At 41.2% G+C, this 268731-nt stretch overlaps 2 protein-coding genes across 7 annotated transcripts; one reads left to right on the top strand and one right to left on the bottom strand.

Annotated features, from left to right (window-relative positions):
- Window positions 1–25276: 25276 nt before the first annotated feature.
- Window positions 25277–143017, top strand: TRAK1 (trafficking kinesin protein 1). Of its 6 annotated transcripts, XM_074150546.1 has the most exons (18): window positions 25277–25384; window positions 53277–53569; window positions 69556–69750; window positions 102548–102624; window positions 106029–106145; window positions 111847–111947; window positions 112769–112877; window positions 114511–114589; window positions 115043–115173; window positions 115720–115794; window positions 116985–117122; window positions 118790–118866; window positions 120926–121162; window positions 121443–121759; window positions 126145–126360; window positions 135422–135524; window positions 136821–136909; window positions 140390–141668. In XM_074150546.1, the coding sequence occupies exons 1-17, from the start codon at window positions 25299–25301 to the stop codon at window positions 136891–136893; spliced, it is 2424 nt and encodes an 807-aa protein (XP_074006647.1). In that variant the 5' UTR covers window positions 25277–25298; the 3' UTR covers window positions 136894–136909; window positions 140390–141668. The 6 variants fall into 6 exon arrangements, with proteins under 6 accessions (XP_074006647.1, XP_074006644.1, XP_074006643.1 ...); XM_074150543.1 differs by lacking the exon at window positions 136821–136909 and having other exon boundaries at window positions 140390–143017; XM_074150542.1 differs by lacking the exon at window positions 136821–136909 and having other exon boundaries at window positions 126145–126474; window positions 140390–143017.
- Window positions 143018–153202: 10185 nt separating this feature from the next.
- CCK (cholecystokinin) lies at window positions 153203–157698 on the bottom strand. The gene is made up of 2 exons (XM_074150942.1): window positions 157443–157698; window positions 153203–153339 (listed from the first exon to the last, which is right to left on the bottom strand). Exons 1-2 carry the CDS (start codon window positions 157696–157698, stop codon window positions 153203–153205), a joined length of 393 nt encoding a protein of 130 aa, XP_074007043.1.
- Window positions 157699–268731: the final 111033 nt, after the last annotated feature.

The following is a 268731-nucleotide window of genomic DNA, read 5'->3' as shown; positions in this document are numbered from 1 at the left end:
GGAGGGGCTTGCAGCGGTCCCCGGGCGCCGCTTGAGAGCGGGGAGCTGCAGCGGCGGCCCGGGCGGAGAGACCGGGGGCGGAGGGCACATGAGGCGCGGGCAGGAGGAGGGAAAACCCGCCGCCGCAGCAGCAGCAGCAACCAGCCGGCCGCAGCACCCCGCACGCCGCGGTCCCTCAGCGGCGCGGGCCGAGGGAGAGCCGTGAGGGGAGAAGCAGCCCGGAGGTGGCCGCCGCCGGCAGCGAGGCTCCCCCGGCCCGCGGGGGGGGCGCCGTCGCCCGCGCCCCGCTGCCCGGGGGGCCCGGAGCCGGGTGAGTGAGTGCACGGCGGGGCATGTGGAGGTGCATGTAGCGGGGCGGGGGGGGGGGACGGGACACGACGGGGCACTGGCGCGGCGGCCTTCGCCCCCGCTCGCCCTCAGGTGAGTGAAGGGGTGCTGGGGGGGGGGGGGGTGTCTGGGCGCTGCGCCGTGGCGTTGCGGGGGGCGAGGCTTGCGTCGTTCGCCGGGGAGAGAAACGGGGGCAGCGGCTCCTCCTCCTCGGGCCCCTGCAGGCCGGTGGCGGCGGGGCGACCTTCACAGCCGGCTTGCTCCGGGGCGAGTGGAGTGCCCTGGCTTTGGTACCCCCGCGCTTTTGTCTCTTCCCCCCCCCCCCCCCCTTAAAGGAAGGAGGCGGTTGAGTGTTATTGTTTACCGAAGGTCAAGAATCGCTTGCAGAATTTGGCCTGTGAATTATTTACAGGTAAACTGCTGATGATGTCGTTTGGAAGGACCCCCTGCTCATAGAGATGGCTTTCCTAGCCTTTGGGAAGGGACATACTGAACTTGGTTACTCAGTGTCAGGGGTTATGGATAGCTTTTGGCAGTATGCCTCTGTTTAAAATGACTAAAATATTCCATTTTTTTTTTTTTTTTTAAATTCGAAGTCTTAGTGTCTGCTTTGGTTTCCAGCTGACAGTTTTGAACCGCATGTTTGGATGAGCTTATTTTCGTATAAAATTGGAGAAGAGTAGGAAATACCCCAAAAAATAGAACATCTGTTAAAGGGTGGGAGTCCAGGCTTCTTTTTCTCCCTTGCTTAGACTTTGGGAGAAGTCTCCCGTGTGGACACTTTTCTGTGCCTTGCAATCTGTAACCTTATTTGAACCTTTCAGTCCAGCGAGATTAAATCATGGGTGTAATGGTTTTTGCAATCGGGAAAGCAACAGCAAAAAAAGCCCCAAACTAAACCAAAACCAAACCAAACAACAGTTATGATGACCAGTTTGATGACCAAGCGTGCAAGCTGCTTTACTGTTCTGCGTTATACAGTTTCATGTACCGTAACACCCTGGCTTCTGACCCTGATGGAACTGAGCTGCCTTTAAATGTGGTTGTTCCTAGTAGGGCTCTTCTGGAGTTTCCGTAAGAAGCCCGGAGGAAGGAGTACTGTCCCCTAGCCCAGGAACCATATTCACAAAGCTGTGCCTTCTCTGAGGTGCTGCAACCTGTTTTAACTGAGCCAGAGTCACCTATGATGACGACAGATAAGGAAATCATTTTAGAAGCACGTAAGAAAATTATATTAAGCCAGGATTGTAGTTATTACTTCTGATTTTCAATGAGCATCGTTATAAGGGAGGAAATATAGAAGGGTAAAAATCCTACTGGAATTTCCTAATAGTTTTCGGCCTTTAATGTGAACTAGAGAGTTAAGCGAAGACCAGACAACTGTATGTGTGGATAGAATTTAAATGTCTGTTGAAGTAAAACAAAAGTTTCTGTGAGTTGCACGAATGAACTCCCACTTGCCGGTGGATTTAACCACATGGTGGAGGACAGTAGTGGGAATAAGCAGAGTGTCTCTGGATCTAGTGCAAAAAAAAAAAAAAAAAAAAAAAAAGCCCCTAACCAAACAAAAATCTTGTAGTTCATAACCGAGTTTGGTGCCTCTTCTAGGGCACTGGGTAGCACACCAGTATGCCGAGGAAGCATTAATGTGATTAGGCACATACATTTATATATGTGGTGTTCCACATTTGATATGTTTATGCATAAAATCTCAGTGAAATCTGAAGTTGTTGCTGCAGCCTCTGAGCACCTGACTCGTTTAATCCAGAGTCCTGACTAACGAAGCAGTACCAGCATGTGATCTGCAAGTTTTGCCATGTATATTAATGGATGTTAACTTGGCACTCTATCAGTTTGTGTAACGCAGGTGAGAGAGTTGGTGGGAGTAAGTGAACTTGCTTGTTCCGGAGAGCGAGATCAGATGGAAAAGATTTGCCTGGAACTGTTTGGAACTCCTGTTCTTTCTCTCTGCTGCAGCTCATACCTGAGCTCCTTGCTGCTTCACACATTCTGTCTCTTGTAACAGATTACCAGCTGCTTTTGTAGAAGTAATTTGATCCTAACCTGTCCATGTCCTCTGAGGATTTTGAGTTTTGAAATACTCTAGCCAATCTACTCTGGGATAGAAGAATGAGATTAGTATTAGTATTATTATATATTATATATATAATATTTTAGTATATAATATTAATATTATATTAATTAATATATTTAATTAATAATAATATATATAAAATATATAATTAATATATATTAGTATTAGTATGAGTGCAGGTTAAATATTTTTGTTTTAAATGTGCACTTGACCAATATTATTGTATCTTACTGTTGTCGCTGTATAAATATGAAATTAGTACTAGGAAAAATGCTGAAACTTCCCACTGTATCTGCTGGGATAACCAGTAAGCTGAATGTAAGATTCTTTTTTTATTTTTTTTTCCTAATAGCGCGGTAGAAAGCATTCTCAGAATGAGTGCTATTGAGGCAACATCTGCAATATCAAAAGGCAAGAAGTTAAAAATAAACCTTTCACCCTTTCTAAAAGCTCTACGTCTTTTTCTTTTTGACAGTTTCCTGTATTACTTACACTGCCTTATTATCTCCCCTCTTCCAAGGGTATGGTTTACGTTTGTTTGAAATCTGTTTCTTTCCAAAATCTTTAAAATAATTTTCCTTAATTTTCAGAATTGGGGTGGTTTAGTGCTCCTGTCGCTAGGATCAGAAGTAGCATTTGTGGGACATCATTTGTTTTGTGTTGTCTGGATGTGGCACGTTAGGAGCGGTACTTCAGGTTGGTGGGGTGTTTCTTGTTAGTTTGCAAAAAAAATAATGGTGTGTTCTTTGTTTCTAATTTTGAAATGGATACCTTTTCTCCTGCCCCAATAATGACTGTTCTGTTTGCAAAAATGGGTGCTGCCTCTAGTAAGTCTACAATATTAGGCCGGTTACTTCATTTGTGTAACTTCCTTAATAACCTCATTTTAACTCTTACAAACCTGTCAATTGATTTCATGTGCTGCTTATTTCACAATACCCCCATGTCAGTGCAAGAACAGACACGCCAGAGTGACGTGAGAAGTCCGGATAACTAGAATATGGATTTAGGAGCTGTGTTTTCGCCTGTTGGTCAAAGAACTGTTGTTGATAGGTAGGCTGTTAGAACTGGCTCTGTTTTCATTTGAACTATCCACGTCTCCAGATGTGCAGTGCATTTCTGCCTCTGTAGGTAGCGATGCCACCAAGATATAAAGAATAAATACACTTATATTGCATGTAAAATGACCGAAGGCATACTGGCATCTCCCTGTGTGATGATCATATTGTTCCTTGTTTCTGCTGTGAATGAGATTGTGTAAGGGCTATTAAAAGGAATAGAATCCAGTAGCTACTGCACGCCCAGTGGCTTTCAGAGTTATCACAAAAATATAGTAAATGGGAGGAATGCTTTCTACTCATTAAATAACAGCTATTGCTCAGTTGTAGGCAGCTCACTTAATTTACGAAGCTTTGTAATGCTGGAACTGTAAAGCTGGTTTGCGATCTACAGTGCTTGTGCTGTAAAGGTACGTTTCCGAGTCACATTTTTTATCATTAAAACTCCATGAGCAATGCCACTGCCTCCTTGGAATGCTGCACCTGTATGGAAGGCTCAGTTTTGGGGATTCAGTTGGTTGTGGGATCAGGTTACCGGGAGAGATAAAAATCTTAAGAATTAACTTCCTGTTAATGTGGGCTTTCCAAGATACCAGTTGGTGTCTGATTCAAAGCCTTCCTGCTTACTCTGTGGTTTGACTGAGATAGCCGTGTGAGTTTACAAGCACTCTTATATTTTATTTTGTAGTGAATAACATGATGACTCCTAAATAAATTTCAGGAGTTCACTGCTAACATTCTGTGTCTAAAACTGCCCTCTGTCGGAACTTCGATTCATCAATATTTCTCTTTTTATTTGAGCCTATTGATTACAGTGCAAAAAGTCATGCTATATAGTCATCCTGCTTATGGTTGCCCAGCTAAGAGGCTTATTGATAGCACAAACAGATTAGCTCAGAGATAATTCTTAGATTCAATTATGTTGGCAGATTTGCTTTAGTTAAATCGGTTAGTGACTGTACTGGGGTCGATTCTTTGCCTTATCTTACAGCTTCTCTGGACAGGATTGTCTAACCTTGCAGTCCATTAGATGCTGTAAATGCAAATGACGCTGCTGCTCTTTAACTGTCATGTTTCCTTGTGTGTGTAGTGTTTGTTCAATTTTTTTTGTTAGTTTGTTTGTTTTTAAGTATGCCAATGGATTAATGTATATTAGAGCCCCGCTGTCTTTGCTTGCATTTATAGCAGAAGTTCAGAACACTGTAGCAGTCAGAGAAATAGAAAAGAAGGAAGGAAATGCGAGACGAGTTTGGTTTAAAAGCTCTTGCAAAGTTTCATTATTGGCTTGTTTTGGACCATGTTGCTGCCCAGCAGAACAAATTTTCCTCTGGCTGTGGATTCCCCCTTCTCTCCCCTTCCATATCGTGGTGCTGGGAATCAACCCTGTGACTTAAAGTTAAGAACTGGTTTTCAGGTTAATTTTCAGTCAGATTGTCTGTCCTCTGGGCAGCTGAGCAGCTGTTAGCAGTGAGGCCGGGGAAGCAATAAGAGTAAGTGGCTGAGGCTTTGGTGTCAGGGGGAAAGTCTTCAGCGAGCATAAGCTGATTTTGAAACTGCTACACTCTAAGCTCTGGTGTAACCAACACCAGTTGTGTGTTGGTTGATGAGATGCTAATGCTGAGGCTGACAATAACCTGCTACGTATTTGTGTGCTTAGGGAATATTCTTCACTCCCAGCACCTGTATGAACAGAAGAGAAATACTGAGTAGTTGATGTTCTTAGGCTATATGCAGAGGACATTGTCCTCTACGATACAGAATGGGAATATATTTAAGAACAAATTTGAATATTTTTATTATGCTAACGTTCCGTTCAGTCTGCATTTGAGTGCTCTTTCCTGAGCAAGATGCCCACAAATTGTAGTCTCTATTGTGAGTAATGCAATCCTCGAAACATCGTGTGTAAAACAGTATGACTTTAGATTTATAAAGTAATATGAACTAACCTTAAGGAGGGGGGAAGAGTGTTTTCCTTCTCACTCCTTCACTTAGCTGTTCTTAGCAGGCTTCTTTGGAAAGGCTTTCCCTTTTTAAAACTCATACAAAATCAGCAGAGCTTTTTTTCCTTAAGTTTTGTTAACATCAGCAGGTAAATGTTTTCCTTCGTAGACCGTAAGACCAGAAAGAAAAACTGGATGATATGAGTTAAGACTTCTATATGTGTCTGTAATCATCTAGGTATTTATGTGGGTCCTGTCACTGGGCACCACTGGAAAGAGCTTGGTTCCATCCACTCTGCGCCCCCCCCTTCAGGTATTTATACGCATTGATGAGATTCCCCTGAGCCTTCTCTTCTCCAGGCTGAACGGTCCCAGCTCTCTCAGCCCCTTCTCATAGGAGAGATGCTCCGGTCTCCCTTCCTTGTGTTAGTGGCCTTCCTCTGGACTCTCTCCAGTATGTCCACGTCTTTTACACGGGGGAGCCCAGAACTGCACGCAGTACCCCAGGTGCAGGCTCACCAGTGCTGAGGGGAAGGATCACCTCTCATCTCCCACCTGTCTCAGAGCTGTTCAAGGGAAAACATAAGAACCACCACCACCACCACCCCCCCATGTAACAGTTCCAGTGCTTCAGACAAAACATGGAAAACTGCTTATCATTAGTTTTCAATGAAGGTTACAATAATGCTGAGTTGACTTGTCCCATCTTTTAATAGATACCAAAGTGTAGGAAAATGTTGGCACAGTGGAGAAACATTTATAGCCTAGAGAGGAAGAATGAAAACTGTGGATACATTGTAATAGTTATGTGCACCTCTTTGAGGAGATTAGTTGATTACTGTGGATTGAAACCAATCAGTGCGCTTCTGTATTGTATGTTCACATAAATTCTCCCTTTTAAAGGTAATTGCTGGTAATGTCATATTGGACTTTAATTTCACGCGAGTCAAGACTCTGCATGAATTAATGGTTTTACAGCAGCCATAATTTGGTGTCCTAGAGAATACCGAAGTGCAGTTTGGTTTGAAGAGAGAAGTTTGTTTGTTTGTTTGTTTTAAAATTGCATCAATTTCTGCTGCTTGTGGAAATGGAGACTTTTACGCTTAGTGTCTACTAACAACATTGCCTGTCCCAGGGAGCCTGGTTTCACCATTGGATACTGCACATTGGTGTGCTTCGCGAGGGGGCACCGTCCACTCCTCTGCAGTAAGCAGAAACCTTACAGTTCAAATCCATGCAAGTGCGTTGCCCAAATGGTACCTCTAAAATGAGCAGATCTGGAGCAATGACAAAGTCCTTAGGCTGTCCTCTAAACCTGTCTTGAATGGAATTTTTTTTTTTCTTTTTCTCTGCAGCTGTGACTGGTTGTACTAGCTGTATCTCGGAGGAGGTACGCACTGTTGATGTGAAGTGATGAGGAGGAAATCAATCTTTCTGGTATTATGGTTTCTTATTATAGATCTTCTCCTGTAGTCACACATTGCAGAAAGGAATGGTAGACTACTGTTTCGTTGTTGGAATACTACAGTAATGATCACTTCAGGAATTTATGGTGGGGGTGGAGATCAGTGTTTACCAAAAACATTACCTTCTTTGAGGCTTTGGTCCTGTAACGAATTCTGCAGACCTGTATGTGTGAAGGTCATAGCAAGATCAGCCCTTTATGGCTCTATTTCCTCAGGGTTATGCCGTCTTGTCAGGTGGTAGGTGAGAATGTTATGATTTGACCCGGCTACTTGTGGCTGATCTGAGAGCCGTAAATTTCCAGTGTAAAGCAATCTGAACTGAAAGTGCTTCTTCTCATTGTCTGAAATGTTTGTAACCTTTGATTACTCTTGTATTTGTTCTCTAGAGTTCTATTTACTCCATAATGGCTTTCTTAAAAAAACTTATTTTGCAAGACATCCAAAGCTGTTAGAATGAAAAGACCGAGAAGTGTTAGATACTGCACTTATCTGGGAGAATACAATCTTGTCCTAAAGTCCAAAGTGATCTCTACTGTCATGCTATTGGATGTGGGTTATCCTATCATTTTTCTGCAGAGAACATCGAGTTCTCCACGACAGTCACTTGCACTGCTTTTATCTACTACACGAGATTTCGTTTAGGAACTGTTGTACCTCGGGCAAATGCAACTTTCTTAAATACTTTACCCTTTTACCTTGCAAAAGCTACAACGTAAACTGCTGATTAAGGGAGTTTAAACATACATGAGTCACCAAAATCAGTCTTCTCTTACTTTGCAAAGGATGTAGGGGGGTCAGCAAGATCAAAACATTTGACTGAGGTAATTCAGAAGTTGGTGGCAGTACTAGAATTGAATCTGGTTCTTGTGAATCTCTGTTATAAGCCGATCAGTGGGTTGGCACGCTCTGTGGTATTAGCTGTTCAGGACCTTGTAGGGTAGAGTAGCTGAACGAGGCAGCCTCCTCAGTAGACGAGTGTTGCACCTGCACTTTTTTTACCTACAGTACTAGGGTTGATAGTGTACACTACTAATTCCACAACAGAAAAACTCCAGGTGGAGCGGAAGACTCTCCTTTTTCTGAAGCGTGTATGATTTGCTCAAGTAATTTTGAGTGCATTTTACGGAAGGTTTAAATACCTGTCTGGCAGACAGGTTGTTCAGGATAAAATGGTGCTACTATTACAATAGTGATCTTAGTGAGATTTCTATATTCTTTTTGACTTCAGTAAAAGTCAAACATGGACTGTTAAGCTAACCACAATGTACTACTGTGAAAAAGATTAGTGTTCAAAATGTGAGTTTGGGATTTTCACAGGCTGGGAACACCGCACATCCAAGAGACAGTGCCATCTCACTCTGCTCACTGATGATTTACCTAGGAAAGTCAGAGTCTTGGAGCTTCTTGAGCCTGACTTACTAACTTCCCCCCTCCAAGAGTTAACACTGCACCTGTTTTGTAGTATTTATCAACTTTCAGAGGGTACCTGCTGTATGTTACCATAAAGGAAGAAAAATAGAAAGCTTTGTCCTACTGTGCTGCATGGGAGGAAAGATAAGAGGGAAATAAGATGTTTTCACTTGAAATGTCTGGATAAGAATCTTTTTTTGTTGTTTTTGTCCATGGGGATATTGCTGTCTCTTTTTTTTTTTTTTTTTTTTTTTTAAAATTAGATACCTGCTTTTGTGGGATGAGTAGAGTATTAAAGCTGGGGATGTTTGTAAGCAAAGGCAAAGATCATAAGCAAGTGTAGTTCAAAGGGAATAAATGCAGAAGTAACAGTTCACAGTAGATAGCAAGCTAATGAAAAGCTTCTCAGCCCTGGTGGAGCAGGCAGATTGATGCCACTGTACCTTGGGTATGGATGCTGAATATATATCCGAAAAGCAGAGTGGATTTCTTAAACTCAGCAATCATGATTTTATTATGGTCTTATTTCATTCGTTGAGGGATATTTTGTATGTTATTCCTGTTCCCAAATTGTTGTTGATGATACCTGATGGCAGGAAGTCTATCTTAATGATACGACCTTAAATGATAGGCACAGAGAAGTTGTGGATGCACCATCATTGGCAATGTTCAAGGTCAGGTTGGACAGGTCTTGGAGCAACCTGATTTAGTGAAAGATGTCCCTGCCTTGGTTTAGTGGTTTGACTCTTAAAAATGTGGTTTCCTGGCAAGCTGCAGAAGAGGACAGTCTTCCTTCTCCATTCTCACCCCTGCCTCATGTGCTGCTTCTTGTATGGGCATGCTGTGGCCCAGCTGAGAGAGCTGATCTAGCTGAAAACTACTTTACACCACCCGCTGTATGTTCTCTCTTATCCTCCGTCCCATTGGCTTAGCCTTTCAACTGGATCACATTCCTGATCATGTTGACGTGGAGTGGTACAAGCACCGATGTCTGTATGAGGAAAAAGGAATGACGGGAATATACAGCTTCAGGGTAGGTGTGTGGTAGGGTGAGGGTGTGCTTTCAGGCCAGTCTACACCAATATTAGCTAGAGGGGACTGGGAAAGCATGTGCCTGAGGGCTGCGCTTTCGCAGCCGGATCAGCCTGGTCTCACAGTTTACCATGTCTGGTGGGAATAGTCCTACCTTGTCACCAGCTGTGTGTTGTACTGCTTTGTCCACAGGTCTTTCATGCTGACTGTTACCCAATGGGGAAATAAGCCAGGGAGGCGAATTGGAAAAACATGTTCTGAAAAATTATTTTTACTTCTTTGGTTTTAGGTTTTTTTGCCAGTTTGTGTTTCTCCGGGAGTTAGATGAATGTTAGAGATTATACAAAGATAAGGCAGCAGTGTGCAGGCAAGGCCAATTAGTATTTGGTGAAGTTATATAGCTCTCTTTAAAAATGTGAGTTAATGTTATCAAAATTGTATCATTTGCTAGTTGTGTGTGTTTGTTTTTTAATATAAGAAAGTGGTAAACCTCATTTTAGTAATCTTGGTTAGCAAGATTGTGTGGAGAAGATTGAATACCCTGTCCTATTTAGGTTATCTGAGATGGTAAATTAGCACTAATTACCTCATCAAGAAGGCTAAGAGGAAATTCCTAAATGCACCCAGCAGCAAGCCTATTGTTTTGATCCTATGACCAGGGGGGATAACTTGAAGATTAAGACATGATATAATATTGTAGCGGGAGAAATGAGTAAGAGGAAATAGGAGGGGCTGCACGGTCAGGAAAATGATGGGCTTATAACATGACTTGCTCTAGCAGCTGGGATGCTGTGTTCTCCTCTTTGTTTGTCAGAGCTTTCTCTGGAAAAGATAAGCAAGGGGCCATTATAATATGGCCAAAAAGATAATTCTTTTTTGATTTAGCAAACTCTTAGACTGAACAGCTATAGAATACTTCGAACTCCAGAAGTCAGGAAGGCATGAAATTGCAGGCCTTCAGCCTGATCTGGCTCTGATTTGAATCCCAAATGGGTAATTAATTTCTCTTCTGAGTGGGAATTGGTGGTTCTGATTGCCCTGATTTCTAACTGGAAGCTATTTGTTTTGTGATAGAAAACTTATAGGACAGCTGTGTGACAACTTGGAATTTAGTATATGTGAAGCTGAAGAATAGACTCTGGCGGCGGGGGGGGGACTGACTTGGACACTGCATTGTTCAAGGATATTGTTGGTTACCACTGGAGAAGTGAAAGCCTTTTGAACTCTTGGGATCTCGGAATATTAAGGTACTGAATGTTCTTAAAGGACACTAAAGACATTTGCAAGCATCTTTTATGAATTCTGACATTTTGCCTAACCTTCTGTACTTTTTCTCTCTGCTTTTTTTTTTTTTTAACCATACTGTTCCTCTGGCTTTGGTTTGTATGTGAAGTATTACAGATTTTCCTTTATCTCCTCAGTTAAGTGCTCAAAGAGGGAAATTGGCAATCTCCTTTTCTTTACAGGGAATCAGTTAATGGTTTGTAAAGTTCTTGGTAGCAACTAGTTACACAGAGGCGTTTGAAAGAGAAATTAACAAACAAGGTCAAATGGAATTGATAAAATGCAAGTGAAGGTCTTATTTAAGATTTAACTCTTAAAAAGAGCAAAATCCCAAATTGAAATAATTGTTTTTCTAAATTTCTTTTCTAAGCAACTTTTCACAAAAGATACTGGGAAGTTGTTGTCTAGGAAAACTTAAGCAGTATCTCGGATTTCACAATAAACCCCAGAGGTGGCTGCAGTGGCCAAAAGAAGTTATGCTCCTTAACTGCATTCCACATCTTAACAAAAACTTAATAAAGTGCCAGCTAAAACTGATCTGAAAAAAGGCATTTCTGAACAAATAGACTCAATAACCTCTTAGAGAATAGATTTTAATAGGAATTGGAAGCTGATATTTACAGATGTAAACGCCTATCAAGTGTGAGAAGCAGAATATGGCCCTGTAACTCAGGAATGGTTCCTTGAGTAAAGTCCAAATTGTGAGATTGTGAATTACTGATTTTGAAGGGTGGGTTGGTTGGTTTGTCTGTTTGTTTTTGGTTTTTTTTGTCTTGAAGGTTATCTTTGCTCTTTTGGGAAATAACTGCGGGAGCCAGCAAAATGAGTCTAGCTTCAACATCATTTACTGTTCACGCTCTAGAAGCAAACATGAGTTGAATCACAATGGCTAAACAGGTTGGTACTTACTGCTTTTTGTGTGAAGATCACCCTTAGTGTTCCTGAAGTGAAAAAGGTGGAGAAGGAGAAATTTGGATTATAGTGATGGGGTGGGTATGTTTTGGGAGAGGAGGAATTGAATTTGGAAGGATCCACTACATTACAAGACATGATGTTTGGTCCAAATGGCTAGTATTTCGTCTTGTGAGCCTTTATTGACCTCTGGGCTTCTCTGCTTTTTAATTAAAAAAAAAAAAAAAGACCAAATTACTATTTTTGGATACAGTAGTGCACCTGACTGATATCCAGTACCTCAGCTGTGCAGGTAGAAGAGTCTGGAATCCTGGGCGCCTCAAATGTGTCACTGAATTACAGTCCCTTGGATCTCGTGTGCTGCAGTATATGGACCGTGTCAAAATGTCAGCAGCTGCTTCCCCGTTTGCAATGCTGACAATATGACCTTCAGGTTAAGAGATCTCCGCTGACGTGAGCTCTGCCCAGGCTATGTTTGTTTTACTCTGTATGGAGCTTTTGTAGTTGCATACTTCCAAAAGACCACAAAGCAAACGAGAGCATGAAGCAACTCTTGTCTTCTGCGCTTGCAAAAGGCTCTTGTAATACTTAGGCACTGATGCTTCCACTTTTTCATTGTGCCCTGGGGAATAATACTTTGTGGTAAAGTGTGTGTGCAGCTTAAATGAGAAGAAGGCACGAAAAGGAGCAGATGTGTTTCTTGGCAGCACTGACGCTCTCTTTGGAGCGGTTCCCATTTGCACCTAAAAGGGTGGGTTTGCAAATGGGGGAGTTTGCTTGGGAAACAGCGCAAGCAGGAGGGCAAGGTTAGTCTGTGAACCTGTATCAGCTCAGTGCTGGTAAGCGCCGTGGAGCTTAGTGATGCTGTCTTGGGTATTTTGTCCAAGTTTTGCCTCTTGGCTACAGAGCATGCCCTACTCAAAAATCGGTATAAAGTTGCAATAATATCAGGGTGCTATCCACTTCTGTTAATTATTGCTTTGATATTTACTCAAGACGGGGGGATATCAACTGGCACAAGATTCAGACATAGCGAAATAGCTGATTATTCCATGGCGTGTGCTTCTAGGGTCTGTTACTCTTGGAGCTAAGTTTAGCCAAGTGACTTTCACTGGAGCCTGTCACCTCTTTATATATATAAAGTGCTCAGCTGGTGTGAATCAAACCGTAGCTCTGAATATTAAGGCTGTGCAAGGTAGGGGACTGTCTCGTTAACCAAGCTTAGTTGTGGTTTTGAAGGCCTCTAGGCTACTCTATGGCTGCATATGTGTGATCTGATGTTATTTATGAGCTTTGTGATTAATTTATAATGTTAAAACAGCTCCCCCCTCAACCCCCAATCTTCCGCAGACTGTGTAGCAGCAGTACTGTCAGAGACATACGGGAATCCAGCCAGGCAGGAATTAGTACAGGTTGTGGTAACTGTGTCTATCAATGACTGTACTTTGCAGTTATACAATGTTTGCATTGTGTCTGTCTTTGTTGTCTAACGTACTCATTTGTCTTACGCTCCAGCCCGTAGTTTCCTCAGTAGCAAAAATACAAGTTCTGTCAGGACAGCTGCTTAATAAGGCACATGTTGAAATACTCAGGAAGGGAAGCCTTTCTTTTCTGGATAAATTAGAAATCGCTGAGAGGAAGGACGCAGCATGCAGGTGGGCTGGAAAACATGCAGGTTAAGATTCCTGGCCTTTTCCCTTGATCTTGTAAGCAGAGTAAGGCTGAGTACTTGTATATTGTATGCAGATATTGTTATATTGAATTAAATAGTGCAACTGCAGTGGAGATGGCTAGGGTCTGTCTCTTTGAAGTGTGGAAGTACAAACCCACTTAGAAGGATTCCTTGTCTCTACCTGCTTTCAGTCACATGAGATTTGGAGCTACAGCACACGGCATCAGAGAGAAGGGGAAAAGGAGTTTGGGCCTGTAGCAAGGGAGGAAACAAAATTTAGAGTCATGTGCCCGCTCCGAGCCAGCAGTTGTGACCTGACTTATGCAGGAGAACTTTGTTCGTTCTGCAAATGGTTTGTGCCTTCAGGTTTGTGAACGATGGTCTTTTCTGCCAAGTTGAAGGGCATCATGTGTCTTATTTGTAGTTACTGTATCTGTTACACAAGCAACAGCACAGCAACAGAAGACTTCTTGAACGTGTCTGATGTCAGATTTATTTTTAAAAAGCAGTGTAGTTCATTATTGGTGCCAGCCCAGATCTTTGCCGTGGCCAACACTTGTGACACAGCTGTTGCTGCCATTGCATAGTTAGCTCCCAGTTACAGTTTAAGGTGGGAATGAAGTGGGTTTGCCTCATTTGCACTGTCAAAAAACTTGTTGCATAACCACATACATACAGCCTTCTGTACAATTTTGGATATTGTTAAGAATTTATTATCAAATTGATAACTGTTTGAGGCCATCTTTTCTTTCTATAGATGCTCTTCTGTTGCAGGTTTTTGTTTCTCCTTTGACCTAGTTTTTGCTACTGTTTAGATTTTGGTTGAAAAGGTGGGCGGTTTGCCTAGTTTCTTCAAATATACTTTTTTCATAGTGAAGTCGGAAAGAAGAGCATGTGTGTAGTTGAATAGCCTAATTGTGAGACTCGAGGAAAAAATGCTACCTAAAATGTATCTTGATAGCTCTGAGAAAAGTTACAGATGACATAGAGGGCTAGCAGAGGATTAAGGCACATAACTGATGCATGACTGTAAGTACGTTTGTCACAGCCAAACTGATTACTGTAACTGGGCTGATCTTGTTTATTAGCTTTTCTCAGACTTCAGTGCTTTTATATAAAACTAAAAAGTAACTTGCTCTGTATTTTCTCTTCTCTTTCCCTTTGTTGTTCGGCGATGTGGTGCAAATTAAGAAAGATTATCTGCTAAATGGCTCTTATTTTAAAGTGGGCCAACATTGTTGGGCAGTGTGGGAATTTACGAAGTGTTGTCTTTATCTGCTTTTGGGTTTTTGTCCCCTTTCTCCCTCGTGGGAGAGAATGAGAGTGAAAACATTCTTTGATGAGGATGTTAGTGTCACATATTGGTGTTTTATAGCAGACCGATTAAATGGGTTGTTCTTGGAATTTGGAGCTCAGTATTCAGTCTGTTGTTACTGTGGATACAGTAATTTGCTAAAGCAGCTACTCGTTCATGCGTTGCCAGTGACTAAACCTGGCTGTGGAATGCTTGCCTCTCCTCTCTGTGCCAGTGATGGTCAGGTCTAGCCTTTCATGGGTGCACCTGCACACATTATATTAAATAATAAACTGAGCTCATGCCTGATGACTTGTGGAAGCTGCCTATGGTTTTGTGTAGATGAAAGAGTAAAGAGGACAGAGACTCTCATCAAGTGTGATGAGAGTCTCCAGCACTTCACCCCACCCAAACATTGCTTTCTTTGTTCCCACCTTCACAGAATCCATCATACTGTTTTGCTAGTCACATCCTTTGGGCATGGGAAACCTCAGATGTTTCTCTAAAACATCTGCGTGATAAATGCCTATTAATGCTCAATGCCTACCCTGTGTGATCTAAAACATAGTTCCATTTCCTGAATTCCTTGTTCTTCTGCCTTCTTTTTTTTTTTTTTTCCTCTTTGAAATAAAGGTTTTCTCCTTTATAAACCAGCTTTTGAGCAGGTTTAAAAGAAAGTGGGTAGAAACATTTATTTGTAAGTAAACTAAATGGATAGGAATGGAAGATTGTCTGTGAGTTTAGCAGGGGAAAAAAACCCAAACCCAACACCTCTGTAATACAGTTAAATGCCATTAAAGCATTTTATGTTTCTAACCCTGGATCACAGAGACTTGCAGATATTTTGTTGAGTAGCTTTGTTTTGTGGAATAGGGAGTGCTCTGCTAAACTGGAATTTAATGAAAGGAGCATGGGGAAATCCTATGGAAACATTGACTGTTGAACTGCTTGAAACGTAAGCATTCCAATTTGCTTTCTGTGCTGGTTCTTTTGTGAAATGCAAATCGAGTTGAGAATGAATGAAAGGTCCAGCCTTTGAGTGTTTCTGTGCTTTGCCTGGGTTGGGGGCCAGAGTCAGGAGTGGTCACATGAGTCTGTGCTGGGATCATTAGACTGGGGACACCAGCTGTGCTATTATTAGGGGTTTTAAAGTCTGTGGCAGATGTTCTTAGGCTCTCTTCCAGCCCCCACATATGGTGCAGTGGAGTACATGGAAAAAGAAACGTCTGACAAATTATTTTTCCATGCAACAGATTTCCCTCTCCCCTCCCCCATGCAACCGGGCAAGATATTTTATGTTAACTTGCATGTATCAAAACCCAGTTTAGAGTATTTGAAATAGAAGAATTAAAAAAAAGTGATCATATGAGAATAAATATAAGTACTTTGTTTGGAAAGTAGGACTTGGGGGGTTAGCCAGGACTCAAGTCTGTAGGTGCACATGTTCTGCCATTCATGTGTTTGTTTTCTATTTTCTTTGACACTGCTATTTAGACAGGGTCCTTGTTATATTAATTTTTGTGTATGTTTATGATGTAAAACTGTTCCTGCAAAGATTTTTAATGTATGTGATGAGACGTATGATGAGATGTAACACAGAGCGAAGAGGTATTAATAATGTGGTGATTAAAATCTGTGCACAGAACTACTGCTTGTTATATTATGGTGATATAGCATATAGCACAGAGGAAAGCATGGGTTTTTTTCTTTCTTTTTGTCATAGTAAGAAAACAGTATGTATGTCTTGTTTTGAATGTGCAGTTTGTCCCCTCTGGAAGTCGGTTAACCGGTTTAAATAGCCTTGAAATATAAATCACAAGCTGCTTAGGATTCTGTGGACTTCTGATAGGCAATACAAATTCTGATAGTTGTACAAATGCGAAAAGGAGGTATCTACCAGAAAGATGCAAGACTGATTAAGTGGCAAACCAGAGGTACATGAAGAGCTGAAGAATGTGAACTATTTATAATAGGTAACAACTATGTCTCTGTATTTCTTGTGTTATGGGTTTTTTAACCATGTAAGTATGTTGTTGCTAAGCAGAACAATGAATGTTTAAACATTTCCCTGTGCATCATCTTTTCCTTTCTCTCATTAAAACGTGTGGCGTGTTTTGAGCTAAACCAGCTGAGATGCTGCATTAGTTGCCCTGTGCTAAGTACAAAGGGAAGAAAATGCAACACTCCATAAGTTTTTATATGTCCATCTCCTAGCTTTCTAGCTCTAATCATACAGCTCTCTCATACAGAGCTTTTTAGTGTGATTCAAGAGAACAGTACCCAAAATAAATACTCTAACATGCAATTCTTGTTGGGATTCTCATGCTTTTCCCATGCATTTTCTCTGTGCGTGTTCCTTTCTGGATATTACAGGTACAGACCATAAAAATGATCAGCAATCTGAATACTCATTCTCTGCCATTGTTTAATCTGATACCGAAAAACCAATGTTGGTGACCTAAGGGGTTTCTTTAAAGTCTGTGAACCGGATTTTAGTCAAGTGCTAGGACTCGTAGGTGCCTGTTTCTGGCAAGAGATATATCCCTAGATCTAGTCTGAATGTGATTACCTCTTTTGATGTCCCCATCCCCAAGCTTTTAACCTTTCTACTTTTTAATAATGGTGGTGTTTTAAACTATTGGAGAACCAGGTAGTTCTTCAGGCTGTTCCTACAATACAATGTAAAAGAACTAAGTGCCGCCACTTGCTGCAGCTCAGAGGGAGAGCTATGGGATGCCACCCCAGAAGTCTTTGGTGGCTCATGTGGATGAGTGCTCTCTTATACTCAGTCATTTGAGAGTGCTGCTCTATGATTGGGATGGGCTGTCCAGGGAAGTGGTTGAGGCACCATCCCTGGAGGTATTTAAGAGATGGGTTGACATAGTGCTTAGAGACATGGTTTAGTGATGCTTTTTATCAGAGTTAGGTTGATGGTTGGAGTAGATGATCTTAAATGTCCCTTCCAACCTGGACAATTCTATGATTCTACCCAAAGTAGGCTAGTCTGTGCACTGAAACCTGGGTGTTGATTACTCGGGTTGATGGCAGTGAGGAATCAATTGAATAAGATTGTGACAGTCCATAGAGTCACATAGCTCCCATGAAAAGAACAGTGTCTCCTGTGTTACTGAGATTACAGTGCAGGACCCAGAGAAAATTTAAGAGGATTAGTCACGGCATGTTGCGTTAAACCTGACTGCTTAATCAGAAGGATTTTTTTCCCAAAGATTATTTTGTTGGCAAAACTGAGAAAATCGGGGTCATGATGAGATCCAGGAGCTTGCTCTGAAGGCAAGCAAAGTCCTAACGTGCTAATGTGGCTGGCTAGAACGTATTTTTCCCAGGTAAGAGATGAACTGTTGTGTCTGCATGATGGGAGGTAAATTTTTAAATTTACTGTGGTAAATGTGCTTGTGGTGATATACTTTCCTTGACAGGTGGCAGTCCTTGTTTGACTAGAATCCAGTATTTATATAGCTTCTTACAGTATCAACAGCTTTCTGACTGGAAAATAGTTGCTTGGATTAAAGCAGTTGAGTCTTGCACTGAGAGTATTAAGCCCCCGTCAGCTCCGCTCCCCCTCCCAGTGCTGATTTTTAGCAACCTGTCCAATTTTCTATGCATGAGGTGGGAGGAGAGGAGAAGAGGATTTGTTATAAACATGTTTCAGAAATGCATTTTCCCCTCTCGAGGATGTGCTAGAGGAAGCATTTGTGCTTGTTAAATCTTAACTTCCAGGATTCTCTGCAACTCCAGTGATGCCATCGTGATGCTGGTTCACGTACCTCTTTTGGCAGAAAATGCTTCCCTGCAATGGGTTCAAGCTAAACAGTTCCCAGTTAGGTTTTAATTTCTCCGTAACACTAGAATGCTTTAGACACGCAGGTTCTCATGTGGGTGTGCATCTTTGTGGGTAGATGGATCAACCCTTGACAGATGAAAGTCTCATCCTCTCACTGAACATATGTTCTAAATCTCTCCTGTTAGAATTTACAGGAGCCTCCTAGGCAATTTCACTCCCTCTTCAGCTTTAATCAATATATTGTAAATCATGTGTGAAATCACAGAATCACAGAATCACAGAGGTTGGAAGGGACCTTTTAAGATCATCTAGTCCAACCAATGAAAAAAAAAAAAAAAACAACCAAAAAAAACCACAAAACAAAACAAAAAAAAACAACACAAAAAACCAAAAACAAAACCACCACACACGCAACCCACACACACACCACCACACCACCCAACACTAATCCATATTCCCAAGCACTATGTCAACTCCTCTCTTGAATACCTAAATGCTGTATTAGGGGCATGTGTGTATTTGTTTTATGAAGGTTCATTTTGTTAATTAAGAGGTTGATAGGTTAATGCACACTCCCGCTCCACGGGTGTATTAAAGATGGGCTGTGACTTTTTTTTTTTATATCCCCCCTCCACCAAACTTGACAGTTCTTTTTGTTGCTATCTTACAGTACTGAGCATGTTACTGCTTCAAGTCAGAGAGAAACTTCCTTGTGTTCTAAATAAGTGAAACTCTGAAGAAGCAGATCTCCCACTTTCTCTCCCTCCTTCTAGTTTAAAATTAGATCTCCTGGCCCAACAGGAAGGGACTTGCATTTCTTGCTCCTTTTCCAACTGTCAAGCAGAGCATGTAGTCATGCTGAACAAAGCAGCAGCATTCCTGGATCCTTTTAATGATGTATTCAGAACTCCGCTGCCTCCTGATTTAATGAGTACAGTGAATGTATTCACAACTAACAAGAGCGTGCTCATTAAACACCAGTAAGTTAACTGTCCTATTCTCTTCTAGCAATCCAATTCGTAATTAAATGGTGCCATATCTGAATACAGCACTGGGCTGTCAAACGGAGAGGTTAGATGGTCTGTGGGTGTGTGTGGTTAGGTAAGATTGTTGGAGTATGAGTAATTTAGCTTAGCTTGCCTTCCTGATAGGGCTACTTTTCTTGCTGGGGGCTTCGTGCTTGCACATTCTAACCAACCAAAAAGTTTAAACCTAAGCAGTTAGCCTAAACGTTAATTTAAATTGTCTTTTAGTTTGTAGCTTTTTTTTATATTTTGCTGTACTGTACCGTTACTGTTGTGTAAATCCAAAGTAGCACAGCTGTACTGACTGGAACTACAGGAGTGTAACTGAGGGCAGAATTGCACCCTTGGTTGACTTGACTGCTACGTAAACTCAAGTCTTACAGTCCTGATGGTTAGGTGGTGACGTTTGAAAAATGAATAGATCAGTTGAGTGCTTTGGATTTGCAGATGCAACCTGAGCAAAGGGTTATGCTGCTCAGAGGCATCCAGAAGCTTGTTGGCATTGTCTTCAGTGATGGTTGGACTAGATGATCTTAAAGGTTGCTTCCAACCTAGACAATTAAAAATATAAATATAAAATTTTAAAATATGAGTAGCAACTGAGTGCTACTTCTTATATATGTTGATATAAGTTATCTTCCCTCAAAAGCACATCTGCCTTAATTTTTCATGCCATGACGGATGGAACCATAAATATTGAATACTTATCTTTAATTTTAATCTGATGTCTGTTCTGAAGTGGTTTGGTTTTAATAATTAGAAGCACTATTTAATAACAGATTTGGAGGCAGAGGGAATTTGGGCCAGAGGGAGGGATGGCACATGCACTCTGTCTGCTTTTCTACTGGCAACCTCCTGATGCTGTTTTGGGGGATTTTAACATAATCAGAGTGACACCAAGCCAATTCTTATTCAAAACCAGCTGACAGTGTATTCAGTTTGTGCTGTCTCTCTGTCTTTAAACTGATTTCAGGAAAAAAAAAAATAACCCATACAGTCCTTAGTACCTGTTTGCCATCTGGAGCAGCAGGCTCCCGTGAGGGTAGAGGCAGATGTACCGAATGTCTGATGTAGCTTCTGCAGCTGCTGCCTGTACCACAGGCGGGCTCTACCTGGCTTTGATGGCTCTTCCTCAGCCAGTCCCTGCAGGTCCCTGGCACAGGCGCCTGCACAAGTTTATCAAATACATGATGAATTCTCTAATAAATAATCATTAAAGTTTCCTTCTCTTGCGATACACTGAGTAAGGATCAACGCTTGCATTCTACATCCGTACTTTCACATTAATACTGAATGGTAAGGGTCCTTTAACCTGTAAGCTTACTGCTTTGTTCGTGCTGGTGTATGTTGTGACACCTAAGCATCAATTGTTTGATGTAATTCAAAGGAAGAAAACTTGCACAGTCCAGAGTAGGGAACTTGTAGTAGAGAGAGTAGAGAACTTGTTCTTTCCATCTTTAAATATGAAGAATGAGCCGTAGTGGTAGATTCGAACTAGAAAGCACTTGTTTACTTGGAGCATCATGTGGAGAGACACTTGCAGCTCCTGATGTCTTGTGTAGTATGGGGACACATGCAGTGTGCGCTGTGTGTAGAGAAAGAGGACAGAGGTGGGGAGGGCGCTTCAGGGTTTCTTTGTTTGGTTTGTTTTAATCCTCAGTAAAACTTTCCCTGCCAGTATCTGAATTCAGCTGTGGGAACTTTTTGTGTAATTTGTTGATGGAGATGTGATGGGGACTGCCGTAGGGATACCATACAAAACCGAGGCACAGACTGATGATTTGTAATCTGTTCCATTCTACTTCTGGCCTCAGGATTTTTTTTCTTTCTATATTATGCAGATTGGTAAAAGGCCTGAGCGCTTTTCTTCAATGTGTGTGTGTTTGGAGGGGTAGTTGTATTGCTTTTAATTTTTTTTTTTAATGTTAGACCTCAAATGTACGTTAGAGGAGGAGGAAAGTGGAAACAGTTCCTGTGTTACGATGATCAATCCTATTTTTGCAAGATCTTAAATATTTCCAAATTAATTCTAAACTCTGTCCATATTGTGGCTTATAGCTTTCCTATAGTAGCCACATAACTTACTTTATACTTTTAATCGTAAGACAGTCTATTAGTCTGCCCTTTTGTTCAGAGAATAATCTGCTGTTTACTGAGTGCGCCTGGGTATCTGAAAAGCTGAGATACATTCCAAATGTTCCAGTTCTGAATAATAATTTATGCTGCCTACATAGAGTGTTCTCTGAGAAGCTGCCGGGAAAGGATTTTAGATTGAACGCATATTTGCTTGTGTGGGTGTGAAAGGGCAGTGTAGGGGATAATCTTCACTGGAAAAATGATCCACAGTTTTCTCTGTAAACTTTCTTGGCCCATCACTTCAGTTTGGATCTTTACACCCACCATGCCTAATAGCAGTTACTACAAAGGACAAACTTCTGTTACCTTGGATTAGTAAAACAACACTAGTTAATAGCACAGACAAACTACTCCCTTCTTCCAACCTCTCTTTAGATTATTTTTAAAAAGACAATGACCTTTTCCTTCCTCACCACCAAGTTAAGATGGTAATGTAAGTTATATTACAAACTTATCAAATAAAATAGTTTCGAAGTGAGTTGAAATGTGCTGCAGGTAAAAGAAATAAAGAAATTTTTTGCTTTGATGTAAGCTTATTGTGAGGGTCGCTTTTTTTTTATTTGGTTGGTTGAGTTTTTTCCCATAGCAAATGGATTATCAAAGAATAGATGTGCCAGACTGTAGACTTGAGTTACTCCTAATACCTGTGTAGTACCACCGTGAAGCAGACAGTCTGGAGGATTGGCAGTAGGAGTAGATGGATGATTTAGGTCATGGATTTTTCCTGCTGTGGTGACATAATGTTTTATGGGTAGGCAGGAGACATCTAGTTAATGCGTTGGGGCTTTGGAGGTCTAATAGTAACGGCAAGGTGACTCTTCATAAAAATCTGTGTATATTTAGCACCAAATAATTGTTTACTTCTTGCTTATAAAAGTCTTGTGTTTATATGGGGTGACACTCAAGTACCCAAATCTGTTGTTCGTTGTTCTCCCTCTTGTTGTTACATTTTTGTCTTCCCATTCTTCAGGAGCAGAGCTGATTGCACTTTTGTGAGAATTTAATCTCACTGCATGTACTGCAAGTATCTTGAGTAAAATGTGCTTTGGGATTTATACGTCCTTTTTGGTTTTGTAAATTAAAAAAAAAAAAAAAGGAGTTGTTATCATTTAGAAATAGTTTACCCAGGTACTGCTCAACAGAGCGTCTTGATGGAAACTACTTTCCCCTGTGAAAGTTAGATGAATGGTTGATGATTCCTTCATTTAACAGCAAATAAATTATTTAAATTGGAATTGGGTAGAATGCCTTGAAGGTCTGAGGTACATTGATCTGGCAATTCACATCCACAGTTGCATACAAGGCAGTGACTTGTGTTTCAGAATAAACTTTGCCCAAATAATAAACCTAAGCAAATCTATACAAGCTTTAGTAGCCAGTTAGCCATAGAGTTAAATCCTAATTTATCTCACTGAGTATTTAACAGTGACGCAGTGTGGCAAAGGATCAATAATATTACTGTTAGTTTCATTTTTGATTATAGTGTCAACAAATCTTCCTACTTCTGAAGATACATGGGGAAGACAGGTGGAAGGGGGTGATTTAGATTGACCCACTGGGAAATCAGAAGAAAAATGTTGGTTGAAAAATTCTTAATTCTCAGAAAAAGTAAATTTTGTAATTGAGAAATGAATGAAAACAAAAAAATGGATTTTCACAAGATATTTTATCTAGTGTGATTTTCAGGGAAACATTTGTGGAAATCCCAACTTTCACACGAAAGGTTTAAATGGGAAATCTTTCTTCTTAGTTCTCCACATTGGTGAAAAGAAATATTTTTCTCTGAAAATTCAGCCTTAAATGAGTATTTTATTCCATTTCCTGGCCACTAAAGTGCTGTATTCACATATTGCTGCGAATGTTAGTTCTGGATTGTCTTGAATAGATACTGATTGCTGAAGGCCTACTGCTGTATTTCTTTCCTTCTCTTTTTCTTTTTTTCACTCTCAGGGAAGAAAGGGTAACTTTTTTAAAAATTATTTTTCTGTATCTCTCTGCCTTTTAAAGTTTCATGGTACTGGAAAAAAGATTATCTCCATAACAGCGGAACTAAATGTTATAAATAACTTGGGGATGGGAAGATGTCTTTAAAACAGGACATGTACAATATTTTTCTCAGTGAAAAGTTTGGTGTGAAATATTTTCATTTGTTATTACTTTAAATGTTGTTGCTTCACTTTCAGGCTCAAATTTAATTTCTGCTATTGCAGGTCTTTGTGTTCAAGCTTAAGATGAAGTGTGGAAGTGCACATGGGAATAGAATTACATTTGCAAATGTGAATCACCTCATCAAATCCACTGTTCACCATATGGTGAATTTCAGTCTTCTGTAATCACAGCCTGATACTCATAGCAGTTCTTGCACTTTAATATGTTAAAACTGCATGAGTCAGGACTGCTGTGAAGCAGGAAAACAGTGATGTGCAAGGACACTGGGAATATCTGCGGCTCCACTGATAAAGTAAATGACAGTTTATGCATCTTAAAGGCTGGAGATTATCCAGGCATACAGCGATGCTCAGTCTTGAACTGAAGAATAATGGGATGATTGAATGGAAATCAGTGTGAAAACATGCATGAGTGTAAAGGATTGGTATAGTAAGAAGTCAGTCCAGAATGAGAAATCTTTTTTTGATCAGAGTTGGGTTGTCAGCATCCAAAAGCTTGATGCAATAGGAAACACTGTAAATAACCATCGATGTAGTTCTGAGCCTTTTGAATAATTGCAGTTGAACTTTAAAAATCTAGATAGACACAAGTGGGAAGGTAACTTCTAATAAGCAAGATAAGAAATGTTTAAAATTGTGTTATCTTGTGTTTTGTCTGAAGGACCATCTGTTTTTGGAGAGGTTTTGCCAGGAGGGAGTTGCATCTCGTATCTACAGAGATTTAAAAGTTTGTCACTGGTGTGAACTTACCCTTGGAAGACAATGTTTACACATCTTTTGTTTTGACACGGAGAGTTGAATCAGTCCACAAAGAGAATTGCTGCGGGGAGAAGAGGTGGCTGTGACTGCAAACTTGTCCTGAATGTGAGGGGACAGGAGACTGTCTGAGAAGAACTGTCGTGATCTTTCTTGGAGGAGAAATTAAGAAAGGAAATTGCTCAAAAGTTTTCTTGAGGAATGGGAAATTATTTCCAAATTCTTTGAACTCTGTTTGCTGAGGTGACTATAGGTGCACTGTATAAGAATGCCATTTTGAAGGAGGGCAGAGTTTGTCACTGGCTTTCCTTTGGAGGATAATTTCAGCAAAATGGGGTTTAATTTGTGGGAGTACTTGTGTGATTGCCAGATGAGCTCATAGCTCCATTCTCTCATCAGTGTTTCGAGTGTTTCACTTGTATCAGAAAGCCTTAGTCTTTTCAAAAGTATGCTGTTTTAAAGTACTACGTTGCTCTATAGATAAATCTTACTACTTTTACGAAGACTCTGGAAACATATTGTAGTGTTTTCATGGTGGTGTGTGCTTCCCTGTTTGTTTTCTATGTGATGTTTGAAAGGGAAAGATCTGCGAACATCTATTCTGTCCAGAGGATGTTTGCATACAGTTGTCTGTACTGCTCTGTGCTCAAACTAAAAGTTTTGGACATGGTTAAGAATGTAGATATTGTAAAAAGCATTCGAAAGATCAAGGTTTTAATGCAGCAGACTGAAGAGAGTAGTTGTCCAACCCTTTCTCTTTGACTCCGGTAGTTTGTGTAACTGCTCTGCCAAGAGAGGGCGAGGAAACTTGTGCCTGAGCCAAAGTCACAATTGCATTCAAATGACCTTACAGCATCAAGAACTGTTCATGTGGGGGAAACGCAAATAGAAGCGACACTTAAAATTAAGCCTGCTAGCCAAATGGTGAAATTCTGGAGGGGAAAAGGAGGCTCAAGAAAGGAAGAATGCCGTGCAGATGATGAAGAGCAAAAAGAGTTGAAAACCAGGTACAGCAATGGCTGCTACGGAGCTGTAATCCCCTGATACTGTTTGTCTCTCCTGGAGCTTAGCTGTGAACGTAGTATGTATGTAGTGTGTGTACAGAGGCATTGCTAGCCGTGTTTTAAATTAATTCAGGCAAAGGGAACATGGCAAATGCTGCTTTAGGACTTTTCGGATTCCCTTACTCTGCAGTTTAGTTGAATGCTGTTTTTCAACTATTGCACTGCATAATGCTGCCTGGCCTCTTTTCTCAAATAACGCTGAGCTGCTGGTGTGTTGTCAGATGCAGATTTTGTTCTGGTGGGGCTGGGGGAAAGACTTATTCTTTGATGTGCAAAAGTAGGGCATCGACGGGGTGCTGTGCTTGAACGGGTCAAAGATCCCTGTTTGCTGTGGCTACTTTCTCCCTCACTAGCTCAAGGTCTGGAGTTAGTCCTAGTAAACTGCCATGCTATTTAAAATGCTGCCACCATAAGGGTGTGTGGTTTTTTTTTTTTTTTTTTTTTGGAGAATAAACCAGAAGGAATCTGAGAGCTAATATTATTAAGGTTACAGATGAAACTGCTTTGGGCATGGGGTGTCCTAAGTCATGATATAATTATTAAACAAGTGGTGTGGTGGGATCAGGCAAATCAGTGCAAGCTGAATTACTCGCACAGGTTTGCAGGTTTTTGACTGCAAAGAAATTGCAGTTCTTTGGGATGCGTGTGTTGTCCTGTATTCACAGAACAATTCATTTGTCACTGATTTCTATTGGTGATCCTGGAGCGTCAGAGGCAGGAAATGTGTTAACATTTATATGCTGTGTGTATTAATCTTCATATATGCTGATAAATACTTTGGTAATTTTAAGCCTATTTACTGTAGTATGCTATTAGTGATGCTTGTCTAACCGGTATCCTGGACTTCATTCTGTTGTTAAATGGAAATTTCTGCAATATAAGGAGCTTAGACATGAGTGTTTCCTTTGAAACACAAGATAACTTGTGCTGGCGATGTCGTCATTTTATTAAGCCCATTTTCTGGATATGGTTTGAGTTTGCTTTCCTTATGTGCTTGAATTTGAAACCAGAACTTTAAAACAGAAAAAAAGCAAAATGGTTAAGAATTAATGCATAGATTTTGGGCAGTATGAACTATTTTCTTCATAGAATTTTTTTTAAAAGAATAATAATAAAAATTGCAACTGCTTCTAATAAATTAAAACAAGAAATCAAGTTTAACTCTATTTTTCACATGCTTTTTGTTACAAAACCCATTTCATCTCAGAGCCAAAATAGTTTAAAGGGCCTTTTTATGGTTGGGAGCTTTTTAGCTTTGGAACAATGCCCACGATAACTGCTCCTTGTTCTGTGATTGACTGACTTGAAGGAAGCTGACATTTCTTCATCAAAAGCTTTACATTTTCAAACTTTATGAAACAGCTTTGGACTGGCGCTACCTGCAATGCCTACAATCCTTAACGCACTCAAAGATCTCAGTGCTGGAGCTGGTTTTAGACTGTTGTCGGAACGCAAAGGGAAGGAAATGAGACGTTTTGGTGGAGTTGTTAGCATCTGTAACCTGACTTTGCAAATTATGGGAGCGTAATTGTAGCTGGACAGAGATGCAGTTCATATCAGGCAGAAAGAATACCCTTCTTGTTAGCTCTTTTTGCTCTCCTCTTCTGGCCCCGCTAGTTCAGGTAGGGTTACATTGCAACAGAAGGGCACTTAAATTCTAGTAGGAGCCCTTGTCTGTAGGGATTAGACTGAAAAATCTAAAGTGTTCTTGAGTGAAATACATCTGATGGATTTTTCTTGTTCATTTTCATATGGCTCACTTTTTCTTCTTGTAAATTTCTGTTTTCCCCCTGATAAAGATCATAAAAGTACAGCGAGTATAAAAAGTCTGTATTCTCCCTGCTTGCTTACCCGCATTTCTTGTTTCTTTCTGTTAAGTCTGCTTCCAGTGAGGTACTTGTATTCGTCACAGAATGGCTCAGAATTTATCCCCGCTTTCCTTTTTTATCTCTAAAATGCAGAGGAACACCTGCCTTGCACAGGTGTTAGGGAATTTTCAGTTCTTGTGGAGAAAGTATTTTTGGAGGAACACGTTAAAATCGGAAGTATTTTCGACAGGCTTTTATTTCTTCTCAGTTCGTCCCCATCCCTCCTCCTTGTGTATCCCAGGTGTTGCTGTTTAATGTATGTACTGCTATGGCACGGACTACAATGGAAATCAGTTTTGGTTCTTTCTGGTGAACGGTGTCCCAAAACATGGCGTTAACACAGATACTAAAAAGAAAAGTTGGAGGTGGAGGAAGTTTATGTGGAAGTTACTGTGAGAAAATACTCTGTAGTAGGTCTTGTTCAGTGAGCAGTCTGGGTCTAAATGTGTGAAGGCAGCTTGGATAAAAGCAAAATGCAGACCTGTACTAAAATTTGCAGACTGGCCAGAAAACAGAATAACTTAATTAAGTCTTTAAACAGAACTGTAAGTATTGGGACTAATTTATAATATGTTTACCAGCCTTCCAGATTAGGATTTTGGTTGGGATTATTCTGAATCAACTCACTTCAAATATGAAATTAAAGACTGGGGTGGATATGCAGCCTTTTAGAGCAGTGCAGCTTGCCTTCAAATGGTGGCTAAGTCGTCATGGAGCTGTACAGGAATTACTGGGAAAAACAGGATTAGAAGCCATATCGAGTGTATTTCACCTTACGGTTTCAAAGTTGTTAGATTTTTAAATACTGAAACTATTTCCTCGTCAACTGTGATACTGTTCCCTTTGATCCCACCTCATTCTGAAATCCTTTTACTGTAAAAGATGAGTTGTGCTTCCTGATGTCGTTTGGATTCATACATATAAGGTTTCATTAGAAAGCTGGAACTGAAGTTAAAGTGTAGCTGACAGAAACTTTTAATAGAGGAGATGCAGAAAGAATAGCTGCCTAGCTAGGCTCTGAAAAATCATGTGAACTTCAAGGCACTCGAGCTTAATTTAGTGGAAGACTGGCCCGAGAGGCTTAATATAGATAGCTCAGATATCATGTGGAAACTCTAATTTAGACATGTATTGATATAAGAGACCTTGAGCTTATTTTTATTTGTGTCTGGCTGGATTGTTTGTTTGCCTCCCTTAACCCTACTCTTCATTCTCAGGAAATGCAGTACTCTTGCAACTGTTCCTGCACAACTACACCTACCTGTACCAGGGAGACTGAAGGAAAATCAGCTTTCCAATACTGACGTTTGTTCTGGTTTAGCCAGTTTTCAGTGGAGCCTTCAGTAAACTTGTTTGATGCTGCTCCTGGTAACTCTGATTGAGAAGGTGAAACAAGTAGTGGCTCTGGTCAGGATATCCTTCCCCTTGCTGAGAAGGGTTGGTGACTTTTAAACATGGCTTTTCCTTTTCTTCCTGTAAGTAAAGTTCTTGAAGTGATGAGAGAGACAATGAATGTCCTAGGGAAAATGCTTGTCTCTTGAAGTGGAGAGGAAAGCAGGTAAGTTAATTCACATGCACCCCCTTCTCAGTGCCCTCCTTCCAATGTAAAACAAAACCAAACAAAACAAACTTGAGTTTGTTTATCTTGAAATGGCAGTCTTTACATCAGACAAATTCTTTGCTCTTCTCTGCCCCTTAAAGAAAGCTGCAAGTTCACTGGGATTTCTACTCATTTTCCTTTTTTATTTTTTGTAAATTATGCATAAGCACTAGTTTACTTGTATGTTTCCCAATCCTGTAACTTCAAATTATAGCTGTAACATCAATGGCACAGTAATTTTTAACTCAGTTCAGAAAACTTCTTGCTTCTGGCGTGGTCATTAACATAACATCAGCAGGAGGGTCATAGTGTAGCTGATGTGACTTGCCCTCTGATGAAAGTGTCATGGGAAAAACAAATGGACGAATGGGTTCCCTGTATGTTTACAGTAGCCATGGAAAGTTCTGCTTTGCTAAAATCTACATTAGGCTTAGGAAAAAAACCCACACTCTAAATCTTTACTTAAAAAAAAAAAAAATCTGATGCTTTCAAGTGTCACTTCAGCTTTGCACAGGAATTTATTTGGGGTAAAATCATGCTGTTGGTCTGGAAGCAGCTGGGGATTTTAACTGTACAAGAAAAAATGCCTCCGAAGTGTGTGTTCAAAGTCTGGAGTAGGTGGTGTTGATATCACTCCCAGACTTCTTAAAATTGCAGCCCTTAATGCAATCACAGTTTATGACATGTAAGTGTACTTATGGATCTATAACTTTATAACTGGAGATTCAGGTATTGTTATGAAAGCTACTGTAGTCTTCCATGAGAAGAATTAAAATACCTCAACATCCTTACAAAAAAGTGACGGAGTAAGTAGGACTCCTTCATGTTTAAAAACTTAAGTTGATGGTGAATATTTCACTACTTAAATTCTCTGTGAACGCAGCTAACTTCTATGAACCATTTAGAAGAAGAGTCAGACCAAGGCTCTTTGTGGAGGGTTGCAAAGCATTTGCTGTAATGACACAAGAGCTCTGTTGGTCCATCCATTCTGAGTAAGTCACAGAACTGTCCTCTGGTAGCAGAGTGGGGGAAGCTGCAGAAGTTTATGGGCGATACAGGGAGGACAGTTTTGTGCTTGAAGTTTCAAAGTCTTGGTAACTTTTTCTTCACCTTTCTGAGAGATGGCAAGTTCCTTTTTGGTTAAAAAAAAAAAAAATCTCAAATACAGATGCCATGAGTCAAAATGATTTATTTTAAGATGTCTTGAAAATTTTGGATGGCACTTGAGCATATTATACCATGCAGAATGCCATTTAATGCAACATCTGAAGATGACCTACTTCTGGTTATGTCTCTGTTACATTTAAGTTTACCATAATTTAACAATAATTAGAATCTATTGGTTAGTCTACAACTAACTTTTTGAAGGGAGAAAGAGGGAAATATTTACATTTTGTCTTTATTGAACAGCATTGCATTGTTTTGCTACTGACAAGAAATGACCGTCTCAAGTTTTTGAGTGCACTTATATGTGAAGGACAGCCTCAATCTCTGTGATTCGTTTGTATTAGAAGTAGGTTTTGTTATGACTACTCAAAATGCAAACCAAATATTTTTATTTACAACTTTTTTGAACATCAGACCAATCCCTTGTTCCATTAAATTCTTGCTGTTAAACTACAGAACTCAGTTCTAGAGATAGAAAGGAACAAGCAAGTGGGTATTTTTAGTGTTAAAGCACTCTTTCATTTCATGAAGTGCTATCGGATTTTTTTCTCCCTTCTCAAGGTTTGATGGAAACATGCCTCACGTGCCTTTTTGAGACTCTAACCGGCCTTTAATTCTGTGGCTCCAAACTTTGGGGACTGGAGTGCATGTCACTCGTGCCTTTTTCCTGTAGCGATCATAGCATGCAGCGAAGCTACAGAACTCAAAACACAGGTATCCATACAAAACTGACCCGGGCAAGGCTTTTAATCCCACTGTTTTATTACTGTTTTATAGTGAGAGAAATAACTTAGCTTTGCACTTTCCTGCAAAGTGTCACATACTTCATTACATGTTGCTTATAAAGAAACAACCATGGAAGACTGCTGAATTGTGAACTAATGTCTACTTAAGTGTACTTCAGATTATCAATGTGTTTCTAACAGATTCAGATTTTACAGTGTTGTTTATAATGCAAAAAAGGGCATTTTTAATACATTTTTTTGAGACTGCCTGTAAAATACCTATTGCCTGGGGAAAAAAAATATATGTTCTGTCTGCGATGGGCGTGCAGTAAAGGCTTCCCTAACTCGACAAACCATTCCTTAGTGTGCCTCTCTAGTCTCTCCTGTCACCAGACTGAGCCGTGGGGCTGCTACTAGGACTGCAGAAATGTTTTCTGCTGATAATGTACATGTCTTGTAGTTGAGAAGCTATTTTTAGCAGTCTGGTTAGACGGAGAGTCACTGAGGGACAGAGTCCTGGCGGAGAGCTGTGAAAGGGAGCAGCTAATGGTTTGGAATGGGAAGGGGGGAGAAAACGTACCTTTCACTCCCAACTGCCTTGTCTATTTTTTTGCTATGTTGTTATTTTCTGGTAACTTGTGAAGAAAAGGCAGGTTTTGCAGGTTTGTTAAGGAATAATCTCTGTGTTATTGAGGGAAAATCGGTAGAATTGCAGGAGGGCAAACTTCCTTTTTCACTGTGACGTTTGAAGGCTGCCTGGCTCTCAGCAAGCTCACACCTTTTAACTGGAGCGAATATGAGAATTTTCACTGAATTTCACTGAATTTAATTTAGAGTTGGAAGGGACCATAGAGATCATCTAGTCCAACTCCCCTGCTGATGCAGGGTTGCCCAGAGCATGTCAGGGCTGCATCCAGGCGGATCTTGAAAATCTCCAAAGAAGGGGACTCCACAACCTCCCTGGGCAGCCTGTTCCAGGGCTCTGTCACCCTCACCGTGAAGAAGTTTTTTCTCATATTTGAGTGGAACCTCCTATGTTCCAGCTTGTGCCCGTTGCCCCTCGTCCTATCGCTAGAAACCGCTGAAAAGAGTCCAGCTCCATCCTCCTTCACCCCACCCTTTAGATACTTATAAGCATTGATAAGGTCTCCCCTCAGCCTTCTCTTCTCCAGACTAAAGAGTCCCAGCTCTCTCAGCCTTTCTTCATAAGGGAGATGCTCCAATCCTTGAATCATCTTCGTTGCCCTACGCTGGACTCTTTCCAGTAGTTCCCTATCCCTCTTGAACTGGGGAGCCCAGAACTGGATGCAGTATTCCAGTTGTGGCCTCACCAGTGCGGAGTAGAGGGGGAGAATGACCTCCCTCAACCTACTGGCCACACTCTTCCCTATGCAGCCCAGGATCCCGTTGGCCTTCCTGGCCACAAGAGCACACTGCTTGCTCATTGTCATTTTGCTGTCTACCAGGACCCCCAGATCTTTCTCTTCGGAACTTGTCTTCAGCAGGTCCACACCTAACCTGTATTGGTGCCGCTCTTCACTGTGCCTTAGCGGAGAGGCTCTGACCTGGGACGGTTTGGATGGAGTGGGAGTTACGTGAAGTTGTACGCTGCGTTTACTTACATGCAAGTCCTTTTCCTGATTGCACAGTAACCAGGGAAGGGAGATGCAGACGACAGTACCACTGAAAAAAGAAAATTGTTATAAATCGTGGAACTTCGACCGTGATACTCAGCTACCGGCCGCTTTTTAATATTTAAAATTTGATATTTAAAAGAAAACTCAGGTGAGCTTCAATTTGTTCTATTTTAATCGCAGAGGGATTGTACAAAAAGACAGCGGAGGCAGAAAAATAGCACAAAGCACAAGAGGGGCCACCATTTAACATGATTATGTGCTACATGATGAACGCAGGGCAGGAAAGCTACTGGGTTTTCCTCGTGGCCAAATAGCTAATGAGACTCCCCTAAATTCACTGCAGTGCTTTCTCCCTCCTTCCTTCCAACTTTTTTCTTTATTTTTAATGTGTGTTTTGTTTTAGTGCTAAAGTCAAAGGTCATCCCCTGCATTTCAATCTCCATGTCCGTGGCTGAGTGAATGCGCTTTTCTTCACTTTCATGCTTATCTTTCTAAGTAAAACTTGCAGGTAGAGAACTTAAAATGGAATTCCAAGCTGTTTGAGACTTCTCTAAATGACATACCTGGGAACGCTGCCACATCACTGAAATGTTTCTGCTGGGTGTACTTCATTGCTGTGGGGACACCAAAAGATAAAGTGAGGTAGACCGTGTCAATTGCTTTAGTGTTTCATAAAATAACATTCCATGCAGCAGAAGGTTTGCAGGAGTGCTGATGTGAAAGTTCAACCATCTCTCTTCTTACTACTTGTTGTTAGGATTTGTATGTTCCATCATATTATCTCTTCATACTGGAGTAGTGTCATCTACCTGACATGGAAAAACTTTTTTTTTTTTTTTTTTTCGTTTTCTCTCAGTTGAAAGTAACTTTCAAAACATTTGACTTTCTGTCCTTTGGCCAGTCAGAATGGGTTCATGCTGAATGTTATCTTTCTTCATTTTGACTGGTGGGTGTTGGCTGATGCTATTGTATGGTGGCTGACTTTTGTGCTACATGTGCAGTCCTGAGGATTTTTTTGGGCTTAATCTGGTCGTGCAACTTTGCTTATGTAGGATGTTTGTAGGAAAATTCTGCATATAGCTCTTGGGTCATGTATTTTCTGCCCATCGTTGTGTAGAACATGATGTACTCTGGGTAATATGCACTTTGCTAAGCTGATGTTCAGTTTTACTTTTACAGCTGTTTGTAATTTGTCTGAAGAACACAGACCATAATGGTTAAAACCTGGTGGCGATGGTGACAGCCCTTGTTTTGCAGCAAGAGGAGCTGAAAATGAGTGCAAACTGTATTACGGTAGCCAACTATTAAATGTTTGGTTTTAAAGACTTGATGGCATACTTGAGTCACACTGAGCCTGGTGGCTGCACTGAGGAACAGAGAATGAGGTGACCGGTGTCCCTCTAGTTGCCTTTTTGCACCGTGAATGACCTGTGCAGCTGTAATATCTGCAGGTAGATTTGGAGCAAAGATAGAGCATGCTCAAATTCTCTTCCTGCCTTCATTTGTTCGAGGTATACTCTACTATTGTGCACTAATGTGCATATACATTATTTTAACTAGAATTGTGTTAAAAAAAATAAAAAAAAAATCCAAGAACTGAACAGATCCATATATCTTCAGTGACATAACTGGGATGCATGACTGCAAAAACAAGCTTATTAGCTAAGAATGAACTTGTGCAAGGGGAAAGAGGCAAAATCTGTCTGAATTCAGAAACCTGCAGCTAAAACGCCATGCCAGTAAATCCTATATGCACTCTACTAGCAAGAAAATACTCTTCTTTGTGCGAACTATATGTTTGGGCTTTCTGTGGTTTCTTAATTGCACTGTAAATTGGTATCTGTAAATAAGAGGCCTTTGAAAGGCTAATGAACAGCTCTGTTCAGTGTCTTCAGGTCTGAACACAATGTAAAGATTGAGGAAGAGTAGAAACCTATGAAATGATACTGTTGTGCAAAAGTTCAAAGGAGAAAACTTGCAAAAATCCCCCCAAAACGTAGTTGCCAGTTGTTAAGGGATCTGTTGCTGGACTTTTTTTACATTGCTTTTTTCCCTGCTTAATGGTAAATTTAGCATGGATTATCTGAAATCACTGGGAGTTGTAAAACACTGTTCTGAGCCCTGTCGACGTGGCTGTAGGAGCACTCCTCGGCAGCAGGATTCCGTGGGAGACCATATAGGCGTACGCTGTGTCGTTTCTATGCAATTTCATGGTATGTTCTGGGAAAACCTGTCTCTTACCTGGCCCTTCTGGCGTACTGTGCAACTGATCTTAGCCTAGAAAGTTGTGGATCCAAGTCAAGTCGCTGACCTTTTCCTCCTGCTTATTAATAAACCGTGGTGTTTCTGCTGCAGTCAGTGTAGGTAGAGCGAGGAAGAGGGCATTTTGGCCCGGGCTCGTCCCCCTGAGAAATTGGCAGCACGCCTCGCTCAAATTGCACAGAGGTCTCTTGGGCTGTGGAGGCAACTGGTATGGATTTTGGTGGCTGTGGAGTCTGGACTGAACAGCAGCTTTGGAGCAAGGGCACGAGTGGTGGGACTGCAGAACTACAATGAAAACCTGTGGATCTGTGAAGAGCTCTAGGAAGGTTCTGGTGCAGCTTGTCACTTAGCAAGACATTCACCCCAGAGGGGCTGTGATAGACTTACTGCTACTTAAACGCTGGCTGCCTTTTTAAACTATAGGATGGTTGCTTATTTTGGCCTTGACGTGTCAGTTGCTGGTGGTGGTGATGATGATGATGGTAGTTTACAATTGCTAGGCCTGAGTCATGGGAAACTCTGCTTCCTGTTTCTGCCATGGAGATTCCAGCCTAACGATGAATGTCAGTAGGGTATTTTGATGATTGTTTTTTTTATTTAATAATATAAATGAGGTATGTGCACACTGTTTTTATTTCTTTTCTGTTTCCATGGTGAGGGACAGGTGTGTGCAAACTGAGCTTCACTGCAGTGGGCCATGGGATCTTACAGAGACATAAGAGCACACAGAAGAATGGGACATTTTGAAGTGACAATTTCAAAGTGGTGGCAGAATATCTTACTGAGGAGAAGCGAAAATGTTTCTTAGTAGAAATTGGGGTCGTGTCTTTGCTGAACCCTGCAGTTGGTACAGATGAATAAACAGTATGTTTCTGAAAACTGAGTTGTGATCCAGAACAGCAAGGGAGGTGAGGGTGGTCTAGTGTACCCAGGTCTCTGCAGGAGGAATGACTGCCATGTTTAATTCCCTGAATCCTGGTAGGAATCCTTGTAGGGGAAGCATTGCCATTTTCTCTTTGGGATACAGTCTTGTCTTTTGCTTGAACTGTTGCACAAACTGTTTGCGTTGCTATGTTCTTCCGACCAAAAGGATTACCAAGAATTTGTTAAACAAAGCCAAAATTGTTATTTGTAAGGGGCAAGTGATGGTCTGGAGATGTCTGCTGCTATTGGACATGCTTTCCAATGTTATTTCAACATTTCTTCCAGAAAATTCTGTTGGACCCTAAACCTTCAGTGAGATATGCTATAATACGTCACCTTGATTGTGCTTAAAGCATAACTAAATTTACATCAAAAGCTTTTCTACGTGAACCATAGAGGGAGTTAAATAGGTTGACTTCGTTTCGGGGAAGCCAGTGCCTATGTAGAATATAGAAGTATTTTTCTAAAAATTTTCTCTTTTAATGATGTGACGTGCAGCGCTTTCCAGGCAAGTTCATTTTTCCCTGTCTGCCACTCGGAGTTGCAAGGAAGTGATCTCCAGACCTTCTTTAAGAGAAAGAGTTTTATATTCTCTCTTGACAGTAAAAGAGATGTGATAAAGCTTTAAGGTCTGATGGTAGAATATATTGGACAGAGAACCTAAAATTAATGAAGGCTAAATAATGAAATTGAGGGTGAGCGGTCTCAAAGCACTTTTTAATGTTAATGGCTTCAGCTGTCAAATTTTGGCTTCTTTTTACCTTTTTTGGCTCAAATAAAAGTTTGGATATGAAATGAGCAATCTACGCAGGGATTTTACAGAGTAGGTAAAGAGGTCTGTTCCTTTCAGGAAATCCTGTGTTTATATTCAGGATTGCGCTTGTAGGCCTTGCTTTCCATTTTGCTTGTTGATTTAGAAATCCAAATCTTCCACAGTTCCCTTGACAGAAGTTTGCTTCTTCATGCACAAGGAAAACCTGTGAAAGTCTTCAAATAGTCAATTACTTTGGCTTTAGTGATGCTTTTCTGTAGTGTAAAAGTTGATTACCTTCTAATGTATCTGTGGGTACTGAAAGTCTAGAAGATGTTCCAGTCTTAAATCTGAGTAAATGTTATCATTATTTTAAGGAAACTGAGTACGGGGAGTGATAACTTTGCTTGTGATAGAGTGTGCATGAGTTGGGGAAAAAGAATCCTAATTGTGGTTCTGAGGCTGATAGGACCTTTGCCCTGCCAAATTTAGATCATGAGAAAACAGTTTGAAGGAAGAAGAGAGATGCTTTCTTTTAAATCAGGGGTGGGGAACATTAGTGATATTTTAATTTTTTTTTTCTATTTGAAGTGCTTCAAATGCTGTGTTTTCCAACCTTGTAAACCTACATGTTGATCTGTGTACTTCTACCTTTACCATGTGTATCTAATATTTTACTGAATTTGTGCAGTTCCTCTTACTGCTCGAGCAAGGCTTGCTTTTGATACTGTAGAGAAAAATTTCACTTTCAGAGAAAGTTTTCAGAGAAATTTCAGTCTACCAATTAAGCTGTAGAGTACACACAGGAAAAAAATCCTTGACATGCAGGAATAAAGTTCGTTGAAGAACTGTTTCCCCTCACTGAGAGCTGGCTCTGTTGCTTGCCTGAGGCTGTTGGTATACTCGGAATGCTTTCCGACTGGGTGCTAAGATATGAATAAGTCATAAGGCATGCTGGTAAGTGGGAAACTGAATAGACTGATTGGTAAGCAGGTCGGCTTGCCTAGTCTGCTTACAGTAGTTTTAGGTCTCCATCAACAGAGACTTACAATAGAGCAAGAGCTGGCTGGGGGAAGTTTAATCAGGTGCTTTCTTACTGCCCGTGCCGTGACTCTTGGTGAGTGAGGTTCAATGTCCAGTACTATCTGTTCTGCATTTTGGAGAATATGTACATGCATACAGGGATTTATTTGAGGGACACCTTCAAGAAGCATCATGTTTAAGTGTTATTGCAATTATTTTCCAAAATCAGTTTCCAAATTGTTTGGAACCATTTGCTCCATCTGTATTGAGTGACTTCAGAATTTTATTTTTGTGGTCCTTTGGGGAGAGTTACAATGCTGGATTTCAATTTCATTGCGTAATTAAGTAAGATAGCTTAGTCTGTAAATGAAGCAAAAGCATAGCGTGTATTGCATTTAATTTATTTTTTTTACCCCTTAGCTCGTGCTCTTATGTAGTTCTTCCTTGTAAGGAGACTTTTTGTTTTGTTTGGTTTTTTTGTTTAAAGACTCTATCACAGAGTTGCTCTCGCCATCTTCATGTTAATGCCCCTGGAATTTTCTGAAAACTCTGTTCCAAAATCTTTGCTAGTGTGACTTTGACTTTAATGGCACTAAGCCATGGGTATTTGGCTCAGTTTCCTAGAATTCCACAGCCTGTTGTTAAGATAAACATTTCTAGGTTCCCAAGAACACAGACGAGTGTATATGGTAATATACAGAGTAACCTTTAAACAGCAAATTCTTATTTTCCTATTTCATTCTTGATGTGTACACACAAACTTCATAAGCAGAAAAACGACCTGACAGAATAATTGTGCTGGTTTTTTTTTTTTTAAACTACATTGTAGCATTTTGAGAAGGGCTGTGAGATTTCTCTCTTTTGTTGTAGCCATTAGCTTCTATGGAAGCTGAAGGGAAGCAGCGTTGGGCTGGAATGGTATGTGTTGAGATGCCGAACCCTTGTTAGTCAGCAGCTCGTGTCTCAGTTGCTGGGAAGTTCATGTGACCAAGGCTTTGGTATAAGGCCCAGAATTGCTGGATGTTTAGGAATCCATTGTCTTGTAGGACTTGGGAGGTGATGGTTCCCCTGTACTGGGCACTGGTGAGACCCCACCTCGAGGGCTGTGTCCAGTTTTGGGCCCCTCCCCACAAAAAAGACACTGAGGTGCTGGAGCGGGTCCAGAGAAGGGCAACGGAGCTGGTGAGGGGTCTGGAGAACAAGTCTTATGAGAAGAGGCTGAGGGAGCTGGGGGTGTTCAGCCTGGAGACAAGGAGGCTGAGGGGAAACCTTCTCGCTCTCTACAACTCCCTGAAAGGAGGGTGTAGCCGGGGGGGGGTCGGTCTCTTCTCCCAAGTCCCAGGCCATAGGACAAGAGGAAATGGTCTCAAGTCATGCCAGGGGAGGTTCAGATTGGATATTAGGAAAATTTTTTATACTGAAAGGGTTATTGCACATTGGAATGGGCTGCCCAGGGAAGTGTTTGAGGCACCATCCCTGGAGGTATTTAAGGGACGGGTTGACATAGTGCTTAGAGACATGGTTTAGTGATGGTTTTTATCAGAGTTAGGTTGATGGTTGGACTAGATGATCTTAAATGTCCCTTCCAACCTGGACAATTCTATGATTCTATGATTATGTCGCTCAACGCTGCTACCTAAAGTGACTTGTAAGGCCCGAGTATCCACAAGTGTTGGAGGTCTGGCTTTCTCTTGGCTGAAAATGGCTGTGATCTGTATTCCCCCCTGCCCAAAGCTTTAGAGAGGGGCTGTAATTATAGAGCTTGTGACAGAGCTGGGTTCGGTTCACTCATGTCTTCTCAAACATAATAGTGTATGGTTGAAAGCATTTTTCCCATGTATAACTACTTCAAGACAACAAAAGAAAATGGATGCGAGGGGGCAGGGATATTAACAGCCCATTAAGAAATTGTGGGATAGGTTCTGAGGAACTCTGTGCATGTTTAGGGTTGTAAGACAACCTTGGAGAGTGAAGGAGGTTCTCACTGGATTGTGCCAGTTGCTGGAGCTGCTGGTGAGGTTTGCTGCCAGGCAGCGAGGGCCAGTGATGCTAGTGAGCCAAAGCAAATCTGAGTTTCTTACTCGGAGCAGGAATCGGTGGTCTGACTGTTCTTGGAGGTAAACTTCCTGATTTCTTTAAAATTGCTCCTACCAGCAGTAGGAAACTTTAGGTTCTTACTCTCTGAAAAAAATAATGGGATGTTCTTACTCCACAGATTGATTTTGATTTGTTTGGGTTTTTTTCTTCTTTTTTTTTTTTTTTTATCTATCATCTTTTTATATGATTATTCAACTTGGTCCAAAGCAATAAACTCAGTCTGAAATTAAGTGGATCAGGACACAGCAGGTATGGTGTGGGTTTTTTTTTTTTAGGGCAGTTTGCAAGGAATTTTGTTCCTTTTTTCTATCAGCTGGTCCTCTCAGCCCTGCTCTCACAGTCTCTGTGCAATATGAAATAGTAAAGAAAAGCAGCAGTCTTAGTTCTGTTCTGTGATATTTTGTGTAAATCCTTTCAGAAGGAAAGCTATTAAAATTTGAAATTATGACACTTTTCCAATCCCATAAAACAGCATTTTTTAAAATTTTAAATTATACCAACTCTATGCAGACTCTTAAAAGTCATTGTGGAGGGTGAGAAATTAAAAAAAAATCCTCCCGTAATAGGAGAAAAACAATAGTAATGCAAAACAATATTAAAATCCTGCCCCCCAGGTCTTAAATCATGATAAATATCTGCTTTGAGTCAGTCTGTTCTTTGTTGATGGTTACTTAACTAAAACTCTTGGCCCTAATTTGTTGGCAGTTATGTTAATTGTATCTTTGTTTAAAGAGTAGTGGTGGTGGTGGAAACCACCATTCCATCATGGTCTTTCAGCTGGTTTCATTGCTTTCCCTTGCTCTTTAATGTTGTCCTGAGGAAGAAGGTATGGCTTGGCTGGCTGGTATGAGGTTTGGCTTGGAATTGTAAAATATTTTAATTTGAAGATCTTTGCGTACTGCGTGCCGTCCTAGGTCCAGGCACTGTTTGGTAGTAGGTTGTTTGGAGTGTTTTGTTTTGCTTTTCACTTTACTAGTAGCTCCTTCATGTGTGTCTGTTGCATTTGTGCCTCTTTTCTCTGTCCTGCTTGTGGTCAAGTGCTCTTGCTGGTTCTTTCTGTGGAAGGGAAATGAGCTCAGGGCTCAAGAGCAGACACAGTGGTGTTACCTCCTCTGCTGCATTTCAGAGAAATTGTGGCCATCCCACAGCTTTTCTCAACCAGGGGAAAAAAAGTACTGAATACTTATCTTTTGAAAGTCTTTGAGGCTTACAGTGAAGTTAATAAAGTGGGGAGTTTCATGTTCTTTTGGTGTATAAACAAGTAACACTTTTCAGGTTTCTGTTGTCACTATTCCCATCCGTACTATTTGAGGACCTGGTTTGCTGCCAGTGTAATAGTTTCCCCCATACCTGAGCTGTTTGACAAATCTTTGATACATGCCTTTTTTTTAGTGGTACAGGGAGATGTACTGGTAGGCAGCATATATGCTAATGTACTGAAACTGATGTGAGACCTTCTAGCAGCCTTCCAGTATCTGAAGGGAGCCTACAGGAGAGCTGGAGAGGGGGACTCTTTGTCAGGGAGTGCAGTGATGGGGCAAGGAGTAATGGTTTTAAACTGAAAGAGGGGAGATTTAGATGAGATATTAGGAATAAATTCTTTCCTGTGAGGGTGGTGAGGCACTGGAACAGGTTGCCCGGAGAAGCTGTGGATGCCCCATCCCTGGAAGTGTTCAAGGCCAGGCTGGATGGGGCTTTGAGCAACCTGGTCTGGTGTGAGGTGTCGCTGCCCCTGACAGGGGGTTGGAACTGGATGATCTTTAAGGTCCCTTCCAAACCAAACCATGCTATGATTCTATGTTCATGTAGTTTAGCTTGCGTATTGGCTGTGTATGAGGCAGGAGATCATACATGCTAAATACCAGATGATTTGGTGTTTCTTACTGGTTTTTTTGGGTCGTTCTGTTAAGTCATTAGATCCTTTCCTCCTCTTCAGCGAGTATTGAACCGTGCCCCTTGGACCCATCTTGTATTGATCTACTGCAGTGAGCGCCTTGCACGTGCATGGGTGCGAAGAGAAAGTACACGTCTGAGGTGTTTACGGTTTGCATTGCTCTACCTCTGAGCTTTGCTTTGCTACCCGAGTAATTCCTCCTTCGACTGCACACGCGGTTCTCATACGCTCTGGACTGGTGGTGGTGGTGGGCAAACAGCTTTCCCTTTCCACGACGGGTGCGCAGCATCTCTGGCTAAGATCTCCCAGCCGGTGGCGTGATGCATTGCAGAAAGGAAATGCAATGCACTAATTTTTTAACTGTTTTCCGTTTTATTTGTTCGTGGGGGCAGGGGAGGGCAAATTCGGTGACTTACATTAAATAAAAGGAGAAGGAGCTGTAAAAAGCTCCCAGTGTAATGCGAGCCTTACACAAGAAAGAACTATTTATAGAACCTTGCAATATTTGCCTGAAGGAACTCCAGAGGGGAGAGGGGCAGCGTTACATAAAGGCGGGTGAGAGCGCGCTGGTGGCTCACAGCTGCCAAGGTCAAAGCCTCACACTATGCTTCCACTCTCCCTTGGCCTGAGGGGGAGAGGAGACTGATGGGCTCCTTTTGAAGGCCAAATCCTAGTGGTGAGAAACTTTGGTTTGTGGAGAACAGTGGGGTGGTTTTAGTTCTTTTCTTTTCTCTCTTTTTCTTTTTTTTTTTAGAAATTTCTTTGTTGGGCTTTCTATTTGTGATGTTTTGATTTGCGTTACTTTTTGAAAAAACATGACTGTCTTGATTGATGACTTAGTGGTCAAACAAGGTCACAGCAGCAGCTTTAGGGACTCTGAGAGTAAGGTCTTATGCTTTACGTGTTTATACTGTCATTTAAGCATCTTCTTGATTATTGCTGCTGCTTTTCTGGCTTTTGTGCTCTAGTGGTGACTTTTTTTAGTCTAAATGACATTGCCATGCTGCTGGCAGTCAGCCAGGTATTGTTCTGGTTTTGGATACCTTCATCTGCTTAATACTTGTTGATTATGAGGCTTTATAAAAAGTGATTCTAGAAACACTTCAAATCTTCAGCTTGAAAAATATTCTTTAATGGTTTCATAGGCAGAAGAGCCCCTCTTTTGAGGCATATACCTGAGAACGTCCTTCATAGCTGTCCCGGTTTGAAGTAAAACCGAACCAATTTTCTGTTCTGTAACTTTACATCCTAGCTAGGCCTCCTCTAACTCTCTGAAATTAACGGCATATTGTGGAGAAAACTGCTCGTTCTCAGAGTGATAAGACCAATGTTTGTGCTCCATGCCAAGGAATGGTATGCAGGGAGGCCCTTGCTTATACTTATTGCTATAACAACCAAGGTCAGCCAATTTCGTTATTTGCCCCCTTAGAGGGTCGGAAACGGAAGAAACGTAGAGGGGTCACATCGGTGGGGAGGAGCGGACAGGACAGGTGACCCAAACCTGACCAACTGGGGTATTCCATCCCATCTGCCCCATGCTCAGTATAAAGGCTGAGGGATCAAAGGGTCAGCCCCTTCCTGCGATGGCCGACGTCCAGAGAGGACTCTGTCTGTTCATCTGCCTTTGATCCCGATCCGTGTGTTCCTGACTCCAGAGCTGGAATCCAGTTCCCATTCGTCACTGAGTCTAGTCTGGGACTTCCCCAGTGCCTGCCGGTGATGTGACTGTCATCCTGGGAGCTTGATACCGTTTTGTATATATTGTATCTATTTCATTATTTTCTTCTTTATTTTTATTTTAATATTAATTCTTCATTAAAGTAGTTTAGTTCATTCTAAACTTCTGAATCTCCTTATCTCTTTCTCCTCCTCTCTCCTCTTTTGAGGGGGGAAGGGGGGGGAAGGGCCATCTGCCGGTCCGGTTTTGGTAAATTCAGCCAAAACTACGACAGATTTATATTTTAGAGTTAATAATTATATCTACATCTGAGGCATCATCCTGTATCGAGGCTGGTTGAGAAGGACCCTCTCCCCTATCTACCTGAGAAGGGGCTGTTGACTGTGTTGTAAGAGGGTGCTTTCCTTTATCTACACCAGACGGACCCTGTCCTGCATCTTCATCAGAGGAACCCTCTCCCGAGCTCTCTAGCTTGGGCATGTCCTTGTCGTAAGGGGCAGGGGACGGAGCCAACCTCTTTTTCTGCTTCCTGGTCACCGGAGCAACTTGTGCCGGTTCTGCTGGCGCTGGGGGAGCGGCAGTGCTCGGTTTGGGAGCTGGAGCAGTGACAGCGCTGGCTGTCGGGGCCGGAGTGGCCGGTGCAGCTGCGGGCGTAGGAGGGGCTGGCGACGGAGATGCGGGGGGTGCGGGCGGCGGAGTCACTTTTACCGCCGGCTGCGGAGTGACCGGGGCCGGGACGGGCTGGGGCACGGCTTGTGCCGAAGCCGGAGCCTTGGCTTGTGCCGGTGGCTGTGGGGGAGCAGCCGATGCCGTTGGCACCGGTGTCGGCGTGGCCTTGGCCGGTGCCGCTGGCTTGGCTTGGGCCGGGGCCGGGGCTGGGGCTGGTTCTGTTTGTGTCTGAGCAGCAATAGTGCATGTCACACAACGCTCACTTCTGCACTGACGTTTCATAGCAAATACTGCCTGCATTACATTCAGTAAAGCCAACAGCACTATTACAATTAAGTGACCGTAACAATAATCACAATCATTCTCCAAAGAGCCCACAGGTTTTTCATCCCCTAATTCCGTTGGTATCACTTTGGGATAATCACTAAGAGGCAAGGTAAACTTTCCCCAGCGAAAATTGAAAGTGTGATTAGCAACAGAATCCATCACATGATGCCCAAGATATGCAGGTACCATAGCAATCCAACTGACCACATTATACATCTGGAGGCACATCCACACGAATACAGCACGCTTGACCCACCGCATCCAAACACAAAAAACAAATAAACCTTTCAATATATTCGGCCAGTTTAACACCACTGTGTCAATGAACTTCATACAAAGCTCTCTAAAAATATCATATACCATATCCTGTAGGTACAACATGGTGAAAGCTATCGGTTCTCCCTGAGCAAACTGGAATTCGAACTATTCAGGCAATCTTATCAAACCACAGTCGTCGTGCCCCACGTTGGGCGCCAATAAATCTGTCGTAGTTTTGGCTGAATTTACCAAAACTGGACCGGCAGATGGCCCTTCCCCCCCCTTCCCCCCCCTAAAAGAGGAGAGAGGAGGAGAAAGAGATAAGGAGATTCAGAAGTTTAGAATGAACTAAACTACTTTAATGAAGAATTAATATTAAAATAAAAATAAAGAAGAAAATAATGAAATAGATACAATATATACAAAACCGTATCAAGCTCCCAGGATGACAGTCACGTCACCGGCAGGCACTGGGGAAGTCCCAGACTAGACTCAGTGACGAATGGGAACTGGATTCCAGCTCTGGAGTCAGGAACACACAGATCGGGATCAAAGGCAGATGAACAGACAGAGTCCTCTCTGGACGTCGGCCATCGCAGGAAGGGGCTGACCCTTTGATCCCTCAGCCTTTATACTGAGCATGGGGCAGATGGGATGGAATACCCCAGTTGGTCAGGTTTGGGTCACCTCTCCTGTCCGCTCCTCCCCACCGATGTGACCCCTCTACGTTTTTTCCGTTTCCGACCCTCTAAGGGGGCAAATAACGAAATTGGCTGACCTTGGTTGTTATAGCAATAAGTATAAGCAAGGGCCTCCCTGCATACCATTCCTTGGCATGGAGCACAAACATTGGTCTTATCACTCTGAGAACGAGCAGTTTTCTCCACAATATGCCGTTAATTTCAGAGAGTTAGAGGAGGCCTAGCTAGGATGTAAAGTTACAGAACAGAAAATTGGTTCGGTTTCACTTCAAACCGGGACAATAGCGTGTAACATAACCACTAGGTGTTGATACCTCTCTGAAAAGATTGCATTTGGCTAGGCCAAAGAGTTCCTAATCCCGCTATGAAGGAGGGGGGAGGAGGGGGAAGCATGGAGTATAATTTAAATGTGATACAAGGCTTGAGTAAAAGGGTCTGTGTGATGCTGAGGTAGCAGATGGCTTTAGTGTGACTGCCTGGGTCACTGAACACAAAAGCACTGTTAAGAAAGCGAGGCAGCCTTTCCTCTAGGGTAATCTAGGAAAGATGTTTGATTAAAAGGTTCTTAAATGACTTTAAAACTTTGGATAAGGATGGAGTTTTGAGTTTTCCAAGATACTTGTCCCTTTAATTTACTGTAAAAATAATGGATCTCTTCTAACATGAGAAATGCAGTACTTGTTTTTATGTAAAGTGTTTGAAGGTAAATAAACTGCTTGTGACATTCTGTCATTCATCTATGACACTTTGACTGTTTATGTCCCTCTAGCGAGAGCTTTAACTAAGCAGTCAGCATTCTCCGTATTTAAAAGCTAGCTCCCAAGTGAAAAGAAAACCTCTACGGTTTATAAGAGGGTATATAATACAGGACAAGATTTAAAAGAACTCGGTTAACTATTTGGGATCAAATTCAGTCTTTATACTGAAGTCTTTATAGAGTTTAGTGATTGTATATGTGCGTGTGTAAAAGCCAGACCTGTTGCAAATGGTTGTTTTTTTAATGGTCTGACAAAGTATGTTTAAATGGATGTAGGCATTTTGACTGGCTTTTGAGCCCATTCACTCAGTGAAGAAATTGTTTTTAAATTTAAAAAAATGCAAACTTTTGTAGATGCCAGGTGTGAATTAGTAAAGAAATAAGTAAGTTGAATGCTTGAAGCAAGTCTTACGAAGTTGCTTTGGTCAATTCAGTGATTATTTTGCAAAACACAGATTGAAGGCTGTAGTACCTGAATTGCAGAGGGTAGGCCAGCATGTTAATTTGTTTCACGGATAAGACAGACATATAAACTGGCTTTGATTTGCTCCAGTGTCTACATGGGGCACTTTGCATTTGAAGAAAGTTTTTTCATGTCAATATTAAAGCTTAAGGGTTCTTTTTAAAGAGCATAGTAAAACTTAGCAGGCTTAGTAAAAACAGAGCTGCTTAGTGAATTTATAAAGTAATGTACAAAACAGGGAAGAACATTTTTGGTGGGACATTACAAGTACATTGAAGGGGTGAATTTGCACACCCTGAAACCCTCTGGAGTGCTTAACCATCAGTTAGTAGTTAGTAAATGAGAATTAGTAAATCAGTAGAAGAGAATAAAGGATCATAGCTCAGTAGCTTCAGGCAGATGCTAAGAGTGGAAAGGCCTCTCTGTCCCTTGGTACCCTGAGGTTCTGTCTAAATTAGCAAATACTTTGGTCAGTAGGGATGGATGAGGAGATCAAAGTTGTTGGCACTGAAGCTTCTTAAATCTTCATTATTGATTTCATTGGGTTACTTTAGACTAGATTTAGCTTGGTACCTTGGGCTGAATGTCCCACTTACCTGTGCAGTTTGAAGCTTTCTGAAGGAGAAAAATGTTACAGGTACACACCAGATGACCTTGCAGTGATGTAGCCCACAGGGTTATTTGGGGTCTCATGTCCCTGTTGGGCAGCGGGTTGCGTTTGAAGTGCATCTTGGAGCAGAGTTTTCAGGTTCTGCTACTCAAAAGGGAACTGATTGTCCACGTGCACCAAAGTTGTTCTGAAAAACTAGCTAGCTAACAGTATCACCGAATCACAGAGTGATACGGGGTTGAAAGGGACCTCTGGAGATCACCTAGTCCAACCTCCCTGCCAAAGCAGGTCCACCCAGAGCAGGTTGCACAGGAACGTGTCCAGGCGGGTTTTGAATGTCTGCAGAGAAGGAGACTCCAGCACCTCTCTGGGCAGCCTCTTCCAGTGAACTGTTTTCAAAACCGTTCAAAACTGTGCTGCTGCTCTAAACCAAATAGTTAAATTAAGTATGAGAGAATGCAGAGCAAAAGGATGACCTGGAAGAAAGGGGACGGTTTTAGTTGGAAGCACTAGAAAGATTTTTTTTTTTTTTAATTATTATTACTTTTATTTTTTTTTCCCCCTCTTTTAAGTAAGTATTTCTTTAAATTCGCAGATGTTTGCAGTGGTCAAGCTGCCACTTTTGACTAATGAATGAAAGTATTTTTTGAAGCATAAAATCTGAGCTAGATAAAGAAATAAAAATTGTTCAAAGCTTAGTAATGACCATAGGGTGCAGCCTGTGGCTCTTGGGTGGCACGTTATTGGTAGGAGTTCCAGCCCTTTTGTGACTACGGTGAATTGCTGTTGCTGCAATCCAAGATGGTGATGGGAATAATGTGACGAGGTTACAAATGTATTTGGCCTTGCTGGGCTCTGGGTTGGCACATGGCTGAATAGCTTCATGTCTCTTACTGCTTTTGAGGGAAGAAGGATTACTTGAACTCATTTGTGTCTTTAGATTCAGAGTTAAATTTTGTTTAATCCTGAATGCAGAATAACTTTATCTCAAATGTCTGAGAGACAGCAAGTGGGTTTTTTTTTTTTGCATCTGTATGAAATACGTAGTGTATGAAACTCAACCCCCTCCCACCAAAACACACTGCAAACAATATAGTTATTTTTTTAATGGCCAGAACCCAGAAATGGCTGAATGGTGTGGAGATTTTTTGTTTTCCTTTACCTGAAAGCCCTCAAATCTTGGTTGTTGTCTGATGTAAATACGTGTTAGCTTTGCACTGCTTTGCCTTGGTAATTACACATGGATAACTTTTTTATTTTTTTAAAGTGGAATGCAGTGCTGGCTAACCACAACTCAATTACAATTTGGCTTTTGTAATCTGGGCTGCCACAGGTGCGTTGCAATTAGTACCCAATGTACTTCTTGATCAAGTCTTAGTTACAGTGCAGTCATAGTCCAAATTATTGTGGAGATGTACTATTAGATGGCAATCATGTTTGGTGTGTATAAACTCTGTATTTTAAGCATTTATTGGGTTAGACCAAAATCTGGGTGTTGTGCAGAGGAGGAGTGCAGAAACAGGTCTTTGTGCTTGTGTCATTGCTCTTATGAAGTGCAAGTTTTGAATGAGTGCCTTTAACAAACAGCTTGCAAAGAAGTTTGGTTTTGGTGGGGTTGTCTGGGGTTTTTTTCAGACTAAAATGACTTGGTTGAAAATGCTTAGTTGATAAGGGAGTTGTGTTCTTTCCGCAAACAATTTTACACTGAAAAATTAGGTTCAAACATTCCAAATTAAGCAGACCTGGGTTTAAAGAAATATTTATTCACCCCAAACTGCCATTGTATTTAGATTGGTAGAAATGGTGAAATCACAGAATCACATGGGGTTGGAAGCGACCTCTGGAGATCATCTAGTCCAACCCCCCTGCCAAAGCAGGTCCACCTAGAGCAGGTTACACAGGAACGTGTCCAGGCAGGTTTTGAATGTCTCCAGAGACAGTCTCCACCACCTCCCTGGGCAGCCTGTTTCACTGCTCTGCCAGCCTCAAAGTGAAGAAGTTCCTCCTCATGTTTAGAAGGAACTTCTTATGTACAAATTTGTGCTCATTTCCTCTTGTCCTGTCACTGGGCACCACTGAAAACAGAATGGCCCCCTCCTTCTGACACCCACCCTTTAGGTATTTATAGGTGTTGATCAGATTCCCCCTCAGCCTTCTCTTCTCCAGACTAAAAAGACCCAAGTCCCTCAGCCTTTCCTCCTAAGAGAGATGCTCCAGGCCTCTCATCATCTTTGTGGTCCTCAAGGCAAAAGCTGAGTTATGTCATATTAGGTAGAAGAGTTATTTAAGTCTTGTGTGCAGACTGCTGTTGACATAAACACAGTAGAAAGACTTTATAGATTGTTTACGTATTTGGATGTCAGGAGGAGTAAATATGAACCACTGCAATAACAATTTGTATCATCTTCTTGAGTACTGTATATGCAGGTGAGACTGACTAAAGGATAACGTTAATGTTTCGTATTTCATGGGTGTAGTAGCTCCAATGTCTTGTTTCCCTTCATGGCTGTTCTGGCAATCCGGTAAATACTACTCAGCTGTAGCTTGTTTTTCTTTTCTGCAACAGGAAGATTTAGATGAAGGTTTGAAGGAAAAGTATGTGCCCCTGGATTAGGTGGTAGTGTATGCCTTGCAAGAGAGGCCCTGCAAACAGTGTCTCTGTGGGTTTGACAGACAGAATCAGAGCAACATTTTTCCACTGTGTTGAAATTGAGGATATTAAATAGGTGAAAGGGAGCAGGGGTACACATTTATGCCTGCTTTGTTCCCTTCGTGATACAAGGTTTTAAGATTAAGGTAAATTCTCTCTTTTAATCCAGAGTTTGACTTTCTCACGTAGATTTTACATAGGCTTCTGCAGCAGACCATGCAAACTGACTTGTGTGGTTTTTGGGGGAAGTGGTTTTTGATGCTTGTTTGCTTTTTCAAGCTCTGTTTGTTTATGGTTTCCATAAGTGCCAACAGTAAAATTGCTTGTGTGAAGGAAGAGCAGGGATGACTTTTTTGTTTCTGAATGTGTCTCTCTATATTTACTTGTTCTTAACAGTGACAAGGCAGAAGCTGTTGGATCCAGTGCGGCTTTTGAGGGGGAGAACTGGTTCCATGGAACCTCACTGGGGTGAATGTTTAGTGGAGTGAAGGGGGAGAGGTAGAACTCATTCAACACAGACATCTAATGCAACTTGCAATGTTATGGCCAAAATTATTTTTGGTGAGGAGTGTGTGGGAGATAGTGGTGAATGAGTAAAGGTGACCAGGTATGTCAGATGTTGAATGTCATTGTGTCCAGAAAAGTTACCAGATGTCAGATTCCCAGAACTCACTTGAAGGTTTTTTATGGACAAATCACACTTTGATTTATCAGTGCTATTTCATGTGGTGGTGGTGGTATGTTGCTGGCTTCTTGTAGTTGCCAAGGCAGGGCATGGCGAGGAGGGCAAGAAGAGCTGAAGAGTCCTTTTAATGCGTTCAGTTACTTACTCCCAGACATGCCCTTCTTCATTACAACAGACTTATCTAGCAGTTTCCCAAAATAAATGTGATTCACAGATGTGTGGTAATGACTAGGACGAAATGGACTGTTAATCTATGCATTTTCAGTATATTTTCTTGTTTACAGCTTAAGCTGTTATCTTCAACGCAGAGGGGAAAACAAAAATTTGCATTTTGATTCCAACTTCATTTGAACAACTGATTTCTAATATCAGTAATCTCCCTCTTGTTATTCCTAAAGAGCCACTTGAAAGGGGACCGCTTTAAAAAATAATCAGTACAAGTGACCCCATTGTTCTTTTCAGTGTGTGCTGTGATAGCACAGGAATAATGGATGCTTTGCGGGGGAGCCATAAGATTTTCTGTTTTAAAGCACTCGAGTGAAACTTTCTCTTTCTGCAGCTGCCACAGTAGAGTACTAGTTGTATGAGAGTATCGTGTTATAAATTTATCATTGGATTTAATCTGTTCCTGTAGCTGTTATGATTATAACAAAATACAGATTTTGAGCCTCTCGGTAGGAGAACTATTTCCAGGTTAAGTGATACCATGCAGAAATGCAAATATATGTTGCTAGAGAGTTGGGCAGAGAGGAACCTGATGAAATTCAACAAGGGCAAGTGTAGGGTCCTGTACCTGGGGAGGAATAACCCCCTGCACCAGTACAGGTTGGGGGCTGACCTGCTGGAGAGCAGCTCTGAGGAGAAAGACCTAGGAGTCCTGGTGGACAAGAGGGTGACCATGAGCCAGCAATGTGCCCTTGTGGCCAAGAACGCCAATGGCATCCTGGGGTGCATGAAGAAGAGTGTGACCAGCAGGTGGAGAGAGGTCATCCTCCCCCTCTATTCTTCTCTGATGAGGCCCCATTTGGAGCAGTGTGTCCAGTTCTGGGCTTCCTGGTTCAAGCAGGACAGGGAACTGCTGGAGAGGGTACAGCAAAGGGCTACGAAGATGATGAGGGGCCTAGAACATCTCTCTTACAAGGAGAGGCTGAGGGACTTGGGTCTTTTTAGTCTGGAGAAGAGAAGACTGAGGGGGATCTAATCAGTGTTTATAAATACTGAAAGGTTGGGTGTCAGGGGAATGGGGCCAGTCGTTCTTGTGGTGCCCAGGACAAGCGGTAACAGGCACAAACTTGAACATAGGAAGTTCCATCTAAACATGGGGAGGAACTTCTTTCCTGTGAGGGTGGCAGAGCCCCGGAAGAGGCTGCCCAGAGAGGTGGTGGAGTCTCTGTCTCTGGAGACATTCAAAACCCACCTGGACACGTTCCTGTGTGACCTGCTCTAGCAGGGGAGGTTGGACTAGATGATTCTCCAGAGATCCTTTCCAACCCCTATCATTCTGTGATTCTGTATGGAATTGAGGAAGCCTTAATGAAATATCATTTTTCATATGAGGAAGTTTATTTCCCCAGAGTTAATATTGCCCATCCTTTTTCCAGTTGCGGTGTTCTGATTTCAGTGTAAACAAGCCCTTGTTGAGACGTTCTGAGAGGGGGAGATAATTTTGCTTTGTTGTTCTTACGCCTGTGGTGGAAGGGAAAAGTAGGTTGAGAAAAGATGGTGCTGGTACAGTGTTATAACTCTGCGAGGTTTCTTTGAAGTTTACTTCCAGAATGTCTAGAATGCATAATCTGTATCTTGACAATTTATAGACAAAGGCTTGAATCTTGCAATGAGATTCAAGGAATAATGTCCTGCTTTGGTGAAGTGAAATACTGGAAATACCAGAAAATAAGATGCCAAAATCCTGAGTTATAACAGCAAAATAAGATTATCTGGACATATTCCTAGAGATTAAAGAGAACCTTTTTCATAGGATTCTCCAGAAAACTTTTATTTCTGGTTCTCAGTGAAGTACTGAACATGATCTGTTGCTGCATTTGCACATCGAGTTGCATCGACACCTGCTTGCAGACCAGTACATTTATGTCTTCTTGCTGGCTGTCTTTCTGCTTTTCCCATGTTGTCTAGGTGTTCTTGTGTGGCTTGTTCCTTGGCTGCTGTGTAACTGCTAGATATATAAAGTCTTTTTTCCTGCCTTTCAGATCCTTTCTCAAGTCTGGTTTTCTGTAGTCCCATGATCGTATTTTCCTCTCCTAGCAGTAATGAGCATTTGCATCTCTTCTTACGCTGCTGCTAACCAAAAGTGGTACCATACCACCAGTTATTGCAGTGCCTTTAGCCCCTTACCCAAAAAGTTCGGTGAAGTTTTTGGATAGGAGATTCTCTTCTTCATTCCTACTCTGGCCAATTTGATCTTGCTGGGGGCGTTGATATCTGTCTTTGAGGGACTTTGTTTCCTGTTTACTGCACCCCAGTGCTTCAGTCTCAGTAAGTGGATACCCCCTAAACCCAGTGCACCTTGATTTCTGTTTCCTGTGCACTCTGTAAAGGGAGCAAAGGTACCAACTGGCAGTGAAGGGCTGTGCAGGGTAGCCCAGTGGAGAGGATAAGCCTGGCAGCATTATAGTAGAAGCTCCTAATCACTTCTGTATTGTTTGGCATCAGTCAGTTTCAAATGATGATGTTATTAAAGTATCAGTAAATCAACCAGTGATGCGCAGTCTGTCTGCACGGCGTCGCTCAGGCATAGAGCTTTCCCTTGGCTGACGCGAGATGAATGAGCCAAGGTGGATGGACTATGCTTACCCCAAGCTGAGATAGGCAAAAATCTGGATGTTTAATCAGCCATTAGTTAATAACTCTGTACAAGAAATAACACTTTCCTACTTGACATGAATGTGCAAAGATAGGCAGCTGCTTTGTGAAGACTGTTTGGTTTTTAGTATTTGCTGAATTGTTTGGTTTTTAGTATTTGCTGAATTTATCAGGTTAAACTAATCTTTAAAGAAAAAAAAATTATCTATTCTGATTTAAGCTTTTTGGAATGGCTTGAATTGAACATTTGTTTCTTTTGTGTGTTGCAGACTTCTTGAAGCCAACTCTAGCAAAGAGAAAGAGTTCTGTTTTTGCCAGCCAGACCCAGTCTCCAGTGCTGGTCCCCCTGATGGCAGTTTGTACAACCCTGTGAAACCTGCCAAGCTGGACGCCACAGCTTTGCACGACTGCACTTTGGCCGCCACTGTGCCTCCTTCGGAGCTGTCGAATCATGCAGTCCTAGCCTGTGACACAGGCATTCATGAAGAGCACTATGTAAGTGAAGCAGTGGAAGATGATGTGCCAGACTGCAGAGAGTACAGAGATGCCTGCACCATTACTGGTAAGCAGCCCAATCTTTTATTGCAGGAAGGGTATGGAAATGTATGGTTAAACTTCTTTTCGTAAGCTGCTGGTGAGATAACTGGTTCACGGACACTGCTGCTGCTGTTCTGCATAGCTTTTCTTGTTTAAGAAGTGATTTCACAAGCGCATGGGTTTTCAGTGAAAGCACTTCGTACGGTTTAAGGCTCTTGCAAATAGGCTTGACCAAACTGGGATACTGTACTTACATGCTTGGGAAGTTGAACCATTTGAAGTTTGTTTGGAAAATAAACCAACTGAAAGTCAGGAATGAGGGGAAGGAAATACTGCAGCTTAAAATTATGGAATGGTTGTCCTGATGTTCAACATAATTTAGATTTTTATGTTGATACAAGAAGTGCTTTGTGGGAGAAACAGTATGTAACAGGTTTTGGCTGTGCATCTTTTTGCTTTTTAAAACCATTCCATTTTTGTTGAATTGACTTTTTTAGTTCCAGAACTAATGTGTAAGGAACAGCTTCTTCTGCGTTCTTGTATGAATTACTATAGTGTTCATACAAATAAATGGAATGTGTGTTCAAGTGTGGTATTTTAAGTAGAATTAGATTTTTAGTGATGTGGTCAGCTGGCCCAATTTTTTTGTGTTTGAATAATCATGGTAACTCAGTTTAGTCATGGATATGGTTATGAAATGACAGTTTCCATTTCAAATGCATAGTTTGTTGGCTGAGCTTTGAAGCTTCTTTTAGCTTAAAGTGACCTTGCCAGTTCCAAGGACTTTTGGGAGTGTTTGAGAAGTCAGCTGAGTTTTTGGGAGGGACAAATGAGAGGGCTGAGAATAATAGAAATAAGACTGGAGCCCTTCTAATTGACTGCCAGACATCTTCTATCCTCAGTTACTTACAGCCATTTCTGGAATTGTCTGTAGGTCAGAGAATTAGTTAATGGTGATCATCAACAGATACTTTTGTAGTATGGCTTAACTTAGCCCAACTGCTGTGTAGTTACTAAGGGTTGGTATGCTGAGAAAAGAAAATAGAAAGAAGGGGAGAGATGGTCTGTGTGTCCATCCCTATTCTCTTGAGAAGACAAGCAGCAGGATTAACACTGAAGTCGCTTTCAGTTAGATATGCTTCTACATAATATAAATGTTTTGTTAACAGAAACTAACTCCTCTTCCCTTCTCCCTTGTGTTCATGGGTTTAGAGCTTGTTTACCGATGGGTCACTCTTTTGACTACCCTTAGGTATTTGCTTGGTAGATAGACTAGAAACTCGTGTGTTCCTGGTACCATAACTGTTTTCCAGGCCCCTTGTAGAAGGATCTTTCTTGCAAGCTGTTCTGTTGGCTGTGTCCTTTCTCCTCTCCCCTCCTTCCCCTGTTAACAGAATGACACTATGTTTTTCTGTTTCTGACTACAAGCCCAGACAACCAGCTTCCATGAATCAAGATGCCTTCTTGGTTATGGTTCCTTGGAAGGCAAGACCAACTCTTACTTTTTTAATTTTTAATGGAGGTCGGTGCATGTCCTCCTACCTTACACTCTTTCAAACTTGGTGTAGTTTCTTTCTTCTTGCTTAGTTATCAGCCAAGTGTGATTTACTGATTGCTCCTATAATGCTATTTTATGAATTAGCTCTTCTGCAGCAGCAAATTTGTACTGCTTGTGACCTGGAGACAACATGGTAAGACTTGCAGTAGAAGTAGTAGGTCTTGTTGGTTGGTTGTGGTTTTTTTCTTTTTAAATGGATTTTTCTGAGTTTCAGCTGTTTGCTCTGCTTGTTAAAGGTGTCAAAGGGCAGAGACTGGGAGTTAGGAACTGGTCTCATACTTCCTTTGTAAAATCTCTACTTCTTCAGTAGTACGTGCTAGTATGCAGCGTATACTTTTGAAACAGGCAGTAAGAAATATTTGCAGAGGAATAAGGTTTGTCAGAGGCTTCAACGTGAAGACTTTGTGTAGGTCTGGCTGACAGGTCAGCACTGTGTACACTTCTAAGCTACTTAGCGGGAAAGAAATTGCTCATATCAAGTCTGCATATACCATAATTTTTCTTCTGATGCCAAGCCTTGATTCATCCTAGAGCAGGCATGTTCAAATTCAGCAGAATAATCTATTTTCCTTTAGTCTAAGACTAACACCTAGAGTTTATTGTAAAAGCCATCTGCAAGAATCCTTGCAAATAAAGGTTTGAACACAGTTAAGAAAAAAATGGGAAACTGAGTTGCTGTGCTGTGTGGCGAAGCCTTCTGAAATGTAACCAGCTAATGGTATGAACAAATTATACGGTGTGCACATTTTGCTCTTTAACTTTCAAGAAGGCCGTTGGTGCTCAAAGAATTTAGAAATCTTGCTGTTTTCGGTGGGGTTTTGGCCCCTCCTCCCTATCCCATTTGCTGGCAGTGGAGGCCTTTCCTGCCTGGGACCTGAGAGCAGATGTAATGTGGCTGGGGGTGCGTTGCACATTCTGATTGTGCTAAGCATGTTTTCTCGGATACAGGGTTGGCTTAAACATTTCCTGTCCCCAAACCACCCCAGAATTGTGCTTGTGCAGATTTCTGTGGGAGTGCAACTGGAGGTATTTTAAGCAACTGGTTTGGATAGAATCCAGGGATTCTATATAATCCAGGGAATGAGCCCTGCAGGGGTGGGCCTGGGTGACAAAAACCAGTGAGATGAAAAATTTCCTTAGGCTGGTGTTAACCTCTGAGTGGGGGACAGCACCCTCAAAGATGACTTTTTTTCCCATTGACTCTGATAGTAAAGCAATCCAAAATTCATAGTTGCTACAGCTGAAGTCCTGTGCCTGTGCAAGCAGATGCTTCTGAGTCTGCGCTAATTTGAGCATAGAAGGGCAAATGAAATAGGTCAATTGATTAATTTAAAAAAAAAAAAGTGTTTGCAAATGTTTTAAGAGCTGTTATTAAAAAAAAAGTTACTGGTAGAGCTCATATTTTCTAAACAGTAGTTTAGAATAGTATTAAATAATAGTGTAAATAGTATTAAACCTGAAAATAGATTCAGTAACTGCTGTAGTAGATTTTTTTTTTTAATTATTGCTTCATTTTGATTTTTGTTAGCAAGATTTAAGAGAAGGGTTCAATGTAGCCTGATTTACAGAGTTTCTGCAGCTATCACTTGTCGAGCTCCTACTGGTAAACGGGCGGGAAGAGACTCGGGTTCCAAGGCTGGTGGACAGTGGGACAGCACATGGAAGTGGCAGGCTGTTACTATGTGTGAGGCACCTATCTTGTCCCAGTTTTTTCCTTTGAACTTTTTCTTGCTGTAACCATTCATCTGAGAGTGTAAGGATAGGAATGTGGACGTAGCACCATCTAGTGTCCCCCTTTCTAGCAAGGGAATCAAAGGGCTTTTCAAGGGGTTTCCTATCATTGCAGCACAGACCTGGATACTTCCAGTCAGGTGTTGATAGAAGCAGCAACTGGGATTGAGGGCTTCCTTCTCTAACACCCATCGTCCTGTTTTTTTGTAGAGCAGGAAGGGCTGTAATCTTGGTGTGATAAAGCGGAGTATTACTAAGCCGCTCCATAGTTCAATTTTGTGGATTATAAAAGCCTCTTACTCTGATTGCCTTTTTCCCTTGTCCATCAACTGCTGTCAGACAAATCCTGTCCTTCTGGAAATGGAGAGTATAGTGGGGATGGAAGTCTGAAATACCACGGGAGTATGGATTTTTCTCTTGTGACACATGTCTGGCTGTCAGAGGTTTTTGGGTTCCCTTCCTCCCCCTTTGCTTCTCTTAAAATACATGTAATGGCCATCTTCAGTAAGTTAACTTTCAGTCTGCTTTCTCATGTCTGAAGACTTGCTATTTGCAATGATTTTGGCATGATATACTTCGTAATTCAAGAGCGAACTGCTTAATATGCCACGTAGGTTTCCTTCATCCTTCTCTGAAAAGGGAGAGAATGAATGGACTGCAATTTAAGTTGCCCGGCTCCTTCATTAGTTTGCATGATTCACTTGTTCATTGTACTAATTACTCTTCCTGAATGCATGTAGGAGTGTGTTCTCTCGCTGTCCTGTTCTGGGCAAGTCCCTGAAGGTTTTTGTGAACTTATTTGTGGTGATAACCTGTTCTGTGTCTTATTTTTGTTTGCAATCAAAACAAGTTGATTTTTGATATTTTATTTTATTTTTTTTAAATAAAGTTACCTCCCTGGATGGGTCTAACCATGAAATCCTTTTTTTTCTCTCAGCTGGGAGTTATCTCTGAGAAGATGGTATTGTTTGACCTTGCAGGTAGTGTAACTTCTACCTTCCTGCACTGACTGCGATGATGGGTAGTCATAACATCCAGAGAAAAGAACTTTTTCTTGCTCTCAAGCCTCACACAATCTCCTAAGAAGAGAGACATTCGAGTGCAGAAAGTTTTCTCTGTCTTTTCGTCCTGCCTCTGTCCTTATTCAGGCTTTAACTATGTCCTCATATGGAAACAGGATTTCTGTTCTCTACAATCAAATGTTACCACTTTTCATGACAACCTCAGCCAATTTTGATGGCTGTCTGATCCTGACCGTTTTTTCTGCAGTCAATTTTAAAGGGTATGCCTACAGCCTATAGAATTTCCACTCAAGTTCTTCCTGTTCCAAGTCTGACAAAGCATGACTGCCCCCAGATAACTCCTTAAGGATTTTGGTAATACAGGTTCTTGCTAGAATGCTTTACTTGCGTTATGGAATCATAGAATGGTTAGAGTTGGAAGGGACCTCAAAGATCACAGAGTTCCAACAGGAAACAGTGGGACACCTCCTATTAGACCTGGTTGCTCAAAGCCCCATCTGGGGGGCTTTCAGACTTTGTCTGAAACCTTTTTGATTCTGCTGATTGTGTTACCATGCAAGTTCGTGGTTTTTACTGGCTGCGTGCAGTGGCGTGCAAACCAGCCTCCCACTGGTTTCTGCCAGTGTTTGTTTTTCTAGTTATGCAGGAATTGGTGAATATTAGTTCTTGGTTCCCCTTATGATTTCATCTTCATGATTTTGAAAAACCTCCATCATTTTCACATCCCAGTCTTCTCCTCTCCCAGCTTTCTCAGTCTCTCCTTTAAAAGTTTGAGAACATGGGCTCTTATTTCAGTCCATTTACTTTACTGTTCCCAGTCTCATCCCATAAGCTTGATCTAATTATGGTCTCTTCTTGCTCTTCTTTCCTGCCACTTCCAATAAGCAGCTATTGCTAAATTCTGAGCACTCTTCTTTCTCTAAAGTATGCCAGAAATGTTAGTCCTATTAAAATGAGAGAGCTCCCACGGCATGGCTGGAACTGTTCTATGAGTCTGACTTTAGTTCTGTACAGCATACTCTAACAAAACGATCTTATTGTCTATGCCTGCTGCATCATTGCCTCTGAATTTTGTGGCTGGCTTCGGTGGATTCTCAGTCAACTTCACAGTTTAGCCTTCCTCCACCCTGTCTGCTTCCCATCACTTATTTCCCTTTGACAATAACGTAGTGCTTTTCCTGATTCCTCTCCGGTGACAGGTTGTTATGCTACCTCTTGGTCTGTATCCCAGGCACACTTTTACACTTTTTTTTTTTTTATTTTAAGGAATATATTTTCGTGTTTTGGTGGTTTTTTTTTTTTTCAGTGGGGTGTTTTTTTTATGTTTTTTTTTTTTAATCCCCCCCCCAACAGAATTCTGCTCCTTATATAATATATAATGCTCCTTGTATAGTCCTCTTGCTTACTTATATCATACTAGGAAGAGGAGTGTACGGGTTTTAGTGTAAACTGTCAATTCTAGAGTCACTGTAAAAGCAACTGCCAGAATTACTGAAGTCCAGTGGGACATTTTAAAATTTTTTTTTCTAGATTTCCCTTGTTTAGGGAAACACTTGTCATTCCTAAATGTCTGCTTTATTTGGGGTAGGAAAGAGCAAGAGCAGTAAGTATTCATCAGTGTTCTGTGTTTGTTCTTTGGAGAAGGAGCTCCTGAAGGCAAGTGCCTGGTGGACATTTTTTTGGGGTGCTTTTTCGTTTCGTCTCTTTTGTTTTCCTGTTGCAGTGCACTTTAGTACTGGAAGACAAAAACGCTACACTTGATTATTGATGTATTTAAATACGTGAAAATACTTTTATTCCATAATTTATCTTCATAGCATGCTGAGTGCAGCTTTACCTTTCTCCTTCAATATATGTGTATGTGTCCATCATGTATCAACAAATTTTCCCTTTAAAGTCAACATCTGTGAAGAGCAAGCTACATAAGAATTATGTTTTGCTTGTGATTCTAAAGCTTCATTGAGAGCCATTGTTTAGGGACTGGCACATTTTGTAGCTGGGCTGAACAACAAGCAAAAGCAGGACAATTGCTTTTCAGGGTTTTCTGTAGTCAGTGATCTATCAATGGATTTTTGAGACATTCTCAGTCTGTCTTGGCAGCTGAAAGATCCTAATGGTTAATGAATGTGTTTATTCTTACTGCTGTTGAACAGAGCGTTGCCAGCATGCATTTGATACATGAATAGCTTTTGTTCTTGCTCTAAAAGAATAGCTATGGTGGTGGAGTTTCCTTTTATTTTCTGTTTAATGTAAAAATAAAAGCATGAGTATGGCTGCACTTATCTACAGGGAGAAAAATTTTCCATTCTGAAACAAAATTCATTTAAACTTATGGCTTAATGTACAGTAGGGACCTAATAGTTTAATGGCCCCTCATCACCAAGATATGTCTTGCCTTTTTATACTCAGTAGGAATGTATATGTAGGATGAAACTAAAGCAGGAAGACTTTAACTTTATAAACAAGGTCATTCCTCACACTGGAACTGCAGTTTCCAGTGGTTTTATCTTTGTTAGCTTGGCTGTTGCCAGCTTTGTACCAATCTTTATTTGGCGTGTTTGGCTAAGCCAAGTTTTCTTCCAGCTTAGATCTTCAATATGCTTTCAATTGCCAAATTTAAGTAGAATTTCCTACCAAGGAAGGTAACGTGCTAGAAATATTCGTGCTTTACATACCCAAAACTGCAGATGTAGGCTAAGCCCAGTGACCTATCTGAGAAGATGGTTCCATGGCTTGTCCGCTCCACAGACAGGCTTGGCCAGTGCCTACTGTGGCAGAACTGAAGGAACAGCAATTTTTTCTTCTGTTTCAGCTGGCAACCTAATCAATGTAATGATTTTTTCCTGCACCACATTATTCTTTTGAACAATATTGAATGATCTGAACCTTCATACCAATTCTCCTTTGTAGCAAAGGAAGAACGGTGATTATGTTCTGTGCAGCTTCCCTACCCTTGTACAAATCCTTTAAAACTTCTGGGGAGAAGGGACCCTTTCTTTTCCAGTGATGAAGCTTGATTTGTTTAGGGGAAAGAGGGTGGGAGAGGGGAAGAAAAGCAAACTCTTGAGAATCTTTCTCCTTTCAGCTCCTACCCTTGCTTTCATTAGTGCATGTTTATATGAATTTAAATATGAATGGCAGATAACTGAAGTGACATATGGTATTACATAGAGAAGATGATTAGAATCCATCTTTGGGTGATTCATTCTTCTCCATGGGCTGGACTTCTCATCCAGAATTCCTTTTCCATGATTGAGTGTGCCCACTTGGCTACCATAAATACTGCCTTGCCTTCCCTGTGGTTCCCCACCTACACGAGGTGGGGAAATCCAGTTGAGATCTACGTGTGGAAGAGAGAAAGCACTGTGTGCGGTACCGAATTACAGGTCAGCTGAAGCCTTGCTGTGGCAGCCCAGAATGGGAATATCCAAGGTTGGCATGGCGTCTTTTATTTTCTCATGGAAGACTGGATTTTGTCCAGTATTTTCCATGTTTAGAGGCAGAAGAACCACTGCTTAAATACAGGTTTGGTTAAAGGTGTGGCAGGACTTGCAATTCCAAAATCCTGTCATGCCAGTCAAGTTACAGAAGCTGCCACGGCTGTTTGAGGAGTCTGAATTTTAAAGGTATGAGACAGCTTCCTTGTTGAAGAGGTTTTGTTCCAGCAGTTTGACTTTGCAGCCAGCAGTGAGACTTCTGATTTGTAGGATGCTAAGGCTATCTTTCCCTTTGGGCAAGTCAGTGAGTTGGGAGGACAGTGAATTTTCTTTTTATTAGAAGTAATTTTCCTTGCTCTAGAAGCTAATCATGCACTTTACATTAAAACACACGTATCGTGTGTGTGCAGTCCTGAGTTCAGCAGTAGTATTTGTAAGACTTCAGTATAATTACCCATGTTTGAGGCATCCTAGAACTGGAATTGAATGGGAATATGGTGAGTTCTGGGGGTTTGCCTATTATAGGTGCAGAGTAATTGTTAAATAAGGTTCAAGGAATACTTGTAATTCTGGACCCCAGTTAGAACTTCATGCCTGTGTCTGTGCGGGCCTATAGAGCTCAAATAATGGATGACTACGGGCTATATTGCCCTTTTTGGTAGGCTGGCTAGCACCCTAATTGTGGGGTTGAAGTTTCTTATCTACCCTTTTGCTTTTCATTCTTACGTAGAACTTTTCACAACAGTAATGACTAGTTCACTCCATTCCGTGATTGTCTAAATGGAAAGAAAGCATTGGGCAAATGAGGCTACCGGGTTGCCTCAAGCATCCAGGAAAGATCTGCTGGAAGAGCATTTAGAGAAAGGCCCATCTTTCTTGCTTCCATCCCTGGAATGTGATTAGGCTTTAGGCTTGTGGTCTGCTGAGAAAGGACAATCCTAATATAGTCATGGCCTCTTGGGTGGTTGTCGAGCTAGATTAGGTGACTTTTTATTGGAAGGAGTTTCCAGAATTTTCTCAGCCCAATGGAATGGGATGACTTTTCCCATTATGGAGTTGTGTATTTCTGCATTTTAAAACTGAAGGAGGTGCTGAATACTCTGAGAATTTGAAATGGGACACTTCCTACTTAAATAGTAGAAAATGTAACGCTGTCTTTTGTGATGGTACATGTGCTATGGAATTTTATGTCATTTTACATACAGGGATACAAAATTTGCCAAGTGCTTACAGATCCTTGGTTTCTGAGAAGGGACACAGACTTTCAGTTTGCGTTCTCTGTGCATATATGCATCACATGACACAAAAGCAGCAGTCTAGATTCACTCATATTTAGCACAAAATAGCCTCAAGTTGATGAACTTTAATTTATTGTGTTACATGTGGCTGGACTTTAACCTCCATGCAGTAGCCCTGTCCTCCAGAGAACCTTCCTTTTATTTAACTAGTAAGGAGCCAGCAATGGAATTGACCCTTTTCAGGTATAGTGTGCTTTTTTCAAAAATAATTTCTTTATTGACAGGCCATTTTCAAAAAATGTTTTTTTCAAATTTCTCTATTTTAAACTTTAGAGAGCTAAGTGTCAAGGGGGGGGTCGGGGGGGAGTGTAATATGTGTGTGGGAAATGGGACAGGACTGAAAACCAGGGAGAGGAATAGGTGGCTCTGAAGTGAAGTAGTAGACTTCTTCCTTCTTCCTGCTTTCTCCAGGGAGTTTCCTTGTTTCTCTCATCTGATTTTGTTGCTGTGCTCTTATGTACTTCCCTTTCCTCGCCTGCCTCAAAAGGTTGTGACATGTTACAATTTTTTAATTCTGTTGTGGGAAGTGAAAGAATTTGCCAGAGTGTGAATGGGGCTGTTGGTTTGGAGTTTGTTTTTTTGTTTGTTTTGTTTGAGAAGGAGAGGGTATTTAGATGTCCCTTTTCTGATTGTGGGCTGAGTACCAGCCGCTGGGTGGTGATGCAGTGGAGCCCCCTGGATGATATTCAGGGTGGGTGGGTGATACAACCTGACGGCCAGAGCTTGTGTTTTGAAAGTTGCCAAGCCAGCCCCGTGCTTCCCTAAGGTCACACCTAGAGTGTAGCTGTTCTGCCAGACACACCGCTTGTGCACTGCAATTGTTTCCCTCTTCTCAGAGGAGGCACTTCAGGATAGCAGAGATGCTTTGAGCTGTTTGCAGGGTGTCAGCATCCGGCAGAACCACAACTCTGGACCATGGTGCTCCAGGAATGACGCTGTCTCTGGGTGGTTTTGTTGGGGTCTTCATTGTCTCGACTTGTGTGTTCTAGCCTCTCCCTTCTTGAGCACAACCCTGACCTTAGCACGATTCATGGCAAGGTTGCATTTATGAGACATTGTTTTGTTCCATTTACAGTAGTAATGGTAAACGAGAAACTGGCTGACAAAATGTCGTTGATGGCTTGGTGTTTCGGGTATTAAGGCACCTCTTAACGCCAGGTGGCAGCATCTCCTGCCAGCAGGTTCTGTAAAGATCTGGAAATCCTTTTAACCTTGAAAGGGGGAGCCTCTGCTTGAAAACAAACCAATAAAACCATAAAGACTGAGGATGGTTTGGACCAGAATTCAGGCAGATCCAAGCTAAATATTTTATGTTCCATGCAATGACTGCACTGATTAGAAACACGCTACAACATAGCTAAAAACCCCTGGAGATAACAGCAGGCTTTGAGATTTGTTGGGTTTGTCTTCTCTGTGTGTATGTTTTGTGTATGTTTGGTGTGTTTTGGTTTTTTTTTTTTTGGTCTGTTCCCCCCCTTCAAAACACCCCCCTCCCCACCCCCATCTCTTTGTTTTAGGTTCTTTTCTCTCAATTTATCACTACTTCTATGTGAAGTTGCTGCTGAAATAGGTGCTTCTTGTTTTATCAGTCAAGCTTGGTTTCATTTCTACATTCTAAAATATGACTATTCAGTCATAGCTGTAAACAGGTGAAACCCAAAAGCCTGCTAGGAAATGGAGTTTGACACTGAGCTGCTTTAGTTGACCATGTTGTTTGGAATGAGATCTTCAAATCTGTCTACGTGTGGTTCGTGTTGAAGTTAGCTTGGCTTGAAGTTTGTTCAACTGAAGTTGAATTGCTTGGTCGTGAGGTGCTGGCATAGTTCCTCCTGTCCACAGAACACCCACAGCTAAATATGTTTAACACTGTATGGGAAGTGACCTAATGTATTGCATGGTTGCCTGAGTGCAAGATGAAAATGGCAGCGGGTGACAGCACCCTGCACAATGTCTTATGATCTGGGTGATGTTACGAGCACAGAGGGGCAGTGGCAGTCCTTGAGGTGCTGTGCCCCTTCGATACAGTCAACTCCTGTTGTTTTAGACCTCTCACTCCATTTTCTGTTTGATAAACTGCTTGCTCGCTTGTCAACAGAGGAGGGGTGTAAGTGTACATCCCAAAGTAGCCAAGTGTACTCTTATCCTCACTTGGTTGCCCTAAAAATTATGCCCCTTTCTTCCTCAGATAATTTGCCAAAAAAAGAAAAAGCCAGGGTCAGTTTAATCTCCATGAAGAAAAGTTAATTTACTGTGCTTTTCAAATGGATAGAGCTCTTACACGAGAGGGAATGGATGAAATAATCAAAGGTATCCGCATCAGCAAATCTAATAAAAATGCCTCTGAGGAAATGCAAACAAGGTGAAGCAACCAGTGAACCTTTAGTGGCTGTCTTAAATTGGGAGGGAGGTAGTGGAGAGGTTTAAGATGCTCAGAAGGGAAATATACCAGTCAGTCAAATGCCAGGGTATGCAGAAGATACAGAACAAGTGAATAAGTAATTCATTAATAATTACCCAAGAGGGACTGAAGTAGGAAGAAAAAATGCAGGAAAGGAGCTCAATGGGAGTTTTCTTCCCAGTTTTGCATCTTCTTTATTGAAAGAGTGGATTAGAAAATGAAGCAACAAAATCATCGGGGGAGGGGGGGCAAGTATCTGAAAGAATTTGTCTTAATCTCATTTAGAAAACATACAGAGGAATAATGTCAAACTCCTGTAAAGCAGTCTGAGGAACTTTATCTGCTGAGGAATAGGGCATGGAGGAATATGTTTTGCACCAGAAAGAGGTGAGGGTGTTTGTACATGAGCCACATTTAGGCCATGAAGATAGCAAAGCACTGTAATGCGTTACTCACAAAAATAATATGGAAAAGAATGAAGAAATTTTCTTTGTTTATATATAACTATTTCTAGAAGGTGCTGAAACCTGCAGTCTTCTACAGTATGCAAGAGCCTTAGAAAATCTTTCTTAACTCTTCTTTCAAAAGCAGAACCTGCAATGACCCACACTTTAGTAAGAATCATGAGTTCATAATTCATTTAGCTATTTGGTTTTTTTAATTTCCTTGTAGAAGTTTCTATTTGCCAAGGATGTCCAGAAAACTACAAGTTTAAAATTGCTTAGACAAAATCTGTAAAAGAGCAACTTATGAGGATATATTTCAACTGTTTTGTTGTGTTACTTTTATTAAGCTAATTGTCTTAGGCTTATGGTGTTATTTTTATCTCAGTAAAAAGAAGGTACCAGTTAGGACAAGAGGAAATGCAACAGTTTTATGCTTGCTGGACTTCAGTTAACTTGATCATAAAACATAAATGTATTAGGTATTCAGAGCAGAGAACTTATTTAGCTTACAGTATCTTTGCAGTTTAGTCAGAAATATTCATTAAAACTATCTGGAAGTGCAGTCAGGGTCTTCCGTAAAATGTGACTGGTGTTTCAGGATGAGGGATGGCGTTAACCGGCGTATCTTCTCATAACAAGTGTCTGCACCTCAGAAAAGGGAGGGGAGAAAAAGCGAAGGGGAAGAAGGTGTGATTGTAGCAGTGAGAATATTGCTCTGATTTAAATGGTCAACTAATGTTTAGTCATACACAAGTGTAATTACAGTTTCCTGTTTTTCTAATTAGGCAATTACATCAGAGCCTGCCTCTATTTCCTGCTGGCATACAGATTTTAAAAATCGCAATAGAAATTAATGACAATAGCATCATAATAAATTGCCTTTCTAGCTACTCATTAATATCTTTTCCAGCTGTTAGGCCTTTGGAATTGCTCAGAAACACTCAATATTTGTCATATGACAGAGTAGAAGAATTGTCTTGTAGTGGAATAAAAGTCAACCAATTCTCACTTATTTACTGTCTTTCCTTCATGTTCTGGTGGATTACGTTTGCACAATAAAAGTGTATGAGTTTCTTGTGTATGTGCATGTGTGGGGTTTGGGTGGGTTTTTTTTCTCCTAGATTTTTTTGATAACTTCTTTTGCATTCCATTTTCTGTTGTTTTTTGACACCGACAACCATTTTACTTTTCTGCACAGAATTATTTGACTGAAACTTTCTCTATGAAGTCAGCCAATTTCTTTTGAAATACTAGTTAAAAGCAGAAAGACACTAAAGGTTTGAATTTTTATTTCCTTGTTCCCAAGAAGACCACCTCAGTCAGGCTGTGTAGGCTCTTACATTCCTCACAAGAGGCAAACTAACATTTCAGCCAAACACCACTCCCCCCTCTTCCCCCTCAAAACAACACCAACAAAACAATGAACCCCATATTCTTGGCAGTGAGAGCAATTAGATAATCCAATGATGTATATCTATATCTACATATCTATATATAAGTAGATATGCATATCTATATGCATATCTACAAATGTATATCTATATCTGCATATCTACAGATGCATATCTATATCTACAGGTCTATAGATGCATATCTATATATATGTAGATATGCATATATAAAAAATCCTTATGTGTATGCATGCTCACACAGACACATTTTGAATGTTTAGTTGAGATGAACATGTGTTTTTCAGAAGATCAGCTGGCTTTTCTGAACTCAGATGGCTGCAGGCACTAAGATGGGTGCTGTTAGAAAGGTAGCCAGGGAAGAAGAAAGGTGTTTAGTTACCAGTTATCTCGCAGCTTTGGAAACGTGGGAAACGGGTATTTTTTTTTCTGTGTAAGTTAGTACTCCTCCAGGAGGGTTGCAAGGCCATCTTAAAGGCTGACTCTTGCATCGCACCGAAGTCCATATAAAAATAGCATTGCTACCGGTGTGGGTACCTAATCCTACTGGCTTTCGCACATCCACTTACGCAGTGAGGTTTGGAGAACACTTCTGTGTGTACAACAGTTAGCAGAACAGCCTGGGTGAAAGCAGAGGAGCACACCTCCTGGTAGATAATAGCAGGCTTCTTGAACCATAAGGTATAATGCAACTTTCCCAAGTGGATTTTAGTTTTAATCAATAGGATGCTGTAAAGGATATAGGCAGGAGGTAACCCGTGTGCGTTCATCTTTGAATCCTCTGCCCTGTTGTCTGATAGAATAGTAACGTTCTTGCCATCTTTAGCTGTCGGGATGGTGCTTATGACAATGCAATTTCTGGATTAGATTTAAAAAAAAAAAAAAGAGGAAATTACTGGCCTATGGAAAAGTATGTGTTACTTCCCCATTCCTCCCTCCCCTCCCCTGGCAGAGGTTAAGCCACTAGCTTGCAGTGGAATTGTAGGTCTGCACCAGTCCTGCAGTAATGATTTTATCTCTTCTGGAAGTAGGTCTCTGTCAGGGGTAGCAAGAGCAGCCCTGCCAGCAGCTGAGTGTGTCCACAGGATGGGAAGGGCAGGATCCTTGTTGACAGAGCCTAGTCCTTTTGTTCCTGAGCAGGGCAAAGGTGCTGGCAGTAACAGTTAAAACTGACTCTCCAGGGATCATCAGACAAATTCCAGATACCGAGTGGACCTGTAGCCAGTCCAGGAAGCCCAGTCTGTGCCAGCAGAGGACAGAGCTGGGCTCAGACCTACCCTACAGCACTGCACAGGGGAGGACAGGGGGGCTTGGGATTAAGTGGGGCTCCTGGACCACTGGGCAGAGGGTGCTGGTCCTTGGTCTCGTCAGGGCAGTAAAGGGCCTTGACAGTCTTTGCTATTTACTGTGGAGTGACTCTTGAGCAACAGTTGGCAAGAGTTATGGCAGTGGTTAAAGATGGAGCTGTGTTGCACAGTGTACGAGCTTCCTTAGTGCTTGTTCTTTCTTATTTTTGTATGTGTGGGGGTGGTGGTGGGGGGGCTGTGGTGTTCTTTTCTTTTTTGTCCTGGCACGGAAATGGGAATGCAGATTGATGCACTTAAGTATTTATGGGAAACATACCAGGAGTTACTCTGTTTCTTAATAATTACTTAGCAAGCCATTGTAGTTAATTTTATATCGTAATTAAAATGTATATATTTAAAATGATCAGGCCTGTTTTGGATATTCACATGCACAAAAAATTCTTCATTATAGAATAATATAGGTTGGAAGGTATCTCCAGAGGTCATCTCTTATGATGTCTACTCAAAGCAGGTCTGAGTGCTTATGGGCTTTGTTTAGTCGAGTCGTCAATCTTTCCAAAGATGGGAGGTCTCCCAGGCTTTCTGCACCCCTGTTCCCGTGTTTGACCATCCTTATGGTGGAAAAGTTTTTATGTTGAATTGGAATTTTCTGTGTTAAAACTTCTCAGCTCCCTCTTGTCCTGAATTTAAATCTCCAATTTTAATTGCACCATTTTTGCAGTTGTTGATGGCTGTCGGTATCCGTTTTTAAAACTGTGTGCAAACTTGATATATTTGTGAACATGAGGGACTGATATCGCAGAATGCAGGTCAAGATAGTGTCAAAAGGTTCCCTAAAAGTTCTTTCAGCTGACTCCAACTTTACCAGTGCATCTTAGGTGTGAACTGTGACACTGTTTCCTCTTGTAATTCTGGATTTCTTTTTTTCTTGAGAAAAATCTGCCAGCAGCAAAGGCAAAAAATTATAGTGGTACTGAACTGTGGTCAAAGACCCAAGTAAGGACACATGTAAAGCTTGCAAGGTAAAAATAATCTCTCAAATAGAACATCAAAAATGTAAATTCCTGTATGTAGTACTCCATATCCAGGTTGGAAGTACCCTGTCTTGTTCAATGGTCACTTGCTCTCTAGTTCCCCCCCAACCTTACTCTTCAGTACATGAATCCCTGCTTCTGGGAGGTTGGGCTTTTTGTGCCTAAGAGCATGCCCTTGTATTTTCTGCTAGTAAATATGCTATTTGGGGATTATTTGTGCAAGTCTTATGTTCTAAACTGATCAGTATGTAGTTGTTTTCTACATGCAGAAAAATCTTGCTGATGCCAAAACAAACTGACATCTTTGCTAGCTTGTACGCAGAGTACTCAATTTAAAGTAACTAATAGAGATTGTCCTCTTCTCTTACCAGATGTGTGCAATAGTACCAACCTTCCTGAAGTTGAAATCATCAGTCTCCTGGAAGAGCAGCTGCCTCATTATAAGCTAAGAGCAGATACAATCTATGGTTATGACCACGACGACTGGCTGCATACACCTCTCATTTCCCCCGATGCGAATATTGACTTAACAACTGAACAGATAGAAGAGACCTTGAAATATTTCCGTAAGTCAAAAATGCAGAAATTGTACTGATAAACAAATAAAATAGTGCTATTTTTGGTACCTTCTCTGAATAATCTGTGCAATTTTGTTACAACTGTGGAAAGCAAGAGAGCTGTTCTTGATTTTTACTGCTTTTTGCAGTACTTTTTTTACTGCAAGTTTGCGGTAGATAGAAAACAAAGGAAACATTAAATGAGAAACAGCAGTTGCATTTGTAATCTGTGCATGCACCTCTTCACATTATCATATTATTATATTGGTGAAACTGAAATACCTGGTTTTGCATGTGATTTCTCTGGCAACGGACTGAAACTTTCTGTACATACACAATGTAAAAAGTCTAGACAGGTCTAAATGTCTAAATTTCTCATGTTCTCTGACACATTGCACTGTTGTCTGATGGTACTATGTGCCAGCATCACAGCATGGCATTTTCTGCAGCTTACCCTTCTAGGAAAGGCTTGTGAAGAACCAAATTCTGAGCATTTGGTTGGGATGGCTTGTCTCTTTATTCTTTCTTTTGTTCATGTTTGTACTAGTGGACAAAAAGGTATCTTTTGTGCCTGAAGGGAAAGTGTGTAGTGTTGTGACCTTCTTGGTTTTTCATTCTTTGGTTTGAGCCTGTAAATGCTTTTATCATGGTAAATGGATTCATGTCTGTCTGGGTTCTTCCACTGTGGATATTGACTTAAGATATGCAAGTAGAGAAAACTTCTATGATTCATCCTCTAGTTGCTGATTAATTGAGTAATGCAAGATTAAAAGATTGTTCCTTTTTCCCCCATCTTCCATGGTTTCACATGAACATGCAATTTTGTGGCACCTCTGCATGTGTTGCATGTTAAAATAGTCTGTAGAGTATCAAGCCAATAGGTTTTATGCTGAAGCTCTAGTAGTTAGACTTATATAGTTGTGGATTTACGTATACTATAGCAACAGATAGATGTAGGTAGACTTACTGAGGCACTGTGGAGCTCAGAAGAGTTGAGTTACAGGGCTCAACACAAACCTGTGCAAAGGTGGCTTACTTGCATTTCAAAGCACCTGGAGAATTCACTTTGTAAGGAGCAAGGTTGGTAAAGAAAAGCATTAAGAATGTGAAGAACTGAGTTTCTGACTATAGTGCTTCAGTAGAAGGTATTAAGTATTTTAGTAGATAACTTACATGTGCTCCCCACTTTCTGCCAATCAGGCGAAAACAGCAGGAAAAGGGGAGAGGTGAGCTAAAGCTGATCGGTGGAGTCAGTTGTGCTACAACTCCTAGTTTTGTATCAGTCCATTAGTGTTGCTATAACGATGGCAGAAGTCTGCTTAAAGACATCTTTTGAAATGTCAGGTTTCCAAAGTCTTTGGTAACCGGATTGGTCTTGTGTCATGAATAAGGTAGTCTGTGCGGGTGGGCTGTTGCAATAACCGTGGGAAAGATGTTTTGCAAGGAAGGCAAAAATCCATGTGGAAGCATCCTGGCTCTCCCAGCTGAGATACTGGTGGTCCGTGTCGCTTGCAATAGTGTGTGACTGTTGGGGGTGGATACAAAATGAAGCTATGTACAAGAGAGAAATCAGATAGCAGTGGCTGCTTGTAACTGTGAGTACTTAAACAGTTTTATCCAGCTTTTAGCTTACAAGCATAATGACTGCAACTCTGCTGTGTTGCTGTGATTGAAGATTTCATCTAATCAAGTGGCTTGAAGGAAAAAATGTTACGAGTGTAATTCCTGCCACAATGTATGTTTTCTGCTTTTATTGGGAAATAACTGCTTAAAGAACAGGAACCAAGGATAACTTCCATAAAGAGAAATTTACTCCTTACTGCTTATATACCATCACTTGTGTATAGATAGTTTGAGAAGTTTAAGCAAATTTGGATTGAGCCTTACACTGATACCCTGGAAACTGAGATCTCTGACTTTACCCTTTTTAAGTTATCGTGAACAAGTCATATAATGCGTCTGTACATAAGAGTGCAAGATCATAAAACTTTAGCATGTTTGGAAATTATGGCATTGATTGTAAACATTGGTTTATGGAAAAAAAAATACTTAAAATAATATTTTTGTTTGTTAAGCTGGAAGAAAGTCCTGTGAATTGTACCATCATCACTTTGGAGAGTGTTTTCCAGGGTGTGGCTGCTTGCACAATGATTCATTTTCAGTGCTGCAATTAAGGCACTCCTGTACCTGTTTAGTTTGTTTTAAAAACCTTGGTGAGAGGGGGTTAGCAAATACTGTAACTTGTCTATTGGAAAGTTTTAGTATGATCTTACAAATTTCCTCTATTTTCAAAACAGTATCCTTGTGGTCTAAGAATTCTATGGATGTAGTTAAATTTAACAAATAATAAAAATGAAATTTCCTAATCTGTCAAAAGTTTTCCTTAACTGAAGGAAGAATTCATCGGTTTTGCTGCAACAGAAAAGGATTGGCTGCTAAATAAGTACTTTATCAGAATTAAAATGCATTACATATACAGATTGTTGCTTAAGCTTCTTCAAGCTTCTTGGGGACACACAAAGATAATGAAAATAAAATTAATATTAAAACTTAAGCTAGTGCAGGATATTTTTGGGTGTGAAATTAAGTCTTTTGAGTGCTTATGGTTCCCGGTATGTTATAGTGTCAATCAGCTTCGAAACCAGGATTTACCAGGGAGGGAGTTATATGATGTGGCTTTATTCAGGAAATGTTTGCAGACTTAGAAATGCTGGACAACAGGGGGGATGTTTGTGCATGTTTTAATATATGTAAATATTGTGCATTATTAATATATGTAAATATGTCTTTTGTAAGGTTCCCTGTTGTTTAAGGAGAGAACTTATCAGGAAGAGCAACATTTCATAACCTCTCACCGCACCGGTTAAAGTGTAACTACTTGCCTTGGAAACAGTCTGAAGGGTGACACAACAGTGACCGTCTCGCACTGTAACTCATTGTTTTCATGATATTCCGGTACCCACTGTGAACAACTGGAATGAGGGCAGGAGAATGTTTTTCCACTGCTTGTAATTACATTCCCACCCCGCCATCCAAGGGCAGCGAAGGTTGATTTTGGGGGGTGGTAATTGAGAGCTGCTTTTTTTTTTAGCTCCCTTCTGCTGTAGTCCCATTACCATACCCAGTGACTCTTTACCTCTCTCTTAATTGTGATCCGTACCTCCAGCTCTGTCCCCACTCCTGTTGTAAGTTTTGGACAAGATAGATGTCTGAACCTTTGAACTTCAGTACTGGATCACTTAAAAAAATATTTCAAGGCCCACAGAATCAGGAAAGTGGGGCGTTCTAAGTATATATATATATATATAAAATGTGTGTGTATGCCTATATAATAAATATATAGAGTATATGTGTATCAATGTGCAGTTGGATTTGTAGTTATCTTTTTGATCAAACTTTAAAACCTAGTGACCAAATTTTAAATCTCTACTCAAAATAATTCCTTAAACACATTTTTTTGTTAAGTCTTGTGAAGTGCCCTGAAGTAGATTTAAAAAATGACTATCTTAAACCTAGTAAATAAAATTATTCTGAAAATAAATACCTTTTAAGCTCTACTGTTGTCTCCATTTACTCCCACTTTAGAATGGCAACATGTAAGGGAGAAAACTTGTCAGGTTATGTAAAAAGCTCTAATCGATTCGCAAGCCCAAATCAAAACATTAACTGCACTCAGAAACCAGTGCTCTAATTCTCCACGGGCTGTCTCTCTCTGAGAACTGTACTTCCAAAGAATTTATTTGCTGTTTAAAATGTCTTTTGTATATGAATTACAGTACATGATTTCTGTATTAGGCACATGCACTATGTTAACATACATCCATTGCTCATGTTATAGTTTGTTTTCACTATCCATCCTAGTATTCTCCTTTTCTATAAGACAGGCTTGTTAATAGGGTACTTGTGATACTGCATACTTATTTGTCTGTGATTTTGAGTTTCTGAATAATATATTTATATTTAATAAGAGAGGCTTTGTGGTTGTTTGGATAGATTTAGGTGTCAGGTGTCTCCAAACACCATTATCTGTGAAAGAATCTAAATCACTTGTAGTGACAGTATTCTCAAGTTTGAGTTCATCTGTGTTTGCGTTTGCTCCCAGGGGAGAATCCATGAGAAAAATATTACTTCCAGGAGTGATTCAGCATATGAGGTAACTGCCAGCTGCATTGCTGTCCTTTAAAGTAGAAGCATTGAAATGATGGAGTTTTCTGAAGAGCTGATGGTTGTTTTGAGTGGTGTATTATCAAGCTTTTAAAGTACACAGACGCATTTTCATTCAGTTAAAAAGTAGATTATTAGTGCTTGTGCATACTTGTTTTACTGTGAACAGGTACTGTGTCAGGGGACAGAGAGGGATGGGTTTCCTTTTTACCATAGAAAGTGTATCACAAGGGAATGCTTGAATTTAGGAAATCAATCATTTTTGAGTGAAAAGAGAAAACATCTCCTCTGGTTTGCAAAATGAAGAGAGTGTAAATGCTTTTAATAAGGTCACCGTCTTAATGGACGTCTCCATTTCTATTCCTCATCTTTTGTTGATTGCTTCTTTAGGTCTCCTTGGGTTTGTACATTCATATTTAAGAGAGCATAATGACATATTAGACCCTACTGTAAAGGATGCACGGAATACAACTGTCCTCAAAAATAACTTGATATTCACAAAATGCCGCCTGTTCTTGTATTCTATTATTTCTCCTTAAAATATGAAAACAAGCATTGAGCACGTACTAGAAGTTAAGCACAAGTGTGGATGGAGGAAGAGAGAACTTCAGCGCAAAGACAGAGTAGGGAAGCCACTGTGGCCTGGGAAGGTTTTCCGTAGAATGAAGCCCTGGTGTATAATAAGAAGCAGTGAATTCAACTAGTTTGATTACTAAGTTCCAGACTAGCAAGACTTGTCATATAAAAGTTTATACAGGGCAAGTATTTATGCTGCACTCATCTCTTGGATGCCCAAGTGCTGTATGGCAGTGGTGTGCTTTAATACTGACTCTTTTCTGGTTCTCCAGTCTACTGAACTTGTTCTGCTTAATATTCTGACTCTGTGTACTGGTTACAACTGAGTCAAGATGTGACCTATTAAAATCAAAAAGCAATGAGATTTTTGAGGGGTGTGTATGTGTGTGCTTATGGTGATTTCAGTAATTACTGAAACCTTAGGTTCTCTGTTGAGCCGTTTCTATGTTCTCTGTCAGTAACCGAATTTACAAACTAGTTTTTCTTAGTATTCGGATGTTACATTTTTGCTTACTTGTACTGTTCATGTAGGCTTACATAAATACTGTGTAAGTTGTAGTACAAGATAAATCAAGGATAAGAATGCTACGGATCCGTAAAATGAGCTAAAATCACTTCTCCAGTGGCACCTTCAGTTTTCTTAAATTCATTGTGATACTTGGATGATATTTTAATCTTTACAATTGCAAAATGTTGAAAAAACTGTTGCTTTCTTGGTATTTTGCAGTAACAAGGACTGTTCTTCAGTCATTATTATTAGAACCTTGGGTACTTTCATACGCTTTTCACTGTGGAAGGCAAACTTTAAGTAAAAATGTCTCTCAAACACTGCAACCGTATCATGCTGAGGCTATAATGTTCTGCCATTTCCAGCAAGGTTTCATACTGCCTAAACTCCGTTTAATAGAATGGAGGGTGTGCATTGCAAGATACCGCAACAGGAGTGGTGATCTTGCCTAGTGTAAATGGAGTCAATTTCTGTGGAGTGGGCAAGAAAAATACGTACCAAGGGAACATTTGGATCCTTTGTTTTAAATCTCCCTCCACAAGCTACATCAAAACTTTTAGGCAAAACACTGATTGCAGTTGGCTATTTCATTCCTATGGAGCTCCTTTTATACAACTCACTGCTTTTGATTGGAATTCAGATGACTTGACCAGAGTTATGCTTGGAACTCAAAAATCTAGCCTTTGACTTTTAATAGTATTTTGTTAAGCTTTATAAGGCTTGCACACTGAATGTTGTCATTGTAACTCTTCTGCATGAATGTTAGAGGTTTGAAGTCTGAGCAATTAAGCAAGAAGGGCATTTGGGATATAAATGACTTAGCACATAGTCCAAAAACTGCAAGGATATTTTTCCTGAGATTGATGCTGGTTTATAAGCTGCTGGTGGAAATGTGCTGTGTTTCCCGCTGTGTTGATCCATACAGGATAGGAGTCAAAAATGATCCTTAGTGATACTGCTGTGGCTTGTTAGAGCAGATTTTTCTGCCTTCCTCTGGCTTTTTGGTTTTGAGATCCTCAGTCCAATCCCCTGCCACAAAGGCTGGCAGTTACAGAATCTGCTGGGCAGCATTACTCAAGAGTGTGGACACAAGTCTCCTTAGCCCTCCTTTTGGATTGATTTTTGAAGATACTGGTAGAAAGATGAATATTTAAATATACAAGCATTTTAATTTATTAGCAGCTTTTTAGAGGAACTTAAGCTATAACCCGGGATAGGTGATGGAGAGAATTAGTTTGTAAAATTTAGTTGGTGATTGGGAAATGGAGTCTTCACACTTGGATGAAGATATCTTTTGGGAGGTACTGAACAGCATATTAGGGCTGCAGCTGTTGTTTCACATTCCAAAACTCCAAAGCATATATTTGTCACTATTTTCTTCATATGCTTCAAACTGAAGACTGAGCCAATCTCTACCAAATGCACAAAAAACTGGTGTGACCCTAAAGCATAATCAAATAAATCAAACATCATCTTATCAGTCTCATTAAACTCTTGAGGCAGAGTGCCTTTAAAGCCAGTCTAAAATGTGCTGTGTGAATGTGTGATACAGCAAAGTGACATTCCATCTCCCCGCCTCCAGATTAGGGAATGTCATGCACCCTGGTGGCTAGGGAGAGGTCTATAGAAGAGGCCAGGCCTAGAGCACAGCTACCAGAGACAGTGAACAGACACAGCACTTTATGCAAGAGTCTGGGTTCTGCTTTGGGAGCTTCTGGGGACACAGCCCAGGCTCGTCTAGGGACTTCTAAGAACCCTCTGAGAAACTTGAGGGTGTCTGCTGCTGCCAGGTAAGGGCAAGGTAAGGGGAGCCACAGGGATGTGGGCCTGAGGAAGCTCTGGTGGCTTCTGAGATGATGTCAGCTGTCCTTGATCCAAGGGTGCTTGGGAGCCCTCGTTGCAGCTGCTGCTGGTTTAGGGTCAAGCACTTTTTTAGCTGGTGCTTGGAAGACTGCTATGTAACAGCCAGGTCTGGAGCATGGCTCCCAGAGACAGCCAACAGATGCAGCAGTTTGTGTGGAAGGATGCAAAGAAAGGGGTCTTTGTCTGAGTTTGGAACTGCCTAAACCCTCAGATATGGTGGTGATGTGCCACAGGGTGCATTCCCCAGGTTTTGGAGCACGTGTGCCTGCCAGGACAGCAACTTTAACCCAGACAGAGCTTCAGATGGTGGATGCAGCCCTGCAAGTCTCAGGTTGCTGGAAGTGCCTCGGCCTTCTCCTTGAGGTAGGGAGAGATGGCCTTCTCTTATGCAGGAGGTGTGTTGCTGTTGAAGAGCTGTCACCAAGTGGAGGAGGAGTTAGGAGAGGAGGACAGCAGGCTGCACAGCATCAGGGAGGATGAGAGACATAGACAGGATGCAGGAGGAGTGGCTGAGACACCAGAGGATTGTGCTCTCATTCAGTGGGCCTTGCCAGGCTGGAGAGATGAGTCAAGAAGAGCCTTGTGCAATTCCACAGAGGGAAGTGCAAAGTCCTGCATCTGGGGAGGAACAACCCCATGAACCAGTACATGCTGGAGTCTGACCAGCTGGAAGGCAGCCTCACAGAAAAGGACCTGGGGTGCTCCTGGCAGACACAAAGTTGAGCCAGCAGCGTGCCCCTGCTGCAAAGGCAGCTAATGGTATCCTGGGCTATATTAGGAGGAGTGTTGCCAGCAGGTCAAGAGAGGTGATCCTTCCTCTCTACTCACTACTGATGAGGCCACGCCTGGAGTGCTGGGTCTAGTTCTGTGCTCCCTGATTCTATATTCCTTCAGTGTAATGCAACTTGCATTCATTTCCTCTCCCAGGAAGTTGCAATCGTGACTGTCAGTGGCTTTTTTTCCTTCCTTGTTAGAAAAATAGGTCATAACCATGCTACTGTAGTATTTTTGTCCATCCAATCAAGCATGATGATAAGTTCAACTTCATTTTACAAATGTTTTTGCTGTCTCCAGGAAAACTATAACCACAAAAAAACCCCAGAGATTGTAGTTTACATTATTTCTGGGTGGTGAACAGTTTACAAAATCTGACTCTTTGAAGCTTTACTGTTTTTCATTTATGCTGGATAGGGGTGTATTCTTTAAAATGTCTGGCTCTTGGTATCATGGTCCTATTTACAATATTTAAATATGTCCAGTTATACTTTTAAGCAAATTATGCAGCTGGTTTTGCAGGTAGATTGCTGAAGACCACATCAATTTTTATTTTATACAAATGCAAATATAGTACTCCCCAGTAATATTTTGGAGGAAGGGAGAAATAATCCTTTCATGGGGAAAATAAGTTTTTGTCCTTAGGTAATTGAATTTCATCTGTCTGCCCCTATCTCACGTTAAATCACTTTGTTTCAGTGGGAGAATGGTTTGGCTCTTTGCACCAGAAGAGTCTCTTGTCTGTACCAGGTGAGGTCACCGTGCCCTTGTGGTCTTCAGAAAGCCTCATCTGTACCCTTTTGAAGCCCTGGATAGTAATCGCATTTTGATGAGGGAGAGTCAATCACATCTGAAGCACCCATTTTTCTAAATACCAATTCTGAAAGCTGCTGACACCATGCTTTCACTGCTCCCGTTCCACTCTTCTCAGGTTAAGCAAGACACACTGACTTCTTGCTAAGCAAAATAGTACACTAGAAAGAGATCTCTGTCCTAAGTGGCAGAGTTGTTTGCTCTTACAAAATGTGCAGTCACAGGATGACTCCTCTTTAGTGTTTCACCTTCTAAAAAAACACCAGTAACTCTTCACTTCAGTAAATGAGATCATTTTAGAAATAGCAGTCTGCCAGCCTGTCCTTGAAAATGAATTGGGCTTTTAAATATACTTGTGTTCCTTTTCAATGGGCTTTAATAACTTTATTTTTTAAAGTCAATTAAAAAAATGTCAGTTTGTGAAATAAACATTGCAGCGATGCCTGACTATTAGCAATATGCATTGCATAGTGGTGGACTGTACAGCTGCCCTGATAAAAAGGACTCCAGGCAATGTTAAAGGGATGGGCAACTTTATCCAGAGTGGTGGCGACTGTAGAAAATAAAACAAGGATATGGTGTTTAATTGTCTGAACATCCTGATGTGATGCTGTAGCCAAGAGAAGAAATGTGACCCAGAGTTAATCAAATGGGAGGTAATACTCTGTTATAAATGCCATGGAAGTACTGCATCCAGGTCTCGTATTCAGTATCAAAGGATCCTCCTGGAATTGGACAGGGTTTGGAGAAGAAAGCTGAGAATGACTAAGCATGGGAACACAGGATTTATAGGGACATACTATGTAATAACATTCTTTGAATAATTTGCCAGCAGAGATGACCTGCTGCTGCTTTGCACCCTAGCAACATGGTTCACTGCATCCTTGACTGTGCCATGTTTATAAACGGGGTAGTTTAAATTATCTTTGTCAAAAATCCTCTTCAAATAAGGAAAAAGGTTTGTATGATTATTTTGTAACCTGGCTAATTTAGGCAGATGAGTTTAGTGTTGACCTATGGTGTGGATTTATTGCAGCAAAAGGGAAAGAGGAGAGGACTTATGAGCTTTTCAAGTCAACTTTTGTGCCTAATAAAACCCCTTTGTAACCACAAACTTGAGGAGCACTTAGTCTAGATGATCAGAGTTGGCCGCCAAAATTCTTTATCGGTCTGTATGTTTTGCTCTGTGGAGAACAGGTAGAAGTGGGGTTTTTTGTTTACTTTAAAGCCTTACATAGACAAATGGAACAAAATCCAGCAGGGAGGATCCTGGAAGAAGGATCCAATCCCAGGAAGGGAGTGCCAAATGAAAGTGAATAACTGTATTTAGCTTTGGAATAGGAAAAAGCACGTCCTTTATAGTTACAGATCCATTACCTGAAATCTTTCTGAAACTCAAGTTTCATATGAACTTTTAGGCAAGTAACAAGGTAAGACCCCAGCCAAATGTGGTGATGTGACATGGATATTTAAATATACAGAAGTTTAATGTTTGCAGAAGCAGTCCGCCAGAAAAATGTACTGTTCTGATAAGTTGATCACAACGTGTAGCTGTAGGAAGGAACAGTAGGGCTGCAGGGGTTGAAAGAGGGTTCTGCGAGTATGCGGCTGTTTTGTTGGCCTCGTCAGGCTTTCGTGTTTGACTTGACAACCTTTCCAGCCTCCCCTTTTACAGAGCTACGTTTCTCATATAATTGAAGGGATGCTTACATGTGGCTACCTGGATATATAGTGTTCTGTCTGTCCAGGGTTTCTCTCTTCAAGCTGGGAAGATCATACGTTTACCCCATATTTCCAAGTCTTTTGCGGAGTTCTGAAGTCATTTGGCCACACAAGTGTTTTTTCTCCACAGAAGAATAATGCCCTTTCTGGATTACACCAGTATGTTTCCAATCAGATCTGTAGAAAAATGTCAATAAAACAAACAAACAAAAAGCCCAACCCCCCCACCTTGAACTATTTTTACCCCGTCTCATTGAAAGTGTGTGTGTGTGCAGGGGCGAGGACGGTAAGAAGAAAATTCTAGCATGTTGAAGACTTCCTTTGTTTAAAATGTCAGGAAATAAAAAGGAGAGAGTCCCTGCAGCAATTTAAGCTGGTAGCCAATGTTCATTCTTTATATTTTAAATGCTTGTTTAATAGCATTGCCAGCCTGAAATTACCTTTTGGACAAAAATAATACAAGTGGAACAAATAGCTTATATGCAGAGCAATTGAGTTAATGTTGCCATAGGAACCTTTATGTTTCTCTGACAGTATTTTAACAGCGTAGCCTTAATTGCATTTAATAGCATGTGCAGTTCTTGCCTTGTGAGCGTGCGTAACTGGAATTCTGCAACTCTGAGCTAGGGCTGAAGTGCTTTGTCACATTTCTCTTTCAAGATGGCACTATGTGAGGGCAGAACGATCACATTTGGCAAAAATGCTTGTGCTATTCAAAATGTATTTTTTTAAAGCAGATAATTATATGACCTTTGCATGTCCAAAGGCTTTTAGTGGCTTTTATATAAATCCTTTGTGATTTACTAACCTGGAGGTCATGTGCACTTACTATATTGCTTTCACATCAATATTGAGCATACTAAAAATCAGCAGAATTAAGCCAAAAATAACGTGATCCCTGTCAAAATGAGAGTAAGTTTTGCTTTCCAGACCCTTGGTATCTCAGTGTACCTCTTGATTTCAGGAGGGCTAAGGTTAGCTTGATGCAGAAGTAACAAAGCGGAGAGGGGGATGTGTCAATAAATGTGGTGGCTCCTGGACTAAGGCTGTGCTTCTTCACTTTGAGTTAGCCTCCCTAGAATGGCAGTGCTTCCAGCCTAGAGCAGGTTGATTAGCTTGACTTAAGTATTACACCAACTGGATCTCCTCACCCGGAGACGGACGGATTGCCCCCCCGTGCGGGAGAGCTGCAGGCCTCGGGTCCAGGTACTAAGGCTGGCTTGGGGACAATGGACAAGGACATAAGAGTAAACTTAAACAAAGCAGTGGTTTAGAGACATGGATTGCAGTTTGCTTCCTGGCTCAGGAGCATCTCACAAGGGCAAGGGGAGAGCTGTATTTGAGGATGAGCTCTAGCACCTCGGTCTCTGTGAGTCTTTAAAGTTCATAGTGGTCTGAAACCATGTGCCCTTGTTCCCACTGTCCAGAAGGTTAAAAATAAGTATATTGTGCAATGAAAGAAGTTCAAAGAGTCTTAGTCTGTGTCATTTAAACAAATGAAGTAAATGGATGGAGGCCCTTGAATTACAAAATCATAGAATAGCAGAATGGTTGAGGTTGGAAGGGACCTCTGCAACTCATCTGGTCCAAAGCCCCTAGCTCAAGCAGAGTCCTCTAGAGCAGGCTGTATCAGTCACCCTCAATTAAAAATAATAATAATGTTCAGAGGGAACCTCCTGTGATTCAGCTGGTGCCCATCACCTCTGGTCCTGTCACTGGGCACCACTGGAAAGAGCTTGGCTCTGTCCTCTCTGCGCCCTCCCTTCAGGTGTTTATACACATTGATGAGATCCTCCCATGCCTTCTCTTCTCCAGGCTGAACAGTCCCAGCTCTGTCATCCTTTCCTCATAGGAGGGATGGTCCTTTCATCTTCATGGCCCTTCCCTGCTCTCTCCAGCATGTCCATGTCTCTCTTACTCTTGAGCCCAGAAGTGCACACAGTACCCCAGGTATGGCCTCACCAGTGTCGAGTAGAGGGGAATCCAGTGCATATTGCCAAATAGGTTACTGTGTTGTAGGATGAACACAGTTCATTTTTTTTTTTTAAATTTTTTTTTCCATTTTTAATTTGCAGACTTAGAAATACGTTATTTTCTGGTGAATAATGTACTTGCAGGCAAAGGTGTATTTGAATTTGACTCTGGGGTAGAAGTTTGGAGTTGAGTAAATAACGTGGCCAACTGCCCCTGACAAATGTGTGGCAGATGTGTGAACAGATCTCTTAATCTGTGCTTTGGCTATCAGTACATAAAAGGGAAGTGGCAATTCCCAAGCTCAAAGTTACTGCAGTGATAATTTTTTATACCAGTAAAGCTGAAATACTAATGTGGTTATGAAGCCAATGTATTTTCCTCTGCATAGCCTGACTATGCCTTACCTGTTTCTGTTATAGCAAAGCAAACTGGTACCAGTCAAGGAGTGGAGTAAGTGGTAACAACCTAGACATGAGTGAGGGAGAGCTTAATAGAAATCTGGAAAATCATGAGTGATTGGAAAGGAGAGATGAATGGAGCGTTCAGATTTCCAGAGCTGGAAGCAGAAGCATCGAATTAAGTTGGTAAAAGTGAGTTGCAAAGCAAAAGGTGAGGGTTTCTTACATCATGGATAGTAGCTGTGTGAAATTCCTTGCAAGAGGATGTTGGAGGTGCTAAAAATGTATATGGGATTAAGAATAGATGGGATAAGTCCTTCAAGAATCACTAAAAGTAGGAACTGTATCTGTCTCAGGCTGTCTCTGAAGCTGGAAAAACCTGGAGGTTGAGAGGGCAGTTGAGGGAAGTATTGGGTAGTTCTCCCTCACTTGCTCATGGCTGTTCTTGTAGATGGAGCCTTTGGCTAGACAGACACCTTCTTGGTCAGACCCAGTACGGCTTCCTGCCTTGTGTTATTAACATATGTCAAAACATAATCTATCCTAATGCTTCTACTGGTGTTTGCAAAGCAATACAGTTTCCTAGAAAAGGGAGAGAAAGGGGTGAAGAATATGTGGTGGTTATGAACAAGGTGGATGTCAATCCCTTTGGTAACTGTACCTGCACAGATTCAGACATGCTTTTTGCTCTGTTGGTGATGATTTAATGCCATCTGTTTCCCAGGTGGATTCTCTTCTAATAGCTAAAACACAATTTTAATCAGTGCTGCAAAAGAAAAGTATTTTCTTTAATTTCCAAAACGTTGATCATGGATACCATGCTATTCTGTGTGATGACCTTCAGTGTTTTTAGGAATAGAGTAGTGAAAGTTTGTCCTAACCCCTTGCTTTTGACTGTGAAGCTTAGATGCTTGGGGGAGGGGGAAAAAAAAAAGGTCAGTGGTTCACATAGAGGGCAAAAAGTAGAAGCAGATTAGCTTTATTGCAAGGGGAAATGTACTGCTGTCCTGATTTTTCTGATTCTTCCATTTTTTGTTTGCCACATTTGCAATAACAGGATGCATAAAGGATTTTATTATATCAGCCCAGAACAGTGTAACAAAGCATTAATGTAGTTTCATTTTCCATGGGGAAGGCAGGCTTTTATCAGACTGTGTGGAGGAGGGTAGTAATGGACTGGATTTTCATTATTAATGTACTGCATGTACCCAGCGAATTGCGATGGCATGATGCTGCTGTTCAGCAGAGAGTCGTATCATCTTTCTGAGCAAGGATTTCTGTTTCCAGTATGGAGGGGTACTTCTAATCTGTAAAGCCAGAAATGGCAAAATGCATTTTCTTCATCTCTGCATCTCTTTTGGGTCTCCATGGCAACATGTTAGACGGAAAGAGATGTGGAGACTAGGGAGGAAAGGAATGAGTTAGAAACAGCCAGGCGGTGGTGTGTGTCCCCCACGTCAGCGCATCAGCCTTTTGATAGGATGATTTTGTTAACACCCATCCAAGGCTCCTGTGCAGAGCTTCTTTATTAGAGCAGCTGCCAGGGCGTCTGCTTCTCTCTTCTGCATCCTTTTTCTTTTTTTTTTTTTTTTTTTTCCCCCCCAAATACACTCCTCCACGTCCCCCTTTTTATTTTGAGTCACAACCTCATTGAAGATGTGCAGGTCGTTTTCAGCTTTCTGTGAGCTTCCTTGTGATATGGTCTTTTGCAAAGGCAGGAAGGCATGGCTGCGTTTCACTTGACCTTAGCAGCGAAGTGAAATCTCGTCTATGTTGCTGAAGGATACTGACTATGCAGAAATTTATCGAAGCAGATTATTATGAACTGGACTGGTATTATGAAGAATGCACAGACGGTAAATATTTCTTTCTAGCCTCCTGTTGCAGAATTTGGAGCTGGTAAGACTGGACCATCGTTATTCAATGGTTTTAAAAATGAAGTAGCTTGAAAAAGGCAGCATCTTGGTGTAGCGGAGGTGCCCGCATCTCTGTTGCACCTCAGCATCCCTTGTGAGCATGCTACAGGAGACTGCTGTACGGCTTTCTCTTTTTGAAAGGGAGTGGCAGAGGAGCATATGCACTATATGAGCAATCTTTGGGCAAGGGAGAAATATTTGAAATGCTAACTGTATGTATAATTCAGCTGAATTATGCTTACTGTAAGATTCTGTATTGGTTTCAATTTTAAATCCTTGTGCTTTTTATGCATTACCAAATGCTGCTATATGTATATATTTAATGTGTTAACAGGCAGTACATGTTTTCCCTCTGCTTATTTGTCTGTGAAAGACGTGTAAAACTGTAGCTTCTTAAAAGGGAGCAGGTTAACTTTTCAAATTGGAAAAATTACAAACTCTGGCAAGCACTGTTTTCTGGGCCTCTTGTGATTTTTCTAATGTTTGCTTGGGTGATTATTTCTTTATCAGAGCATTGAATGTTTTCATCAGACTTCTGACAGAAGGGACTTGAGGAAGGATAAGGAATGGCTAAAACTGTACTCTCAGCAGAGTGGGACAATCAAGATGCCTCATCGATGGTACTCAGTGGTAACCTCTAACACAAATACAGCCTTTGGGAAAGCAGTAGTTGTATATGGATCTAATTCTGATTGGAGGGCTTGACTTAAATGAGGCAAGTCCAAGATCACAGTTAAGCAAAGAACAGAAAGGAGTAAGGAGTCTAGGCCGAGGGGATGTTGTATGTATGTAGTACACAAAGATACTTCATAGTGCTTTGATAACAATATCAGAAGGGACATGAAGAGCAAAGACACGCGTGACAAAATTTGAATGGGTTTTAATGGTCTTTTGAGTGGCATATGCCTCCATTTATTTCTCTCAACTGGATTTTTTGAATGGAATGCAATTTTAGAAGCTTGTTAAACTTGAACTTCTCTTTATGTTGAATTGATTATTCCTGTCCAGGTGTTCAAAGAGGAAAGGTGCATATTTGTTTGAAAGATCTGACCACTTTAAGTTGGACTGAATCCATTATGTAACCTTTATCCCCTAGGTTTAACCCCAGTAAATACCGTAGCATCTGATTAATCCACATGATGTAACAGGCTGAGTTGGCCTGGTTTTAGAGCTTAAAAATAGTACTGTCATTAAAAGCTGTAGCTGATTTTTATTTATTTTTTTCTTTCCCCTAGGTTAAATACGGATAGTTTTCTTCTTATTGTTCTTTTTTATGGTCTTTTGTCTGTTAGGTCAAATTGTCATTATGCAGAAGTGTGACATGGCTGAATGTCTGAGCTAGGAGCTCATCTGCTCCTCAGTTTTGTCTTAAGGTGTGTACTGCTCTGGAGAAGCTATGGGAATTCCACAGCAATGGAATAAGCAACAAGTGTTGGGCAAGCATTTTAAATACCTTGTGGGATCAGGGCCTCAGGAGCACGGTAGTCGTTGGTCTGATTCTGGGCTGACAAGTTTTCTTGTGAGCGCTGAGCCCCCGCCCAGCGCAATTCTTCCGTGACCTGAGGTCTACAGAGAGTCAGATAGAGTTTGTGTTACCTGAAAGTATTTGGGGAGTTCTCCCCGAAGAGAAAGCAAGGTTTGATGTTGGATAATGAAAAATCTCTCCAGTAGGTAAGGCATAATGCTTTATTTTATTGTTATTTTTTTAATTAAAATACTACTTTTTACATGATGGAAGGATAGTCAGTCCTGTCTCAGTCTCTTGAGTGAATGGTAGCTTTATAAGATTTAATAGAACTTTATGGTGTTTAGCTTTCTTCTGCTTCTTCCTGTTGAAGTGTGCAAGAAATAAGGGTTTGAGATGTGCGGTGGAAAGCAGTCTTTGGCCTTTGGTGCTGGCATATTAATTTTGGTTTAAAATAGTATTGACGCTTCCTGTTGATGAAGAAAGTATTCTGATTGTAGTGGGAGACAAAAGGCATCTTTAAAATACAGTAGAAAATGGAGCTTTTTCAAAAACCTGGAGCAGATGGCATATTGTAAGAGATGCCTGTGTCTTGATGCTTGATTTTTTTTTTTTTTTTTTCCCTACCATGTATTTGCTGATACCGAAGTCATTTGCCCAAGATGCTTTTTATATTCAGTAGAGTGATAGGCAGTTGCAGCTCAGCCAACCTGTTTTGAATATCTATTTTAAGACAAGATGAAGTGTAGTTAGAGAGCTTATTTCTCTGCTATATATGGACTCTCTGGAACTCGGAAGTATGTGTGCATGCAATTGCGAATCCTACCAGTTCACCCTTTTTGGTAAATAAAACACTGGAGGAGAGGGGTGGTATTGAAACCAATAGAAAACCTTGTAATCTATTATCTTACAGAATTAGTTTCCTGATTAAACTGTTCATATATTCTTTGTCAAAGGTGCTGAGACTGAAGATTTTCATTTAAAAGGTGTGGCTTTGTTTACTTTATTAAATAATTAATTTAGCAGTGTATCGTTTCTTGATCTTCAAGGGGAAAAAGCACTACAAAATTACACCAGGATTTAAGTTTTTAATGCTGTTATTTAACATAATAGGTAAAGAAGTGACTCTCACTTTTTTCTTAGGCCAATATTTTTATCCTCTCAATGAACAGTGCTTTCTAGAGAAATCCAGATTGACTTTGGATCAAATTGCTTTTCTTATGGTTTCTTCCATTACTCATTTACTCCTAGCTTAACAACTCCATGTCAATGTCTGAGAGTTCATTGCTTGCAACTCCAGATGACTTTATGTATGTGGAGTTGGCTCTTTCCTCCTCCTTTTGTTTGCCATAAGATTTGGCAATTTTTTGTGGAGAAAAGAGTGTCTTTTCCATTTTTCCCTCACCAATCACAATGTGTGCTCTGTTTGTCACATGCTGAAGCTTCTAACCCCTTATGTTTATGAGCAACTTCATTTCACTTTCTTGGTTGTTCCGGCGTCACTATAGCTCATCTCTATAACTTTCAACCCCTACCTGTATCATGCTGAAATGTTTTCATCTCTTTTTCTATTTGCAGTTTGGAGCTCCTCTCCTGTGATCTGTTTTCCAGTCCACTGAAATGACTATCGGCAAGATCTCTATCTTTTTTACCTGAACAATAATTAACAATGTTAATACCTGTTCTCCTTGACCTCTCAGTCACTTTAAGCATGATTGCTTATTCTTGCCTTCCTTATGTTAGTGTGCCTTTGAAGATGTGTAACTCTGTCCTGGTTCTCTCTCTCTTTTTTTTTTTTTTTTTTTTTTTTTTTTTTTTTTTTTTTTAAGATCACTCCTTTAAGGTAGCATTAGAAGAATATTTCATATTCCCCACTGCAGCTCTTTAAGAGTTTCTGGTTATCCACGTTTCTTCTCTATGCACCTTAGTTACAGGTAACCTCTCAAATACACATCTGCCAGCTCTATGGATGGCTCCGTGAACCATTTTACTTCAAATATGCTTCCCTTGACACTTTCTCCCTTACAGTAGTATCTTAGAACTATAGAATTACCTAGGTTAGAAGGGACCTTTCAGATCATCTAGTCCAAACATTAACATTTTATCAGTGTTACTGACAAAAACCATCACTGACCCACGTCGCTAAGCACCACATATACCCATCTTTGAAATACCTCCAGGGACGGTGACTCCACCACTTCCCTGGGCAGCCTGTTCCAATACTTGACAACCCTTTCAGTGTAGAAATTTTTCCTAATATCCAATCTAAACCTCTCCTGGTGCAACTTGAGGCCATTTCCTCGTTCTATCACTTCTTACTTGGGAGAAGAGACCAACACGCACCTCCCCACAACCTCCTTTCAGGGAGCTGTAGAGAGTGATTAGGTCTCCCTCAATCTACTTTTCTTCAGGCTAAACAACCCCAGCTCCCTCAGCCTCTCCTCACAAGACTTGTTCTCCAGACCCCTCACCAGCTTCGTTGATCTTCTCTGGACGTGCTCCAGCACCTCAGTGTCTTTTTTGTGGGAAGGGCCCCAAAACTGGACACAGCCCTCGAGGTGGGGCCTCACCAGTGCCCACTACAGGGGGACCATCACCTCCCGGGTCCTACTCACCACGCTGTTCCTGGCACAGGCCAGGATGGTGTTGACCTTCTTGGCCACCTGGGCACACTGCTGGCTCATGTTCAGCCCACAGTCGACCAGCACCCCCAGGTCCTTTTCTGCCAGGCAGCTCCAGCCACTCTGCCCCAAGCCTGTAGCGCTGCAGGGGGTTGGTGTGACCCAAGGGCAGGACCTGGCACTTGGCCTTGTTGAACCTCATCCCATTGGCCTCGGCCCATCCATCCAGCCTGTCCAGATCCCTCTGCAAAGCCTTTCTACCCTCAAGCAGGTCAACATACCCCACCCAGCTTGGTGTTGTCTGCAAACTTAGTGAGGGTGCACTCAATCCCCTCGTCCAGATCATTGATAAAGGTATTAAAGAGAACTGGTCCCAATACTGAGCCCTGGCGGACACCACTTGTGACCAGCTGCCAACTGGATTTAACTCCATTTACCACCACTCTCTGGGCCTGGCCTCCAGCCAGTTTTTTACTCACTGAAGAGTACCCCCATCCAAGCCATGGGCAGCCAGTTCCTCCATCTTGGCTGACTTGATGAGTCTTCATCTCCCTGATAGATTAGCCCCTGTTGTCTCCATCCATGTGGGCAGAGTGACCCTGGTGTTACTCTGGATGTTGAGTGGATGCTGACTGGGGGTACGCCATCTAAATCTATGAGAATCTTAGGAATGCTTGTTCCATGCAATCTCTGAAAGAGCCCTTGCTCTATAGGTATGCAGCTAGAATTCTTATTCAGGTTGTTCTTGCTTTGTTCCTATGTCCTTTATCTCTATATTTGCTAAATGTGATTGAACCTTGCTTGTATTCATGGAATCATTTACATACTTTTCCTAGCTTCTGCTTTTTTTCTTTCTTTTTCTTTATTTCTCCATTGACTCTTTAGTCTTTTTCCAGTCAGACCCAAGCTACATCTACTTATATGTTGTCTTTATGTGGCTTATTTTCCAGTATAAGGTATTTTTCCTCTTTATTCTGCTCAGCTGCTGAATTTCCAGATGAGCATTTTCCCAATCCATCCCATTTCATTCCGTTTCTGCGAAAGTAATGTGGTGTCCTTTTGGTTGAGGTGATAGAAAATAATTTGGGTGGGCTTTTGAAAGAGTGAAAAACATGCTAAATCTGTAACTGTTTGAACAAGATGACCCTGTTTGACTGCACATCTTAATAGAGGGCACATTGACAATTCAATGACCAATTAATCAAAATATTTTTAAATGTGGGTGCTGCTGGTTTAGCTGCCATTTTTAGGACTTGTTAGCTTACAGAGAATATCTTTGTTCTAAATGCAGCATTGTTATTATTAGTTAGTTGTGGTCAAAATGAATGTGGTTAATTGTGCAAAAGTCTAGATGTTTTTATTGATAAATGAAGGTTAAATTGATTTGAATGCACTGGAGTTCCTTGGAAATAGTGAGTCAGGATAAGAGGGTTTATTTGTATTGTGTCCAGCCTCACCCTTCTTCAGACCAGCTCCTGGGTTGTTTCCTGCTTGATTGCAAAGTTGCTGAAGGCAGTCTGTACCTTAGTGTGAGCTTCGTGTGAGGAATGTGCATTGGTGGGCTTTAAGCATTGTAACTCACTTGCCAGGCTTCCTCAAAGGAGTCAAATGTCCTTAGCCGCTAATTCAGAGCGGTGATTGCAGCAAATATGCCAAATTTACTTTGCAGTGGCAACCAATAAAAATAAATGTTCATTCTGGTATGGTTTTTAAGTCCCTGAGTATGCCTTTACAGGAAGTATTAAAAATCTCTTTTGAACCTTTCCTGATTAGAATGTATATTTTCAGAACCATATACAACTTAGCTTTTTTTTTTCCCCATAGCTGCTTATTGTTTGGTATCCGTTGGAAACCCAGCTCTTAATCTTGACCAAGTAAATATTCCTACACTAGTAAAAGGGCTTAATCCAGAATAACACTAAAGAGTGAGCTGATAGTGAGAGGGTGCGTTTACACGTTCCTTCTCCACCCATTATGAATTTGCATCAGCATGTATCATACCCTGGTATCAATATAGGCATTGCAACAATTATCTTATTCACTCAGCTTTTGAATGTCAGAGTCCTTCCGTGCGGCATGAGGTGACATGAGTCACAGTTCAAAAGTGGGCTTGTGAAAAACATTCATTCGCTCTCCTTATATTCTCATGTGTATTGGGCAGCAACATGCATGTTTTCAATGTGTTGCCCGCTGCCACACTGTCCTTTATAAGCTAGCTGGTTAGCTAGAGCTGAACACTTCTCAGCAATATTAAAATCAACAGGGTTGGCAGGGCTGGACTTTCCTGTCCTGAGCTTTAAAAGGTGATTCTTGCATTCTTGTAAAAATGTCTGACTCTTACTGTTTTGGGTACTTTCTGAATTTCCATTCTCTAGCTATTACCAAAATGTGGTAGATTGACACTGGATGCCAAGTAGGTACTTAAGATTCTTATTGTCTGATTGGTTTTTTTATTTTTAGTTTTTAAAGAATTTTCATTCACTGTTACAGGGGAGAAATGAAGGTACAGAAAAGCTCTAAGGAGTCAGAAACTGGAAGTAATCCTCATTACATTATTATTAAAATTCCATCTTTTAATGTCATTATGTGGGGAGAAGAGGACAATCCTATTTTCTCCTCAACTGAGTTCTTGAGGCTATTGTTCCTGCTGAGTATTGCAGTGATTTTTGGCAGCCAAAGGTCAAGTTGTTAAAGTTTGAGTAGTAAAATCTTCCTTTATTCAGAAATGAGCATTCCTTTCCTCAGCAAGCACTTAGGTGTATTTCATAACCTTTGGCAGTTGTTTATGTAAACGTTGTTACATTGTTTGTGTATAAATAGCAAGAGCTTAATACTTAAAACAGAGTAATTCATCGTGATTGTATGAAATTAGTTCTTTCCCATCTCACGCTACTTCATGCTTTCACACTGCTAGAGAAGTGGTAATAGAGGCATTGTTCTTACGTGTCCCCTAACTGTTATGTCCTGCTGGCTTGTCGTGTTTGTCCCTAGCAGCGATGTCCCCTCAGAGGGGACTTGCCATGCCCCCACTTTGCCTGGTGACGCAGGCAGCAAAGGGCACCTCTTTGCCATTGAAAGCAAGGGAGGCAGCCTGGCAAACATTAAATATCTAGAGCTGCAAAAAGCTAAATAAGAAAGTGAACCTGCCCTGTGTGTGCAATCAAGGTTAGCAAACACAGCCTGTTGTAAACTAAGAGGTCTGGGGCCAAGGAGTTTTGTTGTTGAACAGAGAAGAGACATGTACACCCTTGGAAATGCACTGGGGTACCATATGTGGACTTGAGGTACTTCATTTCCCACGGCAGACAGAAGAGTAAAGATGTCTGTAGAAAACATGGCATTTCACAGTAGATGTGATACGTCATTTAAATGCTTTGGACAAGCACAGTCTTTTTTGTGAGAGCAATTTTGAAAAACCCCAGACACCCACTCCCTTCCTCCCAGCCCAGTTCTCCACGCAGTGCTTTCAGCGTGTGGGGGATGCTGCAGTCAGACCATACTATACCATACCACACCATACCATACCATACCATACCTGCAGCTTTCATGATCTCTCTGCCGGGTGGAATTAGCCTGTGCCTGTGTAGAGGCTTTGGCTGTTCACTCCTCCTGTGGAGTCTGTTACGTGCGGCGTTAGGCAACATGAGAGCTGATTTAAGATTTAACTCCGTGAAGGTGCACACCCTTTGCCAGGTGTGACAGTCGCAGCCTGGGTCGAACTTCCGTGTTGCTGAGACACTCGTGGGAAGCTACCACTTCACTTGGAGGAGCAGGAGCAGAGGAGAGAGAACCTTGTTGACGTGAGGAGTGCTGAGGAGGGGGCTTTCAGCCCACTTACTCTGTCTGAAATATGGTGGTGGAGCTGTTGAGCAAAACCTGGCTACCTTCAGAGCTGGTATGAGGAACAACATAAATCTTCTAGTAATTATTAGACAGATGGTCTCTTCCCTCCTCCACCCAATCTGTACAACACAAAGCTGTTGTGCTAAGGACAAATTCTCAGTCGCTCAGGAGCTCCCTGGCTGAGCATGTGAGTGAGGAAAGATGGTATCCTGCCTTGTGGAGACCTTGCTTTGCTCTCCCCAAAAGTATAGCCTCCGAGGGAATGACTTCCCATCTCCTGTGAGACTAAGGCATCGTACCGTGTCTATCTGGGATAGCTTCGGCAATGTCACTAAACGAAGAGGAAAGCTTTGAATATGACTGTGAAAAGGAAAATAAGAGAGAAGGCAGATTTCACAGGCAGAGCCTTGATATCTTGGAAGAAGGTACGATTCACCTTTTGGTTTTAAACTTCTATGGTAGTAGCACATGGCAACACATAAGTGATTTGAGTGATGTGTGTGGATTTAAATTACTAAACTTTACATTTTTTAAAAATGTGTAGCTGGTATATTCAGATGAAATATGAAGAAAATACTCTTATATGAATAGGATGAATCTTAATTTATGTACACTTCTTTAAAGAAGAAATGCATGATCAGCTATACAATACCTTTTTTTTTATAATGAAACAGGATTTGGGAAGTTGTCTTTCTTTGGAAATGTAGTACACTTTTTATATATACAGCTCCTGTGTGTATTATGAGACTGTCCGATAGGTTATCATTCCCCACAAGTACATCTAAAAATGAGCAAAAGAACAAGGCAAAAAATTTGTGCTTATGCATGAACTTGAAAGCACTTAGAAATAATCCAAGTTGTGGGTTTTGTGACTTTAACCTTTCAGCAAAACAAACGGCCAAAATATCTTGTCATACTTCGTGGAAATAACAGACATCTGCAGTGTTGCAGGCAACTGCCCTGATAGGGTGGGAATATGAACCCACTGAAAATCACCCTATGCACCTGCTGGATAGAGAGTGTACTCATTCAAGGGCTGCCTCTAGCCAATCTGGCAATTTTTTTCAGGTCTTCAGGTACCAAAAGATAAATGCACCATTTATCTTATTTCATGTGCTTCAGCAGGGGAGTTGGACTAGATGATCTTTATGGTCCCTTCCAACTCTAAAAATTCAGTGAAAAAAAAATTCAGTGAAAATTCACTCCAAAGTAGTGCTTTTGTGGCAGAAAACTGGTACTTCCAAATACATTATCATAAAGCTGGTGTAAGGATGCTTTGAAAGATTGTTAGCACAGAGAATGTGACCTGCTGTGAACTTACACCCTTATTCACCTCATGGGAAATAGTTCCCGTGTCCAATGCCTCAGTGGATGTAACGTGCTCTTTGAATCCCATTGTACAGGACTTTCCTGTAAAGACTTCGTCAGAATCAAATGTTCCACCTGGATTTCATTCATAGTCAGTCAATGAACTATCCCTCTCTCCTGTTATGGGTCCCTGAAGGAAGCTGAGATAACTTGTGTGTCTGTGCAAAATAGAAAGATGCTGGAGCAGGTACTGGTAAAAGGAAATTTTAAAACTGGGGATTGGGGTGGGCAGGAAACTTAGCAAGAGAGCTCAGCTGAAATTGTCTTATATTTTATTGTGGTGGTGTTTGTTTTGTTTTTTTTTTTAAGTGATTAGATAGTTGCTGAAACATACATCATGCTGTTCTTATTCTTCCTGCTGACTTTACCTTTCATGCAGATCTAAGTACAGTCTGAAGCTGTTCTTGTTGATTTTGAGAGAGGGAAAAAAAAAATGTCCAGTTCCATCTGGGATAAATTTAGCCGTTTTTCTACAGTACCTTCTCAAAAGCTCAGTATGTATTTGAAATGCTTTTTAAAGATGCCTTCTCTCTTCCACCTCTACATTCACGTCACCTACACACTCATTGGCGTGGTGATACAGATGCACAAACATGATATATGGCATTTCCGTTGCGCATGGGCACACTTATAAATGATAGTATTTCTTTTGGGGATGAGTCAATCCATTCTATAAGTAAAGCAGATGGAAATGCTAGTATGTAGCCTTTTCATGCTGAACAAAAGAAACATTTTGGCCATATCTGGCTATAAATTTGGTATCGGAAATGGGAAGTCTTGAGAATATGCTTCACTTTAACCATTTATAGTTGTTGAAAAGAAGGTGGTAAAAATTGTATAACTAAGACTCCTTAACCGTTCGTCCTGTTCCGTGAGCAGAATGTGTACTCGCTGCTTGTCCGTTATTTCCATGGTCGTTTTGATGTAATGAGATTTTTTTTTTTTTTTTTTTTCCCTGTCCTGACATTTAGGTCCTGTGGCTGCCCTCAGTACTGTTTCTAGAGCCTCTGTCACAGAACTAGCATTACCCTTGGCAACGTTACAGAATCAGTTAAGATTCCTGAGTATGGGAAACACCTTCATAAAGATCTAGGCAGAACAGTCTTAGAGTCAGTGCATTGCTTTGGAGTTGTAAATTTGCCTGATAGCAACATACTTACTCATCATTTGATGAGCTGGTCTTTGAGCTGATTGCAGTGAAACTTTGTGCAGGGACATCTGTTGATAGCGGCAACTCAGTTGTTGTTGATTAAAAAAAAAAAAAAAAGCCCTGAGCTATATAAGGACAGCCTTTCTGTTTTCGTGGGTTAGTGATTTATTGGGTCAGGTAATTCTGAATCTGGGCTGTATTTTGATTCTTGCTCTTGCAGGTAGGACAGGAAAAGACTATTATCTGTTTAGGACCTGTGATGGCAGCCATTCATTACTATTTCAGTTTACTAATGAAACAGATTAAAAATTCTCCTTATCTAAAATACTGGGTAAATGCAGGCTAAGAATCTAGCCCAAGTTTAATTAGATCACTGTTAAAATCTCAAGTTCAGGCACTCCAGGGGTCTGACTTACAGAAAATAATAAATACAAAGATACTGACTAGAAGGGAGGCTGTACAAGGGCTTTGGAATCTTTAAACACTAAGGCGAAGAAAAATGGAGACCAGTAGTTCTTGAAAGCTTTGGCACAGCCAATCCCTCCCAGAGTTGGAACAGGAAAAGATCCCATATTTAAGAGAGGGAGATAACTGACAATGTGTGGATTTTAATACAGGCTTGTTAACTTCATTTTAGGATTTTTGAAGGATTTACAGTCCAGATCCTGCTTTAAGCCCTACACCCATTTATTAGTTGCAAGGTCTCCGGTCCAGACATTTCTTGAGAAGAAATGGATGAAGGAGAAAGTCAAGACAGTAATTCAGTGGCTAGTAATTGAAAATCCTGCAATAAAACTTTCAACAGAAGAGCTGTGCTGAGCTGTATAAGTAAATGGCATGTGCACTATGATGATGGAAAGTTCCTGGGCCCAAACATGGAGATGACAATAAGCCTTTGGTTCTCTCCAGGTGTTTTTCTTTATCTCCTTAGTTTTTCTTTGTGGCTGTTTTCCAAGTTACTGCATTTGATCTGTGTTTATGCGAACAGAAGGAATAAGCGTGTGATGTTATTTCTGAAATTTCCTCTAATCTGGTTCTTCATTCACCACAAGAAAATTTGTTGCGGTTTATGCCCTGCGTAGAGAAAGTGCTTTGAAATGGCTACAACCCTGAGTGTTTGGGCATTAAGCTTTGGAGAAAAATCAACAGCGGAGTTTTTTCCAAACTTGACATTAAGTAATAACATAGGGTTTTATGTGAGGCATTAATATTGGGTTTACTAAGCTATTTGAATACTGTGTGAGAGAAATGGCAGTAAACAAACACCCTTCAAACCATAGCTTAAATGGCAAGATAAAATCTCTTCTTCTAGAAGAATCAGTAACTGCACCTTAATATTAAAAGATTAATTTTCAATCTACGCTCTTGAAATCACAGTAAGCTAGGCTGTAGCAGTTAAAAAAAAAAACGGGAAAAAAATATCTATTGTCATTGTCTATTGAACTTATGGTAGTTAATTTTAACCACACTAATATGTGCTTGCTGACTGAGTGCTTCTCGCTCACTACATTATGTTCTTCCAGACGCCTCCATGGAGCTTGCCCACGGTGTGCCCTGACAGCTGTGGAGCAGTTGGCGCGCTGTGACCGCTCTTTGTCCCTCTCGACGGGGTCGCAGCCACCCGCTGAACTCCATCCCTGTTTGCCTTCCGGAGGCACCGATCCGCTCCTGTGCTGGGGGGGGAGCGGGGAAGGGAGGCTGGAGGAACTGCTGGTGTCTTGTGTTAAAAATCAGGCTTATAACAAGTCATGCCTCAGAACCACTTTTTTTTTTTTTTTTTTTTTCTTTTCCAAGCTGCTGTGACAGTACTCTTAAAATTTTTAAGCTCTTTAGATGAGCATGTTCTCTTGGGGCTGCCTCAAATGTGACAACCTGAAGCCTCTGCCCCAGTTTAGCCAGGGCTGCCAAAACCTTCTCTCTTAGCGGAGAAGCTACCGTCGTTACCTTTAAACATGTAAAATTGTTCTCGTCTGGGTCAGTAGCAGAGCTGACGGCACGCTTTAGGTATAATTTTCCTGAGTTCATTTGAAAAGGAATGTAGGTGATATGGCGCGGTGTCAGAATTCCTCATGGGCTTGGCTCAAGCCGACGTAGTGCTTGCAGTAACCAGTGCCAGCGGATAATTATCGGTGGCTAAAAATCACAGCTTCGGTTCTAGAGCAAGTGCTTTGTCCTTGGAGTGCAAAAATAGCCTTTCAGCAATGAAAGCAACGTGAGCTGAGGAGTGCCGCGTCTGCCGGGGGCTCTGACTGCTCCTCTTTGCCAGATGGCATCCGGCCGTGAAGGAGGGCGGCGGCTGGTCGGTTGGTGTTGCCGTGTCTGTTCCCTACATCTCGATACGCGTTTGCATTTAGGATGCAAAGAACTTTGCTATTGTATCATACCTCAGTGTTTGGGGAGAACTCCGAGCGCAGGGGAGGGAGGCAGAAGCCATTCGCGAGGCAGGGCTTCTCGTGACCGATCAGGAATATGGCGGGCCTTGCCATAGTTAAAGGCTTTGTGTAGGGAACTGTTAGGACAAAAAGCAATTAGTTTGCCCCCTGCTACCACCTTGCCATAAGCATCAGTATTAAAATTGCCAGAGATCTGTGCTCCCTGAAGAGTATTCCCTTATCCTGATGTAGTTTCTGAGGAAATAAATTCTGATAGTAGGGAAATCGCCATGCGCTAGGGCCCTCCCTGTTAGACTCTATAATTATATACATATTGGTATTATCTGCCCAAAAGGTGAAACTTTACCTTAACATCTTATTCCCCTTCTATTTCCCAGTAGCTGGAAATAGATGGGAGCTGAGACTTCCTTTTCAGCCGTGGCTGCTCTCTTTTAGTTCTTTAATTTCTCTCAGATTGATAGGCCTCAACAATGAGGAGGGGGTATGCCTTGATCCAGGGGTGCAGGCAGCAGGGACTGAGAACACCCCGACTGCTGCCTCGTGTCATTCTCTTTCTTTATTCTTTCTTTCTTCCATCTGAATCCCCTGTTTGGTGGGTGGTAGCTCCTTGCAGCACCTCCTAATAGTGCTATTTTTGCTCTGCTTTCCTTCCATGGCTGTTTCCTGTTCCTGGAAACATCTTTTTTTTTTTCCTCTAAGCAGTGTGCTAGATGGCTGTGTGAGTTTCAGGGAGCAATCCAGGAAGGGTACATACTTTCCCTCCTCCTCCCTGAGCATCTTCAGCTTGCTTTAGTCAGTGTGGAGCTCAGAGCCTGAAAGAAGCTTCCAGTCAGATGCTGTGTTAAATAGATGATGAGAAATAAATGCAGGCTGCGTCCTTTCAGCTGTACTCACTTTGAGAAACACAGGAACGTGGGTATCCAAAAATTTGCAAGCTTTAAGAGGGTATGAAGATGATGCTAGGTACCTTAAGGCAGAGGAAATACTTGATCTGTGTAGCATTTGTCCATCTGTGTGTTTGGCTTTTAAAAAAGCCAAATACTTTGAACCTCAAGTATGTCCCTGGTATTTAATGCTGTCACAGAAATAATGTGATAGAAGCTTTCTCTGTTTTTTGTTTCCTGTTTTGGGTTTGTGACATTCATTTCAAAGCAGTTACCAAATCACATTTTCTAACTCTGTGTTTCTGGAGTTCTATGGCCCCTCCACTTGCTGTAGACGCTTTTTTCTTTCTCTTTTTTTTTTTTTTTAATTTAGTCTTTATTTATTTATTTGTCTAACAGCCTTGTCCATAACTGAGAGGTGCAAAGTGTATTTGATTTGGTTGTTTGCATCCATCCATCCATTTAGACACGGTGCTTCCTATCACCCTCCAGCAAAAATACTACTGGTTTGCAAGTGAGGAAAAAGAGAGTAAATTGGCACTGTAGGTTTTGTGATACAGTGTTGTCCTTCATTTACTCTTGTTTTATCTTTATGGTAGTGTTACCAAGCTCTCATATTAATCAGAAACTCCAGCAGGCTAGAAACCTAATGTGCAGAATCCATTGGAGCTGTGGAGTTTGGGTTTTTTTTTTTGTCTTGTGTCATTTTCTCCCCCACTTCACTTGAGCTCAAAATTATTATTCAAGCTAGTGTGTCTTTTTCACTTGGTAGGCTTTTTGGACACCAAGGAAATCAAAATCACTGCACTAGCAATTGGCCAAATGTTATTTTGTAATCTGTGGAGGCTTACTAATTGCATACTTAGATGCTGTTCTGAGTTTTTGAAATGCTGCTTCTGAGTTGCTCTTTCCACCTTTTCTTCCCCGCCAGCTTTGGCTTCTGAGGGCTGGAGAGCACCACTTTTTTGCAAGTTTGCCCTCCTTCCGAAAGGAAAACCTTTCTTTTAGTTGGCAGCTCTTTTCTTCTGCTGTGTTACATGTTGAGTGTCGATAAGAGGTGATTGACTGGAGGAGGCATTTTATCATATGCAGTCTATTGAAGTTTGTTTCCACTTGGACGTTGAAGAGGATGCATGAAATAATCATTTCTGTTTGGAAACCCTTCCACCTTGGCAGAATAGTATATTAAGACCTCTGTTTTAAGAGTGACCAACAGAAGTTTGCTGGAAATTTTGAGATATAAAAGCTATTGGTGACCAGGTTACTGCTGCTTTGCTGGTCATGAGTGTGTTGTGATTAAGGCTGTGGTGTTACCCTGCCATGTTAAAGATTAAATGGCAAGTTCTGAAGGAATGCATAAGTGAGCAGCCGCACGAATCAACCTTTATCACTCTTTCTCCCAGCTGAGTGACTTTATTCTGTGTGTGGGAGCACCGTCCTTTTATCAGTTTGGATGTTAGGGAGGTTATACATTTACCTGAATTAGGATGCTGTGAGGTTGCCATAGTCATAATCAGTGGTGATTATTAGTGCTAGATATGGACTTAAAATGAGCTTGGTAATGACGATCTCAAACATTATTTTATAGTAGCAGGGGAATGTTGTAACCAAGGGAACTATTTAGTGTACAGTTGTTTTCGAAAACAAACTGCTGGCACCAAGGTTTCTGATAGATGTTTTATTGCATGAATTATGCACTTACTATGTTTAAAAAAATTGGGTTTATGTTGATGTTAATTTTTTATTTATTTATTGTGAGTAGTCTTCTGGACATGACACCATCCGTCTTTATGTGAAGTTTTTATGGAAATCTTCTATTTAGCACCTTTGTTTACTATAGTTATGTTCTCTGCAAGTTACTTCATTATTTTTTTCCTGTGGAATGCTGATTAGTCTGCTTTTGACTAATATAGCTTGTATTTTACAGATGCAGTAGTATACTTATTCTTTGTTTGCTGTGTAATTTTTGTGAAATTAGTACTTCGAAGCTTAAACTTTTTACTGTTGCCACTTTCAAACTCAACTATTTGGATAGAATCATAGAATCATTCAGGTTGGAAAAGACCCTTGGGATCATTGAGTCCAACCATCTACCCTACTCTACAAAGTTCTTCCCTACACCATATCCCCCAACACCACATCTAAGTGACTCTTAAACTCATCCAAGGATGGTGACTCAACCACCTCCCTGGGCAGCCTGTTTCAATGCCCGACCACTCTTTCTGTGAAGAACTTCTTCCTAATGTTCAGTCTAAACCTACCCTGTTGCAACTTGAAGCCATTCCCTCTTGTTCTATCGCTATTTTCTTGTGAGAAGAGACCAGCACCAACCTCTCTACAGTGTCCTTTCAAGTAGTTATAGAGAGTGAGGAGGTCACCCCTCAGTCTCCTCTTCCTCATACTAAACAGTCCCAGCTCCCTCAATAGCTCTTTGTACGACTTATGCTCCAGGCCCTTCACCAGCTTCATTGCCCTCCTCTGTACCTGCTCCAGCACCTCGATATCTCTCTTGTATTGAGGTGCCCAAAACTGGACACAATACTCGAGGTGTGGCCTCACCAGTGCTGAGTACAGGGGCACAATCACCTCCCTACTTCTGCTGGTCACGCTATTTCTAATACAAGCCAGGATGCCATTGGCTTTCTTGGCCACCTGGGCACACTGCCGGCTCGTATTCAGCCGCTTGTCAATTAGAGCCCCCAAGTCCTTTTCCACCAGGCAGCTTTCCAGCTGCCCTTCCCCAAGCCTGTACCGATGCATGGGGTTGTTGTGGCCCACGTGCAGGACCTGGCACTTGGTCTTGTTGAAGTTCATACCACTAATGTTGGCCCATCGATCCAACCTATCTAGGTCTCTCTGTAGAGCCTCCCTGTCCACGTGCAGATCAACACTCCCGCTTAACTTGGTGTCATCTGCGAACTTACAGATGATGCACTCTATGTCATTATCAAGATCATCAATGAAGATGTTAAACAGAAATGGTCCCAGTACCATTGGATAAGGGTAGTTATATTTTTAATACTTTTGAATGGCATTCTTTGGAGTGCACTGGAACTGCCAATGTCTCTAAATATTGTAAATATTCTTAGGATTTAAAAATATACTAAAAAAATAATACAGTAAAATAAAGAGAAACAAATTGTACTTCTTGCTGTAGTTCAAGCAGCTTTTTGATCTTTAAGTGTGGAACCCTCCAGCATTTCAACAGATACCAAAGTACTGTTGAGCTTGATATATTATTAATGCGCCTTAGTGGTGATCAACTGTATATTTATGTATATGTAGATTGTATATTTATAAATTGTGTAGCATTGTTTGTTTCCTTAGGGTGGCAAGCTGTCTCCTGGCAACCTTACTGTACTCAAAACACCTTTTCTTTGGGTGGTTTTTTTTGTTTTTTTTTTAATTTAAATCTTATTAGGACTTATCTGTCTCTCCCAGCCTTAATGCACGCTAGAGCAACATTAGCCAATTTGTCAGACTGAGCCTTAACTGTTGTTGTCAAGTGTAAATCCCCTGAAGAACAGTTTGTGCTACAGCAGCCTGATAACCAATAGTCCATATGATCGACTCAACTTTATTAACAGTCCCTCTTTCCCAGAATTACAGGGTTTGAGGAATAGGCGTAGCTGAAAATAGAAAGAATATAAGGGTAGAGAAGGAAGTGCTGTTGTTTCCTCAGATTATTGGTGAATTTTTAGAAAACTTGCAGACTTCTAGATAAATCAGTGTAGCTTCTTAAAGGATAACTTATAGTGGTAGACTAAACTTCACATACTTTTCTTCAGTCTAACAAGACTCCTGCTTCCACCTTAATGATTAATCATCTCATCCAGTCTAGGTAAATATTTTTATGAGTGATACTGTGGCCACCATGGTGTGGTCTCAGTATTATGAGATTCATTTATTGTTTTGCATGTATTTTGTATTTACTTTGCTGTCTCATACCATAGAACCAATTCTTATCAACTTAATATGACGTAGTACGTTTACGTTGAACAGTGTTACTAATAGTATTGGTGTTGCTTATTCATGGAGTAATTTTACTACACCTAATGCAATGATTAGGTGACGTGATGGAATACTAATTATGCATCTAAGAACATCTGTTTTCACTTCTTCCTTTATTTTTTTTTTTTATAAACTCAAGATTCTTCAGAGGAGAAAGTTTTAACATTTTAACGGTTTGTTCTGACATTGACAAAAGCAGTTTAACTTGAAGCTTTGATATTTCTTTAACTTTTGATATACTTACCCAAGAGTATACCTAAGTAGTTTTAAGATGAAAACTTATGAAAACTTAAACTCTTTAAAAAATATTTTCCCCTAACAGTATTGCCAATATGGTTAATGTTTTATTTTATTTCCTCACAGTTTTATGTGCTGAAAGAGTGGGCCAGATGACTAAAACATACAATGACATAGATGCTGTTACACGTCTTCTTGAAGAGGCAAGTATTACATCTCTTTAAGAACTCATATACAGTATAAGAAATCAGTACAGATATTACATGGTACCACTACTAAAGACTTGGTAGACTGTCCTCAAATGAGGACAAATAAGTAATCTAAGTGTGCGTACACTTTATCTCATTGGTAAGATAAATATTATTTCTGAGTAAAGGTCATTTGTTTACCTCGGTCATATAGATTCATTACTTGTGCTTATTTTTCAGTTGAGGCCATTTAACTTCATTTGACTTGCTCTTGGCCAAATATTTGCCATAACGAATATGGGGGAAAGAGGGAATCATCTTAAAATGATACATATTTTTACCGTACCTGTAAAGCTGATAGTATCATTACTGATGAATTTATCTTTTAATTTTTTTTTAAAAAAGTAGTTTGCAAATAGTCTTGTATTCATAATTATTATCTTAAATAACATCTTTTGAGAGAAGAGCACAGACACAAAATTAGAAAATATCTAATATTTGGTTTGTCTCCAAGCCTTTTCTTCTTTTTCTTTTGTTTTGTTGGTTTGAGATTATTTTTTTTTTTATACCATTAATATGTTAATTGTTATTACTGTAATCCTTGGCACTCAAGATATAGTAAAAAGCAATTTTCAAGCTACAATACTTACGTTCAATAAATATCATGATAAATTGTTTGAATTAAATTAGCTGCTTTTCTGTAGCAATCTTGAGCAATGGTTTTCCAAATAAAGTTTATGAAGAATTCTTTAGGTGAGAACTGCTACAACTGAATTAGTTCATGACTGAGTGCGATTTAGACCTTCATATTTATTTGCCCGCTTAGCAAGCGAATAGTCAAGAAATTATAGTCAAGTCAAGAAAGTCAAATATAGTCTAACTATAGTTAGAACTATAGTTAGAACTATAGTCAAATAGTCAAGAAATGTCAAAAATGGGGTCTGTCTAACCAAATACATTGGGTGGTCTGTTCTTCCTCTAATTGTGCAAAGAAACAAGCATGGGAATGCTCACACCTCACCTGTTTGTGTCCTGTTCCCCTTGTCTTGTTTGTCTGAGATTTACTTGCATTTGCTTCCATGGCTCCTTCTAGTAATGATGCAGCATTCTGCCAAACTGTTTCTTCCCCTGAGTCCATGTAGCCAAATGTCTGTAAATCCAGAAATCACACTCATGGGAGCAATGCTAGAAGGACTCGCTGAGCCTGAGTTTAAAGCTTCTGGTGTACCTCCCTATCTGGATGATAGCAAAGGAAAAATGGGGAAACATGGAATAGGTGAACCTTTAATAAAACAAATATTTTAACTGGGCTTTTTTGTTTTATTTACCACTCTCTACTTAGGCAGACGTGCACTTACAGCTCCTTTCTCTGTTCTCCAAATGGTGGTTATCACAAAAAGTTATATCTGTTTGCAGAAGTTAAGGTGTAACTCCTGCTACCTTCACACAGACACACACACACGCAAAAAACAACCACAAAAGCTACTCCTTGTCTGTCCTTCTTGTTGGAAAGCTTCAAATGAATGTATTACAGAGTTGGCACCATGAAAAATGTAGCATTTTGGGGCAGATAGTGAGACAGGTAAGAGAAGACCTCAAAACAACATGCACGCAGATATTTTGAAAATCTGTGCCTATTGCCCTGAAACTAAGAAAAGCAAGTGACACCAGGCCTGCCTGGGTATGTGGTAAGAACAGGAGCAGGTTCATCTGTGAACCTGCTTTCTCATCCCTTTCTAATATGTAATGTAAATGTGTCTGGGTTCAGTATTTTCTTGCATATTGCTGTAATAAATCAGTTCCTTACCACTGTGCATAAGAGGCCTCACCCCAAACTGAGGTTTAGAGCTGAATTGCTAGAAATTACGTAGGAAATCTAGGGAGGTTAATTAAAGAGCCTGGAAATACACTTACGTTCCTCTATTTTGAGGTTAGAAACCTTGCTGCTAGGTAGCTCTTCCTCTGTGGAATCAAAGCTGCACCAGTATGGTTTTTTTTCCACTTCGTATTTACGAAGTGAGCCAAATTACTAAACAATAAGTTGGCTCGATACGTAAACCAAACATTTTTTGGATAAGTTTGTGGAACCTATTGTTCTGAAAGATTGTACGTAAGATTATATAAAGATTTTATGACTAGATAATGCCAGTAGCTTTCAATGCAAATATAAGCCTGACCTTCAGAAACGATTTGGAAAATGCTATTTGTAGATATAGCAGTGATCAATAACCTGTCTTTTCATTTACTGATTATTATATAACTTCCTGGTTTTTCCCACTACAAAAGCCTCTCCATTCAAATTCATTGACTTCAAATCTATGTGCTTTTGTAGGCTTTGTCATTAACGTACACATGACACAAGGTAGCTTTTAGTCATACAGTCTGGATGGCTGTCAGGGGTGGTAAATAAGCCCCAAGCAGTATTTTCAGTGACAGGGAGAAAACTCTTCCTCAAATGGTGTTGAACTAAAAGTAGGTGGGGAGTTGACCTTAGCGGCACTTTTCCCCACTGTTGTAAAGTTCTAGTAATAGTAATTGAATAAGAAAATGATAAATAGACATGCTTAATGATTGGTGTGAAGTTTTAGACAGTTAATCATCCTGTCCCAGGCGGATTACAACCCCATGTCTCAGCTTTTGCAGAACGTGAGACGTATAGGGACATGTCATCAACAGGATAAGCTTCTGCTTTTTATTGGTACATGTGGTGAACTGTCTAGATCAGTTATTTCCAATTCAGTGCACGTAGAGAGGGGGGAAGAAGGGAGCAAGCATGGCATGAGAGTAACCACTTAATGTAGATTTGGGCATCTGCAAAAAGGAAAGGGATAGGACTTGTTTTTATACAAAAGCACTAACAGATCTGTGTCCACCAAGAATACAAGAGCTGAACGTTGGAATTGGCTTCTGCTCCTGCACAGTTTACTGTCTTTTATTTCAAGGTGGAGCAAGTGGAAACTGAAGACTGCTTTGAAATGCCTAAGTTCTTTGCTGTTTTTACTGGGCTTCTTTAAAATTCTTTAAAATACAACCTCTAAAGCTCTGTGATTGCATTCTGCAGATGGTATAACAAGGTGATGGAATAGTTTCCCTCAGTAGTTTTTCAAACAAAGCTGTGACAGAGAACCAGATCTGGTTTTACTCATATTGTTTTGCATTAGACTTTGAAGCTGTGCTTTCATGTGTATGGTTAAATAACTCTGTATGGGTTAGTCTTTTCTGAATGTGTGTGTAACATAAGCAGGAGTAGAAAAAGAAAATTAACAAAAAAACCCAAACAAACAAACCCTTACAGAAGGAAAAAGTCTTTTTATTGTTCAAGTACTTGTTCCTTCCCTTTCATGACAATTTTACCCTCCCTCTGATCCTTTGGTGAATAAAAAATTTGAAATTAGCTTTCTTTTCTTAATGCTTCACAGAAAGAACGGGACTTAGAATTAGCTGCTCGGATTGGCCAGTCACTGTTAAAGAAGAACAAATCACTCACAGAAAGAAATGACTTCCTAGAGGAGCAAGTAGAACACATCAGGGAAGAGGTAAGATTTTTACACCCAAGTGCTGTTTCTGCAGTGATGGGGGAATTTTCTTTCTAGCTTCACCTTCTCCATAGTTAATTTTCTTGGGCATCCTGTCCATAGCAGGTCAATCCGTGTTGCTGCAGTTTGGTCAGCCATTTTTATAGCATGTACACTTTCAGAAATGTGACCCAAAAAGTAATTTGGCCTGTTGGCTCAAATCAGGTGATTTGAGGGAAAAAAACAACAGCCTCAAGCCACTGAATTTTGCTCTGCCTCAGGTATCATTTTCCTCTGAAACCAGTTGCTCTTTTGAGTCACTGTACCCACTGGTTTCTTCTACCTGTTTTGTCCTGTTCCCCTGCTTTATGCATAATTCTCCTCTGTTTTATTTATCTCACTCAATCACTCTTTCCCTTCTACTAACTCCCTTTGTGTTGCAGCTCTTTCTTCTTCTTGTTTCTCCCCTGAATCTTTCTCAGTCCTCACTTGTTTCTTTCTTGCCAACTGATGTTTAATTGCTTTTTCCCAAATGCTTTTCTATTCATACCTGAGTTGAATTTTGGCTCTTAGAACATAGCATTTGAATTCTGGGAGTGCTTCCCTTTGCTTCTCAAACTGAATATGATGTAGGTATCACATGTAAGGTAAATCACTTTTTGTATTTATGGACATTTTAGGAGTGCATGCTCACTTAGATTGTGTGCATTCTGCTTTTTTCAAGATGGGCCAACTTTAACATAAATTTATGTTAAGCTTCCATTTTTCAGGTGGGTCAGGATATATTTTAGTGATTGGTCATTTTTATTCAACATGCTCTATATATATGAACTTCTCAATGTTAGGAAGCATTGGGTTATGTTGGGAAGCAAATGGTTACAGGTTGAGACTTGCTACCTTCTCTCTAGATTACTAAGATCTTAAAGCTTCTTGTGATTTTTGCTGTATTTATTTCCAGGGAATTGTAGTAGAATCTGTTGAAGCATGGGTCAGTAGCCTGCTGTGGTACTTATATTTATCAGAGTTTGACTGCAGTAATAATGTTTTAGATGTTTGAACACATTTAGAACATAATATGATGGTCCATGTGTTTTCTGAATTGGTGTACTCTGTAAAACATACCCAAAAACTTACATTCTTTCAAGTGACACCTTGTTTTCCACATAACATTGAATTTTTAATCTAGTATTTATATGGTTGCTATTTCTTACTGTATTCCTCTGAATGGGGAGTTGGATGCCGTAAGTACTGGGAGATTCTTGATCTTGGATGGAACTGTACGGGATGCTTTAAAAGACCTCTTTATCTGTACTGCAAGTGTCACTAAACTCTGCTGACTTACAGTATTTCCCTCCCGCTCAGTTAGTTTCTCTTTTTCTGGGACAGTGACCTTGGTTTGTGAATCTCATCTGTATGTAGTTTTGAGCAAGAGACAGAAATCTCCCAGTTGTAGGGCGAGCAGGAGAACAATGAACTACAGTAGATTAAAGACTTTTAAAAAGGCTGTTAATAAAACTGCTCAGGGCTGTGAGATGCTGAATTGCATCCAAGATGCACTGATAAATAAAGCATGGATGGAGCAATCCCAGTTGTCCGATAAAGGGTGTTGAAGCACACACATAGAAATAATATCCTTTGGTGTGGTCTACCCTTTTTGGCAAGGAAAACTCATTCTCCTACGTCCCAGAGGACTGCTGTTGTTTGTTGCCCAAGTCCCATCATGTGGCAGTTTATTGTGCATTGCATAATTTATTTGTGCATTGATTGACATGGTATTTCATGTGCATACTGACTGGACAGGACAGCGCATTCATACCACACATCCAGAATGGAAGATTTGATGGAGGAAGATCGGGGGACAGGGATGGGCTGCCTCTGCCTGGTCTATTTTTATTTAGAGGGACACAGGAGCAGCATTAAGAGAAGTGCCACCAGAAATAAGCTTCTTACCAGGTGGCTTGATATGTTGAGCCATATGTTCTATCAACACCCATCTTCCATGTTGTCATTCTGACTCCTTCTGAAATGGATGCTTTTGAGGCAGAGCTCATCAGGCTTTAAAGTCATGACACTTCTGTAGAAAATCTTTCTTCAGTAGGTTTCAGATCTTCCATTAATGATGAAATTTGAGTATTTGAATAGAATGGTAACTAAGACAACTGTCTCTAAGGGCAAGGGATAAGAGAAGATAATTGAGTTGGTGTTTCTAAAATTCTGTAAAAACTGCCCCAAAATGGTTTATTTGGGGGCTCTGTGGTTTCTGTAATATACAGACAATTGTTTTTTTCTGGCGTGTGATATAATGTTAAGGTTTTCTTGGTATATGTGTCATGGCATCAATAATTTAGCTTTATAGCTCTCTGACCTACCAAACTTGTCCTTACAAAACCTTCTCACCATCTCGCTAAGTACCTCAGGTTTTTCCTGTGTCTTCGTAACATGCCACATTCATAGGTACGTACAGACCTGAGCAAAATGCATTAGATTCTTGGATTTGTCTTTTGAGTTTGTATTGTCCCTGCCCATGGCAGGGGGGTTGGAACTCGATGATCTTTAAGGTCCCTTCCAACTCTAACCATTCTATGATTCTATGATTGTCAGGTGCTGCTTAAGTATTGGAAGGGGCTGTAGTCATGTCCAATAAAAACTGATGGAACTGAGGCTTTTCCTGGAGTGCACTAGAGAACAAAAGACCACAGAATCACAGAATGCTAAGGGGTTGGAAGGGACCTCTGGAGATCATCTAGTCCAACCCCCAAATGATGAGCGTGGTGAAGCCAGCACTATACTGCATGCACAGACACTTTAGTTTCAGCTTACTGTTCCAGAATTATATACTAAAAGCATAAAAGTTATTTTGGGAAAACTTCCTTAAGTGTAAATTGTTTTGGTTAGAGAGGTGGGTGTCTGCCTTTTTCAGCAGCAGAAGTGTAGTTCACAGGTACAGCGTGTCTATCTGCTGTGGTATTGCCATGTTCAGTAAGAACGCTGCAGTTCCAGTCTCAAGATGTGTCCCTTCTCGCTGAGATGGTGCTACCTACCATTTAACATTGTCTCCTTTGAAATTAAAGCTTGGTACCAAAGCAACGTAAACTGTCACAATGGGAACTGTGTTTGAAATAGAGTAGGTCATTAGGGTGGCGTTTGCTCCAAAGGGTACGTGTGTCAGTGGCTTGTGAAAATGTAGAAGAGGTTCTGTCTGTTCGTAAAACAAGTCCTGTGGTTTGCATTGTGAAGATGTGTACTGGGTCTGGTTGGGATGGAGCTAATATTCTTCATGGCAGGCTGTATGGTGGTGTGTTTTGGATTTGTGACTAAAATGGTGTTGGTAACAACCTGTGTTTTGGCTATTGCCAATTAGTGGTTGCACAGCATCAGGGCATTCTTTTCTTTTTTCTTTTCTTTTCTTTTTTTTTTTCTTCCCCTCTTTCTCTTTCCTCCTCCTCCTTTCCCCTCCCTCTTCTGGCCCCCCTCTTCTGGAAGGGGACACAGCTAGGATAGCTGACCTGAACTGACCAAAGGGATATTCTATACCTTATGTTGTTATGCTCAACAATAAAAGCTCAGGGAAGGGATGAAGAAGCTGGGACATTCACGGTTATGGTGTTTGTAAGTAACAAGTAACCGTTACGTGTGCCAAGGCCCTGCTTTTCATGAAAATAGAAAATAGTGAATAAATTCCTTATTTTGCTTTGCTTGCACAAGCAACTTTGCTTCACTTATTAAACTGTCTTTATCTCAGCCCATGAGCTTTTCTGGCTTTTGTGCTTCTGATTCTCTCCATCCTGTGGGGGTCGTGGGGGGCAGAGTGCATGCTTAGCTCATGGGTGCTTAGTTGCTGGTTGGGGTCAACATACCACAAAAAGCTATGTCAAAGGGAAGTGTTGTTGGAAGTTATTGCAGTGAGGTGCGGGGTTTTTCTTTTAGTTTTGGGAGTTTTTTGTTGTTGTTGGTTTTTTGGGGTGGTTTGGGGTTTGTTTTTTTTTTTTTTTTGCATTTCACAGCATGGTTGAGGTTAGAAGTGACCTCTGTAGGTCTTGGCCAAACCCCAGGGCTACCTTGAACCAGTTGCCCGGGACCATGTCCAGACCGTGTGTCAATATCTCCAAGGATGGAGACTCTACAACCTCTCTGGACAACCTGTGCCAGTGCTTCCTCAGCCTCACAATCAAAAAGTTGTTCCTGATGTTCATAAGGAACCTCCAATGTTTCAATTTATGTCTATTTCTTCTGGTCCTGCTCCCATAAAAGGTCGCTCTTTCTGGCTCCTGACCCTCCTTTGCAGAATTGGAATGCTTGGAAATGGCAGTAAAAATAGTATTTTCAGTCTTTTTAATTCATAGGGAAAAAAGATGATCTAGTGCCCACCCACTGACAGTTATCTGAATCCTTGCTACTTAGAGACTGAGATGAATAGATTTTGTTTCATGGTTTTCTGAAATGTGGTTGGTTGGGGCTTTTTTTTCTCTTGCATTTTAGAACCAGTCTGTCAGGAGGACTTGCTGCCTTAGCATATCTGATTACAAAGAATAACCTTAGTAAAGAAAATGACCTTGTTTGCTTAAAATTCTGCACAATTTAAGTGCTTTATTGCATCGAGTCTGCTTTTTGTTTGATCAAAATGCAGCTTAAATTATTTTATTGATATTCTCTGGGTTTTTTTGCCAGTAATAACTACAAATATAAATATACCTACAATACAAAAAGCAGAAGTCTAAAAAAAACAAATTTCTTTGCAATTTGTGCATTGGAAAGTGAAAACTGAGGGCCAAGTCTTGCAGTGATAGTGGAAGGAATTGGATCTGTCTGATCAGTTATGCTATTTATAGCTGTTCAGGTAAAATAAAAATTAATGTCTTGCCACTGAGGTCTTAATTTGCAGCTGTGAAGTGGTGTAGGTGCTACTGTGTAATTGGGCTTTTAACCCTTTTCTTGGAGAATCGCAATATGAATTAACCAAGGTTAAGTTTGTGGAGCTCACAATTACAGAGTATCTTAACCACCCAATTTTGATGTTTTGTTTGTTTTTGATCTATGTGTGTACTGAGTATGGGACTCCCCCATGCTACTTTACTAGACTTATGTTTTGGAGTCATCAAAAGCCCAAATTCCACCCAGAAACCGATTGCAGCCTCCACTGCTGCAGTGATCTCAGAATGGCAGCCTGCCACTGTGCAGTGGTGTTTTACAGCTCAATAGGCTGTTGAGTCCCAAATGAAACCTTACTACACAACCACCTTAGTAATTTTATCTAAAGTCTCTTGGAGAGGAAGAGATGTCTGTATCTGAGGTCTGCAAGGTCTGTGTCCGAGCAGATGATGACAGTCATTATATAAAATGGGTAAGAAAGTGATGTTTGTGTCGATTGTGCCACATTAATTTCTTGCAGTACCATTGCAATGTATCTGTTTCTGTGGTTGTGTATCTAGACTAATGCAATAGTGAATCAGGATTGCTCATCTTAAAGAACGTGAAAGAGAAACGTGTCTAATAGCAGTGGATAATTGCAGTTTTGAACTTCTAAAAAATAACATTTAATGGCTAATTTAAAAGGTACCCTTTTCATTCTTTCTAAGAAATACAAAAACTGGTTCTGGTCTGTTCCAATCTTGGCCTTTTGATTTAGTCTGAAGGTGATGCTTGGAGGATGAATAACTAATCTGTAGTGTTTTTACTTAAGAATGTGCCTAGAAAAGCAACTTACTGATCCATCTGTGTGCAGGTTTCTCAGTTGCGGCATGAGCTCTCCATGAAAGATGAGCTACTCCAGTTCTATACCAGTGCTGCTGAAGAAAGTGAACCGGAGTCCGTTTGTTCCACCCCGTAAGTTATTAATCTACAGCACTGAACTTTCATCTGGTACTAAGCAGGGGTAGTTTGGACAATTCAATAGCTTGGAAAAGTAGTAAAATGATCTCTTTATTGGCTGGAGCTATAAATAGGGCTCTGAACTTGGTGCATAGCACCAGCTGGAAGGATTTGCATTGGACCAGCTGGCTAGACTGGTGCCAACAAGAGTCGGGAGGGGAAAGTATGTAGGGAGGCTGCTGACAGAGCACTGTGGCTTTCACAGGAACTAGGTCCCTGTGGTGGTGAGACTGACCCAGGTCCCACTTGCGGTACCCCACTACACCACATACCTTTGCACGCTGCGCTAAAATGTGCTACCTGTGTGAGCTTTGTGCTTGATGGACCTGAGGGCACCGTGAAAAAATTTTAAGCAGAGGGAAAGAAATAAAGCATGGCTTATAGCGTGGGTTGCAGGCATTTAGCTGGCTGAGCAGCACCGTGGGCTCTGAGGGGCTACATGCCCTCGCTCGTGCCGTTAGGGCTGCATTGGGGTGAAGTGTGTCCAACGTTAATCAGGAAGCTATTGGGTTGCTTGCTCTAGTAAGGTGGTTTCCTTTTTCATAGGCTTGGCTGAATAACTTTTCCATAGGAAGTCTGGAGAATAATAAAAAAATTTTAAGAAATATTATTTTTTAAAAATCACTGCAAATACATTGCTGCCCAAACTGGCATGAAAAAAAGCTGTATTTCATGTGGCTCTGAAGGGGTTTGAGACCTCTTTTCAGTCTGTTCTCCTGTGAGATTGGTCATAATACAGGTAAAAATTAGTTAAAACTCTTTGTTTTCTTTATAAGGCTGAAGAGGAATGAATCTTCCTCCTCCGTCCAGAACTACTTTCATTTGGATTCTCTTCAAAAGAAGCTCAAGGACCTTGAAGAGGAGAATGTTGTGCTTAGATCTGAGGTGAAATTGCTTCCTTTGTGTTTTGCTTAATACAGTTGTTCGTTTAAACACCAGAACACAGGTATTGAGAAGCGTGTATTAAAAGCTGAGAGAGTCTAATTATGAGTATGTAATTCCACATGACGCATCACTTTGTAGTTGTTTAATCACCATCCTTTACCCTTCTAAATGAAGGAAAGGCTGGAACATGGAAGCTACATGAAGCTACATGCAAAGTGGTTTCCTTGCCAAAAGAACATGCAGGAGTGTGGGCAGGTTTTGGAGGGCAGAACTGCATTTTGAAACAGGTGTTGAAGGGCTGACCTGGAAGATACGGGCAACTTTAGCTGCAGATCTGAAGCTTGTAAGCTGCCATGATCGCTCTGGTACAAACCCAGTGTTTGTCAAAATAAAAATCCCTAGCCTAAAATTGCATTAAATATCTTCAATTTGTGTTTCAGGCAGATAATATTTTAAGTTGAATGTGTTTTTTCTTGCCTTTTATTTCTGACAACATTCCGTTTGTTTCGTAGGCAAGACAGTTTTTAAAAGTTTATTTCCTGTTCCCTATCTGTCAGAGATAACACTTCATAATTGAATATCCTGTGAATAATTTCATTTTAATTTTAAATGCAACTTTCAAACTTTGGGAACATGTTACCGTTTTGCAAACACGTAGCAGAGCATAGCAGGAGAAATACTCTTGAGCTAAGGAGGAGTGTAGGAAAACAGAGTATCATTACCATTTTCTACTGCAAATGCAGGGCCCGTTGCCAGTAGGTAGCGTCACATCTTTGGTCAAGGCGCCGCGTGATAGTGTGGTGTATGCTTCATTGAAGTCATGCAAGGAAAACGAGCAGTAGATGGTTTGAGAATAATGAAGGTAGGGTTAGAACTGAGATGGCCACTGCGTCAAGAGCTAATAGCAGAACCCCACGTACCACTGACTTCCCTTCCAGGGAGATGCAGTCTGTGCCAGCGAGGCACAGGATGGAGCCAAGCCTGAAACCTCTGAGCTAGATGTCTCTCTACAGATGCAGTCTGTGGGTGTCTGTGCATGCCCCCAGCATTGGCAATAGATTAGGGACCCCCCGACGTGGTGCCAGACAGGACCAGCTGGGTGTAGCCGTGCTCCTTTTGGTGCTCCTAGAATTGGAGCAGAAAAGACAAAGCAAGAAAGGAGGTAGCACTAAGGTTTTGTGTGGGATACACCATTACAGTGCCAGAACTTCTCAAATACTACCTGAATGTTTTCTAAATACTTGGGTGCTTAATTCAGTTATTTAAACCAATCATTTAATTAGCTTGTGATGATGCCTACCTTTGTTCAGGTGACCAGATCAATATTTGTATACTAGTCTTCTGTGTGTTCAGGGATTTTTTTTTTTTTTTTTTTTTTTATACTCAAGTGACATCTAGTGGGGATATGGTGATAATGATGCATGTTTCTCCATGCAGTAATGTCTCTCCTGAGTGTTTCTTGCCCCTTTCTCCAGAACGTGAGGGAGGGCAGACAAAAACTGTGGTTTGTCACTGTCTTCCTGGAAGAGTGATTAGAAAAGCTTGTCTTTCTGAAGCAGATGGAAATGCAGCAACAGACTGGCAAAGAACAAATGTGCTAATGTAGCATATTTGCTGTGGATTTCTTGAATAGGCCTGTCAGCTGAAGACTGAAACAATTACCTATGAAGAGAAAGAGCAACAGCTTGTCAATGACTGTGTAAAAGAGCTAAGTATGTCCTTATTTCTTTTCCCTTCTCATTTGAGATTGTTCAGTAAAAACAAAAAAAAAAAGATAGAAAACTGAGTCAGATCAGTCAGTCATGTTTTCCTGTGGTACTTATTTTCCTTATAAATGGTGCTTTTCCTTATATAAATGGAGGAGAAAATTTCTGGCTGAGATTTCACAGCAGAAAATTCTGTCTGTAAGCTAAATCTTTCTCAGCTGCAAAATAGTTTTGCATAGAAAATGTTACTGTTAAGGGGAAGTGCAGTCTCCTTTGCTGCATGAGCACTGTGTGTCTTTCTGGTTTTGCATCCTACTGCTGTTTTTCAAAAATAAAAAATACGTTGCTGTGTATTGGGGAATGATTCTGCTGAATCAAGCGATGTTCCAAAAGAACATCTTTCTGCTTACTTTCCTGCTTTTGGGTTTGTAATGTTAATTGTAATTCCTTATCTTAAAGGGGATGCAAACATCCAGATTGCCAATATCTCCGAAGAGTTAGCAAAGAAAACTGAAGATGCTGCCCGGCAGCAGGAAGAAATCACCCATCTTCTCTCTCAGATAGTTGATCTGCAGAAAAAGGCAAAAGCTGTAAGGAATCCAGTTGCAAGACTACTGTTGTTGATTCGCTGCTGTTGTAGCTGGAAGACAAGTTGCAATCCTCTCTGTACTAGAGCCTAAAGGAAATTTTCCACCCTTGTTATCTGGGTGACCTTATTTGATGTTAAATATCTAGCATACTTGACTAGAAAGCATCAATTTATTAAAAGATGCACATATGAGATATCAAATACAATAGTTAAATTTATTTTAAAAATAAGATACGAAATTTTGCACTGAACTTAATGACTTTGGTAAAACTAGAATGTCAGTACAAGTATTTCAGTGAGCATATACTCGTTAGTTTTAGGGTCTTGGGGGCTCATTTAGCGGGACACAGACTGATGCTGGGTGTTCTTGTGTTAACATCTTAAAGTGTTGTTTAAATGTTTTTAAACTAATATGTGTGGACTAATATTGCTGCAGAGAGGGTCTTGAGAAAAGTTAGAATCTTCCTACTTACCTGTAGTATAGGATACAAGCGTCATCACAGGACAAAACGTCACAGTATTTCTAACATTTCTTGGCTTATTTTAGTGTGCTGTTGAAAATGAAGAACTTGTCCAGCATTTGGGAGCAGCTAAAGATGCCCAGAGACAGCTCACAGCAGAGGTGAGTACGTTAATTAGCATTACAATAATTTAGTACTATGGCAATGGCTGTGCACATTGCCATTGGATTTTGAGCTGGATCAGAAGTATTAAATTATTTTGCTCCTGTATATGGAATGGAGGTACATTTATGTTCCTGGTAGAGTTCAAAACTTTTTCCTTCCGGTTCTTTTCTCCTTCAGCTGGCACACATTTTGAAAAACTGAGGCTTATGGGTTATATAGGAGCCCCTTTAGAAGTTGACTTTTGTAGGCTGGTAGTTTAAGCCTATTTTGAATAGTGAGGTAACATGGAAGAGTCATTTGTGCTGTATTCGTTCAACAAATAACCTGAAGACAGTCTAGTATTGCTGGCTGTCTTCTGTGTGCTATGTTCGCACGATCAAAATGGTCTAAATAGAATGAATAAGGCTTGATTCCCTTTGTAACGTGTCTTGCATTTGAAATACTTGGTGTAAGAGGTGGGAATGCCCATAGAAACTTTTGTCGCTGATGAGCCTTTTTGTACCTCTGCTGCTCCACAAAGACTGAGCTCATGCTTCTCCATCGCTTTCTTGGGAAAGACATTAACAGGATCTCTCTTTCTATGCCAAGTATCTTATTTTTATTAAACTTGTAGGAATGTGGTATTTCAGACTTCTAACCCTTTGCCAAACTTGGTTGAAATGGATGATGCACTCAAAAACTATGAGGGTACACGGACATCTGCAGACAGAGAGATAAGATGTGTTTCCTAAGAAAGTCAAGCTAAAAATAAGGCATCATCTTAGGCTGTTGGAGGTTATATGTGTGTATGTATGTCTTGATTTTAAAATTCTTAAGACCTTCAAACACTGAAGTATCTTAGCCTTTTCCTGTGCTGTTTGCCACTGTGATCATCATGGCAGTAACTAGGCACCATACCTGATCAGACTAAAGATACTTTAAGCTCTGTATCTTCTCCTTGACAGTGGCTTCATGTAGATACGTAGGATAGGAAATGGAGCAAGCAGTTCTTCCCCTCCAGCCCTTCCTGTTAGTAATCCACATTATTTATTATTTTCAATGATATTGACTCTTTGGAGTTCTTTTCCTTTAAAATGGGATATTCTTCCCTACACCATGATCCTTTACCAGCGTGGAAAGAATTTGTGGTCTTTCTGTGATGATGGTGCAGCCAGTAAGGTCTTGGACTGTTTTCTGTATGTTACAGTTGCGGGAGCTGGAAGACAAGTATGCAGAGTGCATGGAAATGCTTCACGAAGCACAAGAAGAGCTGAAAAACCTTCGGAACAAGACTATGCCAAATGCCATATCACGTCGGTACCACTCTCTTGGTCTCTTCCCTATGGTAAGCAGATTTAAGAAAAAAAACCCTGCACAAATCAGAAAACAACCAACCAAAGGAGTTGTGTTTGTGTCTGACTTAACAGCCTCAGGGATAGGATGCTAGGCCAGCCATGAGCATGGGTGAAATGTGTATTTATAGACCGTTAAAAGATCACTTGAGTGATCAGTTTTGCATACCTAGTTCTGAAACATTGGTGCTGTGCAGTTACTTGGTGCTGCAGTATTGCGTACAACCCGCAGCTGGCTTTGCTTATGCTGTGAATCATGGGTAGCATTCATAGGTTGTTAAACAGTTCTGTACACCTTTTTTATGCATCTCCTGTACCGCGGTTACTGATTTTCAATAGGAGTTTCCTGCATTTCTTCAATATCCTTGGTGGTGTAACTTCCTGATAACATAACTAATGCTTTCTGGACATGGCATCCTTCTAGTCGCTTATGGTATATATTCTAGTTTTTCAGTACTTGAATAGGTTACACATATATTCTTGTTTTAGAGTCACTAAAAATTCAGCGGTTCATTAAAAGAATGTTTGTTGCTAATGTGTATTATGGCAACATCAATTATGGAAGTGTCACTGGTGTTACCAGCTTTGTTTATCTAGTTTCATTTGTTTATGACATTGTACATTTAAAGTACGGGGAATAGGCAGTACCCTCAACCAAATGAGAAAAAAAGAGTGGATAAGAACGCCTAGGTAAATTCAGTGCCTGGCTCTGCTTGCCTGTGTATCTCTGGAATAATTCCATTACCTCCAAGGGCAATGATATCAGTGAAGTTTATTTTGAGTTACATTGATGTAATCAAGCAGCAGAATCTGGCCCTCTTTGTCTTTAGCCATGTCTCATCTTAACTGCTGAGGAGGAACACAGATGATGTTTGTGCTCACAAGAAGTAAATTGTCAACAAAGGCTTAGCTTGCCTTTTTTGTGTTCTTTTCTGAGACTGAACACAGGCCAGTTTAAAGTGCAGACATTTAATAATACAAGTTGTACTTGCACAAATACAAGCTGTGAAAAGAATGCTTGTGCTGGGATAGGTTTACGCATTTTGTACAAAAGTGTTTTTCAGATATTGAATCATGGGACCAAAAGTCATTTAGGTTTGTTGAATGTTTGCTTAGACCCTGCATTTAATTACATTTAAACAGTAAAACTTACTGCCCAGCAGTGGAGAACCGATAGCCTGTCACTTTTAACCCTACATAGTATATAATACTTCATGCCAAGAACCATGTCTCTTTTTGTGGGTGAGGGGGTAATGTTGCAAAAGGGAAGAGTGTTTTCTGTTTGTTTTAAATGAAAATAAATTAAGCAGAACTTAGTAGATGAAAGGAACGTGTTACGGAGTAGGGAATTTAGTCTGGGAAGTTGGTGCACCTGGATTCTGTTGTTGCCTGTGATGTTTTTTCAGGATCTTTGACAAGTGTCCTCGAACAGTAAGTACTGTAGCAGTATGAAGCTAAACCATGATCTCTCAGTCACTTTAGATATGTTCATTACTCTTCTAGCTTTTCAGTCAATTTTCGTTGTTAAACCTGTAATTTTTTTTTTTTCTGGAATGACACTTTGTTAATTATTCACTATTGTATATGAGTAATTATTTTATGCAATGACAACCTATTAATGCTTCAATATTTGTTTTTCTTTTGTGCTTGTTTTTAACAGGATTCTTTGGCAGCAGAGATAGAAGGCTCAATGAGGAAAGAACTGCATTTAGACGAACCTGAATCTCCTGATTTGGCGTACGACTGAAAAGAATTGGTTCCTTGATTGATTATATCTGAATTATATCTGAATCAAAGAATTGATTATATCTGAAGTTAATTAGTATTTTATAAGAAAGGAAAAGACAGGAAATAACTGAGCTAGGGATTTAGAAAGAAATATTTCTGTCAGAGTGGGAATGATAGAGAGAAAGGTAAATAAAATGTCTGATTATTGGGGTGGTTATATTTTCTGCTAAAGTTACCAAAGAGAACGCCTATATATAGGTTTTTGCCTTGTTTTATGAAATTTTATCCTCATTCTTGAGTGCTGAGAATGAGAAAATATTAGTTTTCTTGTATGTTACCGTGCTAGGTTTCTTCAGTTAATGATTAAGGGATGAGTTCAGTCCCTTGGGTCTCTCTTCAGGTATTATAACAGAAGTTACCAGGTAATTATTGATCTAATCTAGTTTTTACAGTTAACATCAGTGCAGAAAGGGATCCAGGGTGGTTGGGTACTTAGTGTGATGCCCGTTACACCTGTGGAAGGTAGTTGGCACCCATTTTGCTAAAGGTCTCTTGAATTAAACAAGAGAGTGGTTTGAAACAAATTAAGTACTTGTGATGGTCCAAAAGCTAAGGATAGATACAGCTTGGCACAAATGGCCGTACTGACGCCAGTTGTACGTGTACTCCCGTGTACTCCAATGGGTTTATCTCACCTATTTGTACAAAGCATGGACTGGTTAATTTGAAACAAGTTAATCCTATTTAGAGTGTCTAGTAGAGCTTTTATGTGTTTTGACCCAGCCTTTATAAAGAAAGGACACTCAGGGAAGGTACAGTAGCCACTTCCCAGAAACCTTAAGTATATTTACAAAGTTTGACACATACTTAAACCTTCTCTGAGCAGGAGCCAAGAACTGTAAAGGAGGCTTTGACAGAGTGAAATATTGATTAGAAAAATGTAAGATCAGAAAGATGTGAGCATGCTCAAACCCTATAGGATCCTTTTTGTCCTTCCAGATTAGTCTAACTTAAGAAAAGTTTAACTTCAGAATGTCTTTTATATTGCTATGCATGTACCGGAGGGGGATACTTTTTTTGGTTTCATAGCTCATCTTGGTTTTATTTATTTGCTCAGCAGGGATGACTGTAACCTCTGTGGGACCTTTTATTGATAAGATATGACTATAGACTTGGGGCCTACACACAAAGGGTTGCAACTGTTGAGCACTCATGGACAGAAGGAAAGAAATTTGAGTGAGGTTAAATAGCTTAAGGCATGCAGTCATTGTTATACTCTGGCAGTTCCTTTAAGCTGGAAGGGATACGCTGTTCTTTTGTTCAGCCATTGTTGAACTGTAAAACAAAGCAGCGATGGCACTTCTGTAGCATGATGTAGGGCAAGTTTATTTTGTCAATAAATTTCTGCAAAAGTGTCATCTGAAGCAGATGAACAAAGTTTGTTATGATATCGGGAGAGTGGTGATAAAGAATGAACTGTAGGAATAGGTAAAAAAAATGAGGTCTCCAGCCTTGACAGTCTTTCTCTAGACTCTTGATCCATTATATTTCTGATTTTTTTTTTTTCTTTTCTAAATGGTATTTAAGGGGGTAGGAAATTGGTTTCAGAAAGAAAAGGTACAAGACTTGCTTGCATAGAGATAGTAAGTAATTGCAAATTCTCTATTAGAATGCATTAGCCAGTTCATAGTTAAGAATTGAATGGGTATCAATTCTGTTTTTTAAAAACTCATTTCCACACAGTGGCTTTAAGGTGTTTTTAGCTGATGTTCTGAAATGTGCATTCACTTAATTTTTATTAATATTTGAGAGGGTCCATGCATATAATTGTCAAATGTTCTGTCTAAAATATTTTAGGGTGATGGAAGTGTGTTGATGGATTGAATGTAATGGCCAGACTGTAGCAAGTATGGGACCCTATGTATACCCCTCTACAGAAACTATACAGACAAGGTGGTTGGTGGAGCTGTGATAGGGAGGGTGGTTAACAAGCAGTTACCTGTTTCTCTTTTCCTTCTTAAGGTCAGAAGGCACTGTGTGATTGTTAACTATGTGTATGTCTTACCAGTCACCAGAAACGGGTCTTCGAGACTGTGAGAAACGTTAACCAAGTTGTCAAGCAGAGATCCATGACTCCGTCGCCAATGAATATCCCAGGCTCTAACCAGTCCTCTGCTATGAACTCAATCATTTCTAGCTGTGTCAGCACTCCACGTTCCAGTTTCTATGGGGGAGACATCTCTAACATTATGATAGACAACAAGACAAATAGCATCATCCTTGAGACAGAATCCTCTGACAATGGGTCAGTACTGTAGCACTGGGCTTTGGTTTTGGTTCATTTCTGACATAAAGTCAAAGCGTTTCTATTTTCCTCTTGGTCTTACATTGTGCAGTTAACACAGTCGCTTAGATCTTCAAAAGTTACTTTATTTTGTGCTTATAGTTCTTGATGCATAGTAATTTAAAGGTATTGGTGAATGTCTCAAAACTGTCATGCAGAAGTTTTAAGCATCTCTAAGAATTTTTTCTCTCTCTCCCCTCAATTTATTTTTTTTGTATGTGTCCCCCCTGTTATGCTTTAGAAATGAAGACAGGATGAAGAAGCCGGGAACTCCAGGGACTCCAGGCTCCAGTGACCTAGAGACTGCCCTTCGTAGGCTGTCCCTCAGGCGGGAGAATTACCTGTCGGAGCGGAAATTCTTCGAAGAAGAGCAGGAAAGGAAGCTGCGGGAACTGGCAGAAAAGGGTGAACTCCATAGTGGTTCCGTTACCCCCACAGAGAGCATCATGTCACTGGGAACTCACTCCAGATTTTCAGAATTCACTGGATATTCAGGAATGTCGATCAGCAGTCGCTCCTACCTGCCAGAAAAGCTTCAGATTGTGAAACCACTAGAAGGTGATAACAAAGGGCCTCGGCCTTTATCTGTTCTTCTTAGTGACTCTTTGTGGTCTCTTATCCATCACCAGAAAGCAGGAAACCTTTGCAATACATACTCTTTTTACTTTAGAGACAGTAATCCACGCTGTTGGTTTGAAATCTTTTAACTACTACATTTTTCCCTCAAGCCTTAAAAGTGTTAGGAACCAATTCCAGCCACGGCAGTAACATAAATGATGCAGGCCACATGTGCATCAGCAGTGCAAGCTTACATCTAAACTAAAGCCCAATGTTGCCATTTTGTACTTGGAAAAGGAAGGTGGTTGAGTATCTGAAATCCAAGCAACAAGAATATTAGTTCATCAAATCTCAGTTCTACAAATCAGTGTCTGGAAAGACTTGTACCTACTCCAGATAGTCCAGTTGGTCTAATAGGACTGTTTTGGGGATTAAAGATGACCTCTGTACTTTAATTGGCTGTTTGAGTGGCCACATGTGAGTCTCTATGGCTTTGGTTTCATGTGTTGAAATGACGTGGTCATTTCAGTCCAGTTTCCTCCATATATTGTCTCAGAAGAAGGCAAGATATAGGTAGATGGTAGTCAGGGCTAGAGCTTTATTTCAGAGCTAAGTGCATTTCTGTAGTCTGTCTAACAAAGCTGACAGAGCACATACAGTATAGTCTGCCTGGCTTTCCTCGGTCCTTTCAGGTTGTCACTGGAAGTTAAAGTTTAGTCAATTCCTTTGGGTTTCAAACAAAATGAAGTGATTTTCTTATAGTACTTCACAGATATGCTAGCGACATGATTTAGCTTTGGGTTCTCTCTCTTTTCCTTTAACAGAACGCTGGTGTTACACTACATTGCCTATGTTGTTTTAATTGCAGAAGTACCCTTTTTTATCTTTTTAGAACAATTTTATTTCATCTATAAGGAGCATTTAGCATGACACATATTCAGAAGCAAAAATAACCCTTTTTGTGTCCTGAAGAAAGTGATGTGCTGTATCTGCCTATTGAAATGAAACTATAACCATAGTGCACAAGTCCATACTGTTTAGCAGATTTTAGTAGTTTGTTTTCATGACTGCTTTTAAATGGTCATAAAAATTCTTGTACGTGAGGGAAGGGATGATCCAGCTTTGTTTCAGTTACTGGTTGCTACCACTGTAATAGATTTCTGTCGCCATCCCATTATATCTGCTTTTTTCTTCCAATAAACTCTTAAAGTCTTTATCATCTTACTATCTGTCTGGGTTTTTTTTCCTGGTTTTGTTCATTGTTCTCACTGGGTCATTTTTTTTTTCCTTAAAATTATTGCACCTTTTAAAGTGCATTCTCATGTTTGGTTTTACATCTCATTTGTAGTATGTTTGTGTCTGCCTGTTTCATAAGTTTGGTGTTTGTTATCTTTCATTAAATACATGTTTATGATTTTGTTCCTCACTTCAGCTTAGTTTCTTTCTTGAGTATTTTTCATGAGACTTAACTTTTTTTTTCTTTTTCTCAACTTCATGGATACTTTCAAACTACTGGGGCAAAATAGGCTGTTGTACCTGCAAGCTGTTATCAGTAGTTGTGCCTTTGGTTTTTATTACTGTTTTCCTAATGGTCCTTACGCCATAGAATTGGGAAAGAAAAAATCAGTTCTGTAATACGTTTCAGGTTAGTAGCTTCTATTCCTTTAAAGCAGTCTTTTAAATCCTACAGTAAAATAAATAGGCTGGCAGAAGCACTAAGAAATTAATCTTCTTTTGCACCTTTAAAAAAAAAAAACAAAACAACAACAAATCCCTGCTTTCTTTCAGTTGAATAGAATGATTGCTTGATTTGACTTGGTTTAGTTACAGGCTGGTGGGTTTTTTGATTTGTTTTTTGCTTTTAAACTCTGCATCTGTAGCTTGTTGTGTCATAAGCACAAAATAGCACTCTCTGTGTCCTGTAGGAAAATTAGAACCTTGGACTGATTTATGTCTTCACTCACTTTGTTGCAATTGTGGCAGCAACACATCAGGAATTTCCAGGTTTTCTCTGACCACTGTACTCTACATGCGATGATGCAGATATCAGGAATAGAAAAACAAGCTCTATTAATATACTTTATTTTGCTTTTAAATTTCTTCTACCTTCAACCTGGCAGTCCCACTGTTGCACACTAATTCCCTCATGTCAGCTTTTTGTGATAGCATAATTTACAAAACTGTGTAGGGGGAGCCTGGGACTGAATCTAGGCTAAGTTGTTGTATTCCCCCCTTCAATTTGGTGCTTTTTTTTTTTAATCACCCCCCCCTTAAATCATAACATAGTTGACAACTGTTGCATTGCTTTCAGCATTAGTGTTAATTTTCTGTATGGAAAAGTTAAAGCTCCCCCTCACATTTTAGGAGATCAAAATTGAAGTAGCAGAGGTGGGAAGAAACTCAGATATCCTCCTTCTTGTGACGAAGTTTAGGCCACTTTGATTTCCGGTTTCCAAAAGAAACTGAAAACCATGTAGTGTCAAAAGAAATGGTAAAGCTCAAAATGCAGATATTCTGGTGATACAAAACGTTATCCATGCAATGCTTGTACATTACAAGTGTAAATTTTGGTGAGCTTTAAGGTGAAAAAGACTACACCTTCACAAGCTTGCATATAGAAGGCAACTGGCAACAGGATTTTATACTTGCTTACTGTGCAGAAAGAAATTTTGATTTCCAGTGTTTTTCTTTAACTTTTGACAGTATTGTCATACTGCAAAGCTCTACTCTTCGCTTAAGACTTGACAATATCTAGCACATTCTCCACATTCTGGAATATTTCTTTTATGTAGGAGCAAAAGAACTTGACTTTTGTGACAATTCAGGAATAAATACAAGTTATAGGGATTTTTTTTCTTTGTTAGTTATTTATTTTGGGGTTGTAATCGTTACTACTTCTTAAGTAACGATTGGTACTCCAGAGTACCAATCAGTCTAAATCTACTCTTTTAGTCCCTCAAAAATTACTTAGAAAAAATAAACCCAGCACCATTATGCAAAGTAATCTAGCAGATCCAATTATTCTGAGCTAAAAATTGCACGTTTTATAAAGTGAGATCGACTTCATTAAAATGGTACTCACTGATCCCAGTCATTCTACAGAAGGATGTTTTCCTTTTTCACTTCTATTTACAATAAGCTTCCTGTAATGCAGTATCCTGATTGGGAAATAACAGTTTTTCTCATTCCTTAGGATTTTTCTTAGACGCAATATACTGCGTATGAGAGCGAGCTCTTCCCTAGTTATGACAGTGCCCTAGATTTCTACATATAGCCTGCAACAAATCGAACATTCTTGGGTTTTGAATGCTGGTGAGATGTTTGTACGCCAGCCTGTTGATGGAGTCAGTATTCTGCTTTGGGGAGAGGGGACAGGAACAAGACAAAAACTGCTCTGATTTGAACTGGCAGACGTGAAAATAAAGATGTTCTGTTTATGTCACAGGACCTGGAATGAATAGTTTTAAGTCACACGTTACAGCACAGTAATGATTGGTGGACACAGAGGACACCTTAGGCCCTTGTGAGTGGTGTTTAATCGCTACTCGAGGAATTGGATAAATCCTCTGATTTAAGTGAGGCCGTATTAGTGCATATATCAATTTGACCTGATACGTTGCTGTTTGTGACTCCTTTTCTCCTATTGAATGCTGAATATTGAATGCTGTTCTCTGTAAAATGCACCTTTTTCCTCACTCAAAACATTTTTTCTGCCAAGGACCAAGCTACAGGTACAGTAGCAGTTAGTTATGTAGTAGTTGAGTTCCTGTAGCCTAGGGGCTCAGATAGGGGCCATACAAGTATTTAGACTTGATGTATAGATCAGAGGCATTATCACATGCCTGGAGTTGATGTGGCTTTCAAATGTATGGTAGAAAGCTGAAATTGCTGTGCAATCTGTGTGACTCCTGTCCTCCTGTTAGGCACTGGTAGTCAATTCTGGCATGTTTTCAGCACCTGCCTTAGTGTGAGCGTAGTGTGGGAATGTGTGGTATGTGTTCCTCTTAGAGGTTTCTGTGATGGTCCTCAGATTGACTGGTAAATATCAATTCTTTCTACTCCTGCTTAATCCTCTGAATTTAGGGGGATGAGAATATTGATGGGGAGGGGATGTGCATGTGCACAAGTATGCCACAGCTTACCACCAGCCTTTGCCGAAGTGCTGATGGCATCAGTTTATTTCGTGTTGACCTGGAAATGACAAAGAGTAGGTGAAGCAGTTTTGCCTTGTAGTGTGTCTTCCTAGAAATATTAAACCCAGAAACATTAAAGGTTTGGAGCTCCCAAACCTTTGGTCTTCTGGATAAATGAAGTGGGATTTTCTGCCTTTTAGGTCCTGGACTGACTGCTGATTTATTTTGGTTGTCTTTGTGTTCCCTTTCAAGGTTCTGCCACTTTGCACCACTGGCAGCAGCTGGCTCAGCCTCACCTTGGTGGGATCCTGGACCCGAGGCCTGGGGTTGTCACTAAGGGCTTCAGGACCTTGGACCTGGACCTGGATGAAGTGTACTGCCTTAATGACTATGAGGAAGATGAGACAGGTGACATTTCTTACAAGGGCCTAACTACCTCGACGCCAGTTCAGCACACAGAGACCTCAGGTGAGAGGTCACAAGCACAAGTGACTGTTTCAGACAACAAGAATAACCCCCGCCAATCTCAGGCTTTCACAGAGGAGATGCAGGAGTCCGCGACTGACGATGATGAGGGGTCTGGTGAGGGAAACTCATTAAGTCCAGTAAAACTGACATCTTTACAGGATTTTGATTACTGGGCCATTCTCGCATCTCTCCAGAACAGCATCCATAGTATTGCTTTGTGTGTAGCATCTGCACGTTAATGCGTGCAGTAGTTAGAACATAACCATTCTAACATTGGCTCAAAATTCCTTTCTTTAATCTTTTAATTTGACCTTTTTTTTTTCAGTAACAGCATCTGTCGTCAATTTTTTACTCTATTTTGATAAGAGAAGGCTGCTAAAAGGAAGTGGTTCATTCACAAACCTTTGTGTGGCACGTATGCGACTTGTATGTGTATTGAGTGCACGGTCTTCAATGTATATAATGTATAGACCATATATATTTTGTATGCTTATAGCGCAGATATTTTTCTGATTGTTTGTAAGAGGTGATCTAATGCTTTAGATTTTCTACTTTGGGGAAAAAAAAACAACAGTGAAATGATGACAAAAGGTGCATCTAAGTTGCCTTTGCTGAAACAAATGAAAGTGCCTTGAAAATCAAGCAAAGAAATTCTGCAAGTTTAATTCAGTTACCTCAGATATAGTTACCTGTTTTTTAAATTCTCTTTGAGATAAAGAATTAGGAGGATGCTTTTATACAGAGAATAATGGCATTTCCTTCATTCCCTTCTCCACCACCCTATTAAATTCTATCCTTCCTATTTATACCGTATTAAGACTTAAGCATTTTTAAATGCCGCAGTACTGCGTGAGTTATCAGATACTCTGAATTGACATTTGCAGTCTGTTACTGCATAAGGCTACAGGTTCTTAGACTATACTGTGTTATGAATTTGTGTCAGGGTGGGTTTTTTTGTTGGTTTGGAGGAGGGAGAGGTGCTTTGCTTTAATAAGCTGTATAGGAGTGTTAGTCTTCATTAAGATTTGCTACTGATAAAGACTTAAATTTAGTTTAGAATCAGAAAACTACCAGAACTCCTTTTTCTTCAGACTTCTTGTTTTTACATAGCTACTTTTAATAAGGTCATTTCCTTGCACCTCCTTTTTCTGGAATAAATCATAATTTACTATTTGACTGGTCTTTGGAAGATCAGATTGTCACAGGGTTCGACAATAATATTTCTGTTACTTGTATGAAGTGCAGAGTATCCTCAGCTCTCACTGAAATGGCAGTTCAGTGCCTTCAGCTATTGAATATAAGCTACTTTTTGCAGCCAGTTGTTTAAGATTAAACCTAGAATCATAGGATCATTTAGGTTGGAAAAGATCCCTTAAGATCATGGAGTCCAACCGTTAACCTAACCCTGCCAAGTCCACCACTAAACTGTGTCCCTCAGCACCACATCTACAGCTTTTTGAAATACCTCCAGGGATGGTGAATCCACCACTTCCCTGCGCAGCCTGTTCCAACCCATAAAGATTCAAACCCTTCAACTTCCTTTTCCATTGGCAAAAGTTGGTTTTATTCTATGAAATCTGTCGCCCATGAATAATGATCGTATTAACTTTTTATTTTAATATGGACATAAATGATGTCCCCAGAGAAGCTGTGTACAGTTTTGGATATTATCCAGGTGTTTGTCATTTTGAAGAGTTTAAATAACAACAGCAAGAAAAGCTGGAGATCTAGGAAGCGTGGACTGAAATAATCAGAGAAATAACCGGGCATTTTTTAGGGTCTACAGAATAAAAGACTCAAGAAATGATTAATTTTAAAATGTGTTGCTGCAGAGAGGAAGGGAACAAGCAGTTCTTCATGTACTTAGGATACAATAATTGTGGGGGGAAAAAAAGCTATTTGGGTTACACTTTGGGTGAAGAATTTTCTGATTGTAAGAATGTTCAACACAGGAACATGTTGCAAATTTGGAAACGTTATTGTCATGGATGATGCATAAACAGAAATGTAGATATAGTTTAGTTACTTGAGTTTCTTAAAAACGGATTAGTAAAACATTGGTAATGATTTGGAAGAGTTCTTTGTTTGGAGTAGAAAAATAAATGTAGACCTGCTCTATGATTACAAACTGGTAAGAAAGGAAACAGGGAAATACTAGTCTTTCCCTTTACAATTTGAATACAGGTCACTGTTATTAACAGATTATTGCCTAGCTGCTGCAGATTTATAAATTGGCAAGTAGATAAAATCTATGCATCCTAGTAATCTTATTTCATCATCTGTTGTTTGCCTAGTGATTTTGATACGTTACAGAAATAGAGAAATTGGTCATTATGAATAATTTTGATATGTAGAATAAACAAATGCACTGAAAACTTTAATTTCCCATTCTTTATCCTTCCTCCAGATTGCCCAGCTACTTAGGATTTAGGGAGTGTCTGTGAGCCACCACATCATTAATGGCTGCCTTGTTCAAACGAAGCAAAGATAATTGCTGTATCCGCTTTTTGTTGAAGCGGTATGTCAGGTGGTGTGTAAGGAGAAGATAATTGTGGATGTTTTCAGAGTAGGCACTTACTAATGTGACAGTGCTTCTTAGGATCCACAATTTGCCCACTGAAGATACCTTTCAGGAGCAGAGAGAGATGTGTGCTTAGCTTATGGAATCTATTTTGTATTTAAATATTGTGCAGCCTTTGAGTCTCTTGAGAAAATCTCCTCAGCATTCTTTCTTCCTCTCCCAGATTCCTTACTAAGAAATGCAGTGCAGGTAGGGATGTGTATGGACTTGCAGTTCCTTAGAGTGCTGTCACAAGCGCAAGGTTATGACCTCGTTGCTTGCATGATTCCAGGCAGCAACGCACGGAATAAACTCGTGCTAGAGAATGTGGAATTAAAATAAAAAGGGAAGGAGAGAAATATCTTGGATACAGTCTTCAGTGATAGTGCTTTTGCTTGCAATCCTGGATAGCTCCATTGTGGGAAAAATCTAGTTCAAGGGGTTTGTAAAAGCCAGAAAGTATCTCCTTACAGCTACCACTGGCAGGCCATAGAGTGTGCCAGTCTAGGGCTACGGGTCTTCTAACTTGACAACAAAATGTCTTTGGAAATACAGTGCCTACAAGGACCATTCCCAGCAGGTGTGAGTCACCTTAGTCTTTTGAGTGGATGTCTGATGCATTCTATATGAATGCTTTGAGGGTTGTATCTTGCCATTTTTTTCACGGGAGATGTTCTCTGGCAGAGTACTGTGAGGTCCTATTTTTACTGCTATCTTGTGGGCGTGTAGAGTGCTGCTCGAGCTGAGCCCTAAGATAAATTATTTTAACATCAAGGTTCAGAAGAACGAACATCGCTGATAGTGTCAAAGATGCCTTGTAGCCAAAGTCAGTCTGTTCAGAACAGAGTATCAGTTGTTTCTTGGCGAGTGATGGATAGAGTCAGAAATCATTGTGACTAAAGGAGGACAAGAAGAAATGGGCACAAACTTGAACATAAAAAGTTCCATCTAAATGTGAGGAGGAACTTCTTCACTTTGAGGGTGGCAGAGCACTGGAACGGGCTGCCCAGAGAGGTGGTGGAGTCTCTTCTGGAGACATTCAAAACCCACCTGGACACGTTCCTGTGCAACCTGCTCTGGGTGGACCTACTTTGGCTGGGGGGGTTGGACTAGATGATCTCCAGAGGTCCCTTCCAATCCCATATCATTCTGTGATTCTGTAAATAAGTTATGGTCTTGAATTTTCCTGTCCCTTTGAGACCTGTTGTATCCACTTGTGTAAAATAACTTCCTCACTGTATATGGAGATTATATCCCAATTATGGCACTGAACATTTCAGAAGAAATTAACACACGTGTAATTTGTGACCTGCAGTTGGTCTGTCAGAGCTACATACTGTGTGTGGGCTCAGTAATTTCATGGAGGATTGTAAATTCCAGAATCACAGTTATAGCCTAATACCCAGGAACAGTTTGGAACTTGTGTTATCATTTGAGTAGACTCTCAGCATAATTTGGAATGGTAAAGAAGTTCTAGGACACGGCATTGTTAATACCGTCTAGGACAAGTAAGTTTTGCAGCACAAATTTTTAGTAACCTCAATATATGTGGGGGTTTTATTTGAAAGAAACTGTAGTATTTTATGAAACTGTACAGAGTCTGTTTTGGGGAGAGGGGTTGTTGCTTTGTTTTGGTTTTTTTTTTTTTTAATTATTGCCTTTCAGATTTCCCTTAAACAAAACCACCCAAGCCATTCAAAGCGCTTAATAACGTGAATGTTCTCATTCTGAAGCTGGAAGGGCTACACTTGATTCAGTGTGTGCTTAATTGCATGCTAGTTTTGGGTGCACGAACTGGTCTGTCAGTACTTGTGTGTTATTGAAATCACTGATTGATTGCTTTGAACAGACACGTGTGCAGCACTATGGGATCAGCACTCTTGTACCTTAACAATGACATGGAAATCTTTCCAAATAGATGCCTAAAATCACAAAACCACATAATGAATGTCTTATGTTTGACTTGTTTTTAGCAGGATTACTATACGTGCTTATAAGTGGTTACCATTGTACTGAAAAGCAATATATTTTGTAACTCTTCTTAAAACTAAGGTATTGATGCATATTTAAATATATTTTATTTTCAAATGGCATGAATATTTCACAGTACTTATTTCTTCAAGAAAAATCTCAGCATTTGGTATCTGAGCTGTTAAAATGCTAGAATTTTAATTTGGGATCCTAGTCTGCATAAAATCAAGTTGAAGCCACATTAAATACACTAAAGCCTTTTTATATCTGTACTGCATGGTTGCATATGGAGGTGGAGACCTCAGCCAGAAGAAAGCTAAGAAAATACTGTCCAGAGAATACCTGCCTTGGTTCAGTTTTTCATCTCTTGCTGTTTCCAAAGGCAAAACAAATGGAAATTTTGGAAATGCAGATATTTAGAAAATAATTTTATTGTCAATTGTTTAAGAAACGTTAACAGGAGTAATGTTCCTAGCATAGACATATGGATTCTTGGAGGTTTTGAGCACTTATGGTTACCCCTGAAACCGGTGTTTTCTGAAAGCACCTAAGGTGTTTAGGAGAGCACTGTACTCACATTTTACAGCTGTTGTGTTTATCACCCATCTCCATTTTGATTTAGTAGTTAACCCAAACACCAGGTCCAGCCTACCCTGTATTCTCCCTGTTCCGTCAGCTAGGAGTTGTCACTACAGGTAGTGCTGGGTATCAGAGCTTTCACCTTTGGTCACCTGGAGGGGATGAACTGCTGAACTTAAAGAGTACACGAAGCAACTGTCTTGTCCTGTGGATCCCAATGGGGTTCTGTGACCTAGTTTTCAGGAATTTGACCTTATCAAAGAATGGAGTTGGTGGCGTAGACTGGTAAAAGTGAAGTCCATAGCTGGTATTCCGAATGATGACACTGGAGGAAAAAAGTGCCTTTTGAAAAAAGGACCTAATGGAAAAAAGGAAAAAAGGACCTAATGGTCCTTTGTTATTATCCTCTTCCAAAGCAAGTAGACCTTTATTTTTTTAAGCAATAAAATAAATTTCCAATGTTTTAAAACACCATCTCCATATGTTGCTCTTAGGACTCCCCAACTTGATTCTCATCCCATCCCTGTCTCATCAGCCTGTGCTAGAGATGTCCGAATTCCACTGCTTTCTTAGGTGAAAGAGCAGGGAACCAGGTTTCTTCCTTTTATTAGAACAAGCCAAAGAAATGATGAGCGGAGTGGCTTGCTTCAGAGTTGGGCTAAAGCTTCACCTTTATGGCAGTCTGCATCAAGCTGTATTCTGAAGATTTCCAATTTCTTTTTCTTTTTTTAAGTTCATTTTTGCCAGAATAGTTATTTATATAAAATGCTAAGATTCACTGGATGCTGTGAGCTCTCCGCTGCCTCACTATCCATCTAGCGTAGCAGTGAATTTGAGTTTGGAACTGATGGTAGAAAAGTCAGTGGTGGTTTAGGATAACTGCCTCCTACAAATCTTCTCAAACTCAGTTTCTCGGACACCATTTCGTGGGTGGGTCAGGCCGTTAGTTTACCTCCTGTAACTTTGTACCTTTCTCTGCACAAACTGGTTGAAAATCCAGATTAAACCGTTTTTTGAGGGTTCCCTAATCAGATGATCACGCCCTAAATTCCTCTGTGTTACTGTTTGCACCAGCAGGATGGCCCATGAGCTCTGAGTATGGAAGCTGGATCCAAACCAGCCCCGAGCTCTGTAAAATCGGCTTTGTGTTTTGAACGGGGAAAAGCTCTCTTTTACCAGGAGATGGAGCTCTCGGCAGTCAGTTTGACTAGTACCTGCCTTTTTTTTTGCCTTTTTTTTAAAAAAAGATATTTTTGCAACAATGTTTGTCCTTACAGTAGAGTTATTTTCAGCTATTATGTTTTGTGTTTTTTCCAAAATGCCGAAGAATTGTTTGAGAAAGCTTAATAGGGTAAAGAATCATTAATTAATGAGAAATAAAACACAGTCCAGCAGCAAGCTAAGGTTTAGCTTGAATTTTAATTTAGGGGAAAAATGCACATACAGTTTAGTTTATAGTTTCCTGATGGATGAAATTATGTGATGTTTCTGTAAATTTTTTAAACACTATTATGTACAGATTCTTTTTCATACAGGTATGAAGCCTCATTGTTAATCACCTACTACTTTGAATAAGAGAGTATAAATAAAACACTTGGTTTCAGACACAGTCATATGGAGTTTATATGTGAAATAATACTTTACTGTATGTACATGTGAAGGCAGTCTACTGTGAACTTATGTATTATTTTCTCATAAACTTATGGCAACACAGGAAGTGGCTGTTCTTATGTAAAATCACTAGGTTAGGAATGAATCATTTTGTTTCTATTTTATAAACTTTGTTCATTTGCAGCAACAGGTTCTCACTCTCTTTGCATTGTGTCCAAAGGATGGAAAATGCCACAGCAATATGATACACCCCATTGTTGACTGATGGAGGATGAAGCTGGTACAGGACTTTCTTAGTGGTATTTGAGGGTGGAATATATCCTTGGAAATTGATTATTTATTTTTAATCATTTCAATTTGTTTCCTCTTATTAGAGTCGGTGATCTCTCTACTTTTAGCAGCCTTCTCCTATCTCTGACTCATTAATAGCAATGAGTCTTGCTTTTACTAATGCAGCTATCTTCCATGTGCCTGATTCCAGTCTGGGGGGATGCCCAGTGGATATTACAAATGGGGAAAATGCACTTACTGTATTACGGCTATGTGCTTTGGGTTCAGCTTGCAATCTTAAACCAGCATTGCTTTATTCTGTTCTCTATTCATCATCCAGGGATAATTGCATTGTTTCTACTTGATTTATGTTGAAGTCCTTTGTTTTCTCTAAATAACCAATTTTTTCATGTCCGGTTATTTGAGCTCTTTCTCCAGATTTTCTTTTAACTCTCTACAATATGGAGAGAATCATGATTGCTAGGCTGTGCTCCCTTGTAATAGCTTTTATAGTGCTCACACTAATCTCTAAAGCAACTGGATTCCTGAAGCATCATAATTATCGTCTCTGGAGGTGAAGTAGAGCTTGTTGTTATGTTATGCTGTGCTGACATGTGAGTGTGTTAACATGACACTCCAGTGGGTTTTTGGAAATATCCTTATTTAATGTACAGCAGTACATTCCAGTGCTAACTGGAATTTACCTCACATTGTTTGCTTAGCCACTTCTGCTTCCACTGCTCACACTCCCCATGCTCCAGCCTTCACACACTGCTTATATGTGTTCTTAAAGGACTACCTAACTGCGCACACTGTTTTGGAGCTGTGATACTTTATATATGAAAAAGGGAACACAGCCACACAATTAAGACTTGCCTTGCTTCTGCTATAAGCATCTCTGGAAGCTCAGAATGGTGTCTGGTCTAGTTGGTCTACCTGTCTGTCCTTTGCAAAGTGTTGAATAGTTGTGTACTGTGGTATTAAAATGTGGCTTAATCAGGGAATGGCTCAGAGGGTTGGGTAGGACGGAGAGGGAGGGAGCTACACACGGTTTTTTTTATTGTGCATGTCTTTTGACCACTGCTAAGTTTGGTTATTAAGTAAGAGAACCTATGCAATCATGATATCTTTGATGTAGTATTTAACTCTGGGTGTTTTTCAACCAGCTTTTCAGATGCATGGCTCTTAAATTTTGTAGTTGTTTTGCAATGGCCACAGCTGCATTATACAGCAGGTTAGTATATCCACAGAAGTAGCTGTGCTAAGAAAAAAGAAATTGGCCTAAGTCCTTCATTTTTTTTAAATTGAGCTGTATTGCTGCTTTCTCAAATTACTGATGTACTGATAGAGTGGCATCTTTACAGCTGCATTTGTGGGAAAATGCTTTACTACATTGTTTACAAACACTGAAAAAAACCTGCTATGTTGTGCAGCTGAGGACATACATTCTTAAAGAACCTCAACACACACACCAGAGAAATGTCACAGATGTACAGTAGTGGATCCAAAAAACTACCACTTCCCTTACTGTGATGTGAAAAGTCAGAGATAGTCAGACATAGTACTATGTGTCCATCCCCTCCCCAACTACTCAGTCTCTGATCCTGTAGGAAGCTGGATCCATTACTGAGAAGTAATGAGGATACCTTTTTGTGGATCAATCTAAAAGCTGAAATGCACAAGCGTTCAGAAAATTGTAGTGCTCCTGAGCTGGTACTAGAAAATGCTGCTTCTAATTTCCACTGATGCAAGTCGCTCCTTTTAGATGAGGACTGGCATTTCAAGCACTGCCTTGTCTAAATTTGTTTGGAGCGAGACTTACCTGCAGGGTGAGTGATCATGGGGAAGTTTCAGCAGACCCTTTTAGCACTGGCCTTGGAGTCCTTGATGTGTTTGTTTTGGAGAACGAGTGTCTGTTAGAGCACTGTAGCGCTTGTGTACTTCACTTTTCTTGCATTGATCCTGACCGAGGTACCTCATCACTTTTTGCATCTGTCTTATCAGCGCACAGAAGTTTGGTTTTCCCCTTTTCTGTGTAAAATGCAAAGAATTTGCTTTTTTTTAATTTAGTACCTCATCCTGGGAAGTGCATGTCACAAACCAACTCCACCTTCACCTTCACCACCTGCCGCATTCTGCACCCTTCCGATGAGCTCACACGAGTCACACCAAGGTAAGGGTTTCCCCGTGATGGCAAAGCCTTCAGCTCTGTCAGAGTTTTCCCTGTAAGAAAATGCAAAGTAATGGCATAAACAAAAGCATTAGCCATGTTGGTGAATTGCAACACACCCTCAAATTATTCCTCCTCCTCCTCAACCTGATTTTATATGAGGCATATGTAATGTTTTAGAAAGTCAACGAAAATATCTTCAATTTTGTGGTCTCTAGTTAAAATATTTCAGGATCGGACATAACTTAAGTTGGCTTCCAGTATCCAAACCTGACTACCCTTGATCCCAAATTAGTTGTAGTCCTTGTGTATGAATGCACGGAATGTGGTCCCTCACAAAAAAAAAATAAATAGATTTTTCCGGGGAGGAAAAATCTTAAATCTTTAATGCAGAAGAAAAAGGGGGACACAAGTAAAGAAATCCAGGAAGTACATGAGGAATGGAAGAGGAAATATGCCTTAATAAAACACAGGGAGCTGTCTGCTTTGTTCCTTGGTATAATTGTTGGAAATGAGCTCATAGGAGCCAGACTGAAACCAATGAACTGGCTTAATAATAGCAATTGGCATGTGTAGGCAATACACGCTGATAAAAGGCAATTCTGTAGCCTTATAGAAGGTGAAGATCCGAGAACCAGAGAGGGTCAGTGAATTTCATACCTAAAGAAGGGAACTTTTCTTACTTAGCAAATCAGTATTTCAGGAATGTTTTTTCTGTTGAGAAGGACAGTGCCTCATCGCTTTCTTTGCCCCTTTCAGCTCCTGTGGGGGAGTATGCCGTTGTGCAGGTCTCCATTCAGAGGTGATGTCTAGACTTGTTTAGACATGAGATGGGCACTGATTACCTAAGGAACACGTGAAAAGTAAGGGTACTAAATATGACCTGAGAGGCGGAAAGGAAATGGCTGATCATTAAATGTAACTTTTCTGCTTCCTTTTCTGAACTAAGTTAGTTATTTGTGGCCTGGCTGGTTTTTCTTTACTCTTTTCTGTCTTCTTCTCCCCTCAACACTGTCACTGGAGAGATCCTCTTATATGGCTGCAGTTCTATTTTAATTTTCTTACTATTGTTTAATTGCTGTTAATTGTGATCATCATGAACTCCTTGATCACATTGGTTACTAAATCTAACAAGTCGGCTGTAACTGACAGCTAAATTCAGTACATTTTCTGTTGTCTTAGTTACACCAAAGTCGATCATTCATTCAGGAGGAAAAAAGAGCAAAATAAGCAATATGTTGTTTTCAGCAAACACGTTTGAGGAGTTCCTCCTTACCAACTATAAACGATTCTTCACAGGTCATGTGAGGAGGACGAGGAAACAGCATTGTGTCTCGTTATGCTGGGAGGAGGTATAGGGCAGACACTCTGACCCACCGTGGCAGGGGGTGAGCAACGCTGCCAGCAGCCTCTGTGTTGGCAGGGTCACGTACGAGGAATGCTAGTGTGTGTGGCACCAGCTAACCCAAAGAGTTTTGATATTTACCTACCTGGTTGCGTTTTAACCTAGCCTCTAACCCAGGTGACACTCTAACTGGACTAAATTTCCTGTAGCTAAATGAGGTACTCATTTATTTGTTTCTTCTCTCAATCTAACTCTGAGACTGTCACTGGACTGAGTTGCTGAGGCCAGTTTGAATTTGTTTCTGTGGTTGTGTCCAGGTTGCTCTGCAAGTGTTGGTCAGTTTGAGGAAAATATCTCCCAGTTAAAGCGATACCAAAGTCATCAAACAAACGAACAAAGCAACACCTACATAACTGCTTTCTTGCAGGGATGTTTGGGGCTTTTTTTTCTTTTTTAATTGCTCTGTCGTGTATACCTGTGCTGACAAATTAGTAGAAATACTAATCTAAATATCTGTGCAACTGAATTTGTGAGCTGGAAAGAATTAAGCTGTTGGAGTTAATAAGCCACTGGAGTGCTGTAGTTTTCATGTCATGAGTAGGACATCTTAGAAGCCTCATAATTAACACCCTGTGTCTGAGTTTCCAAAATGTTACTTGGTCGTACCCTGTAGAAAATCAGTTCGTGCAGTAAGTTCTCTTTCTTTTCCATCCCTCCTGCTTTTCAAGACTTCTGTACTTCTGTGTTTAGCCAGTGTGGGAAATGCATCACGGTGGGTGTCGCTGCTCTGTAGTTTCACCGTGAACTGGAATCAGAGCTATGAAGATGCAGCTTTAATCAATGCTTAAGAGAAGAATTGTGAACTCGCTTCTCCTTTCCACTCAGCCTTGTTTTCAGAGTGTGTGTGTGCGCTGCTGCAGCGGGCACGTGTGGCCTCCTTAGCTCTGCTGTCAGGAGTCCTTCTGCCCTGCCTCTGAGTCAGTCCAGGCAGAATGAAGAGGACCTGAGGAGAGCTTGAGCTTGCCTTAGCACACCTGCCACATGTGCTGACAGCCACGGCACACTGAGGGGTGCAAGGAGACCAATTCCGGAGCCACTTATCAAGGCTGCTTTTCAAATCACACCACTCTTAATACTAGTTTTCTCAAACATGTGTTGCACTGCAGTTGTAGAAATATGTGGGAGTACTCTTGCTGAACTGTAATGGCAGGGTAAAAATCCTTTGGCAGCTTCGCTTGCTTTCAGTAGGAGTTGGTACGGCTCTAAATTACTGTAGAGATCATGTTGGTCAGATCCTATTTAGCCATGGAAAGAAGATGTGACTCGAGACTTTGTAACATCAGGCTAATATTTCCTTAATATTAAGTTCCTTAAAAGTGTTAAAGTACTGCTGATTTTTAGAAGATCACTGGACAAAAGTTTGTAGTGTTATATTAACTCACATCAGCTGATCATTATATACCATTAGATGAAGTTCTAAGCTTATCAGCAACTGGCTTGGAACAAGACATTCCAGGTTGTCTAACCTGACATTCACAGTATTGTTGGCTTCCCAGGGTTCATCAATGTAAGGTGAAATGAGACTGCAGATTCCAGTCAAGACATCATCTTGGCCCTTGTGTCCATATGGGCAAAAAGGATGCAATTCATTCATTGGCCTGAAGCTTCTCTATACCTGGGAACCCAACCAGATAGTCTCAGTGTGGCTTTTTGATGCATTTCTTGGTACAGAGAACCCTACTTAGGTTAAAGTTGCATGTTACGGCTGAGCTGATCCAACAGTGTGGCTCTGCTGAAAAGGGAAGATTCTTCTCTTTCCCCTGTTCCCCCTCCCCTCTCCCAGCCACTTAGTTTTCCATCTCTCTTGCACTGGCTCTGTTTTTTGTCTGACTCTTTGCTGAGTGTCTTCTACTTGCTAACCTGGCGAGGTGAAGGGGAAGAATTCCTTCTTTGAACAGTGGTGAGCTCTCAGGTCAGTGAATTCTCTATTCGCATCAAGTGTTGCATTTTTCAAGACCCTTTAAATGCCATTAGATGGATGAATCCATGCCTAAGAAATACTGTTGTGGAATCAACTTTTCCATGTATGTGGCAAAAATCATCATTTCAACATGGTTAGAGACAGTTGGAAAGCTTTTTCATTGAAGGTGCATGGAACCCTTGGGATTCTCCCAAGTAGACATGAACTTGGAATGTCATGGATGTCCCATGTGCCTTGTTTCTGGAATAACTAAGTACACCATACCTTATTCAATGAATGGGGTACCTTGGACTGCCATAAATTTTGAGTGGGAATTACGCATTGGTAAACATGCTGTGGCTAGCCTGATCTATAAGGAACAAGTTTTTTAAGGATGGCACCGTAGTGCCAGAAACCCTCGAGCCTCAGTGTCCAGGAGATCCCATATTGCAGCATAAAGGGTTCGGAACATCTCCTTTGTGTTGGTAATTCTTTGGAAATAGGCCCTGCATTGAGTCTGTGTTCATTCAGCTTATGGGGAGAGGGCGATCTGCCATGTTATTTGATACGTCTCAAGAAATCCCAATCCCTACTAACTGGCAGTAGTGTGCTTAAGAAAACAAAATGCAGTAAGATAGCACTAAATATAAGTATGTAATGTCTGCTGTTCATTCTAAATATGCAGATTGTTGCCCACTTAACATTTTCTTGTCAACTCCCTGTACGTAGTTTATTTTGAGAAGAAAGAGCTGGAACTGGGGAATAATTTAGCCATGTTTCAAACTATAGAAATCAATGTTTTACCAAATTAACAGTAGAATGGCCTTTTGTCATATTTGGTTTGCTGCTGAGTTATTAGTTACCTATTGAACAATTGACAACCAAGAGCTTGACTGTATTTTCTAATCTCTTTTGATGACTGTTCACACCCCTGGGTATCTCCATCCAAAGTCAGATCCCCCATTCTCTTCCCCATAAATGAAAATAAATTCAGCAGAAGAAGGGAAGCAGGGCTTGACCTTACAGAAGTGCATGTTGGTGACAATGCCAGCTTCCAGCAGCTTTGCTACCAATGCTTCTGGAGCAAATACGTTCCCCTCTTCCCTTGCCGCTCTCTCTGCTATGACCCAGCAGTACTAGAAGGACTGGCAGTTCTGTGTGCTCAGAAGTGACACTAAAGAGTAAATCTCTTTTGCTTATACCGTTGGTCAAGTCCCCCGGTTCCCTCGTCTCATGGAAGGAGTTGTGACAGCCAGTAGATTGAGAAGAAAAACTGACGGTATTGATCGCAAACCTGTGAATTTAATAGATGATCAGAAGCAGCGTGGTGGTGGGGGGGAATGCATTCTGGGTGGTGAAGTATGCAAAGCGGAGAGATGCGTTTTGTGAGAGATGACGTTTTAGCACTTGTCATCACATTTGTGAGGAGCTGGAAACTGTCAGTTTCATGTGCACTCTCAAAATGGGTAAAAGCCCCTGTTCAGGATGAAAAAAATCTTGCTTGCAAAATAAGTTTTAATTCCCTAGTAGGAGAGAATAATTTGCCTGCTCTTCTGCTTTCAGCCTTAACGCAGCACCTACTCCAGCTTGTGGCAGCATTAGCAATTTGAAAGGCACCCCGGCGGCTACTCCCTGTACTCCTCGGCGTCTGAGTTTGGCTGAATCCTTCACTAACCTCCGGGAATCCACGACGACGATGAGCACGTCTCTGGGGCTGGTGTGGCTGCTGAAGGAAAGGGGCATCTCGGCAGCAGTGTACAATCCGCAGAGCTGGGACAGGGCCAGCAAAGGCACCTTCCTGAACACGTACCCCCCTAAAATGGCCATCATTCCTTCCACTCCACCAAACTCACCTATGCAGACACCTTCTTCATCCCCTCCATCTTTTGAGTTCAAGTGCACCAGCCCACCTTATGACAACTTCTTGGCTTCGAAGCCCGCTAGTTCAATCTTGAAAGAGGTGAGGAATAAAAAGAACATCAGGAACAGTGAGAGTCAGACTGACGTGTCCGTTTCCAACCTTAATCTCGTGGACAAAGTCAAGAGGTTTGGTATCGCCAAAGTTGTGAGTTCAGGGCAAACGTCAGCTCCTCCTTTAACTGATGACCAGGGACCTCTTCTCTGTGGGGCACAAGGACCGGTGAGGGCCCTTGTTCCTGGAGGCCTGGCACCAGACGGTCTCCCATTGGGCTGCCCTGCCGTGACCAGTGCCATCGGGGGCATCCAGCTCAACACTGGCATCCGCAGGAATCGGAGCTTCCCCACCATGGTGGGTTCCAGCATGCAGATGAAAGGCCCAACGTCTCTCACTTCGGGGATCCTCATGGGAACCAAGCTCCCGAAGCAAACTAGCTTACGATGAAGGACTTGATTTTTACAGCTAGTCTTTTTAAACAAAAATGCTGAGATTATTTCTCCGATCCTCTTTCCCTTTCCCTACCGCCCCTTCATTGCCTCTTGAGTTTGACAAATCAACTTCGTGCCTAATGGGAGAAATGTGTAAACTTTGTATAAAATATGTAAATATGTACCAGATCTATTGTAACTAATTGGATTATTTTACTGTTCAATTGAGTGCAAAAGGCTCTACATTATGTTTGCTGTATTAAGGTTAACTTGCTAACCTTTTGAAAAGGTTGGTTTGTTTTTTTTTTTTTTTTAAGATGCACTGAAAAAAAGCAAAACAACAAAACCAACAAAAAATAACTTGACTAGGAAACGGTGAATTCTGTAGCTAGCCTAACTTGAGTGGAAGGTGCATGGGAAGCTATTGAATGTGTTTTGTGAGACCTTGCGTTACATCACTTGAAGCATGGGAACGTTTGTGCTTTGTTAAATGCTGAAAAAAAAAAAAAAAAGCACTCAGTTTAACATACGGCAGTTTTAATTTTGCTCCTGTAGATGAGTTGAGCTGAGTTATTGGAGTGCCTGGCTGTTATGCCTGAATGGATGAAACTGGTTTTGTGTGGTTTTCTTTTCCTGTTCTGTATTTTCCTCCTCCCGGAGGTGCTAAACTTGAACTAATACTGTGTTGAGGTCAGCGGGCCGACCGGGTACCTGGAATATCGACGTATTCCTGCCACCGCTGTTTCATTTGGCACGCTTACACTCTCTGCGACTTTTTTTTTTTTGTTGTCGTTGTTCTTTTTTATTTTGTTTTGTTTTTCAATGCTGCACTGGATTGTGAAAGGGAAAACGCTTTACTACGTGTTGCTGCCGCTGAAACATGCTTTGTCGGTGCCCCCGAAGAAAACAGTTTTTCCAGCTCGTGAGGTAAACGTGGCAGCGACTTCCGAGAAATCACAGTTGCGGAACAGACTGACAGATAAGAATGTTATAAAAGAACATGTAGCAAAAACAGTATTGGAAAAGGTGCGTCCTTGAAACCTCGGCAGAGAACCACAAAAAAGCATTTAGTAACGGAATGGTACAAGCTGGAAAGAGCAACTTGAGATCCTCACGCTGATCTCCAGGTGTCGTGCATGTGGAGGACCGTGGCCTTGTAAGCAGGGTGAGAATATTCCCTCCCTATTTTCTGTTTTCTTTTTTTTTTTTTTTTTTCTTTCAGAGAAACCTTTTTCATCCAAAGTTGGACCTTAGCAGAGGTAAAAATAGGGGAAATGCTTTATCCCACAGTGTTTTTAAACTGAAAAAACACCTCTTAGTACCCAGCATATAACCCCCACTTTTTCAGAAAACAAACAAAAAGACCTCACACAACCTTTAGTTACAGCCAGGAAATCCAAATTTATATTACAATTTTCTTCTCTGTTTCTCCCAAAGTTCCGCTGGGTGCTTGTAGAAAGAATTGAAATATCCTGGAACTGGGACAGACTGGAGGGAGCTTGCTTCCAAAGCTGAGCTGAGACCTATATTTTTTTGGCAGGAGGGGATGGAGAGGAGCGAAGGGGGGAGGGTTTAACATCCGCTTTTTTTTTTCCCTTGCACTTCTTGTGGCATCTAAATCAAGCTCCTCCTTTGTTACCGTAATCACACTACACATAATTGCCGTGAATTGCCGTTTGTACCAGACTGTTACTAAATCATTAGCACTGATCATTTCTTGTATAAATGAAACTGTCTTTTAGTCTTTGTGATGAGAGATAGGTGGGTGGGATTTGGGTTTTTTTTCCCCCGGAATGAAGTAGTTATTGTGGTAGTGCTATGGGCACTAAGGATATTTTTTGAGAAAGGATTTAAAAAAAAAAAAAAAAAAAAAAAAAGAAACAAAACACATCAGTCAGTTACTGCATGTGTTTGAGACTTCTATTTATTCTATGAACTTAAAATGTTTTAGTAAAATGTCATCAGCTCTCTTTGCTGTTGTATGTGTGCACTTATTGCAAGTAAATTTAAGTATCTTTTTATTTGAATGTATCTTAAAACAGTAGATAGAATAACGGTCGATTCTGAAAAAAAATCATGGACTTAATGGACCATTTTATATACCCAGAGGAAGAAAGCAATACCATATGAGAACTTTAAAGTGTAGAAGTGAATCATGCAATCAGGAATTATTATTTAGCCTTTAAATAAGCAGTAAGAACTGTCCACCCACCAGAGAAAGCAATTGTAACACATCCAAAAAATGAAATTTAAATTTTTCTTCACTAATATAAATAAAATAACAGAAAAGTTGCATTGTTGTGTATTATTAAACTCTTTTCCTGTTCTTTTAAGGTGATAGATATTCCACCTTGAACCCTTGCTTTCATCTCTCTCAAAGCAAAATAATAGGCCATCACCAAGTTTGGTTTTTAAATTCCTAGACACAGAAGTGGCTAAAGAGTTTTGAGATTTTAAGATTGCTGGAGCTGGTGAAATTTGGGTCAAAACAATAAATATAGAAGCAAATGCAGTTTTTTATATGAATTCCAAAAAAGAAGAATTGGATGTTGTGTGGGTTTTTATGTATTTTGAGCAGTAGAGGGACGTGAACTCTCCTGACTAATATTGGTGCAAAAACTATAGTGACAAAACATGAAAGTGCAGAGTAAGGAGTAAACATCCTGTGTTTTCCAACAGAGGCAGAAGTGAGGTCTGCTGTGAGCTAGTGTCTTCGTTACTGAGGGAGGAAAAAGCCCACTGATTAAATGCCAGGTAATAAGAAACTCAAAAAATCCTGGACGCCTGGGGAGAGCTAAGTAGTGATAAAAGAGCTCCCTGGAGTCAGGCAATAACTCGTACGAAGATTAGGCAACCTCATACTTTGAGGAAGGGGGTGTGTGAGGTTGAGAGGGAAATAATGCTATTTATATCACATACTTGCTACAGAGAGAAAACTGGAGAGCAGTAATGCCAAAATGAACTTTTGGAGGGTTTGCATTAGTATGATGCAGAGCCGTACGACAGCTGTGAGAGAGGCTGATGCCGCTGCTCTGGGCACATCCAGGTACCACTCATCCTTCCTGTCTGTCCAGTTCCCAGCCTGGGGGAGGCTCCTGATCAGAAAGTTACTGATTAACGGGAGGGATCCAGGGAGGATGAGCACAGTGCATCCAGCCCTCCACGCTTGAGGACAGGCTGAGTTAAACAAGTGCCGCTCCAGGGAAGAGGAGGAGGTGAGCCTGGTGCACAGGGTCCCTATGGCTTTAGGATGAATAGGATTTGGGATTCAGTTAACTCATGGGAGGTTGAGTACATGTGAAAGGAAATCTGGGAACCATCACAGATGTGTGCAGAAGAGAGAGCAAGGAGGGAAGCCTTGATGCAGACTTGCAGTGGGACCTATTAATGAAAGTTGATGCTTAAGGTTTAAAAAGAGAAAAGTTCTACTTGGAGAAAATGTCATTCTGTTAGTGATAAATACCATATCGGGACATTGTTTGGTCCATCTGGACATGATCTGTCCTGCCCTTCCTTAAAAAGCAAAGGTTCACAGAGGCATGAGCCCAGAAGGACTCCCACTGAAAATCAGAGAGTTTTGACATCATAGGCTCTACCTGCATGTACCTTATTGCAAGACTCTAGTATTAAGATGTGAGCATTTTGAGGAAGATATTTTCTCTATTATAGCTAACAAATAAGACTTTAAATAGCAATTCATACTAGATAAGTCCTTTTTTTACAGGCTTGTGTGTTTTATCTAGATATCACAATGGGCACAGTCAGGCGCATTTGGCAGTGAGGACCCAGCCCTGCAAGTCCAGTTCCTGAATCCCTTTGCAGAAGCTTCAGCCCCTGAGCTTATTGACAGTGCCATCAGGGGACAGTGACGTATGAGCCAGGGAAGGCCAGAGAAACGAACGTGAAGCAGAAAATGGGAAGGCAACATTTGATTGCAGCCCGGAAGATTTGTAAGGTAGTTGTACAAGGGATGAAAGTTAAGTGTAACGCAGTTCCCTGCACAGCCCTACACCAGCCCAGCTGCTGGGTAGCCCCTCAGAAACCCACCTGCTGGGGTCCCATCTGCTTCTAGAGGGAGCTGTTGGTTGTGTCGATGCTTTCAAATGATTCTTCACAGCTCACATAAACTAATTGTGAGCCCTCACAAACTGCAAAACAAATGTTTGCTGGTTCTGCGTCGCGTTACGCCAGGTAGCCTGCTGGCCTCCATTTCATAACCTCTGCGTGTGATGGGATTTCTCCTGCCCTGGCAGTTCTTGCTGTACCTACGGTAGCTGCTGGCTTCTTTTGGCTTCTCGGAGCAGGGCTCCCCAGCACTTTCCATGGCCCGCAGAGAGCTCTCGGAGACCGCTCGCCCGCACAGGGTGGGAGCTGCTGCAGCGGGGGGCTGCGTTCTTCACTGAGAAGGGAAGGTACGTGCTCAAGTGAAATACTCCATCCTCCCTGAGCCTGGGTAGCCAAGGATCAGCCCTAATCTTTGACACCGTATGAGGTTCTACCTGTGTTTCTGGGCTGTTACGTGGCTCGGACCCAAGGGGGGGTGAAAAATCCCCCTGTTGTGGCACTGGCAGCGTTGCAGTTCTGCAGCGCTCTGCTCACTCCTTGCTCTGTTCTCCCCGCGCAGCAGCCGCCCTCTCTGCCTGCAACCTGGGCCCGGGCTTGCCTCCCTCCTCTTGCTCCGCATCACGCGGGAGCGCTGGCTCTCGTCTGCGCAGCCCTCTCAGCTGCCGTCCCTTCTTGCTGAGCTGCACTGGGTGCTGTGGCACTGCGGCGGCACTCAGAGTCATATAACACAGGAAGCATCTTTTTCTGGGTATCCCCTTTTTACACCTTTTCTCCTTCCCAGATTAATAGCTTTTTTTTTTTTTTTTTTTTCCCCTTAACTCATCCTTGCTGGTGTGCACGAATGCTCCCGCAGTCGTCTAAATCTTTGGCTTGGAAAGAATGGGGGGTGGTTGTTCATGTTTTATTGCTATTTTGTGACTTTTAAAAAAAGTATCCAGAAGGATGCATGTGATGCTGGGTTTGCTCACTGCTTTGTTCGGAGATAAGCATCTCCTGTGCCAGCCAAGTGAACAGCGATGGTGTTTAATAAGCAAGTACATGTGGATATACTGACTTCCAGACTGTCATGTGTCTGAAGATGAATTATAAGCGCAGCTTTCCCAAAGGCCTGGAACTCTAGGGGAAACTTGGGGCTTTTACAACCGTGAAAATCCAGAGGTTTACTGTTCACTGAAGGCCCTACAGAAGAACTGGGCTTCGAGGTTGTGTTCCTGGGGAAGGAAAACTGATCAAATACTCATGTTGACAAAATAGGCCACAGGGAAACCAAAAAAGAATGTAAGTGCAGCCCACTGAGGTCAAGGGAAATCAAAGCTGAGTCCGGCAAAACTGCTCAAGTTACAAAAGGAGCAACTGGACATTGTGCAAGGGTAGGAGGTTTACCGGTGTGCAGGACCGTTCTCTGTGAGATGCTTCACACTGGTGATTTCAGTGGATTTTGGAGGAAACACCCTGTTTCTGCTTCTGGAAACAATACTGGTGTTTGGAGAGTGTCTTAGTTTCTCCTTCAGGACAATAAATTATGCCACAGGGTAGCAGACTGCATGAGCCATCTGGAAACTCAGCCCACCCAACATATTAATGCACTCGGATGATTTCAAAGCAGAAGAGAACTACTGCATAAACTAAACCTCAGAAGGCCAAGTGGCTGATGAATTGGTGCTTCTGCTCTGAAATAGTCCTCCGTTCTTGCAATATCCAAGTATCTCAGAAACTTTACTGGATGCATCTTCGCTATAGCACAGCAAGGAACATCCACCTCTGAAAGCTGGGTTGCAGGTGAGAGGAGTGTGAGGTACTGAGAACTGTGTGTCTGAGGCTGGGCTGTGGACACACAGGATGTTCTTTGGAGAGCCAAGACGGGTATTTCAGCATTTTGAGATCCTTCCATCCTTCCTTTTGCAATGTCTCCAAAGCTCTGGATGGCCCCACAACGTAACACCGTGGTGCGCAGAAGTTTAACAGTTGCTCCCAACTTCCTCAACGCGTTTGTTGGCAACTCCCTACATCGAACTGAAAAGTCCGGCGGTGTCGGTGAGAAGCGTCCTGCCTTCCTCTGGTACAGGCAGGATCTGCAGCCTGTCACTTGTATTCACGCTGAAGAATTAGCATTGTTCAGCTGTGTTACGGCGGCGTCACGCTGGGTGCCGTTCAGACCTACTTTAAGTCAGTTAACAAGCCAATGAAGACCACAGAATGGCAAGAAAAATAATAAAAGGCCCACGGTTCCTGGTGTTTAGCAATGTCCTTAGCTGTAACGTAGGCAGTGGCCTTTCCTGTGAGAATGGCAGATACTCAAGAAGTTGATAATGTTTGTATTTAAAAGATTATAGAGATTTTTGTCCGGCTGAAATAGGCTTCAAGCTGTGCTGCATCCAATCTGTTCAACTGACACAGGCACTTAGGAATGATTAAAGCTTTAACGAGCCCACAGCCAGATTTATTTTTTTCTTCCTTTAAGAGGATTTTAATGAACTCAGGAGATACAAAAATTGACCGTATAGAAAAACCTTTCACTGCTCCGCCAGGACATTATAACATTCGCATTTTGTCTGACTTGCGAATTCCTCCGCTCGGGCTGTGGAGAGGGACCGCCTGGCTTGGGACACTGGAGCTCACCGAAACACATAGAACTGGGCTGCAGCTGGGAACATCTGGCCGCTGCATGCCCCCAGCACATCCCAGCCGCTGCCCCACGTGCGGCGAGGATGGAGGGGCCAGCGATGCAGCAAAGGCTGGGAGAGCAGAGCAGGATCCGCACGGGTTCCTGTATGAAATCCCAGGGCAGGTGCCACTTCAGGATCCACACGCTGCCCCAGCTCCTGGGGAGAGCTGCCCCTTCTTGCTCTTGGGGGGCTGCCTGGTTTTTCCCCTCACTCCCAGGAGAAGCACTTGCTGCTTCCACCCTCTTCTCACAGCTGCCGCCGACTCTTCCCTGCTCGTTTACCCGGAGTTTGCAGTAAGCTGCTCTGTTCGTGGAGATTTGCCCAGCACCTGTTTTGAAATTAAGTTAAATAAAGCTGGAACAGAGCTAATTCAATCAGGCACACGGAGGAAACAAGCTGTCTTTAAATGCAAAAAGGTATTGATTTGCTATTTTGTCAGTGTTAATTTGGCCCCTACACACGCACTTCCATAGAGACGCGTTCAAGTACAGCTAAATTAAATGTCGGAGAGTTGGCGGTGCCGGGAAACACACCTCCCAGACAAGCACCAGGAGGTTGTGCCAACGTGCTGCCGGGTGGGCCGAGATCTGCAGGGCACTTCTCAGCCCAAAGCCTTTGCTGGACCCGAGGGCCTCGTACCCAGCTGCAGGGGCTCCATCCCCGAGGCTGCTGTCTCCCCTGGGTTAAAGCTGAGCGGCCTGGAGGGTCACTCGTGCCCTGGGATGAGCATTGCAGCTACCAGGCTTGCTTGACTTCCCGGAATTTGCCGGCCCCCCTGTTCAGCTCCAATTAGCACCTCCAGATCAGCCGGGAGCTGAACTGCGCCCCAGCAGCCTTTGCAACCTTCTCCCATCTTGGGAATTTCTTTTGCTCCCATAGGAGCAGGTGACTGATGTTTTCAGGAGGAGGAGGACGTTGCTGAGCTGCTTACAGCCAGCTTCCCCTCGCCTCCAGGAACGTCCTGGAGCAACAGTTCCTCCTACCATGACAATTACCTCAGTATCCCAATCCACTTCTCCCGAGTGTTAAGAATGAAGAAGAGATATCCCCTGCAGCTACAAGGTTGTATCTTAGCACCACCATGTCAGTCCCGAGCTGGGTTTTAGGGGGTAAAGAAGGGTTCTTTAGACAGAATTGAGGCCTGTAGGTCCTGACTTGCAACCCTGAACGGTTCCCTGCCCGGTGCTCCGGCTCCACGCAGGTGCCTCACCTGAGCAGGGCTGTGGATGTGTGGCGTCGCCGTGCCTCGGGCTGCATCTCCATGCAGGTCTGTCAGGGCTGGGCAGCTCAACACCTGCCTGAAATCCAGAGGAGGCTCAGGAAGAAGCTCTTTTCTGTTAAAAGACTGAGGGACGGGTGGCCCCCTGAAAAGCACCTCCAAACACAGCAAATGTACCACGGCAGGATCAGGACAACTGCAAAGCACGTGTTCATTTGATACTTCTTTCAACGCCCAGTCAGGAGGCAGCCCTCATTTACCTGGAGATAGGAGGAAAAAAAAAAAAAAGAGATGAAATCGGGTAATTTTTAAATCCTCATTTGGATGCCAGGCGCATCACTACAAGTCTGTCTGTTTATTCCCCTGGTCTATTTTACAGCTCTGTTACAGCTTATATATTAAAACTGGCACGTGCAGTGACTGTAAAAAAAAAAATTAGACCAAGGTTTCTCTGAAGCTCCCCAGCATCCAGGAAAGGTGGCAGATGTGATTACTTACAAATCTCGTGCTGGTGGAGGGCTGGCAAAGGAAAAATAGCGCTTCTTCTAATCGCTCTCAAAACCAGACAAGCTTTGCAATAGCATCACAGGGGGAAAGCAGATTTCACGGGTGGAACTACTTCTTCTGTAATCGGCATTTTTGTGATTTAAAATGAGCAAATGCTCGGTCAAAGGAAAGGGTGATGGTGGCTTGGCAGGGGTGGAAGCATTATTTTGTGCCTGGGAATCATGCCTTGAACAACGTGTTCACCTGTTGGGGATACAGAAAGTCCCAACCCTGATAACTGCGAGGGCAGTGAAGTCCCTCCAGCCCCCCCCGGGGACCATGGTCTCGCTCTCAGGGCAGGAGTTTGGCCACACAAGGGACGGGGCCGTGGGACTCCTCTTACCTGGGTGCCTTGTGAGCAGCCAGGGGGTGACACCACTTCAGTGTGTGGCGGGTGATGAAAAGGTGCCTCTGTCCTGGGGGAGCCACTTGCAAAAGCCCCTGAAGCCATTATCCAGCTGTGCTGAGGGTCATGCACTTTCATGGACATCTTCAGAGACCTTTGGAAGGCAGAGGAATAGGATGAAATATCTTCATCCCTCCATTCCCCTGCTTGGAGAAAATGAGACAGAAGAAGAAAAAAAAAAGGTTGTGGTGGTTTTTTTTTCCTAATTACAACATTCCCGAGCAATGAGGGTAGATTTGTAACGTCACCCACTCCTCCCAGAACCCCCCAATATTATAATCCTACATCCTTCAATAAGGATAGAAACACTTTTAAATATCGTTTGAATGTTCCTGTCGCTAAAAGACCGTAAAGTGGAAACTTAGTTTTCTCTCAACTTACTTTTAAAGAAACATCACTTTGGTGAGAAATGTCTGCATTTTTAGATTACTTTGTATTTTCCTCAGTTAAAAAATAATAATAATTAATTAATTGGTTGAAAGTTTTGGGAAAAATGGGTGCTTTGGACTGTTTTCTTGTGGGCAATAGTCAAAACTAAGGAGAGAAATCAGGTGTTTAGAGACTCATTATGCTTGGAAAGGAACTGAGAAAAGCCAGACTAGGTGGCTTGGAAACTGGTTGACTGGACGAGCTTGAGAGGGAGAAAAGTTCATGGAGAAAAGCAGTTCCACTTTTCAAGAGGAGATCCACAAAAAAGAGAGGTTTGGTATTACTAGAGAAGAAAATTCCCCATTACCGTTCGCTGAAGTCTCCCTTTCCTTGCGGATTTCTGCAGTGCTCTCTCTTTTTCTCCCAGATGCTCCTGGGAACCACACAAAACATTTCTATGTTCGGACCATTTTTTTTTTTTTTTTGTCTCCCGGTCTTCTTGGTTTTGGTAGAATTTTGGTTTAGTACAAATGTTCTGTGTGTAGTTTTCTGTGCATTGTTTTTGCGTACTACCTGCTGGAGAGATCACTACAGAGATGCTCACCTGCCTCTTTCCTTTGGCAAGCACCTCCTTTTCAGCATATGAAAAATGCATTCCTTTACTTATTAATGTATATATTAAGGAGAAATTCTGTGAATTCTGAAATTCTGCAATGCAAAATCACCCCCTTTTTCAGTTTAGGGAATTCCTTAGCTGTGAGAACCAGCTGCTGAGGCAGACCCAGGAGGGGTTACCTGGAGGAAGGAGAAGAGCACAAGTCATAGAATCATAGAGTCATAGAATCATAGAATCATAGAATCATCCAGGTTGGAAGAGACCCTTGGGATTATCGAGTCCAACCATCTACCCTACTCTACAAAGTTCTCCCCTACACCATATCCCCCAACACCACATCTAAACGGCTCTTAAACACATCCAGGGATGATGACTCAACCACCTCCCTGGGCAGCCTGTTCCAATGCCCAACCACTCTTTCTGTGAAAAATTCTTTCCTAATATTCAGTCTAAACCTACCCTGTTGGAGCTTGAGGCCATTCTCTCTCATTCTGTCATTACCTGTGTGAAGAGACGAGCACCAACCTCTCTACAGTGTCCTTTCAAGTAGTTGTAGAGAGTGATGAGGTCTCCCCTCAGCCTCCTCTTCCTCAAACTAAACAGTCCCAGCTCCTTCAACCACTCTTCATAGGATTTGTTTTCCAGGCCCTTCACCAGCTTCGTTGCCCTCCTCTGCACCCGCTCCAGCACCTCGATATCTCTCTTGTATTGAGGTGCCCAAAACTGGACACAATACTCCAGGTGTGGCCTCACCAGTGCTGAGTACAGGGGCACAATCACTTCCCTACTTCTGCTGGTCACGCTATTTCTAATACAAGCCAGGATGCCGTTGGCTTTCTTGGCCACCTGGCCACACTGCCGGCTCGTATTCAGCCGCTTGTCAATTAGAGCCCCCAGGTCTCTTTCTTCCAGGCAGCTTTCCAGGAAGAAAACAAGTAAAACACCTTGTGCAGGAATGACGCTGAGGGGACTCGCTGGACAGTCCCCAGGGTGCCAGTTTTGCACAAGCAGGGCTTGCTACCTGGCTACCAGAGTGGGGCTCGCTGCCCTGTGCCAGGTAAGGGCTGGGCACCATCTCCCTCCTTCTCCCCAGGCAGGCAGGCGACAACCAGCTCGGGCTGCTGGAAGCAACCCGTTTCTGTTTGGCACACTGCGACTAGGCTGCTCTGATGCCTTCTTCCCCTCCCCTTCTCCCCCTCCCCCTTGAATATGCAGAAAAACTTCTTTCCTGTGAGGGTGGCAGAGCCCTGGAAGAGGCTGCCCAGAGAGGTGGTGGATTCTCCATCTCTGGAGACATTCAAAACCCGCCCGGACACGTTCCTGTGCAACCTGCTCTGCGTGGACCTGCTCTGGCAGGGGGGTTGGACTAGATGATCTCCAAAGGCCCCTTCCAACCCCTACCATTCTGTGATTCCCTCTGGAGCATCTTCTGCTCTGTTCAGGGAACTTTCCTCGCCCCCTCCCCAAATGAACGCTTGGCTAACCACACGGCAGGGAATGCTCTGTTTATTCCGTGATTCGCAGCCGTCAGCAGAACTTTCACATCTAGTTGACAACATAAAATAAATAAGCCAGGAAGGTGAAACACTGGTGTCATTCCTCTTTTTCTTTTAGTTTTAGCACTGTTGACTATTCATGACAAACAGGTGGGTTTGGTGTATAACTCAATCCCTTACAAATGGGGTCACCATGAAGACAGCTGGCCTTTTCTGGCTGTTGTGGTTATAGTTGGACAGGCTCCTCTTAGAGTTCACAGCTATCGGGATTGTCACAGGATCTCTCTGAAAAGTGGCTCATTTGTCTGAGTGCTCAGCGCATGGAATGTATTTACATTGCAGAATGAAGGCATTTTCCTGCCTCTCTTTACAGTAAGACACCCAGCAACATGCGGTGACAGGACAAGAAGGGATAAGTGAAATCATTTTAATATCAGTGTATGAGAAACCACAAAAGAAAGAAAACATTTTCTGGAAAATTCTGCATATGCGTATATTGCATTGTATAGTCCTACAGACAAATTTACATCAAATACATGAGATATTTTAAAACACTGATTCGAAGAGGACAACAAATTAATTTTTCTCTTTCTGTACAGACATGGGAGTGTGATTTTTTTTTTTCTGTTGCTATAGTTTGCTGTTCTTTAGGAGGAGTACTCGTATTCTTCAGCACTGCGGCGTCCAAAATCCATCCAGCCCATGTAGTCTCTGTCATTTATCCTGTGCGTGGGATCAATGCTCTGTACCCTGTTTCCCATAACGGAGAGCCTTCCGGTGGGACCTAAAGAAAAAGTATTTGGGAGAGCAGAGAGTAAGTGGACACATTTTTCAGCTTCATCCGTTTTCTGATCTGTTTTGTACTCATGAGCAGATGTCTGCAGTAGTTCAAGCTGTTTGATTTAACACAGGCCACGTAACACCACTGTCATGTCACCGGGGAAAACGTCAGAGAAGCGTTATGGGTAATGTTCTGAAAGCGGCTTGGGTTTTTCCTGTAAAATAAACAGATTTTTTCTCCCTCCTGATTGCCAGGAAGGAATATGGGTGCGTTTCTCCCTTTTCCTTTCTATTTCACTGGAAAGAGAAAGTCCGAGCCATTTCTCACTCTTCCTGTCGGCCCACCCCCTTGCTGGCTGATGTTGGGAGAATTGCTCTAGAGGCAAAATAACCCTGCTTGCGAGCGGGCTCGGGCCCGAGACAGGACCCCGCCACAGTCCCATGTTGCTTGAAGAGCCATAAATATAAGTACAGGAGCTCTTGCAGTGCAAATTCAGTAACAAGCAAAGCAGAGTTATGAATCCCAGGTTTTGTGGTGAAGTGGGAATAGTCCTTAGAGAAAGAGGACTTAGAGAAAGTCCTGGAGAAAGTTGTGTCTGGGATTTAGAGATATCTATTGCTGGAATTATACAGGGCTTATTACTATGTCAGTGGTATTTTCATTGCTTATCCAAAGCTTTCGTAATTTTTTCCACAGCCGGGCTGGATGCTGGTCTCTGATCTCACCTTAGCCTTTCTGTCATCCTTGATCGGGGCATCAAAGAGATGCAAATTATTTGCAAAGAGAATTTATGCTTTAAAAAATAGGACGTCATCCTCTGTTTCGACATCGTCACATTATGTAACTAAAAAGCAGGGAAAGGTAAATTACTTCTCTCTGTGCTCCCTGAAAACAGGAAAAATCGGCATATGCCAATAATTAGATTGAGCTTAATCCTTGAGTGAGGAAGGAAGAGATTCGATACACCAGTATTCAATGCAGACTGAGGCTTGAGGAATACTTGAGCTGATCAAAAAGGAAAAGCAGCCCAAATCAATCCCCACAAATCCAAATTGACACAATTGCCTTGCTTGCAGTTTCTTGTGTTTTAAAGACACCTTTGGTGACTGTGCTTTTATATTTCAAGGTTTTCCTCACATAATGATTTATAATGAACGTGATCCATTAAAACCGAAAACAACTGCCTCATTTTGTTAGTGGTTGCAGAGGGCTAGGAGAGTTAGAGGTACTAAAAAAAGAAATCAGCCGTGTTTTAGATATTTACCTAAAACAAAGTGGCAAAAAAATTAATTATCTCTAGAAAAGAATATTTGTCTACTGTTAAATGCTCAAACCTCATGAAATTCACATTCATAATTCAAAATATGTAACAAAGTCAACAAGAATGGCTTCTTGGCACTATAATCAGGCAGGGCTAAGGCAGCACAGAACCATCTCTCAGATGTTGGTATTTAAAAGACTTCTCAGCCTGCAGTGACCTGTGGGCTGTAATGGCTCCCCTGGTGCTATTATGGTCTGGCCTGGCAAGGGCTCCTTAGAGGACACTAAATGTGTGTGTCACTGACTTGACAAGCTACGATGTCTCATTTACACAGTGCCAGATTCATGCTGAAAGCCTGGAGATGAAGTTAATTGAAAGCCAGGGGTCATAAACAGTAAAATGAATTTCTTAAGAGCACCACGATCACCCTTCCTCAACCCACCAGAGATGGCCTGCAGGATCAACATAAAGCAAATGCATCCAAGAAGTTTGGTTAGGAGGCTGCCGTCTAGCCTTAACCTCTTGAGAGAATTTAACTCTCTCACTGTTTTAACCGGAAATACTGTCCAAAATCAGCCTTTCTATTAATCACAAGGGCAAATGTCATCAATGATGAGTGTTAAGACCAGTAAATGCCCAGATGCTCTTTCCCCTAGATGGAATTTTCTAGTGAGTCTTATGGTTTAGACAGGTTACAAGTGACTAATGCAGTAGAAGTGAGTGTTCTGCAGAGATTTCTGAAATACTGCCCAGAACCTTTATGTTAAATGAGACTATAATGTTTTGATGGGAACACTGTAGGTACTGTAAGTAAATACTGTTTGTCCCCTGTGAATCTTCTCTTCTGTAACTAGCAAGTACATCTACAGACCAGCGTCCAACTAGCGTTGTCATGTCACAATAATCCCCCATCATCTGCCAACAGTCACTTTGTAGAGTTAATTAGGTATGTCAATTAACAAGTAAGCAGGAAATTCTCCCTCATATTAATACTTACCAAAAAGACTTCTTAAATCCAAAGTGTTTTTTTCCACTCCCTCTGATTAAGCTATTTGGAAATGTCAGCCAGATATTGAAGAGAATATAATGGCTACATAAACTAGAATGAGGAGTTTGGTTTCCATGTAGGTGAGTGACAGTGACTACACAGGGGAAAGGTAGGAAGGATTCTGTTTTGCAGATTCCTGCAGTAAGATTTTTATTCAGTGCAGCATTAATTGTAGCCCTGAATTGTGGATTTTCATATCTGAATTCTCTTTCCACTAGATTATGTGAACTGCTAGAATAAGTTCTTTAATGGATATTGTGCAAATTGGTAACATGAGATGAAGTCTCAGACCATACTAAAAGCGGTTCTGTTTCTGTTGTTTGATTTGGTCCTATGCTGTGTACACAGATGAATGTGTATGGCTGTATTTGTGACGCATAAAATATATGTGGCATCTCTAAATTGCAGACTGCCATCAAAAATAACAATAGGATTATGCCTAGCACAGAGGTCAGCAGTGAGGCTCAAGAGGGGAGGGTTAAATGATCTGCCTCTGGTTGTGTGGAGAGACAGAAGAGGAGAAATCTCCTACATAAAGTGAATTTTATCCTAAGCACAGTCTGGGACTGGGAGTGAATTAATTTCTCAACGTCTGTATGTCCAGCTAATCCTCATTACTGCCCTCCCCTCGGCCCTCTTTGCTTCTCAGATGTCCTCTTTCCCTGCAGTACAGTGGATAGACTGGAGTGAAGCTATCACAAGTAAACAAGATTTGTGTAGTGGCTTTTGTTGAGGTTGGCACTCAAAAGGCTACAGCAATTAGTCTGCCCGTGGTGTTACTCTACTGAGATAGAAAGCAATACAGAGATGAGACAGTTCAAAAGGAAAAATGTTTTCTTGGCGGGGGGGGTTCAGTGGGAAATAATTTTGATCCTTCGTTTTCACTGGTAGCACAGACAGCATGTGTTTGTGTCGATGTAAAACACATGCTGCATGATGTCAATAGGGACAGCTTTACTCCTCTTACTAGCTCATGTATGTAATGTAATTAGTGACTCCAGTGACTAATAAATCACATGATAAGAATGAAGCCCTTTAATTTCACTACTCTACTGATGCTTCACACCCTTGTTACAAATGCAGTGCCATGGAGGTTTTAAGTAACTGCAAGATTGTGTTCCAAGGCTGCTTAGGACCAAAAATCTATCAGGAATTGACATGTTCTGAAGCATATGTGCTTTTACTTATCACAGCTTTTAGGTATTGTGCTCATAAACACAAGTGCTGAGCTTTCAAAAGCTTTCCCACTTTTGTAACTTCTTCTAGGAACAAATACATGGAAAACCCAACATACAGAAGATTTCCCTGGTACGGATATTTCTGACTGAGATGAGGTTCGCCATTTGGTCTTTATTTAGCCTCAGAAAAGTTTTCCTGCTCTTCTAACTTCTAAAAAGGGAGGGAGGATGTTAACTAAATTAAGAAGTTTGAAGAAAATGCAATTACTGTATTTTATATGAGATACAACATGCTGAAAATAAAACCAAAATAATTATAAGGCTATGAAAAGAGCAAGTTAAAAATAAAAGCTGTGACCTGACAGCTAGGTTACATTTTCTTCAGCTACCTGCACGCAGGCTCTCAGTCAGTAGCTGCTATGTACAGATCTATTTGGGGGGGAATTTCGTAGTAAATAAGACAATGTTCTCTACTTCAGGAATAACCAGGCAAAATCTCTGCCCTGTCTTCTCTAGGAAATCACGCTAGATGATGACGGGGTTATCTTAACATCTAGGTATCCCTGCTGGAAATTCCACTGACACAGAAGTAGCACAGTAAGTAAGCTATAATCAGTACCTTTTCTGGCTTGCTGGAGATACTTGGCCAACAAAGCGCCGATGTTAGCTCTCTGGTCAATGCTTCCATCCAGTCGCGACACAGATTTCAGCGGGCCAGTAGACGAAGGGGCACGGATATGCCGGTGACGTTCTGTCAAGCTCTGCTCGAGCTCAGCAGCCAGTGGATTCCCATTGTGCGAGCCCACAGTTTGCTGTCCGAAAGAGCTCACTGAGAGCACAGCAAGGAACACGCAGATGCATATACCACTGTACATCGCTGGAGAGAAAAGGAAAAATAGGCTGTTAAAATGACCAGATTTACTACGTTCCATGTTGTCCCTACGCCCATCTTCCATTGAGCCTGCTGGTTTCTGAGCAAACCGGGGTTGTGTTGAGTTTTTTTTAATGCAGGTGACCAGTCTTAAGACTTTGATCAGTCTTAAGATGGAAAACATGTATGCAAATAGTTAAATATCCCTCGATAAGAAGAAGATACACTGGAAGGAATAAAACTAATTCATTGCAGTATGTGCTATGTCTCCTTGATCTACTCCATTCCTATTTGCTTTTCTTTTTTGGAAGCTGTAGGTCATTAAAATTTAAGGGAGATGAATCCAGCTCTGTGAAAAATCTCAGGATTCAAACACTTCAGCATTTTGCTGTTGTACTAAAAACTGCTGTTATTACAAATACTCAGTTTTGACAAGTTCTTTGAAGAGGCTTTACTCTATCAACCCTTTATTGGTTTGAACTTTAGTGTTCAAGAGGTTTCCCCTCATCATACACAAAAAAGAAAAACAAAAAGTTATCCTAAGAAAAGAAAAACCCCAAAATCTAACACCCTGCCCTCCCTCCTCCCCCCAAGCATTTTATCTAAAAGCTAGTGGTAAAAGCTGTTTAGTTAAAAGTGTTAAGAAATAATGTGCAACTTAAGAATATTTTTCATGGGAAAACAAAAGAGAATTCAAGTGTAACAGATTTTTTTACAGCTTTCTTTAACAAGTATTAGACAAAACGATTTCATTGTACGAGATTGTTTGATCATATGAGCTGAAATAGTATTTTTCTGGAAACACAGAAATTACTCTCAGCTTTTAGAAAAAACAAGGTACCTCTTAATGCTAGAGGGGTAATTTCCCATTATAAATATACGTGACTTACCTAATCTATGTGAGAATTTTTGAATTGTTTAAGTTTTTGAACAGTATACTGAACATAGCATTTTAATTTTAGAAGAGGAGAAAATTAAGTTTATTTGCCCACCACATACGCTAGAAAGAAAACATCTGCAATGCATAAAATACGTTCTTTTAGTATTGTTAGGAGATGAATGAAAAGTGTCAAAAATGTCACTCCAGCATGGTTATTAGCGGTGTACCCGGTTTTTTGGGGGGTTTTGGTACTTAGAAACCAAAGGTGCGTTGCGTCCTTTCCACAGAGATATCTTTACAACCGACCTGTATTTTTTTTTTTACGCATATATATACGTATTCATGTACACACTGACGATTCCGAACACACAAAATCTCCTCATCCCCGGTAGTTGTTCCTTTGGCAGCTCGCTCCTTCAGGGGGAGCGCTCCCCCCGCTCCGAGCAGCCCCGCCGCCCCCCGCAAACCCTCTCCCGGCGCTGGGGACCCCGACCGAGCCCTCCGGCACCCCCCGCCCGGTGAGGAGCAGCCTGAATTCCTCTCCTCCCCCCGCCAGGCCGGACCCGGGAGCGCTTCCTCCGGCAAAGTGCGGGAGATGCCTTCAGAGCCGCCGCACAGGTAAGCGCCAGACACCCCCATTTGGTGTGTGTCGTCCCGTCCCCCCCCCCTCGCCTCCAACCCCAGCAGAGGTGCGGTCACAGGAGGAGCGACGGGTGCTTCCTACCTTTCCGCTGCGCCTTCCCGAGCTCGGACCCGAGGAGGGGAGCGAAGCCCGTTGTGTGCCCAAGGCAGGGAGGGAACTTAGGGGCGACTCAGCCTCGGCCCCTTAAATAGCGGCGGGCGCCGCGGCGGTGTTTGCACAGCTCTGACGCAGGCTCAGCCCCAGCCCCCCTCCCCCGCCCCGGGGTGGATACCTCCCCCTCCCCCCGCTCCCCCCTTCGCCCAAATGCCACGGCGAGAGGCTGCTGGTGGGGCACCCGCCCGCAGCACCAGCGGCGGGAGCCACCCCTCCGTCCCCGTCCCCCGCCCCGGGTTGCGGCTCGGTGACGGTGGGAGCTGTGGGGGTCTAGGGGCTTGGGTTCCTCGCCCTGCAGCCTCCTGCCACCTGAGCCCGGGGGGCTCCAGCCTCCCCTCCCCGGGACCCTCCCGTTCGCCTCTGGTCAGGTAGATGGGGCGGATGTTTTATTTAAAAAAAAAAACACAACCACAAAGTCAGTGATGGTTCTATGAATCTATGATCCCCTCCCGCAGGGGACGCCTTCGACCTGCTTCCCCCTCACCGACCCCCAGAGCGACACGTCTTCCCCCGGCCGCTGCGGGGGGGACGGCTGCCCCGTCCCGCTGCCCAGCAGCCATGCCCCCCAGGTCTCCGCAGACCTGGACGCCCTCCCTCCTTTCCTTGGAAATCTCCTCCATCCCGGGCCGCCGGGGATGCCGAGGCGAGGCCGCCTGGGGTAGCCCAGCCTGCAGCCGGCAAACACCCGCCCGCACCTTCCCCGAGCCCGCCTCCAGAAGCAGCCCGTTTTCTCGGGACCCGGCGCTGGGCTGCGGCCTGACCGTGCCGAGTTTGTATCTGAATTTTTTCAGTTTACGGCTTGGGAGGCAAGCCAGCCCCGCAGGTTGCTTTTCCTTCCCCGGGGAGGCAGCCGGGCAGCCCGGCTCTCGTAAAACCCCGAGGGCTCTCCTGGGAGCCCCGTGCCCCGTGCGGGCCGTGCGGAGGGTGCGGGGGCCGGAGGGGGCCGGGACCGTGCCCAAAGGGCAGCCGAAGGGGGCTCCAGCCCGGCGAGGCGGGGCGCGGGGGCGCGCGTGGGGGTCCTCAAGATACAGAAGAAAGGGCTCCTGGGGAGGGACCCGCGCTTCTTCCCCGTCTCCTCACCCTCGCCGGTGCTCCGCCACACATCGCCCGTTGCACCCCTGATCGGGCTTCCCCCCCCCTACCCCGGCCTGGGCTCGGCCCCGCGGCCCGGGGCAGGCCCGGGCTCCCGCCGCTCTTCCCGCGTCGGCCGGCAGAGGGCGACTAGGCCCCGCGCCGGGCGCCGCCTCAGCGGCCCCCTCAAAACACCCCCCTCCGCCTCCCTCGGGGCGGCCTAGCACGGCGGGCTCGACAAGAGGGATAAATTGACCGAAAAGCCACGAAATCCCAGGGCAGGAGGGTTCCACGCGGCGTGGGAGAGGGGAAGAAAAGCCGACCTGCCATCACCTCCTCGGCACGAGGGAACTGTGGCCCAGGTACGTGGCTCCTCATGCCCGGACGCTTCCTCACACCCAACTCTTCCTCACGCCCAATGGCTCCTCACGCCCAACTCTTCCTCATGCCCAACTCTTCCTCACGCCCAACAGCTCCTCATGCCCAACTCTTCCTCATGCCCAACTCTTCCTCACGCCCAACAGCTCCTCATGCCCAACAGCTCCTCAAACCCAACTCTTCCTCACGCCCAACAGCTCCTCAAACCCAACTCTTCCTCACGCCCAATATCTCCCCACGCCCAACAGCTCCTTGTGCCCAGTGGCTCCTGAGCTGAGGGCCTGGCCATCAGGAAAGCCGCACCACGAAGCACTGGTCTGGAGCACAGCCTGGAGCTTTACTGGTGTGTGTGGGATGTTGCGGCCTCCTGCGCCCCACTGCCTTGGTGGGGTGAGGCTGGGAGGTGACAGGGGTGGACATGCACGACGTTTTTCACCACCTCTCAGCTGCTAATCGGGGTGTCTGGTGCCAAACGAGCTGCTTTTCAGTTCCCATGTTGGCGCCGACATAGGGCAAAGTTGCCATCCCAAGGCAGTTAAGAAAAAAAAAAAGCAAAATCAAAACCTACTTTGAAAGCAGAAAACTAAGTTGAAGCAGATTGCCGGGGGAAAGAACAATGCTGAAATTGTTCCAGCAGTACCCGTCCAAGTGCTAGTTTAATGGCTCTGTCTGTCTCTTAAAAAAAAAAAAACAACAACAAAACAGTAATATTCCTGATAATTCAATTTCACTCTTTTGGATTGGTGGGAAAAATGCTCACTGCTATTAGACAATTAAATAGTCAACAGTGAATTGAACTGTAGGTGTCTGGGAAAAGTATCGCAGTCTTTCTGGGAAGGTACAATACAATAACAATTCTGGTAGAGTCACATCAAGCCCTTGTGAAACTCACTGTAGATAATGAGTTCCCAAGGGACCAGCCCAAACCTTAATAGAAGAGAAAGACAGAGAGCTTACTAATATATGCATATGCATAATTCATATCACAGAGGTATAAATATAAATGCAGGCATTTAAGGCTGATCTATCTGCCTAGTTGAACACAGACACACTATAGGAGTTCATTTACGTTGAGCTGATTTGGAATATGAGTTCACTTATAGGCAGGACTGCACAAATGGAGTGAGCGAGAGTGTGTGTGCATGCACGTGTGTATGCGTGGCAGCCAAACCTACTACTTGTGTTCATAAACATACAGAGAGGCAAGAACACACAAAATCGAATACACAAGACAGGAATGTCTGCTGGGCAGTTACGTGCATATATTTTCATGGGATCTCGTATGTTAACTTTTTCACTCTCCCTCTGAATTGGTCAAATCACTGTGTTTGCAGTGAGGGCGTCAGGAATGCAACGGTGCAAGCACAGCATGAAGTTTTCTGCCTCATTCTATCTACCTGTTCTTTACACTGACTGTAAATGCCTGTTTTTTTTTTTCCTATGTAGCCGTTGTAGCGTATGAAGAAAGTTAGTGCTACAGCCTGATGTCAAGTTCTTAAAGTCAGCAGTACTGCCCCATCTGTAACTTTGGTTATAGACTTTTGAACACTGTCTTTTCCTTACTGAATTCCTTAATACCAGTGTGTAGAGTCCTTGATGACCATTTTCTGACTTACTGGTGTTTTCTTAGGTGAAAGTTTGAGGTTGCGTGCAAGTTCCAGTCCTTGGTAAATATATGTTAATTAGTGGCATTTTAAAATTGTTTTGGGCAGAGGTAAAAGGCCAGAAAGCCTGTTCAGCTTGAGCAATATGACAGCAGGACTCTCAGGTGAGTTACCTGTGGAAACTTAGGCTGTGTATTACTGACTGATGTGCCACAAAGAGGAAAGAATCAGGGTTTGATTTGCAGTGAACTGGGTAGGTTCCAGGACCAAGTGTTTTCACCAGTTGCTGGGCCTAGATGTGCACCATGGATGTATAGAGTGTTAACCACAGGAGGGCCTTGTGCCACCATCACAGGTGGGGTGAGATGGATGCTGCTCTAATGCGTGACTTCAACTTAAGTTAACCAGGAAGGACAGTGCTTTGGCTGCACCAGAGCTGGAGCGATATTGCAAGAATCCAAGTATAGGTGCAAAACAAATTGAAACCTAAAATGAACCCTGCAACGCGGTAAATGCTAATATAGATGCATCCCTAAGGTAGAAGATGGATGATACCATAGTTTAGAGGCTGCAGTCTTTTAAAAATTGGTGTTCTGGCAAGTGTCTGTTACAAGATTTGGGTTCCTCTAACCTTTTCCCCATGACAATCAAGATAACACTGTCCTCAACTGCTTTCTCTATTTATCTGCCAAAAGTTTTCTCCTGTATAGCTGAGGGGGCAAAAGAGAATGTGTGGCTGAGCATATATTTTGTGCTGTTCCAGCCCAAAGCTCGGACTTGGGTTTGGAGCAAGAAGGCAGCGTGAGAACAGAGGGATGGAGATATTTTCTTGTGCCTGTTCTGCAGTGGAGGTGGCTGGTGCCAGTACTGCCCCAACAGGGCACTGTGCTGACGTCTCGATCTCTCTCTGCTGTGAGATGGAGCAGAGCGGGTCTGTGAGTGTCAGAGCGGCAACAAGCTTGGAAATGCCCTGCTCTTTCCAACAGCGAAATGCTGTGCAATTCTGCATTTCTGTCCATGTTCACGTGACTTTTGTCTCTGCACTATATATTTTTCCTGGCAGAATCACATGTGGTTTGCAATAGCATGGTTGTCATGTGGACAGCATGGCAACTTATGATGCCTATGTCTGATGCCTTTTTAGCCAAAAATAGAACATACGGATATTACTCAGCATTATCGCATGGCTTTGGTTTCCAAGACATTTAGGCTGAACATTAAAGATGGAGCAGTATACTGCTAAGTATAAGTATGTTGTGATTTTAGACCGTGGAGGAAGGATAAAGGCAGGTGACTAACCCACAGGACTAGGGGAGCGCTCGTGTCCAAGAAAGTTACAAGAAATACATTCTTATTTTTCCAAGTACTATATCCTTTTCTGATTATCACCATGCAGGGTTTTTTTACTTTCCTCTGGACTCTGATACTTACGGGTAGCCTTCTTTGCTATGTTGGGGCAAATTAATGTGGTTTTTTTCTGTGAAAATAATGGAGTGGCACTGTGGAATAATTGGCAGAGGATAACAGGGAAAGGAATGGTGTAGTTTTCTGGAACTAATGGACAAATTGGAGAATATATTATTTGGACCTACTGCATGGATTGTAGGTGTAAAACAAAGTCTTGAATATATTTTAAGACCGCATATTATTCTGCTGCTTTTTCTGTGGGTGTTTATTCAGACTTTAAATTTTTGGTATTTTGTTTTTTTCAAATATTTTGGATTTTAATTCAGTAATTAATGAATTAAAATGACCTAAAATGCTTTCACTGTGGTCTCTTTTCACTGAATTTACATCCCACTTGACAGGAAGATAAACTGCTGGGAGCCAACCCAGAAACTGAGGGAGAAATTTTGATCCTGGGCAAGTAAACAGCAGTATTGCCTGGAATTATACAGAATTTGGGTCCTCTGCCTGAAGGGTGCTGACCTCCTTTCACAGAGCAGTGCCTCAAACTAATGTATTAGTTCCCAAGAGATACCAGACTAATATATCAGACCTAAAGAAAGGTCCAGTAGAAGCAGATCAGTAGAGCTGGTGCTGAGGATGGTTGGACACATGAGAGTTGGACTCACAGACTGCTCTGCAATGGAAACCAAAGAGCAGCAAGTGCGAATGGTCAGGAAGTCTGTTTCAAAAGGGTACTCCTGGTATGAACTATGTACACTAATGTAAATTCACTCATTGTCTTAGAATTATACATTATCCTGCAGTTGTGTGAAGAAGGAAAATAAGAGGAAAAATCCCATTTCCTGGGAGTAATGTTGAATTTTTTAGAAAATCAAATTTCAGCCTGTGTGCTATGAAAGTCGGGCAGTTGGTATGTAAGCTCCCTACAGATCAACTGGAAACCTTACGTTTATGTTGTCTTCAAATTTAGTTCCTTGTAGTTTCGAGAAGTGGAACAGAAGAAAATTGAGAGTCACTTCCTAGGACATGGCTCAATCCCAAATCATTTGCTTTTTGTATGGTTTTTGTTTGGGGGTTGTTTTCTCTCTGAAGGACCAAATTGATTTTCTGTAGAAATTGGCTGTGTATTTTCCAAACTGACCACAGGTTAGAGGCTTTTGTGCAAGTTGAAAACTGGAAAAAGAGATCAGAGTACTAGAAGAAAATGACAAAGGCATGTCAAGTGTTTGTTCCTAGCAAATTCTCTGTGATTTCAGCAGTACTTTTAGAGGTATGGTAGAGTTTGAAAAGGTAGGAAGATAGAGGCCTGTGTTGGCAAGCACAAAATAGAAGTACGGTAACTAGTCTCCCATGAAGACTGGGAAGTCTATTTAATGTCTGCTTTGTGGAGTGTTTTGGCATTTAGAACTCATCTTCCCTTTTCTTTATTGTCTGTGACATACCAAGTTACTTTGCCATGTACATTTCAACTAAAAATGGATGAAATAGTAAATAAGGAATAAGTGTTACGTGTCAGTGTAGAAGGTAGGATAACATGACAGTTTGTGCCAGCTGTGCCTAAAGCATGTGAATTTATTCCTAGCACTGTGATTCTAATCCCTACTCCTGTGAGGTGTTTAAGCATGTGCTTAAGCCCCTACACATGTGATTTGTTACCCAGATAGGGGTGACACACCTTTAAATATGTCCCTGTTCTTTGAACTTGTTCTTCGCTGTTTTGAGACATTAGCACAGTGATCTTTCAGATTTTGTCACATTTCACTGTCTAAAATTCAAAATGTCATTCAGCTTCTCCTGCTTGTATTTACCTTGGATATATGTCATGCACCTCAGGAGAGTCCTTGCCCTTCTTCAGAGGGGTTTTGAACAGACCTGTGTTGCCTGCCATTCAAACTTGAAGTACCTACTTCACCAGATACTTTTTTGAGAAAGCAGCTGTGGTAGCACTCTTGTCTATGAAACTAAAATACATATCCACAAGTACTGGAATTCATTTTACATTGATGAGGTTATTATTGTATGTAATTTGTTTTATTTCAGAATTAATATTTCCTTTTATGTAGGAGAAACCAGTCCAACAGACTTCAATATATATATTAATTCATTTATTATAAACCCAGCCTAGTTCAGAAAGAAAAAAACCCAACATTGTACTTTTCAACATACTTTGTACTTTTCAGATGTGCTCTCTACCTCGCTGCCTGGACCCAGACGAAAAGTCTGTTTTCCACTGTGTGGCAATAACAGAATATTGTAGGAGATACTGTTCACTCCAGAGTCCTCTCCTGTGAAAGGGGAATTTCTGACTGATCAACATTTGTCAAACAATTTAAAATCCCCAAAAAGGAAATTCTATAAATGACAAGGACGATGTATTAGACTCTTGTCTTCCAAACATTTGCATGTCTTCCTCTGTGCTAAAACTAGAATCAGAATTTAAGAATAGCAAAGTAGTTTGACACTGGACAGACTGGACAGCAAATTAAGGCTTTTTAGTGTCCTTCAGAAGAGATGGGGGCTTTCTGTTTGAGACATAAGTGGATAGGACAGCTGGAGTCTTGTTATTTCACTGCTACTGTTAAATTATACTTCATAATATGGAAGGAAATTGAATTAACCTGGGTGCAAAATATGAATTGTTATTCTGACAATTCCTATTTAAATGGAAATGCCTGAAATATCCATGAAAGGTGTGGATGCTGTTTTGAAAACATAGCTGTTTTGAATAGTTAGAACGGAATGAAAAAATAATGGTGATCTTTGGACAACAACCCTGACTGCGTTGCAGTAAGCTGGTAGAAGGACTTTGGTATAAGAGTGTTGTAAAGGAGATACTTGGAGATCCTAGGGATTGCCCGCTCGATGAAGTCGATACTCCAACTTTTAACAAGGCTACTCCTTTACTGATTGCTCAGCAATATCTCTTGGATATGCTGGAGGAGGGTTACCTGCCATGTGGCAGTAAAAAAGCACTAGCCAAGAGGCTCCGTAGTCTAACACTTAACTTTTTGTGGTTTGGTATTTTCACACTCAGAAACACCTACCTTTGTGCCCACCATAACTGAGTTACAGCCTGCAGGAGGTCAAATTGATTCAACCTGTTCAACTTATTCAAAGGCTGAGGAAAAAGAGAGAGATAACTCAGAGCTCTACTTTAAATATTGCTCAGCTGTCCCTTAGTCAGTGAGCCTTCCCTTAAAAAAGCAGAAGGAAGACTTCTAAATTAAGATATTTTACTGAATTATTAGGCATAAATGTATTTTGAAAGCACTGGGAGCTAAGAACAGACATGATAGAAAAGAATTATCACCCAGGCAGAATAACTAAATCTAAGGGGAATAATTCATTGGAAGCAGACAAAGCTTGATATCTGCTGCTCACTTTTTATTGCTTCTAACTGTCTGTCTCTAAATTAGGATTTTCTAAATAAAAGGATTTACTGTATTCAGCGTACAGCCTGGAATTACTTAAATTCAGCTGTTCTACACAGTGCTGTGTGGCATGACACAACCTCAGAAAGACAACAACTTTATGAGGCATTTAAATAAGTATGTTTTCAGGTTGACTTCCTAAAATTAACAAAGACTAATTAGTGGGATTTTTCTGTATTATAACGATATCTTAGGTTCACTGTTTGATGATACAAATATATATGTTTTTTATTACCAATGTTGTATTTTATTCAGCATGTTCTTAGGCCAGTTAAGTGAGCTCTGTCAAAAGGGTCCTGGGGGTAAGAGATGGCTCAAGGTCCTGGCTGTACTCCCCTACAACCATAGAGTATCTCAAGTTGGAAGGGAACCATAAGGATCATCAAGTCCAACTCCTTGTTCCTCTCAGGACTACCTAATTAGCATTTACTTGTGGAAACAGGAATAAAACGGTTGGAATGGGATGGCTCTGAGTCCTCTGGCTCAAATTTTCTCTCAAAAGGAAAGAGCAGGGTTACTGATGGCTTCACTAGTGTAACATGGTGGCTTGTTTATTTACAGGCTACTGAGGACCTGGTGCAATAGTCAAAGGGGACTGTGAAGTGTGTGCCCAGTGACAGGACAAGAGGTAATGGGCACAAACTTGAACATAAGAAGTTCCATCTAAACACGAGGAGGAACTTCTTCACTTTGAGGGTGGCAGAGCCCTGGAACAGGCTGCCCAGAGAGGTGGTGGAGTCTCCTTCTCTGGAGACATTCAAAACGCGCCTGGACACGTTCCTGTGCAACCTGCTCTGGGTGGACCTGCTTTGACTGGGGGGGTTGGACTAGATGATCTCCAGAGGTCCCTTCCAATCCCATATCATTCTGTGATTCTGTGTACAAAGGAAGGAACTACAGTGACTTCGTTTTCTTTTCCTTTGTGGGGAGCAGGCTAGGAACCTAGCTGTGATTTGTGTTTAAGAGAAGATGACTGGGTGTCCTGTAGCCTTGCCATACCACCTGCATCCTCACCTGACTGGTGGTGGTGTTTGCCTGCCTGGTGAGGTACATTCAGTACTTTGCTTTCTGGGTTTCAGTGCTGTACGCATAGCTGTTCACAAGGATGCTGGGGTTCCCAGTGTGACTCGTGGTGGGATACAGGCATACAAACATGTTCTTTGGGAGATAATGCCAGTGGGAGGACAGCAAAAAAGATACATTATAACTGTCAACTTTATAAGAGCTGTACGCATTGTCCTCTTGTTCTGGCAATATAATAGAGCATCCACTGTTTGGATGTACATAGGCTCTGTTAAGTGGTTGTTGGCTACTTGATCAGGATAATCCATACCTGAAATATTCATCAGTGTCTGTGTAGTGTTGGATCTGATGATGCTCTTGTTGGACATATCCCTGATTGCAATAGATGGGTTGGCATTCTGTGACATTCTCCTCATATGAAAGTTCAGGTCATGAACAACATACTCTCAAATCCGTATTTGCATCCAGTAAAATTGTGTTATATCTCTTCAGGTTTGCTGATGGATGAAGCTTTCAAGTTGGTTTCTAGTATATCAGAAAACATCCTATTGTTTCCAGCCATAAATAATAATATGATGAACTGTATGATTAAAACATTTTGAACTTAAAACAGCCACCAAATCCTAGGACACTACTGAACATAAGGTCCACACTTCAGATTAATCAATATCTAATACTTCAGGGATATTTTAACATAATGGAGAGATGAATTCAGGTTAGTTTGTTGGTTTTGTCTTAAAAACTCTTCCCCCTTATGAGTCTGAATCACTATCTTAAATTTATTCAAAGCCAATCCTTGCATTTTTTTAAATAATGCTATTAAGATAATTACTAGAAGTGCACAATGAAATTGAAACATAGATATTCATGGTTGGTTTTTTTTTTTGTATTTGTGAGTGAGAATAACTCCTGAGTATATATCTACTGAATATTCACCTCTTTATAATTTTATTACTAACTAAAACAAAAAGCAAGGAACCTTTCATACGACTAATGGAAATTCAAATGATCATGTTTCGTTAGAATCACGTTATCTTGCTAGAAATACAATTTTTTTTTTTGTACAAATTAATTATTTAAGTTTTACCTTGGTTTTCATTATTTTTCTATTGCTTTCCTTTATTATGATATGCCTGATTTGTTCCTGTTATTCAACAGCGAACAGTGTTTCAACCCAAGCCCCCAAGCATGGATCAAACATATTACAATACTTCAGCAATGCTATAGTTTGGGCGAGTTATACTTCTACTTTCCTCTTTGAAATATGTCATTTTTTTAACTCCCTTGGTGGCCTCTCTCCTTTGAAAGAAAAAGCGGTTCATCATATGGATCCCAGCTGTGTTTTGTCCTAGGTGAAGACTCTGACATTCACAAAGAGACTGTAAGTCTGAAACCACTGGGCTACAGATTCAGTGAGACCATTATTTGCTCGTTATATGCTCTGTAAATATGAGTGTTTCTGGATTGAAAGACCTTCACTTTTGGCTGAATGAAATTGTTATTTGGAGATTTGTGTGTTTGGCCAGACTCAGCTATCTCAGCAGTTGGGTAGCTTTTTTAATCCCTGTCATGTATCAGTTAGTGGTAGTGGGACAATATCCAAGAGCCTCTTTGATAAAGGAAACAATGCCCAAATGCAGAGAGCCAAGATTTGCACCTGAAGACAGAAGCAGATTGCATTTCTGTGATTTTAGAAGCATGAGGAGGAGCTTTCCACCAGGAGAGGAAAAAGAGGCTGGCAACAGTCTGTGTGGCGTTCCTCAGCAGAATTAATGGCTAAGCAGGGTGGACTGATGCCTCCTGTGCTACCTGTTTTGTCAAGATAGCAGCAACCACAGTATTTCAGATCCTTCCCAACTGCTCTGTGGAATAGCCAAGCTACGTGCCATTAAATGCTAGATTTATTTATTTATTTATTACATAATTTGCATATAATATTTGACCATCCTTTGATTAAGGATGCTCCTTTAGAATCCTGGCAAATAGAAATTTTCATTAAGGCTAAGCAACAGTGTGCACATATTGTGTGGGTGTGCAGGAAGGTGGTAGCTGAGATTTCCTTGACACCATGTTTTCTTTCCAGTCAGAAAGTTTTCAGAGTTTCAGAGTGCTCATGGGACTGATTCTTTCCTCATCCTTTTCTTTTTTCATCTTAAGCAGAACATTTGTATGTATCTTTTTTCCATGCCAAGCTAGATTTTCATTTATACAGAGAGTACAAAATATTTCACATTAAAATGCACTGGAAAGGTTTATAGAAATGAGAGCTTTGCAAGTAGGTTGCTATTTTACAGACTTTGCAGTGTTTGGCATGAAATATTTTGTTCAAAACAAAAGGAAAGGAAAAATCCTCAACTGGGCTTTATTATTATTTTGCCCTGTTGAGGCCTGCTACTATGTGACTAAGTTATTTTTAAGAATTCCCCAGTGAATTAGGCACCTACAAGCCATTTACTGCAGTGAGGCAAACGTGTTGGGATCTTTGATGCTGATGGTTAAGTGAAGAGGGATCTGAGGCTTCTGAATCTTCAGGTTCTTGCCTGATTTGGTTTATCACACTGTTAAAAATGACAAATATGTCCAGTCTAAAACCCTACTCCTGTAGGCATTCTTAAATTTGGAGGTGTTTTAAATGTTGACATGGTTCCAACATGCTTTATGAGAAGCTGCACACAAACCTTGAGTATGAATAACAGATATTCCAAAAGGGAATAAGATTTTTGCAGCGCAGCTGCTTTGTCTCTGAAGTGGTTTACATGGTGGAGTAATAGTTTTAGTGTTGAAAATAGTGAAAAAAAAGGTGTTGGCTCTGGTTTATGCCTTAGGCAGAAAACCACAATACCAGAAGTGGTGTAGGACATTAATAACCTTGTTGTATACTGATGTTAGAGATAATATTGCAGTTCATAATTGTTTGCTATTGTAAAAGTTTTGCTGGGCTTTTGGCTGTATCTGTTTTTCCATACTCCTGAGGACGCTTACTGTTAAGATGGATTTAGGGTGTTCTTTTCCAAGTACAAAATTGTGCAAGAAAAACAAACATTCAGTATTCAGAAGACAGACTTACAGATACAAGGAACTGAAAAACAGTCTCCTAGCAGTCATAATTCCTTGGGAAGATAGATACAGTGTAAATGCTATCATGCATTATGCGTTTTGCCTAATATACTGTTCAATAACAAGGTAGGAAATCAATAGGGTGTTTCATTATGTTGTTTTAGAAACAAACTCAAGCATATGTCCTAGTCAACTAGTTGTCTGTAAGGTCTTACACTGCAAGGCAGATCCGCTCATATGCATTCTTCATAAGGTCACTAAGAGCTGTAGATGTTGCAGATGTCCTTGGAAAGATTTGAGCACCTCTGACTATGGGGGTCATGAGCCACAGGAGAAAATCTCTCTCTCTCTAAATTATCTGTGCTCACAATGGCTTTAGTTCATTTTCCCACAACTTTTTCTTGCAGAGCTCTCATTTATCCTGCCCACAGGAGAGATGGGGAGGGACTGTTTATCAGGGAATGTAGCAATAGGACAAGAGGTAATGGTTTTAAACTGGAAGAGGGGAGATTTAGATGAGATACTAGTAAGAAATACTTTACTGTGAGGGTGGTGAGGCACTGGAACAGGTTGCCCAGAGAAGTTGTGGATGCCCCATCCCTGGAAGTGTTCAAGACCAGGCTGGATGGGGCTTTGAGCAACCTGGTCTAGTGGGAGGTGTCCCTGCCCATGGCATGGGGGTTGGAACTCGATGATCTTTAAGGTCCCTTCCAACTCTAACCATTCTATGATTCTATGATTCTATGATCCCTTGCTTTTGTAACAACTCTGGTGTTAGCCCTGAACCTTTTCTGAAGTTGAATGCCATGTTTTTTTCACCTTTTTCTTGGTTCTTTGACTTGCTAGTTAACTTTATTAAAAGCAGGCTTATTAGAGAGAAAATGACAAATAGTTTTATATCATTACTTAACACAGTGAAATATACCAAGAGAAATAGGAGGAAGATCTTCATAGATCGGTTTGATTTTGCTTGCTAGCCCAAGGATGATGAAGCCAGCTAGGGCTCATCTTCTCCCCAAAAAAGCAGTAAATGATCTTCTTTTAGTCTTGCATAGTTATTTTCTGACAATGAAAAGTATTTTGCTTTTTCCCTGGTACAGGCTACAAAACATAACACTTGACTGTGCTCTCCATCCTTGGCTTAATGTATCCAGAATTATTTGCTTGTAAAAGTTTAAGAAGAATGGGTACTACTGCCACATCCGAACTATATACAACGTCTGCACATACGAACTGGTATAATCTCTACCACTGTCATTTCCCTGCCTTAATGTGCATCAAAATACAAATGTTGCTTCATGGCTTTGAGGTGAAGTCCATACACAGGAGCATGGTAGGGAGTCTAGATGCCAAGCTACAGAAGACATCTGTCTGCCATGTCTGTGAAGGAGAAAAATTAAAAGGCATCCTTGTCCTTTTGTATTGCATTGTTTATATGCTCAAAATGACACAATGCAGATCTCAGATGGCTTTCTCCACTTTCTGGTTGCTGCGGACCACTTTCTTTGCAAGCTGTCCATGGAAGATAGTTGTCTCACTGAGAATTTTAGGTTCTGCACCAGGAACCAGTAAACTTTTATTCAACAATATTCTGAAGCATGATTTCTAGTTACCCAAGTCAGTTGTTACTGGGTCAAGCGCACTGTGCTAGGCTGGAGTCAACAGATTGTGCTAGGCTGGAGTCAACAGATGACGCCAGGGCAAATTTGAAGTTTGGCTAATACAAGATTTATTGCTCTCCCATCCACACAGGCATTTTGCTTTGTTGAATTTGTGATAGTGCCTGGACTAGATAGTGAAAATACCAGTTTTTTTCTGTAACAGGATATGAATGACTGGACATGATAAATAATAGAATCTCTTGTAATTGTATCTACATGAATATTTCATATTCTTAGAGCTGTGAATTTATCCCATGTCTGAGAATGCTTTGAAGCATCTGACAGAGCTTAATTGTTTGCTTTTGCTCCATCCCTCTCATACTGATGACACAAGTCCGTGGCTCCTTAAGATCTCACCATTTTACAAAAGTTCAGTGTGCCTACACGTGCATGAAAAACCAAGGAGCAGACTCTGAATCTTCACTCTTGTTGCAAAGCCTATAGCAGCGGAAGGAAGCAAGTTAAATTGGTCTTGTCTTTCTCTTTGGAAATCTGTTTTCCTCTCATACAGTGTAGATACAGGGATTGGCTGCAACAGTTAATACAAGTTTCAAAGAGCTCTCAGAGATTAAGTATGAGTGCTAGCTGGCAAGCAACACGCAAGGAGTTTCACAGTGTAGGCACACTCTGAGGGTGAGAGATAAGGTGTTCATTAGTACCAGGTAGGTTTCAAAACCAAACTGGGTAAAGGTGGGTTTTTTTCAGCAGTTACTTTTTGAGTAACTGGAAATTACCACATGTATTAAATGTATGCATTTGATCATGAAATGACAGTATTTCTCATCCTCTAGGAAGGGGCAAAGGAGAAACAGGAAAGTCAAAACAATGGGCTTTGAGAGTTCATAGGATGTTTTGAGAGAGCTGGATCTGAAGGAAAAAAGAGATAGCTCACAATTCTTTGATGAAATGATATTAAGGGTACAGTGGAAAGACAAATGTAGAAAGAAACCGTCGTGGCTAAATCATAAGTTCTCAGTTGACCTTTAACACAAGGAAGAAGAATACAGAAGTTGGAGTGCAGATCAGGCAGCTGGGACAAGTCTCAAATTGAAATGCGGGTAGGTATAAAAGGATAAAAAAATCAGAAGGGTCAGTGAACAATATGAGATGCAGTTAGTGAGGGACATCAAAAGTAACTGGAAATCACTTGAAAAGTACATTAGTGATAAGACAAGGAAGAAGAAAAGTTTCTCCACTACCGTTTGTCTGAGAACAAACATGTCAAAAGATGTTTCTTTTGTATCAGTCTTCACTTAAAGCTCAATGGCATTCTTTCACAATTAATACTAATGACAAATGAAGACAATTTCAGTCTTTAGGGGGGTACACCAGGCCAAACAGTACTTAGATGTATCTGATATTTTAAGATTGATGACAGTTTCTGTCTCGGTTGAACAACTGATCAAAGCTTTTTGAGTTGTCTTGAAGATTCATGAATGATAGAGGATGTACCAGAAGACTGAAATAAAACTAAATGTAGTGCTTCTTTTGTTGGAGGACAAGGAGAGTTGGGGATTTATAGCATAATTTTAATCCCCAGCACAAGTACTGATTCTGATAAAATTTTGTGAAAATCTAGACAGTAATGAGATGAGAAAAGCCTCTCCCTTCTTGCTATCCTCTTGCCTCCCTGCAAATGCAAGAAAAAGGAGTGTAATTTAAAATGGCAAGACAGGATCTGACTTTGCAGAAGTCAGTACTTAGTCACAGCAACCTGTGTAATGCAGCTTTCTAGCACTGTTCCCCATATGCGTCAGGAAAAATTCCTGTAGTTACAGATGTAGAAATTACTGGCATATTAGCCAACAGGAATACCCAGCTGGCACTTTAAACAAGCTTTCTGCACTGTCTTGTGTAGGACTAAGGTATTAGGTTGTCACTAGAGAATTTCTTCCTTTCTTTGGTTTTGTCTATATCATATTGAGTATTGCCAGCTTAGTTTTAAATGCAGAAAGAGTTTAGCCAACCACATTCAGTAGCACGCATTCAGGTTTCCATGGTTGTGGGGGTCCAGAGAATACTGAAGCATATATAAAGGGGAAATCTGCATTCGCATGTTATCTGATATTGAACAGAGGATGTGCCACCAAGCCTATAATCAATGTTTATTAAAGGAAGGAATAAATATTGCATGACCTTCCAATCCTAGATAGAGCCGTCTCATTCTACTTAATAAGCAGAGGAGGTTTATAGTGTTTGCCCAGCCATTTCCCAAGATACCTTTTTTGACTAGGCTTTGTCACGATATGACTTTATTGCTTCTTGCTGTGTTAAGATCCTACATTGTCTGGTCTGTTCTCTGACTGCGATACATTTGTCAGAAGATCAGCTGCTATGGATCAGTGGACCTCCAGTGAAACTGTTGCAGTAACATTGATTTACAACAGCTGAATATTGGCTCTTACTCTTCACAAATTGCCAATGTCATTAACTGTTTAGAAGCCAAGTTTAAAAAAAATGCACAGACCAGAAAACCACAGTAATTCCATTTCCTAGAAAATGTAAAAAAAAAAAAAAAAAAAGTTTAACAAGAAATGAAGCCAAGACATATAAATGGAGAGAAGCCGATTATCCTAGGAGAGCGAGTGTTCTGAATTATAAGAATAGTGAGCAATGCCATGATTTGGTCATCTGCCTGAGACTCAAGAGACCTACGTTTTTCAGCCTGTGCCTCAAATCAAGTACAACAGGGCCTGGAACCTACTTTCCACCCATTCTCACTGAATTACCTAGCTGCGGAGTTACTTCTTCCCGCTTCAGATTCCATCCTGGATCTGATGAGCTTTAATTAAAATCAGTGTTTCCAGAAATGTCATTCTTTAAATTCATTTCTGACAGAACAGCATTCTTCAGTGGGAAGTAAGTAACTTTGTAAGTGGGAAGTAAATACCTATGTAGTATAGTAATTATTTTTTCTGTGAGCTCTAACTGTGTCTAAATCACAGCTAGTGTGAGAATGATTTATTTTGCACATAACTTTTCAAGCAAGCAAGCTTGGTATCACTTCAGAAGAAGAAAGGAAGAAGATGTTTAACAAACGTGGATCCACAGAACATAATATAGGCAGTGTGCAAATGGTCCCATGAGAGAGATGCTCCCCTCCTGGGGATTTGTAACTATACAGTTCAGTTGTGATTTGCTCATATAGTTCTTGATGAATGCATTGACGTCTCTAAATACTATTACGGCCTCATAAAATCTAATTTGCATGCAATTTCATCTGCACTGCATTGCAGCAATTGCTTAAACTGCTTTTGAAAGTCTTCATATTGAGAACATTCTGGCCTAGTTGTGATTGTTCAAATCACTTGGCTGAATGGAGTGAAAATACACTCACGTTCCATGAAAAAGTTAAAAAAAAGAACAAACTTATCACATACAATGAATAAATAACCAGAAAAACCTGTACAGAATAGAATCCTATTATTAGATGCCATTGAATTTCTAAGAAGTCGTATACAATTGTTATTGCTAGGCAATAAACAATTAGTAGCAGATCATTTATATGACTATTCAGGTCTGTAGAAATCGTCTTTTAACTGAAGATATAATAGTACTATAGAAAGGCAATGGAGAAAGGTCTTGTTTAAACTAAAGATAGAACATTATTGTGGACATGCAGCCAAGAAAGATCATATTTTACCCTTTTCCTCCTGTGTGGCTCTTATCTTCATTCATGCTAATTTTCCCACTCTTTTGTCTTTTATCATTTATGTATTTTTGTTACTTACAATTTCTAAGCATGCTGCATGTTTCAGCCAAAGCTGAGCACTGTGATTTGCACTCAGATGGATGCCTATACAACATCTGTGCTAGCAGAATTTTAAGGCAATCTGTTCCTTGTTGTCAATCTGAACGAGTGTAGTGTGCTGCAGTGCAATGATATTCCTCATTACAAGAGTCACAGGGGGCGTGTGACAGTCTTTAAGACTGGGGAGCTACCGTCTTCTCAATATGAGGAGATATTTGTCAAGGTTAATACAGGGGCATGGTGAGACAGAAAAGGGAATCAATATCCCACACAAACCTGGGACTATGTGACTGTATTGCTTCTATATTAATTTAGGTGAAATTGTTACTTCATGATTCATGCAAAGTATGTGGAAATAGAAAGAGGATTCTCTCCAAAGATGAATTTGAGATTATGACCAAGAAGGGCTGATTTTACATGTAAAGAAAACCATGGATAGAAGTTTAATTCTAATTATTATTTATTACTTTTATGACTTTATGTGCACATTTATATGATCTTTAAAATACGTTATTTTTAGCTTTTGCATCAGGTATCAGAATTCTCTGTAGCAGCTGGATGTTGTTCCTTGCACAATTTAGCACTCAGAGTTTTCAAGACTGCTAGGGTGTGGTTTCTACCTCCTCTACCTTCAACCAAGAGATGAGATTGGAAGGGTATGAGTTTTTGAGGTTTCCAGCTGTTTTTTTAATGTATATAGTTATAGAACATATACATATTATTATATAGAGCATATACAAATTTATATAAAAATATATTTATGTAATAGTTATATTTATGTAATAATTACATTTCTAGAAGTATACTATCACGTTTTATACATCAGAAGTATCCCCAAGTTTCAGCAGTTTGCCCAAACAGTCATGCAGTCTGATCATGAATAGATTATTGCTTGAGAACACAGGGTTAAACTTACTGGAGTGAACCAACAATTTATTAAAATGAAAATTACAAAAATTATTTTTATCTCTACCTCTGTAGAGGGACTTTGTCCTTCCAATAATTTGCTGATAATGCAGTGCTTTTCACAAGAGCACGAGCTAGTTCTTTCTTCCAACTAACAGATAGTCATCAGTTGTCTTTACTACAGATTCAGAGAAACGAGTAATGATACGGTATGAATATCCACATAGCAAATCAGCTAATGCCTTGAAAAGTGTTTTTAGGTAGAACTCAGTGATTGATCTGTGAACGAGTAGGTTAAACTCACGTAAGTCTGGCTTGTGGTTGTATATTTTTGCTCCAAAGCAGGGGAGGATCATTCACACAAATCTCCAAAACTCCTCATTAGACTCCAGTGTCTTGCCCAAATACCAAGATTAATTTTAAAAGGTTTGATTATATCTTTGTGCACTTTTCCTCTGCCATTGAAATGTAAAGCAATATATGTATCCTTCATGCTTTCATATGAATGCAGATCTTTCTCTAGCCTAGTTTAATAAATCTGTCTGTGTAAAGAAGTTTTCAGGGACAAAATAAATATTTCTAGTTTGTGTCTCAACCCAGTAATATTCTTCCCTCTTTTTTTTTTTTGCAAGTGAAATTAATGATAATTTGAAAATTTATATTTCATTGGTAGGTGAGAAGATGCCATTTGGGTACCAGACAACTGAATGACAATGGGAAGGAGGCATCTGATGTTCTCTAATGGCTGTGATTTGTGGGCACTTTGCACGGGACTGCTATTGTGCAGAAATGGGAATGCATTCCCATTTACCTGTAATGAGAGGTAAGTGGAACTTGCTTTCACAATCTCTTCATAAGACGGAAGCTGCTTAGCTTATCACTCCTGATCTAAAGTAACAGGTAACAGGCTTTGCCTGTTGTATTTATTTCTTGTTCACTTTTCAATTCGTTCACTATCAAGATGAAAGTCAGCATTAGACAAAATGCAGACCTGTCCTTTTCACAGGTTTCTGCTTGTTTTAAATCTGCTGCATTGCCAAACACTTTTAGACTTTCTTTCCTGGAGAAGTTATAAATCGGTTCCTATCTAGTTAGATAATCAAGAAAAGGATCTCTGTTTGTTGGGGTTTTTTTATTGGTTTTGGGTTTGTTTGTTGTTTTGTTTTTTTTTAATAAAGGCATTATACATTGGGGTATTTAGCAGAAAAATCAGTGTTGTGCAGATGAGACCTCCCTTTCTTAGCCAATAATAAAATGCTTCTGAATCTTATGATCCTGTTACATGTTTTAGGGTTGCATGTGGAACCAATACATTTGTTAGCAAGAACTTATCCATGCACACACAGGACTTCGTTTGAAATAAAATGAGGTGATGAAGCTGGAGAAGTTGGGAATCACACAGAACGAGATTCATAGCTGGGCCTTCTTGATGAGAGGAATGAACTCTGGTTTTGTTTGAATGCTGAAGGTTTAGTTTATTTGCCCAATAAAATGGTGATGGTATTATGGGGGTAGTTAGGAGACCCCTTAGTGAGATCACAGTGCTATTTTGTTAAGTTCTGTAAAGTCACATGGAAGACAGGTAATGAATGGTCTAGGGAGCTCACAGCAAGACTACGAAGACAATCTATGTTACTTCAGAGGTCAGGAATTGAACAGAGACCTGAATAATACATGGAGTTCACATTCTGAGTGAGTTAGCTTGTATGAGATTAAAGAAAAAAATTAATAAGCAAAGGATAATTGTTTTAAAAATATTTAAAATGAATCAGAAAGTGAAAACAAATCTATTGACAGTGAAAACAAATCTCTTAAGAGCATGAAAAGAGCTGGAGAAAAAGAAAAGAACCTTGTTAACTCAACCTCTACCTTTAGCCATAACTGCATACAGCTGAGCCTTTCTCTTTTCGCTACCACCTCTCTGCCCTTGTGATAGTGGTGACCATGTTAGTCTAAAGACCTCCATTGAAAACCAGGTTTTGGCAAGAAAGATGGAGGATTGTTTCAGTCTCTTAAGACAAGGCACAAGCTAGAAACAGAGCTCCTGACAAAACTCCCACTGGGGCAGTTTCTATTCTTATTGCTGTTTGTTTTATTTCTCTACCTTGGAGAAATGAAAAAACGACAAATTTGCTGCCATTGAAAAGCATGACTATATATATTACAGTGCTGAGTGTCCTCGCATGCTAGTCTGTGTATATTGTTATTTTGCCTCATTTCAACATTAATACTCTCCTGTGCTGTAGATTGCAGACCACAATGGGACAGTTCCTGAGTAATTTTGAAAGCCAAATGTTTTCTTGGAGAAGTGGATCTACTTCTGTGTGTGCATCATGCTGCTCTGTAGGAGTGATTTTTACAAATAGGTTGAATCAAGCCAGCACACTGCCAACACTTTGAAATGTTATTGAGCCATACCAAAGTAGCGGAAGATGAATTGGCAGTAACTATCATGAGATAAAGAAGAAAACAGTATTCAATAAAGTAGAGCTAGTTTGCCATCATTATAAGTATAATCCTGAACAGAAACCAATTTGTCTGATCCTCAGCAGCTTTTCTTTGTAAGGCTAACTTGGTCAGCTCCTTAAGCAGGTGGATCACAGCATAGTTCTTCCCAGAATTCCAATCTGTAGCTAGAGATCTACAAAATTGATAGTGGTATGGAAAGAATAACTAGAGAACAAACTACTAACTGTTTTTTCCACTATAAAAATGCAAGACGACTGAAAGTATCACGCTACCTGTTTGAAATCCAAAAACCAAAGTCGCTCTTTACCATCATGACATATAGTTATACTATGGAACTTGTTGCCGCAGGATGTAGTGGATGCTAACAGTTTATTTGGATTTAAAGAGCAAATGGAGAAGTTTGCAGAAGAACTATCTGCCTGGGTCTATTAAATACAGACTCCACTCTGACTCTGGAAATCCCTGGTTCCCCAGTTATTTAAGGCTGGGAGACATAGCATAAATGTGTTTGTTCTTTCTTGTCTCACAGATGCAGTATTAGATACAGAGTACTAGACTGGGTGGACCTTTGCTCTGACACAGAACAACGTAGCAGTTCTAATGTCTGATCTTGGATTTTTGCTTAATTCTGTGCACTAGATGTATCCTGTTCCTTTCTGTTTCTCTATTTGGCCAGTAGCCAGGTACCAGCACTGGGCCCATTTTGGGAAGATTGTCTACCAGTCTAGGGTAGATAAATCAGTATCTTTCTTGCTGTACAATTCTAATTTTAAAATTGTAGTTTTAGAAAATATGAGAGTTGTTACATGAATGCAGTTATTGGAGATCCAAAACTTGACACCAGATCTACTTCAAATTAGTATCTAAGGGTAGTAGATAGAACGTGAGAAACTCTTCTACTAATTTTGAGCCGAAGTCCAAGTATTTCTTTTGGCTGACTCTAGTTCTGTATCAGGACATTCCTGGGTTTTGCTTAGTAGGATTATCCCAGTTTACCAACTAAGAGTGTAATTTACTGCAGTACTAATCCTGCCATCACTATTTCTGGAACACCGGTGTAGGGATTCTTGAAATCATTAAGAGTATAATTAATTCCATTATGTACTAAGTATACTTTAGTTACTGTGTACCATGCCACACTAAAGAAAGATACAAAAGCACTTTTGAAATGTAGTATACATAAAATGGAGAACATAAAACTGTTATTTATCATGTTTTCTTCATAAGCTACACTGTATGTTTGATATACCTAATTCTATATTCTAAGTATAAAGGCATGCAAGTAAGCCAGATGCAGATTTCCATATCTATAACCTGATCCAGCACCTATTGGAATGAGGAGAAGGTTAGTTTTCAGTGCTGCTTTGTTGTAACATTGGTGTGAGTTTTGCATTCTATGTGTCTTAAAGGAGAAAGGCTGGTTGCCACAGTGGGGTCTATGCACTTGATTACCTGCTTCCCCCTGGTTCCTTCTCTAGCTCTGACTCTCTGATTGCAGGCATAGCCCAGTCACAGGAACAGATCTCTGTTCTCCTGCTTATGCTGCATGCGGTATGATACCATCCACCTTTTATCACTCTAAAATTATTGTCGTCTTCTTCTGAGTCAGAAACTTCAAAGTGTTTAGTTTCAACTATCTTTTCTTTTTATTTCGCTCTGGATTTTGTGTTTTAGTATTCTACACATTGTGCTTTATAGATATGACCTGCTTCCAAAGTTGTCATCTTAACAGCATGTTTTGGCCTAGCTGCTTCTGTTTCCCAGGGAATTCTGACTTCCGTTCTGATTCTGAATGATTTTTTTTTCTCTTTGATATTCTGGAATTTCCTAGGAAAAAATGCTTCTGTATTTTCCAGTCTTAGCACATAGGTACAGTGTCACATCCTAAGGCTGGGACATCAGGGCAGCAGTGGTATCTGCTGAGTGGTAGCAGGACTGCATTGGTGTGAGGACCTGACCCCTCTCTTAGGAAGGCAATGGGTTGGGGTGCCTGCAGGAGCCAGTGCCATCATACTGCCTTGGGTTCTCACTGCACACCTCTGCTGGCCCAGCCGACTGCAAAATGGTTTCCAAGGACACCAGGGTTGTATACTGATGAAAAGGTGCTCCTGGAGTTCCCCTCTCATGAATTTGCTGAGCCTTGGCCTTGAGGATCCTCACTAGCTGAGGAGTTTGAGTAATGGCCTGTAGTATTACAAAGGTCATTTACTTCTCACTGAAACAGATTCTTTCTTTTGTACTTTATGTCTGAGCTCAGAGAAAGGATTTTGAAGGTTCGTTCTTTGAGGCCGTTGCTGATGCTCTACAAGTGAAGTTGTCCCAGGTGATCTCCTGCATCACCGTCCTAGCTTCCCTTTTGTTTCTGTATAGGCCCTGGGAGGAGAAAAAATTCTTCATCAATATTCTCAGTGAGGAATAAACAGGAAGAAACAATAACCTCTAATAGTTTATAAAGGTTCATATAATAAAAGCATTAAAGAACAATGAAAGAAATGTCTGCCTGTCGGAGAACAGATAGTGGTACAGTTTTCCATTAGTTAACAGCTCCTAATACTAACTGCCTTAAATCAGCTTTTAAAGTAGCAAACAGCTGAGTGCATTTTAAAGTTGAACTTTTATCACTGGGTCTTGGCTCTATTCCCAGCAAAGAAACACACAAAATAACTTGTTTATGGGCTCTGAAAAGATTCAGGTTTGCTTTCTGATGCTTTATTTCTACTTGGGGAAAAAAATAATTCCTCAAGCCATTGGTTTCATTCTGAGATTAAATGGAATAAAGAGCCTGAGGAATCCAAATAAACATGCCCAGAATTGCACATCAATGCAGAGGAGCTGCTACCTGGGGACGGGACAGGACTGCTGGCTTCCTTTGGCTTCCTCTAACTTTCCCATCAGTTATCTATGGCTGTATGCATGTCAGAAAGCACTTGACCCTGAGTCCTCTCTGGGCCTGATGTGATGCTTCTGTGTCCTTGCTGTTCCTTGTTTTCTTCAGAATATGTGGATATGGGAGGTGTGGGCTGCAACCTTCACAGTGGTGCTTCTGAACATGAAATTTAGGATCTGTTTTACACACTGCAATGTAGCACAAGGGCTGAGGATGGTGGATAGTAGGATAGTCTTGGAAGACTGAGTAGGGCACAAGGCCAGGCTGGTGCAATCTTGTCCCTAGTGCCTACTGGGTAGACTAAGGAATGAAGAAATTTAAATGCTTTCTGCTGTATATGTCCAGCACCAGTACATGCTGGTGGCCTCCCAGCTGGAAAGCAGCGTGGCAGAAAAGGATCTGGGGGTCCCGGTGGACACTGGGTTGAACACAAGCCAGCAATGTGCCCTTGCCACAAAGAAGGTGAATGGTGTCCTGGGCTGCATTAGACAAAGTATTACTAGCTGGTCGAGGGAGATGATCCTTCCTCTCTTGTCAGCACTGTTGAGGCCACAGCTGGAGTGCTGTGTCCAGTTCTGGGTTCTCCAGTACAAGAGAAACATCGGCATACTGGAGAGAGTCTGGTAAAGGGCCACTAAGATGATTAGGGAACCAGAGTATCTCTCCTGTGAAGAAAGGCTGAGAGAGCTGGAATGGTTCAGCCTGGAGAAGAGGTCACTCAATGGTATCTTATTAATATATAAATACCTGAAAAGAGGGCATACAGAAGGTGGAGCCAGGCTCTTTTCAGTGGTGCCCAGTGACAGGACAAGAGGCGATGGGCACAAACTGAAACACAGGAGGTTCCCTCTGAACATCAGGAAACACTTTGTTTACTATGGTTGTGACTGAGCATTGGCACAGTTTGCCCAGAAAGATTGTGGGATCTCCATCCTTGGAGATAATCAAAAGCCATCTGCACACGGTCCTTGGCAACTGGCACTAGGTGGCCCTGCTTGAGCTGGGGAGTTGGACCAAATGATCTTCAGAGGCTGAGGTTGAAGGCCATTCTGTGATTCTGTGATTTATACTAGTTAATAAGAAGACCCATAGCTAGTTCTCTGGCTCTAAGGCAAGTGGTATGGCATAGGTCATGTCCATACTAGCTAAATTCTCTTCCTCCTCCTGAACACAGTGGCTTCATCTGTGCTGCGTACTGGGAGCAATCCCTGGTGTACGCTCTCTTCTGAGACGGCAGAGTGGCTGCTAGTTGTCCTGGGCCAAAACCATACCTGGCAGTGAGCTAACGAGCTGGACTGAATTGATGACTCTGAGACAGTGCTTCAGCCTATGGTCAGTCAGTTTGGTTTGCTAATACTAATGTAGTCTATCAAACCTGTTCTCCATGTTCCAACCATGTTAGAGGAAATCAGCATAGTTACCAAGAGATTTTTAGATACAGGTTTCTTCCCTCTGCATTTTTCTTCATTCATGGCTATTAAAAGCATCCTGCCTTGCTTCGCATCCCCCCTGGCTCCCCACCATAGTCTGGGTTTCATGGTGTTTTTCTGACCCTGTCCCGTGCGTTTTGCCTGTGATTTCACAAATTGTCAGTCGGTTCAAAGGATTTTACTGGAAGGCTGGTGCTGAGGCATCTGCTTTCCTTTCTTTAACTGGTAGCTGAGGCTATGTAACACTGCTCTGGGACTTATCAGTTGATTTCTGCTGTGTGTGGGGTTGATTGCAAAGGTGTGAAACAACTCAATTACATTCCTAATGGGTGGCCCAGTGCGGAGGCTAATGCTGGCACAGCTTCCCAGCTGCTGACTTGGCTGTGGGAAGAGGGGAGGGGAGAAATTCAGGAAGAGAGAAGGAATAAAAAGAAACCACAGAAAAAGAAGGTAAATGGAAAACCAAAAAGAGCATGAGAAAGAATAAAAAGAAGAAGGAAATATTCTAGAAAGAAAGTAGCGCTGGAAAGAAGCCTGGGGCTAGCAGAACAGAGAAAGGAAACAGAAGAATGTAGTGGAATAAACATATAAAACAGAAAAGAAAGAGGGAAAGGAAAACATATTCCTTACATCCTTTCTTTACATGTCTTTTTCCTACTAACACAAGCTTTAAGCATTGCATAATGAGCTACATCCCTAGATTTGTATTTTGCTGAGGTTCTTCCACACACATTTTATAGCTTTCAACAGCATTCTAGCTGAAGCAGAAGGAGCTTGTAGCATTTTTCTTCCTTTCTGTCTCCCAGTGCCCTCCCAACGTTTCCTACGTACTGCTGACAGTAGCAGAAGGGTTATTTGGCACCATTTGCCCACTAGATTGAGTGCAAATTCATTTTGGCAGTGATTCCTGGTAAACTGCATATGCTTTGCACGTGGCCCCTTCCCTGTAAAGTTTTGGGTAGTATTCCACTAGTTTTCTCTCTCATTTATGTTTCCTTTCCCAGTGTAGGCAGACTGTGTGAGAATGAGCATTGGTATTGTGCTTACCTTTTGCTGGTTTACTCCATGTTTAAAACTTACTCACACTGATGTATGTTTTTGCCTCCCTCTTCTTTGCCTTATGTGTAGAAATTTTTTTCCTGTGTTACATGCAAATGCCATAGAAGCTTCTACACAAGACAACGTGTTTTGCCAGGAACCAACACTGACAAAATGACAGTAATTGAGTGTACAAATTCTGCAGTATTTTCACTCAGACTGTGTACCCTTTTCTTCATTTTTGAGGAGTATGCAAGAGTATGCAAGGTTCTGTTTCTTTGAAGAAAAGAGAAAAAATGGAGACAACATATTTTCTTACAATTGCAAACCTCTCACTTGGCGTGGCTTGTCCAAAAGCTCTTTTCTGTGTGCTGATCCAGGCTATTTCTGGAGCTTGTTTTTCAGTGTTTTTGTGGCATCCTTCCTTTCTCTCTTGCTGACTGCTCACTTGGCCAAAGAACAATCAGCTCAACCCCTTTGTCCGCATAGTTCAAATCTGGAGGATCCCTGCATAAATAGTGCCTTCAGAGAATGTCTTCCTTGTATCATTTCAAACACTGTTACAGTGGTGAAAAACTGACACAAGCTACGAAGTGGTGACCTTTGGTCCTAAGAGATGTAGACAAGGCATTCTGACTGATATTCTCTGTCCCTTAAACAAACAGTGCTTCTGTATATATCTCACTTTTAGTACAAAGATTTTAGAAATCTGTGTTTTGGTAAGGTGCTTCACTCTTTCCACCTTTATTGTTCATTTGAACTTTGAGTGGTACAGCAGCCTAAAAAATAATTAAAGCTTCCCACTTCCCAAGGCAGCTATTCTTTGTGTAACTTTTAAGAGTACTGAATGAATATCTGGTAGCTCATCTTATTTTCGCTTTTGTTGGTGGTAGAGGACTATTTCATTACTCATCTAGCTCTAAGATTTATTGCTAACATTGTTAAACCAGAACTTTTGCATGGTTAAGCTCCATCTTCCCTATACTATGATGTTCTTCCTGAAGAATCTTCACTGACCTAACTGGATTATTTTTTGTATGCGTGCTTGTTTTGAAAGGATTGCTAATTGTCCTGGAAATGCAGTTACCTCCAGTGTGGTGATTAGCAATACACAGGTTTCTACTGTTTTCCTATCCTAGTTTTTTAATTGGGTAAATGTAACAACAGCATGGAAGCGCAGTAAGTCTCTGTCACCAGCCTGAGCTGCAAAGGTGCTCACCTTGGCATGGCCTGACAGAATACAAGGGATGGCATTCATGTATTGCATAGTTCTTTTTGTCCAAGTAGTTTGTAGGGAATGCATTGGCCGTGCCACCTCTGGACTTACTTGTTGTATAGCTATAGGTACCATGGCCCATTCTACTCATGTAGCCAAGGGCAACGTGGGAGGTACTTGGCATGCAAGAGCACACACCAGATCTACTGCAAGAGATTCTAAGATGTAGTTAGAGAGTCAGAAATGCCACGGAGTACATTTAAGAGTCTGGGTTTTATTTGTCTTTGGAGAAAATTATATTTATTTGCCTTATTATATAAATAATTGCATAATGGAAAAATATATGTATTTGGCTAGGAAGGGGTTTGCAAAAGCACATGAGCATTCTAACCTCACTCCCTTTGAGTCAAAGTTGTACCCTTAATTTCTGCATTTTTAACTATCCTCCTCAAAACCTGACAAAGTGTCTGTTCCTGCTGTGTTTAGATGTGGAGGAACGTGAATGAGAATATATACAAAATGTAGTCATTGCTCTCAATCATTTCCCTTGATTCTTTCCATTGATCTCAGCAGGAATTATACCAAGCCTTTGTTGGGCACGTAGCAGATTGTGGTGCCTGTCACACCTGATATTTGAACTTGATTTGTTTCTATGAAGTATGTCTCTTGCTATGAAAAACTGTGAATTGTTTCCTTTCTGGAAAAAGCAGTTCTGATGAGGCATGTATGTGGTTCTTTGGTTCTTGGATTGTATTACTTCCCAAGTCAACTCTTATGGAAATAACACCTTCTCTGAAGATTTACAGTAAATAGATGTGCTAGACAAAGGTTGAAGGCAATTAGAAATGTGGTGATGTGACCAGCCAGGAGTGTACTGTAGATGGGTGGGTGAATTTGATACTACAGTGTGCTTGCAGCACCTGGTTTTCAGTTGAGAGTCCTGATTTGTACTCTTGGATTTTTGGGGTTTTTTTTTGGGGTGGGGTGTTGTGTTTTTTCTTTAACAGAAGTAATTCACATTACTAGTGTATTGAAAAAGACTTGAAGTAAGTAACGAGAATATTATGGTTTCTTTTTTTTGTGTATTTGTATTTACTTTCACAGCATTAACAATATAAGGACAAGACTGAATAATTCATCTATGTTCTGCTAAGGTATTCTCCCAAGCAACCAAAAGCTTTCCTAATGGTTTGCCTAGACAGTGATTCCAGTCTCTGCTTGGAATGTTTGATTTGCAGTGCTCCACCAATGTGCTAATGTGGTTTTCTTGCATAGCTGTCTCAGTCATATAAAATTGTTGCCCTACCTATAGGCTGGTAAATACTTCCCTTCCTTGTCTCTGTCAATTCATATGAATATTTCATGCTGCTACAAATTGATCCGGATGTTTGCATTAGTGAACATCCTTTTCTCTTTGACTTTACCACTCTGATATTCAGTCAATTCTACCATTTTTAAAGAAAAACACGAATCAATTTGCATGTATTTTTTCTGCTGCAGGCAAGCCATATAAATATGATCCTATGTACCCTATTTCGGCTGTGTCTTTTTACCTCCATTGCCATCTACCTTACTGTATTGCATTTATGTGGCAAGATTTTGGTAGCGGGATGGCTACAGGGGTGACTTCTGTGAGACCAAGGGCTGCCCCCATGTCAGACAGAGCCAGTTCCAGCTGGCCCTAAAATGGACCTACTGCTAAGCCCGTGAGCAACACTGGTAGCACCTCTGTGATAACATATTTAAGAAAGGTAAAACACATTCTGTGGGAGCTGTGAGAGATGAGTGAGAAAAACAGAAGAGAAATGGCCCTGCAGCACCCAGGTCAGTGAAGGAAGAGAGGGAAGAGGTGCTCCAGGTGCCAGAGCAGAAATTTCCCTGCAACCCATGGGAAGTGAAGCATGTTATCCCCCTGCAGCCCACGGATGTGCCCTGAAGGAAGCTGCAGCCCATGGAGGACCCGTGCTGGAGCAGTCTCCAGGCATGAACTGCAGCATGTGGAGAGAAGTCCACACAGGAGCAGGCTTTCTGGCAGCACCTGTGGCCCATGGGGCCCGATGCTGGAACAGTCTGTTGCAGAAGGACTGTACTGCATGGAAAGGACCCATGATAGAGCAGTTCTTGAAGAACTGCAGCTCAGGAGAAGGACACACATTGGAACGGTTAGTGAAGGACTGTATCTTGTGGGAGCAATCCCATGCAGAGGAACAGTGCGAAGAGGAAAGGGTAGCAGGGATGAAGCGTTATGAACTGACCAAAACCCCCCTTCCCCATTTCCTGTGCTGTTCAGGGCAGGGGGAGGAGGTAGAAGTGGAAGTGGAAGCAGGGACAGGTATCCTGGGAAGACTATAAGGACACTGCCCAGTTTTGTAGGGATGGGGTCTAGAAGGCCAGGGCGCAGCTGGAGCTGAACTTGGCGAGGGACACGATGAATAATAATACAGGTGTGTCAGCCAGAAGAGGAAGGTCAAAGAAAGAGTACCCCTCTGATGAGTAAGACCAGCAAACTGGAAACAATGGACAAGGAGAAGGCTGAGGTACTCAGCAACATTTTTGCTTCAGTCTTCACTGGTAACCTCTCTTGCCACACCTCTTGATTGGACGGACCACAAGGCAGGGGCTGAGGCAGCAAAGTCCCTCCCACTGTAAGAGAAGATCAGGTTTGTGACCACCTGAGGAACCTGAACATAGAGAAATCTATGGGACCTGATGAGATGCATCCCAGAGTCCTGAGGTAACTGGCTGATGTAGTTGCCAAGCTACTCTCTATGATATTTGAAAAGTCATGGCAGTCGGGTGAAGACCCTGGTGACTGGCAGAAGGGAAACATGGCACCCATTTTTAAAAAGGGTAGAAAGGAGGAGCATGGGAAGTACTGACCTGTCAGCCTCACCTCTGTGCCTGGGGAGGTATAGAACAAATCCTCCTAGAAGGTATGCTAGGGCACATGGAGGACAGGGAGGTTATTTGAGACAGCCAGCATGGCTTCACCAAGGGCAAGTCCTGCCTGACCAACCTAGTGGCGTTCTATGTTGGAGTGACTACGTCAGGGACAAGGGAAAAGCTGTGGATGTCATCTGTCTGGACTTCTGTAAGGCCTTTGACATGGTCTCCTACAACATCCTTCTCTCTAAATTGGAGAGATTTGATGGGTGGACTGTTCGGTGGATGAGGAATTGGTTGAATGGTTGCATCCAGACAGTAGTGGTCAACGGCTCCATGTCCAGATGGAGATTGGTGACAAGTGGTGTCCCTCAGGGGTCCGTACTGGGACCAGTACTGTTTAATATCTTCATCAATGACATGGACAGTGGGACTGAGTAAATGCTCAGCAAGTTTGCAGACAACACCCGAGTGGTGCGGTTGACACACCTGAGGAACAGGATGCCATCCAGAGGGATCTGGACAAGCTTGAGAAGGTGGGCCTGTGTGTACCTCCTGAAGTTCAACAATGCCAAGTGCAGGGTCCTGCACCTGGATCGGAGCAACCCCCAGTATCAATACAGGCTGGAGAATGGAGGGGATTGAGAGCAGCCCTGAGGAGAAGGACTTGGGGGTACTGGGGGATGAAAAGCTGGTCATGAGCCAGCAATGTACAGATCGGACGGGGCTCTGAGTAACCTGATATAGTTGAAGATGTTCCTGCTTATTGCAGGGGTGTTGGACTAGATGACCTTTAAAGATCCCTTCCAAGGCAAACTGTTCTATGATTCTATGATTCTGATTCTATTCTGTGATTCTAAGAGTCAGGAGTGAAGTTGAGCCTGGGAAGATGAGGGTGGGAGGAAGGTGTGGTGGTTTTAGTTTTGATTTTTTTGGTGTTTGTTTTTCACTGTCCTACTCTATTTTTAATTGGCAATGAATTGAATTATTCTTCCCCAAGCCAAGTCTGTTTTGCCTGTGACAGTAATTGGTGAGTAATCTTCCTGTCCTTATTTCAACCCATGAGCTTTTTCATCTTACTTTCTCCCCCTGTCATGCCAAGGAAGGGGAGTGAGAGGTTGGATTGGTGGGCACTTGGCAGCCAACCAAGGTTAACCCACCACACTTACCTAGAATGGTCCCTTGTGGTCTTTTACGCAGACCATATTTATGGATTTATTTTACTGAGTATTTACCAAGAAGAGTAATTGTTTGCCAAGGGAAGATGAATGCTTTTTCATTCCCTTGTTTGTACTCTGTATTTGAATGCGCAGAAAAGACGAACAGAAATTCATGGGCTCAGGCACCTGATTTGGGCTGAAATCTCTACCGATTCTCATGCATCTCTTAAATCCCGCATCTCAGGCACTCAATGAATGCTGTCCTTTTGCTTTCTGTCACATTCTCTTACAGGGCAATGAGTAGTGGAATTGTGATGCCTGCCGACACATTAACTGCTAATATTAACATCAGTCTACGTTTAGCTGAGACAGCCATGTAATTTCTTAGATGAGATGGAAACCATCTCTTGAAAGGGGTCTCTGTTCCAAATAACCTATGTTTGCTTGCAGCAAAGGTGGTGTGCCAAATACTGTCTGAAACAAAAATATTCTGGTATTGGTTGGTGGGGGGAGAGGAGATATTCCAGGCAAACAATTTCCTTATGTTAAGCCTCTGAATCACAGGCTTTTTCTGCTGAAAAATAAGCTTTGTAGATCTATGTAAGTAATGAAAGCTGCAAAGTCATCTTCTTTCCTTGCAAGTCTTGGGGTGGAATGGGAGAATATCCACTGCCTTTCTCCTATTCCCATATTAGCTCAAACTAGACTGAGAGTCTGTAAAGCTAAAAGTCTCTCCATCTGCCACCCAAATTACAGAGCAAGGGATTTCATCCAGTGAACAGGCTGAGCTGCAGGGGCAAAGAAATCTGGGCATGTATGTCCCTCTTTTGGTGTGAATTCTCAAGTGCCTAGTAAAGGCTGAGCCAAACAATAATTTAGGTAGGAAGAGCTAAAAATCAAGCTCAAATGAGTCTGCTGAGCGGTCTGCACCTGGCTTAGAGATTCTCTCAGTGACAGCCAGTCCCTCAATGATATGTCCATGGTCTTTAGACACTAGCAAGGTAGAATGAGGTGCCTTAGATGGACCAGTTGTTGCTGTGCTGTGATTCACCGTAGCTGGCCACTGCCTCTTCTCAAATGCTGAAAACAGAGGCTGCTTTTTGGAATGGAACTGCTTTATCCTTGTTTACCAGCAAGTATCTTCAGCTCTGGCAAGAAAGCTGCTGATGAATGGAGCGTGAGCGTATGGGGGGTGAAGCAGTTTGTTTCAGGGTTCTACCTAATTTACTTCCACAACTGCAATCAAGAATAAGGCCTTAAATCCGAGGCTCTAAAATCATCAGAGAACTTCCACTTGTGATGTCTGTGTGGGATAATGGCTTCAGTCACTTGAAACTGAGCACAGTTTGATGGCAAGGAATAAGGGGAAGGTAAAGTAAGCTTTCTTGCATGAAAGAACTAATATGCTCCAGAAGTCATGGTGGAGACTTTTAAATCTCCAGTTCACTCCCAAATGAGTTGATTTTAATAGTCTGTCCAAACCCATTTGACATTCCTTTCAAGTCCTTCAGGGCATTCAGATTCCACACACATTTGTTGTGCTACCTAATTAATTTGAAAGACTGCTTAATCCCAAGAATAAATTGATGAAGTTTTACAAAGGTTGATCTTTATAACAAAGCTGAAGGTGCTTCAAATAAATCAAGTATAGAAAGTCACAAATACATTACTTTTCTAAGAGAATCAGTGCAAAAGAAATAAGCTATGTAGTGCCCTTTGTTGGGATTGTCCAAGGCAGTGCTCAGTGACCTTTTATATTACATCAGACTATTGTTTATAGTAGAAGCTGTTGGAGTTTATTTGTTCTGAATACAGTGCAGCCACTGGCCTCCTATTTTATTCTCTCAGGCAAATGTTCCAGAGGAGCAAGAGAGCTGTTTTCCAATTAGTACTACTCCATGCAGCATGGAAGAGCTCCCCACACCCCTTTCTGTCTTGTGCAGCATATATTTTAGCTTCAACTCTGTCTGAAGCCTTTCTTCTAGATAGTTGTTTGGGCATTTTACTAACTGAATTAGCTTTGGGCATTCACAGTGAGATGCCTCAGTGGTCATACCTCAGCTGTGGGGCAGGTACGTGCCATGGTATTTGCTGGGGTGCAGTTCTACTTGCCACACAGATGAGAGACATGGTGGAGTGCATCACACAGCTCCTTTCTGCCTGTCTGCCTCTGTAAATCATGAGTACAGAAAGGGAAGAGAGTATGGTGCCCACTTAGGTCTCACCCCACAGAGGGCCAAGGCCTACTTGAATCTTGAAGATGGGAAACATGGCCATGCTCTGAAATTTAGCCATAATGAGAGCTATATATTTTCCAGTGCAACACCCTCCAGGTCCCACAGCACTATGTCTCTGCCACTTGCTGGGAAACTCAGTACAACAGACAAGAATTGAGTTGGTCTTGAGTTGTTCCCAGAACGTGCTCATGGTAGACTGGGATTCTTGCCCATGAGCAGCAGTGTGTCCCTGCAGCAGCAGGGGCTGATCCTTCTCCATAAGAGAAAAAAGATGGCAGTGAGCAGAACAGCAAGGGAGCCCGGGGCAGGATCCTTGAGATGGGGCAGCAAGGGGAGCTTCTGCTGAAACTCCTTGCAGCTAAGCTCCAAGGCTCACCAAGGCTGCTCAAACAGCTCTCTCTTATCAGAAAGCTGGTTTTAAGTGCAGGCAGCTCAACTGCCAGGATGAATAAAGTGTGCACTCTGGACACAGCACTGTGCAAGCTGATGTTCCCAACGTTGGACTGGGGTAATGCTGTTGCTCTGAGGGACTACTACACCTTAACTGCTCTGAATAGTTTTGTTGAGGGTACATCTTGTGCCATTATTTAAGTTGTTGGGAAAGATACTGAGTATGAGCACCAGTGATAACCTGACATTGAGTCATTGAATTGGGCTGGGACGTGAGGGCACTAATAGCCGTTAATTTCCCTGATCAGCCTCACCTGGGGCCTCCACTCATGCCTTCTGCCCATGATCCCATGAGCTCCATTTAAGCTCAGGCTTGGGCCTTTGGTCTTGGCCTGACCTACATACCAGGTATACCTGTCTCTAGTCCTGTCTGTGGCCTTGCTTCCTTGATGGATTTTGGGCTAGTATTTTAGCCAGATTGTTCCTAGTTCTTTTTCTTGGATGGATATTGGATCTACATTGCAGCATTATCTCCAGCCCTGTCTCTGGTCTCATCTCCTGTGTGGGTCCCCAGGTTGGATCCTGGACCTGGTTCATTACCTTGCCTTGTCTGGGACTGTGAATGGACCCTGTTACAACCACTGTGCTGCCTGCCATGTGTAAACCCTTTGGGAATGCATGCTGGTGAGTGAGGCCACTTCCAGTGTTGTGGTCACCTTTTGTTCCTGGCTTGTTATCCTTTGTGGAGCTGCTCTGCATTTGCTGCTCCCCTATGGGTAAAACAAAACTGGAGGGCTGTGGGTTTTATTCTCTCTTCTCTTCATGAGTACAAAGTTCAAACAAATCAGGTATGTCCTTTCATATAAAAAGAACAAGAAAATCTGCAGTGAATCTAATGAAGAATAAAGGATAATATTAAGGGAGAGGAATAAACAGTCCCAATTTTTAAGTACTTAACCACTCTGAATCTGATCTAGCTTTTGTGTGCCTGTGCAAATTGTCTTTGGCAGTAAGTTTTTGAAAGTACTGTGTACTTCAACAATCCCTCTCAAACACTGCGTTTTCTGCTGTTATTCTCCTCAGCTGTGCAGGTTTCCCATGAGGAGCATTTCTGAGAAGGTCTGCAGCTGTGGCGAAGGGTCCAGAGGAAAAAAAGAGCCCTGCAAGAATGAAAACAAGTCATGAGAAACTTCAGTCTACTTCTGTGAAAGGTAATGACATTTCTGATAAAAAGAAATTGTACTATATCAGAGGAGGTTTTTTTTTTTAAGGTAAAAGAAAAGGGCTAAACCTGGTCATTCCTGCAAGGTAAGGAGAATGAGTCTGTGGATTATGGTCACAGGGAAGGCTTAACTTGCAGCAAACCATACTGTGAACACAGTTCGCCCGTCATGTTTTTTGGTTGTTTGTTTTGGGGTTGTTTTTCTTTTGTGCTGGTGAATTTGCTATGATTTTTCAAATGGTTTTCTTCAGTGTGGAACTTGTCTATTTCTGTCTTTGAAACCCGTAGCCTGCTCCACTGCATGCAGCAGCTCCATTTGTGCCTTCAGCTTTCCCTTTTTGATCATAACCTGTGATGGATAGAATAATGGTGGCAAAAGTTGATTTCTAAGCTTATTTCTGAAGTAACCTCTAGTCTTTGAATGCTAAAAGAGAAACATGGATATAGCAAAGATTCTTGACTGCTGTTTTCATGACACTAAGCTCAAGCACAATTAACTGAAAAAGGAAAACAGTCACAAGAATAGGCCCAGAAGGGCAGGTGCTTTGTACCAAAAACTGCCCTGAGAGGTTTCCAAAGATAATTAGCATTAGCCTAATTGCCCCCATTGGAGTCAAGGGGGAAGGCAGAGTTTGGCTAGGTACAGTTTATGGCACATAAGAATTTGTAATGATATAGGAATACTGTTATTCCCTACAAGCAAAAAGCTTTTACTGGACTCTGAGTTTCTGACAATGACTGTACTATGTATCAATATAGCAAAAGCTCCACAACCCAGTCACTGTGACTTTTGCCAGTAAAACTGACATTATGTCAGGAAATTCTGCAGCTCGTCACGTCTCCAGGTTAATGTCTACATGAGTTTCTCTACTGCAAATTTTCAGGGAGTGACTGGTGTGCAATAAATTGGCTTTATGGAAGGGGGGACACTTAAAAGAAAGTGAAGGATCCAGGTGTCTTCTATGCATTTGCGTTAGCAACCTCAAAGACACTTTAACTCTCCAAACAGAGAAGCAAGGGCTGGGGGAGCTGCAGAAAGCAGAACAATAGCTTAAAATATGTGACAGGAGATCCTTGGTGAGGCTGGATATGGAGTCCTTGTAGGGTCTGCTATCGGGCAGGAAAAGGAGGCACCTTGTATAGAGTGCAAGGGGGAAGGACATAAAGAATAGTAGAGCAAAGCTGGGTTTGAGGAATACTGGGTAGCTTTGATGTGAGAAACTCACAGCTCACACTCCTACAGCTTTGTATGTGGGAAAGATTTAGAGGGTTGCTGAGAGAGACTTAGGGGCATAACCGGGTAAGGAGCAAATGGGATCCCACATGGGCATCCCTGCACAAGAGACAGGAGGGGAGGTAAGGGAACTTTGATAGCAAGAGGTGTAAAAAGTTTTGTTAAAGGAGAGGATTAGGGCTCTTCCTGGGAAGGTTACTGGGAACAAATTCCCTCTCTAGCACGAGGGATAAAAAATGACTGTGATGGGCAGTGCATGAGCATGGAGACTCTTGATTTGGGAAACTGGATTTTGAAACTTCAGTCTGGGTAAATGAGAATGATAGAGCACTGGTGCAAACACCATGGTGAGTCTGAGACATGGGATGGGGAAAAGGAAGGTGTGGTAGAGGAGGTGTGGAAAAAGAGGTGTGGAAAGCATCCTCTGTATGCATGTACAAGCACAAGGCAGGGGTGAACCCTTGTGAAGTGGTCATATTCAGAGATATATGAATGTGGTGGACTGTAGTTTTGCTTCTGTTAACTTTGGGATTGGGAGCTTCTTAGTTTCTTACCTGCATCAATGTGTATGGCTTCAATGTCAGATTTTCTCTGCTGTTCTTTGTTGGAGTTCTTGGTGAATGTGATTTCCAAAAGTCTCTGGAAATTGTGGAAATGAATTGTAAATAATGTCCTCCTGGATCTGTTGAGGCAGAAAGGATTCAGTAGTGCATTTAAAGTAATAGTGAAAAGAAGGCTTGGGGAAGAAAAGAGTATTTAACTTTGTTTTAAACTATCAGCATTTGTCTTCAAGCTGTTTTCTGTCTTAGTTCTTAATGTAATTATCAACCTGTATTTCAGATATGCCTAGATGGCAGTTTCAGAACTGCAAACATAACAATCCAGTTGTTTTTATTTTGGATCTGTTATTTGTGTGCACAGGAGAAACTTTTATTTTTGAGCAACTAGAAGCATGTTTATTCACTGTGGGGTTAGCAAAGAAAGATGTATGGGTAGAATTTTCAAGAGCACGTAGGAACCAAAGTCCTGTGGTTTTTGAAATATTCTGTAATACTGAAACTGTTTTATAAAATTGGTTTTCTGGAATTACTGTAATATTTGGGAGAAGGGGACTAAGCAAGCTGTCATGGGAAAAAGTAGGCTGCTAGTAATGTTTGTGGCTGGAGAGCTCACATGACTGAGTACTCCTAGGGCTCTGAATACATAGCTAAGCTTTCTCCAAGATTCAGCAGTGGGAGCTGTGGCTGGATACTGCAATATTTAACTTTCTCGGCCAAACTAGAGGCACGCAAGCACTCCAGCACAATATTTATTCTCTAAATTAAATATCCTCATTGTTAGACATCTGTATTTTAATTCTGTTCTCTAATTAAACATCTGTGAGAAAGCTTCATGCCTTCTTATTTCTGTTTGTGCTGGTTCCTAGCTCCAGATGTTCCCAAGTCCCTGGAGATATTTAAAAGGCGGGTAGACATAGTGCTTAGACATGGTTTAGTGATGGTTTTTATCAGAGTTAGGTTGATGGTTGGACTAGATGATCTCAAAGGTCCTTTCCAACCTGGACAATTCTATGATTCTAAGGTGGCATTTCAGTCATGATTTTCTGACCAATAGTACAGTTTAATGGATACATGGGGCAAATTGATGACAGAATCACAGAATCTTCTTGGTTGGATGGGACCTTTGAGATCATCGAGGCCAACCAAGAAAAAACAAAAAAACCAACACACAACACCAAACACCAAACCAAAACAAACACCCACAACCACACACCACACCCACCCACAAACAGACGGAAACCAACAATCTCGGGCACTAGAGCATGCCCTGAAGTGCCATGTCTACATGTTTCTTAAATACCTCCAGGGATGGCGACTCCACCACCTCCCTGGGCAGGCTGTTTCAGTGCCTGACCACCCTCGCAGTAAAGTAATTCTTCCTAATATCTAATCTAAACCTCCCCTGCCCCAACTTCAGACCATTTCCTCTGGTCCTGCCATTATTCCCTTGGGAGAAGAGGGCAACACCCACCTCTCTACACCCTCCTTTCAGGGAGTTGTAGAGGGCAATGAGGTCCCCCCTCAGCCTCCCCTTCTCCAAACTGAACATGCCCAGTTCCCTCAGCCTCTCCTCATATGACTTGTTCTCTAGACCCCTCACCAGCTTGGTGGCTCTCCTCTGGACACGCTCCAGCAGCTCCATGTCCTTCCTGTAGTGAGGGGCCCTGACATCATACAGAAGTAATAGAAAGGAGGATAGATGTTCAGTCATTTGTTGGGTGGTAGCCCTAACTGCACAGAAAATGTAACCTCTGACTTAGAAATTCAAGCTTGGCTTTTAGTGATTTCAGGAAACCAAGAAACACTTCCCCCTGCCCCCTTTCAAAAAACCGAGGTGCCTAAAATTAACATAAGGGGAGAGGTTGGGAGGTTCCTTAAATTTTCAGGCTAAGAGGGATAGTAAAGCATCTGTTTAGCTGGGAATGCTCTGAGGAGACTTCTGTATCGCAGGTATTGCTGATACCAGAGCCAACTTTTTATGTTCTGAAGCTGATGCCGTGTGGAACGCCAAGCACACAACCTTAGTGTAGTGCTACACTTGTCCTTACTGTGTCTCATACTTGCAGTGCTCAGGTGAGTGGCTTCCCAACTGCATCACTGGGAGACTTTTTTTTTTTTTAATGTGAAGGTGAGACATTAAAAAAATGTCATGAGGATCAGCTTTCTTTTCTTGGTGTGTTTCTTGGTGTTGCATTCTTTTGAAAGAGCTAACTAATAAAATGTCTGCTCTGAATAAATGGCATGCTTGAACTATGCTGTCCCTTTGAACAAATAATGAATGCAACAAAAAATCTTTGCCATGTTAAGATACCAGTAGTATTACAGTTTTCACTGAAGCATGAAGAGCTTTTTCAGTTGTTCTCTCTTCTGAATAATAAAATGGCAATTAAAACATGAGAATATTTATATGGTGAGGTCAAGGTGAAGACAACTGAATATTCTTTCCAATTGACTGGAGCAGTAAGTGGTGGATGAAATGAAAGTGCTAAAAGAGAACAGTCAGCTGGAATTGTAAGAGAAATATGAAGCACAGCGTGAATGTACTTTGCTGTGTATGTCTTGCATCTCAGTTGGGACAGGATACCGATGACTGGTATGGGTGGGACACCAATGTTGAAAATAGGTCTTATTTCCTGTTGGTTTTGTAGACGTCAGCTCATCAGTCTGGAGTCTGCTCACGATACTGAAATATAGCCCAGTTACCACAGCAGTGGCACTGAGCACTGTCCAGTAGCTTATTAACTTGGTTTAAGGCCAGGTTGCTCTGCTTCTGGTACCCAACCCAGGCAGCCTCTCCCTGAGGCCTCTTCTACTTTTGCTAATAGATAATTAAGTGGAAGGAGACCACCTCTTCTGGCAGAGCCCCTTGAGAGTTTCCTTCTCTGTGTAGGTGGCACTTGACCCTGTCGACACAGGTGTCATAGAAACATTCTGCACCTGATGTTCCTCTTGATTCTCCTGTGATGGTTTCAATGGGTCTTGTTTTGGTTGTATGTATAACTATCCCTCCCTACCCCCCTAAAAAAGGGCTGTTACTTCTGTAAATGGGAAGATCATATGGAGAGATGAAAACTGCAAGTTGATTGTGATTTCTTTCTTGACTTGTTCTGTGGGGAGATTCATATTGTCAAATGCTAAATACTTTGAGGTATACCAGAGCTAGTCTATGAAATGCTATGCTGTTTTCTGGCTCCACATGGCACTTAAAGCCCTTCATCAGCCTGGCTGTGACACAGCAAAGTCCAAAGACTTTCCTTCTTTATGCTGCTTTAGAACACCTTTGCCGTGGTGAAACAGTTGATTCAGGGTATGAAAGAAGGAGCAGGAGAAATTTAGGATGGAGTCAATCTCTGTTGCCTTCTTTAAAGGTTCCCTATGTGGAGGGCTGGATGCTGCAGATTTTACCACTCGGCCAACCTTTTCCACATTCACTGGCAAACTTCCAGTGGTAGCACTTGTTCACTTGGTTCACCGAGGAATTCATTCCTTGGTCACTAAGGAATCAAAGCTGGACTCAGATAAACAAGGAGGATGACTTTTTTTTTTTGGTGGATAAAAGATGTGAATTTTCGGTTAAGGAACCGATCTGCACCACATTTAAGAACAGCAAGGAACTGCTGAAAATATAGGAATTAAAACTGATGCCATGGTGGAATAGACTCTAGGTGAGGCCTTTCAGTGGTGGACAGCTTGGATGAGAGCATCACTGACAAAAGGAAGGACTTAAGCAAATTTTAAATCAGTCCAGTGTACTTCAGACCCTAAAGTTTGTGTGATTGATTTGAGCAGAACCTAATTGCTTGGGGTTTTTTAGTTTCTTCTTTAGCTGTTTGCCTGTCTGCAGGTCCTGCTTTAATATTTTACAACTAGAAGTGCACACGGCATGAATAAAATGAATTCTGATTTACAAAGTCTGTATGTTGTTGCTTAAGAATCCTGATGAACTATAGCAAGCCAGCTTTAGATGGATGGTAGTTGTAGTGAAAAAGAGCTAAGTAGTAAGATAGAGCAAATTCTTTAGCAAAACTAGTGGCAATTAAAATTCAACTCCATTAGGGATATTTAGGTTTTTTTCTTTACATAAGAACATAAACATGAAGGTTCTTCAACAAAAAAAAATATTTATGTGGACTTATTTCTGATTGACTTCAGGGACTTCTTTTCTGGATATAATTTGCAAGCTTCCTATAATAATTATTAAAACTCCTGAGAAATCCTGACAAACTTGGGGAAAAAAGTCAAATTTCTCAGCTTTGTCTTGTTTTTTCTATCCAGTAGCAAAAAAGGACTGGCAGTTAAAAATGATGTATTTTAGATTAAGTAGAGCTGCAGGAAATGCTGAAGCTGTTTTTTTCCAGGAGAAGGCAAAAGCACGTAGTCTTTGAATATAGGTGCAGCTATGTTGAGAATGCAAATGCTTGTAAAATATTGCTTAGCGATATTTTAAAAAAAATCAAGTGCCCACAGAGTACAAAATTGTCAGGGAGCTGTGCACCCCAGATGGTAAATATGGCAGCTTAGAATTGAGAAGTAAAACTTATCATTTGAATGTGAACAACTTTTAATGAGGTTCACTGTAAATAACATTCCCATGGAAGTATGCTTTCCTGGACAAAATCTATACCAAGTTTCTTAGGAGTATCTCATTCAGTGTGAATGTACCAGCAACTCTTCTTCAGTACTGTCAGTTCATGTGGGTTGCTCCATTTTTGGAGCTGATTATGAGAATTCAAAATTGATATCTTATGCCTGTACACAAAGTGGTTACATGTGTAAGTTGGACGTATTAATTAAAAAATCTTTGTTGGTTCCTGCAATCCTGCAAGTGAACACTGAGTGTGAACCAACCCGTTCTGCATATTTCTAGATGCCTCAGGATGGATTGACCTTTCATAAAAGGAAAAAATACTATTTGTGAGCACAAAGTAGTTTCTTCTAAACAAAATTTATTATCTCTCTGTCTTTCTCTCTCTCCTGGTTAATCAGTGCTAACTGCACAGTGCAGGAAAAGCAAGCAGCTCTGCATTCAGGAGTTCTGGTTCTGCTCTCATCTGCCACCTACGCAAGTCTCTTCTTCGTGCCATAAACTGTGGCAACTCACAGTGTGTGAAGTGCTTCTGGATGTAGGATAATGAGTGTATGGATATCATCAGAGTTACGGCCACATCAGATTGGAAGTAAAAATTGCTAGACGATAAAAGCATGTAGGAGAGAAATGCTTGCCATATTTTTGTACTTTTTCCTAAGCATCCTGTTCTAGCTACTGACAACAACAGGTTGCTGGAATAGGTACTCGGGTGTATGACTCCAGTACAGCTGTTCTTCAGTAAGATTAGGTTCAGGAAATAATCTGGAGAAGCTGCATGTCATGTTCCTCAACCTGCATGTCAGGAGAACAGACTTAGATCATGATGTCTATTTAGTTCCTGGCCCTTTTGCCAGTGTAACTTGTGATTTTGATTCCCATAGCAAGTGGCATGGAGAGGATGAGGAGGGATCAGTTATTCACTACTTTCACCAGTAAAAGTAGAGGAGCATCAAATGAAACTAACAGTTGCCAGGTTCAAAGTTAAAGGAGGTGATTCTTTATCCAATATGAAGCTAAGCTGTGGAACTGGGAGACTGGAGAAGTCCATTGAGCAAAAAACCACTGGTAGTAGTTGAATATTAAAAGCTGTCTTTGGCTCAAGAAGTATTCAAGCTACAGACTGTGGGAGCTGGGGAAATTATTCTGAGAAGTATAGCAATGTACTTGCCCTGTTCTTATATTCTTTAGGCATCAAATTTTGTCCACTGTTAGGATGCTGTCAAGATACTGAACTAGTTTTTGGCTTGAGTTGTTCTTAGGACTGTGAGTAAATATCTGGATCTGGCAATGTATACAAGAGTCCCTCAATGGCAAAGGCATCCATAATGCCTAGCTTGCTTTTAAAAAAAAAAAAAAAGAAAAAAAAAAAAGGAAAATGAATGTGTGTTTGTATAGATACACCACAAACCACACGTATGTGGTTTATATCATTCATTATTGCTATATGTAAACCTTTAAAACTGTGTGTTGCCAGTAAGCTATCCAGTATATTACACTTTCCCATAAGGTTTCTAAATACTCGATTTACATAGGCATCACACAAAGATAAGAATGGTGGATATGAAGTACAGCCAATACTTCCAAAGCTTCAATGTCTTTTAATTAAAACTCACCTAACTTTGTACTAATTTATGAATCAATGATTCCATGCTTTGCAGATGTGCAGCTTTTTTTTTTTTTACATCAAGGGAAGGGATAGAAATTCTTATTAAAGTAATTTAAATATTTTTGTGTTTTTTTTCTCCCAACTCTTTTAATTAGGAGGTGGGAAATTGAGGAAAAATAAAGCAGGAAAAGAAAAAATGAACTTTGAATCTCAAAAGTATGTCAAGAACAGATTTTGGTTTTGAGATTCTTGTATGCGATAGTTAAACAGAAAATCTGGTAGCCCCAGTCAGGTTTAGTCATGGATGTTATGAACCATCTGTGAACAGGTAGATATTGGAGATGGATGTAGACTATATTTTACTCTTCTCTGCTCCTTCAGGGAGTGCATACGTGTTTTGTGTAAGTTTTACTTTTGCATATATACATGCACAGCCTTATGAAGCAATGCCGCCTTTGCTCTACTTCTGTATATTTCTTTTTAATACTTTTAACTGAGTATCTTACTTTACAGGCAGCATTCTAGCAATGGGAAAAGGGAACCTCAAACTAGTTCATAAGTTCCTTTGGTATTTAATGTAAGCTTGAGGCTTAAAATTGCTTTCATAAGGAAAGCAACTGTACTTGTGGCAAGTAAAGGAAAAGATCAATGTTCTAAACACCACACTGAAGAGGGTAAGCGGGTAGTTGCACACTTAGTGAACTGTCAGCACCTCTGACTTGTCAGAACAGCCTAAAGATCATTGTAAGAGGAAAACCTGACATCTTTGCAAATAAAACTGTGGCTCAATAGGTAAGCACTAGGTGTAGTGCTTGTCTTAGCCATTGTATTAGTGTAAAAAGAAATGTCTTTGATATGCTGCATGGTTTATTTGGTAACAGGGAGAGATTATTTGTTTTCTGTAATTATAACTGCCAGGAAAACATTCTCTTAATTTAATGTGGGTTTCAGTCATTACTGTGCTCTAAATGGTAAGAAATCTCATAAAAGACTCTAGTAGGATCCATGACTGTATCTTCAACTTGGTTTCAAGAACTTGAGAAATGTGGCTTTTGGAAACTTTGTAGAGCACTGTTGCTGAAATTTGAATGCGTGGACCGAGTCCTCAGGTTTCAGTGCTGCACACTGTGTGTCTTTCAGAGTTGTGAGGGACATTCAGCACCTCACTGCAAGGAGCTCGAGGAGTGTGAGGACACATGATATAACTATATAGAGCACCTGAAATGGGAGATGGTGTGTTTACTTCATAAAAGCACAATCCTCAGAAGGGAAAATGCTGCAGAGTCAGTCTGCTGCAGCCTTTTGCACGACTGCCTTTTTGAAGGGTGTTTTCCTGCCTTGAGCCAAAATGTTCTTTCATTAATGAGGAGAAGCTTTCAGCTTCCTGTGACTCTTCTCATCCAGTCTTGCAAAAGAGGAGAAGAAAGAAGGAAGCTGGAACTTTTTTTTTCTCCTTTTCTGTTCTCTTGCTCATAGCAAGAGACAGGCATCTTATTCCTCTACCAGATTAAGACTTACTGTAGCTATGAGGGGTTAGAGATGGGGCTATATATCCTTGTACAAGCAGATTAGGGCTGTGACAGTCTTATCCATTGGTATTTTAATCTTTGAAACCATTCTTCTTGCTGTAAAGAAGAATGTGAAGAATTCAAAGTGAGATGGGACCATTAGATAATTTCTCCTAACCTCTTGAGTATATTAGTCCGTAAATGATCACCAATTGAACTGAAATGAAGAGCTTAGCAATAGTGTATCCTCTAAACAGCATCTTTTTTTTTTGTGAAAATTACTTCTGAAATATAGGGTCTGATTCCTTCTTTAGTTTATTCCAGATTATTAATGTTCTTCACAGATACAAATTTGGGCCTTAAGCTTCATTTTGTAGTCATTAGTTTGTCTGAGCCAACCACAGTATAGTAGGCAAAATGTATACTATATAGGTCTTTCACTGCAAGGTATTTCCCTCAATTTATGAATGAATTTCTGAGATTATTCTATGATTTTATTATCTTCTATGTCCTAAAAAAACCCAACAGAATACTTCAGTTCTAATCATGTCACTGATGTTGCACACAAAGATAAAACAGTTGCTTGGACCCCAGTTGCTTGTCTGATTCTCTTCATAATACAGTCCACCACTTCACAGAACTCTGTTAATCTTTGTCATCTACAGAGTTTTATTTAGATCTGTAGTAAAGACTCCGGTCTGATCCTCACAAAATCCTATTAGACAATACTTCCATTGTAGCCTGGCTTTACTTTTTTATGTTTCTCCATTAACCAGTTCACTCTTCATATAACATGGGCTTTGTATGGCTGTTTTTTTTTTTTTAATGAGGTTGTTTTACAATACTACAAGTACTTTACAATGGTCAGTATATCTGTGTAGCAACTTTTATAATGTGATCTCGTGGCTTACGAGTGTGTTTAACTAATAGAGGTGAAGCTGGGCCAAAATCCCAGATGAAAGTGTCAGTATTACCTTCTTTCTGTGATGAGCAAGTTAATGGGAATAAACTTATCATGGTTATGTTATCATAAAAATTTCAGAATTGTCAACTCTTAACTTGTATGTGAACATTAGTTTCCCAGTGGGAGCTGTGACTGCACATGCACTGTCAGAATTCATCTCATGTTTAAGACTATTGTATGGCAACAGATGATGGTGTTATAAGGACAGGGCTTTTACTTTGTTACAGATTTCCACAAATGTAAAAGTGATAAGGAACAGATTGAGCTGGAAACAATACAAGCCTCTCTCTTAAGGTCTTAAAGATTGGCAGGAGAGAAAGTGAATAAATTCTTATTGAAAACCAAAATGCTGCACTGACACTTTTCCCTAAGAGAGAGAGTGAGGTGGCAATATGAGGCATGAAATAGTAGGACTTTGATACCAGCACATTAAAGATGTGGTGAAGGAACCTCTATAGAGTAGAAGAGGTTCTCAGTTTTAATATTATATCAGTGTTTCATTTCTAAATGGTTTACCAATGACAAATACACAAATAGTAGGTGTTCCAAACCTGTGCACTATACATTGTATCGGTTGTAGGTATAGCAGAACAAATCTATAACAAAGCTATAGACTTTGTGGACTTTAAAAATCCAAGAATTTATTAATCATTAAATTGTGTATTAAACATTCATTAATCCTTTAAAAGAATTTATAATTAGGACATTAATATGAAGCTACTATACTGCAGCACTGTGTGGCTGTGGTAGAAGGCGTATTGATTTAATGAATTATATATTCTTTCAATACATTCATTGAACCTGATATGATGGACTTGTCTGAAGTGATAGCATAGTAGTGTGATATGATCTTGCTACAAAGCACTGATCTAAAAGTTCCTTTAAATCTGGGGATGTTCCAGTCCAGAGTCAGGTACAAATAAGCCTTTGGCAAGCACAGGTGAAACTAAACTGAGTTCTGACATGGCAGCAATGCTGGCAGTCAAGCCCAATTTTTTCCCCCAGTGAAGCTGAGAGGGTGGAAATTATTCTGTGTACATCTTCCTGGAGCTATATATGACTTCTCAGGCTCATTTATAGAGACTCTTTTTGTCCCAGAACAAAAATTCCTTGATCCACAGGTAGACACTGACCCCCAACACAGATGGAAAAGGAGACATATATGCAGCAGCAGTAGTACTTGGTGAAGACAAGGCTCCAGTGTATCCCCATTACAGTAAGTTTTCTGTTGAACAAATGTAATCACTACCATTAAAATATAAATAACACCTGTCATCATTTGAGTCCTAAACACCTCATTAGAAATTTTGAGCATAAATGCTGTTTACTGGCAAGAGTTCAAATGTAGAGACAAATCTTAAAAAGCAGAGCACTTGCTGTATTTTGAAATGCAGGGATCCTTGTTCCCGTAGCTTTATCAAAGTAATAAAAAAGTTAAAACCAAAAGCCTTAGACTGTAGCTAATTTAATGGTAGGGCAGATACTTTATACTTTTGCAATTGCTCTGTAATGGAGAGGAGATAGACTGTATCATTAGGATATGGTAGTTTTCTAAATAGAAAATAGCACCAGGAATGACCGCTCAGCACCAGCCCAACTGATGTGGTGGACTGCAATTGCATGCCTGTTTGCTGTATCATCTCTTCCTCTTTATCTCAGCTGCCTGTGGCTATTCTGGAGATTTCACAGTCTGTCCTTCCCTGCTGTTTTGACTGGTTTCCTGTCCCAGCTAGCCAATTTGAAAATGGAATGCTATGTGTTTCCAAGACCTGTGATCCCTAATAAACAGACTGGGAGAAACAGCTACAGCAGGCAGGCTTCTTGACCACAACAACAACAAAAAAAGATATGTCTAAGAGATGCTTTTATAATTCTTGGTCCCTGTAGCAATAAATAAAATCCCGATGCCCTGACCTTTTATAGAGCGGACTGTCCTATGAAACAGCTGGTCAAAATGGAGCTTTCTAGAAGAATGGAACTGAGGAATTTTTGTGCTGTGGCTATCATGAAATGTTCCCCCTCGGTCCTAGGAATGTAAGAGTTGACAGATTGAAATATCCTTCATTGCACTGAAAGGAGCAGCAGGGGGGAGGAAGCACCTTTGCCCTGCCAGGTTACCAGTGCCAACCTTGTTTTATAGGTCTGACTGTGTGCAAACTAGGTTGACAGTGATATTACCTAAAGGGAAGTGTAGTACATGCTGCAGATCTTTCTCTTAGTCAAAAGAGACAACTTCCCAGTGTGAGATTTTGTAGAATCTCTTTAAAAAGTTGCACATGAAACGAACACTGTCGAATGTGTTTAATGCTCCTAGTTTTTCTGTGCGAATTTGGACAAAAAGAGGCTAAAATCTCCCATATTAAAAGATAAGAAAAATCCTCTGGGAAGCCATTTGCTGCTGCTGTAATAAACATTCATTATTAACACTACTTTGTGAACTAAGAACAAAGCTATTTTGCTGGTAGGACAGACCTGCTGTGTGTAGCTCTGAAGCACATTAGTGACATGCTGCAGCAAGTATCGATGTTCAGCAAGAAAGTCTTTGCTCCTACTTCAAATTTACCTTTGTTAGGAATAGAAATAATCACTTTTAATATTTGTTTGAGGATAGTGAGTTTTTGGCCTTGTAAGAGCACTACAAACAGTGTTTTATTACCTGTCCAGTTCAGACCACTTTATGGCCCCAGGCAGGCTTCTGTATATCTTTGTAGCAGCCCAGTGAGAATACCGATATACTTAATAGAAGTGCTCGATAGCTGACATATGGGTGGCAAGGGCATCATGAACAATCAAGCTGATTTATAAAGGACTTCATCTATTTGTGTGAATCATTTTACTGCTGTGTGAGTTCACATGAGTTTGCATTAGTCCCCACTGAGCCCTTCCTGTAGGTCTGGAAAACGCATTCGTTTGATACTGGAGACTCAGGAGGTGAGAACGTGTTCTCCGAGTCGCTGTTGGCAGTTAACACTGGGTTCTTCTGTAAGTTACCTGCAAAATGTCAAAAAAATGGAACTTATGTTGCAGCAATATTGACTATGTAATGGATAAATCAATTAGTGGGCTTCAAATCAGACTAGCAGTTTTGTGAGCAGAGGAATGAAGGAAACCTAGTTTCTTGTGGACACTTTATCTGTGTGGGGGTGTAGGCTATGTAGCTGAGGTTAGATTCTCAGATGCCTAATAAAAAGGGAACCCATGCTACCTTCTCTCTCACAGTGAGGACTCTAATGATTTTTTTTTTTTTTTTTTCCTCTGGCTGCCCCTTCTTATGAGGTGATGAACATTGAGGTTTGCCCTACCCTGTCAGTTTTGATTAGGACTGGTCTACAAAATTGAGGCAGGGAGGGAAGTAAACACACACAGCATTCATGGAACTAAGCAGTGTAAGTATTAGTTACCTGTAAATTCATTTTACTCTAAGAATCTCTTTCTTACTCGGCTAAAAAAAGTTGTAATGCCATGAGAGAATGCATGTCCCTGGTCCAGGATCCAGTCTTTCAGAAGTAAAGCCTGTTGGATACTCTCTGTTCAATTAAACCACTGAGCACCTCAGTTCTTTAATGAAACTGCACTTCTTAGAAGGTACCTCTCCTGTTTCTGTTGCCCGAGGTGCCTCATATACATCTATCTCTTTCTGAGAAACAGAGAAGCATTGGTATCTATGTGCTTTTTAATCCACGCCAACAAGAACCACTCTTGTTTTATACAGGATGTGCTTGTTCATGTGGGATTTTGCTTCCTTGGTCTTAGTTATTAGGTATAAAACATCACAAGATCTGGTAGGGAATTAGGTGATTTTGTTTTCTCTATGCCTAACATTTCTTTATTTAAATATCTGACAAATTCCTTATTCAGCCAGTCCTGGTTTAAATCTGGCTTCACAATCTCTGCAAGACGTTGCAGCAAGCTCTACCAATTACATAGCTGAAAATAACAGACACACACAATCTCCATTTCTGAGTGACACATAGTGACTCCACGACATATCTGAGCATGGCAAAATACGAACTTTTGGTTGGGATGCCTTAAATCTACCTCACAACTCTTTATATTGAGGGGAATCCCTTTTGTGACCTTATCTCACTGTTTCACTGACCTGAAACATGGTTTCCTCCTCAATGTTTGTATCAACTCTACATGCCTTTTTCTCAGAATAATGTTGCCGACAGAGGTCTGTGTGGCAGAACAGAAAGAGCATAGATAAGATTCAGCTTTTTTTGAAAGAATTCTAGCAAATTACTACAGGAAGAGTAATCAATAAGTTCACTTTTGTTTCATGAACCAGCCCTTGACACAGAAGATAGCTCATCTTGAAAATTGTTACCTTTCAAGGCTTATTATGTGAAAGAGTCTTAGACTATATTAAGATCGCCCTTGGTTTAATGGCACACAGTGACAATTTGAGTTGAGTATAAAAATGCTTATAATTCATTGTTTATATTGTTCAAAGTTAATAAGAAAATGTATGTCAGTTTAATGGAAAATGAAGTACTGTATCTTAAGACCCTTTCAATTAATGAGTGTGTGGGGGGAAAAGCATATAGTCTCTTCTGTAGGATATATGATGAATTATTTAGACAAAAAGATGAAGATGCATCATACGTAAGGACATCAGGAAACTTGCCTGGAGGATCAGCTTGCATATATAGAAAAGGTGCTGAGGCAGAGGTGTAGACAATGAACTGCATTCTATTTGCCCAGGCTTGCTACATGCCTTTAGGAAGCCCATGAGGAGAGGAGGTGAGAATGAGCTATGGCTCAAATTTCATGACTGTTTGTAGGTGGTGTTTATAGATCAGCATTGTGGTCCCATCAAAGGTAATAAGAACTTTTCCATTGATTTCTTTGGGAAGTCAGGTCCTATTGGTTTTCACAGTTCTTTACAAAATACAGCTTTGATCTGGGTTCTGAAGTCCAGTTTTTTTTCCTTGGTTTCTCTGTCAGTAGGTTCTAAAAAGGTGTTGGGGTGGGAAGTTTTGCTGGATTTGCCTTTCTGTGTTCTTTCTAGAAGATACAAGATGACATTGCCATTGCTTGTGAAGTGTTTGATTTCCACTTTTTTATGCCTACCTCATCATTGTAAATCAGGAGCTGCATAACCTGGGTGCTCTGGAGTTGGTTTTAGTAGTTCCTAGCTGACAACTCAGGGCAAAAGAACTGTGATAGTCCCTTGCAACTCAGCAGAAATACATTGATTTTATCACATAAGTTGTGTTCTGAATTGGTTAAAATCCCATTATTTAACTTCAGTGTGGGTTTATTTCTATACTGATAACACTGGGTCTGTTTTGGCTTGATATAGGGCTACTGATTCCTGTAAAGGTACTCCTGATCTTAGTCTTCCAGCAGTGCACTGTTCTGGCCTTCACTTGAACAGCCTTCCAGCAGGGTTTTTTACCTCCATCTGGGGGCTAACAGCCTTCTTGGTTGGTAGTGGAAGTGAACCAGAAAGCAATGTCAGGAAAAATAAACCCAGGTTACCAGCAGCAGAACAACACACAGCTATATCAGCTTTTCTGTACTGTCCTGCTTGTCTCTGCCAACTGTGGGCAGTCCTGTTCAGCCTCATCCCTTTCAGAAAAACATATATATATTGCAGGCATAAGTAGATGGATGGCAGTTAGATGAGCTGTTCTGCTTCCTGGATACCTGGTCATGCCACCTAGCAACACTGAAATGAATGCATCTCATATGGCTCTCTTCAAGATGTATTTAAACTTAACTATGTTAACAAGAGTAGTCTGCAATTTAATACATATGCAAAACTGCTGGAACTGTACTGTAACTTGTTTCTATGGTGTTCTCCTTCCTGGCTTCATTTATGACATCTAAAAGGCATTTCAACATGGCACTAACTATGCAAGAAGCTGGTCTTGCAGAGCTTGCTTCTCTTGTGGTTGAACTTTCATTAATTTATAAGATAGGTAATTTTAAAGCGAACTGACTATTTAAACTTAGAGCAGCTACTAGCCAGTAGCCATTGCAGTATAGAAAACTGCAACAAAACTGAGAACTCGGACATGAGGGATTCTGTACATGTGAAACGCAGAAGTACTTGTTGGTGGATGACTCCAAGTAATAGTGAAATAAAATTGAAATACTAAAATCTCACACCTGTTTCTGTCTAACATTTGCACAGACTTTGTTTACAGTTGCCTTTTGTACTCATGTTTAATGAGTCCCAACATCTGAAAAAAAAAATAGTTGCAGCTATTTCTAGTTCTCCCTATTTTCAGTTCTCTCTTCTGACCTGCAATTATTAGTAGCGGAATTTTCTACAGGAATTGTTGTAATGGAGAGAAAATTCCTCTACTCATCAACAAACATTTCCTCTGACTGATTTTCTTAAATGTATTTGTCTATTAGAACAGAAGGAGAAGCCTGGGGATGAGTCTACAATTACTAGAAATGCCTTTGTTTCATTCTGGGTTATGAAACTCACTCTTATCCTCATAAAACTTATTATACCTCTGCATGGACAATGTCACAAACCATCCCTCTGCGAAGACTAAATTCTGCGGGAGAGCTTCTGTGATGTTTGGCTTTAAAAAATGTTCTTGTGAAGATATCTTTCTCTTTCTGAGTCTTCCCAAGTAACTTAAATATGCTGCAGATAATGAAAAAGAGTTCTTATGACAAAAATGAAATCTTGCTGTTAAAACAAAAAATCCAGTGGCACTGTTAGATATCGGGACCAACCTGGTAACCTTCTATGGTGAGAAAGATAACTAGCTGGGTTGATGCAGGGAGAGCAGTGGATGTTCTTTGTCTCAGTTTTAGTAAGGCTTTCAATGCTATCTCCCATAACATCTTCATACACAGGCTGATGAATATGGACTTGATAAGTGGACAGCAAGGTGGGCTGGAAAAAGGGTGAACTGCCAGGCATGGAAGCTTGTGTTCAGAGGCACAAAGTCTAGCTGGAGGCTGGTTACTAGTGGAGTACCCTAAGGGTCTATACTGGGTAGAGTAGTATTTAACCCCTTAATTGACGACCTAGACAGAGTGCACCCTCAGCAGGTTTGCTGATGATACAAAATTGGGAGGAGTGGCCAATACAGCAAATGGTCACATTGCTCCAGTCTGTCAAGGTCTCTCTGAATGGCAATGGGCTGACATGAGCTTCATGAAGTTCAATAAAGGGAATTGCAAAGTTCTGCACCTGGAGAGGAGTAATCCCATGCATGGATACAGGCTGGGCCCCATGGCTGGAAATCAGCTTTACAGAGAAGGACCTGCAGGTCTCAGTGGACAACAAACAACCGAAGCCAGCAATGTGCACTTGCTGCAAAGAAAGCAACAGTGTCCTGGAGTGCATTAGGAAGAGAGTTGCCAGGAGGTTGAGGGAGGTGATCCTTCCCTTCTACTCAGCACTGGTGAGGCCACATTTGAAGTACTGCATCCAATTCTGTTTTCCCCTGTGTAAGAAAGACATGGAGTTATTGGAGTGAGCCCAGTGTAGGGCCACGAGGATGATCAAAGGACTGGCTTGTCTCTGATACGCTGAGAGACTGACAGAGCTGGGATTATTTAATTCAGAGAAGAGAAGACTTGGGGCAAGGAAAATTTTATTACTGCTTACAAATGTCTGATGGAAAGATATAATGAAGACAGAGCATGACTCTTCTCAGTGGTGCCCAGTGACAGGATAAGATGAAACAAACAAGTTGAAATGTAGGAAATTCTTTCAGAATGTAAGAAAAAAATTCTAGTGTGAGGGTGGTTGAACACTGACCCAGGTTGCATGGAGAGGTTGTGGAGTCTCCATCCTTTGAGATATTCAAAACACAACTGGACACAGTTCCAGGGCATCCTGCTCTAGGTGATTCTGCTTTGAGCAAGGCATTGGACTAGATAATCTCCAGAGGTCCCTCCTTCCAACCTCAACCCTTCTGCAACTCTGTAGGTACCAAGTCCCTGAAGTAAGGCAGTATTGGCCACTCACCTTGCAAGGCAATGTTTTTCTTCCGGCTTTTTGTAGCTTTTATGCCTCAGTTTTATAAATAGAGGTGTTAGTACCTATTATTTGTAGAATTTTTGGACATTTCCTATTATCAGATCCTGTCCTCAGCTTCTCATGGTTTGTTAAATTTTATGTTGTATCTGCTGCCCTACTGCATAAAAATAATACTTACTGTTCTGTGACTACACCTTTAATATTGCTGTTTGGTGTCATGGGGCTCTCCAGTGACATCTTGAGTTGAGAACAAGACTACTTCTTTCATATCATCTAGCAGGACTGAATAACGACTTGGTTTCAAAAGATAGAGGGAGAAATCCCCCCTCAACCTTAGCAGGACATTGGCCTACTAAGGTGGCATGGTCCTGTGGATTCTCCCATTCTTTCCCTCATCTCTCCTCTGGACTCTCATCCAAGACTTCACCCTTCTCCTTCGCTCTTTTATTTTTCTACCAGACATACAGCATTCCTGACTTATGAATAACAGAAGACAGCCTACAATGCTTGTGAATAGCTTGTGAGAAGACTTAAATATAACTAAAATGATAAAATTACATATAAATAAATCAATATATTCTGTTCATTTTTATTCCACACGTTAGGAATCAGAATATCTACTTATCAACATATTTAATGATTTAGTACTTAATTATGTGTGTTACAGTCAGACTGTTAATGGTTCTAATGGTTAGCACATTGTCTGAAAAGCCAGGCTACAGGAAAGAAACTTGACTGATAATTCTCTGTAGCTGTCTTGGACGTTACAGTGGTGTTCTAAAGAATCATGGACTTTTACCTGTGGGAGCATAAAAGAGACAATAAATGAAATAGTTTTAATGAAATCAAACAAGCTTGCATTTCGCTTGGTATCTGCCTGGACTCAAGGGCAATATAAAGCACCCTGTTTCGGAATGTACTATGGACTATTCAGGATGAAATGTGATTTACTCTTACTAGGCTTCAATAAGCAGTTCTTTAAACTAGTACGAAGACAACATTGTTGGTGCTCTCAAAAGAGTCCCATCACTAGCACTGTAACTGGCTTCTACAGCTTAAACTAAAAAAAATGCAATAGAGGTATCTTTTCCCTTTAATTAAAGTTTGAACAGAAGGATAGGATGGCTGGCAGGGCATATTCTTGTCCCAGTTTAACTAAAGTATCCTATTAGCAGGTACTGTTGAAGAGTTCAGTAACTGAAAAGGACACTGAGATTTTTCTAACTTTCTGAAGAAATGTTCTAAAAATAAGAATGTATTCACTGTGTGTCTGCCTGTTTCATTTCAAATGCATCAAAGAGCTGGGATTTCATATCTGCATCTGTTGGCTTCAAAGGAAAGGTTTTGGTACAGGACACAGATGACGAACAGAATTAAGAACTGGTGCTCCTCGAAAGACTGTGTAGCCCACCAGTCCATCTTTCAACTAGGATTAATTCTCCCTATACTTTTTAACACATTGCTTGTTGTGGGAATACTTGTTCCAAAAGAGGATAGAACAGGACAACCTCATTAGCTGATCGCCATGAGACATCAGATAAATCTTTTCTACCTTTGACTGTGTTGATCAATATAGCAGAAGTTCCTCTGGATAGAATTTTGTCATGAAAGTCTTTGTTTTGAGTACCCAGAAAGCTGAGCAAATCCATAACTATGTGTAGGTGTTTGTGGAAAGCACAGTTTCAGTGTCTGACAGGCTGTCTCACTGTGATGCAGAGAGTTGCAATTGGCTTTGCTTTTTACTGGTCAAGGCCAGCATCTCACTCAAAATGTCAAGGGCCAATTTGTCCCTGGGATTTATCATTGCCCTTCCCACTCCCTTCTAGAGAGGCTCCCATTTGCACTGTCTTCTAATCAAATTGCTCTATCCCTGTGGTCTCTGAACAGCTTTAACATTAAAGTCTATGCTAGAAGCAATGGGAAAGCACCCATTGAAAGCATGATCCCAGCACTATGATGCCTTATTCCAAACAGAGAAACAACTTACCAATTTACCAAGGCATAGACATACATTTGCTCAGCAGATGCTTCTGGTGGCTGATGGTGTAATCCTCATCAGAATTTTTCTAGTTGTGCCTTTATTGGAATTTATCACCTCTTTTGGCCTATCAGCAAAAGAGAATTTTCCTTGTCTGATTCAGTGCAAACTTCACTAGCTTAATTTAAACTGGGAAAGATTATTTGAGTTAAGCTGTGATACTTGCGTGGCTTAAGTTGCTGCAACTCTTTGCTGATCAAATGTCTGCCTGCATCTAAACTGAGTGATACTTAAGAAGACGAGTTGTGCCAATCACAACCACTTCTAAAACACCCTGGGTTAAAATGACAAAGTTAGCCCTCAAACCATCCTGAAAGTGTATTTATCCTGCAAGAAACTTCAGCTCAAACTCTGTGTTCATCTATTCATCTTAAATATAGCATTCTCTTCCAGAATGTTGAAAAACTGATTTCTTTAATGTAGTTCAGGTGAGAGCAAAATGTCATGTTGAAAACAGACTGAGAGGAGAAAGGGAGTCTTTTTATTCCACACGGTCCTCTAAAATAAAAAGAATTTTTTAAAATGAGGCTGTTTGAGGAAGTTCTGGAGACATTTGGTGCTTCAGGCACTGTAAGTAGATAAAGAATAATTATATGTCACTGAAAATATTTTTTTCTGATCTCTAAACAAATTTCTGCACATTATTATTGAGATACTGAAATTAAAAACTCTCAAAGAGCTTATAGAACAATGTTTAGACCAGCTGAATTTCTGTTGTTATAATTAAGCCGAGAACTGTCAAAAATAGGAGCATGTAGTTGGATAAATGCTTTCAGTGTTGAGCATCCTGTAGCTTCCATGGAAGAAAATGGAAGCAAGCACTTGCTCATAATTTTGGAAATCACTTATGTATATGTCTGTTGGGAGCAAGTATTGTGTAAAAACACCATGCTTTTTAGAGTCTTCATCTAACTGTTCAAGGCCCGTTCTTGTCTCTTATTTTGCAGATGTCTCTACAAACTGTCTCCAGCTTTTCCCTTAGACGTAATCTCAAAGACATAATCTGTCTTGATTTTACCTAATCGCTGGTACCCATGTAAATGTGTGCATAAAGTCCGACTGAAGCATAATAAAACCTATCTGTATTCAAAATGTGAGTGTGCATGACAGAAGGAAACCAACACAATAACATATTGCTGGCTGTTGATTCTAGCACTCTTCCCACACAATGATTTAGTGAGAAGAGCTACCTTATAAGACTGTGTCGCTATCAATCTGGCCACGCTGTGGAAAAGCAAGTAACCAATCCTAAAGGTTCTAAGGCAGAGCCATTTATCATCTCTAAAGCAAGTAAATGTCATGACAAGAGATGTAGAACTTCCCAGTAAATTAAAATGAACAAACACGCATCTCAGTATACAATATAGAGCAAACCCCAAGAGAGGGGAGGAATCATTCTCACCAGTGCTGATAGTGCTTGGAAATATAAACAAGGAAAATTTTGAAACTTTGGTTGTAGCCATTTTTGTTCAATATTGTTGATTGATCACACAAGCAAAGGCCAGGAGTCTCTGTGTTTTAGCAAAACACAAAAATGTTAATCGATGTTGGCTAAACACCGACCATATCAGATGTTAATTGGAGTTGTTTTGTCTATTTCAAGCACAAAATTTAAAGTCATATGACTTGCGATCTTTGGAAAACGAAGATAGCTAGAAAAAGGTTCAGTTCCATGGAAACAGAAATCTACATTTTTTTTTTTCATCCTATTATAGAATGAAATGCAATTTTGAAAAAACATTTCTCTCTCCTTCTGTGTTTTTCTGAGACTCCATATATGCAGTAGTCCCAGTGATTTGGGCAAATACCTGTGTGTGGACAATTCACATTCTCTGAGGTTCAGTAAGTGCTCTGCAAACAAGACTACCTAGGCTGTCCTCCTTTCTTGGCAAGGTGGAGGGAAAATTGAGGCTGCTTGGCTGTCAGCCTGACTTCTCAAGCCCGCAGTATGCCATGTGTGGCGCAGTGATCAGAGGTCCTGCGTTGTTGGAGGAAGGCTGCTGTTGAACAGAAATCCTACCATGGACCAGAGAAACCATCCTAACAACGCTGTCAGTGGCACTAGTGTGTCTCTCTGAAGCATTTCTGTTTTGAAGGGTAAAGGGGGCTTTTTTGTTTTTTGACTTGATGGAGAATTATGCTGTAGCTTAAATTTTCCTCTCACTTATATGTCTTAGTAGTCCTGACTGATAAAAAACGGAAACTATAAGTAGCACCCTGTACTTGCCTATGCCTTCTGTATTCTGAAGAAGTTACAATGGCTTCTGATCCTGTATTTAAGAAGAGAAAGTTTAGAGGACAATCTGTGCAACTCCAACTTGTGCCAGTGCTCGGTGACCCTTACAGTGAAAGTGTTTACTGGTGTCCAGGGGGAACCTCCTGTGTTTCAGCTGGTGCCCATCACCTCTTGTCTTGTCAATGAGCCCCACTGAAAAGAACCTGGCTCTGTCTTCTTTGCATCCTCCCTTCATATATTTATACACACTGATAAGATACCCCTGAGTCTTTTCTTCTGGCTGAACAGTCTCAGCTCTCTCAGCCTTTCTTCATAGGAGAGATACTCCAGCCTCTCTTAATCCTTATCTCCCTTAATAACAGTGGCCCTTCACTGGACTCTCCAGCATATCTGTCTCTCTCTTGTACTGGGGAGCCCAGAACTGGACCCAGCACTCCAGGTGTGGCCTTACCAGTGCTGAGTAGAGGGGAAGGATCACCTCCCTTGACCTGCTGGAAATGCTTTGCCTAATGTAGGCAAAGGCAAAATGCCGTTTGCCCAGGACACTGTTTGCCGCCTTTGCAGCAAGGGCACATTGGCTGTGTTCAACCTGGTGTCCACCAGGACCCCCAAGTCCTTTTCTGTAAAGCTGCATCTGAAAAAGGAAAAAGGCCATGTGTATTTGAATTGTGTTTTGCTGCTGTTCTCTTTTGTTGCTTTGGTCTGAGGTTGTCAGGTATAATATCTGGGGCCTTGTTTTGATTAGTAAAGAAAATGGTTTCCTTTTTTACCTCTTAGTCATAACATGAACTACTCTGAAAGAAAAAGCCCAGTTGAAAGGCCACACTATATTCATTCTGCAGAAGGATATAACATAAGGTTTCCTTAGTGGATAAACTTAGGTGCTTTGATGCCGTCTGGTATCATCAGCCCTCACCTATTTCTCTTAATAATGCTTTTGCTACTGACAAAAAAATTGATGTCTCTGTCTCCTATATCTCTGATAGGGTGATTCTCAGGGAATCACCTCTAGTCAAAGATGAAGTCCAATCTTAGACAGGAAGGAAAGAATAAAGTTGTTGGGGAATGACAAATTTCCATCTTTCAACTTTGGCAAAAAAGCTGTGAATAATAGAGTGCTTATGGAGTGCTGAGGAAATGTCTGAATTTGGTTTATTTTTAGTGTGAGTGCTGTAGGGCTACATAGTGGCAAAGTAGAAATAAGGGAATTAGTAGAAACTGTTTTTTGCTGAACAACAAAAAAGGTGCTATCGTGGACACCTGATGAGCTGGTGACAGGGAAAAGCCTATAGGATTAATTTGGGAGACAGAGTGCAGAGGAAATACTAAAAAAACACCACTGGACTTAAGGTCATAGATAAGGTACTAACTTGAGGTTACTGCGATTTCTGTGTGTGTTCAGCTATAATATGTGCAGGAATTCAGAAGAGCTTGACATGTGGAAAGATGTTATATTCTTAGTGGGGGTTGAGAGATCAATTATACACAGAGAAAATGCTTAATTTTGAGTGAAAATAAACCGATGAAGTGCTGCTCGTAACTTGACATAGTCCTGTGTGATGTTGCATGTGAAAGGGTCTATTTTAGTCCAGTTTGCTGAGGTTATTTGTGTGAGAAGTAATTGCTTTATTTATGCCAGTGAAGCATTTATAGAACCAGCTGCTTGGATTATGTTTTAATGTTGAGTGGGAAGTATGAAGACACTACTATTTACAGACTCAAGGTTTATAATCTATTAAGGTCAATACAAGTTGCAGTGACCTTAGCTGTCCCCAAGATTGGGTCTTTACCCATTAGAATCAGCCAGCATATTTGCTTAAATTCTGCCTTAGTGCAGGTGTTTATACTAGATCATACTTGAAGGTTCTTCCAGCACGACGTTTCTGCGAAAACTTATCTTTCCTAAAGGAATGAATTGCATAAAGGATAAAAGAGACAGGCTGAGTCACATCCTTTCATAGAATGTACTTTCCTAAAATTTGCAGAAAGAGGAAAAAAAAACAGAGTGGAAATAAAATAATTGTCCTAAGGGACATACTAAAAACATTAAGATATAGTCACTCTGGTGTAATCACAGTAAATGAATGGTGGCTTGTTGCCAATATTCTATTCACTCTAGAATTAAATCAGAGCAAGTGTGAAGTTATTCTAATATGAGCATGAAGTCAGAATCCAGCCCTTTTAAACTTTTTTTCATAACTTCAGTGTATGGTAAAACCTAGTTCAAACTAAATGCTTTGCTTCCCTGTTCTTTGCAGGACTACAGATGTGTCAGGCAGGGTTCTAAGTGTCTAATTTATTTTCTGGATCGTTACAATAGGAGCTGACAAAGTAGATGCACTATACTGTCTATGAAGTGTCAGCCAAGTTTCTAGGGCTACCCCGTGTTACCTGGCCTACATACTACTATTTGTCTGCACGACTTCCCTGTTTTATCTATGTGATACTATTTTCTTTAAAGTGCAAGTGACCTCAAAGTTGTGTCACTGTTTTGCGTGGGAACAATATACCTTGGAAATGAGGGGGGTTTTAAGTGCTGAAGAGCTCTGTTACTAAGTGTTAAAGTTAGGATTGTTAAAATATTAGAAATGAATTCTTATGGCCCAGAGGACAACCAGAGTATCACATCATCCAGGGAAAAAGTCCACTCATCATAGCCAATTATTTAAGACTGAAAATGTGAGAAGAGTAGTAAGACCAATGCTGCCTCTTTCTCAGTCATTATTTTCTGTTCAGTACAGGATTTGAAATAGTTTAACACATATTGAAAAGCTTGTATCCTGAAGGGTTAAAGTATTCTTTATGTTTACTCCTTTCAACATATTTCCTTGTACTTTAAGACTGAATCAAAATGAAAAGAACTTGGCCTAAAAATGCTGCACTTTGGTTCTGAAGGTTCCAATTTGTTATGACCCAGCAACAAGGAAATTAAACTCAAAGGCTTTGTCTTGTGTTAAAGTAGTTGTGCCATATACTTGTAAAGAAAACTTAACTGATGCAAATCTTCTCAGTGTTATTTCATCATGTCAAATGTATTTATTTATCATGTCATTTAGCATCAGAAGTCTCTTGATTTACCTGCCTCTCTGCTCTTCAGCGCAAGATACGTCCTTCAAGTGGTAGGTGGAGAAAAAGGTCCATGTGGGCCTGAGAGACGGCAGTACTTTTTTCATGGATGGTATCTGAGCAGAGGATACCCACAAATAACCTCTGAATGTCCACTTTGGAACAGTGGACATCAGCACCTTCTTGCAATCCCTGCCGTTTTATTCCAGTATCCAAAACTGAGGTGAGATATGCTATTTGGTGTTTGGTTTTATTTTTAAACAGTATTTGCCTAAAAACTTTGAAGTCACGACAGTGAAAATAAAGGAGAAAAAACCCAACAACGCACAGCCTTGAAGTAAATCAAGTTATCTTTAGCTTATTCGTGGAGTTTCTTTTTCATAAGTTTTTAAGGATCCTGTTTTCTGGGAAGTCTTTACCTTTGAAATTCTATATAATTTCATTTATTGTTGAAAAAATTCCAACCTTGTAGGATGTTGTAGGATCAAACTCAGGCTCTGTGCTTGTGTGGAGAGAAAAGATAATAGTGGATAGAATGGGCCCATTTCTCATTTATTGCAAAGAAAGAAGCCTCAGGATAGAAATAAGGTCGGGTTACATTCACTTTAAGGTCCCTTTAAGCCATCAGAGTGGAGTAAAATGATAGTGGTGAGCAGTATGAAGCTGACTGATTCAGTAAATGAGGCCATGGCACCAGGAGGTTCAACCTTAAAAAAAGATCACTCTTTTAGCTAGCAGAAGTGAAATGCATGGCTATCCAGATGGATGTATGTGTGGGCTAAGCTTTGGTAAATCAGTTTTAGAATGGGTTGAAATTAGTTTATTTTAGAAACAGGAAAGAAGCCATACAGCATACATATATAGACCTTGAAGGAGTGTGAAATAGTGTTATGCTGCCCCAGTGTATTCCCAGAAAGATGTTATTGACTTTGTATGAAACTGCATGAGAGTCAGACTAGGAAAGATTTAAAGCAAGTTAAAACTTTTTGGGAGGGGTGGTGGGAGAGGCTGTACAAACTTCATTCTCCTGACATTACACATCACTTTTTGAGAATCCTTGCTAATGTCCTTACGGGTTGAGGTACTCCTTACAGCAGTAGGCAATTGTATCACAGTGTAGTTAGTTATCTGTAGCAATAGAAATAGCACACATCACAAGAGGAAAATTTATTATGTGTAGTAAAGAAAAATTCAGGTTAGCTTGTGGCCCCAGGAGTGAGAATTTGGAAATGTCCTGCACAGAACCTCTATCTTATTTACCATCTTGTGATTATTTCACATAGATGAGTGGAATTTGATGGATCATTGATGCTTGTGCCAGCCAAATAATGATCAGAGAGGTATCGGAATTTACTCTGGGCAAGAGCTTTTGGCTGATTTTTGTCAGAGATTTCAAATGACCTGGTAATTTTCTGTCTTGTTAAACATAAATACTAGAGCAATCAATTTCCTATTCTTTCTCTTTAGAAAAACTATAATTTCCTGCACATACAAATATAAAAATAATTTTCACTTCTTTTAAATAAGGTTACTCTCCTGCTGCTTGTATTCATATTCATTGTTGAGAAACACCTCAGAAATTATGCACCACCTCAGAGAGAATATCGTGCTATAGCCATGTCATATATTTGTATGTACTGCTTAAACCTCCTGTAAAGTAATGTTGTTTTCTATGAATGAGCAGTACAAAAGCTAATCTGATGTAATGGCAAAAGAGGCACCTGCTCTTTTATTTAATTTATGATACAACCTGTAATAGATGTTAAGGATTCTTAGAACTAACAGTGTCTTTGTGACTTTAAATTCAACTTAAACTATTGAGAACAGATATTAATCTAAAGTTTTAGTCATTTGTATCTATAAGCCAGGCTATTATCTTCTATGGTTTGCTCTACGGATGCTATCAGAAAACCCAAACCTATTGAAATCGGCAGGAGTTTGCAATTAACTTGGACAGAGTCAGAGAATAGGTGGCACACTGAATCTTTTCAGTTCTGATTTTCCCCAAGTTTCAACCTCTGTTTGATCAAGAGACGTTTCAGTATGTCCTATGGTGTTTCATCTGCTTTCCATTTCTCTTTAGCTATAAAATTTAAAACTCCTTTGAATACTGTTCTTGGTATGGACATCAATTGAGCAAGCAAATGTTTCATCCCCTGTGTAGCCTACTTGTTTCTGGAAAGTCCCAGCCTGCAGGGCTTTCCCTGGCCTACTATGATGCTTTTCTAGTAACAGCCCATCACATATAATAAAGAAACATTGAGGGTTTCTTAAACCTGTATGAGGTGGAGGTGCCGTGATTCATTAATCAAGGTCCTCTCTGACTGTAACATGGATTTTTTCCAATCACAGTACAAATTATAATTGGCTGGCTTGTTTTAATGTAATGTAGTTCATTTTTCATTTGCATGGAATGTCTTTGAAACAAACACACACACGCACACAAAATTGCTCATTGGCCAACATCATCTTTGTCTCAATCAGTTTGAAGACTAAGACAGAGGCAAAGTTCTGTCACAGTTGTATCAGTAAAGATCTGTCTCAGTTCTTCTGGTAAAAGCGAGCCGTCAAAAGCGAAAAAACAGTGAAGAAATACAGCTGATTGCTATCAGCTTCTGGTATAGTATCAGTGGGCTTTGTCTCGTGGGAGCATTAAAGGCTGTTTGGTAATGTAGTGATGAGCTTAAGAAGAAAACAGTAAATACTTTTGGCAGCTGATCAATAGTACTGGCTGGAGGATACCAAGTGAGCTGTGTGGAGCAGGCATATCACGAATAATCGGCACGTTGTCATATACAAATTTGTCTTTGCAATTTAAAAACCGTGAGGAACTTAAAATGCCCTTGCTTTGATGTGAGATGAGAGTACTTTTGACCTATTTGTCTGTTTTGAACTAATTTGTAAACGATGCAGGAGAACTGATAAATTTTCATCTCAGTCTGGAAAAGGCCTTGGTAGAACCACATTCAAAAGCTAAAACATGCCAATGGTGTGCTTAGTGCAACGAAGAGAAGAAAGTGCCACACTTTCTTTCCAACCTGTCTCTTGATAAGGACCAAAGCAGCCAGGAGTTTTGATAATGTTGTAATTCCTTTAACTCACCATCTGAATGGGGAAGTAACCAAGAAAAATTGCTGAAGTCAGTCCCCATACAATACTCTTTAGATGTAGCACACCTCCAAACCAGGTCCCCAGGAAACAGCTGTAAGTCACTTGTTGGATGTAAGGTGAATACTCCCACTTACTATAAATTGAGATCACCTCTACATGAACTAGATAGTATCAAATATAAAGAAGGCAAATAAAGACTCTTGCTGTTTGCACAGCACGATGTCTGTTTGCTATGTCTGTGCTCATTAATGGAAAGCTACAATTACAGCCATTTTCTGTTAAGTGTTTTACATAAAGCCCTCATGCTGACTTTGTAAGACTTGCACAACATGTTTGCCAATAAACAGCATGAGCAAATGTAACTATAATGTTTTTTTTCCAGGATACAATATTTAAATTATTGATTAGAGAGCTAGTGATGAGTTAAAAGGCAAAGGGACTGTACAGCAGATCAAATTCAAACACAAGACTAGCCATATCTAGGAAGTTACTTTCATGTCCCTTTAGATGGCAAGGATACCACTAGTGTGTTTGTGCACTTCAAAATCTTTAAATATTGAAAGAACAGCTGATTGATACTTGGTAGTGGTGAGAAATCTGAATTTCCATGTGTTTATCTCATTTGTTAGTCTTTTGTTGGTTTCAGATCAAGGCACTCATAGCTTCTGCAATATTTGCCCTGTGTTTGTGTTCATATATCTAATGTCTATGAAGAAATTTCATCTTTACCTTTCCTAGTGTTTGGGATCTTGGTGTCACAAAATTCATGTCATATACCATGATCTTGTAAGCATGATTTTCTAGATTATACCCTCAGCCCAAACCAAATAAGAAATTTCTGTGTTTTATGAGAAATACCCTCACAACCATTTGCTGGGAGTCTCGATGTTTACCTCTGCTCCTGGAGCTACCTGGTAACAGTAAAAGTTTGTCATCTCTAGCAAGGGATGAAGTATTCGTTTTCTTTGATCTCTTAGTTTCTTGCAAGGACTCCCAGAGCTGTTCTTTCTACCTGACCTCTCATTCATTCTCAATCTCCCCTCCTCTGAAGCCTGATGTAGGGCTTTTTGATAGTCCAGGATCAATATTCTTTCTGCTTCTGTTTCTCATGTCTTCTGGCTCCCTATTATTTCTCTTCTTTTTCCACAGGTCTGTTTTCAGGCAGTTCTCCTGACCTGTTCCTTCATGTTTTCCTCCTTCTCTGTTCTCTTAGATCACTGAAAAGGGAAAGAGTTGTATGTTGGAACAAAAAGACCTCAGTGGTGAAGGTAGAGGGAGTGGAAGAGAGAGAAGCAGCATTCAAGAAGATGGACCAACACTCTGCTCACTGACTTCAATACCATCTGTGTAGGTCCTAAGCATGTTTATTGCACTGTTACTATTTACTAAATGGTCTGAACTAAAACTCCTTTACTTCTGGAACTTGGAGGTTCTTATAGAGTGAATCTCTGATGAAGCTCAGGATCAGCGAGGCAGAGATTGTGGCAGTGTGCATTGGTTTAGGTGGGAGATCTGTTCTGCAGCTTTTCTGGGAACAAAGGAGGCGACTGCTGTGGTTCTTCCCAAAGATGTTCTTTGCGTCTGTATCCCTACTGTAAATCCTGTTTTGTCTTAAAGGAACTGTAGCTATCATGCTTGGGGGATGGAGAGATGAACAGCAAGGGCATAGCATTAAAAAATGGCCCATAGCTACTGGGAACATGCTGGGAGCACATGCAGGTTGTGACAGATGTTAAGGGAAAAATGAGAGACAGAGGCTTGGAAATTTACCCTTCTTTTGGGTTTTCACAGTGCAAATCCAGCACGAGTCAGAAGCTCGTGGCTGCAGGCTAATCATTACTGATGCCTACATCTTTCCAGAATGGTACTGCCTGCTGGCAACTGCTGCTGCTTCTCTTCCTTTGGGGTTGCTTCCTCTGTGCCATTTCCTCTGCCCCTTCCAGTTCCAACTTACTCCAACCTTTCCTTTGTCCTTGCAATCTGTGGGAGTGTCAAATGGTTTGGGATGAAATCCAGGATGGAAAGATTAATGGAAATAATAGTGACAGTAGGATCTCTCAGGTTATGGAACTGTTTGCCCTTAAAAAGGAGGGAATGCCTGTCATGAGAGCACAAGAAATCATTGTAGAGGAAAACGCTACATGGAATAGTACTGCACCACCATCAGAATAGATTAGATCAGGACCAGAATGACAATGATTTCAGATATTAGGTTTTTTTCCCATTCTCGAAGTGCAGATGCCAGTAGAGTATCATCAATAGATGTTGTTTACCAAAGAGGCAAGACGCAGCTTGCCAACTGGGAACTTCTGTCTGTCCCAGGTGCCTCTTACAGGTTGATGTGGTACTCGGCACAGAGTTTTGTGTGCTTAGGTTGACACAAAGGAAATCTCATTTCACAGAGGTGCTGAGAGTTTGCTTCTTCCATTCATTCACTGTTTGGGAGGCCCACAAAATGCCAGGGAACTATCAGGAATTTGGTTGGTTGCTAGGTGCCATTAGCTCCAAAGCTTTCCCTCTAATCAACTCAAGTATTGCTACACAATTGCTGTCTATCCATGTTACTGAAATAGAGCATTCCTAAGAGCCTTAATGTGAGGTGATGTATCTGCAGCAGCATCTCAATCTCAGTTTGTCGTTTCCTTTATGATACGGTACTGCGCCTGATGGTTTGTTCTTAAGGGACATTCAGAAGTAGTAAAAGGAAATTTTTTACGTCTCCATTACTAAAGGAATTATTAACTGAATAGTCTCTCGTGGTGTTCTCCCTCAGTTTATTTGATCATACAACAGCCAGTGATGTTTCTCTTTTGGATGATAATCTTTCAATGAGCATAGTGGGAAAGAGAAAAGCGTTCTCCAAAGCAAATACTTTAATGGCCCAAAGAACTGCCAACAATTATATTTAAATCTATATATATTGATTACAGACAGTTCCAAAACTCTTTAAAAAAAAAAAAAAAGAAGAAACAAGTGATGTGTAGCCTGATGGTCTCCAATTGGTTCTCCGACTTGGGATTGCATCAGGGACATCAAAAGCGCTTATTACTGCCATTTGAGCTAGAAGGCTGTTGTTTAGTAGTGGGAAATGTATTATTTCACATTCTCTGCAGCCCTTGTGCACAGCGAACATTATAAAAAAGCAGTCAGTGCTTTCTAAGATAAAGTATTGGGATCCACTACACTATATGTAATCGGGGGGGGAAAGGTATTGACTTGTTTTATTTCAAAGTTGCCAACATTTTTTCACACTTTATTCAAAGAGTACCAAAACCTCTTCATAATAGAGAACACTATAATACCTGATTTTAAAGTAGGGGTGTCTTTCCCCAGTTTTGTCTGCTTTCTTATGAGAAGAAATGAAGTTTTGATGGGTCTCAAGTAAAGGAGGTTATTTTTGGGCAAGAGCTCTAATCACTAGAGAGTATAAAGCAGCTCAGATGCATTCTCAGATGAAGTCTGCACATGACTTGCATTAGGAACTTGAGCACCTCATAATTACCTCTTGAAAATACATACCTAAAATCCCTGCTACTGCTGAATGCTGCCATCTGTGGAATCGAGATGTAGTTTATATTTTCCTAAAGAAAAGGTAGTTTTAAATGCCAAAACTGACCAAAGGGATTTACAGTTTCCTCCCTTTTCTCCTCATGCCCTTCCACCTCCACTGACAAGCATTTGTCCTTTTCCAGTCAGCTCTATTCATGATGCATGCATCTTTTCCTTGCAGCTACACAACAGGTGCCTGGCTTGAATCCTGGCTTTTACACAGAGTTTTCTTGGATATATTTGTTCAATAGGTTGGCAAATATTAGAAAGCAACATGAATTTTATTCTCCACTGTGCAGGACAGAAAGATTCAAGTTTTCATTCCTCTGTGGTAGTCTCCACTGGTCTGTGCATGAGTGATCAAGGGAGCAAATTAAAAGATTTCTTCTTTGCAAAACCAGTAGCCCAAATTAAGGTAGGGTCTATGGAAGCTCGGATTTTTGCCCATTGTTCCTGGTGTTCTCTGCGTTCCTTGTGTTATCTGTGCGTCCTGTTGTATGTGACCATACAATAGAATAGGAATGATCTTTGAATAATTGCCCCATCTGGAACACAATCCTTTCTGGATTGCGTGTTGTAACTTTGTGGGAACTAATAATCTTTGAAGCTGACTCAAAATGAGGTGTCTACCTCAAGGAGAGTATTTATTCAATTATATTTAAATTGTTTTTCTGATTTAAGTTAATTTTCTGATTTAAACACTATGTTTTTCGTAAACCTCGGGGGCTGGTATACTAGCTGGAGATTGAATTCTCCATTAGCTCAGTCATTCTTTTGGCCAGCAGATAGGATTGAGAGAAAAAGCAGCAAACAACAATGTTATTAAGTACTTGTTCTGTGAGAGCACCTAGAAAAGATGTTCTCAAATTCAAGGTCACAAAACCAGAATCATAAGTGATGTCATGACACCATGTATTAGGGGAAGATAACCCCTCAACATTTCGGGGTTTTCAAGCTAGTCAAAATCACAGTGGTAGACTAATGCAGAAACTGCTGGAAATGATCTTGTGTACGTGCCTGGTTCTTTTATTTCTCCCTGGGTTTTTGAAGTTGGCCAGTGTTGGAGACAGTGTATTAAGTTTAGGCTTTGAACAAATCTGAAGTGGCTGTTCTTGCATTCTTTTCTTCTGGACAATTATTTTGCATGTGGTCAATCATTTGGGTTACTTATAAAGTTCCCTTTGGCCTTTAAGTCTCTGAGTCCTACAGTGCTGACGCACATGTCATCCCTAGTGAAGAGAGCAATTCTATCAACTGTCATGTTACTGCTTCCAGTTTATGAATAAGAGCTGCTTGTATATAGAAGGTGAAGAAGAGCTGAAGCTAGCTGAGTAAGATGTCAGAGAAATGGTCAGCAAGAAATGACAGTTTGCAATGTGAGATAGATAAAAATGTCAATTAATAATCCAAATGTAAATGAGTTTTTTTTACCTCATGAAGTGTTCATGAAGGAGGCTGAAGACAGATGCCCACAACTGAAGTAGAGTTTGCAAATATGGCAGCAGATGGTGGTAACCTGCTATAGAATATCAGGCACGGAGTAGAGACGATGATCAAGAGATATGAACATATGAGGACTGAACTGCTTTAAGTAGAAATTGCTCCAAAAGATGAAGGGATGTCTTTTGAAGATCTATTTAATGTCTCTCTTCAAGTATAAAGGACTGTGAAGAAACTTATGCAGGAGAGTTTTTTAAGAAGAGATACAGAAATGATCCAAGAGGTTGTACAGCAAAGAAGTTAGCTTTATGGTTAGAAATATACTAATGACAAAAATGAGGCAATAGAATTTGGAGGTAAAAAAGGTGGCTGTTCTTTTAAACTCCTGGACTCGGACATGAATGTCTGACAATTTACAGGCTTCACTCCTTCCACTTTCAAACCAGCAGAATTGTCTTAAGCTCTTGTTCTATCCATCGATCTCCATCTTGTCAATCATCCATCAGGGCAGCATGAAATTTTGGCAGAGTCCAGCCCTGTGGTGTCCAGCTGATGCTGTGAATCAACCCTCTGGTGGTATTATTAATGTGGGTGAATGTACTTGGTACATTTCCTGCAATCCTGAGTCTCAGGCTAGCTCCTTGTAAGGCTTGCTTCCCTCATCCATATGTCTGGTGGTTTGAACATCACCTGTAGTGTGAGACACCAACATTTTCTTTCTCATTCTTCCTAATTTTTTCCTGATTTATATAACCACTGTGCCCACTAGCTAAATATGTTCCTCTGTTTGGCCTGCTTGGAGGCAAATCTTATCATGACAGTGGTAAACACATATACTTCTTAACAGATGCTTAACTCCATGACTTCTTCCGTTTTGTAAGAACTGCTTAGATTTTAAGGATGGGACACACAAGCAAGAAGAGACCTGAGGCTGGGAGGATGCCTTAACTATGTAATAGAACATTACACTTTGATTTAGGGGAGCCCTTAAGAAGATACTATTACAACCATATAATGAATTTCCTTCATGATATCCCTTGCTGTTTATTCTCTGATCAGGATGCCAGCTTCCCCATGAGACTGCAGCACTATCGCCTAGAATAATAGTGCCTTGGGTTCTTTTCTGTTTAAATCGACTTGCTTGTTCATTTATCTGCTTCTTTTCAGAGTGGCCCTGATTGTTTTTATTTGTTTTAAATTCATGTCTTTGAATGGGAATGAATGGCTTCTATGATGCTCAGGTCGTTCATTTAGGAAAATCATTTGTTTCCCTCAGTTGACTTGTTTTGTTAACATGAATAATTTATTTAATCTTATGACCTGCTGATCTGGAGGATGCCACCAAACGGAAAGATTATCCTCTTAGATTGTAATGATCTAATTGACCCTCTTAATATTGCATTATAAAGAGTGTAAGTGATTATTTCATTTGATTAGCAGTCCAGGGATCTCCTTCATTACCACAGGGAACACTTTTATTTTTCCTAAGGGGGTCACGAAGGGGCAAAGCAGGCAGAAGAAAGTGACAAGAAAAACTTAAAAGAAATATACAACATTCAGATGGGATTCTCTTGCCTGAATTAAATTAATTTCTGAATTAGATTTTTTTTTTTGTAACCAGTGGCGATTAAAACCAATGACTCAGTGCTTGCCTTGATCTTCAGTAGGGTATGGTAATTCAACTGTAACCCACTTGGGTGGTAACAGGGAGAGAGAAGGAGATAAGAAAACACTGCAGTATTTTGCTGCTACTGGCACAGAAAGGCTAGAAAGCAAGGAGTTGTGATTCCTTTGGAACTAGAAGTTAGAGGAGTTGCTGAAAAACTTTCCTAAGTGAAATGTCATGAAATAATACCACATGTGGCAAGTAAAAGAAAAAGCCCAGCAGGAAAATTATATAAAGGAGTGAAAAGAACCTGATTTTTAATGTAGCTGTTCACCTTGTAAAATAAGAACCCACCACAGATCACATCCTGTTCTTCTTGCTCTGTGCAATACCTAATATCAACAGGTATTTTATGGCTCAGTCAAGGGGAAAGAATCCTAAAATCATCTTAATTTGTGGGATTGTAAACTCTGGGTATTTTGAGTGCAGGTAGACTCAGAGTTAACAAATTGGAAGAATACGTTATAGTAAGTTATAGGGAAGTGGTAAGATAAAGGGGCTATATTTTTAAAGCTTTAAAAATATTGAACTTATTTGATAGGAACAAGTCAAATAGTTATAATGTTTATGCATCCTGTTTATTTCTGAATTTCTCCTGTGCAGATTTTACACCAGTATCCATTACAAGATAATTGTATTAACTTTACTGGGAACTCTATGGAAGCATTTGGACACGTGAATTTAAAGCCTACCTTCTGCAGTTGCCAAGGGCTGTGAAACTGCACTTCGGGTATCACGTCAGGAAAGTGAAAAGTAGAGTAGCTCTGTGGCTGTTTAGAGAAGTCTGAGCTGATAACTCTTAATACCACTTAGTTGAACTTGTTTGAACTGCATTAGATTTCAATATTCTTTCAGTTGGTGTTTCTTGATGAGGGGAAAGTAGAGTACATGTCTTCACCACCTTTGAGTGTGACTTGAACCTGTTTCTGTAACAATCAATAGAAATGGGAGCATGCCCATTGATTTTACTAAGGGCTGAATCAGGCCTTGCAGCAAGACTGCTGAACGTTGCCAAACCTGAGAGTAAAGAGGCATTAAAAAAATGCCCTCCCCCTGCTTCTGGAAGAAGAGGAAAAACTTAACTCTAACTAGAAAAAATCATAATAAAAATAGCAAGAGTTGTGATTTTTGCAGATGTTTTTAGAAAGACAAGATGGTAAGCTCTCTGTCGTGATGCTGTCAATGTGGAACGCAAATCAAAATTCGGTACCCTTTATGGCAGGACAGTGTGACCTGACAAACCATTAGGCTGGTATTCAATTTGCAATAAGGTACAGATAAAGGGGAAAAAAAGGAAACACTATTTCAGGTAGGAATCCAGCCAGTATATTTTAGTTAGCATCCTCAAGGCCTACAAAACCACCTCTAAGTGTATGAAATTTGCTACCAATTTGCTGATGCTGTTAATCGTAGTTGTGTTAAATATAGCATTACCCCAAAAAACCCCTTTCAACTGCCAATGTCATCAAGTGGTGTAACTTCCTCTGGATCCAGTTTTTAAAGTGAAAAGAAACAGGACTTCTGCCACAATTTCAGCTCCTTCTTCTGGACCTGTGTGCTCATGCAGATCACCTCTTGATGGGACTGCTGGTGAGGAAAAGGCAGCCTGTGCTTCCATTTTTGCAGCAGGGAAACCATGCTCAGCTGTGGAGTCTTCATGTTCTTTTTCTATCTGCTCTCTAATGAACTGCTAGCCAGCACATCACTGGAACAGTAGCATAATGTGAGTACAAGGTAGACACTGTAGGCAAAAAAGCCCCAAGGGGGGACACAGGTAAAGATGTATGTGTCTCTTTTCAGGTAGAACATGCCAATGGCCTTATGATTTGTTCATTCTTCACGTTGATCAAGGTAACTACACAAATTGGTTTGGGATGGGGAGTAAGTTGCTGACTGCATCATGTGAAAAAGTAAATGCAAACATAATTAAAGTGTCCTGAGGATTGATGGATGTGAGAAAGAAAAGCTTTTTCTTTTTTCTTCTTCCTTTATAAATATTAGAAAACATCTCTACAGATCTGTACAGTCAGCTAAACAACAGGTTATATTATCTAGTAAAACTAGTTCTGGTGCTACTGGGGTTCTCTGTGTCTTCCAACAGTGATGTGTATCTGCCAAGGTGAAATGTAAACCGAAATGGAAACAGATTTGTTTTGTTTTTTATTTCAAGCTTTACTTTAAGGCTATTTCACATGTTTCTGTTCATTCATAGTAGTGATTCCAAAGTTAATCATTAGTGATCTACTTGAAAGGACATTGTAGAGAGGTTGGTGCTGGTCTCTTCTCACAAGCAAATAGCGATAGAACAAGAGGGAATGGATTCAAACTGCAACAGGGTAGGTTTAGACTGGACATTAGGAAGAAATTCTTCACAGCAAGAGTGATCAGACACTGGAACAGGCTGCCCAGGGAGGTGGTTGAGTCACCATCCTTGGATGAGTTTAAGAGTTGCTTAGATGTGGTGTTGGGGGATATGGTGTAGGGAAAAACTTTGTAGAGTAGGGTAGATGGTTGGACTCGATGATCCCAAGGGTCTTTTCCAACCTAGATGATTCTATGATTCTAAGTGATTTGGAGAGAACAGAAGTATTTGCTTGCTAAATCCCAGGGCTCAAAATAGTCTTCGTTCTCCACTAGAGTACTTGTTCAGGCTGGGAGGAAGTCAGTGCGTGATGATATGGTGTGATGCCAAACATAATGAAGAGCTGTGCAGGGTGTGGCACTGATTCAGACTTAATATATTAAAACAGCTGTCCATTGCTTATCTTCAAGCCTTTTTCTTTCTCTTCATCTCTTCTATTGTGAAATCTTTTTATTTTTTCCACAGAGAAAAACAGAGAAGACTCCTTCCAGGTAGAGAGAACAGCAAGCAATTTTTATGCTGTTTGTTTTCTTGTAGAGATTCTGCTTGGAGAAGGTGGCTTCAGGTTCTGCTGTCGTAGTATGAACGTTGCTGAGCATAGCTAGTAAGGGTGCACATGGTGAAGCTGCACAAGGGCCTGGGCCTCAGCCTTCAAATTTGCTAAGGGCCTGCATCCCCAGGCCCTCTCCCAGTGATTGTGTCCTTGACTTAGGCAGCGGTACCCACAGTGCTCTGTATGACCTCCTAAGCAGGGAACATTGTGATCTGGTAATGCTGCCCTTGTCCAGAAGAGTTTCCACCATTTGAACATCTCTGCATTATCTGCAGTGTTTTTCAAGTAGCCATTTACCAAAATAAATTCAGATCTTGCTGCCTTAGCTGAAACAAGTTGCAAATATTTTGGCCTCTTCATTCTCAGACTCATCACCATGACAGGTCTTCATTAGCAGGGGGATCAGACTTGTATTATTGTCTGCAGTAAATGACTGGATGGTTATTGAGTTTTCTATTATATTGTTTAGAATTCAACAGTCTCTGCTGGTGTCAACAAGTGAAGGACCGTGAGTGTCCCCTTATAGCAGCCACTTTGGACTATGTACCTTAAGGGCAAAGCAGTGCTTAGTAGTTCTCATATTCACAAAGGTTTATATGTTAGTGAGCACTGAAAGTGGGTTGTTTAGAAAACAGCAGCAAAATTGTGTTTTATTTATGCAGTTAATCTACTTCATCAAAACTAATTTTTTAATTAATTTCATTGGGAATTGTACGTCTATAGGCTAGCACCCATGTGGAAAGGCACATAGGAGGCACTTTTAGAGTAATAAAATCAGACATATGATGATGATTCTGAGACTTCACCCATGAATTAATGACCAGAGAGGAGAAGACTCCTCTGTTTTTCATGATGGAGGAGAGATGAATGGCCCAGTTGCCTGCACTGCAGAATACATTGATTCTTGTACCCAGTTCTCTTTGACACCTAATATTCCAGACTTGGTTGTGAAGCACGTGTTTGTGTACCATACAGGCAAGTGAGGGGTGCAAGGTGACTTTGCTGACTCTCCCTGCACTGTTCAACTGCAGATCAATTACTTTTTTTCAGATGGGTGAATGTAGGAGTTTGTCTGTCCCTCTGCTTGCCAGAACTGAATTGAAAGCACCTCTTAGGAATATACACTTAAATCTTTGACTAAACATTTGCAGAATGGAGACTTCCCTGACTTCTCTCTCCCTGAGATGCAGATGTACTACAACTTTCCTGAAGCTGCAGGAGCAGCTGCTTTAGCAACTTTTTTCGTCTTGCTGTTCAGCTGGTGGCTTCAAGGCTCCTCTAGCTGCTGCTTCAGGTCAAGTGGTGAAGTGAGAGGACGGCCTGTTAGCATCTCAGGGAACACTGCTTTTCCTCTTGCCTCTGAACCCTTATTCTACTGTGCTTCTGCCTGAGGAATTTGTCTTTCTGTTTTAGGAGTAAGAAGCAGTAGATATTTTTACAGAGGGCATGGGATTTGGCAACTCAGGTGCAGAGTTTGGAAAGCAGCCCGCTAGCTCCTGGGATTTTCAGACCAGAAACTGGCAGGTCTTTTCTTCCCAGTGCCCTTGGGAAGCAAGCTGTGGAGAAAGGGTGACTTGGAGACAAGACATTACTGGAGCTGCCCGACACTGCAAGGTGAGGTGCAGAGGTGCTAAATGATCAGTTTTGTGTGCTTAGTGATAATACTTCTCCCTTGGTTTGTGCAATAATTAGGCTTTTACTAGCGAGCTGTGGAACAACCCTATTTTCTGGTAGTCAGACCTCTCTCTCACCCTTCATGCAGTTATTTTTGTGTGGTGCCCAGCTGCTTACTCATGACACTTCTGCAGAGAGATCTGACTGGTGTCAGGCCTGAGGTATCCTCAGAAGGCAGCTGGTGGAATTGGGTCCCCTTGACAAGGTGGGTATTGTCCCCTCCCACCTTTGACTAGTTCGTAATCTTGATTTGAGGCCTCTGAAGGTTCACATTGCCTCAGGGTTTCTGGGACTGCAGCCAGAGCTACTGGTTTTGGAGCAATTAATTAGCTATAGAGTAGCAACATTTATTAGGCTTGTAATATGAGTGGTGTCTGTGTTGTGAACTTGGCTGCCTACCTGTGCTTAAATCTCTTTGAAAGCTAATCTTTCACCTTTTTTTTTTTTAATGGGGTTGGAATTCCGATTTCATTTAATTTGTTTTGAAAAATTCAGTGAAAGTTTTACAGGTGACTTAACAAAATTCGTCTGTCCATCTGCCCATCGGGCCACCCATCATACTTGTTAAATAAAATTAAAGTTAAGTATAAATAAAATAAATATAAATATATAATATAAATAAAGTAATAATGTAAATAACTATAATCTAAATTAAAAGTTGTAAAATAAATAAAAATAAATAGGAAGTAAGCCTTTATAATACTACTAGTACTACTAGTGCTTCTTCTTAGATAAACATGAGAAGAAAAGCTGTAAGTTGATCTAAATGCAGTCCCAACTGCTTCATCAACACTTCTGGGGTACATGAAAGCACAGCGCTTCAGGAAAACATGCTGAGAGGAAATCTAATCTTTGTAGTAGAAAACGTAAGGAGTGAATGGAAATTAAAGAACAGCCATCAACTTTCTACTTTTGGCAGGCTCCTCAGAGGAAAGCGTCATGTTTACTGTGCAGGGCAAATCTTTGCTGGCTCCCAAAGCAATTAAAAGAATCTCAAGTCCAAAACATTCGCCTGCCTAATTAAGATAGTGTCATTAAGTGGGTGAATATATTCTGATTTGCTGTAGCTCGGAGTCTGGCCCTGCCTCTTGTCTTGCATGCCATAACCAGGCTTTAGTTTCCTTTCTGGAAGCGGAGAGATGGTGACACAGGAGGAATCCATAGCTGAGGTGCAGCCGTGCTCTTCCTCATGTGGCCTCAGGAAACCTTTTGAATGAAATGACAGGCATTTTCCCTGGGGAATTGCATTGTCTTTAATTGATTTATTACTTATACAAAAATCAGATTTCTTCATATGAATACTGCTTGATTTTCAGTTGAGGTATCACCTAGTATGTGTTTATTTTTAAAAGATCTTTCTTTTGCGCTCATTTCACAGATCTCCTGTACCTTACTTGCCAGCCAAAAGAATGTACGTTTAATATTTAAAAAATGTTTTACAGAAAATGAATAACGATATATTGAAGCTTGACTCAAGTCTCTCTTTTGGTAGTTAGTACAGAGGTAGTGGGGTGGGGGGGGGCCTTCAGGACTTTGGCACTTCTTCATGCACCATTCCAATTTCAGGATTTTCTTATATAGCAAACCTAAAAAAAAGTGCAGGGAGGGGAATAAGCTCACCTTTTACAAAAATATTATTAAATCAGTTCTATCTGTACTCCCATTCTCAGTTTCATATTTCATGTTTTGTCATTTATGATTCACAACTGCTGAAGTGGAAAAACAATTCTAGCTGCACCTTTCTGATCTGTTTCTCCTCTGTAGAGCTAAAAATTAAGTAAGTGACAGTTCTTTCACTTTACAATTACCTAAAAGACAGCTAAGAGGCACATGGAGTGAGTCAGTGGCAGAGCATAGAAAAGAACCCACAGCATCTAATTCTGAGGTTGCAGACCTAGATTGAATCATGTCATTTCACAGCCTGGTTTGTCATGGGTATGAGGCATCATTAGCTGATAAAAGTGTAAATTACAAGATTTCATGATTTTCATTTTTCCTTTCCCTTACTGTAGCACCTAAAAACACTACCCTGAGTAAGCATCTATTATATGAGGGACTGGATAAGTCATTAATAGAAAGGCAGGTTCTTTTACTTAAACTTGCAAATCAGCATTCTTACGCTGTGACATGCTCTTATATAAAGCATATGGAGCCAAAAACCTCTATGAAATTTTTGTCTTATTTTGTACCTAAGGCCAAAACTCAGCTTCACAGAACAGCTGTCCTCAAGGCTCTCTGCAGCTGCGATGTACCTTATGGGGAAGCAAATTCTGTAAAACCTACCTTAATTTTCCCTCCAAAATTGGCAAAAACTGGCCTTCATGACCACAGCATTTTACAGGCATTTCTGTCACATAATTTAAAAGCTACATAAGATTAAAAAAATAAATTAACACACACACTCCCCCAAACTTTAGTGATTTACCATTAACTCTGCATCACTGGAGCATATAAACACATCTTGAAAATACTAACGCATGTATAAAACGAGTTTTTCTGTAATCCAAACTATCTGACCTAGGGACTTATTCCTCTGGCAGTGCTAATGTGTCCATCCAGTGGGTTTCTCCTGGATGTTTGCTATTTTGACCTGTTTAGGTGAAACCTTAGCCCTCTGCAATGTTATATTCTTTATTCTGTTTTTGTAAGGTAACTTTGGATTATTCTGCCTAGGTGTAACAAAAAAAAAAATAATTAAAAAATTGTTTGCTTTTAACATTCCTCAGTCTCAGCTTCAGCATTTAGCAGAAAAACGGTATGAAAACATGATGCTTTTCTCCTCAGGGAGCAAGACAGGGCAGCTACCCAGGGCAGTGTTATGGCTGAAGCTATTGCTGTAGAGCTAACCACATTGTTGGTAGCCCTTTTGCTTTCGGTTGTAACCCTTGTTTCTGTAGTAGTTTTTGCTCATGTAATTTCTATATTTAGGTGTGTTTGTGAAAATGGAGATTTAACATGATAAACCTTAAAAACAGTACGGTCATCTGCCTGGTATAAATCCGTCTCTAGATAGTGTCAAATCTGTTACTGACCTTCAGTCTAATTGCAGCTGTCAAGCTTCCAATCCATGGAAAGTACTTGGAGAAGGATTTAAACTTTATTATGTTTTTTCCTTATCTGTGCTCAGTTTTGTCTTTTCTTGGACCTCCCCAAAACTATGACAGCGGAGATGGGGACCTGGTGGGGATATTGTGGAAGCTAATAGTGGTGAAGAAAATCAGTATCTTGTCTATGCAGTCTCTTAAATCTGTGATAACTAGGCTTTCTGAGCAAGCAAAAGAGTTATGTACTCTTAAAGAGGCACCTGAAGGCCAAACAGCAGAGCTTTAGAAAGCGGGCAGCGTGACCTGCTTGTTAGACTGTAAAGTTTTATTCATCAACATTCATACATAGAGAGCGGGTGACCTCCTCCCACCCTTCCCTGGCTTTGAGGATGTCATTAAACATTAGGACTATTGACCTCCAAGTCTGAAATTTGTGCAGGATGAAGACTGTTAGCAACACTTTCTGCACTCAGCCACCAGCTCCTCTTCAGTCTGTAGTACATCTGTTAGACAGCTGGACGCAGCTTAAGGAAATCCCTAGATCCCTAAGTAAATGAATCCAATGGATAATTACCATCACAGCTTGTAATTACCAATTCACTTCTGCTCTAATGTGACATCAATGTGCAAACAGTACATCTTGGTGGTGGTTTGGTGGGGTTTTTTTCTGACACTGATCTATATTCAAAAATCTCTTCTATGGGTAGGTAGCTCAGGCCATGGTAGTGTCATCTTTTTATGTTCCAATTGATATTTTAAAACTTTCTGTAGTTTTCTGGACTTTTTATTTGCCAGTCACTTAATTTTCCATCACCTGCACAGTGACCATTGGACCTTTGGAAATATTAACAATTTTAAATTAAAGAAGTCAAGTGCATAAAACCCACTTAGACTATACTTTAGCTATCCGACTGCTTTTCAACTGTCTATAAGCCAGCAACTTGCAAAAAGATTGAGAAAGAGAAAATTATCTACTACAGCTGCTTCTGTTCCCAGATCGTTCGAGTAAGGTTCCCAGGAAGGTGCTTTGCTGCAAGTTACACAAGATATCCTTCATGCTGTGCTGTCTCTTTCTAATTCTGCTGCTTGCATCTTGCTTTCTCTTTGCCTGACTCCATACTTGTATGGAGTGAAATAGAAATTTTGTTTATTTACCTCAGACTTTCACAGATCACAGTGAATTCTGCACAAGCTAGGGAAATGACAAGAAGAATAAATTTGACCCAGAAATAAAATTGTAATCCGATTCCTCTCGCTTTTTTCTCCTCTTTATTTTAGGTATGGTTCAAAGGCTTTCACTTTACAGATGCAAAAGATCCTGCTGCTGTATTGATACTGCAGTGAGAGTTAATTCAGTTAATGCACTGAGTTAGCAAACCTTTATCTTGTTTGGTTTTAAGGGTACAACACTCAGAACCATGCATGCATACTCTGTGATGATCACAGAACGAGGCAGCAATGGGAGACTTGGAGATGAAGAACATTAGACTGTTTTCCCAGGCTGATCACACGCCTGTCCCAAACACAGCAGGACAGAAAGTGGTTGGGCTTGTGGGTGCAGGACATTAATGGTGACTGTCCCAGATGAGGGACATGTGGAGTGTGCTGCATGAATTGGTTTTGCAGAATACTTCGGGGGGGACACTAAAAGCAACAGTACGGAAATGGGCAAAGAAGGTGCTGTGACATGGCAGAAAATGGTGGTTGGAAGAGGATGAACTGTATGGCTATGATTCACATGACTGTTTTCACTTATCTTAGCTCTAGCTGTTTGAAGGATGAAGGATATAACTTCTTTGTGTCAGATAGATCTTGGCTTAACAATTAAAGGCGATTGATTTTTCCATGCAGTCAGGGCTATAATGTGTCAGATTAATAGGGAATTGATCCTAACTAGAAAATATCCATTCAAAGATTAGCATTACTAATAGATGTAAGCAGTTTAGAAATGTATTACAAATGTGACAGGGAGGGAGGCTGGCTGGTCAGCCAGCATAGTTTCCTTCAGGAACAACATAAAGATCTGGCTCAAGATACTTAAACTGTCAGTATGAGCACCCAGCTCTCCAGCATGTCTGATTTATCACAGTATAAGATCTAGACAAAATTGTTTCTTAAAAAAAAATGCTTTTCTAGCTATTTGCTCATACTGAAATGAGAAGGCTGCTTTGGTCAATGGCTCAATGTCCAAGTGGAAGCCAGTGACAAGTGGTGTCCCTCAGGGGTGAGTACTGGGACTGGTGCTGTTTAACATCTTAGTCGGAGACATGGACAGTGGTATTGAGTGCACACTCAGCAAGTTTGCCAATGACACCAAGCTGTGTGGTGAGGTTGACACATTGAGGTTGACACACTGGATGCCGTCCAGAGGGACCTGGACAGGCTTGAGAGGTGGGCCTGTGAGAACCTCATGAAGTTCAACAAGGCCAAGTGCAAGGTCCTGCACCTGGGTCACAGCAATCCGACACAAATACAGGTTGGGTGGAGAATGGACTGAGAGCAGCCCTGGGGAGAAGGACTTGGGGGTGTTAGTGGACGAGAAGCTCAACACGAGCCAGCAATGTGTGCTGGCAGCCCAGAAAGCCAGCCGCATCCTGGGCTGCATCAAAAGAAGCATGGCCAGCAGGTCAAGGGAGGTGATTCTGCCCATCTACTCTGCTCTGGTGAGACCCCACCTGGAGTACTGTGTCCAGCTTTGGAGTCCTCAACACAGGAAGGACATGGCCCTGTTGGAATGAGCCTAGCTGAGGGCCACAAAAATGATCAGAGGGCTGGAGCACCTCTGCTATGAGGACCCGCTGAGAGAGCTGGGGTTGTTCAGCCTGGAGAAGAGAAGGCTCCAGGGAGACCTTATAGCAGCCTTCCAGGACCTGAAGGGGGCCTACAGGAGAGATGGGGAGGGACTCTTTATCAGGGAGTGGAGCAATAGGATGAGGAGTAATGTTTTTAAAATGAAAGAGGGGAGATTTAGATGAGATATTAGGAAGAAATTCTTTGCTGTGACTTGTGGACGTGTCATCCCTGGAGGTGTTCAAGGCCAGGCTGGATGGGGCTTTGAGCAACCAGGTCTAGTGGAAGGTGTCCCTGCCCATGGCAGGGGGGTTGGAACTTGATGATCTTTAAGGCCCCTTCCAACTCTAACCATTCTATGATTCTATGGTCTTAGGAATCTAGAGGCACAGTAGCTGAGATGAAAATAGTCAAATTATATGACAATGTATATGAGGGAGAGAGGTAGAACCCACATGAGACTACTCAGGGTCTGAGTAAAATACTTAGAGAATACAGTTTGTTATGTAAATGGCAGTCCTTCAGAAAAAGGACTGTATTTTCTCCAGTTGACCAATGTAATGGGACCTCCATCCCAGCTGGCCATAGTGAATAATAGTAGTAGTAGTAATAATAATAATAATACCTCCTGGTGCCATTAGGATATTCACCTAATCTAATTTCCTCTATGTATTTTGGTTTTAGCCTAACTCACCAGGATGTTTATGGATTTGAGGATTCATTGTCTAAGTTTGCAGGTTCCTAAGCAGCAGTTAGGTGCAGAGGTCTCACTTGAGTTCACTGGGAGTTTGGTTCCTAATTGTCTGTATGGCCTTCAAAGACTGTGATCCTTCTTGACTGCTCTGTGCCAAGTAGTGACTGTGCCATGAGAACATTTATTCCAATACGCTTTCACATTCTCTTTGGAACCGAAATGGAAGAAATTAAGGTGCAGGATATATGCTTTGAGCCACTAGAATCCTCCTAGGGGACTGCATCCTTGTGTTACAAAGAGTGTTCTCACCATGTGGTACAATCAGCAGGGGCAAGACAAGAGGAGCCTCTCCCTCAGTAACAAGGCAACCAGTCTTTCTGTCCCTGGTGTAACTGATGCTTGATTGCTCCAACATGTGTACTAGTTGCCGGTGGTGCTATAAAAATCATACAGTACCTGGGGACTGCTGAAATAGAAATCCTGAGGTTCAGCTTATTCCTGCCAGGATTTTGCTCACAAGTGGGTAATGGAAGGAAGATCTTCATCCTTTTTTTACTGTTCTAGTAGCTAAGAGAGAGGAAGAGGCTGGCTGTTTATTCAAAATGCTGGAAAAAAAGAGTTAAGATGGCTATCGGGGAGGATAAGCTCTTCTCTGTCTCAATAACTTCTAAATCTAATTGGTGGGAATTTAGTGGTATGGCTTATGGCGCGCAGCAAAAATATAGTCATAAAAATTGTGATAGTAATAAAACTGATGCTAAGATGTAGACAGTGGGAGTGCAAGCAGATTTTAAACCACTTCTAAGGACTGTTGATTTATATGCTGCAACGCAGCTGTATAAATAATGCAGAGCAGATGGGCCAGTGGCCTGAAACAAGTGGGCATTTGCTCAACTGCTTCATGAAAAATTGAACTTGAGTTGAGCCTTCATGTATCCTGTTTGAATGAATGCAAGTAGCAAAGGCAGGACTGTAGCATCTGTTGAACTTGCTAGAAGGAATGTAGGGAACACTATTTTCTCCTCAGGCAGAGAACCCATGGTTTCTGTCATCTGACTGGCTTTCTGTGCTGCCAACTGAAGCCCATTGATTTCAGCATCTTGGATCTGAACACTTTGTTATCTGTGTGATCTCATGTTAAAAACAAAAACAAAAAAACAACAACAACAAAAAAACCAAAACAAAAAAGCAGGGTGATTCTTCTGTATTGTGGTGGGCACCACGTACAATACACAGGCTCAGGGTAGAAAGCTGATTAAAAATGTGCTGTTCAGTTGCTGGAGATCTCTGCCCTGATTATCAGGGAAAGCTACTATCTGAAAAGTCCTCTTAGCATATTCCGGCTGCAGGTACCTTTCTGGAGGCAAGAGACAGCATGTGGTACCAGCATTTTAGCCATTAATTCAGTGAGGATTTTTGTGATGGTATAGTCCTCCTTGACAGAAGTTCCTTCCTATGACGTTTCCAACAGAAAAGGACCATCAGTGAGCCCTTAAGATATTTCATGGTTGCATTACCTGGAAGAGGCTGCCCAGAGAGGTGGTGGAGTCTCCATCTCTGGAGACATTCAAAACCTGCCTGGACACGTTCCTGTGCAACCTGCTCTAGGTGAATCCGCTTTGGCAGGGGAGTTGGTCTAGATGATCTCCAGAGGTCCCTTCCAACCTCCTATCATTCTGTGATTCTGTCACTCTGTGATTACTTTGTTCTGAGGAGACTATCTACTGGCGTATCTGAACTGGCTAAGTCTAAGATAGTAGAGATGAAAAACCAAAGAGCAGCAACTCTAGAGGAGTTCTGAATAAGCAGCTGTGAACAAAATGACCAATGAAAGAACCAACACCAAAATCCATGTAATCTCAAAGTATTTGAAGGCTGTGGTGGGCTGGCTCGAGCTGGCAGCCAAAGCCCCATTCAACCACTCACTCACTCCTCCCTGTCCCCAGCAGGACAAGGGGGAGAAAATAGCACTGAGAAAGCTCATAGGTCAACGTAAAGACAGGGAGATTACTTGCCCATTACTGTTGTGGGCAAAACAGACTCAACTTGGGGAATTTAACTGAATTAATTGATTAAAACAAATATTTAATTACTGATTTGGGTAGCAGGAAATGAGAAGACAAACATTACATCACACAGGGAAAAGACCTTTCCTCTGCCCTTTCCCAGGCTCAACTTCACTCCAGGCTCCCCTCCCTCCCTCTTGCTACCACTGCAGATTATGCTCAGTCCTTTCAGCCAGGCCACAAGCCTTGACAGGGGGAGTGTTGGATACAGTCAGTACATGATAGCAATTTCTCTCAGCTATTTCTTTCTTCTCACACGCTTCCTCTGCTTCCAGTGTGGGCTACCTACAGGATGCAGTTCCTTCAGGAATATCCGTCTGTACAGGATGTCGATGGGCTGCATGGCAATACCTGCTCCTCCATGGAGCACCTTCTCTTCCTCTGACTTTGGTGTTCCCTCTGCCATTTCTCATTCTTTTTTCCCTCCTCCTTCTCTGCCTGTCTGGAATTTTCTGCCCCTTAAGTAGGTTTTCACAGAGCTGCCACCAGCTTCACTGATGCGCTCAGCTGTTTCCTGTGATGGGTCCATTGAATCTGGCTAAAAATGGCTGTGCCCAGCATGGGCCACCTCCTGGTCTCTTCTCAAAGAGGCCACCCCTACAGCTACCCTGCTGCCTGCACCTGCCACCTACAACTAATACATAGGCAAAAACAAAGAGAAGAATCATCAGGGCCTCAATGTCCAGTGCCTGGATAGACACTTGTCAGGCCTCATTGTGATAGCAGGTTCACTACAGAAAAGTCACCTTGACATCACTTGAACTTCTCACAGTAGTAAATAGCATGTACAGTTCTGTTTGCAGCTTTGGGCCCTGGGTTATTCTAATTTTTGTCCTGTTAGCCAAGAGGAAGACAGCAGAATGCTAAAACCAAAAATTTTTAAGTGTGAAGCATGCTGTTAATCCTTGTTTTATGTTCTCCCTTTGCAGTATAAACTTCTAATGTCCATCTGTTCTGTTGCCCCAAGACAGAATTTATTAATGATATTAAAAAATGTACATTCAGCTATGGATAGTGCAGGAAGCTCCATCCTCGAGCTGGCTCTTAGCTAGAGAGGCTGTCTTTGGCCTTTCCTTCTTCAGGATTTGGTGGGAGAGTGCAGAGGGAGAAAGGAAAGATCAGTTGTGATGCATCAGGCTGCTTTGCCAGAGTGTTTGGCAGAATATTTAGCTAAGAAACATTCACCATCTGTTTAGCTTTAGAAGGAAGGTGGAAAAAAGTAACCTCCTGAAGGTTTTGCCCGTAAATATTTTAAAGTACCCTTCAAACAGTCTTCACCCAACCATATACTAAGGGTCTAGCTGATACCAGCTACCCAGTAGTATCAAGGACAGATGGTAAACACTGTGTCCTCTCAGCTCTTGTAGCAGTTCAGATGCTCTGTTATGCTGACCACATATACCCTTCTCGAGAAGCATTCTGGAATGGGGTTGATGCCGTTGTTTCACCAAGTTGAACTGCTTTGCCAAATGGGCTTGTTCTGGGGTCCAGTTGTCTATAAGAGAACGTTCTTTTGCAGTTATGAACAATCTCTTCTAAGGGATTCAGCATCTGTGAGTTTTGAAATGCAAAAGCTTTCTAATGTCTTTCATAGTTATTTCTGTCTGGGTGAGTTAACTGGGTATCCCAGATATAACTGTTTCTGAAAATATGGCTAAATTTTAATTTTCTTCTTTTTAGGTTGTTTCCCCTTGATTACACATAGAAATGAAATGCAGTTTACACCTTTTGGAGATGTATTTAATTTGTGGAATTTTAAACTGACCCATCTGTCGCCTTCCATTTTACTGCTATTACTATGTGGTGCTCAGCAATCAATCAGCTGTCGGCAAGAGAACTGCTTCAGTTCCTCTTTTTTTCCTTAGAACTCTGCAAAGCAACAAGAGCTTCTCGGTGTCAAACTTGGGCAGCTTGAGAATTCATCTCAGCTATATTTACCCACAGATTAGGTAGTAGCATTGTGCAGAAGGCAATTCATTAGAAGCCTTTTAAATGATAGGAGAAATCACTCATTAGAGTGTTCATTTCTCTTCTATAAATAAGTGGATTTCTACAAGTATTATCAGCTGCAGGCTCAGTTCTTCAATACCTGAAGTTGGGTGAAATGAATCTTACACTTAGGAAATTTCTCTCTTCTCAACTTTGAGAAGTTGAATCTGAAAGGGCATAAGCTACAATTGCGCAGCAGGTTGGTAGCAGAATCTGGAGAAACACTGAAGGCAGAATGATGGAATAAGAAGCCATAATGGGAGCACAGGAAGAAAGCAAGCAAACCAAAACTGAAGGTGATTTTGTGCTATATGTAGGAAAATAGAAAAAAGGGAAAAAATACAAGAACAGAATTGAATAGTTCATTTGTTCTAGAAGCTTCTGAGCTGCAATAATTACTTCCAAATTATAGCAGTTGGAGGAAAAAAAAAAATTAAAACTATAGAGCCTTAGAAACCCGGGTATTAATTCTTAACTTTCAAAGTGGCTGCTTGTTATGCTCTAACCCTGGCCAGCAATGAGGACCACGCAGCCACTCGCTCAGGGTCCCCACAGCAGCACTGGGGAGAGAATTGGAAGAGTAAAAGTGAGAAAATTTGTTGGTTGAGATAAAGGCAGTTTTAATAAGTAAAGCAAAAGCCTCATACGTGCAAGCAAAACAAAACAAGGAATTAATTCACTACTTCCCATTGTCAGGAAGATGTTCAGCCATCCCAAGAAAGCAGGGCTCCATCACGCGTAATGGTTACTTGGGAAGGCAAAACTCCCTAACACCCTGAACGTCCCCCCCTTCCTCCTTCTTCCCTGAGCTTTATATGCTGAGCATGACATCACTTGGTATGGGATATCCCTTTGGTCAGTCGGGGTCAGCTATCCCGGCTGTGTCTCCTCCCAACTTTTTGTGTACTCCCAGCCTACTCACTGGTGGGGTGGTGTGAGAAGCAGAAAAGGCCTTGGCTGCCTAGCAACAACCTAAAATATCAGTGTGCTATTGACACTGCTCTCATCCCAAACCCAAAACACAGCACTATATCAGCTGACAGCAAAAAAGTCAACTCTGTCCCAGCTGAAACCATGATACTGCTTTACAGTAACTTGTTGTTCAATATAATTCCACCTAATGAGATTGCACCAAGTGTAACTTGAAGTAGAATTTGGTTTATTATTTCCCTAGTTATCGGCTAAGAAAATTGAATGTGGGGAAAGAAACATATCTGTCATTATTCTTGTAACTTATATCGCAAATTGCCAATTAAAATAGAGGCAGGGGAGCAAAACACGTTTCCTTTCATTCCCAAATATGTCCATTCCACTTATGTTCAGACACTCAAACAGTACAAGAAAGAATACAATGCAATTTCTTCTTCTTGGTGGCGCTGGATAGAATCTAAATCAATATGGAATTTAGTTTTTACTAATCTTCAGATTCTGTCACAGGATATAGCTAGTGTGCGTACACACGGCATGGCTTAGAAGTAGCTGGCTTGGTACAGGCAGCTGTGGAGTTGTGACAGCATGAAGTTCCACACAGCCTAACCACATGAGTATTTACTCATCTTCTCTGATGACTTTTGCAGTCTGTGAGCTTTGTGCTGCTGCTATTGCACTGCTAATGATGCTCCAAGCGAAAACTAATTCGTGTGTGAGATGAAGTCACAGCAATGATAAGCCACTGCTAACATCCACCAGGGTAAGGCAGGAAGAGGATCTGTTTAAAAGAGCAGCGGAGAAACAAATGGTGATTTCACTTCAAAGCCTCCCTTGTAAAGTTCAGTAACACTATTGCTTCCCAGACGAAGTGTACTTTTTAATCAGCTAATATCCAAACTGATTATGTATTTACCTCCTTAGTATAATACCTGACCCCTCACAGTCATGAATGTATTTTTTCCTCCTATATCTCTCTGTGAGTTAGCTTAGTGCTAGCATTCCTGTTCTAAATACAGGGAAAATGGAGCAAAGAGAGACTGTTTCCAAGGCCACATAAGGAAGAGGAATACATGATTTAATTCAACTTTCCCAGAGTGTGACCCAGAACTGAAATCTGCATTTGTGTGTGCTTTGCTAGAAATGTGAAAGGCAGCATGGAGTTTCTCAACAAGAATGTAAGGCAGAAAACATTTATTTTATCACCTGGACTCATGTAGCACTAACTTGAGTATCTTCATCTTGAACAGTATAAAAATAAACCTTAGTGACTCCTATCACCGGACAGTTTTTTCCACATTAAAAGAGTAGCTTGAGTTAAAAGTCTCTGTACCCAGACATAATTTTCCCTTTATAGTGAGAAGCCATTTTTAATTTCCTTTTTTATGTGAACGACTATTGTAGTTTAAAAGAGCCAATAGCTGTTTAACCAGGATTCTTCTTCTCTTTCCAGACAGATGGTAGAACCCAGTTCCCACAGGCCCATGGATGTCCCCTGTTCCAGGGGACCTTTTCTGGTCGATAATGGCATATCAAGTTTACCATAGAGCTCCCTTCTTTTCAAGACCCCTTGATAAGGTGTCTTCAGCCCTACAGAGACAGGGGAAGTAGTAGATAAAATGATTGTCATCCTTGTTTTCTCCCAGGGCTATCCTATTTGCCAAGCATCCAGTTTACAGGTTGCAACATTCACATTGAAAATATGGAAATCCCTTTTTTATATACATACCAGAAGACATATGGTTTGAAGTCTATCAGGTTTAGCCATGGTTTACACCTGGCATACTTAGCCCTCTACCCCACAACAAAATCTTTTCTTCCTCAAATGCCTACAGAAGAGATCAGCAGAATGGTATCATACCTGTCAGTTCTTTCTTTCTATCCAGATCTGAGTGGCATAAAAACCTGACCAATATCTAATATTATACTGTGTCTGCACTGCTAGTCTTTAAAAGCTGTATTTTGGATTTTGGTCCACTACCTTAAGGGCTACAAGCCTGTATCTGTTCCATTCACAGGTAAGAATGCATTTTCTAATTTCTAATCAAGCCTCTCTCCCACAAAAATAATACATCTCTATATATGATTATCCAGAGAGAGATGAGCCTTGCAGCTGAAGAGGCACAAGAGGTTTGCTTATACCCTTGAGTTTGTGAAATAAATTATGTTCAGTAAAATGATTTCTCATACATCTGTTGCAGACAGTAATACAACACAGCAGGAATTTGTTTAAAATTGTGCTCTCTTGCTCAAACCGTTCTGTTTGCTGGAGTGCTGTTATCCTTGTAGAAGAGAGAGAGGCAGGAGAGCCTTGCTTTTCAGAAACAGCATGACTGGGGTAGTTAATAATCCCTTTACTGTATAGATTATTACAAGTTATTTTAGATCAGCTCTGTACATCCTGGTGGGCTGCTTTTATGAACATATTTCACTGGTTCATGCCATGAAAACAGGAACATCTGTTTGGCACTGACTTCATTAGGTTGCAGTGGATCTATATTGGGGCAAGAAAAAGCACAACCACCTCACCAAGCCTCATGAATGGGATTGTCTTTGTAGTCGTCATCATGTATTTCCAAGTTCCTGTCCAGAAAACCAGATGACTTGTGAGCTGCTGACACTTAGGCTATTTCACTCTTCAGCACTTTGTCATTTCCAGGCTCCAAGAGTAAATTGAAAGGAGCAAATTCTTTACTGCATCCAGACTTGACTGAACGTAGCTGACAAGAGGGACTGTCTGAAGTCAGTTACTGCTTCCTGATCCTGGCCATGATCCTCTTATTGCCTCTTCGTTTCTTCTAACTTGTTATAGAGAAGGCCATATTTGTGATCCGAGCGCTGATTTCTACTTGGCAACTTTATGAAGGCATCTCTTGATCTCCTGAACTTACTGGGGCAGGAGGCTGTTTTTTGAAAAGCCTTTTCTGAGTACCTAAAAATCTTGCTTAGTACTTGTGAAAAGCAGATGGTGAGAGAAAGGTCAAGAAGAAAATTATTTTGGTCTAAATCTAAATGAAGTGGAAGACTTCTTGTGTTTCCAAACGAGGCAGGAGAAACCGATCAACAACCAGTCACCACAGGATTTTCCCAAACTTTTTTGTCTTTAAGCACACTGCCTCTGTGTCCGTATTACACAACTTAGCTGCTGTATAAGTAATTTTCTAGTGGTATTAACAACTTAGTAGGAAATTGAGGACTTTAATGTCAGGTTAGGCCCTGAAAAACTATCATGTGTCTTCAAAGAAGCAAAAAAACACTTACGTAATTTCATCAATATTCCTAGACACTTGAAGGTTTTAGTTCATAGATTCATAGATTCATAGATTGGTCCAGGCCGGAAGGGACCTCCAAAGGTCATCTAGTCCGACCTCCCCGCAGTCAGCAGGGACACCCCCAACTAGACCAGGTTGCCCAGGGCCTCGTCGAGCTTCACCTTGAATATCTCAAGGGAAGGGGCCTCAACCACCTCCCTGGGCAACCTGTTCCAGTGTTCCACCACCCTCATGGTAAAGAATTTTTTCCTAACATCCAATCTAAATCTCCCCTTCTCCAACTTAAAACCATTGCCCCTCGTCCTGTCGCTGCAGGCCTTTGTAAACAGACCCTCCCCAGCCTTCCTGTAGGCCCCCCTCAGGTACTGGAAGGCCGCTATGAGGTCTCCCCGGAGCCTCCTTTTCTCCAAGCTAAACAACCCCAGCTCCCTCAGTCTGTCCTCATAGGAGAGGTGCTCCAGCCCCCTGATCATTTTGGTGGCCCTCGTCTGGACCCGCTCCATCAGGTCCATGTCCTTTCTATATTGAGGGCTCCAGACCTGCACACAGTACTCCAGGTGAGGTCTCACCAGAGCAGAGCAAAGTGGCAGAATCACCTCTCTGGATCTGCTGGCAACACTTCTTTTGATGCAGCCCAGGATGTGATTGGCCTTTTGGGCTGCGAGAGCACATTGCCTGCTCATGTCCAGCTTCTCGTCAATCAGCACCCCCAAGTCCCTTTCCTCAGGGCTGCTTTCTAATACCTCATCCCCCAGTCTGTATTTATACTGAGGATTGTTTCTTCCCAGGTGCAGAATCTTGCACTTGCTTTTGTTGAACCTCATGAGGTTCATCTGGGCCCACCTCTCCAGCCTGTCCAGGTCCCTCTGAATGACATCCCGTCCCTCCGGTGTATCGACAACACCACACAGCTTGGTGTCATCTGCAAACTTGCTGATGGTGCTCTCAATCCCTCTGTCTATGTCTTTGATAAAAATGTTAAACAGTACTGGTCCCAGGACGGACCCTTGAGGGACGCCACTAGTCACTGCTCTCCATCTGGACTTAAAGCCATTGAGTACCACCCTCTGGGTGCGACCATTCAGCCAATTCCTTATCCACCGAACCATCCACCCATCAAATCCGTATCCCCCCAATTTGGCAAGTAGAATGTTGTGAGGAACTGTGTCAAAGGCCTTATAGAAGTCCAGATGGATTACATCCATAGGTCGCCCTTTGTCTACTGACCTAGTCACTTCATCATAGAAGGCCACTAGGTTAGTCAGGCGGGACTTGCCCCTAGTAAAGCCATGTTGGCTGTCCTGAATCATCCCCCTGTCCTCCATGTGCCCAAGCATGGCATCCAGAAGGATCTGTTCCATGATCTTCCCAGGCACAGAGGTGAGGCTGACAGGTCGGTAGTTCCCAGGGTCCTCCTTTCTTCCCTTTTTAAAAATGGGTGTGATGTTTCCTTTCTTCCAGTCTGCAGGGACTTCACCTGACTGCCATGACTTTTCGAATATCATGGAAAGTGGTTTTGCAACTTCATCAGCCAGTTCCTTCAGGACTCTGGGATGGATTTCATCAGTTCTAGTGCCCTTTTTGATTAATTTACCATGTAATACACATTCTCTTCCCATTTACTAATTACACACAGTCAGTTACTTTTCCAGTGTGTTCTTTACAGAGGATTGGCACACTGGAATCTTTATGAGGGAAGTAACTTGAGTCTTTCTTGAGTTATCCTCAGGGAATTTACATGCTAGTATAATGAGAAGGAACAGCATGCTGTTATTCATTGACAGATATTTTGGGTCTTTCATGGAGAAACAAACATCTCTGAAAGCAGATAACCTTTTCGTCTTCTGTTCCAATTTCAATAGGTAAGCAAGGAAAAAATAGTTATGAGTAGGTGTAAGGCTAGAAATTGGCAGGTCAAAAAGAGCCTCTAGGAACCCAGTGGAAAGTTTGGATCATTTATAAGGTCAAGGCAGGTGTATGTCTCTGTGTGTTTGAGAAATTGAGCGGAAGAATTTTGCAGAAGTTTGGAGCTTGGGATCAACATTTATATGAGGACTACAGGATTAAGCAACATTTTTGCTCAGTGCTTGAGTCATGGTAGCTTCTTATGACCACGGGGCATTGTGGAGTATGGCATAGCTCAGTATTCAGTGTTCCAGCTGGAAACAGTTATGAATATGAGGTGTGTCATGGCATTCCTTTGAGTCCAAAGGTAGGTTAAGCTATCGAATTAAATGCAATAGCATTAGTAGAAGACTGTTCTGTAGAATAGCTGGGGAAAAAACAATCTTTAAGGCATAAGGGTTGTCATCATATCAGTTTAAGGAAATCACAACCCAGGTCTTTCCACAAAAGTAGGCATAGTAGTCTGAGAAAAGAATTCATGTGCATCTGCAGACAGCTTCATAGAGGTAAACTCTGTCTCATGCTTCAAAGCTGTAAGTCTGAAGCAAAGCAGGACAATAGCATGTGGATAATGCTCACATTGCAACTAGCCAGGCCGTATGTCTGTGAATGAAGCCTGTTTTTTGAGTATAAACATCGTCTGATATTTTCTACAACTAACTCCCTTAAAACTCTTTTTCATTCTGAGCATTGGAATAGCTGTTTTCTGCAGGTGAAGGGTGTTACTAATTAGGTATACAGTGTAAGGTGTTTTTCATCTGCTGAAGTCTGAGGGCATACTTTGGATAGTCTGTATTCTCTCTGAACAAGCTTCACCCCTAGTTACTGCACTGAATTTTTTTTTTTTCTTTTTTGTAAATTGAATAACTTATGTAGGGTCATGAAGTCTGCTAATGCCATTTTTCAGTATATACTACTACAGCAGTGGCTATTATCTGTGATCTCCAGATTATCTCTGGAGGCTTGTGGACAACTTCTAAATTGTGACTATTGTTCATTTAAAGTGTGGACTAAACCACACTGACTTCAAGAACTTTTTCTGAGACAATGTAGCCAATTTAAAGTCCATCATTGTGTATGTATCACTGATGTTTCTTTTTAAATGATTTTCATTTGCTGAGGAATCACCAGCCACTCAGTATCATGAGCTACTCTTCTGCAGTCAGTTTCACTATCCTGGATAATTTTGTCTCAGTACTAGATGATCCTATCTCACTATTTATTCCAGGGCTGCTTAATAATACATTGAACATCAGAGATCAAAGCATGATCATCATATTGATGACCTACTTAATTTTGAAAATCGATCATGTGTTTTTATCCTTACTTGAAGGTTATGATTATCGTTTAGTAAACTCTTAATGTGGGGAAGACTATCTTACTTATCCCATGCAAACATAGTGTCTTTAAGAGCACTTGGTGAGAGACCTTCTCAGAGCATTATAGAAATGGTTATAAACCATACCAACCACATTGTCTTTATTTAACCACGTGCTGACTCCTCCGTGGAACTCTAGTTCTGATATAAAGCTACATTCCATAAAGGATTTTGCTTTTCCCCAGTGTATCACCCTTGTGTCTACTGAACTCATTCTTTATTATGATTTCCATCAACTTGTGTAAACTGGAAGTCAAATTTCCTGGATGGACTGATCTCCCAGATCATCCACCAAGCTCTTTTTCACGATGGTCGTCCATTTGTGAATGGCTCCTTCCCTTTCAGTTAATTAAACTAGTTCATGGTTAACAAAGTGTGGTTAATCTTATCCACAAATCGGTTTATCTTTCTATTGAGCAGTGTACAGGGAAACAGGAGCTTGGCGGGCTGATTAGCATTAGAGGAGGAACTTAAAATTACAATATATTCTGGTTCAGTTCTATAGTTCTTGTCATATTTCCCCTTGGAATAAATCAGAAGTGTATGCAGCCACTTTTGCCCAGATGCTGCCCTTTGTTATTAATTTATTTTGCAATCTGTTTTTCATTATTTTGGCAGAGAGAACGCACTATTCTCAGCTGCCTATTTAGGAATCCTTCATGCAAACTGTAACAAGTCTCTGGTGCATTTTTTCTTTTTCTCTGCCTCCTTATTGATCCCTCAGCTCTTCCAGTGTTTCAGTGGCTCGTGCTTTTTTGTGTCTATATTCCCAGAGATGGAAAAATGCAGGTAAAGCCTGAGAATATAAGTATCCCCTTTGCTACGTTCTCTGCTTTTGTTTATTTAGACCAAGGAACAGCTTGAAAATGGATACATTTGAGAGTCAGTACCAGTCTCTAGGACTCAAATGTGACTACTAAAATGGGCCCCAAGCAAAATTTCAGGCTAGAACTTCAAGGTTGATTTGTCATTGGGCCAAAATACAGCTGCAAGCTAAACCTCACACAGATAGGAGGAAGTTAAGGCAGAGATTTTCATGTTTAGGGTTTGTATCTGCAAGTTCAAAGCAAGGTGCAGTGTGTTACTGTGCTCTTCCCGATGGCTAGCACCTCACAGTCATTGTTTGCCTGCCAGATTCCCTTATACCTGAGTAAGTTTAGTTGAGTTGTTGTTCTCCTGTTGCGCTCATGGCAAATCTACTCATTGTGAGTCAGAAGTACTTGCCGGCTTTTTCCTGGATTCTGTGTGCCAGCTGGTCAGCGCAAGGAATTCAGGGTCTTTGCTGGCTGTTTCAATGCACTGCCCATTTGCCTATGGCTAAATGAGTTAGCAAATGGCTAATTAAAACATCTCTGAGCATCTGATTGAAATCATCCCCTCGCAAAAAAAAAAGCACATGCAAGAGGCTGTCTGCACTAACCCCATTCATTTCTTTGCAGAAGTTATTAATTCCAGCATGGACTGCCAGTGCTTTCAGTGGTTTGAGCTCATCTGGTGATTTTTGTGCAGTGGTGAGAAGCTGTGCGTGTTCAGTCCCACTAGCTGAGCCATGGGAGTGAAAACACTCAGCTGGGAAAGCTGAGTGGGGCTGAGCACCTGCCAAAGGTACTAAAGGCATCAGATGGATCTAGGGGATGTTTAGCTCTACCCTCAGCTACACACGGTTCCAAGCTGAGGCCTTGTCTCTGCTCTCACTTGCATCCGTGTGAATTGGCAGGGCTTTCACTAAAGACAGGGCAGAACTGGGGCGGCCATGAAAGTCAGGCCCTGAGAAAGTGTGCACTGTACACAGCAGCCACCAAGGAGAGCCAGTGCTCTCTATTCTGTTTCACTCCAAGAACAGCAAACTTATTAAGCAGAAAAACTCTGCATAAAATGTTAACAAGAAAAATAACTGTTATTGTAAAGTCTGGAGTTTTTACTTTGCTTTAAAAACAGCATGCACAGGTGGAACCGCCCCATTTTCCCCTATGCATTAGTGCTATTTTATGAATGTAACAATACAGCTTTCATGACAGCAGTTCATCTGTTTTGTGCAATAAACTGTCCTCCTAATGTGATGCAATCACAACTAATTACTTTTCCATGGGATACAATCAATATTTGCAAGTCAGTACTGCTAAATCATTCCTCCCACAAATGGTAACGCAGAAGCAGATCATAAAACAGAGAATCCTTCCTCAAGAGAAAATAAAACTTTGTGAAAAACAGAACATTTTCTTCTAGTCTGTAGTGAATGATAATCTTGAGGTGAAAATAGACGGCAGGCTGGGCCACTTCAGGGTTTAGATACAACATTTCTGGAGAATCGATGCATTTCAAGTAATGTCCTGCTTCTGGAAGACAAGACATGGTAAGCTGTTTAAAACAGGCCAGCACCTTTGACAATCATGTATCACTTTTGAAAACTTACGGCCTTGTTTTTAAACTTTGGAAAAAAACCAACAACAGAGGAATCTGCAGACTTGATTCCCAGAGAGATTTGTTCGAAGACTAACGCACACAGGACATCACTAGTCACTGGACAGCCTTTTGCCAGAAGCACCTAAAAGCTGCTAGACCTCTAAGAAGTGATGATTCTGCTGTGTTCCAGTGAGCTTCCCCACAAGCCTCTCCTGCACCCCCACAGGTGCATGTACATTGGACTCAATGAAAATCTCTTTCCTGACACTTTTCTTGGGAATCAGCTAGAGGTGCACAGTGGAGAGGAGGCCTTAGGCATGCTGATTTTTAGTAATATCGTCAAAGAACATGGAAGTATGTAATACAGCTCATGACAGGTGTAGTACAGATATCATTGCCTGTTGTTTGAGAGACTGAAAGCTGCTTCAGTATGGGCAGTCACATTACACTCTGTACCTTCTGCCTCACGGAGAACGAGGCCTTATTCTGTAGCAGCTGAGAGATTCTCCTCTAGGTTCAGGGAACAGATGCCATAGTCACTTGACTAAGACCCTGAGCTCTGTTACCAGTGAAAAACTAAATGGAATCAATAAAGGGTCCTTAGTCCTTTCTAATGTTATAAAGGGCTATAGGAAGATTATAAGGCATTACTACATACAGCACAGTTTATTGTAAGATGGATCAACTCTCCATTTCTTTATTGAAAAAGAGATGGTTTTCTATAGAAACCTTTTAATTCAATCACTAAATTGTTTCAAATAGCATATCTTAATCCTGCAGTGGATATAATCAATCAGAAAGTATACAGAAAACAAATTCGTGCCAGCCTATTTAAAGAATGTACCAGTGACAATATTGAAAAAAGGATTTAATTGAATCCTCAGCTTCCCGTATCAATAGCGACAGCTACAGTGCAGTACCATTGATCAACCTGTAATCCAGAACGAGGAAGAAATTTCCTACATGGCCTTCTCTTCCCGGCCCATTAATTTCACAAACTATCATCAACTGTTTATGGCAGCCTAATGTCAACGTGCAACTTGTGCAAGACAACAACGCAAATGGTCAAATATCAGTGAAGATTAGGGCAAGGACATACACTGCTTAGTGTTTACAAACATTAAGACATCTTTAAAAAAGGCAGACAATCCCCATATTTTCAGGAAGCGCACCAATACAGATGTACGCAGCATCATGGCTCTTCATGTCAATGATCTCTTCACAATATAAAAACTCAACTTTAAAGGCTTTATTAAAAACAAACCATGTCATTGAGGAGAGTTGAAGAGGATTGAGCCAAACTGCCCAAAGCCATTAAGCAGTAAATGCTGGCATATATTGTCTTTCCTTTTCAGATGCTAAGATCTGCATACTAAATAATTTAATTTTGGTATTAACCTTTAGCTTTCCTATCTTCAAATCCACCTGGGTAAAAGGGGACTGGATTTTCTATAGATTTTCTAGTCTTCTATTTGGTCCTGAGTATCTTAGATCAAGCTGTTTAGAGATAAGCCTGAAAAAAAATTGACTTCTCTGTGAAACAGATGTTTAGGTGGATGATCATAATGGCGAAGAGGCTTGCTATAAGTCTAGGCACTGGCCTTGCTAGAGTGTGTGTTTGTGTGTTGGTGTGCAAGCGTGCACAAGATGGCATTGTTATACAGAGCTTACTGTAAAATTGAGGCCTAAGGTCCAAGTTCTCCTCTCTGATACGTCACGTTTGTACTCAATTAGTGAGCGTCTGTAGGCATAAGTAAGGATAGAAGTCAGGCTAGTCTTATTATATTGAAAATGAAAAATGGTAAAAAGAGTAGTTTTTTCAGTAGAGAAAAATATTGGAGAAATCTAAAGCATACACAGTAGCAAGCTATCCCCAAGGAAGAAAGTCTCTCAATAGATTCTGTAGCAGTTCTTTTTAATCTTTGTAACTCGTGGTCCTCTAAACACTTTGTAGAAGTGGTGTGGATTTCTTTACATTTCCTATGTGTAACTTACTTTAATAAACCTGGGAAATGGCTTTTCTTTTTTCTTCATGACTTACCTTTGGTCATCTTTGTTTGCCATATCTGTAATTCTCTATTTTGCTACTGAAATTTTTGGGGGAGTGGGGTAATCAAAACTAAATATTGTATTATAATATGAGGACAGCACAGATTTACACTGTGGCATGTAATGCTGGTTTTTGTTCTCTTCTTGGTTCATTTCTAATAACTCATATTCTTCTTGCTTTTTGAACACCAAAGAGTGTTTTTAAGCAGATTAGTGTTTTGCACCATGTCTTCAAAAGAGGTAGAGCTCATCCAGTGCAATTTTAAAAGCATCAAATTTAAAATAAATCAGAAGAAGAAGTTTTTAATATATGGAGTAGTTACACTGTGTAACTCGATGTTCCAAGATGTCAGAGAAGCTGTAAATACAAACAGATTCTCATAGAGCACAAAACTATGGTGATTATTGAAGAATATAGAATGCGAATTTGTCCAAGAAAGTTCCTGAACTTCTCATTGCTGAAAACTGGGAGAGTGTTACAGGTGAAAGACTTGTGCTTATTCCTAAGCAGCTGCTACCAGCCACAGTCAGAGAAAGAATATTGAACTCACCAGATCTGTCACCCTATCTAGTGTACCTGTTCTTATAGACAGTACATTAGACAATTTTTAAGGGTCAGGGTTTTTTTTTTTTGTTATTGTTTTTTAGTTTGTGGGGTTTTTTTGTAATTGGGAATTTGAGAGAATTAAAACAAACAGTTCAGGGCAATGGAAATGGGGAGACAATGCCCTTAACAATGCAACATGGTATGACTTCTAGGGGTGTGTTAAACAATTTGAATAAATTAATAATAACTATTAATAATAATAACTAATAAAAAATAATGACAATAACGACATACTGAAATGTACACAGGTGATGGAAAGCCAAGATCTAAAATTTTGCACCATTGATTTGGATAGAGTTTGCAACAACGAAAGAATGGAACCTGTGTTTGCTTACAGGTAAAAGACTAACAGGGTGTTCCCAAGGGAGAAAGCACTGGCACTGTGACCTTTCCTCCTGTTCGTGAGGGAGGGAGAAGCTGCAGTCCTGACTGAATAATTGATGGCCTTGTCCACAATGTGCCTGAGCTAACTGAGGACAGAGTCAATACATCGCTTTCAGCAGGCCCCACCACCTGTGGGCTCACCATACCTCACCTATAAGTTAGAGCAGTTGTCTCTGGTGGCGTAAAATGCCCTCAAGGAGAGAAGAGTTCAGACTAGGACAAATTACTTCTTTCTTCAAAGTTTGAGCTAGGCTAAATTTTACCTCTTTGATTGGGTGATTATTCAAAGTGCAAAAAAGAGAAAAGAATATCTGGAAAAGAAATAATTTTAATGCAAAAAAAAAAAGGAAGGTCAAGCATGCATTTGTTACAGTATTTCTCCTGAAAGGGAAATTCCCCCAAAGTCACAGCACCCTATGACTTATGTTCTGCTGAATAAGATCCCTTCTATTTCTGCTGTCCAGATTTCCTGGAATTAAGGGTTATCTTTGTGTTATCAGGGGTGTTGCTGTAGGTGAAGTGATGTAGAAGAGAGAAGTGTGAATGCTGATAAGCATTTTCCATTTCATTCTCTTTCAGTAGAAAAACACCTGTGAAATCTGGAGGTCAAGTCAAAATAACGAGGTTTCTGAAAGAAGCACCAGGGGATATTTGCAGCAAACCCTGCCAATTTGTGCTGTAATCCAGTTTATCACGGGCAAGTAGTGTAGATAGTGGAGAAAGAGGTAAAATACAGTACAGACAGTTCAATATATAGAGTTCATACGGCAACTCACAGCCATTATACAGCTCTTTATTTTTAAAGTCTGCATAACTTACGAAAAGATCCTTCCCAAGGCCAAGACTTTCTGTGGTCCAGAGGCTTATTTTGGGTGGAATGTGTGAACTAGAACCTACACCCATAAGGAAGTTGTGTTTTCTCAGAGTTCTCAGCAGAGTCAATGACAATTGAATTTAACCATAAGCCACCAAACATGCACTGGAGGTTGACTTGCGTTAAGGCACTAAGGAAAACTCATCATCTTCCTTCAGCTGATGAAATGTCCTTGCGGCCTGGAGTAGGGAATGAGGAGAGAGTGCTGGCAGGGGATCAGCAGGGAAATTGCAAGCAACATAGGATCATCTCATCCTTGCAGTTTTACCCACCATGCCGTGGTTTTTTTTGTCAATAGCATGAATTCCTGCCTAGAAAAACCCAAGGGACTAATGCCTACACATGGTCATCCAGGCTTTCGGTGGGCTTGATTGCTTCCTGAGGTGACCGTCTTGCTCCTTGACCATGAAGGGCCTATCAAGTTACTCATCTGTTGTCTCAGGCACCTCAGTCACGTGCTCCTCTGTAGATGAGATGAATCTAGCTGTACACAGCTGTACTTTCAAAATGCTTGTAGATTAGAATGAACAATCGAGATCAGTAGCAAAATAAATGGATTGTTGTAAGATTACATAGGCCTTGCAGAAATCTCATTGCAGTTTGTTTGGAAATTGCTTCTATTTCAAAGCATATTCCCAACTGATTCATTTTTATTTTATGTTCCCACCTGCTTGGTTTGTTCAGCTTAAAATAAAATAAAAAAGGAGCAGGAAGAAATAATGTTAGCAACACTGTAGATATTTCTGTTGGGTAAGTCTAATAAGAATGATGTTTGCAGTTTCTCCCAAAGCCAAAGCCATCTGTTTGTCAGTGGTACTATCAGCAGTTAGGGAGAGTGATACCTCTGCCAAATGTCTGTGGTTTTTTTTTAATATTTAACAGACTGTGGATTTCAAAGAAATGAAATTTCGACCGCGTGTTTACCCAGGGTACATACACATGTTCTGGGACTGGCAGTCAACGTATGTGGAATGTCTGCGCTTTCATAAGGATTTGGAGTTGGCCATGAATGTCGCTTGCCAGGCACATGAGTGTAAATGAAAAAGAAAGGAGTTCTTTGCTGTGTTTGCAGGGCCAGCACAAGATCTGCCACCTGAAAACACTTTTTTTTTTCTCAAGCTGGTTCTTTTGGTGGAAGTTCGGAAATCTGCAATGTTTCTGAAACACGTAGCAGTATCTGTTTCCTGTCAAGAGGCTGCTAATAAACTACCCAAAGTAAGAATGATTAGAATTCCTTAGGTGTTTCTGCTTTTCTGGACAGATGCCGATGTGGGCCTAATCCCAGGTGTGTTGTTGGTACAAGCAGTCCCATTGATGCAAACAGAGTATATGCAAGAGCAGGGGTGAGCACAGGTTGGATGGAACCTGTGGGACATACATGTATGAGGGAGACTTCAAGTCAGAGAAGGATAGCAGAAATTTCAGGAGTTTAAGAATTTATAAAAGCATATAGGGATGGCAAGAACATAGTCACATCTCAAAGATGGTGGCTTAGTATATCCTACCTCTTCCCTGTCCCTGGACTTGGCATCATGCCTTTAAGGAACCTGCTTTAGTCAAGATTGAAACAAGGCTCTTTCATCAAACATTGATTGAAACAAGCATGTTTGATGATAATATATGGAAATTCACATCTTCTTAACACCTGCAGAATTTGCTGGAGTCTGGAGTAAGACCATCTTTATAAACATTTCTATGCTTTCTTAAAGAATTCTGGAGGGGACCTGCCACAGCCCTCCTGAGTCACAATGTCACATAAAATTCCAAAACAAAAGTATCCTTGTGACATATTCTAGAGCTTTCCTCAATGGATTACTTTTCTCCCTTTTTCTATTCTTGCTTTAATATTTCTCTGGACTCTCAGGTTCAGATTTCAGGGATCACCTTTTCCCACTTCCCTTGAAGAGTTCCTTTTGTCACTATTTATTCCAACCAGCAGCAAAACCAGGTATCTGCTTCCATCTCATGGGTCACATCACCTGAGCGGGAACCTCTGAATCCTCCCTATGGTCTCCATAGTGTAGATGAAGAAACATTCTCTGCTAGTGCCTCTGAAATTCCCTCATGTTGAAGCAGAAGCTCTCTCCTGAGAAATTCAGGCTTACAGAAGAATGTTAGGGTCTATTCTGCCAGATAGCAGGCTAGTGATTGAAGCTGTAGGGTTATTTGGGTTGTAGGCTTTTTCCTTGCCAATTTTGTTTTCTCTTTTCAGTTTGTTTGACAGAAGAGCAAACACACGGATTGTTTCTGGTGACAGTCCAAAAATACGAGACAAGATGCAGATGGAGTTTTTGTTCTTCCAAAATATCTGCTGAAGATATGGGCAATCCCTCCAGCAAGATAATTTCATCGCTAGTTGATTGCTGTTATTAATCTCCATTAAGGTCATCATTTCCAAAGAGATCGATTGGTGATAAATCTCCCCTGACTTCAGAGAGATCAGAGTGCTAACTCTCTTGAAAAGCTTGACCTAACCTAGGAGATTAAAAATGGTCAAATTAGTTGCTTGATGCCTGTCTTTTCTGAAAAGCTGATTTCAGTAAGATTAAGTTATTGCTCCAGAAGAGATCTCCATTATGACAGGACATATCTTCACATACAGATATACATGTGGATGCTCTGTGTTCCCAAGCTGCAATTGCATACAAAACAGGAATTGCTCCAGTGAGACAGTGCAGTCCAGGCAGTAGACCTGGGAAGTAATAGGACTGTGTCCTCATATGGAGAAGGCCACCAAAGATGTAGGACAAGAAAAGCTATGGGAAGAGAAACACAGAGAAAAGAAAAGGTGTGGTAGAAAGCATCTCAGAGAAACTGTTAAGGCGGTAAGGAACACCTAGTTCATATGAGGTCCCAAAGCTGGAAGTCAAGGCAGAAATTGCTCTGGATTTCCCTGTAGTGTTTTTTTTTTGTTGTTGTTGTTGTTCCTGGAGAAAAAAGGGCTAAAATCTTGTAAGATTTAGCCTAAAGAAAGATCCAAGATTCAACCTGTACATTCTGAGGTGTACCCTAGAGAGGGAGGTTTCCTTTGCTGTATAATCATAGCTGGTAGGCACTACAGACATTGTGTACTGCTGAATCTTGGGTCTCTTGTGCACTGTGTGGAGTACATGTGTGGGGGCAGGGGGGAAAAAGACCTTCTGTACCTTATGCCAGATGCAAGATAGAAACTGGTCACAGACTTGCAGAATGGCTGAGGTTGGCAGAGATCTCTGGAAATCATCCACTCCAACGCTCCTGCTTAAACCAGGGTCAACTAGAGCAGATTGTTCAGAGCCATAACCAGTCAGTTTTGAATATCTTAAAGGATGGAGACTCTACAGCTTCTGTGGGCAACCCGTGACAGGGTTCGATGACTGTCACAGTAAAAAAGGTTTTTTCTGATGTTTAAGTTGAATTTCCTGTCCATTTCAATGAGACGGGAGCCTCACTGGACTGACTGGTTGCTAAAGTTAAACAGATTCATGGCCAGCGTGAAAGACCAAGGTAATAATACCTGCCTATCAAACGACAAACTCTGTCTGAGATGGTGTAGCAAAGGGAAAAGCCATTTTTCCTCAAGGGTGCATGTTCTCATGACAGGCTTGAGAAATATAAATATTTTATAATAAATGAGCTGTCCCTTCCCATTCAATTGAATGTTATGTGGCACTTGTGAATTTAATAATTTTCACCTGGTATTTAATGATTTCCACCTTGTGAAAGATCTAATTTCTCTATGCTGTTGTTGAAATCCTGGTGTGAACAAAGCAAATAAGTCACTGTACAATAACTGTTCTGCTCTAAGATGGACATGGATCTCTAAATGGCATGTGAATTGAAAGATTTAGTGTCAGATGAATTTTCAGTGGTTTGTAAAAGTTTTTATAAATACGTCAACAAAAAGAGAGTCAGGGAGAATCTCCATCCCTTACTGATTGCGGGGGGAAACATTGCGACCAAGGATGAGGAGAAGGCTGAGATACTTATTGCCTTCCTTGCCTCTGTCTTCAATAGTTGGACCAGCTACCCCCAGGGTGTACAGCCTCCTGGGCTGGAAGATAAGGATGGAGAGCAGAAACCCACCCCCGTAATCCAGGAGGAAGTAGTTAATGATTTGCTTATGCACTTGGACATGCATAAGTCCATGGGGCCAGATGGGATTCACCCAAGGGTACTCAGAGAGCTGGCGGGAGAGCTCACCAAGCCTCTCTCCATTATCTATCAACAATCCTGGTCAACAGGAGAGGCACCAGATGACTGGAGGGTGGCCAATGTGATGCCCATCTACAAGAAGGGCTGGAAGGAGGATCTGGGAAACTATAGGCCTGTCAGTCTGACCTCGGTACCGGGAAAGATCATGGAGAGGATCATCTTGAGTGAGCTCTCACGGCAAGTGCAGGGCAGCCAAGGGATCCGGGCCAGCCAGCGTGGGTTTATGAAAGAGAGGTCCTGCTTAACCAACTTGATCTCTTTCTATGACCACGTGACCCGCCTTCTCAATGCGGGGAAGGCTGTGGACATTGTCTGCCTGGACTTTGGTAAGGCCTTTGACACCGTCCCCCACAGCGTTCTCCTGGAGAAGCTTGCGAATCATGGCATAGACAAGTGTACTCTTCACTGGGTAAAAAAACTGGCTGGATGGCCGTGCCCAGAGAGTTGTGATTAATGGGGTGAAATCCAGTTGGCGGCCGGTCACCAGTGGTGTCCCTCAGGGCTCAGTTTTGGGGCCAGTCTTGTTTAATATCTTTATTGATGATCTGGATGAGGGGATTGAGTGCACCCTCAGTAAGTTTGCAGATGACACCAAGCTAGGTGGGAGTGTTGATCTGCTTGAGGGTCAGCAGGCTCTACAGAGGGACGTGGACAGGTTGGATCAATGGGCCAAGGCCAATGGGATGAGGTTTAATAAGGCCAAGTGCCAGGTCCTGCATTTTGGTCACAACAACCCCAGGCAACGCTACAGGCTTGGGGCAGAGTGGCTGGAAAGCTGCCCAGCAGAAAAGGACCTGGGGGTGTTGGTGGACAGCCGGCTTAACACGAGCCAGCAGCGTGCCCAGGTGGCCAAGAAGGCCAACAGCATCCTGGCCTGTGTGAGGAACAGCGTGGCCAGCAGGAGTAGGGCAGTGATGGTGCCTCTGGACTGGGCCCTGGTGAGGCCTCGCCTCGAGTGCTGTGTTCAGTTCTGGGCCCCTCACTACAGGAAGGACATTGAGCTGCTGGAGCATGTCCAGAGGAGAGCCACCAAGCTGGTGAGGGGTCTAGAGAACAAGTCATACGAGGAGAGGCTGAGGGAACTGGGCATGTTTAGTTTGGAGAAGAGGATGCTGAGGGGAGACCTCATTGCCCTCTACAACTCCCTGAAAGGAGGGTGTAGAGAGGTGGGTGTTGGCCTCCTCTCCCAAGGGAATAATGACAGGAGCAGAGGAAATGGTCTGAAGTTGTGGCAGGGGAGGTTTAGATTAGATATTAGGAAGAACGACTTTACTGCGAGAGTGGTCAGGCACTGAAACAGCCTGCCCAGGGAGGTGGTGGAGTCGCCATCCCTGGAGGTATTTAAGAAACGTGTGGATGTGGCACTTCAGGGCATGCTCTAGTGCCCGAGATTGTTGGTTTCTGTCTGTTTGTGGGTGGGGTGGGGTGTGGTTGTGGGTGTTTGTTTTGGTTTGGTTTTGGTGTTTGGTGTTCTGGGATTTTTGGGGGTTTTTGTTTGTTTGGTTTTGGTGGTGTTTGGTTTTTTTGTTTTGTTTTTTTTTTGTTGGTTGGACTTGATGATCTCAAAGGTCCCATCCAACCAAAAATATTCTGTGATTCTGTAAATAACTAAAGTAGGATTAAGTCAGTTCTCTGAGCCTGTGGATACTCTGTGAATTAATTATCTTATCCTTACTACCAATTGATCAACATTTGATTTTTCAGTGATCAGTTTCACTTGGCATCTTCCTAAGTAGTACTGTTTTACACAGAAGGAGATGAAAGTCTAGCTGTCATTTCTGGTAGCAGAAATAAGGAAATATTTAAAATATCATTAGTAACTGATTTTTTTCCTTATTCATAATTTTTCATACAAGCTTCCAGCTTGATTGCTTATGATTTGGGTTTTGGGTTTTTTTCCATTTGCTTCTCTGCCTTGTTAAATCTAATTTCTTAAACTACAGTTCCGTGTTTTCTGTGGTCTGGAGCTGAGTTAATGCAATTGCAATATTTTGACATTTTCTGATTTTATTTCTTTTCAGACTGGACAGAAAAAAATGAGTAATATATTACTAGTAACACTAGCTTAAGATGGCCCAGCTGATCAATATGCTTGTTAGACCACCGAGACTGAATTAACTGGATCCTAGCAACTACATTGTCTTAACAGCTGGAAAATACCTCAGTTTCAATCAGGGAAAAGAGCATGTATGGCTTTCCATGGAGTGATGAATCTGGGAATCTCCAGAGTATAGAAGTTGATGTAAATCTTGTCCAAACTTCCTGTAATCTTAGAAGTGGGACCTGAGATGTGACTAGGGACCAAGTTCCAGCACTGACACATCTTGGCACCGTCCCACAAACCTCACAAGAGTTCACATTTTATCTTAACTGATAATTAATTCGGCATTCATTTAAATTGCTTTAAAGATCTCTAAGCTCTGGGATGGTGGAGAAAAGCTAAAGAAATGTGGGTGGCGTAAGGACATCCTGAAAGCTCAGGAGCACAATACAAATAAACTTCACAACAGCATAGGTGAGTGTGTCCTGGTTTGGATTTCAGTTGTGTCGTTATTTTGTCTCAGGCATGATACACATTTTTTTAATGACTGCATTGTCAATAGCATTATCTCTTGCAATGTTTCTAGCATTTTTCCATACCAGAGGAGTCCGGCTTTGGGATTGCATCCTGTTCCCATGTTAGACTTCCTGTGGACCTCAGTGGGCCTTGAATCAAATCCTTTCCTTCCAAATCAGAAAGGGGATGGGGGAAAGAGTTCCATCCTGCCAGGCATGTAATAGCTAACCCCCAACTGGTATCAATGGGAAGCGAATGCAGATGTGTCATGATTTGGACACATCATTGAAGGAAGAAGGATATTTCTGTCTTAATTTCATTTTTTGTCACTGGGTAAGTCAGGGTGCATATTAATTTACTCAAACTATTTTTCTAGTTCTTTCAGTTCAGAGTTTGGGATTGACCTTGCCATGAAAAATAGTGGAGCTGCATTGTCCTGTGGAAGCAGGAGTAGCTGTGCTGCCTCTGCCCTCCTGGGTGCGCAGAGAAAGCAAACAGTGTTCCCTCATTGTTCTGGCCTGTGGCTGCAAGGCAGCAAAAGCAGAACTCTTCTCTCAAGATTCTCTTAAAGGCACTCTTAAGAATGCCTTTCTTAAAGTCTCGTACAGAGTTCATGCTTTTGAACACTGCTTAAAGGAAGAAGAGGCTGCACATGCCTAATTAGTGTGTACACGTAAAACCTTACTGCATTTTTGAATCCTTAATATCTTTGAACAACGCAGCTGCTACAAGTAAAATATGATAATTGCATTTTACATTTCTACCTTGAGGTCTTTTGCTAGGTAATTAAGATAAATAACTCTGAGCTAGAGTAAAATATACTCAGTTCTGTTTGGTAATAGTAACAAGGGATTGTGTTCAATGAAAAGATAAGCAATCCTGGCTAGAAACAGATCTTGCAAATGCTCTGGCCCTTTTCTTTATATTGCTTATGCTGCCACCCTTGTGGAAAGCCACAAGGCTGTGATTGCATTGGGCGAAAGTAGTATATCCACGCAAACACTTCATTGGTGAGAATAACGTAAGAGAGAATGAAGGGAGGAGAACAAACTAAGCTATCATAAAGCTGCACCCTTTGGTCATTTATAGAGTTATTGTATGCCCTGTGCAGTATCTTGCTGAACAGCATTGAGCAATCATTTGCCCTTTGAATGTATTGAGTAACTGTCCGTGCTTTGTAATGCTATTAGGGTAATTGCCTGCCTGTGCAACAGTTTATTGAACATCTACCTAGTGATATTTCATTGACTAATTGCTTGACGGATGTATTGTTTTACTTAATAGTTGGTTATTTTTCTTGGTATTTTCTAGAACTGTTTCTTGGTCTGAATGGGGCAAACTTTCTCAGGAGTGGGCAGTCTCTCAAGCCAGATTTTTTCAGATTTGCTCATTTGTTCTTCCAGAGGCTTCTTTGTCCCAAAGAAAACTTGATGGTCCTGCTTCTTACACCACTGCTATTGTACTTTTCTTTGAGGTCTGAATATTTTTCGTGATTCTTCCCCCATTCACCTAAACAGGCTGGGCCTTCTTTTCCAATGAATATTCTGTGGTTACAAAGAAATTGCAGTCGTCGGGAAGCAATTCATTATTCTTCTTCTATACTGTTTTAGCACCTGGACTCCTGACTTTTCAATCCGGTGCTTTATGGTGTAGAGCACTGACCATATGTACAAGTGATGTATTTTGTCACCGGAGCTTAGGAAGATTCAGAGCTTTTTCCATCATGCTAAAGGTCTGTGGCAGGTAGCAGACTACGAAGAGTAGAAAGCATTGCTCTTGCTGCTGCTGGGCTAGGGGCATCATTCATTAAGTCCCATTGATTTAAGGCAGGGAGCATTTCAAAGGCAAAGTGTTATAAAAGTATGTTTTTCAATATTAGCTTTTTGAAGAAGTGCAGTCTTTTCTAAAATATGCCAAGTGTCACCAATACGGCCCCACATTGCTAAGTCCTTCTTACTCTTCTTTTCTCATTCTTAGCGTATCAGTCAGTGAAGCTGATTCATCAGTATGTCAAGCCTTACTCTGCAAGTCTAGAATGCAAAAGAATTATACAGGGCTATTATTCAGAATTGTTAAAAACAGCTAGATATGATACAAGGCAACAGTGGACTGGACTGGCAATTTTGTATTTGTGATCAGCAGTTTAGATAAAGGTTTTGCTTGTTCTCTGAGCACTGAAGAAGAGACTTGGAGTAAAGGCAAGAGACAGATGACTCTTGGTCATCTAGTGAAGTCATATGTTGGGTGTTATCCTCAGTACTTCGAGTAAAACCAAACTTGGTCTGTTCATGTGTTATTTGCCTAGACAAATGCTCTCTTCAGTTTCAGTTGTATATATTCCTCTTTGTTGCTCCCTATCTTTTCTGTTGCCTTTTGATTGGATGTAGTGATTCGGTTCAGGGACAACTCTGTTCTTCTCACGGTGAGAAATATACAGAGATGCTTATATATTTCTGGCAAAATAAGGGCTGTAATAAACAGCATTGTGCTAAAGAGTAGATGGCTTATGATATATTGTGAGTGATGCTGAAGATAAGCAGGCTGTCTGTTGTCTGAAAGGTTATGTGCAGAAATGTCCTATGTTAAACCTGTTGTGAAGTTGGAGCACCTGCTGTTCCAAACCTGAATGGGTACGTGGAGCAAAAAGAAAAAAGTCTCTGCATTGTTTGGGGTTGGTGGTTATCCTACACTCTTCAGGGGGAAGAGCTGATGCTGTCACTTGTGCAGATGGCCTAAGCAGGACCAATTTCACCTACATAAGTCCTCTTAAGAGCTATAGGTCCACTGTTGCTATGATAACACTGCAAATATTTTACTTGGCTCAAGGCTTGGTGGCCCGTGATGATGAAAGAGAGCTAGGGCAAGCACTCGAGGTTGGTTGGACAGGGC

The sequence above is a fragment of the Numenius arquata genome, chromosome 7 (genome assembly GCF_964106895.1).
Source record: "Numenius arquata chromosome 7, bNumArq3.hap1.1, whole genome shotgun sequence".
NCBI classification, from domain to species: domain Eukaryota; kingdom Metazoa; phylum Chordata; class Aves; order Charadriiformes; family Scolopacidae; genus Numenius; species Numenius arquata.
The sequence above is the reverse complement of the archived record's forward strand: the minus strand, read 5'-3'. Positions and strand labels throughout refer to the sequence as shown.

Excerpts from the sequence above, each read along its gene's own strand:
- TRAK1 (XM_074150542.1), top strand. The coding sequence starts at position 25,299 with ATGGTGAAATTCTGGAGGGGAAAAGGAGGCTCAAGAAAGGAAGAATGC. Across the intron at positions 106,146-111,846 it reads TAGAACACATCAGGGAAGAG|GTTTCTCAGTTGCGGCATGA; the intron begins GTAAGATTTTTA and ends ATCTGTGTGCAG. Across the intron at positions 115,795-116,984 it reads AGAGACAGCTCACAGCAGAG|TTGCGGGAGCTGGAAGACAA; the intron begins GTGAGTACGTTA and ends TGTATGTTACAG.
- CCK (XM_074150942.1), bottom strand. The coding sequence starts at position 157,698 with ATGTACAGTGGTATATGCATCTGCGTGTTCCTTGCTGTGCTCTCAGTG. Across the intron at positions 153,340-157,442 it reads TCTCCAGCAAGCCAGAAAAG|GTCCCACCGGAAGGCTCTCC; the intron begins GTACTGATTATA and ends CTTTTTCTTTAG.